General features: G+C 42.3%; 5 protein-coding genes across 14 annotated transcripts; 3 read left to right on the forward strand and 2 right to left on the reverse strand.

The window, feature by feature from the left end:
- The first annotated feature begins 1939 nt into the window (after positions 1–1939).
- On the forward strand, positions 1940–57818 carry rel (v-rel avian reticuloendotheliosis viral oncogene homolog). The gene is made up of 11 exons (XM_055639895.1): positions 1940–2206; positions 8579–8620; positions 8744–8880; positions 10540–10688; positions 23589–23680; positions 37678–37818; positions 38783–38887; positions 41469–41684; positions 49285–49356; positions 51321–51413; positions 52574–57818. The coding sequence occupies exons 1-11, from the start codon at positions 2194–2196 to the stop codon at positions 53398–53400; spliced, it is 1887 nt and encodes a 628-aa protein (XP_055495870.1). The 5' UTR covers positions 1940–2193; the 3' UTR covers positions 53401–57818.
- A 13522-nt stretch (positions 57819–71340) lies between these two features.
- pus10 (pseudouridine synthase 10) lies at positions 71341–132220 on the reverse strand. 2 transcript variants are annotated; one of them, XM_055639896.1, is made up of 18 exons: positions 131974–132218; positions 129986–130122; positions 125665–125913; positions 117627–117713; positions 109768–109802; positions 105792–105903; positions 105386–105447; positions 103357–103402; positions 102329–102393; positions 98134–98219; positions 96587–96712; positions 93871–93927; positions 85997–86073; positions 85861–85916; positions 84230–84347; positions 79182–79324; positions 74889–74988; positions 71344–71802 (listed from the first exon to the last, which is right to left on the reverse strand). In XM_055639896.1, the coding sequence occupies exons 2-18, from the start codon at positions 130109–130111 to the stop codon at positions 71764–71766; spliced, it is 1584 nt and encodes a 527-aa protein (XP_055495871.1). In that variant the 5' UTR covers positions 130112–130122; positions 131974–132218; the 3' UTR covers positions 71344–71763. The 2 variants fall into 2 exon arrangements, with proteins under 2 accessions (XP_055495872.1, XP_055495871.1); XM_055639897.1 differs by lacking the exon at positions 96587–96712 and having other exon boundaries at positions 71341–71802; positions 131974–132220.
- A 136-nt stretch (positions 132221–132356) lies between these two features.
- pex13 (peroxisomal biogenesis factor 13) lies at positions 132357–155671 on the forward strand. Of its 2 annotated transcripts, XR_008723941.1 has the most exons (5): positions 132357–132535; positions 142925–143616; positions 148649–148774; positions 151048–153156; positions 154771–155671. XR_008723941.1 is itself a non-coding variant. In XM_055639898.1 (4 exons), exons 1-4 carry the CDS (start codon positions 132462–132464, stop codon positions 151341–151343), a joined length of 1188 nt encoding a protein of 395 aa, XP_055495873.1. In that variant the 5' UTR covers positions 132357–132461; the 3' UTR covers positions 151344–155671. The 2 variants fall into 2 exon arrangements, 1 of the variants encoding a protein (XP_055495873.1); XM_055639898.1 differs by having other exon boundaries at positions 151048–155671.
- Positions 155672–158598: 2927 nt separating this feature from the next.
- LOC129699806 (golgin subfamily A member 6-like protein 22) lies at positions 158599–181257 on the reverse strand. 4 transcript variants are annotated; one of them, XM_055639904.1, is made up of 7 exons: positions 180965–181253; positions 175522–175852; positions 171324–171473; positions 167252–167410; positions 167043–167158; positions 160184–160289; positions 158607–159252 (listed from the first exon to the last, which is right to left on the reverse strand). In XM_055639904.1, the coding sequence occupies exons 2-7, from the start codon at positions 175771–175773 to the stop codon at positions 159232–159234; spliced, it is 804 nt and encodes a 267-aa protein (XP_055495879.1). In that variant the 5' UTR covers positions 175774–175852; positions 180965–181253; the 3' UTR covers positions 158607–159231. The 4 variants fall into 4 exon arrangements, with proteins under 4 accessions (XP_055495883.1, XP_055495882.1, XP_055495879.1 ...); XM_055639906.1 differs by having other exon boundaries at positions 158612–159252; positions 171324–171455; positions 180965–181248; XM_055639908.1 differs by lacking the exon at positions 175522–175852 and having other exon boundaries at positions 158599–159252; positions 171324–171455; positions 180965–181257.
- A 145-nt stretch (positions 181258–181402) lies between these two features.
- On the forward strand, positions 181403–241972 carry sanbr (SANT and BTB domain regulator of CSR). Of its 5 annotated transcripts, none has more exons than XM_055639899.1 (21): positions 181403–181911; positions 192264–192424; positions 194124–194304; positions 195741–195831; positions 197959–198197; positions 201388–201446; positions 203368–203528; positions 210589–210675; positions 210762–210872; positions 213697–213820; positions 216847–216999; positions 220674–220819; positions 226990–227089; positions 228848–228880; positions 232221–232317; positions 234180–234256; positions 237600–237628; positions 238885–238958; positions 239186–239277; positions 240133–240224; positions 240756–241972. In XM_055639899.1, exons 2-21 carry the CDS (start codon positions 192275–192277, stop codon positions 240790–240792), a joined length of 2133 nt encoding a protein of 710 aa, XP_055495874.1. In that variant the 5' UTR covers positions 181403–181911; positions 192264–192274; the 3' UTR covers positions 240793–241972. The 5 variants fall into 5 exon arrangements, with proteins under 5 accessions (XP_055495874.1, XP_055495875.1, XP_055495876.1 ...); XM_055639900.1 differs by having other exon boundaries at positions 195762–195831; XM_055639901.1 differs by lacking the exon at positions 192264–192424.
- Positions 241973–243793: the final 1821 nt, after the last annotated feature.

Consider the following 243793-nt stretch of genomic DNA (forward strand, 5'->3'; position numbering starts at 1 on the left):
AGGAGTAAGCCATTTAGAACAGAGACGAGGAAACACTTTTCTCTCAAAATTCTCTGCCCCAGAGGGTGGTGGAGGCAGGTTCTCTGGATGCTTTCAAGGGAGAGCTAGATAGAGCTCTTAAAAATAGTGGAGTCAGGGGATATGGGGAGAAGGCAGGAACGGGGTACTGATTGTGGTTGATCAGCCATGATCTTATTGAATGGCGGTGCTGGCTCAAAGGGCCGAATGGGCTACTGCACCTATTGTCTATTGTCTATTGTTCTGACTGATGAAGGCCAATCTGCCAAAAGCCTTTTTGACCACCTTATCTACCTGTGATGTCACATTCAACAAACTATGTACCTGCACTCCTAGATCCCTCTGCTCAACCACATTCCCCAAAGCCCTACTATTCACTGTTTAGGTTTGCCCATGATAGTGCTTCCAAAATACAACTCTTCACGTTTCTCCTTATTGAACTCCATCAACCACTGCCCAACCGATCAAGATCCTGCTGTAATTGTTTGTGTATCTTTCAGTCATTGTTCTTTATCTCTCCACAACACCGTCTATATCTCTTGTTTCCCTTATCCCTAACCGGTCTGAAGAAGGGTCTCGACCCAAAACGTCACCCATTCCTTCTCTCCAGAGATGCTGCCTGTCCCGCTGAGTTACTCCAGCTTTTTGTGTCTATTAACTTATTTTTAGTTTTGTTTAGAGATACAGCGTGGAAACAGGCCCTTCGGCCCACCGAGTCCACACTGACCAGTGATCCCTGCATATTAACACTAATCTACACACACTAGGGACAATTGTACGTTTACACATTTACAACAAGCCAATTAACCTACAACCCTCTATGTGTTTGGAGTGTGGGAGGAAACCGAAGATCTCGGAGAAAACACACGCAGGTCACGGGGAGAACGTACAAACTCCGTACAGACAGCACCCGTAGTTAGGATCGAACCAAGATCTCTGGCGCAGTAAGGCAGTTGCTCTACCACTACGCCACCGTGCCGCCCTTAGTTGGAACACGGTGTTGTTTTACTCTGACCCCCAAGATCAGTTAAAACAAGTCCTATATCTCTTCAGTCTGGAGATAGACAGTGGGACTGAACAGCAGAAAGTGACGGCATCCACACATTGAGAGGCTTTGACCTGACTGCTTCCACCTACCTGGGGTTGCTACTCCTATCCCCATGATATTCCTGATAGATTTGGCATATGGCTCAATGCCACACGCAAAGACAGTGGAGAGTCGGCAGCCTTGCCCAATTTCAGATTTGTTTTGGAAGTCAGTGTCCCACCTGTTAATTTGGACTGTACCACTAAAATCTGCGTAGGGCAGTCGTGTCCAATTCCTGATTACCTCCCCAAAGCCCATTCTGTAGAGCAGGGCCATTGTGTACATGTGCAATATTCAGTCTCCTGGTCCAAGCTGGAAGAGGTGGTCAGTTACAGAACAAGGCGCTGGTTATGCCTGTCTAAGGACGGGGACATTTTCACAGAAGAACTTCCCAATCAAGAATGAGCTGATATGAAATCATAAGAGGAATAGATCTGATAGATGTACAGATTCTCTTGCCCAGAGTAGGTGAAAGAAGGACAAGAGCAAATAGGTTTAAGGTGAAGGGGAAAATTTAATTGGAATCTGAGGGGTGACTTTTTCACACAAAGGGTGGTGGGTGTATGGAACAAGTTAGATAGGTGCATGGATAGAACATGTTTGGAGGGATATGGACCAAACGCGGGCAGGTGGGACTAGTGTAGCTGGGCAAGTTGGTCCACTGTACCACTCTATGACTCCACCTGGAGTCCCGGCGACTGGTGGCCCTGTAGAATTAATACATTTCTCATATTTGCCTCCACATGTTACCTACATGGCCTTTCACAAACACAACAAACAAGGTTTAAAAAGTGTGGCGTGTAAGAGGAAGGCCGAATGAAGCGTGAATCTACCCTTAAGTTCATTCATTTGTGGGCGACTAACTAGGTTAAATGATGTTCTCATTTGTAATTGGACGGCGATAGCAAGTTGCAGTCGGATTTGCATTAGACCGGTCACGTCAGCGAGGGGGCGGAGGGGAATTTCCCCGGTGAATTTTACCAAACTCACGGGGTTGTCTTGCAGCTTTGTAACCAGGACATTTCAGAGTGAAGACAGAAGTTACACATCGGAATCATTCTGTGGTCTGCAGCAGGGCCGCGGGGCAAATGGCCATGGACGGTAAGACGAGTTATTTATTAATCAAGTGTGTGGAGATATTGTTTAAGAGGGAACTGCAGATGCTGGAGAATCGAAGGTTACACAAAAAAGCTGGAGAAACTCAGCGGGTGCAGCAGCATCTATGGAGCGAAGGAAATAGACAACGTTTCGGGCCGAAACCCTGAAGGGTTTCGGCCCGAAACGTTGTCTATTTCCTTCGCCCCATAGATGCTGCTGCACCCGCTGAGTTTCTCCAGCTTTTTCTGTGTGGAGATATTGAATTGGCTGTTGTTGAAGCTATTCTGAAACGCGCTGAGCTGAGAGCCACTTGTTTTACTGGCGTCTCGCCATTAGGAGTCACTTTCAAATTGAGTTACGCCAGCATTTTTGTAGCAATTTGATGAGTTTTCGACCAGAAAGTGCGTTTAAGAATCGGAGTGGACTCGTTCTCGTTTAATATCCATTGCGGATCAGGGCGAGTGAGAAGAGCAGTGTCCCCTTGTAGTTTAGGCTTCGGGTTCACTTGGTGTTTGGGCTTCAGCCGCCGCTGTGTGTGTGATCGCGGGTTGTTGGGTGAAAGAGGGCGAGGCCGGGGAGCCGGTGAGCAATGGGTACCCGGCCCGGACCGGCCCGGACCTGGACCTCTAATGTCACGTCGGCTTTGCATGTCGGAAACACTGGTGGGTGGAAATCCTGAAGGCGTCTGAAAATGACGCAGCTGCTCGCTTTATTCAAGGCTGCTCACCTCCTACTACCCAGAGAGGCCGGCGTGGAGGAAGGGCCCGGTGTTTCTCCAGCAGCCCCCTCCCTCGCCTGCCGCCTGTCCCGCGGAGTCACTCCAGCATTTTGTGTCCTCAACCCCCAAATCCGCTGCAACATTCACTGCCCGGCTCGACGAGGAAGTATCGAATAAAAGCAAAAACACGTTTGAAAGTGTATGCGGATGTATGTCTGTATGCGGATGTATGTCTGTATGCGGGTGTATGTCTGTATGCGGGTGTATGTCTGTATGCGGGTGTATGTCTGTGGGCGTGTGTGTATATGTGGGCGTGTGTGTATATGTGGGCGTGTGTGTGGGCGTGTGTGTGAGTGCACGTATGGGTGTGTGTGTGTGAATATGTGTATGTGCATATGTGGGTGGGGGTGTGTGCGTGTATATGTGGGTGGGGGTGTGTGCGTGGATATGTGGGTGGGGGTGTGTGTGCGTGGATATGTGGGTCGGGGTGTGTGTGTATATATGTGTGTGGGTGTGGGTGTGTGTGCGTGGATATGTGGGTGTATGGGTGTGTGTGTATGTATGTGGTGTGTGTGTGTATGTGTGTGTGTGTGTGTATATATGTGGGTGTGTGTATGTGTGTGGTGTGTGTGTGTGTATGTGGGTGGGGGTGTGTGCGTGTATGTGTGGGTGAGGGTGTGTGTGTGTGGGTGTGTGGGTGTGGATGTGTGTGTGTGTGTGTGTGGGTGGGGGTGTGTGTGTGTATATGGTGTGTGTGTGTGTATATGTGTGTGTGTGTGTATATGTGTGGGTGGGTGGGTGTGTGTATATGTGTGTGTGTGTGTGTGTATGTGTGTGGGTGTGTGTATATATGTGTGTGTGTGTGTGGGTGTGTATATATGTGTGTGTGTATGTGTGTGTGTGTGTGTGTGTGTATGTGGGTGTGTGTATATATGTGGGTGTGTGTATATATGTGGGTGGGGGTGTGTGTGTGTGTGTGTATGTGTGTGTGTGTGTGTGTATATATGTGGGTGGGGGTGTATGTGGGTGTGCGTGTTAATTACTGCTTGTTCATACAACAAAAGTCTAATGAAACTGCGGCCGAGACTCCTCGTGAAACTAACGTGGGCGACGGCGAGAGCAGGAGCGAGCGGGAACTTTCCTTGTGTTCACGAATTTAAATTGAAGCAAAAGTGGAAAGTGGGCGGACTGAAGCACAGGCTGTTCTATTGACAGGCAGGGAGATATTTCTTCTATATCTCTCTACATCACCGTCTATATCTCTCGTTTCCCTTTCCCCTAAACCTCCGTCTGAAGAAGGGTCTCGACCCGAAACGCCACCCATTCCTTCTCGCGACTCCAGAGATGCTGCCGCCTGTCCCGCTGAGTTACTCCAGCATTTTGTGTCTAACTTCGGTTTAAACCAACATCTGCAGTTCCTTCCCACACAATCTTTCTGCTAGTCTGACTTGACTGGCTCTGCAACGGGATTACAGGGAGACTCTCCGCATGAAGTTAATATCTGTTACCTTGGCCCCCCCCCTGTTCAGAGCCGAATCTGATATTCAAAGATATTCTGCTGCTGAATGGGGTAGGACAATACTGGTGGGAAAGGCAAGGACATAACAATTAGCATTGAATCATGCTGAACACATGCCTCCCCATAGGGTGGCGTGCTGTCCAGCAGGAACTTGGTTCAATTCATTCTGAAAAATATCTATTTTCCTATCAACCAGTAGTAAATTGTGTTTTTTTTAACAGTAGATGCACAAAGATTTGAGGTTCGTCCTCTGCTGCCCACTCAGGGTAATATTTGCCGATGAGAAGCTACTGATTTGATTTTAATCTGCAAACTAAACGCTACATTTTCCAACCCACTTGCTTGTTCCCCCCCTTTCCCCGCACCCCCAATCGCCCACTGGTCTGAAATCCCAGTCCGTTGACTCGAACAAAATATAACACGGGGGTGAATTTTCGAGGTGCCACCTTTCAAATGTGTTGCACTAAGTTTCATTCTCGGATGAACCAGAAAAAAATGACTCTCTTTAGAGGACGGCAGGGATGTTCTGCCCAGTGACCAGATTGATTGTCCACCAATCCCCTCAGGAAGACATTATCAACCTGTTGACACAAGGAACTGCAGATGCTGGTTTATAAAAAGAGGACACAAAGTGCTGGAGGGTCACACAGCATCTCTGGAGGACATAGGTGATGTTTTGTGTCGGGTTCCTTTGGGACCTGAAGCATCACCAATCCATGTTCGCCAGAGATGCTGCCAGATCCGTTCAGTTATTCAAGCACTGAGTGTCTTTTTTGTTAATCAAACTTAGTATTTGGCTAGTAAGTTGGCAGACAACATTAAAATAGGCGGTGGAATGTTGTAGGAAGTAACTGCAGGTGCTGGTTAAACCGAAGATAGACACAAAATGCTGGATTAACTCAGCGGGACAGGCAGCCTCTCTGGAGGGAAAGAATGGGTGATGTTTCAGGTCAAGACCCTTCTCCAGGTATCATAGACATTGAAGATGGTTGTCAAGAATTACAAGATCTTGATCATCTGGGCAAGTGTGCCTTGGAATGGCCAATGGAGTTTAATTCGGATAATGGTGAGGTGTTGCATTTTGTGAAGTCAAACCAGGCCAGGACCTTCACAGTGAATGATAGGACCCTGGGGAGTATTGTGGAACAGGTGGATCTTGGAGTACGTACAATTCCTGGTCTTCTACACAACACCTGCTGTGAAACAGTCTCAGTGTGGAGTAACGTAATCAAAAGCTTGATATCACTACCACAGAGGTTACATTAAAAACAAAAACAAATTTAATTGACTAAATAACTTTGGTACATTCTGAAAGACAAATGTCACCCATTCCTTCTCTCCAGAGATGTTGCCTGTCCCGCTGAGTTACTCCAGCATTTTGTGTCTACCTTTGGTGTAAACCAGCATCTGCAGTTCCTTCCTGCACAATTGTATAAAATGGATGATGTGATTTCATTCCCATTAGTCTCGACATATTATGTGCACCAGTTAATTTCTGCTTTTAGTCTCGGTCAGTGGTAGGTTTCGACACATTTGGGATTTCTATTTTTCAATAGTGGGATGAAAGTGGGAAAAGTCTCTTTTCATTTTCCACAACAACACGACTGAAATTGCGATCCAGTTACTCCGGTCGTATATGTTTGTGCCGTAGAACGTTAAAGACAAAGATTTATGATATCATTGGTCTTGCCCCATCCAGTAGATATTAAATAGCATGTTTAGTTTCTGTAAAACAACCACTATCATTCACATTTCCATAAATGGCACTTGAGCCTTAAAATCCCATTTCCAGTATAGTTAAAGTGCACTTCCAAAATTAAAGTACTGCACAGCTGTTGTGCCATTGCATATTGACAGCATAAGTCTGGCCAGTGATGTAGGTTTACATTGTGTGTGTATTTGATTCTGGAACTTAAACTCCTGGTTTAATTTTTTTTAAAACAACAAAAAAAACATTGGTCACAAAAGCTATCTTTGACGGACATTATATTTTGAAAGAAATGAAACTCAGTAGGTATTGAGTTAACTGGTTAACATATTTGTTTCCATTTGATACACAGTTCAGTAAATAGTTTCACTTGAAACTGTTGGTAAATCAATTCACAACCGGTTCTGTGACTGATGTACATTTTTAGAAAGTAAAATGCTTGGGCCTGAACACGGGAAGCTGAAATAGACTGGAGTTGGACACATATTGAATCTGAAACCACCTGCCAGCTTGTTTTTTTGAACAAACATCAGTTTTCCGTTGTAAACTCTAACGTTTGGCCCAGTTTTAAAATATTGTTATTTTGTCCTTTTAGATATTTCGGAAATCTAGTTTGACAGTTATAATGCTGAAGAGCAAGTAATTGTTAGTTCAGTGGGTTGATTTAAAATAACCTCATGATAGTAATCTTTTCGAAAAAAACTTTTATGTTATTAGTTTTAGTTTAGAGATACAGCGCGGAAACTGGGCCCCTGGGCCCACCATGTCCACACCCACCGGCGATCCCTGTGCATTAACACTATCCTACACACACTCGGGACAATTTACATTTATATAAACCATATAACCATATAACAATTACAGCACGGAAACAGGCCATCTCGGCCCTACAAGTCCGTGCTGAACAAATTTTTTTTTTTCCCCTTAGCCCCACCTGCCTGCACTCATACCATAACCCTCCATTCCCTTCTCATCCATATGCCTATCCAATTTATTTTTAAATGATACCAATGAACCTGCCTCCACCACTTCCACTGGAAGCTCATTCCACACCGCTACCACTCTCCGAGTAAAGAAGTTCCTCCTCATATTACCCCTAAACTTCTGTCCCTTAATTCTGAAGTCATGTCCTCTTGTTTGAATCTTCCCTATTCTCAAAGGGAAAAGCTTGTCCACATCAACTCTCTCTATCCCTCTCATCATTTTAAAGACCTCTATCAGGTCCCCCCTTAACCTTCTGCGCTCCAGAGAATAAAGAACTAACTTATTCAACCTATCTCTGTAACTTAGTTGTTGAGTACCAACATACCAAGCCAATTGGTCTACAAACCTGCACGTCTTTGGAGTATGAGGGAAAACCGAAGATCTCTGAGAAAACCCAAGTCACGGGGTGAACATGCAAACTCCAAACAGACAAGCACTCGTAGTCAGGATCGACTGGCAGTTGCTCTACTGCTATGCCACCGTGCTGCCTATTGCAGAGCATAAAATCAATACACGGCTGCCCGTGTGTGTGTGTCTGCTTCATTCATTACATTTGGTATCGAATATTCAAAACCTGACGTCATTGGATGTTCATTCTGTTAGTACAATTTGAGTTGATTTGTATTTCATATAAAACCATTGGTTTGTGACACAAATTGCACAAAACTATATTTTGTAATAGATGGATTATGCACTTTTTAAATCGACACTTAAAAGGGGAGAAATCTGAATATGTTTGCTGTTAATGGGAGTAGGTTAGCAGGACGTGCTACCGTTATGTTTGAGTGCCTCTGCATCATTAGGTGGGCGTTGTAAATCAAGTGACCTTAAACTTTAATCATGCGTCGTTTCCTGATGACCTCATCAAAGGGCAACATTATCTTTCATCTTTTAACATGCTTTCATAAATTAACATGCTTTCATAAAAATAAACACTTAACCTGAATTCTAATTTTGATTTGGGAAAGATTTGTCGTTGTTTAGTGGACTCGTACAGTGTGGAAACAGGCCCTTCGGCCCAACATGTCCCACACCGCCCAACTTGCCCACACCGCCCAACATGTCCCAGCTACACTAGTCCCACCTGCCCACGTTTGGTCCATATCCCTGCAAACCTGTCCCATCCATGTACCAGTCTAACTGTATCTTAAACGTTGGGATAGTCCCAGCCTCAATTACCTCCTCCGACAGCTTGTTCCATACACCCACCACCCTTTGTGTGAAAAAGTTACCCCTCAGATTCCTATTAAATCTTTTCCTCTTCACCTTAAAACAATGTCCTCTGGTTCTTGATTCACCTACTCTGGGCAAGAGACTCTACCCCATCTACCCGACCTGTTCCTCTCATGATTTTTTGCAGGAGTGAAATATTTTAAGTTGAATTCTGCATTTTCCTTTTCCGCATAATAAATAATGAATATGATTTCTGGAATTTTGTCTTCGCAGTGCGATGTCACTTGCCTGTTATGTCAAGACCTCCCCTTCAAGGTGAGACATTTCTAGATACGTTTTGTGGGAAAATTGCACTTCTAGCTTTAATTCCCCGTAAAGTGTTGCTGTCTCGTGTCCCTTGCTGAAATTCTGGATCGCTGACACTGTGGTTAATTTTAGGTGAACCTTATGCTGAAATGGTTGAACAGCCCAAGCCACGTGGTATGCGTTTCCGATACAAGTGTGAAGGGCGATCAGCTGGTAGCATTCCTGGGGCAAACACCAAGGATAACAATAGAACATATCCTGCCATACAGGTAAAACATCGTAGTGCATTTGCATGCAGTATTAAGTTGTTTTTTTAATGAAAATATCTCTCATTTGCCGTTTGGCAAATGAGAGATATTTTCATTAACAAAACGTTGATTTTTCAATGCTATTATTGTTTCCAAGCAGGTCTTCAGTGTGGAAACAGGCCCTTCGGCCCACCAGGTCTGTACCGACCAGCGATCCCAGCAGGTTAACACTATCCTGCGCGCGCACACACACACACTAGGGACAATATTCAAGTTCATCGAAGCCAAACCTGTACATGTTTGTAGTGTGGGAGGAAACCAAAGATCTCGGAGGAAATCCATGCAGAAGTGCTAAAATACTTTCTCACGCACAAACTCCGTACAAACAGCACCCATAGTCGGGATTGAACCGGGGTCTCTGGTGCTGAAAGCGCTGTAAGGCAGCACTCTACCACTGCGTCTTTGTGCCGCCCACCACTGAGTACTTAAAATAAGTTTCCCATAAGGAACACAAGTTGAATAGTTTTCAATGAACTCATTTTGTTTACTCTAAATTGTAATATTACTACAAAGTAATTTTCTTTCAAGCAGAGTAACATTTGAATCCTATCTTTCTTGATGGTTCACCCAGATGTTTCTGTTGAATTCAGGAACTCCCTGGGTCAGCAATAGATAATTAACTCACTATTGCACATGGTACGGAATATTACCGTGACATGAATTAGTTTAGTTTAGAGATACAGCACAGACACAGGCCCACCAAGCCTGCAGCGACCACTAATCCCACACTTTAACACTACCCTACACACACTAGGGTCAATTTACATTTACACCTACAAACCTGTACGTCTTTGGACTGTGGGAGGAAACCGAATATCTCGGAGAAAACCCACGCAGGTCATGGGGAGAGCGTACAAACTCCGTACAGACAGCACCCGTAGTTGGGATCGAACCCGGGTCTCTGGCGCTGTGAGGCAGTAGCTCTACTGCTATGCCATTGTGCCATGTAATATAATCTAGGGACTAGATCAATCATAGATTAATGCACGTCAATCAAATTGTGTAAAGGCAAGAATTTATGTTTATAAAAATGGTGAAAACTCTCAGTGGGCCAAGTAGCATCTGTGGGAAAGAGAATGAGAATTATTGTGTCATATATATTAAAAAAAAACCATCATTAGAAGCAGGAGCACGAGGAAACTAGTTACTGTAATTTGAAATTCTGGAGAATGTGGAGGGTGGATTGATTATAACAAGGGATAGGCTGGGGCCATGTGATCCTCATGGTCATGGAGGTTTGGTTAATAATTTTAATGAGGGTGTTCGGAAGAAGAGAAAACAAAGAACGGGATTTATAAAACTGAGAAATGCAGGTCAAAGCTGATGTTGAGCCTTCAATCATTGTTTGATACGCCCAGTAGAACAGGCGGTGTCTGTGGAGAGAGAAATACTAATGGATAGACAGGAGTGCAGCAGGAGTGATATATTGGAAAAATAAAATGCCTTTAATAGTTGCCATTCACAAGGAGCTCTCGACATAATACAACTTCAAATGAAACCACTGAATCGTAAAAAAATCCTAAATGATTTCTAAGATTCTCAACTTGATTCATTCCTTTGCATAGCTTTTCTCGTGTCTTCTCTTTAACAGATTAGTTTCTTCTTTCTTTCTTCATAAAGGTTGTGAATTACTTTGGAAGAGTGAGAGTTTTGGTTACTTTGGTAACAAAGAGCGAACCTTTCAAACCCCACCCTCACGACTTGGTTGGGAAGGACTGCAAAGACGGGTTCTATGAAGCTGAGTTCGGTGCTGAACGTAGAATTTTGTGGTAAGTATCTAGTGTAAGCTGGCAGTTTTTGTTCTGATATTGAAGTTTTTTTTTTTTAAGGGTGAAATATATATATGTTTTGCTATTTTGCTCTCTTATTCCACCAAATAAATCTAAAATGTGGAAGAGGTAATGTGAGGAGCAACGCAGATCTGGAACATGGTATATATCCAGAAACAACAAATTGAAACCAAATCAGAATGCCGGATTGAAGCTCCAACAGAGAGGGAGATTGCACAGAGTAACAGGGAAGGCATTGATACACCTAGGCCCAAGTAGTTGCAGTACATAAGTAGTTACTTATGTATGATATATGGAGGGGGGTGGGGGGTGCAATAAAGGACCAGAGGTGGAGAATTAAAGATTCTCAGAATAGTAAATATAAGAGAGGAGAAACCATTGAAAGATATGAACATGAGGATGAGGAATTTGTCATTGAGTCTTTGCTGGGCAGATGGGATAGAGCAATTTAGGATGTAGACAACAAGGTATTGAATGAGCAGGAAGGAATTTCTATACAAGTCAGGGTTGCTGCAGAGTGAGCGGAGGGCTGTACGTTCAGAGGGGGTGAGGTTGGAGTAGGTAAGGGGAGTGGGAAAAGTCTGAAGAAGGGTCTCGCCCCGAAACGTCACCTATTCCCTTTTCTCCAAAGATGCTGTCTGACCTGCTGAGTTACTCCAGCTTTTTGTGTCTGTCTAAGGTATTGAGTGGGTTGGGTTTAGCAATGCAGGAGTCTTGTAGGTATTGTTACTGGACTAGAAATCTGCAACCTGAATCCAGCTTAAAGCCTCACTCTAACAGCCATGGAATTGACATTCATTTAACTTAACCAAATCTAGAATGCAAGTGGGAACTTTTTTAGAAGAACAAAGGAATCGAAGCTAGAAATGCATGAGGCTGAAGGGTGACCTTATTGAGGTCTACAAGATCCCAAGGAGCATGGATAAAGTCAATACTCAAGGGTAGAGGTTTTTCAAGGGTAGAGGTTTCTTAAACTAGAGGGCACAGGCTTAAGGTGAAAGACTTAAGGGGGGGACATTGAGTCACTCTTCCACTCTGAAGACAGTCTGTATCTGGATTGAGCTGCCAGAGGAGACTATTGAAGTGGATATAATTAGAACAACAAATCTTCTTCTTGCGTAAGGCGTGCACAGCCCAAAGTTGTTGACACCAAAACACTACATCTATCTGTTTGTGCACGTAGGGTTGATTGCATTAGTTGAAACGGGGTGGACCACGTGAAGGTTGCAATCTCCCCACCCCAGAACGACAATTTGAAAGCCATTTAGAGAGATGTATGGATGTGAATGGCCTGGAGAACTCTGGAGGCAAATGGGATGCCCAGTATGCCAACGTGTTCAGCATGGTCAAGGTGGGCCGTGGGGCCTGTTTCTCTGCTGTTGAACTGTGACTGTAAAGGGCCTGTCCCATTTGGCCGTCATTTGTGCGTAATTTACGCATCACGATGCATGGCGCATGCATCGTGACACGCACGTGATGCGTACATGGTGCGTGGTGACATAGGCAGCGACGTGCAGCCGCGCGCGGCGTCCCAGGATTTTGTGATGTACCATCTTTGCGCACCATCTGCGTGACGCCTAAATGACGGCCAAGTGGGACAGGCCCTTACGATGCTAGTCTTAACAACAGTTACCATGAAACAATTGGATTGTCGCAACAAAGCATTTTGTTCACTGGTATCCTCAGCAAGTTCACACACGTGTTATCTCAGACTCTATCGTTGACTTCCAACTGCCTCAGTTCGGAGATAATCTGAGATGAATGATAAATGGCACCATTGCCTACAATGTTTACCTTTCATAAACCAATTATAACAATTATATCCCTTGAAATATTATTTCTTCATCTATAATTAAGCTGGGTGTCACTGTCGTAGATGCTTGACAAGGTCCCACATAAGAGATCAGTATGCAAACTTAAAGCACACGGTATTGGGGGTTCAGTATTGATGTGGATAGAGAACTGGCTGGCAGACAGGAAGCAAAGAGTAGGAGTAAACGGGTCCTTTTCAGAATGGCAGGCAGTGACTAGTGGGGTACAGCAAGGCTCAGTGTTGGGACCCCAGCTATTTACAATATATATTAATGATCTGGATGAAGAAATTGAATGCAACGTCTCCAAGTTTGCGGATGACACAAAGCTGGGGGGCAGTGTTAGCTGTGAGGAGGATTCTAGGAGGCTGCAAGGTGACTTGGATAGGCTGGGTGAGTGGGCAAATGCATGGCAGATGCAGTATAATGTGGATAAATGTGAGGTTGTCCACTTTGGTGGCAAAAAACAGGAAAGTTAACTCAATTCAATTCAACTTTAATGTCATCGCACAAATACAAGTATCAGTACAACGAAATGCAGTTTTGCGTCAGTCCGTAGTAGTTGTACATAAAGAGAAAAAACAAGAAAAAAATAGAAAGAGAGAAGATACAGAATAATCAGGAAATACAGAATGATTAAACAAAGGGGGACGGAGGGACCAGAGAAATCTATCGTCGGGACTCCGAGTTCAGCAGTGTGATTGTGTTGTTATAGAAGCTTTTCCTCATCCTGCTGGTACGTGACCTGAGGCTCCTGTACCGCCTCCCTGATGGGAGGAGGGCAAACAGTCCATGGTTGGGGTGTGAGGGGTCTTTGATGATCTTCCCAGCCCGTCTCAGACACCGTTTTCGGTGGAGGGCATCCATGGCAGGGAGCGGGGCCCCGATGATGTGCTGCGCGGTTTTCACCACCCGTTGTAGTGCTTTCCTGTCCGCAGCAGTGCAGCTGCTGTACCATACCGTGAAGCAGGTGGCCAGGATACTCTCTATGGCAGGGAGGTTCTACTGCATACTAATTTTCGCCCACCTGCAAGGACCTATGACAGGGGGCCGGCAGTTGCCGAAATAGTCGCGTAAGTGGGACAGGCCCATGACTCAGCGGGTCAGGCCACATCGGTGGTGAAAAGGAATAGGTGACGTTTCGGGTTGAGACCCTTCTTCAGACTGAGAGTCAGGGGAAAGGGAAATGACAGATATAGACCGTGATGTTGAGCGATATAGAACAAATGTACGAAAAATATGCAAAAGAAAAGACGATAAAGGAAACAGGCCATTGTTAGCTGTTTGTGAGGCGAATACGAGTTAGACAATGAGTCAGCAAGACAATTTTGAAGCTGGTGTGACTTCGGTAGGGAAGGGATGGAGAGTGGGATTTGCCTCTCTCCCCATCAACCATCACACACAACTCATAATCCTCCGATATTTTTGCCACCTCCAACTGAATCCCACCACTCATCACATCTTCCCATCTCCACCTTCCGCAGAGACCGTTCCCTGGTTAACACGTCCCCTCCTCGGGTACCTTCCCCTGCAACCGCAGGAGATGCAACATCTGTCCCTATACCTCTTCCCTCGCCTCCGTTTAGAGACCCCGACAGTCAGTATTTTGTGTCTAGCCCCATGAATACAGTGGGTACAAGAGCAGGTCAGAGGTAGTGCACTCAACGTTAAATAACGCATCTCCTCACCCCATGGCAACTCTCCATGATCTCCAAACCCTGGTGCAGCTAAAAGAGTCAATGCCTCACTGCTCCGGTGACCTGGCTTCAATCGCAGTCTCCTGTGCTGTTTGAGTGGAGCTCCTTGTGTGACAACATAGGTCTCCTACATGTGCTCCAGTTACCTCCTACTCCCAAAGAAGTGTAGGTTGGTAGCTGAATTGGCTCTAGTTAATTGCCCATAGCAAGAGGTAGAATCAAGAGGACTTTGCTGCCTTCCCCCACAGTGGGAGCCATTGTGGGGGGATGTTTTTATGTTTATTGCTAAATTCTTTAATGCTGTGTCTTATCTTTATTCGTGTGCTGCAATGGCAAGTCAAATTTCACTACACCAATTGGTGTATGTGACAATAAATGTCCTTTGTATCCGGAGAAGCTCGTGAAGTTTTTTTAAACATGTTGAAAAATGTCCACGAGAGCCCCGAGTACCCACGAGCGGCTATTACCGTAATTCTCCGAGTTCGTATCGGGGAAACTTGGAAGAACTCTTGAATTAGCTCGTACAGTGGGACAGGCCCTTTAGCATGCAACAAAAGCTTTTCACTGTACCTTGGCACGCCTGACAATAAACTAAACTAAAACTCTTTTAAGACAAATTTCACGAGTGCATCTAATATCAGTGATTAATTAAAGCTAAAGAGAGGCACATTTTCCTGATAAAAATTATATCTTATAAAGGATTGAGTATAGAAGCTGGGATGTGGTGTTAGGATTGTACAAGGCATTGGTGAGACCAAATCTGGAGTATGGTGTACAATTTTGGTCGCCCAATTATAGGAAGGATGTCAACAAAATGGAGAGAGTACAGAGGAGATTTACTAGAATGTTGCCTGGGTTTCAACGGCTGAGTTGCAGAGATAGGTTGAATAGGTTGGGTCTTTGTTCTCTGGAGCGCAGAAGGTTAAAGGGGGACTTGATAGAGGTCTTTGGAATGATGGGAGGGATAGACAGAGTTGATGTGGACAAGCTTTTCCCTTTGAGAATAGGGAAGATTCAGGCAGGAGGACATGACTTCAGAATTAAGGGGCAGGGGTTTGGGGGTAATATGAGGGGGAACTTCTTTACTCAGAGAGTGGTAGCGGTGTGGAATGAGCTTCCGGTGGAGGTGGTGGAGGCAGGTTCATTGGTATCATTTGGGAATAAATTGGATGGGCATATGGATGAGAAGGGAATGGAGGGTTATGGTATGAGTGCAGGCAGGTGGGACTAAGGGGAAAAAAAATTTGTTCGGCACGGACTTGTAGGGCCGAGCTGGCCTGTTTCCGTGCTGTAATTGTTATATGGTTATATGGTTATATGATTAGTTTCAAACGGGACATTTTGGGGTTTGATAAGGAACTGCAGATGCTGGAAAATCGAAGGTACACAAAAAAAGCTGGAGAAACTCAGCGGGTGAGGCAGCATCTATGGAGCGAAGGAAATAGGCAACGTTTCGGGACGAAACGTTGCCTATTTCCTTCGCTCCATAGATGCTGCCTCACCCGCTGAGTTTCTCCAGCCTTTTTTGTCTACCAGCCATGTACATGATCACTGGATTGGAAAAGTTAATTTCATGCTCAATCCTTTCCTTCCACATGCATTAGAGGAAAAATGTTTCACCATAAAAATGGCTCTAGAAGGATCTGCGTGAATTAATTAATTACATGATGCCACTTCTCAGCAGCAGTGGAACTGATGGTATTGGGTGCTCATTTTAAAAGTGTCCACGCATTAAAATAAGCAAAATAAACAAGGGACAGAAGTAGATACATTTCAGGCTGACAGCGCCATTGTAATTATTTTTTAAATCAAGCAGCACTTTCTTTGAATGTAACACAGACAGAACAGAAGATGATTGTGGTTAGCCCCGAGCCAATGCTACGAAGCGAGGCAGTGACTTTCGAGTTATCTAGTGAAATTGTCAATGAAAGATTGAGAGCTTCCTGTGACGTCACCCTACAGTTGACTGGCCACTTTATGACAAAGACATAGACTTCCTTCATTGTGTTTTCAGCCACATATCTTTGGGACCATATTGTCACCACACCACCGAACCAAATAGGTCTTGTCAGTGTCCGTTGACATTGTTGTGTAGGAGAGGTGCCACAGGCCCAGCGCTGATGACTAATATGTTGGTTTGATGACTAAGGGAAACCCCCACACTCCTCTTGATTTAGCACCTTACCCAATGGCCCAGTGAAGGCTGGGAACTCCCCGTGCAGGGAGGGGAAGATGTGAAACTGCGCTGGAGGCAGCGTCTCTCAAAATGTTAAAAACCTATTGCCAAAGTGCTCAGGATTGGTGGCGAAATATGCAATTAGAAAAGGGTAAAAAGAAAACCTACTTCACACCACTTTCTGTTGCGTATCGCACAATTCACCATCTCATTTTTAAAGTGTCCGTGCACTAAAATACGCAAAAATAAACAGCTTCCTAGGAAGGGACTGAAGCTAAACAGCGAATTAAGTACTCTTGAAGAATAATACTCGTTATATCAGAGAGAGACAGCAGCCGACACTTTCAAATAAAGCATTGGCTGATGCCTCTCATAACTATAGAGAGAGGGGAGAGAGAGTGGGGGGGGGGGGGGGGGGGAGGGGGGGGGGGGGGTGAGGAGAGGGGGGGGGGGGGGAGGGGGGGGGGGGGGGGGGGGGGGGTGGGGGGGGGGGGGGGGGGAGAGAGAGGGGGGTGGGGGGGAAGATCGAGAGTGTGGGGGGGGGGTGGGGGGAGTAGAGAGAAATTCACATGCAACAGCATGCCTCTATTTATGGCCTTAACCTACACGTCATTTCTAGAACAGATGTGCTGTGAGGTAACACACACTAAATGGATTGAATTTACCCATGTATTTCAAACTGGACTCAAACACCCAATTGGAAACAGTCTGGGTGAACTTCAGATCGCAACAAGTTGACATTGCAACAAGTGTTAATCCCGCCCATCATCAAGCTGCCAGGGAGGGCAAGATTCAAAATTCATCAAGATAATCCCTGTAAATACATCAGATGATATAGTGATCTTGCCCACCTCACGTCCTGATCACCAACTTTAAATCTTTGTTTTTAAGCATATTATCTTTGTACTGATATTTGTGGGGCTGGTGACTGTTCTTTAACATAGAAAACATAGAAATTAAGTGCAGGAGTAGGCCATTCGGCCCTTCGAGCCTGCACCGCCATTCAATATGATCATGGCTGATCATCCAACTCAGTATCCTGTACCTGCCTTCTCTCCATACCCCCTGATCCCTTTAGCCACAAGGGCCACATCTAACTCCCTCTTAAATATAGCCAATGAACTGGCCTCAACTACCTTCTGTGGCAGATAATTCCACATATTCACCACTCTCTGTGTAAAAAATGATTTTCTCATCTCGGTCCTAAAAGACTTCCCTCTTATCCTTAAACTGTGACCCCTAGTTCTGGACTTCCCAACATCAGGAATAATCTTCCTGCATCTAGCCTGTCCAACCCCTTAAGAATTTTGTAAGTTTCTATAAGATTCCCCCTCAATCTTCTAAATTCTAGCGTGTACAAGCCGAGTCTATCCAGTCTTTCTTCATATGAAAGTCCTGACATCCCAGGAATCAGTCTGGTGAACTTTCTCTGTACTCCCTCTATGGCAAGAATGTCTTTCCTCAGATTAGGAGACCAAAACTGTATGCAATACTCCAGGTGTGGTCTCACCAAGACCCTGTACAACTGCAGTAGAACCTCCCTGCTAATTAAACTTTGCATAAGATAGTAAAAGTTAGATGCAACAAAATCCTTCCTGTGAACTAATTTACCTGGTATTTAAGAAAACAATGTTGTTAACAATTTGGATGATTATTTCCCTTTGATGTATCGTCATAAATTAGCCAAATGTTTTTGTCTTTAATTCCATTTTATTCCAAATTTGTGTCTTCTATGTAAAAAAATATTTAACATGCAAGTTGAGCAAATGTAACAATTCAAGATGTTCCTATCACAAGTAGCAAATGTGAACACAAGTCTGTGTGGGACTTCTCCAATAACACCACTTGATTATATGTCATTTAGACTTTGCTCAATTTTCCCGCTGCCCGAGACTGCGGAATGCCTCCCTCGTTCTTCCAGCGTAGTTCTGTCTTCCTCCGGGATCCCAGCTCCTAAACTGATCATCAGGACTTCCCCCAGTGCAGCGAGCCAGCTGTGCTAACAACAGCTGTGCATCTCCTACCAAACCTGCCATTACATTTATGGTTAAATTTCTCTGATAATTGCACAATTCCCCAAGATCTATTTAAAACATTTTTTTTAATTTACACGTAAAAGATAAAGTTACTGGGAGAATTCTTGTAATTAAAAGAAAACCAATGTACACGAAGTAATTAGATATGTTTAAAAAAAAATTAAAAAACATTTAAATCACATACAATGCCCTACTTGCTCTTCACCCGGCAGCCAATACTCTCTGCTACTGGCCTGCAGAAGGAGTCCAGCAGATGTGTCATAGTTGACCCTACGCTTGAGGATAATCCAGTTACAAATACATCTGCCAAGATCTGCACTGGTCCCCTGCAGAAGATTGGCTCTATTAACAATTAGGCAACTCTACTGAAGAAGGAACTTGGTGGAACAGACGGCATCTCTTGATGGAAGGGATGGGCCATTCCTTCTCTCCAGCGATGCTGCCTGTCCCGCTGAGTGACTCCAGCATCTGCAGTTCTTTCCCACACACAACTCATGACGGACATGGTGGAAAAGGGACAAAACAGACAACATACGTAAACAGAGGCACAGCTGAGACACTGCAGTAAATAATTACCTTGCACCGTCTTCAGTTGATCTTCAAGATCTTAGTAATGAGATCTTGGTAAGGGAAGAATGCAGTAGTGAAAGTGGATGATATTGGGGTATGAGCAGAGGGCAATAACATGCTAATTCTGCATTTTGGACCTTTTATTTAAGAGGAGGATGATGATAAATCTGACAACCTCAATCTGAAGAAGGGTCACGACCTGAAACGTCACCCATTCCTTTTCTCCAGAGATGCTGCCTGACCCCCTGAGTTACTCCAAGCATTTTGTGTCTATCTTTGGTGTAAACCAGCATCTGGAGTTCCTTCCTACACAACCACAATCTAACATCAGCAGTAAAAAAAAACTTTCAGTGGTAATATCCTGGGTCAAAATAAATTGCTATTTGCAAAGTTGCAAGCTAATGTGCAAAAGGTCAGCAAAATAATTTGGTAAAGGCAGCCTTGACTGAGTTATTGCATAGAGAGATCTGTTCAACATGATGTGTTAATGCCAGTGCAGAATTACAAAAAGCAAGTTTGTGTGTGATTTCACTACTTTTTCCAGATGCTTTGGATTCCTCCTGCATCCCAAAAAAATACTAGTTAATTGGTTACACTCAATTGCCCAAGTGTAGATGTCGGAAGGGAGAATGATACAAGATACAAGATACATTTAATTGTCATTTGGACCCCTTGAGGTCCAAACGAAATGCCGTTTCTGCAGCCATACATTACAAACACGTAGACCCAAGACACAACATAATTTACATAAACATCCATCACATCGCTGTGATGGAAGGCCAAATAAACTTATCTCTCCACTGCACTCTCCCCCCCCCCCCCCACCCCCCCCCACCCATGTCAGAGTCAAAGTCAAAGCCCCCGGCTGGCGATGGCGATTGTCCCGCGGCCATTAAAGCCACGCCGGGTGGTGCGAGGTCGCACACCGGGTCTTGGTGTTAGAGCCCCCGGCGTGCGCTCGCAGAGTCCCGCGGCCATTCCAAGCCGCGCGGGGCAGTGATGTTAGGCCCCGCTCCAGGAGCTCTGTGTGTGTGTGTGTGTTAGTTTAGATTGGAGATACAGCAGGGAAACAGGCCCTTCGGCCCATTGAGGCCGCACGGACCAGCGATCCCTGCACATTATCGTTACCCTACACACACTAGGGGCAATATTACATTTTTTTTTAACACCAAGCCGATTAACCTGTAACCTGTGTGTCTTTGGAGTTTGGGAGGAAACCGAAGATCTCGGAGAAAACCTAGGGGGAAAACGTGCAAACTCCGCACAGACAGCACCCGTAGTCGGGATCGAACCTGCGTCCCTGGCGCTGTAAGGCAGGTACTCTACCACTGCGCCACCGTGACCAGCATGAGAAGGAGAATAGGTAGCTGTGAATCGGTGAGGAATCGAGATTGATGGGGTAGGTTTAAGAGCTGGCACGGACTCGAAAGGCTGAATAGCCCCTCCCAACAGTATATCATGGAAAATATGAACGTTTTCATGAGAATAGTAAAATGTGAGAAAACAAATGTTTTAAATTAAATGGGAGAGGGTAGAGGAAACAAATGGATCTGGGAAAACCGAGTTTATTCATGTGTTGGATATGCAGCGTGGACATCTAATAGACAGTGATGATTGGTAGTTAATCACAGCTGTTCTGTCAGGAAGGGTGTAGGTAAAGGGAGATGAATGAGAAATCAGATGGTGACAATACAAGATGTGGCACTGCAGTTCTCCGGAACCCTCGTTATTACAGACCTCTTTATAATGGATGTTGGTTGTAGAGGGGCAGGGGCTGTCAACTCACCTGGAGTCCAGGCCCAGTTCCAGACTTGAGAGTCTGAAGAAGGGTCTCGGCTCGGAATATCACCTCTCCATGTTCTCCAGAGATGGTGCCAGACCTGCTGAGTTACTCCAGAACTTTGTGTCCTATTGTGTATGAATCGGCATCTGCAGTTCCTTGTGTCTACTACTGATACAACATTACTCGGTTATATTGGACAATTGGCAGTATCCTCAATCTGTCACCAGTTCCATGTGGAATGAATGCATTCTATTTTCAAAGCAAAGTATGGGCAGAGGCCAGAATCTTCCAATTTCCTTTGGATATTGGGGTGTGAGCAGAGGGCAATAACATGGGGGAATGCAGAATAATGGACACCACCATTCCCCCCCTGTCATTATGGTCTGTTATAATGAGGGCTTACTGTAGTTAAGAGCATTACCCTTAAAGATAATTTTATTATAATGGGTGTCAATGGTTATGGGGAGAAGGCAGGAAAATAGTTACAGAGATAGGTTGAATAAAAGGTTGAATAAGTTAGGTCTTTATTCTCTGGAGCGCAGAAGGTTAAGGGGGGACCTGATAGAGGTCTTTAAAATGATGAGAGGGATAGACAGAGTTGATGTGGACAAGCTTTTCCCTTTGAGAATAGGGAAGATTCAAACAAGAGGACATGACTTCAGAATTAAGGGACAGAAGTTTAGGGGTAATATGAGGGGGAACTTCTTTACGCAGAGAGTGGTGGCGGTGTGGAATGAGCTCCCAGTGGAAGTGGTGGAGGCAGGTTCATTGGTATCATTTAAAAATAAATTGGATAGGCATATGGATGAGAAGGGAATGGAGGGTTATGGTATGAGTGCAGGCAGGTGGGACTAAGGGGAAAAAAAAATTTGTTCGGCATGGACTTGTAGGGCCGAGATGGCCTGTTTCCGTGCTGTAATTGTTATATGGTTATATATGGTTATATGGTTAAAATGGGATTGGGAGGCAGTGATCAGCCTTGATTGAATGGCAGAGTAGGCTCAATGGCCTATATCTAATTGTGAGCCTGTGAATATGTACCCAAGTCCCGATCTTCTCTAAATAAAATATAATTTCAAACCTTGCAGAAGACATGGAGCTTATAGATATGATGAACAAACAGGGTGAGAGCACAGATATGCACTCAGACCAAAGCATGGCAGATGAAATTCGATACAGGGAAGTGATCTATTTAGTAGGAAGTATGACAAGTGAAAATATGAACTAATTAATGTCATTTTAAATAGAGGAACAAAAAGTCATGGCAGTACTGACTCGAATGTGTAGGTTGCAGGGTAAGCTGCAAAGGCTGATTTAAATAGCATTCGGGATCTTTTGATTTTGTAAAAAGAGGTTTAGTGCCACAGCCACAAGGAGGTTCTGCAAAGACCCTCCCACTTTCAATAGACTCAAATCTACAACAGGCAGTGTCAGTCAGGTGATATAATATTAGTATTAATTTCTGGAAAGACACAAAATGCTGGGGTAATTCAGCGGGACAGGCAGCATCTCAGGAGAGAAGGAATGGGCGACGTTTCGGGACGAGACCCTTCTTCAGACTGATGTCAGGGGAGTGGGCAAGACAGAGATAGAATGTAAGGTAGCGAAGGAAATAGACAATAGGAAATAGGCAACGTTTCGGGCCGAAACCCTTGGGTTTCGGCCCGAAACGTTGCCTATTTCCTTCGCTCCATAGATGCTGCTGCACCCGCTGAGTTCCTCCAGCTTTTTTGTGTACCTTCGATTCTCCAGCATCTGCAGTTCCTTCTTAAACAGAGATAGAATGTAGTTGGATACAGTAAAACTGGTGGGGAGAACTGGGAAGGGAGAGGGGATGGAGAGAGAGAGAGAGAGAGAAAGCAAGGGGTATTTGAAGTTAGAGAAGTCAATGTTCAAACCACTAAGCTACCCAAGCGAAATATGAGGTGCTGTTCCTCCAATTTGCGCTGGGCTTCACTCTGACAATGGAGGAGGCCCAGGACAGAATGGTCAGGGTGGGAATGGGAAGGGGATTTAAAGTGCTGAGCAAACGGGAGAGCAGGTAGTTTAAGGCGGACTGAGCGGAGGTGTTCAGCGAAACGATCGCCGAGCCTGCGCTTGGCCTCGCCAATTGGAATTTCCGGAGGTCGCTTTGAAAGTACTAAACAAGCAATGAAAACTGACTACACTGAAATCAAGAATATTCTCTTTATTTTAGTCTGACTAATGCTAGTATGAAGGTTATGCTTTGTAGCATGGGGCTCACAATGTCAATGAAAGTAGCAAAAAGTCATCTCGTACAAGGTAAGAGTTTCAATCTGCAATGTATGCAGCGTGAAACCAAACAGCTAGTGTTTATGGTTTCATTTGTCGCACATCCCTCATTAAACAGCCATCTTATTGACCTGACCTGTAACAAAAAGCTGATGGTGATGTTGACAAACATTATCGGGAGCATATTCATTCCTTCAACGAAAAGTTGAAGTATTTCAACCAGGCATTTCTAAAGAGGCACTTCCCTGTTGCCATTGGTGCCTCTGTAGTGACCTCATGGTTTTTCCATGTGGAACATGTAGAGGGGAAGTCCCAAATAGTAAACTGCAGTATTATGCAAATTTGCTGAGAAGTGGACTCCTGCGCATTTTTCCACACCTCGTATCTCTGTTGGTGTTAAAAATATGCTGTATCTTTGTTTCAATAACCCCTCCCAAGATTTTTTTTAACCAAAAACTCAGCTTACTTAACTTTGCACTCTGTACTCTCTAAAAAATAATATTTATGTTCTTGGTTTTCAATATCTTTCAATAAGTCTTGTCATATTTTCTAGTTTTCAGAACCTGGGCATTCAATGTGTGAAGAGGAAAGAAGTGAAAGATGCCATTCTGTTTCGCATTCAACGCCAACTCAACCCCTTCAATGGTAATACATTCTCCCTCTCATTCTGGAGACACACTTAAACACAATTGGAAAATGTACTGAAACGACCATTATTTGCAAATAGCAACCCTGGCTTCCAGGGTCAATGCTCATTAATTGCTTGTAATCAATTGAGTTTGCGCCATTGCCTTTGGCAGCCAATCTAAGCTGTTGGCATTTTCAAACATCGAATTTTCAAGTTAATTTGAGGAACCAACTCCTCGCTATGTTCTAGTAAACTGTTTGTCTTGTCTAGTACTTGACTGACTTGGCAAATGAAATGCCTGGTATGTTGCTCAGTATACTTGGCTAATAAAGTGTGATTGTAATTGTGATGAGCTGTTTGGATTGCTAGAGTGAAATGAGGAAGGAAAAGATGTCAGAACTTTCCCAGGCGTGGTAATCGGACACAAAAAAGGAAATCACTCTTCATTTATGAATTGACCTACAAGTGGTTCTCCGCTGCCTCTGTCGTTGAAACCAAATTAAGATTGACCTTAAACATGACAAAACGTCAAGTTTGGAACTACGATAATTGTGACCAATTTTGTACTTGGTAGATGGTCTCTGACACAATGCAGCCTCGAGGTACTTGAAGGCATTAAAATTGTGACTACTCTTATGGAAGAAGCCAAAGCAAAGAAATCGGGCTATTGATTTGCATTATCATAATATCTAAAGTGATGGGAGCAGAATGAGGCTATTCAGCCCATCAAGTCTACTCCACCATTCAATCATGGCTGATCTATCTCTCCCTCCTAACCCCATTCTCCTGCCTTCTCCCCATAATCTCTGACACCCAATATTATCTTAAAATATTTTAAATACTATTCTTTCTGCTACCCAATTACGGCCACCCCCCCCCCCCCCCCCCCCCCCCCCCCCCCCCCCCCCCCCCCCCCGGCCAACAATAGGAACATACATCTCCCCCACCGTCCCATCTTTCTCCCCCCTATTGAATTTGCCCTGTTCCCCAGTCTATATATGGAGGGTTCTCGAGTTGCCCCTATAGTAACAGCATGGGAACGTGCACCTTGGTTCAACTCATCCATGTTGACAAGATGTTCGCTAGTACTCCAACCTAAACTAGTCCCATTTTCCCGCTTTGCCCCTTATACCTCGACACTTTTCCCATCCATGTATGTCTAAAAATCGTTTCAATGTTGTTATTGTTCCTGCCTCAACTACTTCCTCAGACAGCTCTTTCCATATACCCACCCTCAGGTTTCTATTAAGTCTTTCCCCTCTCACCCTAAACCGAGGCCCTCCAGTTCTTGGTTTCCCCCTACTCTGTTAAAAGTAACTTGTGCATTCATCCTATCCATTCCCCTCATGACTTTATATAACTCTACAAGATCACCCCTCAGCCTCCTGCGTTCCAAGGAATAAAGACCCAGCCTGCTATAGGTTAACCCCTCGAGTCTTGGCAACATCCTTGGAAAAATCGTTTGCACCTTTTCCAGCTTAATACCATCTACCCTAGAGCTGGGTGACCAAAATTGAACACAATATTCCAAGTGCAGTCTCATCAAAGTCTTGAACAAATGTAACATCCCAACCCCTAAACTCAACTCCCTGGCTGATGAAAGCCAACGTACCAAAATACATGTTCACCCCTTTATACATTCAGGGAACTATATACCTGTCCTCTAAGGTGTCTCTGCCGTACAACACTACCCAGGGCCCTGTTCACTGTGAAGATTCTGCCCTGGTTCAACTTCCCAAAATGCAATAAAACAAACTCAGAGATCTGTTTATTTAAAACCCCCCTCTTGAATGGTGGTGCCTGCTTGAAGGGCCGAATGGCCTACTCCTGCCCCTATTGTCTATTCTCTATTCTCTTTTCTCCTCCACTGTTTCCTTCAGCAATGCATTAAGTTCAGAAACTCTTCGCAGTTTGTTTTGAGCTCGAAATATCACACTTGTGCTAATTAGATTATTTCTGGCCCACCGTCACGTTATCTGAACCAAGCATATGTTACTTCTATTCTCAGGTGGTTTAGGCCTGAAGTGAAACAAAGATATATTTAGTAGATGTTTCAGTTCACAGTTCTTGAAAATCGAAGCCTTATGTTGGATGGAGAAATGTGTCTGTTGGTGCATAGGTTTGGAAAGTGTGATATTTAGTTTAATTTCAAGCAGTTCCCATCTGGAATTTAGTCGAGGGATGGGATGGAGAAAGCTCGTTTGTGGACAAAACTGGTGGCAATTTGTTCATCCTTATTCTGTAGGATTGTAATCGCAAAATGTTGTTTGCTTCAATGGTCCCATTCCTCAGGCTCCTGAAATGGTAGAACTGCGAAATCCCGTGATAATGATATTGGTGTAAAAACAGAAAATATTAGAAAATTCAGCAGGGAATTACTTTGAAAGAGTGAAATAATGTGGCATGTAATGGGCCTGTCCCACAGGCGATTTGTTTTTAGGCGACTACAGGCGACTAGGTTGTTGCTGGGATGTCACCTGTGTGGTCATGAGTCACCTCTTCAGTCGCCCAAAGAGTCGTAGCCTTTTTCTGGTCGCAGCTGGATTTTGAATGCTCAAAGTTTTCGGCGTCAATTGGCTTGACGCCAACGAGCGTAGCTTGACTCCACCCAACGTAGGTGCTGTCGTATGTTGTCGCCAGGATAACGTAGGTTGTCGCCGGTGCTGACTTTGGTGAATTCCATTGGCGACTACCTACATCAACCGGCGACAGGTACCGACGACTGAATTGTCTTACTTTGTCTTGGGTGGACGTAGGTTGTCTTAGGTGCGGTCGTAGGTGGACGTCCTAATGGTTGTCGGTAGCTTGACATCGACTAGGTGGTGGGGTGTTGTAGACATTGTCGTGGGGAGTGGGTCCAGTCGCCGGTTTATCAGCGACCTGCTACGACTCTGTCAGCTGCCGAAAAAATTGCCTAAGTGGGACAGGCCCTTAATGGGCAGCAAGGATCAGACAAAGCTTCAATTCACTTTGTTCTGCTCAGATTCAGATTCAGATTCAGATTCAATTTTAATTGTCATTGTCAGTGTACAGGACAGAGACAACGAAATGCATTTAGCATCTCCCTGGAAGAGCGACATAGCAAATGATTTGAATAAATAATAATAAGTGTCCGGGGGGGGGGGTGGTGATTGGCAGTCACCGAGGTACGTTGTTGAGCCGCCGGGAAGAAGCTGTTCCTCGACCTGCTGGTTCGGCAACGGAGAGACCTGTAGCGCCTCCCGGATGGTAGGAGGGTAAACAATCCATGGTTGGGGTGAGAGCAGTCCTTGGCGATGCTGAGCGCCCTCCGCAGACAACGCTTGCTTTGGACAGACTCAATGGAGGGGAGCGAGGAACCGGTGATGCGTTGGGCAATTTTCACCACCCTCTGCAATGCCTTCCGGTCGGAGACAGAGCAGCTGCCATACCATACTGTGATGCAGTTGGTAAGGATGCTCTCGATGGTGCAGCAGTAGAAGCACCCTACTCTGTAACCTTGTCCAATTTGTATCTCTCATTCTCCGTTTTGATTAAGTTCCAGACCTGAAATGCTGACTTTCTCTTTCCACAAATGCTGCTGACGAACTTGAGTTTTTAAAGCAATCGCTGCCTTGATTTCAGTTTTTCAGAATCTGCAAGTTTTTTTTGATTTTCATTTACTGCAAAAATTATTGGAGGGCTTTAAATGTTTTGAGGTAGAATGAAAATACATTATACGGTGATGCATGTTATGAACGGCCATATTGGCCGCCATCTGTATGGCTCTAATCAAATAATTTCAGTGGCATTAAAAATTGTTTTAGAATACATCAAGGAAGAAACTTTCAATATTTTACATTCCCCCGTAAGTGAGAAAAATTCTCTCAACATCTGCACTCTCAATCTCTCCCAGACACCTGTTCTTCAAAAAGATCCAAAGTCCCAACCTGCCTAATTATTGCACGTGGTCAGGATGGCACGGTGACGCAGTGGTAGATTTGCTGCCTCACAACGCCACAGACTCTGGGTCGATCCTGATTTCGAGTACTTGTCTGTATAGAGTGTGTACGTTTTTCCCATGACATGCGTGGGTTTCCTCCAGTTTCCTCTCACACTCTGAAGACGTTCAGGTTTGTAGGTTAATTGGCTTGGTATAAATGTAAAAGATTGTCCCTAGTGTGTGTTGGGTAGTGTTAATAACCATATAACAATTACAGCACGGAAACAGGCCATCTCGGCCCTACAAGTCCGTGCCGAACACTTATTTTCCCCTAGTCCCATCTACCTGTACTCAGACCATAACCCTCCATTCCTTTCCCATCCATATACCTATCCAATTTATTTTTAAATGATAAAATCGAACCTGCCTCCACCACCTCCACTGGAAGCTCATTCCACACAGCTACCAATCTCTGAGTAAAGAAGTTCCCCCTCATGTTACCCCTAAACTTCTGTCCCTTAATTCTCAAGTCGTGTCCTCTTGTTTGAAACTTCCCAACTCTCAATGGGAAAAACTTATCCACGTCAACTCTATCCCTCTCATCATTTTAAAGACCTCTATCAAATCCCCCCCTTAACCATCTGTGCTCCAAAGAATAAAGACCTAACTTATTCAACCTTTCTCTGTAACTTAGTTGCTGAAACCCAGGCAACATTCTAGTAAATCTCCTCTGTACTCTCTCTATTTTGTTGACATCTTTCCTACAATTTGGCGACCAAAATTGTACACCATTCTCCAGAATTGGTCTCACCAATGCCTTGTACAATTTTAACATTACATCCCAACTTCTATACTCAATGCTCTGATTTATAAAGGCTAGAAGACCAAAAGCTTTCTTTACCACCCTATCTACATGAGATTCCACCTTCAGGGAACTGTGCACAGTTACTCCTAGATCCCTCTGTTCAACTGCATTCCTCAATTCGCTACCATTTACTATGTATGTCCTATTTTGATTTGTCCTGCCAAGATGTAGCGCCTCACACTTATCAGCATTAAACTCCATCTGCTTAAATCTGATCAAACTTAATGTGCGGGGATCACTGGTCGGCGCGGACTCGGTGGACCAAATGGCCTGTTTCCGCGTTGTATCTCACAACTAAACTGACCAATCCAGTGAGTCTTCTCTGCAATGCTTCCTCATTCCTCCTGAAACAAAGAGACCAAAACTGCAGCAATACCCCATCACCACTGGCGGTATAGAGGACAGTAAAAGATGACCTCATTGGGTGCCATTTTGCGTCAAGACCCTTCTTGAATCTGAGAGTCGGGAAAGGGAAACTAGAGATAGGGAAGGATACCAAGATCATGTAAGGCGTGAAAAGGACAGAACAAAGCAGAAGATGATCAAGGAAATGCACAATAACATTGTTGGCTGAGGTAATGATGAAGGATCTATCTATTTATGGCGTTCACTCCAACTTGGGGTTGAGTGGTGCCATCTACTTCATGATGTCCTGCCACTCTCTTCTGTCCTTAGCTTGCCGGCTAGCTTTGACCAGAGAGTTGATGTTCTTTTTGCTGCAGCCTGCTTTCAGGCAGTTTGTCACCATCTTTTTAGTGGTCTTCCTCTTGGGCGGTTGCCATGGACACGTGCCTCATGCTAGTTTGGGAAAGCGCGATGGTGGAATGCGCTGGATATGGCGAAGTAACATAGTCTTTTTATTGTAATTCTGTCCAGAATGGTTAATTCCTTACCAAGTGTTGCACACACAGAGGTGTTCCCGATCCTGTCGAGACGTGACACTCCCATTATTTTTGCGAAGGCACATAATTTCCAATGTTGAAAGTTTGATTTCATCTTCCTTCTTTAGTGTCCATGTTTCCGCTCCATACTGTAGTGGAGAGCATGTACTTTATAGAGCTCGATCTTAGTGCTGCTTCCGATGTCTTTGGCGCTCCATATCTTTTAGAGTTTTTGAACAGTCCCAGCAGCTTTCCCAATGCGTAATTTTACATCTTCGGAGCAGGATCCAGCTGTGTACCAACAGTAAAATTAATTAAACAGTGAAGCTACTAGGAGAGCTAGAGTGGGGGAGGGATGGAAAGAGAGAGGGAAAGCAAAGGTTACTTGAAGTTAGAAGAATCAATATTCATTCTGCTGAGGTGTAAGCTGCCCAAGTGCTGTTCCTCCAATTTGAGCTAGGCCTCACTCTAACAGTGGAGGAGGCCCAGGATAGAAAGGTCAGTATGGGAATGGGAGTTAGTGTTGAGCAACTGGGAGACCGCATTAGCCCAGGCGGGACTGAGCGAAGGTGGACGGGGAAATGATCGCCGAGACTGCGTGTGGTCTCGCCGATATATACGAGTCCATACCTCGAGCAGTGGACGCAGTCGATGAGGTTGGAGGAGGTGCAAGTGAACCTCTGCCTAACCTGACAGGACCATCGGGGTCCTTTGCTAGACTCTAGCGGAATACACTTAATCCCTTCATCAAAGCCATTAATACAGGCAGTAAATAGCTGAAGCTCTGGTCTTGACGCCTGTGGCACCCCAGTAGTTAGATCTAGCTAACCCGAAATGACCTAATTCTCTATCGTCTGTAAAGTACTCAGCCGTCCTTCCTGTCGGTTGTCTCAGGCAATCAACACATTGTTATCCACCTGCCAGATGGAAAACAGAAACTCAACACTTCTCAATTATTGGAGACAATTGTAGATAAAAAAACCATTGTTTGAGGAATTCAGCAGGTGAGGCAGCAACTGTGGCGGGAAATGGACTGTTGTGTTTCAGTCCGAGACCCTTTCTCTGGACTGTAGGAAGGGGGGTAGCTGGAAGGAATGGGGGGGGGGGGGGGGGGGGGGGGGGGGGGGGGTGTGAGGCAAGAGGTGGAATACAACACATGAGGAGAGTGGTTAGAGTCAGGAGGGGCGGGGGAAAGTGGAATCTGATGGGATGGGGAGGTAATATAAGGGAGATATGTAAACTCGAGGAACATCACGAGCACTGAATTCTCTAAATTCACCTTTCACATCCAGCCTCCACCATATCTCCATCTCTCTCTCTAATTTCAGGAAACATAGAAACATAGAAATTAGGTGCATCAGTAGGCCATTCGGCCCTTCGAGCCTGCACCGCCATTCAATATGATCATGGCTGATCATCCAACTCAGTATCCCGTACCTGCCTTCTCTCCATACCCCCTGATCCCCTTAGCCACAAGGGCCACATCTAACTCCCTCTTAAATATAGCCAATGAACTGGCCTCAACTACCCTCTGTGGCAGAGAGTTCCAGAGATTCACCACTCTCTGTGTGAAAAAAGTTCTTCTCATCTCGGTTTTAAAGGATTTCCCCCTTATCCTTAAGCTGTGACCCCTTGTCCTGGACTTCCCCAACATCGGGTAACCTGCTACCCTCAGTCCTCCCAACCACCTAGATCCTCCCGCGACACTGCGCCCCCTCTCACCCACTTTCTTCGCCTTCCACTCCATCTGCCCATCACCCACACACTCCTCCCATCAGGTCCTTAACCTCCCCTGCCCCCACCCCCGCCCCCGCCGTTCCTGTCTGCCCACATCGCTTCCCTTATTTGGTCCCATACACCTCCTTCTTTTCCATCAGACCATTCCATGCAGCCCCTTATCACCTCCACCAAGCACAACCCAGCCTCTACCATAATCTCCATCCATCTCTTCCCCCACCCAACCACATCCACTAAATCATCCCTCGGCACCCGATAAGCTTCTCGTGTGCTGGCTCCAGCCTTCACCCACCCCCCCACACACACACATCTCTTTTATACCAGCTATCTCCCCTCTACTCTTTCATAAGGTCATAAGTGACAGGAGCAGAATAAGGCCATTTGGTCCATCAAGTCTACTGCACCATTCAATCATGACTGATCTATCTCTCCCTCCTAACCCCATTCTCCTGCCTTCTCCCCAAAACCCCTGACACCCGTACTAATCAAGGATCTATCTATCTCTGCCATGAATATATCCACTGACTTGGCCTCCACCGCCTTCTGTGGCAAAGAATTCCACAGTTTCACCACCAGTCGAGAGGAAGGATTTTAGTTTAGCTTAGAGATACAGGGCAGAAACAGACTATTCGGCCCACCAGGTCAGCACTGATCCTGGACAAAACCCACACAGGTCACAGGGAGAACGTCCGAGCTCCATACAGACAAGCAAGCGTACCAGGGCCTCTGTGAGTTGTACTGCTATGCCACCGAGCCTCCCTTTGAGTCTCGACCCAACATTTTGATTACCCCTTCATAGATGCTGCATGGCCCACAGAGTTCTTCCCGCGGCTTGTTTTTGCTTCCCACTAATTGCTTGTAATTAACATATCTCTTCATGGTACTATTTTAATTTGTATGGATATATATATATTTTTTTAAATGGCTGTAGTGACAAGGGCAACACAATAGGCAGTGTAGAACAGAGAGGAAGAGCCATGATGGTATTATTTGTTAGATTTATCAGATGTATCCATGCAACTGAGGTTTAGTGAACGAACATTTTGTTCGTAATTGTATAATAAGCAAATATCAGGAAGCTCGCGCCTGTGAAACTGATATCTAAACAGGAACTGAAGACAGGAAATGGGCCCTAGGTTTGAAAATGGCTTCATTGTCTGTAATGTGCTGAATGTGAAATGGACTGATTTGGCTTTAAGAGAAACCTATATTATTTTATCATTGGATGTGTTTTCAAGTTAAGATCTATCAATATCAATAATTCTGTACCACATTTGTTTAATTAAAATGCAGTATACAAACAATGAAATCACCTTAAAAGGATGTGCTATTTAAAAATAGTACAAGAGGAAGTATAGTTTCGAACTAACTTCCTTTAAAAATGCCGCAAATTGTAAAAAAAAGAAAGAGTTTTCAAGTTTTAAGAATAGATGAATTAAGTTAAAAATTTTCCCTGGTGAACAGCTAAAAAGTTGTCTACCAATGTTTTACAACTCATTAAGTTCCCAAGTTTTTTTTAGTTTATAATGTTGCTCTTGCTTTCATTGATATAATTTTTATTTTTCCATTTTAATAGTTTTTCTTTGCATCTATAGTGCATGTTTTTAATGAAGCAACCTGGTTTAAATGCAAAAACAACTGGTATGCAATCAATCTTACACTTGTCTTTTGTTCATCCTTGAAATAATATGACTAACCTTTTGCCTTCCATCACAGTGAGGAGGTGCCTGGAGATTCACTGTGATGGATGTTTGGTGTTAAATTGTGTTCATTGTGTGTGTTATTGCTTTTTTTCTGTCACGACTGCATGGTACGAAATTTTGTTCAAACTTGTTCGAATGACAATAATGTCAATTCAATTCGAACCTTATCTTGAAATAAAACCCAAACACAAACATCTTGTAAAAAACATAACGCTGATTCTCCAGGAAACTCTTATCATTCTTACTTTGAATTAGCAAAGTGCAGCACAAGAACAGGCCCTTCTGCCCACAATATCTTTGCCGAACATGATGGCAAGACCATCACTGATCTACCTGCCTATAACCCATATCCCCCCCCATTCCTTGCATATCCATGTGCCTATCCCGAAGTCGTTCAAATGCTAATAACATATCTGCTTCAACCTGACAGTGTGTTCCAGGCACTCGCCATCCTCTGTGTTTAATAAAATACTTGCCCTGCACTTCTCACCTATAATCTTTCTTTCACTAGATTTTAGTCTGAAAATGACATGCAGAATCATGATATTTTCTGACTGTTTGGCTTTGTCATCTCGTTGAAAACCTGGTTTCTTACGCTTGAAGAGGGGAATAAGTAATAGCTGAAATTCATGGCAGGAGGAGAATATTTGGCCATTGTATCCTTGTTGCATGCGAATAATATATCCAGAATGACCTTCATTCCAGTTTTGGGTCCACTGTCCTTTAGACAATAAGATAGTATGAAGAAGGGTCTCAACCCAAAACGTCACCCATTCCTTCTCTCCAGAGATGCCGTCTGACCCACTGAGTTGCCCCAGCTTTTTGTGTCTATCTTCAGTTTAAACTAGCGTCTGCAGTTCCTTCCTAGACAATAAGATATTATCTATTCCTTTAACCACCCTTTCAGTCAATGACTTCGAAATACCCCATGGATAGGTACATTTTTCTCGAGTCCACTCCAGCACTTCTACCAATTACATTGAACATATCTCATTATTGTTATTGACCTGTGTTAATGAAAGCAATCCTTCCTGTGCATTATATCAAATCCTAGATCTCTATTTGGCCTCCCTTGTTTCAAAGTAATTCACCCAGCTGAGCCAACATTCTCCATTCTCACAAACCTCCCTTCTGTTCTCTTAAATCCACATCGGAGAACAAGTCTTGAATCATTTGCTATAAAGTCCTCCAGCTTCAGGATAGGTTGGGCACTCAATGTGTAGGAAGGAACTGCAGATACTGGTTTAAACTGAAGATGGACACAAAGCTGGAGTAACTGAAGGGTCCCTTCATAAGAAGGGTCTCGACTGGAAACGTCACTCCAGAGATGTTGGAGGTTTTCAACCATATTTCCAATGAGATGACATAAGTTGCTCCAGCTTTTTGTGTCTATCTTGGGTACTCAATGTAGTTGATGTGTTGGCTGTGTGAGATGATCAACTGTATGTAGTCCTTCTAGTGGGGACATTGGAACAAAATTGATTGTACACATTTTCCATTGTCTCTGGTTGAATGTACGAGTGACAAACACTAAACTTAAATCTTTATGCAGCTCATGATTCTGTTGTGAGATCCTTTTCATTGCAACAGCTAACTTTGAGATCTTCTTTGTTTCTATTCCTCCTTTGTTTTGGGAGTAAATCCATTGGTTTTGATCAGCTGATTGGCAAAGCTGCTGCCTTATGTTGCATCTTTTTGAACCCATGTGCATATTTGATAGTTGTCCAAGCCAGCCTCCACTCCAGCCCTTCACTGCACACTTTTATATGTTGGAACCTAGTAGCCCAGTTGCATTTTGATGCGCGGGAACACGAATTGATAACATACAGGGGGAACATTCAAAATTGCATTTACGTGAAGCAGGTTAACATTTTCGGGCTGAAGTTTCCCCTCACCCATGTAATCTATATTTAGTGGATTTAATTGATGGCGGGACTGTCATATGAGGAAAGATTGAAAAGACTAGGCTTGTATTCACTGGAGTTTAGAAGGATGAGGGGTTATCTTATAGAAACTTATAAAAGGACTGGACAAGCTAGATGCAGGAAAAATGTTCCCAATGTTGGGCGAGTCCGGAACCAGGGGCCGCAGTCTTAGAATAAAGGGGAGGTCATTTAAGACTGAGGTGAGAAGAAACTTTTTCACCCAGAGAGTTGTGAATTTTTTTATGGAATTCTCTGCCACAGAGGGCAGTGGAGGCCAAATCAATGGATGGATTTAAGAGAGAGTTAGATGGAGCTCTAGGGGGTAGTGGAGTCAAGGGATATGGGGAGAAGGCAGGCATGGATTATTGATAGGGGACGATCAGCCATGATCACAATGAATGGCGGTGCTGGCTCGAAGGGCCGAATGGCCTCCTTCTGCACCTATTTTCTATGTTTAAATTTTTAGATTAGTTTAGAGATGTAGGGTGGAAACAGGCAATTGTACTCCTAGATCGTATAAACTTCTGAACCAAACAGATCAAATTGGAATTCATTTTAGCTGTTCTCTTTCATGCCTCAGCAACGTATTGTACCGGGCGGCATTACCGTGATGGACAGTGTCCATTTTCCAGAGAAGTTTGCTCAAACTGACTTGAACCATGTCTAAGGTTGTCGATGCTCATACACAATTGGCATGACAACTTGCTGCACACTTTTGGGCGATGGGGATGTGTAAATGGCAGGGTTAATATGGGGAGGGAAATGGATAAAAGGCTATTTTGAAGCCAGTAACCAATAACTTTTGAATTGTATGCTCACAACTATATAACCAGATTTGGTTAGTTTTATTTATTTGCCATTCCATGTTGCACTAAATAACTGCAATTTGTACCTGTTGTACATTCTGCTATATGCTGCCCATGTATAGGGTAAAATTAGATGGCCAAAGTTACCGATTTAGATCTAGTTGGCTCTCATACTACACGCATTACTTGATTAATATACAAAATGAATAGATAATCCTTATGTGGGTCTTTTTTTTGTGAAAATATGTAGTTTGTTATGCTTTAATGGATATTATATTTGGAATTTTAAATGTGGTGTCACATTTCAATTCCTAAGTCTCTATTGCCCAGGCTAAATATTTGGAAAAAGTAATTTTTTTCTTTATTTTTTTTTCTTTTTTCTTTAGGCAGCTGTACACAATCATGAAAATATAATCTTCTAATCTGCAGTTACTGTCATTTTGTTTATTGGGGCTGAGATGGGAAAGAATGTCTAGTGTAAATGACCAAACTTTGTAATATTAAAGATCATACTGAACTTTTTTTAACTTGCACCCAATTCTATAACTGTATCCTATTGTTGCTGCTAGTGTTTAAAAAGCTGTAAATGTCACTCCACACGTAATGGGTGAAGCAAAGATAACACCATCCAGTATATTTTGAGATTTTCTTATGCTAAACATACTTTTCAGCTGCTAACCTTTTTTGGGTTGAGTTATAATTGACGTTAGCAGAAGGTGTTCCACTTCTTGCGTAGATTGGTTTGAAACTAAAACCAAAAGATACATCAAGGGTGTGTATCAACATTGCCTACTCACAGCCGGGGGTGGAATGACTTCACTATGATAAATTGTGCATTTTAGTGGATGCAGTATTTCAAAAAGGAAGTGTAACCTCATTTATGGTTTGACCTTATCAGTTGTGCTACATGGTTGTGAGGCGTAGATACGGCTGGGTAGCTTTGGGTGTCAGTTGACGTCAATGAATCATGTGGCGGTGATCGTCACCGAGCTGAGGGGGTTAATGTTGCTGGAGTATTATTTCACCTTTCTGCAATTTGGTCTTTTAAAAGGGCAGCTTATAAATCATAGCAGGATAGAAAACGTACAATGTTTAGTTATATTATAACATATTCATAAGTAGAGTCACAAAGTCTTCCTTCAGTTCTCGATGCCGTGTAAGTGTTTGAAAAATATTTGAACAAAGCTGCCCAGAGTATTTGATCAGATTTGTCTTGTTTCCTTTCGGGGTGGCCCAGTGGCGCAGCGGTAGAGTTGCTGCCTTACAGCGCTAGAGGTCCAGGTTCGATCCTGACTACGGTTACTGTTTGTACGGAGTTTGTACCTTCTCCCCGTGACCCCATGGGTTTTTCCCCCGGGTGCTCTGGTTTCCTCCTACGTTCCAAAGACGTACAGGTTTGTTGGTTAATTGGCTTTGGTAAAGATTGTAAATTGTCCCCAGTGTGTCTGGGTATTGCTGGTCAGTGTAGACTCGGTGGGCCGAAGGGCCTGTTTCCGCGCTGTATCTCCAAACTAAACCGAACCAAACTTTTCTGCTAAAATTAGACATTTGATTCAAATGGTCCAAAATAAAACAAAACTGAAAATGGCAATCTTTATTCGTCATGTAAAGGCCCTGTCCCACAATGCGAGTTCACCCAAGAGCTCTCCCGAGTTAAAAAAAAATCAAACTCGTGGTAAGTACGTAGAATGTACGTAGCGGGTACGTTGGAGCTCGTAGCGGCTCGTAATGCTAACGGCAGGTACTCGGGGAAACGCGGAAACTCGTGAAGCTTTTTCAACAGTGTGAAAAATTTCCAAGAGTAAAAAAAACACTGGTGATGAGGTACCACAAGTTTGACTTTTTTCTTTAACTCGGGAGAGTTCTTGGGTGAACTAACATCGTGGAACAGGCCCTTAAAGAATTTAACTTTGTGTCAGAATATCATCACAACACCATGAAACACTTCTGATGGAGTAAACTGTAGGTCAGTCAGCATCTCAGGAGGAGGTGGGCAGGTGACGTTTCAGGTCGGGACCGACCAGAAACATTAGTTATCCATGTTCTTGAGAGATGCTGCCTCACCCGCTGAGTTACTCCAGCACTTTGTGTCGTTTTTTTTGTAACTGGAGCATCCCCAGTTCCTTGTTTCTCAACCATGAACCAGTTTAGCAGTTTGAAGAATAACATGAAAATTAAAGTTTTTCATTCATTCAGTTCCACAGGAAGAGCTGCTTCAAATCGCAAGCTATGACCTGAACGTGGTGAGGTTGTGCTTCCAGGTGTTTCTCCCCGATGAACATGGCAGCTTCACAAGAGCTCTTCCACCAGTTGTTTCCAACCCTATATTTGACAACAGTGAGTCTCAAACATCCAGATTGCCAAATCACCGTGTCTTTGCATTTACCATAGCATAAACATGGTCACTTTGGGATCGCTTTCGGAATTGGTTTCTGGGATTGTCTTTGGACTAAATCTTCTGTTTCCTTTCCGTAGCCAACTCATGCCAGCTTCTGCAGATAGACACAAAATGTTAGGGTCATTCAGCGGGACAGGCTGCATCTCTGGATCGAAGGAATGTGTGATCTTTAGGGCCGAGACCCTTCTTCAGACCGAAGAAGCGACTCCAGCATTTTGTGTCTATCTTCGGAGTAAACCAGCGTCTGCAGTTCCTTCACCCAAAACTGCTCACAATATTCCAGATGTGGTCTGACTCGTAAAGCCTCAAAATTACATCCTTGCTTTTATATTCTAGTCCTCCCGAAACTGAATGCTAACATTGCGTTAGTCTCTCTTACTGCCAGCTCAACCTGCAAATGAACCATTTGGGAACCTAGCAACAGCACCCCCAAGTCCCTTTGCACCTTCACTTTCTGTATCCTCTCCCCATTTAGAAAATAGTCTATGCCTTTATTCCTGCCACCAAAGAGCATGACTGCACACTTTGCTATGCTGCATTATATTTGCCACTTGTTCGCCAGCTCTCTCAACCGGTCCAAGTTCTTCTACAGACTTCCTGTTTCCTGAACCCCGCCCCTCCATCTATCTATCTTTGTATCGTCTGCAAACTTGGCCACAGAGCCAACAACTCCATCATCCAGATCATTGACATATAGCGTGAAAAGTAGCGGACCCAACACTGAGTCCTGCTGTGACCTCTTGCCCTGCTTTGGTTTTTGGCAACATCTATAGAGTTACTTGTTTGTCATTTGGACTAATGCTACCTTGAAATGAAAGAAATACGTGAATCTGCAAAATTCTCCTGTACATTCTTTATCATTGAGTAGCCACCTGCATGTTTAAATGCATTTCTGATTTACAGGGGCACCAAACACGGCAGAATTGAAAATTTGTCGTGTCAATAAGAACACTGGAACTGTCAAGGGAGGAGATGAAGTTTTTCTATTGTGTGACAAGGTTCAAAAAGGTGAATCATTACCCTTAGATTTTCAAGTTTTTAGTGTATTTCTGCAGTTTGTTACAAATATGATATCTGAAAATAATTGTTATGCAGTTTTTAAAATGCACCCCCTGCACTTGAACTTACTTTTTCAACTCTTCTAGGGAATTTCAAAATGTACTGTAACTGAACTGGGAGTGTCATTATGCTGGGGCATGTGGCATTGCTATTGAATAAAACTAGCTAATTTCCTTAAATTTGTTTGATGTAATTCAAATGGTCGTAATTTCTCGTTGGGTCAAAATAATTGGGTGTTGCTCAAAGTTTAGAGCTCTAGAAGGTCATGTGAAAGGAGTAGCATTAGACCATTCATCCCATCAAGTCTACTCCGCCATTCCATCATGTCTGATCTATCTCTTCCTCCTAACCCCATTTTCCTGCCTTCCCCCCATAACCCCTGACACCCGTACTAATGAAGAATCTATCTACCTCTGCCTTAAAGTATCCATTGACTTGGCCTCCACAGCCTTCTGTGGCAAAGAATCCCACTGATTCACCACCCTCTGACTAAATAAATTCCTCCTCATCTCCTTCCTAAAGGAACATCCTTTAATCCTGAGGCTATGACCTCTGGTCCTAGAGTTTCCCACTAGTGATTCCATCCTCTCCACATCCACTCTATCCAAGCCTTTCATTATTCGGCAAATTTCAATGAGGTCTCCACTCATCCTTCTAAACTCAAGTGAGTACAGACCCAGTGCTGTCAAACACTCATCGTATGTTATAGCATGGGAAGAGAACATTTACAGGATTGATTTCATTCAATAACTCTTAAAGGGGTAGATTCCCTCCAATTTACTTATACCGCAGTTATAATTGCTTGGCACAAATATCTCAGTAACTGGTGTACTTGTGGCCAGAGCATCTGGGGTGACGGAGGAACTGAAGGAAATCCACATTAGGCAGGAAATGGTGTTGGGTAGACTGATGGGACTGAATGCTGATAAATCCCCAGGGCCTGATGGTCTGCATCCCAGGGTACTTAAGGAAGCGGCTCTAGAAATTGTGGATGCATTGGTGAGCATTTTTCAATGTTCTATAGATTCAGGATCAGTCCCTGTGGATTGGAGGATAGCTAATGTTATCCCACTTTTTAAGAAAGGCTGGGAAAGAGAAAACAGGGAATTTTAGACCAGTTAACCTGACCTCGGTGGTGGGGAAGATGCTGAAGTCAATTATAAAAGATGAATTAGCGGCACATTTGGATAGCAGTAACAGGATCGGTCCGAGTCAGCAAGGAATTTACGATGGGGAAATCATGCTTGACTAATCTTCTGGAATTTTTTGAGGATGTAACTCAGGAAAATGGACTAGGGAGAGCCAGTGGATGTAGTGTACCTGGACTTTCAGAAAGCATTTGATAAGGTCCCACATAGAAGATTAGTGGGTAAAATTATGGCACATGGTATTGGGGGTAGAGTGCTGACATGGATATAAAATTGGTTGGCAGATAGGAAACAAAGAGTAGGGATTAACGGGTCCCTTTCAGAATGACAGGCAGTGACTAGTGGGGTACCGCAAGGCTTGGTGCTGGGACCGCAGCTATTTACAATATACATCAATGATTTAGATGAAGGGATTAAAAGTAACATTAGCAAATTTGCAGACGACACAAAGCTGGGTGGCAGTGTGAACTGTGAGGAGGATGCTATGAGAATGCAGGGTGACTTGGACAGGTTGGGTGAGTAGGCAGATGCATGGCAGATGCAGTTTAATGTGGATAAATGTGAGGTTATCCACTTTGGTAGCAAAAACAGGAAGGCAGATTGTTATCTAAATGGTGTCAAATTGGGAAAAGGGGAAGTGCAACAGGATCTGGGGCTCCTTGTTCATCAGTCAATGGAAGTAAGCATGCAGGTACAGCAGGCAGTGAAGTAAGCGAATGGCACGTTGGGCTTCATAACAAGAGGAGTTGAGTATAGGAGCAAAGAGGTCCTTCTGCAGTTGTACAGGGCCCTAGTGGGACCACACCTGGAGTATTGTGTGCAGTTTTGGTCCCCTAATTTGAGGAAGGACATTCTTGCTATTGAGGGAGTGCAGCGTAGGTTTACAAAGTTAATTCCCAGGATGTTGGGACTGTCATATGCTGAGAGAATGGAGCGGCTGGGCTTGTACACTCTGGAATTTAGAAGGATGAGAGGATACCTCATTGAAACATATAAGATTGTTAAGTGTTTGGACACGCTAGAGGCAGGAAACATGTTCCCGATGTTGGGGGAGTCCAGAACCAGGGGCACAGTTTAAGAATAATGGGTAAGCCATTTAGAACTGAGAATGAGGAAACAGTTTTTCACACAGAAAGTTGTGAGTCTGGAATTCTCTGCCTCAGAGGGCAGTGGAGGCCGGTTCTCTGGATACTTTCAAGAGAGAGCTGGATACGGCTCTTAAAGATAGCGGAGTCAGGGGATATGGGGAGAAGGCACGAACAGGGTACTGATTGGGGATGATCACATTGAATGGCGGTGCTGACTCGAAGGGCCGAAGGACCAACTCCTGCACCTATTGTCTATTGTCTGTATTAACGAGGCTTATGCATTTATATCTATAGATGACATTGAAGTTCGCTTCTTTACTACTAACTGGGAGGCTAAAGGGTCGTTTTCCCAAGCTGATGTCCATCGGCAGGTTGCCATTGTTTTTCGAACACCAGCATATTGCCAAACTAATATCACCGAGCCTGTATCAGTGAAGATGCAACTTCGCAGACCTTCGGATCAAGAAGTCAGTCAGCCTATGGAGTTCCGATACCTGCCAGATGAAAGAGGTAAAGGCATAGATTCTCAGAAACTAGCATTGAAACAGGCCCTTCAGCCCAACTCATCCATGCCGACCACAATGCCTATCCTGCATTTGGCCTAGATGCTCCTAAACCGTTCCAATCCAGGAATATGTCCAAAGGCCTTCTGATGTTGTAATTGTACCAGCTGCCACCACCTGCTCTAGTTGTGTACCCAGCACTATCTGCGTGAAAAATCTGTCTCTCGGATCCCTTCTGTATCTTTCTCTTCTCATCTATTAACCTATGTGCTCTAGTTTTAGACTCCCCAATCTTGAGATCAAGGCCCCTCATCATTTTATAAGCATCTACAATGTCACCTCTCAGCTCCCTTCACTCGAAGGAAAATACTCCCATCCTATCCACTCTCTCCTTCTAACTGAAGATCTTCTGTCCAGGCGACTTCTCCACCCTCTCGAGCTTAACCCCATCATGTATCCAGCATGGCAAGCGGACTAGACACGGTACTCCAAGTCTAGCCTCACCAAAGCTTTCCACAACTGTAAACATAACGTTCTAATTCCATTGCTCAATACTTCGTCTGATGAAGGCACGTGGAGCATTTGCATTCTTCACCACTCTGCCCTGCCATTTATTGTGTATGTTCTGATTTAAGTTCCCAAACTTGGCATCAATCCAAGTCGCATTTCATCGGGTGTTCCTTTGCCCACCTCTGGAGTTGATCTAGATCCTGTTGTAACCCAGGACAACCTTCGTCACCATATCACCAGTTTTAGTGTCATCTGCAAATTTCCTAGGCATACCATCTACATTAATCAGCCACGTCCTCATCAATCCACTTGGTCACTACCTCTAAAAGAACTCAATCAAAGGCATAATACTTACTAACAGGTACTTGCGCAGTCATTAAACTAAAATGTCCATGGTACAATGGATTTAAGACTTTAGAGATACAACATGAGACTGAGACTGCGCTGACCAGTGATCACCACATACACTAACACTATCCTACACAATAGGGACAATTTACAATTTTACCAAAGCCAATTAACCTGCGTTGGAGTGTGGGTGGAAACCAAAGTATCCGGAGAAAAGCCACACAGTAACAGAGAAAACGTACAAACTCTGTACAGGCAACACTCATAGTCGGGATTGAACCGGGGTCTCTGGCTCTGTAAGGCTGCAGCTCTACCGCTATGCCACTGTGCTGCGCTAAGTCCATATAATTCAGCTGTGGTTAGAAATTCAATGTTTGGAATCTAGGCTTTCAACTACTATTAAACTTTCAGAATGCTACAGTACATGAATGTGCTCCGTTTTCTCTTCCCCATCAAATGAAGGGGTTGAACTGTGTTGAGCCAAAGCATTTTCATGCAAAGTTGAATCAAGTGTTGGCAAGTTATTTAACTTTGGAAAGCATCAAAGCTGAACCTAATTACAATGGCAGATATACTTTTGTCCGCTTTTCTTACATTGGTTGATTTTACTTTGTCATTGAATCGTAAAATAGGGAAACAGGCCTTTGGCCTACTATTCCTATGCAAATCAGATTAAACATCCCCACATTTCCATCAACTTTCCCCAGATTCAGTCACTCGGGGCCATTTACAAAGAATAGCTTTGGAAATAATAATTCTTTAGAGAAGAGGTTATTAGGTTTGTTATTCTCACATGTGTTGAGGTACAGTGAAAAGCTTTTCTTTGCATGTTATCCAGACAGATAAGATAATACGTTTAAGAAAGAACTGCAGATGCTGGTTAAATCGAAGGTAGACACAAAATGCTGGAGTAACTCAGTGGGTCAGGCAGCATCTCTGAAGAGATGGAATTGGCGATGTTTTGGGTCGAGATCCTTCTTCAGACTGAAGATAATACTGTACATAAATACAGTGAAGTCAAACACAAGTACAATAGATGGAGCAAACGGAAGATACAAAGTGCAGAAAATAATTCTCAGCATTGTAGACATAGACATAGTGCGGGGATCGCTGGCCAGCACGGACTCGGTGGGCCGAAGGGCCTGTTTCTGCACTGTATCTCTAAACTAATCAATCTGCAATGGGGAAGAGGTGAATTAGACTGTACCCTAAGTTATGGAAGGACCATTCAGAAGCCTGATAACGGAGGGGAAGAAGCTGTTCCTGTACCTGGTGGTGTGCACTGTCAAACTGCTGTGCCTTCGTGTGGACAGGAGCAGGGGGAAGAAGGAATAACCAGGGTGGGACATGTTTGATTATGTTGGTAGCTTTTCCAAGGCAGCGTGAAGTGTAGGTGGAGTCAGTGACGGTCTGTGTGATGGACCAGCGACGCCTCGAACTCCCTAAAGTTTCTTGCAATCTGGGTAGATCTGTTCCCAAACCAAGCTGACATACAACCCTTTGCTTGACCCATTCCTTCTCTCCAAAGATGCTGCCTGTCTCGCTGAGTTACTCCAGCACTTTGTGCCTGCCTTTGCATGACCACATGTAACTTTGCTCTTTACCTTGATGCTAATTATATATAATGTCTGTAATTGCTGTAAACTGCTGAGAAAGATGCCGATCGTCCCTACCTTTTCTTATTGTTACAATTGTATTTACTTATTTTATTGTGGGAATGATGGCTTTACCACAAAGACCCAGAATATTGATTTTACTTCGGAGTCACGTGAGTGACTACGTGAAGAACCCACCCAGTGCGCAGGCGCGGCATTACGCCAGCAGCGCAACAGCGGCGGCAGCTGGAGCCAGGCTCTCCAGCTGCACGTTAAAAGACAAGACCTCAGGTAAGTGAGTCTTTTGTATTACAGAGTCGCTAGCATGGCTACCCGCAAGCGACAAAGCAAACGGACTGCCTGCCCAACTCCCCCCGAGGAAGGGTCGACATCTGGGCGGCAGCCACCGGCGGCAGAGGAGCATTTTCAGCGCTCCCGTACACCCGACCCCGAGCCGCTCCCTGTGCTGCCGACTTCAACACCTCGCACAGGGAGGAAGTCCACCCGTAAAACGGACCGGCCGGTGGTCTCTGACTCGTCGGAGGAACGGGAACATTCTCCACCGGCTAAACGGGGAGACAGCCGCTTAAGCTGCATGAGGCAGCTCCTCGAACAGATGTTCGAGCAGGAGATGCAGGCAAGGCATCTCCAGGGAGGACGGGCTGAGGCCTCCTCCAAACCGTCACCTTACCCCTCTGCTCCCTCCTTATTTGAGGTCAGCAAGGGAGGCCAGGACTGGGCTGGCTTATCGCAGGGGCAGGCGGACGACTGTACAAGTATGCCAGGGGAGCAGGAGGAAGAAGAGCTGCTGGGTGTGGTCAACCGGTATGCGGCGCCCCCGAAGGCCGGGAGAATGCTGACCCCAAAAATGGCAGCCAGCATAAACCGGCTATCCAACAAGCCTCTCCAGGAAAAAGTAATCCAGGAGGCTCTCGAGACATACACGGCACCCGAGAACTGTGAGGCGCTGCGCGTTAAGACCGTCAGAGGGGCCCAGAATGGCCAGATATGGAGCCAGCTAGGCCAACATATTAGGAGCCAAGAGCTGAAAATGCAGCGCATCCTGAAGCTCCATACCGCTGCCATCACCGCCTTTGCTCGGTCCGCAGAGCACACGGACCTCACTACACCTCAACAGGATGTCCTAGCTCTGATGTGTAACACCCACTTTGAGATGAACAACTTAAGGCGGGAAAACATCAGGCCTGCCCTCAACCCCAAATATGCAGGGCTTTGCAAAGCTCCTGCGCCAGAAAAAGAGGCGCTGCTATTTGGGGCTGACCTGGGAAAAAGGCTCAAAGAACTCGAAGAGGCGGCCAAACCAGTAGGCCTTATGAGGGCAGGACCAGCGCCGAGCAGGGCGAAGACACCCAGTTGGCAGCACCCCTCGGCATCCACCAGCAGATACCGGACTGGTGAAAGCCTGGCTACCGCTCCTCACTACCCCCATAGCTCTTTTTTAGAGAGGGGCCCAGAGCGGAGCCGTGGGAAGATACGCCGCCCCGTGACAGCACCAACAAAAACGCCCGCGAGCCAAACCCACCAACGAAGACGCTCCCAAAAATGAACATGGAGGTAGGTGGGTCTGGTTCCTGTCAACATACAATAACCAAGGGTGTTTTACTAACAGGAGGGCGTTTACGATCATTTAAACATGTTTGGTGTACTATCACTAACAGCCAATACATACTCAACAGTATTAGTGGATACAAAATTGAATTTAAAACAGGCATAATACCGCCGGTTCAGCATATACCCCAAAGGGTATTCCTTCCCACTCAACTAGAGAAGGAGAAAGGACAGGCTGAACTAGATAGACTCATGTCTAAAGGAGTCATTGAAACGACCAGACATGAGCCATTGGAATTTGTATCAAATATATTCGTTAAAACTAAGAAAGATGGTGGATGTCGCATCATCATTGATCTAACATCACTAAATAAATCTGTTGAGTATCAACATTTCAAAATGGAGACATTTGTCACTGCCAGACAACTGATCTCCAAGGGATACTTCATGGCAAGCATAGACATTAAAGATGCTTACTATTTAGTACCCATTCACAAGGATCATTTCAGATACCTGAAATTTATCTGGATGGGGCAACTATGGCAATATAGAGCACTGCCCAATGGGTTAACTACAGCCCCCAGATTATTTACCAAAATTCTTAAAGTAGCCATGAAAATATTGAGAGGACAAAAATACCTAGTCATGGCTTATCTGGACGATATTCTCATAATGGGGAGAACCAAGGAACTAGCTGTCACAGCAGTTTCAGCTACCAAACAACTCCTTGAAACGTTGGGATTTGTTCTACATCCAGATAAATCGAATTTGAAGCCGTCAACTAATATGGACTATCTAGGCTTCACCATCGATTCTACCCACATGACTGTTACTCTGCCAAGGGATAAAAAGGTTGCATTAGCGCAAGCATGCAACAATTTAATCGCAAATACACAACCAAGGATCCGGCATGTTGCCAGAGTCATTGGGAGTATTGTAGCAGCATTTCCAGCTGCACAATATGGGCCCTTGCATTACCAAAATTTACAAAGAGCAAGGACACATGCATTGCAGCAAAATAGGGGGCATTATGACCGAACAATGTATTTACCCACTGAGGCCATATCAGAACTTCAGTGGTGGTCAGAAAATATTTGGCACAGTTACAGTCCCATTGCCATCACTAATCCTAACATAATCATCACGACTGATGCCAGTGCTTTAGGCTGGGGAGCTACTAACTCTATATCCAGCACAGGTGGCAGATGGACTAATCTCGAGACATCGCTACTACACTCACTAGGCATAAATTATTTGGAAATGCTGGCCGCCTTTTATGGGCTAAAAGCATATTCATCCAATATGCAGCACGTGCATGTTAGGTTAATGATTGATAACACAACGGTGGTGGCCTACATCAAGCACATGGGTGGCATAAAATCAGTATCATGCGACAAATTGGCTAATATAATCTGGCAATGGTGTGTCGAGAGACATATTTGGCTATCAGCTGCCTATCTACCAGGTAAGCTAAACACAGTGGCAGACACCAGGTCACGAAAATTCAATGATAACATCGAATGGATGTTACATCCAAAAATATTTGCAAAAATTACTAAGCAATATGGAACGCCAGATATAGATTTGTTCGCGTCCAGATTGAATCACCAGTTACCCATGTATGTGGCTTGGGAACCAGACCCAGAGGCAGCAGCGGTAGATGCCTTCACGCTGGATTGGGGAAATTTCTTCTTCTATGCTTTCCCTCCCTTCTGCCTCATCAGCCGGGTACTCCAGAAAATACGGTCAGACTCTGCTTCAGGTATTTTGGTCGTACCCGACTGGCCTACCCAACCATGGTTCCCAGTCTTTCACGACATGGTGGTAGAGTCACCTATGGTCTTTAACAGTCATCCACAGCTGTTGACTCACCCAGTATCCGGCATAAGTCACCCATGCCATAAAAAATTAAAACTCCTGGTTTGTAGGTTTTAACCAGGCCTTACCAGGAACTGGGTTTATCAGAAAGAACTATCACCACCATGTCGGCATCCCTGCGAGACTCAACCAAGAAGCAGTACCTGACATACATCAAGAAATGGGAGCAGTACTGCTTGGATGCAGGGACGTCGTATAAGAAAGCCACAATCACGGACGTGTTGGAGTTCCTGGCCCATTTACACCATGACCAGAAGATGAGCTACAGTGCCGTCAACACAGCACGAAGTGCCCTGTCTGCTTATCTTATGCCAACAGGACACCATAGCATCGGGTCCCACCCGCTAGTCATAAAACTCCTCAAGGGGATTTACAATATCAAACCCCCTACACCCAGGTATACCCATGTATGGGATATAAGTGTCGTGCTATCACACCTCAGAGGATGGCCACCGGTGGGATCCCTCAGTCTAGAGCAATCCACGCTCAAGACCATCATGCTAATGGCGCTCGTCTCTGCACAAAGGGTCCAGTCACTACATCAACTACGACTGGACAACATGGTAACTACCCCAGACTGCATCACATTTACTATGCCGGGGTTAGTTAAACAAACCAGGCCAGGTATGTCCAACTCGCCATTAATCTTCCGGGCCTACCCTCCAGAACCTAGGCTCTGTGTAGTGACCCATTTATACAACTATGTAGACACAACCCATACACTTAGAGGGAGTGAAAAAGCCTTATGGGTCAGCCACAAGAAGCCTTTTGGACGGGTAACCAGCCAAACTATATCCAGGTGGTTAAAACAGGTCCTAAAAGCTGCAGGGATTAACACTGATGTTTTTAAATCCCATTCTATCAGGGCAGCATCTACATCAGCTGCGGAACGGATGGATGTTCCCATCGACCACATCCTAAGCACAGCAGGATGGTCAAGGGAATCAACGTTCCGGATATTTTATCATAAACCGCTGATGCAGAAAGACTTGTTTGCAGAGAAAATTTTAGAAACTGCAGACTTATAATTTTAAGCCCAAGGGAGCTAATTTTGTTATTGTTTAATAAACATTTTTGTTTTCAAAAAACAAACAGATTCGTTGGTCTTTAGATACCACTTCCTCCCTCGATAACTTCGGCAGCGAGTGATATAGCTGTTACACGGTTTGAAATCACAGATCTTTGAAGTCTTCACGTAGTCACTCACGTGACTCCGAAGTAAAATAGAGAGATTAAACGAGTACTTACCAGTACGAAGTTTGATCTGTATTTTATGAGGAGTTACGATGAGGGATTACGTGCCCTCCGCTCCCACCCTCAGTATATGGATCAAACTCGAGCTGATGTCTCTTTAATCTTTACTATCTTTACTTCATATATTGTGTCTACCTGTGATTCCACACCGCTGCTTGGAAGTATGCCGCGCCTGCGCACTGGGTGGGTTCTTCACGTAATCCCTCATCGTAACTCCTCATAAAATACAGATCAAACTTCGTACTGGTAAGTACTCGTTTAATCTCTCTATTAATTAATGTTCGGGTGTTAAATTTTGCATGATGTTCATGTGAAGATGGTTTCTATGTCAAACATACTTTATAAAGACAAATTGTCCAATCTAGAGAAGCCTGCAAAAAGTTCTGCAATTTTACTGATATGTTTCCATTTGTTTCATTCCTTCAACTCCTTGTTCATTTTCTATTTGTACAGATAACTATTTTTCTGAAAAAAGAAAGAGGACGGCAGATGTTTTCCAAAAAATATTGCAGGATTGGGCACCAGGTAAGAACATGTTAAATACAGAGCCCAAGTGTGTTGATTGCATTTTAGTTTGGGGATGATATTAGGCTGTGAGCTGTGGATATCACATCCCAGAAAAGCCTCATTTTACAAACCCTTCTCAAACTGACCCTAACCATTCAAATTTATGGTGAAAGTTCAGAACTGAACCATCGTACCACAGCCAGAGGTGCTGAACTACTATCTACCTCTTTGGTGACCCTCGGACTATCCTTGATTGGACTTTGCTGGATTTGCCTTGCACTAAACGTTATTCCCTTATCATGTATCTATTATACTCTGTAAATGGCTCGATTGTAGCCATGTATTGGCTTTCTGCTGCCTGGTTAGCACACAACAAAAGCTTTTCACTGTACCTCAGTACACGTGACAATACACTAAACAGAAACTAACTAAAGTTTCATGAACTTGTTTTGCCTTGTTCCATAATTTTGTGCTGATACAGAAACCGACACGTTTTGCTGTTGCTCAGCATTCTCGTGGCCTTTTGCCTGATGAACATGGCTGTGTTTTTATGGTAGAGGAGGATTAAGGGGACACACAATCCAATTAAAGAACTACATCATTACACATGACAAATGCATTTACCTAAATTGCTGTCTATTTCAAACAGATAGTAGTGAACTCAAATAGAGGTACATTTATTTAACATTGGCAATTGCCTATTGCAAGCTTTGATTGTTTTTAACTTGAGACAAAATGGTTTTCCCATTTTATATTTGTATAACACTAATCTATATTAATTTCATATTTTAATCCTCGTCAATGCAATTTGAGTTTTGCTAAGAAACAAATGGCTGGGGCATTATAACAAAATGTGCTTTATCAGCCTTTCAATACCACCAAGATCTGTTGAGGCACATATAATTTAGTTTAGAGATACAGTGCAGAAACAGGCCCTTCGACCCACCAAGTCCACACCGACCAGCGATCCACGGATATTAACACTGCCCTACACACACACGAGGGACAATTTACACTTATACCAAGCCAATTAACCTACAAACCTGTACATCTTTGGAGTGCGGGAGGAAACCGAAGATCTTGGAAAAAACCCATGTGGTCACGGGGAGACATACAAACTCCGTACAGACAGCACCCATAGTCGGGCTCGATCCTGGTCTCTAGTGCTGTAAGCACTGTAATGCCCCTGTCCCACTTAGGAAACCTCTGGAGACTTTGCGCCCCACCTAAGGTTTCCGTGCGGTTCCCGGAGGTTGCAGGTGGTTGCAGGAGGTTGCAGATAGTGGAAGCAAGTAGGGAGACTGACAAAAACCTCCGGGAACCTCGGGAACCGCACGGAAACCTTGGGTGGGGTGGAAAGTCTCCAGAGGTTTACGTTCAGGTTTCCTAAGTGGGACAGGGGCAGCAACTCTACCACTGTGCCACTGTGGCCCCCAATTTCCAATTGGTATTTTCCCAACTAAAAAAAAAGGAGTCGGCTTAATTTGGGATTCTGCCAATTTTGCCTGAGGAAAACTTCATTTTCCATGCCTTCATACCCATAAAAATGTGTCAGATATTTTCCTGGCATCATGCGTTTCAGTAGTATGACTTGCACCAGAAATATACCAGAAAGAAACTGCAACAAGGTGCAACCCACTTTTAGATGTTTTGGTGACCAACAGGATTGTTAACCAATGTGTCCTGTTACTCTCAACAAAGGATACTTTCAAAATAAACTAATGTTGTGCCGATAGTGTCCTGGTTCATTTCTGCTCTCTGTTGAAAGTAACAATGGCACATGTGGTATGATCGAGTCTGTAAAGATTCTGACACAAGACGCACATTTTGGATGTCATTCTATATCCATGAGTTATACAAAAGTGTTAACATTCTGCACGATAGGATCTACTCAGATGAACGTTAATGTTATTCTGTAGTGTCTGCACATCAGGGAAGTTTCTAAATCCAACTAACCTGATGTTTATTTTCAAATATCATAGATGTACAATTGAGCCAAAACCGAGCAGACAAGATCTCTGTTGGTGTACCTTCCATGAGAAGACCGTATCTACCCTCAAACGCAATTAAACAAGGTAGGAGACCCGTGTCAATAAATGCACAGATTTTGACTAATCTGTAGTTATTAGGTTGAGACTACTATTACATCCTAACCGATATATTAAAATTGCAAATTTGGACATTTTCTGGAATTTGTAGAAAAATCAAAGTAATTGCATTTCCTGGTGACATTAAACACGTTGACAATTTTCAATGAAACAATTAGAGGTATTTTGCTATTATTCATAAGAACACAGAAGGCTGTGGAGCCCAAGTCGAGGGATATTTTTAAGCCAGAGATCGATAGATTCTTGATTTGTACGGGTGTCAGGGGTGATTACAAAATTCTTAAGGGGTTGGACAGGCTAGATGCAGGAAGATTGTTCCCGATGTTGGGGAAGTCCAGGACACGGGGGTCACAGCTTAAGGATAAAGGGGGAAATCCTTTAAAACCGAGATGAGAAGAACTTTTTTCACACAGAGAGTGGTGAATCTCTGGAACTCTCTGCCACAGAGGGTAGTTGAGGCCAGTTCATTGGCTATATTTAAGAGGGAGTTAGATGTGGCCCTTGTGGCTAAGGGGATCAGGGGGGTATGGAGAGAAGGCAGGTACGGGATACTGAGTTGGATGATCAGCCATGATCATATTGAATGGCGGTGCAGGCTCGAAGGGCCGAATGGCCTACTCCTGCACCTAATTTCTATGTTTCTATGAGGAGAAGGCAGGGGAATGGTGTTAGGAGGGAGAGTTAGATCAGCCATGATTGAATGGCGGAGTAGACTTGATGGGCCTAATTCTGCCCCTGACACATGTGATAAAGAATTCGAGAATAATATCACCATATCACGTGGGATTTTGGAAATTAGATTTTAATATCATGTAACAAGTCTGTAGTATAATACTGTAACTTTGAGAAACAAATGCAATGGATTGAATCAAATATAGCCAATACAATTATTTGCACCTATACATTAAATTTCGAAATGAACAGTTTTTTTTTTTACTCGGCATATTTTCTAGTTATTAAGGTAACCTGCAAACTTGTACTGTGCATATGGAGTGAGATTTATTTTTAAACCATTAAGTGTTGGATATTTGAGCAGTTTCAACATTGTCACTTGGATCGCTATAGATTTATTAAGGTGTTATAAAAACGTCATTGTATAATTAATACTTTGGTTCCTCATTCCATAGAGCCTCACAATCTATTTTCTGGACTACAACAGATGCATGCAGCATCAACATCACAGCAGCATTGCAAGAACCAAAATCCTAACATTTATAACAGCACAGTTACTGCAAATTCAAACCAGATCTTCTCGTCTAGCCAGCCAACAATAGTACCTGCAGCCATATCAACAGCTGGTGCTCAAAGCTGGTCTCAAATGCCTGCAGATTGCAAAATGGAATTGCACCTTCACCCAACGGGAAATAGTAATGCATTACCAGTGCTTGATGAAGATGTGCTGAAATGTTTGGAACCACCTGCCCAGAACTGTGTGTTACAATCGGCGGGCTTTATTCATGACACTGACAGCAATGGCATCGCAACTCAACAGATCCAACAGCCTGGTGTTTACAGTAGAGCTGATACTATCGTCAGTCAAAGCCCTCGCATTGGTATGCAGATGCTTTCCAATAACTGCATGAACCATAATGAGATGCATTTGGTAAATACAAACTGCGAGCAAGCCGTGTCCATGTCGGATCTCTGGAAATCATCGAGTCAGCAACCACCTTATTCCAACCAGGGTGTCCATTTGGCAAATAATACCATGGGGAACAACGCTGCCGTCAAAACTGCTCAAGCAAATTTGCAACTGCCTGTTAGCATGTGTGTTAATGGTGTCTTTGGAGATTTGAACAAGGACCTGGCTTTCAATGGAGGCATGCAGATAACGGACCTCATGGCAAGTGATTTATACAGTGTTGATGGAGCTGAAGGGAGTGAATGTACAACCTCAATCTCTGACCATGTAGACCTGGAGTTCATTAACAATGGAAACCTCTGGAGATACTGAATGTTTCTACCAAGCAAATTCGAAACAAACGCTTGGGAAAAACCAGTTGCCGTCTACAGCGCGGATTGAATATAGATACATTCCTCAAAGTCATTTGTTTATATACACTGCAGTACAAAATAACTGCTTTATGCTTTGTCTCATTTTTAACATCTGGTTGATTCTTTTTTTTGATCAATGATCATAAATTTTATGATTGACGCAACACAGCATTTTAACGTGTGTTAATCACACATCATCACGGTTTTTTAGAAAATGCACAATATCACTATCTGACCTGCTGCAATATCCCTAGCTCATGAAGTTCAATGGGTTGAAAGAATTGCCAGGCAGACGAATCGTGAAGCTTGTCTCGGCCAAAATGATTTGATACAGCCACCTAGAGTATGCCAGCAGACTTAAAAATCTTACACCTGGTTTGTGCACAATATTGGATATTATCTCATGAACTGCTTCCCAGTTACCGAGGAATGGAGGTTTACCATTTGACTGTTTTAAAAAAATATATTCGTTGAAACCTGGGTTGTATAATTATAAGCAAAATCTTGTTTGAAGCTTTTATTATGGTTTTAACAATTTTGCGGCCAACTTTACATGCAACTCCAAATATACTGCAGCTTGTAGGATATGAAAGAATCCTTGATCTTCAGTAATAATAATTATAAGAGAAAATTAACTGGAATCTTACAGAATATGAATGTATACATTTTCACCTTGGCTTTCTTGTGATGTTCTAAGCATTTGTAACGAGAGGACCTCTCTTCTCTCTCTCGGCAAACTGTGGGGAATGAGAGTATTTTGGTGGTGCAGAACATTGCAAAGTGTCGGTGTAATCTGAGAAACCAAAATACTGAAGGCTGTTCAAGATTTGGCTGGTCACAACTTTCAGTAAGAAATACAGGTTTTAGGTTGAAATAGAAGCAGCAACAATGAAACCAACGGAAGATGATGAGGCCAGAATGAGAGGAGAGAAAATCTGAAATGGAGTGACAGCCCAAACTTCAAATGAAAAATGAAAGGGAAAACAATTCCATGAATTGTGATTTGGCAAAGAATATGTTTCTCCCTCTTAAATTCTCCGAAAAGAGAGAGCAGACGCATCTTTCGTATTATTCGCCAGGTCTTCAATTTGGCCTGGATTGTGTCGAGCTGTGCTCCAACTGTTGGGAAAACTACAAAGGCATGTTCCTCTCTAAGAGCAACCTTCTAACCATTTGGGGATGCATTGAAAGCTAGGTTTAAGGGGATCCTCCACCATCAGAAATAAACTCGTTGATGTAAATAATGGAGTTAATAGCCCAAACAGGAAATGTCCGAGTCTGAAGAAGATTGTCTCGAACCGAGACTTCACCTATTCCTTTTCGCCAGAGATGCTGTGTGACCCGCTGAGTTACACCCAGCTTTTTGTGTCTAATGTCAGAGACTATGTCGGGTGAACATACTAAAAGGTGCTATGAATGTGAATACAACCACACATAGCTTGAGTGGTAGAAAAATCCACAAGTATGTAAACCAAGTGACAATGTCTGAGACTCAGATGGCCAAGATGTGCTAAAAATCTGGATGAAATGTTGCACTATTTATTGGAGAAAAGATACTACTGATCTGCTGGAATATAATAAGAATGTGTAGATGAACTTGGTTTCACACCGGTACTTCCAGCGGCGGAAGTCCGCAGGAACTGGAGGACAGATGTGTTGTGCGCCCGTCACCGTTAGAAACCAGCACCACTGCGTCGTTAATGTTTTCAATTATGATGAAAAAATGAAGTAGTAATGCTGCTCAAGAAGCATCAAAGAAAGACCCTGACTATTGAGAAAGAGACCTTAAGTCTTGTACTATCTTGTCAACAACTTGAGGTCAATGCCATAAGCAGTAATGGAGTAATGTGATAGGCGTTAGAGTACCCAGCTACCAGTGTCCTTTATAAAGGTGCAACATGAATCAGCAATGGCTGTTTTATTGGAGTTTTATGCTGCAAACTTTTGCACAAAAATCTTGTACGTTGCAAGATAAAACCAAGATTGCATATGCGGTTAAAAACAGAATCATGGAAAAACTGAGACCGGGTCGAATCTGTGGAGAAAGAAGCAGTTATGCTTTCATGTTTATGGCCTTTCATCAAAAAAATTATTTCTGAATCGTCTCATGAATTGTTTGCAGAATATATGATCCCATTTGATTTGTTCTGATGCAAGGTCATTGAACTGAAAAGTTAACTCTTTCTCTTTCTGTAGCGACTGCAGGATCTGCTCAGTTCCTCCAGTGTTTTGTTTCTGTTCTAGATTTCGAGCATCTGTGTTTTTATTTTGCTATTATGAATGTCTGTCTATAGTCTAATAATTGAAAGAAAATAAAAAGCGACGAATATGGTGCCTATATATTGTACAGAATATACTGGTGAAAATGCTTTCATTAAGAACGTGATGCATGTGAGTAGGTTTTTATTACAACCTAATAAAGGGCCTGTCCCACGATGCAAGTTCACCCAAGAGCTCTCCCAAGTTTAAAAAAATAATCAAGCTCGTGGTACCTCATCACGAGTATTTTTACTCTTGGAAATTTTTCACACTGTTGAAAAAACTTTGAGTTTCCCGAGTACCTGCCGTTAGCATTACGAGACATCCACGAGCTCCGAAGTACCCGCTACATACATTCTATGTACTTACCACGAGTTTGATTTTTTTTTTTTTAAACTCTGGAGAGTTCTTGGGTGAACTTGCATCTTACACAGGCCCTTAACTGTTCTCAGAAGATGTGTTGCCACCTTGTATATCCATTGGAGACATACGGATTTCTTCCCGAATGGTGGCTTTCCCTCTACCACTGGATAGCGCCGATGACCAGGTCATTGATCATCTCATCAATCTCTCGCACATCTCCTCTTATCCCATGTCCTGCACAGAGCAGAGACTGAGTTTCCTTCGCCCTTGCCTTTCACCACACTGCACTCCACATTCAATAAGTCATGCTTCACAATCTTTGCTGGCTTCAACAAGATTCCAGCAGCCCTCAGTCGCACATTCCCCTCTCCATTCACAAAATCAAAAGGATCACTTCCTGGTCACTAAGGAAGCATCCACACCAATTGCACGGGTATGCACTAACAAAATCGAACATTTGTAAATCAGCAAAGCTGAAATATCAAAAATCTTGTATTGGTTCATTCGTCACATGTTTAAATTATAATTTTTTTATTTTTTACTTGTCTACTGTATATCGTTGCTTGCGAGCAAAACACCAGGTCAAATTCCACTGTATACATACTTGCCTAATAAAATGAATTCAATTCACGTAATATTTAATGAGATGCGGTGAAAAAACATTGTTTTGAGTGCGATCTTGAACCTTTTGCTGCCACTATCGAAATCCTATTGTTTGACTGTATAAGCATTCATTATATTACATCTCTATCACCACTTTAACAGTGTAGTCAACGCTGTGATTGTGGTTAGTAATAATCTTGATGAATTGTGATCGGTTCCTAGTTTTAGATTTAAGTTCTCAAAGTGATAGAATGACGTTCATTAGAAAATTAGATTTTATGAATTTTGATTGTAAAGTTGTAATTGTATAAGGGGCTTCCCTTAATGTTTGTAATGACTGTGTCAGCCTAACTACTCACAAGGAAAGTTCTCAACTTAAACCCTGATTTTTGGTAATTTGAATGTAGAATTGTAATATTGCTTGCTGTAATTACTCTTTATAGGCAGTATAGATTTTTAAACCAGTACTTCACAAGCACTTGATGTTATCCCCCTTTCCCACCACCACTCAAATCTTATTTACTTTGACGTTCAAAATGCTTTAACATATAATTACTGTCATTATTAACTTTGTTTAAGATAGAACTGCAAATGCTGGAAAGACACAGCACAGGCTTGGCCATTGCTTCGCAATAACCAACCTGATCTCCCGGTGGCTCAGCACTTCAACTCCCCCTCCCATTCCCAATCCGACCTTTCTGTCCTGGGCCTCATCCATTGCCAGAGTGAGTCCCACCACAAAGTGGAGGAACAGCACCTCGTATTTCGCTTGGGTAGTTTACACCCCAGCGGTATGAACATTGATTTCTCCAATTTCAGGTAGTCCCTGCAGTAGCTACAGAAAGAGAAATAGTTAACTTTTCAGTTCAATGACCTTGCATCAGAACAAATCGAATGGGATCATATATTCTGCAAACAATTCATGCAAACAATCCTCCCTCCCCTTCCCAGCTCTCCCACAGCCCACTGTCTCCGCCTCTTCCTTTCCTCCCCCCTCCATCTGAAGAACGGTCTCGACCCGAAACGTCGTCTATTCCTTCTCTCCATAGATGCTGCCTCGCCCGCTGAGTTTCTCCAGCATTTTTGTCTACCTTCTGTCATTATTAACTTTATTTTTTTTGTATCTTTCAAATAAAATTTGTTTGAAATCTATCTCATTGTATTCATTTTTTTTAGTTGGATAATCCCAGCTAATGTGATATTGCAGCAGGCACCATTAGTAAAAGTTTGAATTGGGTAAAAATGGCAATGTCTGCGTTAGAAATTGTTGCTTGGATGCAACAGAAGTTCTGCCTCTTCTTGGACTCCTGCAGTACTCGATGTGTAGAAATACATAGGACAGCAGTACAGACTAGGATCGATTTGTCTGAATTTCTTCAATAGTTACTCACTGCAGAAAATCTTTTATTCGAACACACCTGGTGGTGCAGCGCCAGAGACCCAGGTTCCATCCCGACTATGGGAGCTGTCTGGATGGAGTTTGTACATTCTCCCCGTGACCACGTGGGTTTTCTCCGAGATCTCGGTTTTCCCCCCACAAGCCAAAGACGTATGGGGTTGTAGATTAATTGGCTTGGTATAAATGCAAAATTGTCCCTAATGCATGTAGGATAGTGTTAATGTGCAGGGATCTCTGGTCGGTGTGGGCCCACATTGTATCTCTAAACTAAACATCTATATGTGAAACACAATCAAAAGCCGCTGAGATCAGTTGGCAATTCCAACATTCAAATTGGAAAAGCTAGCCATGTTATACAAGGTTATACATGTAACAGTTTACTGAAACACAATATTAGGCTGAAGAAGGGTTTCGGCCTGAAACGTTGCCTACTTCCTTCGCTCCATAGATGCTGCTGCATCCGCTGAGTTTCTCCAGCACTTTTCTCTACCCACAATATTAGGCAACCTTCGATAGTGCCTGACCACCTTTTTATGCCACTACATGAAGTGGAAATATTCAATGAACAATGCAAAACAAAACCTAGTGTGTAACTTAATGCTGCAACTAGATGAACATTTTTTGAGCAGCCACTAGTAACCATGATTATTATTACATTAATGCAGAGGAAACTGGTAACAATTGTAGCATTTGGATAAAGAAAATGAACAACAACGCCACAGTAGTTTTCCTCAGATGGAAATGGGCATTTTAATAGGGTTTTAATGGAGCCTCAATGGATTGAGTGACCCAGCAGATGCACTATCTGGAGAGGTCAGCAAGTATAAGGTGGAGCAGAGGGCACTGGTGTCTACAAGCCATCAGTCTGAAGAAGGGTTTCGGGCAGAAAAATGGCCTATGTCCTTTGCTCCATAGATGCTGCCTCACCCGCTGAGTTTCTCCAGCACTTCTGTCTACCTGGTCTCTACAAAGCAGGTATGGGTACGTCAATGAATCCTTTGGTGGGTGAAAGAGAAATTGTTGTATTGTATTGTATTGTATTCAATTTATTGTCATTGTCTCAATTTGAGACAACGAAATGAATTTTCCTTACAGGCAGTATCATTAAAAAAAAATCACAAAGAAATTATAAAAATAAATAATAAATAAATAATAAAACATTAAAAATAAAATTGAAATTGAATTAAAATTTTTTAAAAAAGCACAAACACAGAAGTCCACGACACAACATAACATATATGGCACCAAGGTGAGGATGGCATCATAGTCCAGCCAGCCTCCCCTCCGTGTTCATCCGTGGACGGGGCCTTCCGAGCACCCGCAGTCGCCGCCCCGGGTGGCCCGATGTTCAGGCCCTCACGCCGGGCTGGTGGAACGCCAACGCCGAACCCCGACGGTGAGCATCCTCCTCCTCAGCGGCCCGGACCTCCTGATCAGCCGCCTCCCGCTGCCGTAGTCTGCAGTTCCCGAGTTCGCAGGTCGAGCCGGGCAGAGTCACAGGACCCCGCGTTGATTAGTCAGCGCCGCCCGCGTTGGGAGCTCCGCAAACCGCAGCTCCAGTATGTCGGTGCAGCAGGTGCAGCACTCCGGGCTCCAAACGGCGACCCCCGGTAAAGCATCACCAGCCCCGCGATGTTCCAGCGCTGTCCCGCCGCTGCTGGAGCTCCGGTCGATCCCGGCAGGAAAGGCCGCGCCAATCCAGGTAGGTAGGACGCTGTGTGGGGGGGGGGGGGGAGGACGCGACTCGAATAATAGTCGCGTCCTCACCAGGAAGCGGCCGAAGGACGGTATCCCCCGCACCGTGCCCTCTTCCCCCACATGAAAACACCAAAAAAACACAAAAAAATACACTTTTACATAACTAAATAAACAAAAAAACAAAAAGATACCGGGCTGTAGGTGGAGGCTGCTGGCACCAGCGCCACCGGAAGTACAATACAGACAGAAAACAGACTAAATTGTATCAAATCATTCTTACTGGGCTTATATTCACTGGAAATTAAAAGAATGTGGGGATCTTATAGAAACATATAAATTTCTTAAGGGATTGAACAGGCTGGATGCAGGAAAAATAATACCTATGTTGGGGGAGTCCAGAACCAGGGGGTCACAGTTTAAGAATAAAGGGTAGGCCATTGAGGACTGAGATGAGGAAAAATCGTTTTCACCCAGAGAGTTGTGAATCTGTGGAATTTTCTGCCGCGGAAGGCAGTGGAGGCCAATTCACTGGATGTTTTCAAGAGAGAGTTAGATATAGCTCTTAGGGCTAACTGAATCAAGGGATATGGGGGGGAGAAGCAGGAACAGGGTACTGATTTAGGATGACCAGGCATAACTGGTTCAAAGGGCCAAATGGCCTACTCCTGCACCTATTTTCTACGTTTCTATTCTCAGTATAAACCACGTCAAACAACAATCACATTATTTGCAATGAATTAATTCTGAGTCAAAATATAAACATCTTATTTTAATCAGAAAATAAGAACTGCAGAGAGATTATCAAAACGTTTAATTTACAAATATGACATGGTCAAGCAGAAATTCCAGTAAAATTAAATTCTTCACCTAAATTATTGTACAGCCAGTCAATAGAAGCAGTCATTTCCTTTACAAAGCAGAGTATTACACCTAAAAGATATGCGTAGTAGACACAGATTGCAGTATGACAGTACAAAGTAACGCGTCTCGTGAGAAAATGTTTCAACAATGGAGTTGAACGTTTTGTTATAACTGATATCTTTCTCCTGCCCTCAGTCACAGATCAGTCGCTGCCCTCTGCAAAGCTGCTATTGGATTGTGTTTGCTACATTTCCTCAGACAACATTTGCCAATATCTGAAAATTTGTTGAAGAAATTGGTTATACTATTTTCATTCTATTACTGTTCCATTTAAGTAACTTAGATATACAGACTTTTTTTATATTACACGGGTCCACCACCACTTTGCCCGGTAACTGGTGGTCTGGCACTTCCTTTAGTTTAGTTTAGAGATACAGCACGGAAACAGGCCCTTCGGCCCATCGAGCCTGCGCCGACCAGCAATCCCCACACCGACCAGCAATCCCCACACATTAACACAAGCTGACACACTACCCACACTGGGGACAATTTACACTTATACCAAGTATACAAACCCAAGGCAAGTGTATTAGTCTCACCGATCAGAACAGATCTAGCAAAGTATAGCTGGGCAACAGTGAGGGACAGTGGATCATCAACAGCAGCAGAAAATTTAGTTTACTTTAGAGATACAGCGCGGAAACAGGCCCTTCGGTCCACCGAGTCCGCGCCGACCAGCGATCCCCGCACATTAACACTAACCTACACCCACCAAGGATATTTTTTACATTTACCAAGCCAATTAACCTACAAACCTGTACATCTTTGGAGTGTGGGAGGAAATCGAAGAACTCAGAGAAAACCCACGTAGTAATGGGGAGAACGTACAAACTCCGTACAGACAGCACCCGTAGTCGGAATCGAACCCGGGTCTCTGGCGCAGCAAGTGCTGTAAGGCAGCAACTCTACCGCTGTGCCGCTCTGAAAACCAGACAAAAGCACAAGCGTACTTGAAATTCCCAGGGTGGCATTGTGTGTGGCACTGGTTCTTAAGGGACGTCTCCTTCTGTCCCAAAAGCGTTACACCTGCAGTTGTCGGTGGTGATCCCTGTTTTGTGCAATCTGTTGACATTTAACCCCAGCTAAGGCTTCGAAGCAAGGTCCATGTGCCGGCCATGGTGCAAGTGTAAGCACAAGTCCGTCCATACAAGGGAAACAACTCTGTGGTGTTTCCACGCGGAAACTGCAATGCCTACTGTATTGGTTCATTAACTGTTTACGATATAAAGCAGCAAAGAGAGAAAATACTGAGATGCTTTAGACGGTGATTCCAAGAAGCAAGTGAGCGTTAGAAAAAACGATGAAAAATGTTCCCGATGTTGGGGAGTCCAGAACCAGGGGCCACAGTTTAAGAATTAGAGGTAAGCCATTTAGAACGGAGATGAGGAAAAACATTTTCACACAGAGGGTTCGTGAAGAAGGCCATCCAGGCGCACTCGGTAGGAGGACGGACCTCCAAGCGATGAGTGAAGGAAAACCTGAACGTAAGTATTTTACTTTCATTTCAGGCTGCTTTTCTCCGTGGAGACTGCGTGCAGAGACACAGGCAAGTCTTATATATGGAGAAAGGTTGGAGGAAGAATGTGAAGCACACCGCAGTAAGCACTCAATAAGACAAAGCGTCTGAGAGTAGCGGGCGACCGACTAAATAGTCGATTGTAAAGAAATAACAATTTTTTACACGGGGGGGGGGGGGGGGGGGGGGGGGAAGTCCCGTTGAAACTCCCACAGGGAGCCAGGCCATAAAGAAATAATAGGCCTGGAAGACTCGGAGTAGTCTGAACTATACAATTTATATACTGGAATTCCTCATGCGTAAAACAAACTCCAGAAGGAATATAAAAAACGCGGGCTTAAAGAGCCAGCGCATGGAACACCCAGACGAGGTTCTGGGAAACGTTGGCCCAGATTTGAGCCAGCGACCGAAATGCCTGATGATAAAGATGAATATATGGGCTGACCTGACACGGAGGCAGCACCAGAAATGTCTGAAAGACAATACAGACGTTGGTCTACAGGAGACCCAGAATATGGAGCAGCACCCAAAAGTGGGCTGCCAATATACAGCTCAATGGAAGAGCTTGATGTACCCCAAAGAGGGACAAAAAAGCGTAGGCCTATCATAGAGCCATCGCATGTAATACCGGATATGAAAATCCAGGTGAAACCCATTATGAGGAGGAATATCCAGAATACTCTGATAACGAATCAGTTGAGGACCAGAGCCAATGCAAAAAAGAAAAGTGCCAGAGCTGGCCCAAACGTTCTCTAGTCCCAGACACAAGGGAAAACCTCTACCAGAGGAGATAGCAGAGAGTATAAATTACCTGCTTTCCCATCATTTGGAAGACCAACGATGGATGAAATTGTGAACAAATATAAAATCCTGCAGAACTGTGCTCTGTTAGGAGTTCCGGCTGTTTACAAAGCAGTGTGGAATTATATGGGCACTGCAGTAAAAGCTCAAGAAATGAGATTACAGCGGGTATTAAAATTAATGGGGTCAAGCATGACGGCATTTGCCAGAGATCTGGAAGAAGGAAATGTGACAACGTCACAACAGGATGTGATGGGAATGATGTGTAATGCACATTTTGGAGTAAATCTGTGATAAGACCTAACATACATCCTAAGTTTACAGGGCTCTGTAAACCATCTAATATACAATTGCCACATTTACTCTTTGGAGTAGAGCTTGCCAAAAAAAACTGAAGGTTCTCAATGAAGAATCAATAATCATCGGGATGATGAAGCCGCCGATGTTTGGCAGCACAGCTAAAAGGCAATATCCATACCGACGGGGAACTGAATACAACCCCAGAACGTGGAGGACATGATATTCCCACAAGGGGCAAGGTACAAAGAGTGACATCGGTAAACCCTGAGGTAGGTGGTTCTGGTTCTGAAAGAAACATATCAGATGTGTCCTACTTACAAATTGGGGGTAGGTTACAATTCTTTTTAAAAGAATGGAAGCTAATAACATCTGATGCATATATACGGTTTAGAATTGAATTTTAACAGAATGAAAATCCCCTACTCAACATATTCCAAAATGTATTCAATTTTCTCTAAAGAGGAGATTAGAAAAATTCAAATAGAAATTGATATTTTGAGTAAAAAACGGATAATAGAGAAAACAACATCAAAACCATCAGTTTATATCTAGTATTTTCTCTAGACTAAAAAGGGATGGGGGTAGTAGGGTAATTTTAGACCTCACAAATCTCAAACCTTTTGTACAGTATAAACATGGAGACTTTTACTGATGCTTTGCAATTAATTTCAACAGAATGCTATATGGCAATCTCCAAGATGTATATTACTTAGTGGCAATTCAAAGCATTGCCCAATGGCTTAACTTCAGCTCCTAGATTGGTTTCAGCAGTTTTGTAAACACTCTTAGCATTGTTAAGAGCTCAAGGTCATTTGATTATGGCTTATTTGGATTATATTTTATTATGGGAGACACTGAAGACATGGCAACAGCCTCAGTTTTAAAAGTAAAACTTACATTTCAATAACTGGGCTTTGTGATTCACCCAGAGAAATCCAGACTGACACACAACAAAATAATTGATTACTTGGGGTTCACTATTAATTCAGACCACATGATAGTGAGTTTACCCAAGGACAATAGCTGCAAGTGATTAAGGGTTGTAAGGTGCTAATTGCAGACAAACAACCATCAATCAGAAGCAGCAAGTCTAATTGGCAAGTTAATTGCTTCATTTCCAGCTGTTCAGTTTGGACCACTGCATTATCAGCAGCTGCAGCGAGCAAAGATATCAGTATTGGAAAGACATGCTGGGCATTTCGATAGACCAATGCAACTAACTAACACAGCAATTGAGGATATAAAATGGTGGATTAAAAATATGGATTACTCTTACAGGAAAATTCTGATTGAATCACCAGCTACCATTTTACAAACAGATGCAAGTGCACTGGGATGGGGAGCTGCGGATGCCATCTCAAGCTGTGGAGGTAGATGGAATGCAGAGGAAGAACCTTTGCTCGAGACACATGGCATTAATTGTCTTGAATTACTAAGTGTATTGCATGGGTTGAAAGCCCTTTGCCGAAAGGTACAAAATTTGCATGTACAGGTTCAGATTGACAACACTATGGCAGTGGCACATGTCAATCACATGGGTGGAATCAAGTCAGAAGCATGTGACAGATTGGCAAACATGATTTGGCACTGGTGCACTGAGAAAGATATTTGGTTTTCTGCAATTTACCTACCAGGTAAATTCAACATAATTGCAGATACTAGGTCAAGTAATTTCAATGACAACACAGAATGGATGTTAAATCGTGACATTTTCCACAAAATTGTGAAAACATTTGGGAAACCAGAAATTGACTTGTTTGCATCCAGATTGAAACACCAGGGGTGTCTGATCAGTAGGTGTCTACAGAAGATCAAACAAGATTATGCTTCAGGATTGGTGGTGGTTCCAGATTGGCCCACACAAACATGGTATCCATTAGGGTTAAAAATGGTGACTGACCCATTATGGATGTCTTTAGACAAGAAAGCCTACTTGTGCACCCTGTAACTGGTGAATTTCATCCTTTACATGATCTTATTGATTTGCAGATTCTAAAAAGACCATATGTTGGAAGAAGACTATCAGATCACTCTATGGATGTAATTACAGGATCATGGAGAATTAGTACCTAGAAGCAGTACATTTCTTACATTAAGAAATGGGAACAGTTTGTTCAACACAAAATATTTCTTACCACACTGCAGACGCTTCAGATGTTGTAGAATTTTGTCAAAATTACATTTTGATGATAATTTAAGCTACAGTGCGATCAACACAGCAAGGAATGCTTTGTCGGCATACTTATCGAGACCATCGGAACACCAAGTTCTAGGATCACACCCTTTGATTTGTTGATACATGAAGGGCATCTTTAATGCTAAACCTCCCAGACCGAGATATACGGAAATCTGGAATATGAGGGATGTACTATCACTACTTAGGGATTGGGATCCCATCTCAAATTTGTCGTTAGACAAAATTACGATGAAAGTAGTCATGTTAATGGCTTTAGTCTCAGCTCAAAGAGTACAAACATTACACAAGTTAAGGATAGACAGAATGGCAATGAAAACAGAGGAAATTACATTCTATGTCTATGACCTACTAAAACAGAGCAGACCAGGAGTCTCGGGGTGTAAATTGATTTTCAGCATATCCTGCAGATCAAAGACTTTGTGTAGTTGCATATTTAATATACTCCATTGAGACTACCAAACATCTTAGAGCTGTAGAATCTGGATTATTCATCAGCCATAAAAAAGCCACACAAAAAAGTGACAACACAAACAATTTCAAGATGGCTGAAGAAGGTGCTATTGGATGCAGAAATTGATACTGACAAATTTAAATCTCATTCCACTAGGGCGGCGGCAACATCAGCGGCCAAGGATTTGGACGTTCCAATAGACCATATCCTCGCGGCTGCAGGATGGGAAAATGAAAGGATGTTGCACAAGTATCACAAAGAAATTGCAGACCCTGGTGTATTTGGTGGTACTGTTTTGAATTCAGTATTAAATGGCCCTAGAGATTTAAATGGGACACATAATGTTTATCATAAAATAAACCATTAATTAATTAAACAAGTATGATGGTTTGCATGTTATTGACTGTATTTCACTCCTAGAGTCAAGCAAAATGCAGTGATACGCTGGAACCCAATCTACGGCCTGAAATCACAGAGCTTTAAAATCTTCACGTAGTCACTCACGTGACTCCGAAGTAAAATAGTAAGATTAAACGAGAACTTACCAGTTTGAAGTTTGATCTTTATGTTATGAGGAGTTACGTCGAGGGACTACATGCCCTCCGCTCCCACCCTAATAAAGATCAAAGGTAAGTTAAGGTAAGGTAAGCTTACTATTATGCTTCGGAGTATATCATCTGTGATTTCATAACGCTGCTTTGAAGTTTGACGCGCGTGCGCCTGGACGGCCTTCTTCACGTAGTCCCTCGACGTAACTCCTCATAAAATAAAGATCAAACGTCAAACTGGTAAAGTTCTCGTTTAATCTTACTATTCTCTGCCTCAGAAGGCAGTGGAGGCCAATTCCCTGTATGCTTTCAAGAGAGTTGGACAGAGCTCTTAAAGATAGCGGAGGCACACACGTGTTTGAAACCATCCTCACTATTGTCACACTTGTGTGCCTCCGCTATCTTTAAGAGCTCTGTCCAACTCTCTTGAATACGAATGTCACTGTACCTTAATTGGTGACATTGAAAATGCCATGAGTAAAGTGTGGTGTGGAAAACTACCTGCAGACCATGTAGGAGCTGCGAGTATGTGGATGAATTTGCCAAGTCATAGCTAACAAGCACCTCCGTCCCGAGCAAGTCTACAAAGCAGATGAAACTGCATTATATTGGCAATCCCTTATCCAGTCCCAAGACCAATGCTCTATGAAGGCTATGTATCGCTCACTTTTCAGGTAACACATGTTAGATATGGTCAAAGGTACACAAAAAAGCTGGAGAAACTCAGCGGGTGCAGCAGCATCTATGGAGCGAAGGAAATAGGCAACGTTTCGGCCCAAAACCCTTCTTCAGACTTATCTTCAGACATATCTTCTTCTTAGATATGGTCAATGCTGGCAAGCCTGTAGAGACATTTATTTATTGAAGAATATAACACGAAAAACATGCTTTGGTTCATTGGTAGTGTCTGAGAGAAGGTGCAAACGACAACACTAAATAAATGCTGGCATCATTTGTGGCCTGCCTTGACTTTCGATGATTCACCTGGTGAAAGTGTTGATTCAAGATTCAAGAGAGTTTATTGTCATGTGTTCCTGATAGGACAATATTAAAAGTGAAAGTAGTTGTTCACGAGTTGCGTGAAGTGCCGTCCTTACTACGTGCCGAGGGAATTCACCGCAGCTCTCCTGACGTTTGTTTTCTCGGAACATGGCTGAGCCTCCATCTTTTACCTCGTGTATTCCAGCTCCGGTTCCAGACATCATAGTTCGGCCCCTATAGGTACTGACGGTCAACCTGCCGCTTTTCGCAACAGTTCTCCTGTATCCGTGCCCTGCGTTCCACACTGGCTGCGATGCGCCGGCACCAGCAGGCCCTCGCTCCGACTCTCCCACAGCTCCGGGCCTCGCTCACCCACACCTGTAATGGACCCCAACTGTACTTCATTCAACGGTAGATCCATGCCCTCACCAAATGCTTCCTCGCCTACCTGGACTCGACCAAGGACCACAAACTTGCCCGCCTCCAGACCGGTCCTTCCACCAACACTCCTTGACTTGACCTCCCCCTTTTAACCAGGTGGCCCCAGCTACTCCCCACCCATATAATAGTCCTCATGCCCCCCTCCTCCCTGAACACCCACCATCCTCCCCCACTGGACATTGTCTCGGCCTCCATCTACTCACCTGCCTTCCTCCGACCCCAACCCCCATCCGTGCTGTGTGTTCACCATTCACCCTGACCTCCTCCTTTCCGATACCGAACGGTCTGTCCTCGGCAGAGGTCTCACCTTTGTTCCCCTCCGTTCCACCTCAACGAGTTCCGGGTCCACCACGATGTGGAGCTCTTCTTCCGTCGCCTCCACCTCCGCACCTTTTTTTATGGGATGTCATCACCACCCAATGATGACACCTTCTCCCGTTTCCAACGGACCCCCTCCTGTGGACTCCCCTGGGATAGCCCTCTACCTCCTTTAGAACCTTTTTATTTCCAACTGCCTGCAGGGCATCAACCACCTCAACTTTTCCACTCCCGTCTCACTCTAACCTCTCCCCCCACTGAACGTACAGCCCTCCACTCACTCTGCAACAACCCCGATTTGATAATCAAACCCGCCGACAAGGGAGGTGCCGTGGTAGTCTGGCACGCTGACCTCTACTAGGCTGACAACTCTCAGACACCTCCTCCTACTTATCCTTGGACCATGACCCCACAGACGAGCACCAGACCATAATATCACACACCATTTCTGATTTTATTACTTCCGGTTCCCTGCCCTCTAAAGTCTCCAACCTTATCGCTCCCCAGCCTCGCACGGCCCGATTTTATCTTCTCCCCAAAATCGACAAACAGAACTGTCCTGGCAGACCCATTGTATCTGCTTGTTCATGTCCCACCAAATTAATTCCCACATACCTCAACTCCATCCTATCCCCCCCGGTCCAATCCATCACAGCCTATGTTGTGATATTGCAAGGACTACTTTGTTTGCCCGCATAGCAACATGTATATGTGGGAATGACGTAATATGGGCGGGCACTGGTTCCAGATGGCCGTGAAATAAACAGAGCCTTGCTTTATGCTCAGCTTCAAACCCCTAATTACTTGTGATCATTCTAGAGTCACAACAATGGTATAACAGATACCGGACCACAAAGTACACCAGGCAACACCCATTGTAGTTGTACCTAAACCCGATGGTAGTGTTAGACTGGTAGTGGGGATTATAAGGTAATCGTAAACCAGGTACTTGAAGGTAGCAAACCCGATACCCTAGCAACGGCAGAGGCTTTGTTCAGCACCATCACAGGCAGTCAAGACGTCACAAAAATGGACTTGACTAATGCCTAATTGCAGTTAGATGTAGATGGCAAATCTAAATCCAAGCTGACTATCAATGCAAGTCAAGTCAAATTTATTTATATAGCACATTTAAAAAACAACTCTCGTTGGCCAAAGTGCTTTACATTTATAAGAATAGTATAAACAAACAAACTACATACATATATACATATAGCCCTCGCTCAGTGGACGTCAGGAAAGGCTTGGGAGTATAGATAAGTTTTTAGTCTTGACTTAAAGGAGTCGATGGAGGGGGCAGTTCTGATGGGAAGGGGGATGCTGTTCCACAGTCTAGGGGCTGCAACCGCAAAGGCGTGGTCACCCCTGAGCTTATGCCTAGACCGCGGGATATTCAGCAGCCCCAAGTCAGCCGATCTGAGGGACCTGGAGGTGGAGTGGTGGGTGAGAAGACTTTATATGTAGGAGGGGGAAAGACCATTGAGTGCTTTGTAGACATAGAGGGTCTTGAAATGTATACGGAACCGCACAGGGAGCCAGTGGAGAGAGGCAAGGATTGGGGTGATGTGGGAATGATGCATTTGGGATTGTTTCAGTTCAATAGGCTCCCATTTGGCATATCATCAGCCCCAGGGATTTTTCAAGGGGTGATGACACACATTCTAGAGGGAATTGAAGGTGTGGTGTGTTACTTGGATGACATCCTCATCTCAGCCCCTGACATGGAGACACATGATGAAAGGTTGGAAGAGGTACTCAAATGCCTTGAGACACACAGTGTAAGAGTGAAGGCACAGATGTGTGAGTTCTTTCAGAACTCGGTAGAGTACTTGGGTCATAAGATAGACAAGGATGGTCTACACCCCACCAAGGGTAAAGTTGATGCGATCAAGAACGCGCCCACACCCAGAAACATCTCTGAGATCCGATCCTTTTTAGGATTAGTGCATTATTATGGGAAGTTAGTGCCAAATCTGCCCACCTGTTTACATCCCTTGAACGAGCTTTTGAGAAAAGATGTAGCATGGAAGTGGGCACGTGAATGTGACCAAGCTTTCAAGTCGTGTAAAGCTCAGTTGGCAGAGAGTACAATGCTTGTTCATTATAATGTAAATAAGCCAATGAAGTTAGCATCTGATGCTTCCTTCACCATACGGTGTTGATGATGTGATCTCTCATGTGCTAGAAAACGGAGAGGAGAGGCCAATAGCATTTGCGTCTAGAACACTCAATGCCAGTGGGAGACATTATGCGCAAATAGAGCTAGAGGCTCTTGCATTGATTTTTGGCGTTAGGTTTCACAAATACTTGTATGGTAGAAGGTTTGTAATCGAGACAGATCACAAGCTGTTGACAGTGATCCTAAATCCAAAAGCACACATACCAACTCTGGCAGCAGCCCGAATGCAAAGATGGCCATTGATATTGTCTGCATACCAGTATGATATCCAGTATCGTAAGGCAGCAGAGCACAGCAATGCTGATGCCATGTCTAGATTACCTTTGGAATCGGTGGTTACCCCAAACAGAGAGAATGTGTCTTATTACCCATCACATCAGGAGACATTCGGAAGGCTACTCGCACTGACTGACTTTTGTCAAGAGTGCAGGAGTATGTTACAAATGGATGGCCAAACAAATTGTTGGATTCAGAGGCAGAACTGAAACCATTATTTGTACATAGGAATGACCTTTCAGGCGACCAATGTTGTGTCATGTGGGGAGCGAGAGTGGGAATTCCTGAAAAATATGGAGTAAAATTGCTAGGAGATGTTCATGATCAGCATTTGGGAATGTGTCTAACAAAGAGTCTAGCTAGAAGCTATCTATGGTGGCCTGGTCTAGATTAGGACATAGAACAAATGGGGAAAGAGTGTAGCACATGTCAACCAGTTGGAAAGAATCCACCAACATTACCGCTACAGCCATGGAAATGGCCGGCTAGAGGGTGGCAAAGATTACACGTTGACTTGGCAGAGTTAGATGGACAACAATTGTTCATTGGGATTGATAGTCACTCCGAGTGGGTTGTTTTTCCAATGAACAAAAATGTCATCCAGCAAAACGATAGACATTTTACGAGGATTGTTTACATCCCTATGGATTTCCAGCGGAAATTGTGTCTGATAACGGACCTCAATTCTGTTCACAAAAGCTTGCACAATTCATGAAAGGGAATGGTGTAAAACACGCTAGTCGCTCCATACCATCCCGCTTCAAATGGAGCAGCAGAACGCTCAGTGCAAATTGTGAAGAATGCATAATGCCCCTGTCCCACTTAGGAAACCTGAACGGAAACCTCTGGAGACTTTGTGTCCCACCCAAGGTTTCCGTGCGGTTCCCGGAGGTTTTTGTCAGTCTCCCTACCTGCTTCCACTACCTGCAACCTCCGGCAACCACCTGCAACCTCCGCTAATAAACATTTTTTTTTTTTAATTATGAAAACAAACCAGTTCCAATGATATATTTAATGTTTTTTTTGGCTGTAGCTTTAACCGGGCACAATTATCCAGCAGTTGCATAAACTTCATTCATCCAATTTAGGAGGCCAGTCAACATCTACAGACTGAAGAAATGAAAAGAGAACATGTTTCACCATAACAGCATTTGACACAATCAACATTACAGAATCTGCACAATGTACTGACTACCACTAATAGATTATTAGCTTTTACAAATGATGTCAGATATAAAAGTTCTCAAAGCAGCGAAGAAGTGTCTCGACCCGAAGCGTTGCCTATTTCCTTCACTCAATAGATGCTGCCTCACCCGCTGAGTTTCTCCAGCATTTTTGTCCACCTTTAAAAATGGGATGTTACAACGCTGTTAGCCTCTCCTAGTTTTTGCAACCAGATTTCCAAAATGTGCCTTATTATATCATCCAAGGAGTTCCTGAGCAGAGAACAGATTCTGCCCTTAAAGAGCAAAACGTTCTCAAGGAACAAACAAGACACATTTTTGTTGTCAGTTAAAAAGACAGCCCCCCTCCTTTGGCAAATGGCATAATATGATAGAATTCAACCTGCAATTTGAGAGGGAGATGCTGAAATCGTACGCATCAGTGTTACTGTTGAGGAAAGGCAACTACGGAGGCACGAGCTGGCTAAAGCGGACTGGAAGGGACCCCAGCAGGAATTACGGTGGAACCGCAATGGCGGATATTTCTGGAAGTCAGAAGATGCAGCATATCTTCATCCCAAAGAGGGAGATTCTAAGAGGAGGTGACCAAGGTATGTCAAAGACAGCATAAAACTAAAAGACAAGGCATATTAGCACATTAGCAAAGATTAGTGAGAAGCTGGAGGAACAAGGAACCATTAAAAAAAAACAATAGCAGGTAGCCAAAAAGCTAATAAGGGGAGAAAAGATGAAGGTAGGCGAACCAACAATATAAAAGTAAAAGTTTTCACAGATATAAAAGAATATAGATATATAGAGTACAATAGAGGCAGGTGAATGATGCTGGAGAGGTAGTAATGAGGAACAAATATATGGCAGATGAACTGAGTTAAGAAGTCAAGAACATGGTTTTTAATGTAATTTTCACAGAGGATAACACCAGCAAACGGCCAGAAATTCAAAAGTCAGGGAGCAGAAGTGAGTTCAGTCAGTATTACTGAGGAGAATGGGGCAGATGGACTACACCTCAGGCTTCTGCAAGAGGTTGATGTCGAGATTGCGGAGGCATCAGCAATGATCTTTCAAGAATGGAATAGTATCAGGAATGGAAATTCACAAATGTAATTCCGCTCCTCAAGAAGGAAGCGAGGCAAAAGAAAATACATTATAGGCCAGTTAGTCTGACTTCTGTGGTTGGAGTAATTTTAGAGTCCATTATTAAGGATGAGGTTTTCGGGCACTTGGAAGAACACGATAAAATAGGCGGAAGTCAGCATAGTTTTGTTAAGGGGAGATCTTGCCTGACAAGTCTGTTGGAGGTTTTTGAGGAAGTAAGAAGCAGGATAGACAAAGGAGAGTCAGTGGATGGTGTTTATTTGGATTTTCAGGCCTTTGATAAGGTGCCATGTGTGAGGCTGCTGAACAAGATAGGAGCCCACGGTATTAGAGGCAAGGCACTTTCGTGGATAGAAGGTTGTCCGACAGGCAGAATGCAAAGGGCGGGAGTAAAAGGGGTCTATTATGGTTGGCTGCCAGTGACTAGTGGTGTTCTGCAGGGGTCAGTGCTGTGTCCGCTGCTTTTCACGTTATATGTTAATGATCTGGATGAGGAAATTGATGGCTTTGTGGTCAAGTTTGCGGATGATACAAAGATAGGTGGAAGAGCAGGTAGTGTTGAGGAACTGTGGAGGCTGCCGAAGGACATGGACAGGTTGGGAGAGTGGGCAAAGAAGTGGCGAATGGAATACAGCGTAGCAAAGTATTCAGTCATGCGCTTCAATGGAAGGAATAAAGGTGTAGACTATTTTCTAAATGGGGAGAAGATTCAAAAATCAGAGGTGCAAAGGGACTTGGGAGGATTACCAAAAGATTAATTTGCAGGTCCATTCGGCAGTAAGGAAGGCAAATACAAGGCTAGCATTCATTTTGAGGGGATTATTAGAACATAAAAGCAAGGATGTAATTCTGAGGCTTTATCAGGCACAGGTGAGGCTACATTTGGAATATTGTGAGCAGTTTTGGGCCCTATATCTGAGCAAGGATGTGCTGATGTTGTGTAGAGTCCAGAGAAGGTTTACGAGGATGATCCCGGAGATGATCGGGTTAATGTTGGAGTTAAGGGTTAAGGTTATCGGCACTGCGCCTTTACTCACTGGAGTTTATAAGGATGAGGGGGATCTCACTGAAACCTACCAGCTAATGGAAGGCCTGGATAGAATGGAGGAGTTTAGATCCAGAGGGCACAGCCACAGAATAAAAGGACATAGCTGCCAAATGGAGACGGGGAGGAATTTATTTTGCCAGAGGGTGGTGAATCTGTGGTATTCATTGCCACAGAAGGCTAAGGAGGCCGAACATTGGGTATTTTTCAGGCAGAGGTCGATAGGGTCTTGATTAGTAAGGGCGTCAAAGGTTGTAGGGTAGAAGGCAGGAGAATGGTGTTGAGGGGGAAAAAAAAGATCAGCCAGGATCGAATGGTGGAGTAGAATCTACAGTCTGAATTGCCTAATTCTGTTCCTATGCTTTATGGTCATAGAAACATTTGTTTCATGTGCTGCCCAGTCAAATTATACCACATGGGTAATGTATAAAATAAACAGTTACAACTACAGTACTGAGAAAGGGCAAGCTAAACAAAGAGTGCAATGAGGTGGATTGTAGATTGGGAATACTTAACCCATGAGAGGTCCTTTCAAGTGGCTGAGAGCTATTATCTTGCCCTTTGTATCACTTACCAGCCACAAATGGGCTACGGCATTTCCTTCATAAGAACAACTACAATATCTCTAGTACATGAAGTGCCGCAATGCAACGTCTGTCTTGTACTGCTCAACATACGCAATTTGAACCAGCTGACTCTCATTTTGAAAAATTAACAGCAATCCACAGCTCAAAAATACTCAAAGTATAATTGATGTTAGAAATCGGGTTCCGTTTCTGGCAAAGCATTGAACTTGAAGACCATCCCCAAAATAATGCAGATTTTTCTAATTGACTTCCGACAAAAGTACAAATAATAGAAATGACACTCACCAGCACATCGAGTTCAAGAATGTCTGCTGTCGTGTTCATTAGCGTGCCAAGATTCGGCTTTGTACGTCCAAAGTCTCCATGTACAAACTCTTTAACATAGCTAATGGGAGAGTTGAGGAACATAGAAACATAGAAATTAGGTGCAGGAGTAGGCCATTCGGCCCTTCGAGCCTGCACCGCCATTCAATATGATCATGGCTGATCATCCAACTCAGTATCCCGTACCTGCCTTCTCTCCATACCCCCCGATCCCCTTAGCCACAAGGGCCACATCTAACTCACTCTTAAATATAGCCAATGAACTGGCCTCGACTACCCTCTGTGGCAGAGAGTTCCAGAGATTCACCACTCTCTGTGTGAAAAAAGGTTCTTCTCATCTCGGTTTTAAAGGATTTTCCCCTTATCCTTAAGTTGTGACCCCTTGTCCTGGACTTCCCTAACATCGGGAACAATCTTCCTGCATCTAGCCTGTCCAACCCCTTAAGAATTTTGTAAGTTTCTATAAGATCCCCTCTCAATCTCCTAAATTCTAGAGAGTATAAACCAAGTCTATCCAGTCTTTCTTCATAAGAACAAGAACAAGATTCTTCATAAGAACAAGAATAAGAATAAGATTTCTTCATAAGAACAAATCTACTATTCAACAGAATATGGTTACAACTACTCTATGTTAGCATTAATGGAATCAGCATGAAACTTCCTGACTTTCAAGAGGACTCAGCAGAGCCATTCAGTATTTGCCATTTGTCTGATAATTGATCAAACAATTGCAGTCCATTTTTTAGTAGTTTAGAGATACGACGCAGAAACCAGGCCCCTCATCCTATCAACTCCGTGCCAACCAGCGATCAAGTCAAGTCAAGTTTATTCATCACATACACATACGAGATGTGGAGTGAAATGAGCATGCACTTACACTATCCTGCAACCCAGAGACAATTTATAACCTTTGCTGAAGCCAATTAACCTACAAACCCATACGTCTTCGGAACGTGGGAGGAAACCGGGGCACCTGGGGAAAACTACAGTCATGGGGAGAATGTAAAACTCTATACAGACAAGCACCCGTAGTCAGGATTGAACCAGGTCTCTGGTGCAGTAAGGCAGCAACTCTACCACTGCGCCACCGTAGTTTGGAGTGTCGGAGGAAACCAGAACTTCCGGGGAAAAGCCACGCAGGCGTTTGTTTTATCTAGAACATAAAATAGGTTGTGTTCAACGGAAAAGCTTTTCCAAGCAGGAAAGGAGCAGAGACATATAATGTACTAAGATCAGTCCAATATAAACATTGCTCGATCCAAACATAGCACAGAACAGAGGTCTCGACCAGCAGCATTCCCCACCTGGAAAACTAAATGTCTTGCCATAAAAGTTCTCCCTATATTTCATTATTTTTTAAATCTTCAGGTTTTTTTCCTCCTTTGGTGTTGAGGAAGAGCGATAAAGCACTTTTCCGTTCGCGAGGCCAGGTCTCTTGCATTGGTTTCACAGGGGCCACTATTTTTGCTGTGGATTCTCCGAGGCCCGTGCATGAAGGAACTCCTTAGAGAGGAGTTCTTGTCTCCTTCCACGCAAAGCTGTCACGGGATTGAGGATGTTTCAGGTGTGTAGGAACGGACAGCAGAATGCTGGTTTAAACTGAAGATAGACACAAAAAGCTGGAGTAACACAGCATCTTTGGTGAAAAGGAATAGGCGACGTTTCGGGTCGAGACCCTTCTTCGGATTCTTCTTCTGGCCCGCTGAGTTACTCCAGCTTTTTGGGTCTATCTTCAGAGTATGTATCAGTTTGTTCGAGGCCCTTCTCCACCTTGAGTTGGCACGGACCAGAGACTCTCCGACACCAGTGGGGATGTTACAACTTTCAAGCTTTGAACACGTCTCAAATCTATTCCTCCACGTGCTCAATAACCTCAATGACAAAACTAGGCAGAGCATCTTTTTTTCAGAATGCGTGGGAAGGAACTGCAGATGCTGATGTACACTGAAGATAGGCACAAAGTGCTGGAGTAACTCAACGGGACAGAGATGCTGCCTGCCCTGCTGAGTTACACCAGCGTTTTGTGTCCATCGTTTTCCGGAGTCTGGTGTCAGCCACGTTCAAACGCTGTTAACAAGAATGATCCCAGGAATGAGCAGAATAACCTATGATGAGCGTTTGACAGCACCGGGCCTGTACTCGCTGGAGTTTAGAAGAATGAGGGGGGAACTCATTGAAACATACAGAATAGTGAAAGGCTTGGATAGAGTGGATGTGGAGAGGATGTTTCCACTAGTGGTAGAGTCTAGGACTAGAGGTCATAGCCTTAGAATTAAAGGACATTCTTTTAGGAAGGAGATGTGGAGAAATTTCTTTAGTCACAGAGGGTGGTGAATCTGTGGAATTCTTTGCCACAGAAGGCTGTAGAGGCCAATTCAATGGATATTTTTTAAGGCAGAGATAGATAGATTCTCGATTAGTACAGGTGTCAGAGGTTATGGGGAGAAGGAAGGCGAATGGGATTAGGAGAGAGAGATAGATCAGCCATGATTGAATGGCAGAGTGGACCCGATGGGCCGAATGGCCTAATTCTTCTCCTATTCCCTTTGACCTTATCCAATAGAACGGACTGAGAGGAATTACGGGCAGTCACACTCTGCAGGTATGGTGTGCAGGTGGGAGAGGGGAAGAGTGCTGAAGATGGGATGTTCTTGGAGCCTCCTGCTCCAGTTAGCTGTTTAATTATCCACGATCATTCACAGGTCCACTGCGGATAGAAACATAGGAAATAGGTGCAGGAGTAGGCCATTCAGCCCTTCGAGCCAGCACCGCCATTCAATATGATCAAGGCTGATCATCCAACTCAGTATCCTGTACCTGCCTTCTCTCCATACCCCATGATACCTTTAGCCACAAGGGCCACATCTAACTCCCTCTTAAATATAGCCAATGAACTGGCCTCAACTACCTTCTGTGGCAGAGAATTCCACAGATTCACCACTCTCTGTGTGAAAAATGTTTTTCTCATCTCGGTCCTAAAAGATTTCCCCCCTTATCGTTAAACTGTGACCCCTTGTTCTGGACTTCCCCAACATCGGAAACAATCTTCCTGCATCTAGCCTGTCCAACCCCTTAAGAATTTTGTCCGTTTCTATAAGATCCCCCCTCAATCTTCTAAATTCTAGCGAGTACAAGCCGAGTCTATCCAGTCTTTCTTCATATGAAAGTCCTGAGATCCCAGGAATCAGTCTGGTGAATCTTCTCTGTACTCCCTCTATGGCAAGAATGTCTTTCCTCAAATTAGGAGACCAAAATTGTACGCAATACTCCAGGTGTGGTCTACAACTGCGGGATATGTTGGGTGTGGGATCAGTTTGCTCTGTCTATTGCAAGGCGTTTTGTTGTTTAGGTTCGATTAGTTTCACCAATTTGGCTCCTCAATTAGAGGTGTTCTGGTGCTGTTCACAGCCTACCTTCAATACTCCACACTCATAGAACCATGGCAATTTTTCCTTTACAATCAAGCCATTGGATTACAGATTAAAATAGACACAAAATGTTGGAGTAACTCAGCGGGACAGGCAGCGTCTCTGAATAGAAGGAACGGGTGACGTTTTGGGTAGAGACCCTCTTCTTTACGATCAAGCCATTGGGTTAGAGACTACAGTATTGTACAGTGTAGGAAGGAACTGCCGATGCTGTTTTACACTGAAGATAGACACAACATGCTGGAGAAACTAACATAGACACTAAGATAGACACAAAAAGCTACTCACAAAACTCCAGCATTTTGTGCCTATTTACAGTATTGTACATGGCAGTCACGGTGGCGCAGCGGTAGAGTTGCTGCCTTACAGCGAATACAGTGCCGGAGGCTCGGGTTTGATCCCAACTACGGGTGCTGTCTGTACGAAGTTCTCCCCGTGACCTGCGTGGGTTTTCTCCAAGAACTTCGGTTTCCTCCCACACACCAAAGACGTCTAGATTTGTAGGTTAATCGGCTTGGTAAATGTAAAAAATATCCCTGGTGCGTGTAGTATTGTGTTAATGTGCGCGGATCGCTGGTCGGCACGGACTCGGTGGGTCGAAGGGCCTGTTTCCGCGCTGTATCTCTAAACTAAACTAAACTAAACTTTCTGTTGTTGATGATCCACAGTCACTCACAGTTTCCCAGCTCTACTTTGCTAGATCTGTACTGATCGCTGAGACTAATACAACACTGACTTAGGTTTTCACAGGGGAAAAAAGTCAGTTTTGAAAAAGTTACATCTTTTGCTTTATTATTATGCAAATTTATTTTTTTTTAAAAGATACGATCCAGCCTGAGTCTTCAAATAAAGACGGAAATGATGTTGATCTACATACTCTACTTTCATGTTGTGAATGACCCGTATTCTTACAGCCAGAGGTCTTCGGTGAAGAACTCGCAGTGGCGTCTTCTGATCAATCTTTAGGTCCTGTAGACATGCAAAAAAATTGCTACATTTCACATCTTAGAAGCAGTTTTAATGCAAAAGCAGACAATAGGGTCATAGAGCGATACAATGTGGAAACAGGCCCTTCGGCCCTACATGTCCACACCGGCCAACTTGTCCCATCTACTCTAGTTCCACCTGCCTGCATTTGGTCCACATCCCTCCAAACCTGTCCGATCAATGTAACTGTCTAACTGTTTCTTAAACACCGAGAGAGTCCCAGCCTCAACTACCTCCTCTGGCAACTTGTTCCATACACCCACCACATTTTGCGTGAAAAAGTTACCCTTCTGATTCCTATCAAATCTTTTCCCCTTCACCTTGAACCCATGTCCACAGATCCTCAATTCCCCTACTCTGGGCACGAGATTCTGTGCATCTACCCGATCTATTCCTCTCATGATCTTATACACCTTGATAAGATATCCCCTCATCCTCCTGCGCTCCAAGGAATAGAAACCCAGCCTACTCAACCTCTCCCTATAGCTCAGACCCTCGAGTCCTGGCAACATCCTCATAATTTTTTCTGAACCCTTTCGAGCTTGACAATATCTTTCCTATAACATGGTGCCCTGAACTGAACACAATATTCTAAATACGGCCTCGCTAACGTCTAATACAACTGCAACGTGACCTCCCGACTTCTATACTCAGTACTCTGACTGATGAAGGCCAAAGTGCCAAAAGCTTTTTTGACCACCTTATCTACCTCTACCTTTTTTGATCACCTACCTACCACCTTCAAGGAACCATGCACCTACACTCCTAGATAATCTAGGATAATCAATAACCATTGCAAGAAGGGTTTCGGCCCGAAACGTTGCCTATTTCCTTCGCTCCATTGATGCTGCTGCACCCACTGAGTTTCTCCAGCATTTTTGTCTACCTTCGATTTTCCAGCATCTGCTTCTTAAACCATTTAAGAAACTGTCCTTTAGAAAATAACCCTTGCAAAATGTATGAATATATTTTAAATTTTACAAGATGAACAATTGCTTGGTTTGATAGCTATCCATCGGCACCCAATTCTATTCATTTTGCACATTAGGAATACAGGTGCACAACCTTTTATCCGAAAGCCTTGGGACCAGACACTTGTCGGATTTCGGACATTTTCGGATTTCCGAATGGAAGATTTTTAGCGTAGATTAGGTAGGTAGCGCGGGCGGCTTGAAAAGTCTGGAGCAGCTGCCTCCTCCCCGGAGACCGGGAGAATCATTGCATAAATGTTAGTCAGTTAGTTTGAAGGGATTTTATGTGGTGGTGGTGGAGTAGGGGTGAAGGGGGAAACTTTAATTCTTAGTCCCCTACCTGGTCGGCGACTCCCAACCTCGCGGAGCTGGGGGCATCGTCCGGCCGCGGGCGGCGCCGGTTGGAGCTCCGACCCCGGTAACTCTACCCCTGGCTGCGCGGCTCCAAATCCAGCGACGCTCCGCGAACGTTGGGTCGGCGGCCACAGCGCTCGGGAGCTTGCCGCACGGCAACCCGGTAAGGCATTGCCCGTTTCCCGCTGGTATCCCAGCGCTGCGACGCCGCCGACTCCCAACATTCGTGGAGCTGGGTCGTCCTGCCGCGGGCCGCGCTGGATTTGGAGCGCCTCGCAGCCAGGGGTAGAGTTGCCGGGGTCGGAGCTACAACCGGCGCCGCCCGCTGCCCCAGCTGCCACATCCCTCTCGCTGCGGAGCTTACTGCACGGCGACCCGGTAAGGCATTGACCGCTCCCCGCCTCTCCGACAAGGTAGGGGACTAAGAATTAAAGTTTACCTCTTCACCCCCCCCTTCACATAAAAGCCCTCCAAACGAACTGACTAACATTTAAGCAATGATTTACAGATGTTTAAGCGTCTCCCGGTCTCCGGGGAGGAGGCAGCCGCTACAGTAGTACAGACCTGGGTTGACCGGGGGTCGTTTCGGGTCAAGTTTGGCGCCAAACGCGAGCTTTGGTGCGCAGACGACATCTGGAAAAAATGGCCGGTTTTCGGAGTTTTTCGGTTTCCGGAACACCGGATAAAAGGTTGTGCACCTGTATTTCCACACAAACCCATTTTTACAACTGAAATCTCCATTGTGCCCGGATAATTTGATCCACTGGGATTAAAGTTTCAGGCTGACTTGTTCCCATTGAATAATAACCCTAGTCCCTTGATACTTGATGGATTGATTCTGAAGTTTACATGTCAGCAGAAAAACCCAGATTAGCTTTCGAAACAATTAAATGGGGCTCCCTCGTTAAGGGAATAAAGGTGTACGCACTTGAACAGTTTACAGAGATAACAACATTTACAATTCACAAAGCAAAACAGAAATATGCATCTCCTAGCAACTCCGAGACTGACAGACATTCATGCCATGCTAGACCATTCCCATTTGTCACTCCTGTATTCTGAACGGTCATGTTTCAGAAAGACTGTACAGAATATATCAAGCATTGCAGATAGGGGATCTGACTAATTTCATTTTTACAGCAATTTGCTAATCATACTATTAGAAGATAGTATTCCATCATGCAATGCAATTTTAGATGTCCTATGAAATCACAAATGACTAATGTAACAAGTGGATATCTATTCTGGTTAAAATTCCAAAAAGCTGTTCTACCTATCCCTCTCTTTTGGATTTTTCTCTTTGAAATGTCATAAATAACCAGTTATCTCTCCAGACCTGATGGCATTATGAATTATGTAGGAAGGAACTGGAGATGCTGGTTTACACCAAAGATAAGACACAAAATGCTGGAGTAACTCAGTGGGACAGGCAGCATCTCTGGAAAGAAGGAATGGCCATTCCTTCTATCAAACGATGCTGCCTGTCCCGCTGAGTTGCTTAGGGATTAACGGGTCCCTTTCAGAATGGCAGGCAGTGACTAGTGGGGTACTGCAAGGCTCGGTGCTGGGACCGTAGCTATTTACAATATACATCAATGATTTAGATGAAGGGATTAAAAGTAATATTAGCAAATTTGCAGATGACACAAAGTTGGGTGGCAGTGTGAACTGTGAGGAGGATGCTATGAGAATGCAAGGTGACTTGGACATGTTGGGTGAGTGGGCAGATGCAAGGAAGATGCAGTTGATTATGGATAAATGTGAGGTTAACCACATTGGTAGCAAAAACAGGAAGGCAGATTACTATCTAAATGGTATCAAGTTGGGAAAAGGGGAAGTACAACGGGATCTGGGGGTCCTTGTTCATCAGTCAATGAAAGTAAGTATGCAGGTACAGCAGGCAGTGAACAAAGTGAATGGCATGTTGGCCTTTATAACAAGAGGAGTTGAGTATGGGAGCAAAGAGGTCCTTCTGCAGTTGTACAGGGCCCTAGTGAGACCACACCTGGAGTATTGTGTGCAGTTTTGATCCCCTCATTTGAGGAAGGACATTCTTGCTATTGAGGGAGTGCAGCGTAGGTTTACAAGGTTAATTCCCGGGATGGCGGGACTGTCATATGCTGAGAGAATGGAGCAGCTGGGCTTGTACACTCTGGAGTTTAGAAAGATGAGAGGGGATCATATTGAATAATATAAGATTATTAAGGGTTTGGACACGCTGGAGGCAGGAAACATGTTCCCGATGTTGGGGGAGTCCAGAACCGGGGGCCACCGTTTAAGAATAAGGGGTAAGCCATTTGGAATGGAGATGAGGAAACACTTTTTCTCACAGAGAGTTGTGAGTCTGTGGAATTCTCTGCCTCAGAGGGCGGTGGAAGCAGGTTCTCTTAAAGATAGCAGAGTCAGGGGATATGGGGAGAAGGCAGGAACGGGGTACTATGATTGGGGATGATCAGCCATGATCACATTGAATGGCGATGTTGGTTCGAAGGGCCAAACGGCCTACTCCTGCACCTACTGTATATTGTCATTGAGTGTCTATCTTCGACATTATCTATTATTTCATCATATTACTTTGGAAATGTGCCCATTTCAAATTCCTAATGAGGGTGCAAATATAATGTGCTAACATCTTCTCAACATTATAATAAATACTCAGGAATTTTAACCGGGCTGGATATATAGTTATTCCATTAGCCAGTTCAGAGGACATCTAAATGCAGCAATCAGCATTTTAGAACCGACATCCGGAGCCCCTTACCCCAAGCCTACATGCAGATTACTGGATATAATTAATTAGCTGGAGATAAGACACAAAATGCTGGAGTAACTCAGCAGGCCAGGCAGCATCTCTGGGTAGAAGGAGTAGGTGACGTTTCGGGTCGAGACCCTTCTTCAGACTGAGAATCAGGGGTGAGGGTGCTGCCTGATTACACTTTGGTGTAAACCAGCATCTGTCGTTCCTTCCTACATATTAATTAACTGATACACATTGAATAACTGAACCTTTATTGTACTGCCTGCCTGCCTGCCTTCCTGAGAAAAATTTTCAACATATTGAAAATTCAGCGGCGACCAGTAATACAATACAATACAATACCTTTATTTGTCATTTGAACCTCACATGAGGTTCAAACGAAATGTAGTTTCTGCAGCCATACAATAAAAGAACCAAAACACACACCAACACTATTCACATAAACATCCATCACAGTGGCTCTCCTCCTCACTGTGATGGAAGGCAAAGTTCTTGTCTCTCCCCTGCATTCCATTTCCCTCCCGAAGTCGAGGTCAAAGCCGCTACGACTCTTTGGGCGACAGGGTCGTACCTTGTTCTGGTCGCCGCTGGATTTTCAACATGTTGAAAATTTTCGGCGACCTGTAACGACCTATGACGGGTGCCAGCAGTCGCCGAAAAAGTCACGTAAGTGGGACAGGCCCGATAGCCGCAGACACACATGGTAAAATGCTGTGAACCAGAATCATAGCGCTCACATCGGAAATTTGATTTCCGGTAGAACAAGTAATTCTGAAATTAAGTGCCAATTGTGTTTTGCAGTACCTTTATATCCTGGAGAAATGTGATGTCATTTCTTTCAATGGGCTTCTCTGTCCAAATTAGCGCACTATAGGACTTTGTCTTCTCTTCTTCGCCTTCCTTCATATGTCCTATTGCTTCCCTAAAGGAACATATATTGGGAACGAGTTACTTATTGGGAACATTAATTAAGGAAATAAATGCCAAGATATTGACTCTGTGAAGGACCCCATTGGACAATTGAAACTACATCAATGGGTGCTCAAATGTAGCCTCGTTGGTCAATAATGGGATTATCCATACAGCCAGCACCAGTAGTCGGGATGGAACCCGGGTCTCTGGTGCTACAAGGCAGCAACTCTACCGCTGCGCCGCATGTTGTTTTCTTAGGCACGGGGAGGGCGAGGGGGAAACCTTAAATGTGATGAGGATCCTTGAAAGGTACAAATGAAAATTCTAATCCCCTTTGCAGAAGGGTGAGAAACTGCGAGCACAGATTAAAGTGATTAATAGGAGGGTGAGACAGAAATAAAATTGAAGTTTCTTTCACCCACAAGATGGTAGGCGTCTGGAAGTCACTGCCTGAAAGATGGAAAAAGCAGGAACCCTCATCACATTTAACAAAGAGTTGGATATAGACTTGAAAAGCCTAAGTTTGTAGAACAGTCTAAGTGTTGAAATTTGAGATTAAGCTGGGTAACTCTTTTCTGAATAGTATATTCATGTTAGTTAGTTAGTCAATTTGTTTATTGTCACATGTACTGAGGTACAGTGAAAAGCTCTTGTTGCGTGCTAACCAGTCAGCGGAAAGACAATACATGATTCCAATCGAGCCATTTGCAGTGTATAGATACATGATAAGGGAATAACGTTTAGTGCAAGTATAAAGCCAGTAAAGTCCGGTCAAAGATAGTCCGAGGGTCACCAATGATGAGCCACATAAACTCCCTCTACAATAAACCATATAACCATATAACAATTACAGCACGGAAACAGGCCATCTCGGCCCTACAAGTCCATGCCGAACAAATTTTTTTCCCCTTAGTCCCACCTGCCTGCACTCATACCATAACCCTCCATTCCCTTCTCATCCATATGCCTATCCAATTTATTTTTAAATGATACCAATGAACCTGCCTCCACCACTTCCACTGGGAGCTCATTCCACACCGCTGCCACTCTCTGCGTAAAGAAGTTCCCCCTCATATTACCCCTAAACTTCTGTCCCTTAATTCTGAAGTCATGTCCACTTGTTTGAATCTTCCCTATTCTCAAAGGGAAAAGCTTGTCCACATCAACTCTGTCTATCCCTCTTATCATTTTAAAGACCTCTATCAGGTCCCCCCTTAACCTTCTGCGCTCCAGAGAATAAAGACCTAACTTATTCAACCTATCTCTGTAACTTAGTTGTTGAAACCCAGGCAACATTCTAGTAAATCTCCTCTGTACTCTCTCTATTTTGTTGACATCCTTCCTATAATTGGGCGACCAAAATTGTACACCATACTCCAGATTTGGTCTCACCAATGCCTTGTACAATTTTAACATTACATCCCAGCTTCTATACTCAATGCTCTGATTTATAAAGGCTAGCATACCAAAAGCAACCTATTTTAAATTTACATTTGGATACTAATGTAAATGGATGTGCTTACCTGGTTACTATCTGTAAATCCCGAACACGAATTTTATCAGTAGAGTTATTAATTTTCTATAAAGAGCACAAAAATTATACGCATAAGCAAACCAACTACAGGTGCCGAGGAAATTCATGTTCTTTAGCTCAATCACCTGCTGAAGTTCTTTTATCTCTTTTTGAAGAAAGGATGTTCTATGTGGGTTAAGCAGCTCGATCGCAAAGGGTCTACCTGCAAAAAGCACAATTGAAATATTCAGTGCACAATCATTCATTGCAGATGAAATACCCAAGTTATTAATTATGATATGATAGAAGTTAATTTATCCCAGGGGGGGAATTGATCACAAAATACATGAAATGTGAAATTAACGTGATGAGTGGAAAGGTTTGGGGGATATGGGGGGGGGGGGGGGGGTCAGTCTCAGTCTACCCCATGACAGAAGGGGAAGGAGTGGTAAAGTTTGATAGCCACAGGGAAGAAGGATCTCCTGTGGAGCTCCAATTGGTGAGTAACTCAAGGAATCACTCACATCCATCTTTGTTCATTTGTATCACCCACATCACCTATGATGGGCAAGTAATCTAGGCCAACCTTCCTGCGTAGCTCAAAGGCAGCAATGCCCGATTAGAGTAGTTTCCTTTCAGATGAGATAGTAAGTTGCTAGTGCATCCACACACCAAATGACACTTACTTGAACAGGAGTCTGTGGAATTCCCTGCCTCAGAGGGCGGTGCAGGCCGGGTTCTCTGGATACTTTCAAGAGAGTGCTAGATAGAGCTCTTAAAGATAGTGGAGTCAGGGGATATGGGGAGAAGGCAGCTGCGGGGTGCTGATTGGGGATGATCAGCCATGATCACATTGAATGGTGGTGCTGGTTTGAAGGGCCGAATGGCCTACTCCTGCACCTATTGTCTATTTTGAGTCATCGAGTAATACAGTGTGGAAACAGGCCCTTCGGCCCAACTTGCCCACTCCGGCCAAAATGTCCCAGCTACACTAGTTCCACCTACTCGTGTTTGGTCCATATCCCTCCAAACCTGTCCTATCCATGTACCTGTCTAACTGTTTCTTAAACATTGGGATAGTCCCAGCCACAACTACCTCCTCTGGCAGTCCGAGCCACAACTACTTCCTCTGGCAAGGGAGGTGCCGTGGTAGTCCGGTGCGTCGATCTCTACAAAGCTGAGGCCACGTGCTAACTCTCGGACACCTCCTCCTACTTACCCTTGGACCATGACTCCACTGACGAGCACCAGGCCACCATATCTAGCACCATCACTGACTTCATCAATTCCCCCGCCCTGCCCGACCAAGCTTCCAACCTCATCGTTCCCCAGCCCCGCACGGCCCGTTTTTACCTTCTCCCCAAAATCCACAAACCCGGCTCTCCCGGCAGACCCATTGTCTCTGCTTGTTCGTGCCCCACCGAACTCATCTCCACATACCTTGACTCCATACTATCCCCCTTGGTCAAATCCCTTCCTACCTACGTTCTAGACACCTCAGACACTCTCCGCCGCCTCCACGCATTCCACTCTCTAGGCCCTCACCCCCTCATCTTCACCATGGATGTCCAGTCACTCTACACCTCCATCCCCCACCAGGATGGCCTCAAAGCCCTCCGGTTCTTCCTCGACCAGAGGAGCAACCTATACCCAGCCACTGACACTCTCCTCCCCCTAGCGGAGTTGGTCCTCACCCTCAACAACTTTACAGTTGACTCCTCCCATTTCCTCCAAACACAAGGCGTAGTTATGGGCACACGCATGGGCCCCAGCTACGCCTGCCTCTTTGTCGGGTACGTTGAACAATCCTTGTTCAATACGTACCAGGGCCCCATCCCCGACCTCTATCTCCATTACATTGACGACTGCTTTGGGGCCACCTCCTGCACCCACACACAACTGACTGACTTCATCCACTTCACCACCAACTTCCACCCGGCACTCCAATACACCTGGACCATTTCCGACACTTCCCTACCATTCCTTGACCTCACCATCTCCATCGCAGGGGACAGACTCCTGACCGACATACATTACAAACCCACTGACTCACATGGCTATCTGGACTACATGTCTTCCCACCCTGCCCCCTGTAAAGACTCCATCCCCTACTCCCAATTCCTCCGCCTACGCCGCATCTGTTCCCAGGATGAGACTTTCCATACCAGGGCATCGGAAATGTCCTCGTTCTTCTCCGCCACCATAGATGAGGCTCGCACCAGGGTCTCATCCATACCCCGCATACCCTGCTCTCTCTCCCCATCCCCGCACTCGCAACAAGGGCAGAGTCCCCCTAGTCCTCACCTTTCACCCCACCAGCCGGCAAATACAACACATAATCCTCCGCCATTTCCGCCACCTCCAACGTGACCCCACCACTCGCCACATCTTCCCATCTCCCCCATGTCTGCCTTCCGCAAAGACCGCTCCCTCCGCAACTCCCTTGTCAATTCTTCCCTTCCCTCCCGTACCACCCCCTCCCCAGGCATTTTCCATTGCAACCGCAAGAAATGCAACACCTGTCCCTTCACCTCCCCCCTCGACTCCATTCAAGGACCCAAGCAGTCGTTCCAGGTGCGACAAAGGTTCACCTGCATCTCCTCCAACCTCATCTACTGCATCCGCTGCTCTAGATGTCAGCTGATTTACATCGGGGAGACTAAGCGGAGGTTGGGCGATCGTTTCGCCGAACACCTCCGCTCACTCCGCAATAACCAACCTGACCTGACCTCCCGGTGGCTCAGCACTTCAACTCCCCCTCCCATTCCCAATCCGACCTCTCTGTCCTGGGTCTCCTCCATTGCCAGAGTGAGCAACATCGGAAATTGGAGGAACAGCACCTCATATTCTGCCTGGGTTGCTTGCGTCCGGATGGCCTTTGTGTGAAAAAGTTACCCCTCAGATTCCCATTAAATCTTCTCCCCTTCACTTTAAAACTGCATTAAAAACCTTAAAGTGTTCTTATGCTCTCGCTAACAGCTATCACTAAAATAGCCATTCACAATTTGTGGACTTTTCCCCTTGTCCAACTCAGCTGCTTAAACTGCCAACAAAACACCAGCAAACAATACTCTCACAGTAGTTCACTGGCTTCCAGTCATCATAACTAGTGTATTAATGCCAAACATATTATTTTCGTCAAAACTGTGAAATCTTCTTAGAGTAGCTCTGTGGTATATAACGCTTGTATAAATATAAATAAATAAATGAGCTCCATGAGTCATTTTTTTTAACTTCTCCAGTGCTTTTAACAACATCCGGCCTGCACTGCTAGGGAGCAAACTGACGAAGATGCAGGTGGATGCTCCATTGTTGTCCTTGACTGGAGGACCACATTATGTCAGGCTACAGAACTGTGTCTCGGGCATGGTGGCGAGCAACACAGGGGCCCCACAGGGGACGGTCCTCTCTCTCTTCATGTTCACCATCTACACCTCGGACTTCAGATATAACTCCGTCTCCTGCTACCTGCAGAAGTTTTCAGATGACTCTGCAATTGTGGGCTGCATCAGTGTAGGAGGGAAGCTGAATACAGAGGTGTAGTCAATGACTTTGTTGAGTGTGGGCTGAATCACCTACAGCTCAATACCCTCAAGACTAAGGAGTTAATGGTGGACGTTAGGAGGAGAGGAACACCCCCGTCCCCTGTCTCCATCAAGGGTGTGGATGTGCAGTCTACCAGGGAGTACAAATACCTTGGCGTGTACTTGGACAGTAAACTGGACTGTCCGAGAATGCCGAGGTCCTGTACAAGAAGGGACAGAGCCGGCTGTACTTATTGAGAATGCTCCGCTCCTTCAACGTCTGCAGTGAAGGGCCTGTCCCACTGACGCAACATTTCAGCGACTGTCTTCGACCTTCAAGCTCGAGGGCACACGCCTGAAAAACCTAGAGCCGGTTCGACCGTCAGCGATGAAACCGCGAGCTGGATTGACCGACCGCACACACACACACACACACACACATCACAAAGGCGGGGGCCAGGGAAAGTGGGGGGGCGCTGTCTGAAATTCACACCCGTGATGAACAGGAAGGAAAAGACGGCTGCACAGTGTACGGTAAGTCCTTTAGAGAGCGCGGAGGGGGGTGGGGAGAGAGAGAAGGGGAGAGAAGAGAGGAGGTGATAGAAGGAGTGGAGACACTTTTAAGAAGCCAGGCAACTTTTAATAAAGTTTAGCAGGCGTTTTACATTACCGGTCGGTTTTCCTTGGTCCTGAAAATATCCAATGAGCCAATTAAAATGCCCGGTCAGCGAAGGAGATTGCCTACGGCTGCCCTCAACTGCCTGTAACTACATAGTGACCCCACTCCACTGCACTACGAGTTCAAAAGAACGATGCCAACCAATTTTTACTTGCGGAAAAATTTTCAACATGCTGAAAACTTTTCCTCGACCAAACTGAGGCCGCGAGTACAGGTGCACAACCTTTTATCCGAAGGTCCAAATAACGAAAACCTCCGAATACCGGACATTTTTTCGGTCCTTGAAGAAAGGTCCTTGAAAACGTTCACCAAGGGCGGCCCGCAGAGGTGACAGCGGAACCTCCGGTCGGTCCTCGAAGAAAGGGGAACTAAATCCCCATTCATAAAAGAGAAGGTGAGGGTATATTGTGCGGGAGGGTTAATAATTGTCAATATGCTGCTACCCGCCCGCTGAGTTAAAAAGATCCCACGGTAGACTCACGATACACAGTGTATCGTGAGTCTTGCGTGGGAACTTTTTAACTCAGCGGGCAGGGAGCAGCAGATTGTCGCTCCCTTCAGTTTCACCCCACCTACATCCCTCTGCTTCCCGGCCATGTGTGTGACCCCTTCCCTCCCCTCTCCAGCTCCCCACCCATTGCACCGGCGTGGGGGCTTTGCACTGTCTTCACGTCGGCAATGCCAGTCACCGGAGATGTCAGGACCAACGGGACACCGACCCCCAGGCCCACTGCAAGCACGGAGATCCCAGATACCCACAGCCAGCAGCAGCCCAGCCCCGTTCCAACTCCAGAAGAAAACTGCAAACTGGCCGGAGACATCAGGACCACCAGAAGCCGCTCCCCGATGGGCCGCTACGGCGACAAGTGGCAGTTTGCCCACAACCCGAGCTGCGCCCCATCATCGGGACACAGACCCCCAGGCCCACTGCAAGCACGGAGATCCCAGATCAGCAACAGCCCAGCCCCGCTCCAACTCCAGAGGAACACGCTCCCGGTATGGGCAGAAGCTGATGGTGTGCAAGGTACGTCTTGTTCTTGGGGTGGCGCAGCTCGGGCTGTGGGCGAACTGCCACTTGTCGCAGTAGCAGCCCATCGGGGAGCGGATTCCTCTGGAGTTGGAGGGGGAGGGGGGTATTGTGCTGTTTGATCACCCCCTGCTATCCCAGGGACAGGGAGACAGGACGTTCACCGAGGGCGGTCCGCAGAGGTGACAGCGGAACCTCCGGTCGGTCCTCGAAGAAAGGGGAACTAAATCCCCTTCATAAAAGAGAAGTGGAGGGTATATTGCGCGGGAGGGTATATCGCCTACCTGGAAGAAACCGGACATTTTTTCCAGGATGTCGCCTGCACACCAAAGCTCACGTTTGGCGCCAAACGCACGTCGCCTCTGCTGCACACGGATATAAGAGTGTGAAAATGTCGCCTAAGGGCATGTAGCCCCGCTAGGGTGACATTAGTGTGAGAGGTGATTCAATGCTGTGGTCACATTTACAAATTCAGGAATTCATTCAACACACTGCATTTCATACAGACATTTATTCTGCAAGAAAAAACTACATTGAAGACTCAAACTCGCGACCGAGGAACTGCCGGGATCGAGGCGCAAACTCGCGACCTTGCGGATATGAGCCGGGCACTCTACCACTGAGCCAGCCATTAAAATCTACGCTAAAAATCTTCCATTCCGAAGGCCGCCAAATTCCGAATTACGAAAAGTGTCTGGTCCCAAGGCTTTCGGATGAAAGGTTGTGCACCTGTATTCGGGAACTTCCCTCGAGCATGAAGGAGAGTTCCAGTGACCTCATAGGACCTCCCAGGACCACGTGTCGACCATGCTGCGAGTTTGAGTCGAGGGCAAACTCTTCTAAACTCGCAGATTAGGTCGCCGCAGTGGGACAGGTCCTTTAGTTCCTATGAGGTCACTGGAACTCTCCTCCATGCTGGAAGGGCCGAAAGGCCTACTCCTGCACCTTTTCTAATAATAATATATATACTAGCAGCTCTTGAAAATATTTTTTAAAGCATAGCCACAAGCATCTTCCAGTTTTCATTTTACATTATTACACTTCATTTTAGGAATAGGAGCAAGCCACTGCCCCAAAAGCACAAAAGTCCACACGATTAGCTAAAAACTGAGTTGCACTTTCTATCTCATCTACATTCTAATTGAGAGAAGCATGTCTTCATTTTTAACAATAGACCACATGCCTGGTTGCAAATACAGCTCTGTGGTTAATGCTAACTATGCCATCCTGCTTGATAAAACAGTACAAAATATTAACATGCATGTGCAGAATAAAAATATCACACTAGCAAATTGTCAAGCACCACCTTCAGCGAAACCCGTGAATTCTTTCCTCTAACTTGCTCGGACACAGACGGAAAACTAGATTGTATCTAATGTGTGCCTACGATACGAAACGATAAAACTTTATTCATCCACAGAGGGAAATTAATCTGCCGACAGTCACAACACAAAATAAAACTTGAAATTAAAAGTGAAAACAAAAGAAAAGCAACAGTTATCTGGCTGCCATGGGCACAGAACCTTCACCGGAACAAATGAACAAACAAACAAGCACAGACTTCCCTCCTGGACAGAGGATTCTAAACTAGAGTGTCCCCCCCCCACACCGGGTCCCCCTTTGTTCGCCCACCGTCCCTCACGGTTGCCGCCGATGCACCCACTGCCGCCGCCGAGTCTCCCTCTACCCTCCCCCCCCCCTCCAGTCTGAAAAAGGGTCTCAACCCGAAACGTCACTCATTCCTTCTCTCCAGAGATGCTGCCTGTCCCGCTGAGTTCCTCCAGCATTTTGTGTCCATCTTGTGTTTACCTGTCTCTGTTTCAGACCTCAGAGACATATACCAAACCAAAATCTGTTTCAATGTTGAAAGTTTCAATTAAAGTCTTTTGAGGAAAGGAATTCCAAATTTCCACTGGCCTGTGGGATTTTCCCAAATTCCAATCCTAAAATGTTACGATTCTTTTTTCCAACTCTCGAGTCTAAACCAGTGAGAAATATTTTCTGTACATTTTGCCTATCAAATCAATTTACCATTTCAAATAGCTAGATTAGATCAACGAAAGGTGAAAGGCTTGGATCGAGTGGATGTGGAGAGGATGTTTCCACTACTGAGAGAGTCCACGAATAGAGGTCATAGCCTCAGAATTAAAGGACATTTCTTTAGGATGTGGAGGAATTTCTTTCGTCAGAGGGTGGTGAAACGGTGGAATTCTTTGCCACTGAAGGCTGTGGAGGCCAAGTCAATGGATATTTTCAAGGCAGAGATAGATAGATTATTGATTAGTACAGGTGTCAGGGGTTATGGGGAGAAGGCAGGGGAATGGGGTTAGGAGGGAGAGATAGATCAGCCATCTTCGAATGGCGGAGTAGTCTTGATGGACCGAATGGCCTAAATCTGCTCCTATCACGTATGACCCCATGACCTTATAACCTTTGAGTTATAAGAGTGGTCACAACCTGTCCTTAAATTCCTCGTACCTTTCCAATTGCCACCACAGAGGTGCCCAAAACTAAAAGCCCAATTTCAAAACTGAAGCAGCACTTCATCCACATTGTAATGTCACCCTCCTGGTAGTAAGGTTCTTATTCCATTTAATACCTTTAATTACATTTTGTACGATCTGTGAACATTAAATCACTTTATTTCAATTTTTTCCTGTCAAAAGCACCAACATATATATATTTTTTAATTAGTCTTAATGAATATTTTTTGGATTGCTGTCTAATCCAAAACCTGCACACACTGCAGTTAATGGAAAGTAAGATGATATGAAGCCAAAATATATTTACCATTTCCCAAGGCTCTGACATCGACATCTTCCCTCCCTGAAGAAGAAAAATTTAAATCTGCAGGGGCAAAAGTTTTACAACATCTCAATTTTTTTTTAAATAGGATATCAATAATATAATTATTCATCCAAAACATAAATGGAGTAGATATTAAAAAAAAAGCAAACAAAAGATGAAAACATTCATCAATATATAATCAAAAAGAATCTAAAGCAAATGAATTAAGATTTATTTTACCATCTTCCAGCCTAACACTTGAGCAGGACAACTTGTCCTTTTGTTGCAGAACCTCAACTCTATAGTAAGTTTTAGTTTGTATTCAATTATTCAGGATTTGATTTCAACCTTCCGGATTGATGGTGGAAACAAGGAACTGCAGATGGTATTTTACAAAAAAAGAAAGTGCTGGAGTAACTCAGCAGATCAACAGTCAGCAGCTCTGGAGAACTTGGAGAGGTGACGTTTCAGCTCGGAACCATTCTTCAGATGACTTGTGCGGGGGAACTATTTGGAAGGGGAGGAAAGCAGGAAGAGAGGAGGGGTAACACAAAGCCTGGCGGGTTTAAAGGTGGATAGAGTTTAGGGGTTGTTTGGTAGGAGTTGGTTGGACGAAAACCAGAGACGAAAAGACACAAAGACAAAAGAATTGAAGTTGCAAATTGTGAAGCTAGAGGAAGGAATGTCGGTGGAAGGGAAGGGGAGAAATAGGTGCAAGTTCAGGTTGGGTACAGTGGAGAGGTGGGATGCGGTTGGGGGGGGGGGAAGAGAAGAGTGAAGGAGGGGAGTTTGTAGGTTTGTTAGGTTTACCTATAAACTGGACAATTCCATGTTTACACTGAAGATAGACTAATGCTGGAGTAACTCAGCGGGACAGACAGCATCGCTGGAGAGAAGGAATGGGTGACGTTTCAGGTCGAGACCCTTCTTCAGGTTGTAGGGCTATCCAAGGGGAATACGAGGCGCTGTTCCTCTAGTTTGCGTGTGGTCTCACCCTGGCAATGGAGGGGGCCCGGGACAGGAAGGTCATTATGGTAAAAGGAGTTAAAACATTAGCAACCAGGAGATCGAGCAGGCCTTGGTGTACTGAGCGCAAGTGCTCAGAAAAATGGTCGCCAAGTCTCTGCCAGGTTTCACCGGTGTACAGGAGGCCACATCGGGCGGGACTACCAGATGCAGTAGAGGATGTGGTTTAGATGAGGTTGCTGCCTGCCTCAAGGTGGATGCTTTACCAGAGTCTCCTCTGTGTCCCAGAATTCTGCTCACCCCCTTCTCTCCCCCCCCCCCCCCCCCCCCCCCCCCCGCTGACAGAACAAGGATAGTCCCCCTGGTCACCCCACCAGCCTCTGCATCAAACACGTAATTTTCTGACATTTCCAATACCTTTAACATGTTTCCACCACCAGTCACATCTTCCCATCCCCACCCCTTCCCGTCTTCACAGAAATCACTCCCTCCCCAACCCCTTGGCTCACTCGTCCCTTCCCTCCCTTCCCTTCCCCCCTCCCCAGGTACTTTCCCCTGCAACTCCAGATGTAACACCCGTCCCGATACTTCATCCAGGGAACCAACAATTCTTCCATGCGAGACATGCACCTCCTCTAACTTAATTTACTGTGTTCCTGATATGCCCCCCCCCCAGCACATCAGCGAGACCAAGCATAGGGTTGGCAACACATTTTGCCAAAAACTTGAGCTCACCTGGCAAAGTCTACTGGATCTCCCTGTTGCTCACTGTAATAACTCCCATTCCCATTCCCGTACGGACCGTACTGTCCCGAGCCTCCTCCATTCCATGAATTCCTGAACATTGAATTCTCCAAATTTTAAGTAATTTCAAGCCCCCGCTCCCCTTCTTCCCCGACCCCACATTTTTCTCGCCCACCCCTTCTCTCCCCTGCGTCCCACATGGACTCATACCCTTTTCCTCCTTCGCCCACCTACATTCCTTCCTCTAGCGTCTCAATTTACAACTCTTCAATCCTCTCGTTTCGCACCGTCCGTCTTGTCATCTCTTGCGTTTGCCCAACTATGGACCCCCCCCCCTGTCCTCTCACCTGTATCCACCCATTACCTGCCAGGCTTTGTCCTGCCCCTCCTCTCTTCCCTCTTTCTTTCCTCTTTCCTCCTACAATCAGTCTGACGAAAGGTCCCGAGCACAAACACCACCTATCCATGTCCTCCAGAGATGATGCCTGACCCGCTGAGTTACCCCAGCACTTTGTGTCTTTTCCAGATTGACCGTGTGTGACCATGAGAACAATTTACTGTAAAAAGGTGGGGAAAAAAAATCTCACAATTATCAAAAACTTGGAATAAAGATAAAAATCATGCGTCTTTGTGGTATGTGGCACATATGCATCGTCAGTATGGGCCAGCACCTCTATGCTTGTGAGAGGTTTGTACTTTAGAAGCATAGGAAGGAACAGCGGATGCTGATTTACATTGAAGATAGACACAAAATGCTGGAGTAACTCAGCGGGACAGGCAGCATCTCTGGAGAGAAGGAATTGGTGACGTTTTGGGTCGAGACCCTGCTTCAGACAGAGTCACCCTCACCCCTTATCGTCTGAAGAAGGGTCTCGACCCAAAATTTCACCCATTCCTTCCATCTAGAAATGCACCCTGTCCTGCTGAGTTACTCCAGCATCTTGTACTTTTAAAGGTTGAACGAGAAAACATGTGTCGTTTAAGCATTTCACTGAGGTAGGCCGCTTACTGTCCACTTCAAACAGCTTCTTCAGTGGCTCTCCGATAAGTTCTTCGACTGAGGATTCCATTTTTCTCTCCCCATCAATTACCCAAGGAGTCTGTGGCAGAGTTCGGGAGTACTTGTTATATCTGCCTGGGGAGAGAAAAAAAAAAAACCCATGGAAATACGCTCACTAATCTCCAGAAATAATTCTCATGGGAAATAGAAGAATTGATTTATTTAAGAAGGAACTGCAGATGCTGGAAAATTGAAGGTACACAAAAATGCTGGAGAAACTCAGCGGGTGCAGCAGCATCTATGGAGCGAAGGAAATAGGCAACGTTTCGGGCCGAAACCCTTCTTCAGACTGATGGGGGGTGGCGGGGAGAAGAAAGGAAAAGGGAGGAGGAGGAGCCCGAGGGCTGAGGGATGGGAGGAGACAGCCCGAGGGCTGAGGAAGGGGAGGAGACAGCAAGGGCAAACAAAATTGGGAGATTCAATGTTCATGCCCCCAGGATGCAGTCTCCCCAAGCGAAATATGAGGCGCTGTTCCTCCAATTTCCGGTGTTGCTCGCTCTGGCCATGGAGGGGACCCAGGACAGAGAGGTTGGATGGGGAAAGGAAGGGGGAGTTGAAGTGCTGAGCTACCGGGAGGTCAGGTTGGTTATTGCGGATTATCAATAAATTGATTATCAATTAATTGATTTATTTGGCACATTCCAGATCCGAAGCTCAGGGTGACAAATTCTAACGATGGTACTTGGGTTAACGAAATACAAAACTGAGAAGACAAAGTTTTAACTTGTTTACCGCTGCTACAGGTAGAACATGATTCCATGTTTTGGAGCAACAAAGAAGTTGGACACTGGGCACCTCTGGTACAATATTGAGCAAGTTGGCCCTGAACTACCTGGGACTAATTTTACATGGACTTCAGTTTGGTTACAGTTGAGTGCAAGAGCTTTCCAATAATAAAAGTGTTTTGAATAGTGTGGCATGTATAATCATTATATTATTATCTTTCTATCAATAGAACCAATGGAAAATCTAATTTCTGCCTGAATTACAAAGATTTATAGATGAGGAGGATGAAAATGCTTTAAATTAGTAATGATGAGCAGAGCTTCAATGTCCTCAGCGTTTAAAAACTCAAGGTGGCACAGTGGTGCAGATGGTGGTGCAGAGCCTGAGACCTGGGTTTGATCCCGACCTCGGTTGCTGTCTGTGTGGAGCTTGCATGTTCTTCCCCTGACCGCGTGGTTTTCCTCTGGGTGCTCCGGTTTCCTCCCACATTCCAAAGACGTGCAGGTTTGTAGGTGAATTGGCCCCCCCGTAGACTGCCCCTGGTGCGTGGGCGGTGCATGGGAAAGTGGGATAACATAGAACTAGTGTGAACGGGTGTTCGATGGCCCCTGTGGACTGTGTGGGTGAAAGGGCATGTTTCCTCACTGCATCTCTAAAACTAAAAACTATTTCCATGCTGTATATGTACAACTGAAAGCTACTGATTTACGCATGACGTACATCAAGAGATCAAGGAGGAAATTCACGAGATAACTGCGGCAATCTCCTACCTGCCACATAGACTGAGTTGTGGGCGCAGTGAATTTCCTGAACCGTACAGGACCCTTTGGGTGCTACAAGCTGACGAGGAAACTGTCTGCAAAGATGAAAAAATATTGAATCATAGAGATCTAAAACACACAAAATGCAGGTCAGCGTTCATTAAACCTAGGGTTAAATTAGTTTACCCTCATAAGGCACTTTGCAATCTTATTTCAAACATCAGTTTCGAAAGTAAGAAGGTAGACAAACAATGCTGGAGAAACTCAGCGGGACAGGCAGCATCCATGGAGAGAAGGAATTGGCAACGTTTTGGGTCGAGACCCTTCTTCAGACTGATGTCGGGGGGAGGGTAAAAAAATGTAGACCCCACAGACTAGCACCATTGCGTTCATCACTTCCGGCTCCCTGCCCACCCAAGCCTCCAACCCAGCCCTGCACAACCCGATTTTATCTTCTCCCCAAAATCCACAAACATAACTGTCCTGGCAGAACAATTGTTTCTGCTTGTTCATGTCCCATCAAACTTATTTCCACATACCTCAACTCCATCCTATCCCCCTGGTCTAATCCCTCCCCACCTATGTAAACCTTCCCCCCCCTCCCCGACATCAGTCTGAAGAAGGGTCTCGACCGGAAACATCGTCTATTCCTTCTCTCCATAGATGCTGCCTCACCCGCTGAGTTTCTCCAGTATTTTCTGCCTACCTTGGATTTTTCCAGCATCAGCAGTTCTTTCTTGAAAGTTTAGAAAGTAACCTGGATTTTGCACAGATTCAAATCAACGTTGATTATTTGCAAATATTTTACAGTATCTGTTTAAAATGATTATTTTGTAACACCAAATATAAACTCCTATTTAGTTTAGTTTAGAGATACAGCATGGAAACAGGCCCTTCGGCCCACCGTGTCTGCACCGCACAGCGATCCCTGCACATTAACACCACCCTACACATACGAGGGACAATTTACACTTACACCAAGCCAATTAACCTACAAACCTGAACCGGGGAGGAAACAGCAGATCTCAGGAGAAAACCCACGTGGTCACGGGCAGAACGTACAAACTTCGTACAGACAGCGCCCGTAGTCGGGATCGAACCAGTGTCTCTGGCGCTGCAAGCGCTGTAAGGCAGCAACTTTACCGCTGTGCCACCGTGCTACCATTTCCGTTAAAATATCTTTAATATCCATACTGAAAGCTTCTCTCAGATTTCTGAACATTTTAGTTTTCTTTTCGCTGCTTAATCCTTTCATTGGTGTTGGTTGCAAGGAAATGAGTCTTCGGTGGTATAGATCCATAATCAATTGCACTGCTTTAGGGACTCTTTCACTCCATTGTTGTTCCTTCTTCCCATTCTCCATAGTCTGCTTTTCAACTTGGCATAATCACAAGACTGATAGACACAAAATGCTGGAGTAACTCAGCGGGTCAGGCAGCATCTCTGTAGAAAAGGAATAGGTGACGTTTCGGGTCGAGACCTTTCTTCAGACTAAGGACCGATAACAACGTTTCAAATTGGGGGCACCCAGTGCATTACATTTGATCTGTTCTTTGACCAGCGGGGGAAGAGAAACTACCCAAGCCAAAGAAAGAAGAAATGGAAGCTTGTGCCAATGAAGCTGCATAGTGGTGCATTTTAAGGAAGGCTTTAAAAGGAGTTGCGAGGCAGAAGAAGCGGAGAGGCAGAATGATTAATGTTCCAGTGAGAGACAGAGTGAAGGCACAGCCACAGTGGTAGGACAAGAGTGGCAGAGGATGAAGTGTTTTGGGATGCACAGATGGCAAGGAGATCTATATTGACATCGGTATTGGTTTATTATTGGTCTCCAGCAGCTCCTTACTATATGTTCCGTGTATGGTGTGGAACATGACATTAAATATAATGCTAGTAAGAGTGCTGTAGAACCAGAGGATAAATGCCTAAAATATCCTGTTTTTAAATTGTCTGACAACAATCTTAGTGTCTGTAATAAGATAAAATATCTAGGGCATATTATTACAGAACAAATGACAGATGATGAGGATATTTATAGGCAACAACGCATGCTGTATGTACAGGCAAATATCTTCTTGCGTAAATTTGGTGCGTGTGCAGATGCGGTGAAGATGTCGCTATTTAGAGCATACTGCACACCACTCTACACTGCGCACCTGTGGTCGAACTATGGAAAGACAAGTTTGCAGAGACTAAAGGTGGCATATAACGATGCCATGAGAACACTGCTAAGGCAACCTAGATGGTGTAGTGCCAGTAATATGTTTGTAGCTGCAGGAGGGTTAGCACTACACGCATTTGCAGGAATGACTGTAAAAAGCTGTAAGGGTTAGACACTACGAATCCCAGCTGTGGAGACACTGGTATCGTTGTCTCGTTATAGGACATTGATCATCTTTTAATCTGGATTTTTAATTTAAGTATTGTGGGTTTTTGTTAAATATAAATGATGATATTTTTATGTGATATACCATGATTTTATATATATTTATGATATTTGATATGCAATGCATTTTTAATGTAATGTTGCCCCCTGTCTGGACCTTGAGTCCGTAATAAAGTTTATTATTATTATTATTATTATTAGTTATCTGACTGTGATACAATGAAAAACCTTTTAGCATGCTATCCAGTCACATGACAGCAAACACGAGTACAATCAAACATACACTAGTGCAACAGGCAGTGCAAAGAGTAAAGGATACAGAGAGCAGAATAGTGTTGCCTCTACTGAGAAAGTGCAGGTTAAAGAAGTGCAAAGAAGTCCAATGAGGTTGGCTGGGGGATTGGCACCACACCTTTGGCTTGTGAGAAAACTGTTCAATAATCCGATAATGATGGGCAAGAAGCTAGTCATGAATCCAGTGAAAGGTGCTCTGAAGCTATATCTTCTACCCGATAGGAATGACTGAGGTGCAAACAGTTCTTGATTATGTTGGCTGCTTTCTAGAGGTGGCATGAAGTGTGGATGGAGTGGATGGGAAAGGAGGGGGGGGGAGGAGGCTGGTTCGTGTGTTGCCATGAAAAATTGTGATGCATCCCGATCCTGAGAGTCTGAAGAAGGGTCTTGACCCGAAACGTCACCCGTTCCTTCTCTCTGGAGATGCTGCCTGTCCCGCTGAGTTACTGCAGCATTTTGTGTCTATCTCGAGTATGACCAGCATGGATGTTCAAAGGCTAGGGTTGTTTTAAAGAGATAAAAGTGTTTTAAGGGAGCTGGTGCTAAATCAGGTCTACAGTTACAGACATGATGAGGCAGTGGATCATGTAAAGAACAAAATGCAAGCAGCAACAATTTGGATGCCAGGGCGAATGAGGGCAGGAGGATGATAAACTATTTATAAAATCAGGCGATGATGTACAAGATTTTTGTGATTTAAAAAAAAAAGAAATTTATCTTAGAGCGCGAGCTGCTGAACAGATTGTGGGCAGTTGCAAATAAAAGGAATAAAATCAAATGCAAGAAAATGGAGTTGGTGGCAATAGCTTCAGTCTCCCCAAGATTTAGCTGAAAGTCATTACCAGACCAATACTGAAGATAGAAACAAAAAGCTGGAGTAACTCAGCGAGACAGGCAGCGTCTCTGGAGAGAAGGAATAGGTGACGTTTTGGGTCGAGACCCATCTGCAGACCAAGACTGGTGGCTGTCAAAATAACATGACACCAACTTTAATCAACAGTCCTTCAGAAAATTGTTGACATTGTAATGATCTTGTAATCGAGCACCACTGCTGTAACTTTCATCTAATGCAAACTTTAAGAATATAACATTTACGGAGTGGGTTCATCTGCTTTGCACTAATGAAATCTCTGCATCCTTCTGATTTTTTAGTTTAGTTTAGAGATAACAGTGCGGAAACAGACCCTTCGGCCCACCTAGTCCGCACCGACCCGCGATCCCTGCATTTTAACACTATCCTACACACACTAGGGGACAATTTTTACATTTACCAAGCCATTTTAACTACATACCTGTACGTCGTTGGAGAGTGGGAGGAAAGTGAAGTTCTCGGAGAAAACCCACTTATTTGTGGAAGTGTTTTTTAGTTGTCTCAGGGATTTTCCTCAGAATACTTGTTCATTGTTCAATGTACATCATTAACTTATCTTTGCTATCTCCTTGGTGTATAAATTCCCCAATTCCTCAGAAATACAAAATAAAATTTCACGTTCGCACTCAACAAACAAACAACCAGCCAATACTCACTCAAGGAACTCATCATCTTTTATCTTCTCCAAAGCTTTTACCACTGCCATTCGTGTGAAAATAGACTGAAAAGAAAAACTTCCGTTATAATTGGTTCTCAGAACCTCTGCATGTGCAGAGGATGTGGCTAAATGAATTACCTCAAGTTCACCTCCAGCACAACATTGCTAACAAGTCACCTGACTTAGCAATCAGTCTAATTCACATTTACTCTGTTTTCCAAAGAAACACCTTACTGAGATTTTCAAGAGAACACAAATTCTCAGAGACCATCTCGAAAAAAACGCAATTACATCCTCTATCCTGCGATCGTTCCCAAGGCTGCTCAATTCACATATAATAAAGATTAAATTACTTAAATGCAGACAACAAAAATCTATGTGCAGGAACAAACTGCAGATGCTGGCTTAAACCCGTAGACACAAAAAGCTGGAGTGACTCAGCGGGACTCTATGTTCCATTTAAAGTTCTAATTCTAATTGCAAGTAATTAGGAAGAATAGAGTGTTGGCCATATAGAGATAAGAGTATGAATGTGTAGAAGTCCTAGATACATAGAGGTTTGGTGAGAGACTGCACGGAGTGTTGCATGTAGTTTTGGTCTTATTATTGAAAGGGTGTGTCTATTTATTCTTTCTTGCTACATGCTATGCTGTATTTTGTGTTATTTGGATCTCCCAATCTTCAGGCCCACTGCTAGATTTTATATTTATAGATATTTTTCCATTCAGTTTCTAATCATTAATAGACATCTGTGGATTTTCTTTATAAAATGAAGCACTTCCTCTTAGGTAGTGTAAGCTAGTCCTATCAAAAAACTGCTTATAATCGAACAATTAAATGTGTTCCAAGTTCATTATCATGCTCTTTCAAAATAATCTACTTTCCACTCTGGTATACTTTTGGGGAGGTAACATTTATAACCAAATGGTTACAATAAGTCACTTGATTCATTAAATTCAGAGCCACGGGCACTTTTCATGCACTGTTGCTTCTGTTACTCCTGCACAAAATGACATGTTGAATTACCTGCTTGTTTTTTGTTGGTCTGAAGCAGTCACGACACACTGTGGCCCTAGATTAGCACAAAGAGCACAATTAGAAAATCCTAATAATATTACAGTTTTTAAGTTTATTGCTATTTTTTGCTCCACAATACATAAAGCAAACGTTCAAAGCACAAATGCCAGAGGCAATAAAAATTGCGAACTGATGGGCCTGGCGGACTTTTTCTGCGACTGCCGGCACCCGTCAAAGTCAAAGTAAATTTTAATTGTCACATACACCCGAAGATGCAGTGAAATGAATTTGCCAGCAGCGATATACTTAAAAAGAATACACAATACACAATAAGATTTAACACAAACATCCACCGCAGCATTCTTCACTGTGGGGAAAGTTCAGCCAGTCCTCCTCCCTTGTTCACCCGTGGTCGGTCGAACACACTAGAGTGCCCAGAGTGCCCAAATCGGCACTTTCCTACCGGAGTCCGCAGCTTCAGGATGTTATGGGCCGCAGGCCGGCGGCCGGAGCTCTTCTCCGGCGATCCCTCCAGGCTCCTCGATGGAGAGTCCACGCTGCGCCTGCGGTTAGAAGCTCCGCAGACCGCGACTTCAGGCAAATTTTTCCATGTCGCTTCCCTGCCTCCCCTCTCACGACTTGGATTCCTGGAGTCGGGCCCGGAGCATCAGCAGCGGGCGCAGCGTGGACTTTTTCCATTGCGGAGCGGGCGAACCCTTGCCGGGGGACGACAGAGAGGAGTGCTCCGATCGCTGGCCCGCGGACTACAGCCGGCCCTGCGGTCTGCAGTGCTTCTGGCTGCGGGAACTTTAAATATTCGACCGCTGGCCTGCTGTCTACACCAACCTGAAGCCGCGGTCTCCAGTGGGGAAGCACCGATTCAGGACTTATCCTTGTCTGTACCACTGACTAAACCAAACAAAAATGGTAAAGTGTCGAGAAATCACTAAAATCTTTGGTGCACTTACCCCTCCCTAAGAGGGCAACGTAGCCAGTGCTGGGAACCTCTTCTCTAAAACATTCCAGTTGGTCTGGATGATACAAGTATCAGAATATTTGCTAATTTATACACTCAGGTCTCCAGGCAACTGAGCTGCTTTCACCATGAATTTATGCAATCAGAATTATTTAACGACAAGATTTTTTTGTGAATAGTCATATTAATCAATATAAGACATACATGTTGACAAATCAGTCGCGAACATCACTATAGCCTTTAATACACAGGCAAGAGGTTGTTTACTCTTTAATGCAACAGTTTGGGAATGGGACAAAGATGTTCTTCTTGCTTAATCTGTCAATCATCTAATCTCAGCAGTAGCCAACTTTATTTTGTTCTTATCAAATCCAAATTCAAAGCTATTTAGTGTTCATTTCTATCTAAGTATGGAGTTATATCATGCTGACTTGCGGCCATTCACTTCGCTCTTAAGACTGTCTAAATTCATTCCATGCCTGTCTGGGATGGCTCGATGGTAAAGTTGCTGCCTTGCAGCTCTTGCAGCACCGGAGACCCGGGTTCGAACCAGACTACGGGTGCAATCTGTACAGAGTGTACGCTCTCCCCGTGACTACGTGGGTTTTCTCCGAGATTTCCGGTTTCTTCCCACACTCCAAAGACGTACAAGTTTGTTGGTTAATTGGCTTGGTATAACTTTACATTGTCCCTAGTTTGTGTAGGTAGTGTTAATGTACGGGGATCGCTGTTTTGTGCGGACTCGGTGGGCCGAAGGGCCTGTTTCCGCGCTGTATCTCAAAACTAAACCAAACGAAACTCAAATATATGCTTTGACAGTATTATATCCCATTTAAAAATATCCTTAAATCATTTTTCTAAACTTAAGCAATCCAACAACAAAAAAGTCATGGCAGAATGTTATGGGTCTTAACATGAACCACGTGAGGTTTAAATAAGAAAAGTAATTTATGTGGAATAAATTGCACAGTGTGAATTTTCTGCTGTGTTAAACATTTAAATAAACTATAAAATACATGTGTTGAGCAACATGCAGGAAAAATTACAAATAAGGCAACTTACAGAAAATGGCAATCCCCATCTGTTTCAGGATGAGCAAAGACCACACTCACTTCAAATAAGCTCTAATTATTGAAAAAAACAAGTTGTCATTAAGCATAAAATATTCTTTATAACCGATAGTCTTATTATTGTTCCAATATGATAATCATTAGATCAAATATAAAAAGCCAATTTAGTCATATATTTAAAATATTACTGAAAGCATATCATTTCATTTACACTCATTTTTCTTTTGAAAAACTGCATAGCTCAATTATTCTATTACCATAGACCTCAGCAAGTTGATCAGATTTAAGTCCAACAGTTCAAGTTCAGCTATTCAACTTTTGCAACATATTTCACTGCATTTTCACATTCTAAACACTTTGAACATTTGCCAAATCTGACATTTCAGAGATTATAATACCTTGGCATCCACAGGAACACCCAGTTCTTCAGAAAGCAGAGGGTGGGTTATCCACTTAAAAACCTCTTTTATTTGTAAAATATCACCCTTTGTTAAGAAACTTCCTTGTTGCCTGTCAAACAGAGGTATATCATGATGCTGGAATTTCACTCAAGTCTTGTTAATTCTATTGTTTGGGTGCAAAAAGCACGGAAAGACCAAAGTTACGAGAGAACTTGGAGAACTGAGATTACCTGGCTTCAGCTCCTGCTAGCAACACTTACATCAAACCTGATTGAATAGAACTGATGCAAATGCCTTAAGGCGAGATTTTATTTATGAGACTGAAGCGATAGACAGTTAGGTTTTTGCAGAGTAAAGTCGGCCCCGTTACAAAGATTATATCTAAAGGAGGCAGCCAATTTCAACTCAGAAATACCAGTAGCTAATATTTCAAATTAGAGAAGATACATGATTAGGATTGCATAGCAATCAGAATACACTCAAGAATTCTGAACTGAAGCCATGAGAGTAGTTATCCAACAGTTATCCAAGCCTCCTGATCAGTATTAATGTAATGCAAGCTTATGCAATCACTGTGAAAATGGTATTAAAAAAATTAATTGGAATGCATATTCAAAGTATCATAAGACGCCCCTCACATAATACAAAACTAAAGATGAACTAAAACATGCATTTTACAACAAACTAAAAACACAAAGAAGGAAAAAGACAAGACAGACCGTTGGCGAGGCAGCCATCGTACAGCGCCCCCTAGTGCTGTTCTCATCAGACTAAAGGTGTCAACAAGTGTTAAAATGGTGAGTAAGAATGGATAAGCTAATTATTATCACCCTCTCTCCTTCACACCTTCTGAAAAATAGTTGACAGCTACTCAAGTAAAGCAGTTAATAATATGACAGTTAGGAAGTGTAAGCGAGGCAAGACATAAACATTGTGAGGAGAATAGAGAAAAGACGATGTATTTGGAGAAGGTAGGAGTTGAGCGGGGCTTGACATCACCGCCCCGCGCGGCTTGGAATGGCCGCGGGACTCTGCGAGCGCATGCCGGGGGCTCTAACATCAAGAACCCGGTGTGCGACCTTGCATCACCCGGCGTGGCTTAATGGCCGCGGGACAATCGCCATCGCCAGCCGGGGGCTTTGACTTTGACTCTGACATCGGGGGGGGGGGGGGGGGGGGGGGGGGGGGGGGGGGGGGGGGGAGTGCAGTGGAGAGATAAGTTTTTTGGCCTTCCATCACAGCAATGTGATGGATGTTTATGTAAATTATGTTCTGTCTTGGGTCTATTTGTTTGTAATGTAGAAACGTCTGCAAAAACTGCAGAAACGTCATTTTGTTTTTTTGTTTGGACCTCAAGGGGTCCAAATGACAAATAAATTGAATTGAATTGAATTGAATTGAATTGAATATGTGCCATACGCAACCTCTCAAAGTACTTCATCACCATGGAAGTTAATGCCACCAGTTGGTGGTCATTGAGGCATGTCACCTTACTCTTCTTGGGCACGCCGGTATTATTAATGCACTTTTAAAGCAGATGGGAATCGCAGACCCCAGTAATGAGGTTTGAAGATGTCAACAAAAACTCCAACGAGTTGATCCATGCAGGTAGACCAACAGGTCCAGATACTTTGAGGGTTCACCCCACCTGAAGGATCTTTTGTCATCAGCCTCGGTGATTGAGTTTACAATGCCATGGGAGGCCTATGATGGGCCGAGAAGACAAATCGGTGTTTACCCGATTAAAGCATGCACGGACACATTGAGTTCGACCATGCCTTGCTGTCATTTGCTTTTGTCTTTAGTTTAGTTTAGAGATACAGCGCGGAAACAGGCCGTGTTGGCCCACCGAGTCCGCACCAACCAGCGATCCCCGAACATTAACACTATCCTACACACACTCGGGACAATTTACATTTATACCAAGCCAATTAGTCTACAAACCTGCACGTCTTTGGAGTGTGGGAGGAAACCGGAGATCTCAGAGAAAACCCACGCGGTCAGGGGAGACCGTACAAACTCTGTACAGACAGCACCCTTAACTGGGATCAAACCCAGGTCTCTGGCGCCGAAAGCGCTGGAAGGCAGCAACTCTACCGCTGCACCACCGTGCCGCCATGTGGAGGGTGATGGCGTCCAAGCCCTGCCACAGCTGCCGAACAGCTGAAAGAACGTCCTTGAATTCTGAAGCTAAAACCTCTAGTCCAAGACTCTTCCACTAGTGGAAACATCCTCTCTACATCTACTCTATCTAAGCCTTTCACTATTCCGCATGTTCCAATGAGGTCCTCCCTCATTCTCCTAAACTCCAGCAAGTACAGGTCCAGCAAAGACAAACGTTCATCGTAAGTTAACCTACTCATTCCTGGAATCATTCCTGTAAACCTTCTCTGGACTCTCCCCAGAGCCAGCACATCCATCCTCACAATTGCTCACAATATTCCAAATGCGGCCTTACCAGCACCTTATAGAGCCTCAACATTACATCCCTGTTTTTGTATACAAACCGTCTTGAGATAAATGCTGGCATTGTTTGTTTTCTTTCCCACAACCATTGACCCTTATATGACTGCCTAGCACGCTACAAACGTTTTTCACCGTATGTTGGTACACGTGACAATAAACAAAACTATTTCCTTGTATCCCCTATGTTCCCTCACCCTGTCTCTTCCACCCATATCCCATCTTCCAGCCTAACATTTCACTCCTCCTCTTATTTCTCAAACTTTTGTCTCCTTTTCATTTGTCACCTCTAGCATTTGTCTCTGTACCCACACATCTGCTAATCAACCCCCCTCACCATATCCACCTAGCATTTGCCTGCTTTCCGTCCTCTCCCCAACCCTCCTCCATTCCCCCTTCCCGCAGCCCAACTCCATCAGTCGGAAGAAGAGCCTCGACCAAAAACGTCATGTCCATTCCCTACACAGATATTGCCTGACCTGCTGAGTTTCCTCTGAATTTTTGTGTTTCATTCAAATTAATCAAGTTCTCGAACTGAATAAACATTTTATTCAAAGGTTCTTTCTCATCAATTCTTCCTAGCTTCTGGGATAATGGGAAAAGGGGATCAGGTGCAAATCCACATTTTTATTTCAACTAACTGCAAACCTGTTTTTTAAACAAATATTATGCAATGCCGAGCCTTTCTAATCAAGGTAACTAGTTAAAAGCAAAATTAAATACCTGAATTAGGAAAATTAAGTTATGTCAAATTCCTTTTCTTACTGGTTTACATGAGATTACAAATATTAGAGATGAGAAAGTGCAGGGTGGGAATTAAATATAAAAAAATAAAAATTAAATAATTGATAAAAAACAAAATCAAATATTTTATAAGATTCAATTTCACAAAAATCACAACACAGATTGAAACAGACCTTTTGGCCCATCTAGATCATGCCAACCAAGATGCCCCATCTAAACTAATTCCATCTGCCCACATTTCATTCATATCTCTCTGAACCTTTCCGATTTATGTACCATTCCCAATGTCCTTTCAATGTTATTGTATCTGCATCAATCACTTCCTTTAGCAACTTGTTCCATGTACATACCACCCTCTGAATGAGGAAATTGCCCCTCAGATTCCTATTAAATCTGTCTCCTCTCAACTTAAATATACGTCCATTAGTTCTTGATTCCTCAATTCTGGGGAAAAAGACTCTGTGCATTCACCGTCTCTGTGCCCCTTGTGATTTTCCCCTCAGTCTCCTATGGTCCAATGTACAAAATCCACATCTGCCCAGTCTCTCTGCTGTAACTCAGGTCCTGGCAACATCCACGCAAGTCTTCTCTGCACTCTTTCCAACTTAATTGGCATCTTTCCTATAGCAAGGTGACCGAAACTGAACACAGAAGAGTTTTTGTTTTTAATTTCAATTAATAGCATTGTTGAAAATGAAAGCAGTGGCAAATACTGTTAATTGCAGAGAGAGCAAAAAAACAAAAATTTCCTGCAATGATTACTTACCCAGCTTCCTGTTTTACCAGCAACCAAGTGGCATGCTAATAGGTATGTTACCACACCCAAAGATAAAAGAGAAAAGCGTAAACAGTTTAAAAAAAAATGGGGTAACATTTCCTGCCTTACGTGATTGTCTAAGCACATCATCACAAGAGATAAAGTTACAGTCCTCAGAAGTGCAGCCCACTAGACTAACAAGTGAGGAAGTGAACACAATATTTGTTATGCAGCAGTTTAAATTCCACAACCAGCTCTTACAAGAAGTTTAGAAATCCCCTTTACACGACACAGCCTTGAACAATCGTCTTTAGAATGTTTACAGTTCTAGTTACAATTAACACTTTTCCTTTGCGAACATGTGAAATGTTGCTGACACCGTGATTTTTTCCCTCCCCTCACAAAAGAATGATTGTAGTCAGTGTTTGATTCTGAAACACTTGCATATTTCCCTTTGACAGTCACTGCCAGCATTAAGAAACTACAGGTCAGGCGCAAGATAATCGGGCAGCAGCAAAAGAGTTTTTTCCGCTACCCCAATGACAGGCACTGGTGTACTAACATATAGAAACATAGAAATTAGGTGCAGGAGAAGGCCATTTGGCCCTTCGAGCCTGCACCGCCATTCAATATGATCATGGCTGATCATCCAACTCAGTATCCCGTACCTGCCTTCTCTCCATACCCTCTGACCCCCTTAGCCACAAGGGCCACATCTAACTCCCTCTTAAATATAGCCAATGAACTGGCCTCGACTACCCTCTGCGGCAGAGAGTTCCAGAGATTCACCACTCTCCGTGTGAAAAAAGTTCTTCTCATCTCGGTTTTAAAGGATTTCCCCCTTATCCTTAAGCTGTGACCCCTTGTCCTGAACTTCCCCAACATCGGGAGCAATCTTCCTGCATATGATGGTAAACACTTCCATTTTTACAAGGGCTGTCCCACTGAAACACATAAAAGAGGGCAACATCGCACAGATGTTGGGATGTTTCCTTTCGTGGTCAAGTCTCCTTTCATGGTCATGAATAGGACATAATAAAAGATATGAATTCCTTCTCCGGAGGTTTCCATCTCAGATGGCTGTGTGGACTAGATCAGTGCAAGGAGAAGGTATATACATTTTCAAAAGATCAGAGAATTCAAGGACTATAAAAAGAGGAGCTGTCGTCTGGCACAAATCAGTGAAAGGAGCAAAATTAGGCCATTCGGCCCGTCAAGTCTACTCCGCCATTCAATCGTGGCTGATCTATCTCTCCCTCCTAACCCCATTCTCCTGCCTTCTCCCCAAAACCCCTGACACACTGACTAATCAAAATTCTGTTAATCTCCGCCTTAAAAATATCCATTGACTTGGCTTCCACAGCCGTCTGTGGCAATGAATTCCCCAGATTCGCCACCCTCTGGCTGAAGAAATTCCCCCTCATCTCCTTTCCAAAGGTACGTCCTATTATTCTGAGGCCATGGCCTCTGGTCCTGGACTCTCCCACTATTAGGAATATCCTCTCCACATTCACTCTATCCAGACCTGATTGTGTTGAATGGCAGTGCATGCTTGATGGGCCAGGGAACTATCTCCTAAGTCCATGCACAAATACGTCTTGCATTTTCAAGCAAGACTCTTGGACCCCATCACAACATCCACAGGGTGCAGACACATGCGATATATCACACACCTGTTCCTTTGCAAGAAAAAGTATGCATTTTGGGGTAGAGGGACGAAGAATAATAATTCCCAATTGGGCTAAAAGCGTTTCATTGCAATTTTATTTATAACATTTTATTCAGGAACAAAAAAAACTACGCACTAAATTTAAAAACATAACTTCATTAGGAATGCTATCTCATTACATCCAATAATCCGTTCTTGCCACCTCCATCACCAACCACCGATTTTCTGCCAGCCTGCAGCTATTTAACATCAGCCAGCGGCAGGCTGTACCCATGTGCTGATTACACCCAGCTCTCTCAACTCATTCAAATGTTGGGCTGTTTGTTCAATATCCCGTACGGGATGAGCAGATATTTCCTCTCAACTTATGTTGCAATGACTGAAACCATGATCAGTTCTTGCAACAATCAACATTCTCATCGCCGACTCAAAACCTCACACTGGGAAGTCAGAGTCATAGAGTGATACAGTGTGTAAACGGGCCTTTCATCCCAACTGGCCAACATGTCCCAGCTACATTAGTCCCACCACCCCACGTTTGGTCCAAATCCCCCCAAACTTGTCCGATCCATCTACCTGTCTGTTTCTTAAACGTTGGGATAGTCCCAGATTCAACTACCTCCTCTGGCAGCTTGTTCCATACACCCACCACCCATTGTATGAAAAAGTTACCCTTCAGACTCCTATTAAATCTTTTCCCTTTCACCTTAAACCCATTCCCCTACTCTGGGCAAGAGATTCTGTGCATCTACCCGATCTATTCCTCTCATGATAAATCTCAAAATTAACCACTCTTCACACCCCTGATGTTAACTTTGGCCTCAATATGCCAACATGTTGAGAGTTCTGAGTCTGTGGAATTCTCTGCCTCAAAGGGCAGTGGAGGCTGGTTCTCTGGGTACTTTTAAGGGAGAGCTAAATAGGGCTTTTAAAGATAGCGGAGTCAGGGGATATGGGGAGAAGGCAGGAACGGGGGGGGGTACTGATTGGGGGTGATCAGCCATGATCATATTGAATGGCGGTGCTGGCTCAAAGGGCCGAATGGCCTACTCCTACACCTATTGTCTATTCCATTGTTCAACCATTTGTAAATATGCAGCTCAAAATGCTGTTGCTTATTTCCTAACTCACAGAAAATTGTCATAGTCATAAAGCACAGAGAGGCCCTTCAGCCCAAATTGTCCATGCTCACCAAAGTGTCCATCTCTGCTGCTCCCATTTGCCCATGTTTGACCCTGATCCCACCTATAAACTATTCATCCTCTATCCCTCTGCGCACTGACCTATATTAGAAGAACTAGCAGCAGGCAGCATGACAGGAATAAGATCACGTCTGATCTTTTACCTCTGCGCTACTTCTCTGCACTAAACTTGTTTGGCATAATTGACCCAGAAGATCCCTGAATCTATTGACTTCTGGTTTGAAGGCTGTTGGTTAAATCGAGACTCAGGAATTCCCAAGCCTCTCCATATCCCTTTCATTTTAAGGAAAATCCTCAAAATCTAACTATGCCACAAAGCTTTTAGTCATCTGCCCTTATATCTTGCTGTAGCTCAGCACTAACTCTCTTTGAGAACTCTTTTATGAAGTTCCCTGGGATGTTTTTACATTAATGATACATGGATTATTGTAGCTACAGATAAAAGCAATATAAAAACTAATTGTGTATGTTTATACCAGACTCATTTTATACAGAACTGTGTGGATACAAGTAATTAAATGGATTAATTAAATCAGCCGCATTTTAAAATTACAAAAAACACATGCATTGCTGTCTCCTACTGGATAGACCTGGTATTACATGTAATATGGTTTCAGGACAACAAGATTCAAGATTCAAGATTCAATATTCAATTTATTTGTCATTTGGACCCGTTTAGGTCCAAACAAAATGACGTTTCTGCTGCCATACATTACAAACAAATAGACCCAAGACACAAGCATAATTTGGCATAAACATCCATCACACTGTGATGGAAGGCCAAACAACGTATCTCTCCACACTATCAGACAAAGTCAAGCCCCCGGCTGGCGATGGCGATTGTCCCACGGCCATTAAAGCCACACTGGGTGGTGCGAGGTCGCACACCGGGTTCTTGATGTTAGAGCCCCCGGCGTGCGCTCGCAGAGTCCCGCGGCCATTCCAAGCCGCGCGGGGCGGTGATGTCAGGCCCCACTCCAGGAGCTCTTCAACCCTGCAACTCGGGCGGGAGAAGTTTCCGGGGGAGCCCTGAAAAGCGGTCTCCCTCCAGGGACCCGTGGGCTCCCGGTGCCGCCGTCCGCCAGACCCGCAGTTGCAGCCTCCGAATCTCCAGAGGTCGGGCCGCAGCAGCAGCAGCGCTCCTCCACCGCTCCGGACTCGGCCAGCTCCGCGACGGTGAGGTGATAAATGCAGGGAGAGATTTAAAAGTTACCCCCTCCACACACACCCCAACAAAAAATAACAAAAACTACATAGAAACCTAATAAAAACGCAGACCGGGAAGGCCGCTGCTGACGAGAGTGTGCCTTGACAATACTTTAATTTTTATCTAATTTAACAGAGAGCTGAACTTGGCAAAACTGTTGATGAACAACGCTCACACTATACAATTAAAAAGGGAAACATTAATTACAATAAATCTCCAGGATTATCCTCGGGAATCTTGCACAATATCCCTGGACAAAGTTATGGGAGCATATCCTGCCATCCCAAGAATCAAACTAACGGAGGAACTAGCTAGAAGGGCTGAAATTAGTTATTACACTCATACTTATAGAATGGAAAAATGATTTGCCCAGAAACAACAATTAATCCGGTAATAATTTTAGACTTAAGTAAAATTATAAAATTCTCCTCAGCCTTTTAATGGTCCCCCTGGGTTCTAAATCGCAAAGGGAAAAAATGCTGGTAAAATGATAACATATTAATTTTTGTGTATTCTAATAATCTGCATAAAATATATTTTATAAATTCCTTGATGAAATGCACTGTCCTTTCACTAACCTTGCCAAAATCATAAATTTACCTCACCAGAAGGCTGTATTCTTTCATGCTGATTGCAATCATGAGATTGCTTAATATGTTAATGCAAGAATCCCACCAAGAGGCCTGCTGATGAAGACAAGATACACAAACATTGCAAACTCTACAAGCAATGAAACTGTGCACTTTCAGTCCAGCACATTATAAATTTTCCTGAGTTTTTAATTAAATATTTTATGCACCTCAGTGGTATGTTTGCACCAGCCTATGGGCCTTATGGGCCTGGCCCACTGTACGAGTTCACCCAAGAGCCAAGTTTTAAAAAAATCAAACTCGTGGAAGCGCGTAGAATGTACGTAGCGGGTACGTCGGAGCTCGGGACGGCTCGTAACGCTAACGGCAGGTACTCGGGAAACGCGGTAAGCTCGGGAAGACTCATGAAGATTTTTCAACATGTCGAAAAATGTCCACGAGAGCCCCGAGAACCTACGAGCGGCTATTACCGTAATTCTCTGAGTTCGAATCAGATGAAACTCGGGAGAACTCTTGAATTAATTTATACAGTGAGATAGCCCCATTAGTCTGAAGAAGGATCTCGACCCGAAATGTCAGCCATTCATTCTATCCAGAGATGCTGCCTGACCCGCTGAGTTACTCCAGCATTTTGTATCATTTAGCCCGTAGTCAGTGTCTGGTTTGAGATAAGATATGAAGTAGGAATAACTGAAGTCATGCATTTATAATCTGCACCACAGAATTCAGTCTCTATAACAGCACTAAAAATATAGGAATCTTGCGAATTAAGAAAATAATTAAATGTTCTTATTACTCACAGTGATGACAATGGCCCAGTAACTGTGCATTACATAGCACAAAATCCTTAAAGCAGAAAACCACAGAGGCTGGAAATCTGAAATATGGTCATAAGATCATGTGATAGGAACAGAATGAGGCCATTCGGCCCATCACGTCTACTCCGCCATTCAATCATGGCTTATCTATCTCTCCCTCCTAACCCATTCTCCTGCCTTCTCCCCATAACTCCGACACCCACACTAATCAAGAATCTATCTATTTCTGCCTTAAAAATATCCATTGACTTGGTCTCCACAGCCTTCTGTGGCAAATTATTACATAGATTCGCCATCCTCTGACAAGAAACTGTTCTTCATCTCCTTCCTAAAGGAACATCCTTCAATTCTGAGGCTATGACCTCTAGTCCTACTTTCCCACTCATGGAAACATCCTCTCCACATCCACTGTCTAATCCTTTCACTATTTGGTAAGATTCAATGAAGTCCACCCTGATTCTTCTAAACTCAAGCGAGTGCAGGCCTAGTGCCGCTCATATCTTAACCCACTCATTTCTGGAATCATTCTCGTAAACCCCCTCTGGACCCTCTCCAGAGCCAGCGCATCCTTCCTCAGATATGGTGCCCAAAATTGGTCACAATGCTCCAAATGTGGCCTGACCACATTTGCCTCAGCATTTCATCCCTGTTTTTGTATTCTAGCCCCCTTGAAATTAATACTAATAAAAATGTTAATAAAACTAATGAAATCGCCCTCTTGAATTAAATGCGAATAAAAATAATGGTACGAAAATAAATGAAATAAAAACAGAAAATGACGATTTTTTGCAGCATTATCTCCAAGGTCTTTTCAAATCTGCCCCATACTACGTTTCAGATGCGTTCAAACTTACCTATAAGTTTTAGCGACGGCATTTACAACATGACTTTAATGGATTGGAAAATGTAGCCAAGCACTTTCCGTACACTAAACAGTTAATTTCAAACACAATGTAGGGATAGCAGCTACAAGGAATTTCACACTGGGAAGGTGAGTGATTAAGGTTAAAATATTTAGCTACAGTTTAATGCAGATTTACATCTGACTCAAGTAATGCACAATTCTGACACAAGGACACAGTAGCAAACCAGCATATTCTTATGTGTCAGCATTGTTCACTTTGCTCACATTTAAACCCGGCAAATATCAAAAAAGACTTATAAAACTGCAAATTTATATATGCATGTACAAGTTTATGTATGCAAAGAAGAACAGTTGTTGATTTAAGTCATGGTTTTAACTGTGCTACATTTTTTGATTTGATCATAGAAACATAGAAACATAGAAATTAGGTGCAGGAGTAGGCCATTTGGCCCTTCGAGCCTGCACCGCCATTCAATATGATCATGGCTGATCATCCAACTCAGTATCCCGTACCTGCCTTCTCTCCATACCCCCTGATCCCCTTAGCCACAAGGGCCACATCTAACTCCCTCTTAAATATAGCCAATGAACTGGGCTCAACTACCCTCTGTGGCAGAGAGTTCCAGAGATTCACCACTCTCTGTGTGAAAAAAGTTCTTCTCATCTCGGTTTTAAAGGATTTCCCCCTTATCCTTAAGCTGTGACCCCTTGTCCTGGACTTCCCTAACATCGGGAACAATCTTCCTGCATCTAGCCTGTCCAACCCCTTAAGAATTTTGTAAGTTTCTATAAGATCCCCTCTCAATCTCCTAAATTCTAGAGAGTAGAGAGTTTGCTTTTGCTATTTGCTTTAGGAAGAAAAACCTCAACAGCTACGGGTGAAAGGACATGAGAAACTGAAATATAATTTGGTAAACTTAGTTCCAAATCATCTGTTGTCCAAAAGCAGAGGAGGAACCAAGTCCACTGTCGTCACTTTAAAAAAAGTCTATACATCATGTATTAAATCATGAGAGGAATAGATCGGGTAGACGCTCATAATCTCCTGCCCAGAGTAGGCGAATCGAGGACCAGAGGACATAGGCTTAAGGTGAAGGGTAAAAGATTTAATAGGAATCTGAGGGGTAACCTTTTCACACATGGTGGGTGTATGGAACAAGCTGCCAGTTGAGGCTGGGACTATCCCAACGTTTAAGAAGCAGTTAGACGGGTACATGGATAGGACAGGTTTGGAGGGATATGGACCAAGTGCAGGCAGGTGGGACTTGTGTAGCTGGGACATGTTGGCCGGTGTGGGCAAGTTGGGCCGAAGGGCCTGTTTCCACACTGTATCACTCTGTGACTCTAACATGAGATGAAATCAAAAAACATGGGAAAAACAAAAGATTATAATTAGCTAGATAGACTGATTGACGTAGATCATGGCAGAGATATTTATCAAGTAAAGCAAAATATTAAGATACACATTTCATTCAACAGAACAATTCAGTTTAAAAATGAGATACTGGAACACTCACCTCTCTAACCAAGAGCTGTGGTGGCAGCGAAACTGAAAATACAAGGCTACTAAAATGATATCCAGCAGATTCCACTTTGCCACACACCTGAAAAACAATGCAAATGTTGCATTTATAGGAGAATGTAAATTAAAACAAGTGACACAAAAAACTGCAGGTGCCTGAATCTCGATCAAGACACAGCACTGGGGAGCTCAGCAGGCCATACAGCAGCTGGGAAGAGAATCGACAGATGACATTTCAGGTCAGGACCCTTCTTCATAATGTGTAAGAAAGAACTGCAGATGCTGGATTAATATCGAAGGTAGACACAAAATGCTGGAGTAACTCAGCGGGTCAGGCAGCATCTCTGGAGAGAAGGAATGGGCGACGTTTCCGGTTGAGACCCTTCTTCAGACTTCTTCTTCTTCTTCTTGCGTATTGCGTGCACAGCCAAAAGTTGTAGGACACCTTGTTTTATTTGATTGTGCGCGCCGGGTTGATTGCATTCATCGAAACAGGGCGGACCAAGTGAAGGTTGCAAACTCCCACCCCTTCTTCAGGCTGATGAAGGGTCTCGAGCCAAAACGTCGCCCATTCCTTCTCTCCAGAGATGCTGCCTGACCCGCTGAGTTACTCCAGCTTTTTGTGTCTCCCTTCTTCACGCTGTTGGGAGCAAGGTAGGAGAAAGTCTGAAAAGAGTTGGGGTCAGGACAAATCAAGTGAGAGGTCGAATCAGTGAGGGGGGGGGGGGGGGGGGGGGTGGTGTGTGTGTGTGTGTGTGTGTGTGTGTGTGTGTGTGTGTGTGTGTGTGTGTGTGTGTGTGTGTGTGTGTGTGTGTGTGTGTGTGTGTGTGTGTAGCAGATGGGCAGAGAAAGTGACAAACGTTAGAGGTGAAATAGAGACAAAATGGTGTTAGATAAGGAGAGGAGTGAAATGTATGGAGGGAGGGATGTGGGTGGGAAAGGACAGGGTGGAGTGGAACGAGGGGGAATAAGATGGAGCTGGAGGACTTGGGGGATGCGAGATGTGTAGACAAAGGTGCTGGGCAGCTGGGACGTAGGGGTTGGGAGAAGATGGGAGAAGATGGGAGATGTTGGAGCATCATGGAGTGCACCTGGGGTGCATGGGAAAGAAATAGGAGTATTACTTGAAGTTGGAGTACGCCATTCATCCCATTGCAAGCTGCCCAAGTGGAATAAGAGGTGCTGTTTCTCCAGTTTGAACGTGGCCTCACTCCGATAACAGTGGCAGCCCCGGGACAGAAAGGTCAGTGCGAGAATGGGAAGGGGAGGTAAATATGAACAGCAACTGGGAGATCCAGTAGACGTTAGCATGCAGCTAGGCTTGCCTCGTCCGTAAGAGATGAGACGGGATCTTATAGAAACATATAATATACTTTAAGGGATTGGACAGACTCGGTTCAGGAAAAATGTTCCCGATGTTGGGGGAGCCCAGAACCAGGGGTCACAGTTTAACAATAAGGGGTAGGCCATTTAGGACTGAGATGAGGAAATCTGCCATCAAAATCAATTATTTTAGTGAAGTCGCTATTCCAGTCTGACTACATCTGGTTTACTGCCAGATACAGCATGGAATTACCATTTCCATTATTACACACAATGATTCTCTATTAAAAATGAACAGATAGGTCCAATATTTGTGATCACTTTTGGTTTTGGAGTGTAATGCCATTAAGCAGCATTTCCAAAAATGGTGACCCTCGGACTATCCTTGATCAGACTTTGCCGGCTTTAAACCCCTGTCCCACTGTATGAGTTCATTCAAGAGTTTTCCCGAGTTTACCCTGATTCGAACTCGGAGATTTACGGTAATGGCCGCTCGTCGGTACTCGGGGCTCTCGTGGACATTTTTCAACACGTTGAAAAATCTTCACGAGTCTTACCGAACTTACTGCGTTTCCCGAGTACCTGCCGCTAGCGTTACGAGCCGCTAAGAGACGTCCCCGAGCTCCGACGTACCCGCTACATTCATTCTCCGTGCTTACCACGAGTTTGATTTTTTTTTTAAACTCGGGAGAGCTCTTGGAATGAACTCGTACAGTGGGACAGGGCTATTACTTTGCACTAAACGATATTCCCTCATCATGTATCTATACACTGTAAATGGTTCGATTGTGATCATGTATTGTCTTTCAACCGACTGCATGGCACACAACAAAAGCTTTTCACTGTACCTCGGTACATGTGACAATGAACTAAACCGAAAGAGTGTTGTTTGTGGTCCCAGATTGAGCTTCATTCAAATCATCGTGTGGCTGTGGTAAACTAATTAAAACCATACTTTCAACAAATTAGATTCAGTAAGAGGTGTTCACCAGGGAACATTTACATCATTGATTTGTTCAGATCTCCCAGATCTGTCCTTTGGAGTTTTCTCTACACCTGGAAACCCAGATCTGTCCTTTGGAGATTTGAGATCCAAAACCCAGTGCAAGGTCAAAAGGATATTTATTAGGAATAGAAAATATTTGGTTGAGACGATGTGGGTCAAAGGAACAGAGAGAAAGGTTGCAAGAATAAAGATATGGTGGGAGGTGCAATTGGTCTTGCGAATGTTGAGTTTGAGAACATCATGACCTATCTCGGACTTTAAGCTCGAAATTTAAACACCCGGGCGACATGGTGGCGCAAAGTTGCTGCCTTACAGCGCTGGAGACCCAGGTTCGATCCCGACTAAGGATGCTGTCTGCACGAAGTTTGTACGTTCTCCCCGTGACCGCGTGGCTCCAAGTTCTTCGATTTCCTCCCACACTCCAAAGGCGTACAAGTTTGTTGGTTAATTGGCTTGGTGTCTGTGTAAATTGTCCCTAGTGTGTGTTGTATTGTGTTAGTGTGCGGGGATTGCTGGTCAGTGCGGACTCGGTGGGCCGAAGGGCCTGCTTCTGCGCTGTATCTCTAAACTAAACATAGCCCAAAACTAAAAGACTTGCCACAAGAGATGGAGACAGCTCACATTAGTCCCTATCATACCCTTGGTTTTGCCCCATCAGGCACAGGCCTCTTCCCCACCCTCTCTGCAGCTTAACAAAGGGCAATTGTCATTCCCAGTTCTGTCTAAGGGTCTTCGAATTGAACAATTGAAACTGTTTCTCTTCCTACATTTGCAGCCTGACCAGCTACTGTAAGTGTTTCCAGCATTTTCGGTTTTTATTTTAGCTTTCCACCATCTGCAGGCCTTTTGGTTTTATTTTTGCTGACTTCCTGAACTACTGCAGTATCATGAATGAAGGTGGACATTCTAGACCCCGTGGCGATGAAGAATCAGCAACTCATTGCCAAATCAAGGTGGGCTGAAGGGCCTGTTTCTGTGCTGTATCTCTAAACCAAACTAAACCTCCACCAGAGCGAGGTTAACTACCTAATTCCGATATTCAATGGCATTAACATTGCAGAGATCCACTCCACCAAAATCGCGGGATCATCACAGATGATTAACTCATCTTGGCCATTTCCTGGGGCTAGAAACATAGATCAGAGGCTTGTTCCCCACAGGAAATGTCATATTTTCACGGGAGGTTTACATACAGTCTAAAAGTGCCTGATCTCAACTCGGAACGTCGCCTATTCCTTCTCTCCATAGATGCTGCCTCACCCGCTGAGTTTCTCCAGCATTTTTTTTCTACCTTCAATTTTTCCAGCATCTGCAGTTCTTTCTGAAACTGAAAGAATTCTAGTTTAGTTTAACTGTACTAAGTCTTTAACCCATGGCGAGCGTTTGTCGGCACCGGGCCTGTACTCGCTGGAGTTTAGAAGAATGAGAGGGGGGGGTCATCATTGAAACATACAGAATAGTAAAAGGCTTGGATGGAGTGGATGTGGAGAGGATGTTTCCACTAGTGGGAGAGTCTGGGACTAGAGGTCATAGCCTCAGAATTAAAGGACGTTCCTTTAAGAAGGAGATGAGGAGACATTTCTTTAGTCAGAGGGCGGTGAATCTGTGGAATTCTTTGCCACAGAAGGCTGTGGAGGACGTCAGTTGATATTTTTAAGGCAGAGATAGATAGATGATTAGTACAGGTGTCAGAGGTTATGGGAAGAAAGCAGAAGAATGGGGTTGGGAGGGTGAGATCAATCAGTCATGATTGAATGGCGGAGTAGACTTGAGAGGCCGAATGGCCTAATTCTACTCCTATCACTTATGATCTTATGACCTTATTAAACTGTCGGGTACTCCTGACATCCTCTCCCAAACCCACCACCTCAGCCGTAAAGGTCAAGCCACCACAGGCGAGCACCACCACTGCAGGTTCCCCTCCTAGTCACACTCAACCCGGACTTGGAAACATATCAGCAAATCCTCCTTCAATAGTGAACCCAAATCTTGTAATTGTTCACAGAATGAAAGAGTTGTACAGCGCCGGAAACAGGCCCTTCATCCCAACTCATTCATGCTGACCAAGATGCCGTCCTAAGCTGGTCCTATATGCCTGCGAGAGAGGACCGTGGAAGAGACGGACGGCGTGTGAGGTAACTTGGACATAGGTCGGGAGAGATTGGACCAGTGGGGATCGGGTATGGATTTGGCACATACTCCTCCAAACCGTCCTGCCCATGAACCTATCCAAAGTCTTTTGCAAATATTAATTGTAGCCACTTCTACCATTTCCTCTGGCAGCTCATTTCATACACCCACTACCCAGGGCTGTCTTAACAACATTATAGCCCCCCGGGCAAAGCAGTGCACTGGGACCCTTACACTTCCAGTTTCCTTATGCCGAATCAAATATGCACTTGATGTTCTTCTCCGTTTTCATGTTCTACAATAACATTCTACAATACATAGATTAGCATGGGGCCCCTATGCTCATGGGCTGCGGGCAACTGCCCACCCTGCCCATGACTTAAGATGGCCCTGCCACCGCCTTTTGTGTGAAAAACCTGACTCGCCTTGAAATCTTCCCCTCTGTGGCCTTAAATATATACCCACTAGTTTTAGACTTCCCTACACTGGGAAAGACTGTGTTAATTCGCCTTATCTATGCCACCTCACGATTTATTTATCTCTATAAAGGTCACTCATCATCCTCCTCTGCTCCCCCGTCTGTCCAGAATCGCTCGATAATTCAACGCCTCCAGCTCCAGCAGCCGTCTGGTGGATCTATTCTGCACCCACTCTCTCTTAGTCAGCTCATTCCAATAATAAGGCAACCAAAACTGCACACAATATTCCAAGTAAGATGTCACCAACACTTGCACAGTTGCAATGCAATATCCCAACTCTTGTACTCATTACCCTGTCAATAAAAACCATCTGGCTCAAAATACAAATGATCTACACGTTCAAATTTTCTAAAATGATTTTTTTTTAAATCTATTTTTTTAAGAACATCTATTTAACCATGATTGTGACAGATTTTGATTTGCACGGATTTCATTCCGTTAATAAAAAAAATTGCTTCCTCGTTTTTCATTAGGGAGAATTTATTTTTGTTTACATGATGGACCTCTTAACCAACTTGTTGACTTCACAGTTATTGCGTACCTTGGGGTCTCATTGAATTGACATCAGCCAACAGCATAGTCATACATTGATACAGTGTGGAAACAGGCCCTTCAGCCCAACCTGTCCACACCGCCCAACATGGCGCAGCTACACTAGTCCCACCTGCCTGCGCTTGGTCCATATCCCTCCAAACCTGTCCTATCCATGTAACTGTCTAACTGTTTCTTAAATGATGGGGTAGTCCCAGCCTCAACTACCTCCTCTGGCAGCTCGTGCCATACACCGACCACTCTGTGTGGGGCAAAAGTTACCCCACAGGTTCCAACTAAATCTTTCCCGCTTCGCATTAAACCTATGTCCTCTGGTCCCCTACTCTGGGCAATAAATTCAGTGCATCTAGGCAAGAGATTCAGTGCAGGTATACAAACATTGTCATTATGGTCAATAGTAAATCTTCATGACAAACCTATCTCATATTCTCTTGAGAGCTCAGATCTCATTGTTGATCCCAAATTCTGGGTCACTACAGTTTGTTGGACTTTACTGGCTTTACCTTGCAATAAAACCTTATTCCCTCATCATGTATCGATACACTGTACACGGATCGATTGTAATCGTGTATTGTCTTTCTGCTGAATTTTTGGCATGCAACAAAGGCTTTTCACTGTACCTTGCTACACGTGACAATAAACTAAACTGAAACTGTTGTGCAACATGATCCCGCTCAACCAGACTCAAAATTGCAAGTGCAAACCTTCTCACGTCAAAGATTTAGATTGATGAATATATTTGTCCGGTGAGGAAGGCCAGTCAATTTTCATTCATACGTAACCAATGTCCAGCATGACTCCACCAGGTCTGCCCCAATCCACTCTTCGTGAAGCCTTTCCAAGATACCAGTGAGAATTTGCCATCCATCAAAGCATCTGTGCGAGCACATTTACCAATATAGCCAAGATGTAGGATCAAAGCACAGTAGATGTTTGTTCAGTTTAATTTAGAGATACAGCGCGGAAACAGGCTCTTCGGCTCACCGAGTCCGCACTGACCAGCAATCCCCGCACATTAACACTATCCTACACACACTAGGGACAATTTACACTTATACCAAGCCAATTAACCTACAAACATGCATGTCTTTAGAGTGTGTGAGGAAACCGAAGATCTCGGAGAAAACCCACGCGGTCACGGGGAGAAGATACAGCTACGGGTGCTGTACAGACAGTACCCGTAGTCGGGATTGAACCCGGGTCTCCGGCGCTGCAAGAAAGCAACTCTACCGCTGCCCCACCATGCCACCCCTTGGTCTTCTACAACAAAAGACACAAAGCAATTGAGTAACTCAGCTGGTCTCGGGCTACATCCCCGGGGAACTTGGTTAGGTGGCATTTCGGGTAGGGACCCTCTCGATGTCTGAAATATCCATGTTGCCCAGGGATGCTGCCTATCCCGACCCGAAACGTCACCCATTCCTTCTCTCCAGAGATGCTGCCTGTCCCGCTGAGTTACTCCAGCACTTTGTGTCTTTTTAAAAAAAACAATTTAACTAAGCCTTGTACTAGAAATTAATGAAAGCAACACAATAACTATAGTCTTGATTCAGATTACTTAAATTATAATATTCCAACTTCATGTTTTATTATTAATGTTGAATGTTTTATGTGTCATTCCTAACTATCACTGTATGTCATGTTGTCACTTGTGGGCAGAGCGCCAAAGCAAATTCCTTGTATGTGAATACTTGGCCAATAAACTTATTCATTCATTCAACTCTCTGGGGAGAAGGCAGGCACGGGGGTTATTGATTGGGGACAATCAGCCATGATCACAATGAATGGCGGTGCTGGCTCGAAGGACTGAATGGCCTCCTCCTGCACCTATTTTCTATGTTTCTACGTAAATCACTGACCCAGACCACTTTTTGTAACTCACCGTGCAAAACAGTCACTTCAACCTTGATAAATTTACCCATCCCAAAAGTTGTTAATGCTCTGGTATCCGAGTTTGCCACCGAGACGTGGGAACTCCAAGTTAACTGTTAAAGCCATTATGTCACTGAGTAAATGATTATTGCAAGTTTTCAGCTGGCAATTAACATCCTTGCTATCAAATCCCACTCAATCACACAGTTTGGAAGATGTATTTTTAGCTATAATTATTCAGGAAGCAGCGAAACATCCATCAATGATTAATCACTATAAAACCTGAAAAAGAAAATTCACTGAGAATTGCCGCTTTGATCAATCTACAAAAACATCTACACTCCAAATCTAAAGTAACATTTAACTAAGTAATCAGAGACATAACATTAATTGGTATATTTTAACGTAGAAAACTAATAGTAATTCATCATCCAATATTCTGAAAATATAATAAGCCCGCTAATGACAGAAAATTAGACAAAAACAAATAAGGCACTGAATTAATGCATGAACTTGATGTCTGAATTTTTTTTTAATTCTGTTCTAATTAGGATAATTTATGACTTAATTAATCATGCAAAACCTGGACTGTAATTATCAGCATCTTACACCTGAAAAAGGCTTACACAGATCAAGGCTTAATTTGTGAAACAAAGTTTGGGAAATTTTACCTTCTTCACAAAATCGTTTTCACCAAGGTCCTGCAGAACACCCAGACACACGGTGCAAGTCCGAACACCAACATCAGCAAACAACGCTTCATTTGATGGCACTTTGGCTGCTCCATTTTTGTCCAAATCCATATCTTTATTCTCGCAATCCTCCAATCTTAGTTTCTTACAAAGTGGTTGATCATTCGCCATTGGTTCAGATTTATATTCATTGTCATTCAAGAATTTGTATAGTGCAGTGGACAGTTCCTGAAACACAAGTAAGTTGTTGAAATTACTGTCCATGACCGCCTATTAGTGTGGGATTTGGCAAAAAGACATCCCTTGCCGATATATATATATGCCTATATATGAAGGGCCGAACGGCCTCCTCCTGCACCTATTTTTTTTATGGGGTATTGATTGGGGATGATCAGCCATGATCACAATGAATGGCGATGCTGGTTCGAAGAGCCGTATGGCCTCCTCCTGCACCTATTTTCTATGTTTTCTATGTACGACGGCAGAATTTGATCAGTGGAATACGTTTCACCGTGGGTAAATGTTACCACAGTGAAATCAAATACTCTCAACAAGCGAGACCGAGAAATGCAGAAGAAAGCACCACAGTGGTATTTTGAATGAGATGATAAAGCTATGCACAAGTCTCAAGTCTCTCTTGTGTAAGATGGTGAGACAATGCAATCTCTCCACAAATTAAGAATGAGTAATGAAAAAAAACACCTGTTCACTGGATGCTTCTGCTTACCTCATTCAAAGTGAGCAAGATTTGTGGTAACAAATCTATCTATGGGATAAATGGGTTTCTAGTTGGTCAAAGTAGCAGTGTGACAACAGGCCGGGGGGGGGGGGGTGGAGGGGGGGGGATACAAAAGTGTGTAATAAGATGGGGAGAATTTGGGCAATTCCTGATGTACAGTAAATGATCGAATGATTTTATTTTGAGTAAAAAACACCCTGTCCACTGGATTTTTCTGCTTACCATTCATGAATATGAGCTAATTTGTGGTAACAAATCTAATCTATGGATATAATGGGTTTCTAGGTGGTCAAAGTAGCAGTGTGACAAACAGGCCGGGGGGGGAAGGGGGGGGGGGGGGGGGGGGATCGAGGGGGAATACACAAGCAGGGACACAAGTATCAAATGTCCAAAGAAGAATCCAACATTACCACTGAAAAGAGAAGCAGAAGATAATGTTAAACAGATCACCTTTAAAATGCCAGCAATTCAGCTGACTCATGTACTGCTACCAAACCATACCTTTGACTGTCCAAGTGGATGTCTCCAAGTTTAGCTATTGGGTACAATATATTTGAAGCTTGTTGCTGTCATAGACACTAAAAAAGCACCCCCAAACCAAGTCATCTATCTATCTACAGGGCTCCCACTTAACTTTTTTTCTCTGATGCCAGCCGGGCAACCTAGGCAGCTTTTTAGGTTGCCAAATGACAGTTTAGGTGGTCATTTAAGACGGCGCATGACGCGTGCAATAATGTGCTCGGGCGAAGTGCGTGGTTACCAGTCGGAATTATGGTCAATGAAGCATTCACATATTATTTCTGCTTCAAATAAAGTCACAAACTAAACATATTCACCAATCAAGACATGATATATACCACAATGACATGCAGCAAAATTACAATACAGTATCTCATCTCCTTTTACATGTTATAATGAATGCAATTTCTATTATTTCTAGTATGATCAACCTCGGTGAGACCAAGCACAGGCTTGGCGATCGCTTCGCACTACACCTCCACTCAGTTTGCAATAACCAACCTGATCTCCCGGTGGCTCAGCACTTCAAAAGAAAAAGGAAGAGGCGGAGACAGTGGGTTGTACAAGAGCTGGAATGGGGAGGGGAAAGAAGGAGAAAGCAAGGACTACCTGAAATTGGAGAAGTCAATGTTCATACTGCTGGGGTGTAAACTGCCCAAGCGAAATACGAGTTGCTGCTCCTACGGTGGGCCTCACTCTGGCCATGGAGAAGGCCTAGGACAAAAGGGTCAGATTCGGAATGGGAGGGGGAGTTGAAGTGATGAGCAACCGGGAGATCAGGTTCGTTTTTGCAAACCGAGCGGAGGTGTTGGGCGAAGCGGTCGCCAAGCCTGCGCTTGGTTTCACCGATGTAGAGCTGCTGACACCTAGAGCAGCGGATGCAATAGATGAGGTTGGAGGAAGTGCAGGTAAACCTCTGCCGCACCTGGAAAGACGGCTTGGGTCCTTGAATGGAATCAAGGGGGGAGGTAAAGCGACAAGTGTAGCACTTCCTACAGTTGCAAGGGAAACTGCCAGGAGAGGGGGTAGTTTGGGTGGGAAGGGCCAAATTGACCAGTGAGTTACGGAGGGAGCAGTCTCTGCGGAAACCCGATAGGGGAGGAGATGAGGAGATGGGAAGATGTGGCCAGTGGTGGGATCCCGTTGAAGGTGGCAAAAATGTCGGAAGGTAGATATTTTAAATTCCATTTAAAATATTTTTTGGAGGACCATGAAACTAAGAAGCAAGAGTTACTCCAGGGAATTACTCCAGCTCCAGGGAGTGATTCTGCGTTGGGTTTCAGTGGTCGTAGCGAGGCGGCGACCAGACAGCAATGGAAAGGGAGGGAGAAAGTGCCCGGCGCCAACCAGTGGCTATGGCAGTGCACATGTGCAGGGCGGCCGATGATGTGCAAGGGGAGGATGTGCAGGCCCTGGCAGTGCGCATGTGCAAGGCGGGCGGCCGTGCCGGCGGATGAGGGGCGGCCGGAGAGCGGAGACTCGGCGGCCTGGACACTGATGGTGGGGAGGGGGAGGGGGGCCAAGCCGGGCAAAATTACACAGCTTTTAGGTTGCCCGGCGATTGGCAACTGGGCAACTGTTAATTTCGAGCCCTGATCTATCTATCTATCTGTCTATCTATCTATCTATCTATCTATCTATCTATCTTACTAAAAGTCTCCTCTTGATTTTAGAAAAAAACGCTACCACTTACAGCCGTGATTTTTGGCCATCTTACTCAGAGTACCCCTCCACTGGGCAGGATGAGGATTTTTCCCATTGATGAAAAATAAAAGACTTATTAATGTTTAAAAAATGTTGAGATTCTCTCTCCTGTCAATCACACTATGAAGGCCACGCCCCTTCTGGTGGGAGGTGGGAGGTGGGAGGGACTATAAAACCCGGAACTGTTGAATGCCTCAGTCAGTCTCTGCAAGATGAGCTGTGAATAACACTGAACACATGTCTACTAAACTGTGAGTGCTCTTAATGTGGTTTGAAAATACAAAAGTGTTGCCTGCTTTGAAAATGCTAAAGTGTTGCTTGCTTGTACCCACACACAAAAATATGGAGGCAAAATAGACTCAACCAAAAGTACACGGGATCCACAAGGAGAGTGTTCAGAAACATCCTGTCAGATGAATATCTCACACAAAAGAAGAACTGTGCCAATTTTCATCAAAGGACTCAGAATTCAAAGAAAAATCAGGTCAACAGACATGATGATGCAGGTCCTCCTCTGTTAAAGAACTATTCCTAATATTCAAACATTCCAAAGCATGGAAAGCAAAGGGATGAAGGTCATGATGGAGGAACATCATAGAAGGCATCAAACAGAGATGGATGTTTTTGCACTGAACCAGTCAGAATGGTTTGAAATCTTCCATAGCAAAATCGGGGAACATAGCGAAGACCTCATGATATACAATATTGGTTCTCTGCTGCTCAAGAGATACAAAAGCATTTGTGAATATCTAAGAAAGAAATGCAGGAACAGTTTTACAGTATAATAAGGAATAGCCGGTAAAGGGCCTGTCCCACTATACGAGTTTACCCAAGAGCTCTCCCGAATTTAAAAACAAAAATCAAACTCGTGGTAAGCACGTAGAATATATGTAGCGGGTACGTTGGTGCACGGGGGCGTCTCTTAGCAGCTCGTAACGCTAACGGCAGGTACTCGGGAAACGCGGTAAGCTCGTGAAGTTTTTTGAACATGTTGAAAAATGTCCACGAGAGCCTCGAGTACCTACGAGCGGCTACTACCGTAATTTTCCAAGTTCGAATCAGGGGAAACTCGGGAGCTCTTGAATTACCTCGTACAGTGGGACAGGCCCTTACATCTACAGCTGTTTCTCTGGTGGTGGTGGTGGTTGGGAGCAAAGTAAGAAGGGGGAAAGAAGAAGGGGAGAGTGGGGGACCGATAAGAAGAAAGAAGTGGAAAGGGAAATGATGGCATGGATTATAGCTTTACCGTTTGGACACATGGAACATTGTTTTTTTAATATCCCAAAACGATTTTCCCCACCCTTTACATTTAAAAAATGTAAACAAAAGTATAGAAACCTTGGAAGAAAGTTTGTACGAAGCTGGGTTTCCCACACAACAGAATCGCAGCACACATCGAGGGCAGGATCCTGCCTTCAGCAGTGCCTGCACCACTATCTTGTCCTTCTCCAGCAACGGTAACATGACTTCGGATCCTAATCAACACATGGCAAAAACATTAGTAAACGTCAAAGAACTTCACTATAATAGCCACATTCATATATATATTTTTTCAAACGCAATTAAGTTTCACCTAAACAATAAAAAAAATTACTTTCAAAACCTAATTTTAATTCATTGTGTTCTTCATTTACATTTTTTTTGTTAGTTTTGAACAAGGGATGCTTATGCAATTGTCATTCTTATATCTTCCATCCTGGTAGCCTCTCAAATACATGTCTATGTTCTTGCACTGTGTTCACGTATCTACCAGAAACTGTCATGAAATTGCACAACACGATTCTCATAATCAATTTTATTTTCTAATCAGTGGCGAGGGGGGGACCATTTTGCACATGGCATTCTCTTGAACTAAAAGGAGGTTTCATTTTTATCCAATTATATTTATTCATTTGCAGCAAGTACCTTCACTGGTAGGGCCTCCATTTATTAACCAGAGTGCAGGAGGAACTCAGCAGATCAGGCACCATCTGAAGGGAATGGACAAACACGACTCCTGTTCAGTCTGAAGGGTCCCGACCCAAAACATTGTCTATCCATTCCTTTCAGATGCTGCCTGACACAGCTTCCGCCTGGGTTGCTTGCTTCCGGATGGCATGAACATTGAATTCTCCCAATTTTGCTAGCCCTTGCTGTCTCCTCGCCTTCCTTAACCCTCGAGCTGTCTCCTCCCATCCCCTGCCCTCGGGCTCCTCCTCCTCCCTTTTTCCTTCCTTCTCCCCCCCACCCCCCATCAGTCTGAAGAAGGGTTTCGGCCCGAAACGTCACCTATTTCCTTCGCTCCATAGATGCTGCTGCACCCGCTGAGTTTCTCCAGCATTTTTGTGTACCTGAGCCCTAATACTTTATGGTTTGATCAAGATTCCAGCAGCTGCAGTTTCTTGTCTCCATTTATTGACCATTTCCAAATGTCCTGTAAAAAGTGACAGTGGCAAGCTGTTTTTTGTTTTCATTGGAATTCATGCGACGAAGGTATCCTCGCTATGCTTTTGGCTCGTGTTCATAAGTTATAGGAGCAGAATTGGGCACTTCGGCCCATCAAGTCTATTCCACCATTCAATCATGGCTTATCTCTTACCCTCTCAACCCCATTCTCCTGTTTTCTTGCCATAACCTAACACCCTTACTAATCAAGATTCTGTCGATCTCTGCCTTAAAAATATCCATTGACTTGGCCTCCACAACCTTCTGTGGCAAATAATTCCAGTTTCACCATCTCGGACTAAAGAAATTCCTCCTCGTCTTTCTAAAATGTACACCTTTTTATTCTGAGGCTGGGGCCTCTGGTCCTAGACTCTCCCACAAGTGGAAACATTCTCTCCACATCCACTCTATCCAGGCCTTTCACTATTCTATTTCTATGGCTCGTGGATTTATTATACAGACCCAGCTTCAATGAAGGAACAGCAATATTAATCACAATATGAATATGTTGAAAGTATAGGAGAAACAAGGAACTGTAAACACAGACACCCCAACACTTTGTGTCCTTTTGTGAACCGCAGCATTAGCAGATGCTGATGTTTAAAAAAAAATGCACAAAGTGTTGAAGTAACTCAGCGGGTCAGGCAGCATCACTGGAAAACATCTCTGGAGGACTTTTCATCTTAATTGGGTTTTTGTAACGGCCGGTCAGAAATACAATTGTAGCTGGCTAATCTTACAGCTACTTATTTGCTCAATAACGTCCTCAAATTCTTCACGCATGGCAAAACACCACGTGTATTTTTTATACTAAATTGTAACCCAAGTCTGATTCAGCCGAACGCATATACCTCTCAAGGCAAATAACATTTCATGAAAGGACATCACTGAACTCACAATACCTCAACTATTTGCCACCTGCAACATCCGAATAACCCTGTTCCCGGAAGTGATTGCTCACAACAAGAAAGCAAAGATCCTATGAAAGTGACTGCGATTTTTCAGAAGCCTTTCAATAAGATACAGTCTCCATGTAACGTCAAATCCCATTGACTTCGCATCGCCCGGCGCGGCTATGTTCCGTTCTTCTATTGGATAAGGTAGGGGATCGGTTGTGTTTTCCTGTATCATTGGACATTGTGTTCGGTCGGAAGTGTCCCCGGGTTCCATTGGGCGGTGTCTCCGCGTTCCATTGGATGGTGTCTACGCGTTCCATTGGATGAACAGTGTCTCCGCGTTCCATTGGGCGGTATCTACGCGTTTCATTGGATGGACAGTGTCTCCGCGTTCCATTGGGCGGTGTCTACGCGTTCCATTGGCTGTAACGGAGGGTGACCGCCGCTGAAGTGTGGAGAGGTCGCATTAAACTCATGTTTTTGGAGCAAAAAAAATGATGGGATCACAGCCGCCTCCTAAACCCTGGGAACGACGAATCCCGGGACATATGAGCGTCCCATCCTTCCAGTAAGTGTGTTCCACTGTGTGCCGGGTAATAGGAGGACATTATCTCCATGGTGTACTATGGCTCTTGGTGCAGTTGCAGGCTCCATGTTAGTGTGGTTGAGTTGGACACCGAAAACTTATATTTAAACGCCTTGACCTGTAAATCGTTCCCGGGGGCTTTATGGATATGAAGACAAATCACATACAGATATTAGGCCAGGTGTCCAAAATATTGATCAAGGAGGGTAATTTTAAGCAAAGTTTTGAAAGAGAAATACAGGGCAGGCAAATCTGTTCGGGAAATTCAAGAGGTTAGGGCCGAAGATACTGAAGGCATAACAACCCGCGAAAGAGCTATTAAAATTGATGATAATCTAGCGGTCAAATTGGTGGTGTGTATAGTTCCCTCCATAAACGATGATGTGTTATTATTAATGTTTAGCGCTTTATGTGTTATTCTTAATTATTATTGTATGTCATGTTGTTACTTGCGAGTGGAGCACCAATGCAAATTCCTTGTATGTGTACATACTTGGCCAATAAACTTATTCATTCATTCATAATGTTTGGGACAAAGACCCATCATTTATTTATTTGCCTCTGTACTACACAATTTGAGATTTGTAATAGAAAACAATCACGTGTGGTTAAAGTGCAAATTGTCAGATTTTATTAAAGGGTATTTTTATATATTTTGGTTTCACCATGTAGAAATTACAGCTGTGTGTATACGTAGTCCCCCTTCCATTTTATGGCACCATAATGTTTGGGACACATGGCTTCACAGATGTTTGTAATTGCTCAGGTGTGTTTAATTTCCTCCTTAATGCAGCAGCTATAAGAGAGCTTTCAGCACCTAGTCTTTCCATCATCTTTGGAAACTTTTATTGCTGTTTATCAACATGAGGACATGAAAGTCAAAGAAGCCATTATGAGACTGAGAAACAATAAAACTTTTAGAGACATTAGCCAAACCTTAGGCTTACCAAAATCAACCATTTGGAACATCATTAAGAAGAAAGAGAACACCGGTGAGCTTACTAATCGCAAAAGTACTGGCAGGCCAAGGAAGACCTCCACAGCTGATGACGGAAGAATTCTCTCTATGGTAAAGAAAAATCCCCAAACATCTGTACGACAGATCAGAAACACTCTTCAGGAGTCAGGTGTAGATTTGTCAATGACCACTGTCTGCAGAAGACTTAATGAACAGAAATACAGAGGCTACATTGCAAGATGCAAACCACTGGTTAACTGCAAAAATAGGATGGCCAGGTTAGTTTGCCAAGAAGTACTTAAAAGAGCAACCACAGTTCTGGAAAAAGGTCTTGTGGATAGATGAGACAAAGATTAGCATATTAGAGTGATGGCAAGAGCAAAGTATGGAGGAGAGAAGGAACTGCCCTAGATCCAAAGCATACCACCTCATCTGTGAATCACAGTGGTGGGGGTGTTATGGCCTGGGCATGTATGGCTGCTGAAGGTACTGGCTCATTTATCTTCAATGATGATACAACTCCTGATGGTAGTAGCATAATGAATTCTGAAGTGTATCGACACATCCTATCTGCCCAAGTTCAAACAAATGCCTCAAAACTCATTGGCTGGCGGTTCATTCTACAGCAAGACAATGATCCCAAACATACTGCTAAAGCAACAAAGGAGTTTTTCAAAGCTATAAAATGGTAAATTCTTGAGTGGCCAAGTCAATCACCCGATCTGAACCCAATTGGGCATGCCTTTTATATGCTGAAGAGAAAACTGAAGGGGACTAGCCCCCAAAACCAGCATAAGCTAAACATGGCTGCAATACAGGCCTGGCAGAGCATCCCCAGAGAAGACACCCAGCAACTGGTGATATCCATGAATCACAGACTTCAAGCAGTCATTTCATGCAAAGGATATGCAACAAAATACTAAACATGGCTACCTTCATTTACATGACATTGCTGTGTCCCAAACATTATGGTACCCTGAAATTGGAGCACTATGTATAAACACTGCTATAATTTCTGCATGGTGAAACCAAAATGTATAAAAATGGCCTTTATTAAAATCTGGCAATGTGCATTTTAACCACCTGTGATTATTTTTCTATTACAAATCTCAAATTATGCAGTACAGAGGCAAATAAATAAATGATGGGTCTTTGTCCCAAATATTATTAAGGGCACTGTATATATTTGGAAGAATATTGCAGCAATAGGGACTGTCACAGCTATAGGAAAGATTTTAAATTGGAAATCATTTTTAAATCAATCTCCTGATGGATCAGGATTCGGGTAAGTACTGTGCTGATGTGTGAATAGGACGACACAGTTCGGGGGCACAGTAGGACTTTAAATAACCTTCAGTTACCTTGGCAGATAGAATTGGACTTTAAGACAGGAGCATATTCGAATAGGCAGGTCGAGGGGTATTGTGCTTCTAGATGTGCTCTCCTGGGCTCTTTACTATTAAAGAGGCATGGTTATCTGTGGAAAAGTTTTGTGTTTTTTTTTTTTAACTGAACAGCATTTCTTCATAATGCATTAGTCTTTCATAATGTTCATACAGACTAGATCAATAGGTGGTAACTGTGTGAAGTATTTGTACAAAGTTCAGAGGTTATTTTCAAAATTCAAAATACTGATGTGTTCCTCAACTATATTATCTCATAGTATTTTGCCCTGGAATTGTGTCCTCTAGGACCTTCTCAAATGAAAGTAATAAACAGTAGACAAGCGCATTCTTTGGATGGAGAAACAGTTGGAAGTCCTGATACAAACTCTGCCAGATGCAAGCTCACAGCCTGTGACATAACTTGTTTTAAAGCAGGATATGTGCCCAGTAACAGTTGTTCTGGGGACTGGAACTTGCTGAAGCCCCTTTGCTTCACAACAATAACATTTGACAGAACCTTGCTCAAACCTTTTTATGATTTTAAAATTTGATTTAAACATATAGGAAGGATATTTGTTGAGAGCAATCATTCGTATCAATCAAGTTGGTTTAAAAAGTGGAGTGAGTAATGAAAAGTATTTTTGAAAACTGCATAAACCCATAATGAATGCTGTAAAATCCTATTTAATAAGTGCTTTAAACAGGCATAAATACTCTGCATCAAAAAATTACACACCATTTAAAGTATTCAATTTTATTGTTTTTATTCTTGATAACAGCGCAGTTAATCAAGATTACAAGAAGGGGGGGGGGGGGGGTTGTGTGGAATTTATCTTGGTGAGTCCTGCAGTATTTATAGACCGTGGGCCGAGCATCGAAAATGTGTCTAGAATTTAACTTCCGCGACCCATATCTGGTATCTACTTGAAATTTGGCACAGATTTAGATAAAATATAATTGAGAAGGAATTCATATCACATCAGTGCCAAAAGTTGCACACTAATTAATTAAACTAATTAGAAAATTAGATCGAAATAGTAACAGCGCCATCTAGTGCCCAATGCTCATATTACTCTATGGGGAGCCTAATTCCGTGCTGCGGTCTATTTAAACCATATGACTTGTGAATATAACTGGAGTTATCTATAATTATATTATAAAAATAATATAATGAATATAATTGTGAGTCCGACTGGAGTTGATGTTGCGTGAGTGAGACTGCCACAGAGGTCCCGGGTTTCACCAGCTCCTGAACCTGCCTAATTAATGGGTGAGGGCAGATCCTGTGCATTCCCCAGTTTACTGAACCCCACTGACTGCCAGTGTACAGAGTGGGGGTCACGGCCATAGTGGGACTGGGGCAGTGCCAGGCGGGGGGAAGGCTAAGGCACCTTCCAGAGCTGCTCACGGCTGGAGCCGCTTTAGGACCGCTCAGCGCGTCCACGTCGGCCAGCATGCCGTTCTGGATTATCAGCAACAGCCCACCCGACGCCACGATTACACCGAATGTCAACATGGTGGGGAGCAACACTGCCCTATATGCCACCTGGGTCGCCTTCAGCACCCCAATAGCGCTGGCTCCGTCAGTCTGCCCGCTCGCTCGCTGCAATACTGGCCAGCCCCTCACTGTAGGAATCTTACAACATTTTGAGATTTAAAAAAATCAAGCCTGTAATTTATCCCATCAGATAAAGCACAAAAATAACTTTAATTTGATACCTAATTCACTTTCATATCTTCAGTATTAAAAAAGTTATGGTCATTTTCATACTTGGAAATTAGCATCTTGTTCCCTATTGCTTTTCCATTGACTTAACACAAAAGCTGTGATCAAGGACAGTCAAAAGCCCATAACTTTCTTAAAAATTAAGAGAACTGAACGATATTTTCAGTTGTTATAGTTTGAAGCATTCTGAAACAAATATGAAACATCTTACTTGGATATTCTGAAATTAAAGCATATAATTAGTTAATTACCTAATTGTAGCTAATTACAAAATTGACCGTTGTGACGGAAATAGTAATAAACCCCCAGACAGCCTTGAAAATTCAAAAATGTGATATTTTTGATCAGAACTTTAATATTATTGTATTATATGCTGTAAGTCCATAACACAGTGAAGAACTTACAATTTCTAGCAAAAGACCAAGTCTTTATGGAAAAGATTAGTTGCCAGCTGGTACAATGGGATATCCTAATCAGCAGCATCATCATACTCCTCAGATTGTAACCAATAAGCAACTCTGTACACCTTGTTTTTCCTCAACTTTTCAATTTTGGCATTGTAAACTACAAGTTTTTGCTCTTCAAACTACGCATGACATGCCTTTCTACCCACTACTTTCCCATTAACAATGTCCTGTAGATCATCACATTTGGAGTAGTCCAAATTCGGATAATTTCTGTGAATGCTGTCAAAATCAGTCTCTTTTGCTGGGCATCTGGATTGCATTTCTTCTTCGGAGACATCTGTTTAAAATGTAAAGGGAAAAAAAGCACTGAACAGCATTAACAGAAAAAGTTATTATTTGCAGTTTTAGGGAAAAAAATGATAAAGTTAAATGCTAAAACAAATAGTAAATGCCCAACAAAAAATTAATATTCATCAGTTTCATCAAATCAATTCATCTAATCAATTCATGTAAATTCAATTACTAAATCTAAACATATATCCATTTCTTAAGAAAAGGCTAAAACATTTAAATAACCTAAGTATCCAAATAACAACTAACAAACTGATCCCATTCACACAAGAATTCATAATATAACATGCTTTTTAAATCTCACTTGAGTCATGAGTTATATGCCAAATAGAAGGATTTTAATGCTCAATTCCCATAAATTAATCCAGAAACATCCACTCTCATGGGAATCAAAATAATTATTTTTTGCACAATGCATCTGACTAAAACTGTACTGTGGGTATTTAGTATGAAAATATTGATCATGGATAGACAATAACACAAAATATAGATGATTTAGATGTTCTTATGACATGTTATAATCTTATGATTGTGCAAAATATGACACTGCAATACCCATGAGGCAGTAGCCAAGATGGATCCTGAATGGCTGAACCCAAGGCTCAAGCAAAGATCTTCAAGCAAGATAGACCACTTGACGAAAAAGACGTAGTATGATCATGGAGAGATTTATGGGTAAATTTCGGCCCCATTTCCGTTACCGGCTCCCATAGCGGAGCAAAGATACTAGTGCGGAGACGGAAGCCGGTTACGGAAACATCCTCGTAAAATTAAAAGTTCTTTGGTAAAAATCTTCTCCTCATTTTCAGAATTATAATTTATTAACACAAACAGTTCCCCCGCAACGTTGATTACACGTCGGGTCGGGTTACTGAAATGGATGGAAAAAAAAGCCCACGTTCCGTTCCATTGCGTAATACACGTCAGCTCATTGCATTTAGCAGGAGTGGTCTATCTTGCTCCGCTATAGGATCTTTGGGCTCAAGTGTAAAGCCTCTGTTAATTAGTTGTGTAGCTGTAATGGAGCAGTATACAGTAAGGAAACACAATATTAAAACCATGATGTTTAACACTACATAGTTAAATGCAATAACGAGCCTTCCATTGCCGAGCCTAAACCTGGGGTTTTGCTGTATCCTGCATGATGTACATTGTAATGGACGGAATTATAATTGGAGATGATAATAATGAACTGCTCTCACTTTGACTCGATGAAGCATTTGATATTTGGGATTTCCTTGCTTTGACAATCACCATCGTTTTCCTTTGTGTTATGATAGATCAAGGGTTCCCAACCCTAGGGGATACCTTTGTTGATTCTGGATTTGTACATATTTTTTCTCATTGACTGACTGTTTGGTTCTGGTATATCTGTTCATCATCAGTTGTTCATAAATAAGTGAAATAACATTGTTATGTGCTATTAAAGTTGCCAGGGGTAAACGGGACGAAAAAGATTGGGAACCCCCGTGATAGATGGATACAGGTGAAGGGGAGCTTGACAGGTTGAGTGGCAGAGATGAAAAGAAGACAGAAAAGAGCAGGACAGGGAGATAATAAAGAGAGAAATATGAAGCCAGCGGAAGGGATAAAGGTGGAAGGGGAAGGGAGGCGAGATTGTGGCAGAAATGGGTGGAGTGCCAGGAAGAGAGGGGGAAGGAGGACAGGGGTTATTATCACCACCATCTTCCATTTGAGAGGGAGAAGGTAAAATCAGAAGTGTCAGTATTGCAGTTAAACAAGGGTGACTATGGAGGCATGAGGGAGGAGCTGGCCAAAGTTGACTGGAAAGGGATGACGGTGGAACAGCAATGGCAGGTATTTCTGGAAATAATCCAGAAGGTGCAGGATCAGTTCATTCCAAAGAGGAAGAAAGATTCTAAGGGGAGTAAGAGGTGACCGTGGCTGACAAGGGAAGTCAAGGACAGTATATACATAAAAGAGAAGACGGATAACATTGCAAAGATGAGCAGGAAGCCGAAGAATTGGGAAACTTTTAAAGAAAAACAGAAGGAAACTAAAAAGGCATTAGGGGGAGAAAAGATGAAGTATGAAGGTAAACTCGCCAAGAATATGAAGGAGGATAGTAAAATCTTCTTTATGTATGTGAAGAGGAAGAAAATAGTTAAGACAAATGTCCATCCCCTGAAGACAGAAACGGATCAATTTATTATGGGGAACAAGGAAATGGCAACAAATTGAACAGGTACTTTGATTCTGTCTTCACTAAGGAAGACACAAACAATCTCCCAGATGTACTAGGGAACAGTGATGGAGGAACTGAAGGAAATTCACATTAGTTAGGAAATGGTGTTGGGTAGACTGATGGTACTGAAGGCTGATAAATCCCCTGGGTCTGATGGTCTGTATCCCAGGGTACTCAAGAAGGTGGCTCTAGAAATCGTGGACGCATTGGTGATCATTTTCCAATGTTCTATGGATTCTGGATCTGTTCCTGTGGATTGGAGGGTAGCTAATGTTATCCCACTTTTCAAGAAAGGAGGGAGAGAGAAAGGAGGGAATTATAGACCAGTTAGCCTGACATCGGTAGTGGGGAAGATGCTGGAGTCGATTATCAAAGATGTAATAGGTATGTGATAGCTTTTGGATAGCAGTAACAGGATCGGGCCAAGTCAGCATGGATTTACGAAGGGGAAATCGTGCTTGACAAACCTTCTGGAATTTTCTGTGGATATAACTGGAAAAATGGACAAGGGAGAGCCAGTGGATGTAGTGTACCTGGACTTCCAGAAAACCTTTAAGGTCCCACACAGGAGATTATTGGGCAAAATTAGAGCATATGGTATTGGGGGTAGGGTATTGACATGGATAGAATATTGGTTGGCAGGCAGGAAACAAAGAGTAGGAATGAACTGGTCCCTTTCATAATGGCAGGCAGTGACTAGTGGAGTGCCGCAAGGCTTGGTGCTGGGACCGCAGCTATTTACTATATACATTAATGCTTTAGATGAAGGAATTAAAAGCAGCATTAGCAAATTTGCAGATGACACAAAGCTGGGTGGAAATGTGAACTGTGAGGAGGATCCTATGAGGATGCAGGGTGATTTAGACTGATTGGATGAGTGGGCAGATGTATGGCAGATGCAGTATAATGTGGATAAAAGTGACGTTATCCACTTTGGTGGCAAGAATGGGAAGGCTGATTATTATCTGAATGGTAGGTTACACAAAAAAGCTGGAGAAACTCAGCGGGTGCAGCAGCATCTATGGAGCGAAGGAAATAGGCAACGTTTCGGGCCGAAACCCTTCTTCACCATTATCTGAATGGTGTCAGGTTAGGAAAAGGGGAAGTACAACGAGACCTGGGTGTCCTCCTACATCAGTTAATTAAAGTAAGCATGCATGTACAACAGGCAGTGAAGAAAGCTAATGGCATGTTGGCCTTCAATATAAGAGTAGTTGAGTTTTGGAGCAAAGAGGTCCATCTGAAGTTTTACAGGGCCTTGGTGCAACCACACCTGGTGCAATTTTGGTCTCCTAATTTGAGGAAGGACATTCTTGCTATTGAGGGAGTGCAGCGTAGTTCACGAGGTTAATTCCTGGACAGTCATATGATGAAAGAATTGAGTGGCTGGGCTTGTATTCACTGGAATTTAGAAGGAGGAGATGGGACCTTATAGAAACATATAAAATTATTAAGGGATTGGAAACGTTAGATGCAGGAAACATGTTCCTGATGTTGGAGGAGAAACATTTTTGTTTTCTAACAACTATTTGACAACATTTAAATTGGACAGTCTATATCTGATCTAAATGTTATTCATTTTCAAATCTAAATCATTGCTAATCCCTTCAGACATTAACATTAAAAAATGTATGCAGTTTTTTAAGCACATAAATGATTTAAGGTTACTGAAACAAAGCAATAATAGCTGTTCCAAACAGGTGTTTACAGTAAAGACAAACTACAGAAGACAATAATTAAACAATTTTTTGCCATGTCTGTGCTTTTCTGCATCGGTTAATTTAGTAAGAGAAAGCGAGTAAGATTTCCTCAATACAGAAAATAATAATGATTATACCTTAGTAACCTTAGACCCAATCTGGTCCATTTCACAATTGGTTAAAAACGTGTATTTGTGCACCGTGAACAGCCATTCATCAGTTTGCATTTACCCTGTACGCTATACCCTGTAATGCACTTAATGAAGATCATTACATTCAGGGGAACTATGTTTACAGCAAACGGAATGTAAAAAGATATTCTTCCAATGTCTGTCAATGTTATTATCAGTCTCGATCTGAAATGTCACCCATTCCTTCTCTCCAGAGATGCTGCCTGTCCTGCTGAGTTACTCCAGCATTTTGTGTCTATTTTCGGTTTAAAACAGCATCTGCAGTGCCTTCGTACAGGGAAACATAGAAAGTAGGTGCAGGAGTAGGCCATTCGGCCCCTTAAGCCTGCACCACCATTCAATATTATCATGGTTGATCATTCAACTACACATCCTTCCTATCCAGAGTCTGTTTCATGTTGCTTGTAACGATAACCAAGAGCAAAGCCAAGCAAATCATTGTCCCATGGAATATTTCTCATTCAGATTTAAACCTGAAGACTATGCCATTTGGTGAATGGAGGTCATTAATCTGAAACATTAGTCCAGTTTTCTCACAACTGATGCAGCTTCAATTGTTGAGTGCCTCCTGCATTTTCTGTATCTTAAACCACAACAATTAATTGATTTATTGGTATACAAAATTATTGTGGATTCCATGTATCTTAATCTTATGGATTAACCTGCATGAAGGACCTTGTCAAATGCTTTACTGAAGTCCATGTAGCCAACCCTCATGGCCATTACACTCATCAGTCATCTTCGTCACCTCCTCAAAAAGTAGTCGGGCAAATTTGTAAGACGTGACTTTCCCTGTACAAAACCCACGCTGATCATCCGTGATTAACCATATAACCATATAACAATTACAGCACGGAAACAGGCCATCTCGGCCCTACAAGTGCCGAACAACTTTTTTTCCCCTTAGTCCCACCTGCCTGCACTCATACCATAACCCTCCATTCCCTTCTCATCCATATGCCTATCCAATTTATTTTTAAATGATACCAATGAACCTGCCTCCACCACTTCCACTGGAAGCTCATTCCACACCGCTACCACTCTCTGAGTAAAGAAGTTCCCCCTCATATTACCCCTAAACTTCTGTCCCTTAATTCTGAAGTCATGTCCTCTTGTTTGAATCTTCCCTATTCTCAAAGGGAAAAGCTTGTCCACATCAACTCTGTCTATCCCTCTCATCATTTTAAAGACCTCTATCAAGTCCCCCCTTAACCTTCTGCGCTCCAGAGAATAAAGACCTAACTTATTCAACCTATCTCTGTAACAGTGGAGCTGAAGACAGGATACCTGGGTCAGGCAAATCCTGGCCCATATTTTTGTTTAGATTAGATTTTATTTGCTTTAAATGAAGCGTGACACTTTCTTCCAACAAAAAGTTGCTAAACACTTTCTTTAGTATTATTGGTTTTCTATTGCGGAAATTATATTTGTCCTTCTTGTATTTCAGATCTGCTGATTTGGTATCAGGCTTGCCTTCAAGACAAGGACCGAATGTGGTTACACGGATTCCGCCTCCTGTTCCGCCAAGGTCAACACAACAGTCTGGAGTTGGCAATCTCAACACCTACAGATCTCCTTATAGCAGCTTCTCTTCAGCACACACACCGTATGGGAGTTCTTTGTATGGAAGCTATAGCCCTTACAGTTATGGATATGGAGGTCTGGGCTACAACAGATTTCGAACAGATGATGTACGTCCCAGCACATTTGTACGTGAGGCTGAAGAAAGCAGTAGAGGAGCGTTTCAGTCTATAGAAAGCATCGTTCATGCATTTGCTTCTGTCAGTATGATGCTTGAGGCTACTTTTTCAGCTGTTTACAATAGTTTCAGAGCCGTCTTGGATGTTGCTAATCACTTTTCCAGGCTCCGAGTGCATTTCACCAAAGTTCTGTCAGCAGTTGCGTTGATCCGAACTTTTAAGTATATGTGCAGGAAGCTGCAAAGATTACTTGGCCTGCGGAACTACTCTGAGGTTGAAGATTTATGGGCAGACAGTGCTGGTTCCGTGGTCCCACCTGGAGCTGAAGACAAGATACCTGGGTCGGGCAAATCCTGGCCCATATTTTTGTTTTTTGCAGTCGTTCTGGGCGGCCCTTATGTCATATGGCGATTATTAAGCTCCGCTACTTCTGAACCAGGTGAGAAGAACTCTTGCAAATTTAAACAACTGCAGTGAACCTTTGTTTTAACGGACCCCTTTATAATGGATTTTGGTTGTAGCGGACATACCTGCCACGCCATCCCCGGCTCGCACTGCCTCCCCTTCGCTTACACCCCCGGCTTCAGACTCCACCCAGGGTTCACAAGGTGCACCAATGAGCCCTTCTTCACCCACGGCATGGTTCGGTTGTTGCGGCTCGCGTTGTAGCCCCTGGGGACAAATCTTCAGGGCGCCACCACCTACAGGACGCGATGGGGGCATCATCGCTGTTCCCTCTCCTCTCACCAGCTGCTGCTTCTTCCTGTTGGCCATTGCTTTGTCCTCTCCCCGTTCCACCACCACTTCCTCGGCCTCCCATTGTTCTGTCCACTCAGCCTGTATGCCACCACCCCCCCCCCCCCCCCCCCCCCCCCCCCCCCCCACAGACCACCGACCGACTCCACCTTGGAGGAGGCGACAGTGGGGCGGGAAGCAGACAAACGATGGCTGACTGGAAGAAGGGACAGCAGATGGGAGGGAAGGGAGCCCCATGGTGACCGAGCACACCCTTTCAGTGGTGGTGGCCTGAAGAAAGAGCTGACGGCCAGTGGCTGCCACGTGAGTCTCAAGAACAGCCGCACAACCAAGAGCGGGTGACGAAGGGCTCGCTGGTGCAGACCAGGGGCATCGGCGCCTCGTTTTAAGTTGAAACGACACAAGGTGCTAGAGTAACTCAGCAGACAGAATCAGTCTAAAGAAGGTTCCGATGTCACTTTTCCATGTACTCCAGAGCTGCTGACTGGCCCGCTGAGTTACTCCAGCACTTTGTGTCCTGTGTACTAAACAATCATCTGCAGTTCTTTGTTTAAACTACATACAAGGATAATATCCTACTTGGATTATAGTGGACAATCGGCAGTAATCAATGCCATTCTCTCCCCCCACACCCAAAGAGTCTGTTATAATGAGGGTTTACTGTAAACATATTGTTTTTTTTACATATATGAAAATTCAGGGCCTGAATTTGAAGGGGGTTGCAGAAACTAAGCTAAAGAAATATAATTGTGGTGTTCTTTAAGAATTATGTATAGCAATGGTGATTACCGACATGGAGCAAAAGAGAGCAGATGCTGGAAATATGAAACGCAGAATGCTGGAAGCCTTTTGAGTCACGCAACTTTCACAGGGACTAGATAAGTGCTCAAAACAAGCGTGTTGCATGTTGCAGAGAGGGAGGGAACTGCAAGTGACACAACTCTGTCTCCACCTATAAACTGTCCCCTGATGTTCTGGACCCCATCTCTGGATGCGTACCTAAGATGGACACAAAAGGCTGGAGTAACTCAGCGAGTCAGACAGCATTTCTGGAGAAAAGGAATGGGTGACATTTTGGGTCAAGACCCTTCTTCAGACTGAGAGTCGGGGGAAAGAGAAATAAGAGATGGAGACGGTGTTAGAGAGAGGTATAGAACAAATGAATGAAAGATATGCCAAAAAGGTATCTCTCTATCACCATCTCTATCTCTTGTATTCCCTGACACGCTGAGGTACTCCAGCTTTATGTGTGTATCTTTAAAGCAGCATCTACAGTCCCTTCCTACATACTCTAGCTGCATACCTGGCCCAGGGTCTGAATACTGGCCACAGGTTACATTTTGATTCTTGCTGCACACCATAATGTACACTCTACATCCACAGCTTGCATTCCAGAGAAATGTGTGAACCAGATTCCAGATCAGCAGGATTTCCAAATGTTTAAATGCTGGATTATCAGAGTTTGATTGTAGATCTAATTTCCATGTACCCTCTTCCATTTCCATTTGCCCTCTTTCTGAATGCCCTTGAGTAATTTGGCTTAAAATTCAACAGGGGACATTTGAATATAGATTGTCCACACAGAGAGGCATCTTAGCCCCATTGATTGGAGTGTTTTCTGGTGTGGACTCGAGGCTGAAGAGGTGGACTCGCTACACGGAGTTGAAATAGTCTACCTGCACTAAAGCCAAGTGATAAACTGCAATATTCCCATGTAATCTGAAACATTTCACAGTTACATTCCAGTTACATTAGTACATAATGTTGTTGAGGATGCTTTGGTCTTGTCAATTGTAGCTGCATTCTAGATTCCATCTTTGTTCACGACTCAATGTGACCGGATTATGAAGTTTTGATGAGGTAATTTGGACCTGGGGTTGTCTTTTACATGCTTTTGTACTGTTTGACGCTCCTTTAGATGGACGACTGATTCAGGCAGAGATCAAGTTACCTGAAGTTTAGATTTCAACATTGAGTCCAAAAGACTACAACGTGCTCTGATGGAAGATGAGGTGCTAGTCCTATTGTAACAATATGGGAGGTCATAGATGGATAGGTCGGGATGGGAGTTCAGGGAAGTTCCCCTGAGGATTAAACAATGGTGCTTCATAATGTTATCACTCAATCTGAATGTTGTTTCTTCAGTGTAAATGCAGGTTAGGAGAAGTGCAGGTGATTTGATGCTTCATCTGGAAATACTGTCGGGGTCTCTGGGTGCTGGGAAGGGAAAAGGCAAAAGAACAAGTGGTGAAAAGCCTGCATTTGCAAAGGAAAATATCATAAGAAGTGGAAGGTAGTTGGTGAGCACAGAGGATTAGGCCAGGAAGTTACAAAGGGGATGGTGCCAGTGAAATGCTGAAAGGGGAGAGGGGAAGATGACTGGTGGTGGATTCTCTTTGATACTGGTGGAGATTGTGGATAATGTAGGATTCAGATGGGATGGAGGCAAGGACTGGGGGAACTCTACCGTTGTTCTTTCCCAGAAAGGGGGGGGGGGGGGGGGGGGGGAGAGCAGACACATGGGGAAAGGATGAGATGCGTTGTGGTGTTTTCTTAACAATTGTAGAGCGGCTGCCACAATTCACGAGGATGTAAGACATTTCGGAGACCCCTGCACAGAAAGTTTAATTATTGGAGCAAATACTTGGAAACGGAGGAACTGGGAGAATGGAATGAAATCCTGACAGGAAGCGGGGGGGGGGGTGAAGAATAATCAAGATAGCTGCAGGAGTAAAGCCCCTGCCCCACGATGTGAGTTTACCCAAGAGCTTTCCCGAGTTTAAAAAAAAAAAAAATCAAACTCGTGGTACTTCATCACAAGTTTTTTTTACTCATGGACATTTATCACAGTGGTGAAAAAACTTCACGAGTTACATAGAAACATAGACAATAGGTGCAGGAATAGGCCAAATGGCCTACTCCTGCACCTATTTTCTATGTTTCGAGCCTGCACCGCCATTCAATATGATCGTGGCTGATCATCCAACTCGGTATCCTGTTCCTGCCTTCTCTCCATACCCCCTGATCCCTTTAGCCACAAGGGCCACATCTAACTCCCTCTTAAATATAGCCAATGAATTGGCCTCAACTACCTTCTGTGGCAGAGAATTCCAGAGATTCACCACTCTCTGTGGGAAAAATGTTTTTCTCATCTCGGCCCTAAAAGATTTCCCCCTTATCCTTAAACTGTGACCCCTTGTTCTGGACTTCCCCAACATCGGGAACAATCTTCCTGCACCTAGCCTGTCCAACCCCTTAAGAATTTTGTAATTTTCTATAAGATCCCCCCACAATCTTCTAAATTCTAGCGAGTAAAAGCCGAGTCTATCCAGTCTTCATATGAAAGTCCTGACATCCCAGGAATCAGTCTAGTGAACCTTCTCTGCACTTCCTCTATGGCAAGAATGTCTTTCCTCATATTAGGAGACCAAAACTGTACGCAATACCTCCAGGTGTGGTCTCACCAAGACCCTGTACAACTGCAGTAAAACCTCCCTGCTCCTGTACTCAAATCCTTTTGCTATGAATGCTAACATACCATTCGCTTTCTTCACTGCCTGCTGCACCTGCATGCCTACTTTCAATGACTGGTGTACCATGACACCCAGGTCTCGTTGCATCTCCCCTTTTCCTAATTGGCCACCATTCAGATAATAGTCTGCTTTCCTGTTTTTGCCACCAAAGTGGATGACCTCACATTTATCCACATTATACTGCATCTGCCATACATTTGCCCACTGCCTATCCAAGTCACCTTGCAGCCTCCTAGCATCCTCCTCACAGTTAACACTGCCCCCCAGCTTCGTGTCATCCGTAAACTTGGAGATGTTGCATTCAATTCCCTCGTCCAAATCATTAATATATATTGTAAACCGCTGGGGTCCCAGCACTGAACCTTGCGGTACCCCACTAGTCACTGCCTGCCATTCTGAAAAGGACCCATGTTTTCCGAGTACCTGAGTTCGGTACCGAGTACCCGAGTTACCACGTTTCACGAGTACCTGCCGTTAGCATTATGAGCCGTTACCAGATATCCACGAGCTCTGACTATACGATACGTACATTCTACGTACTTACCAAGAGTTTGCTTTTTTTGTGAACACAGGAGAGCTCTTGGGTAAACTCGCATCGTGGGACAGGGGCTTAAGCAAGATTGTAATGGAATGTTAGTAGCTAGCTTATCTTCAGAGATGGAGACAAAGAGATTCAGAAAAGTAAGGGACACGTCAAAGATTGACTATGGAACATGAGCAGGATGAAAACTGACAGCAAAAAGTCAATCAATTATTAGGTTCAGCATGGAAGGAAAGAAAAAGTTTGAGGTTGGGGCCTGGGTAGGACTGAAACAAAGAGTTACACATGTATATCTCCCACAAAAAGTCAGGCTCAGCTTGGGCCTATGATGATGGAATTCATTTCTTGTGCTTTATCCAGATTGTTCGATTTCAGAGGTGTCTCAAAATTCACACATTATTATTCCACATACTGAGATTTAATGATCCAATCCTTGAGCAGATTTCATATGGATTTACCAATATAGGCTTCAGTCTTTCATATATTTGTGTTATTTTTCGTAACAAACAAGATTAGATTGCTGTAGTTGTGGTTAATTGTTGGTGACATCAATTCCGATGTGCATTTTACGCTCAGTAGGTTGATGATGGATAATATTCTTTCTGAACATTAATAAGTGCCTTTCTCCATTTTCAACAAAGAATCAACCAGTTGGGCAAACGGAGAAGATGATCATATTGTTGCAAGAGCAGAGTATGATTTCACTGCTGGCACAGAAGAAGAGATCTCATTCCGTTTGGGTGATATGATCAACCTGGCTCCTAAAGGTGAGTCATATGATCATTTCATCAAAACAACAAAAAGTATAAAATGAAGTACAGGTGCACAACCTTTTATCCGAAAGCCTTGGGACCAGACACTTGTCGGATTTCGGACATTTTCGGATTTCAGAATGGAAGATTTTTAGCGTAGATTAGGTAGGTAGCGCGGGCGGCTTGAAAAGTCTGGAGCAGCTGCCTCCTCCCCGGAGACTGGGAGAATCATTGCATAAATGTTAGTCAGTTAGTTTGGAGGGATTTTATGTGGTGGTGGTGGTGTAGGGGTGAAGGGGGAAACTTTAATTCTTAGTCCCCTACCTACCTGGTCGGCGACTCCCAACCTCGCGGAGCTGGGGGCTCCGTCCGGCCGCGGGCGGCGCCGGTTGTAGCTCCGACCCCGGCAACTGTACCCCTGGCTGCGCGGCTCCAAATCCAGCGCGGCCTGCGGCCGGACGTCCCAGCTCCGAGAATGTCGGGAGTCGGCGGCGTCGCAGCGCTGGGATACCAGCGGGGAGCGAGCAATGCCTTATCGGGTCGCCGTGCGGCAAGCTCCGGAGCGCTGTGGCCGCCTTCTTCCAACATTCGCGGAGCGTCGCTGGATTTGGAGCCGCGGAGCTGGGGGCTCCGTCCGGCCGCGGGCGGCGCCGGTTGGAGCTCCGACCCCGGCAACTCTACCCCTGGCTGCGCGGCTCCAAATCCAGCGACGCTCCGCGATGTTGTGTGTCGGCGGCCACAACGCTCCGGAGCTTGCCGCACGGCGACCCGGTAAGGCATTGCTCGCACCCCGCTGGTATCCCAGTGCTGCGACGCCGCCGACTCCCAACATTCGTGGAGCTGGGGCGTCCGGCCGCGGGCCACGCTGGATTTGGAGCGCCTCGCAGCCAGGGGTAGAGTTGCCGGGGTCGGAGCTACAACCGGCGCCGCCCGCGGCCCCACCGGCCACAGCGCTGCGGAGCTTACTGCACAGCGACCCAGTAAGGCATTGACCGCTCCCCGCCTCTCCGACCAGGTAGGGGACTAAGAATTAAAGTTTACCCCTTCACCCCCCTTCACATAAAAGCCCTCCAAACTAACTGACTAACATTTAAGCAATGATTTACAGATGTTTAAGCGTCTCCCGGTCTCCAGGGAGGAGGCAGCCGCTACAGTAGTACAGACCTGGGTTGACCGTGGGTCGTTTTGGGTCAGGTTTGGCGCCAAACGCGAGCTTTGGTGCGCAGATGACATCTGGAAAAAATGGCCGGTTTTCGGAGCTTTTCGGTTTCTGGAACACCGGATAAAAGGTTGTGCACCTGTATATTAAAACTGTATTACTCAAATGTTGCTATAAACGTCCCAGGCATCTCTATACTTATAAAAGTCTCTTTGTGTGTGTGTGTGTGTGTTGCGGTTCGCCCGCTGCCCTCGGGCCCTCGCCCGCCCGCGGCCCCCCTCCAACAGCGCAGTGCTCCCTCGTCACTGCCCCTCCCTCCCACACACTTCCCATCGGGGACCAAACATGATTTGAAAGTAATACTGTTATGGTTCATTTCACTTCAAACAGACAAAAACGCTATAAAATTAGTAATCAAGCAGTAAAATCTTTATTATGCCATGTATGGTAGTAACTCTTACAATATGTAGATACAGACTATACAGAACAGCTCTATCCCACACAAAGGGGTAATGTTAAATCAGATATATTTATACTTTATCTCACAGAGCATTGTACATCCTCTTGCTTCTTAAGATTGACAGGTTCTTCTGAGAGAGGAAGGGTTAGCCCATAATGGTCATGATGAGGAGGCTATTTTTCTGCAGATCAAGCATTTTGGTTTTTTACTTTATTGATGCACATTATGATCTTATAGAGCAGGGGTAAGAGCCAAGAGTCTGAACATTCCCTTGATTGTTTTGCTCTGTTATAAACATTCAAGTATATGTGCTGTTATCTAATGTTTATAGTTTCTCCATCTCGCAATAAAGGTAGGTCCCAAAAATTGAGAACTGAGACTAAATTTACAATTTTGAAAAAGTAATCTTAGAATTGTTTTTTTCCTTCTCTAAACGCAACCGTGTATTTTGGGCATGAAGTTGTTTCTTCCATGCAGGACTTTGGAGCTGGAGGTGTCAAAATGCTGAGAGCATTGAGAGATATATTCCATTTGAAATTTGAAGAATTCTTTTTAATATGTTTCTCGAGTTCTTGGTTGCTACATAACCCAATCTAAATCGCTGCTTTCGGTGAATTTTGATACCAATTTAAAATATACTTACTGTAATTGCTTTGCTTCTCTCTCCAGAACAACAGCCAAAAGTACGTGGGTGGTTGCTGGCCTGTTTAGATGGCCAAACAACTGGATTGGTGCCAGCCAATTATGTCAGAGTTTTAGGTAAAAGGCGAGGCAGAAGGCAAGTGGAGCAGGAACACATTGCAAAGCAGCAGCCACAGACACAAGATAATTCAACATGTGAAGGAACTTCATTCAAGGAAGAAGAGGCCGTCTTTGAATCTGCTTTTACTGAAACTTCCAAGCAGAATACAGAGTCTGACACAATGGAATCTATAATTGCTGGGAAAGATGTAATAAATGTCTGAAATTACTCCTATTAATCGAAAGATAGAATCTTCCTCATCTGCTCTTCTGATCTATAAAATTGTATCAATAGTTTTTATGCTTCTAGTGTACCATATTCTTTAATTCGCAACCACACAAAAGATTCTTTGATAAAGGAATTGGGTGCATAAAGTATACTTTATTTGCCACCCACCCGAATGTATCCATGTACTTGGTCTACATGTACCTGAGAAATAATACCTGTGTGAACAATAATTAACTAACATTTTAATCTTGGCTTGAGATTTCAACAACTCCGATGAGGTTGGCTGTTTGAATAAGTTGTTTCTCCAGGGAGATGTGGAGCTGATTCAATTGGCAGCAATCTGTGATATTAGTATCATTCAAAGCTTACTGAATGTCTAAAATTTGGAACACTCAGGGTTTTTGGTGTTTGTGTAATTGGTAACGTTATGGTAATTTTTGGATTAAGTATTGGTTGTGATGCGCAGGTCTGTAATAATTATACTACATTGCCCATAAACTCATAAATGAATGGACAAAAGCAAACATCTGAAGTAATCATATATTCTTAAACTGTTGACTAATTTTGTTACTGAAATGATTATGTCTGAGGTAATGTCTCCAATTGATTGAATAGCCATAAACTTGTATTAATTTACTGGAATGATACGATTTTCAACTATTATAACAAGGATATATTTTTTTCAAACTAATAATGGTGGCTAGGTAAGATTGTATAATCTTCTTGCTTTAAAAACTCATAAGGAGTGAAGTTGATGTACAATCCAGTATCGTAGAATGGGTATGACGATGTAAATTATGAAACATAATTATAAAGTAATATGATGGAGGCACATCTACAAGTAGAATAAATGGAGCTGATCATCGTGTAGCATGAGCAGTATATGATTTCACTGCTGGGGCAGAAGAAGACCGCATTAAGTTCAGGTGCTTTGCTCAGCCTATCAAGATCTGGTCTATTCATATCAATATAATTTCTTAACCAAGTTCCATAATCCAAACTTTATTACTATAATATTAGCCAATAAAACGTGTATGGTGTTTGAATTGTGCAAATTTACACATATTTAATGGCTTGCCCCTCATCCTTTTGCATTTTCCAGAGATTGGTGAGTGTGCCAATGCCTAAAAGATGTGCAACAAAGGTAAAAGCCTACATTTAAATTAGGTCTGTGCAATTATTTAAATCATTGCAGTTGTATACATTTCTTGTATTTAATGTTATTTACCAGCTTATTATCACCATGACACTGAATAATTGTACCTGTAGACAGTCTGATGTAGTGCATGTAGATTAGGAGGATCCTTGGCCTGATGTTAATGCACCTGGCAGTTAGTGTGGTGGAATTGACCTCTGAGCCCCTATGCCACTGCACAAGTGAACAATAGACCAAAATTATGAGACCTGATTTGAATGTAAGAGGTAATTCTGATGTGTAGGATGGAACTGCAGATGCTGGTTTACACTGAAGATAGACACAAAAAGCTGGAGTAACTCAGTGCGACAAGCAGCATCTCTGGAGAGAAATATGGGCGACTTGTCGGGTTGAGACCCTTCTTCAGACTGAAATAATTCTGTTATAAAGACATCTGCCCAAGATTTTGGCAAAACAAGACAGCATTTGCAAGCTGAAATGGTGGTGTTTTGTCTACTTGTGTGAAAAATTCTGGGTCTACAGCCACAGAAATTTGATAAGTTAATTGTATGGCAATACTTGATTCTTACGGTTTGCTACTCGAGAGTGAACTTACTGCAGTTTCTCAGCAGTAATGCTTGGTAATTGGCATGTCGCTTGTGTAGTACTTGGAGTCTGGTTCAACTTGCAATGCATTCAGAAAGTATTCAGACCCCTTCACTTTTTCCACATTTTGTTATGTTACCTTATTCTAAAATGGATTAAATTCTTTTTTTTTTTTTTAATCATCAATCTACACACAATACCCCTTAATTAAAAAAAAGCAAAAACAGGTGTTTAGACATTTTTGCAAAGTAATTAAAAAATAAATAACTGAAATATCACATTTACATAAGTAGTCAGACTTTGTTGAGGCAACTTTGGCAGTGATTACAGCCTCAAGTCTTCTTGGGTATGACACTACAAGCTTGGCACACCTGGATTTGGGTGATTTCTCCCATTCTTCTCTGCAGATCCTCTCAAGCTCTTGGGTTGGATGGGGGGGGGCGTCGATGCACAGCTATTTTCAAGTCCCTCCAGAGATGTTCGATCGGGTTCAAGTCCGGGCTCTGGCTGGGCCAATCAAGGACATTCACAGACTTGTCATGAAGTCACTCCTGCCTTGTCCTGGCTGTGTGCTTAGGGTTGTTGTCCTGTTGGAAGGTGAACCTCTGCCCCAGTCTGAGGTCCAGAACGCTCTGGAGCAGGTTTTCATCAAGGACCTCTCTGTACTTTGCTCCGTTCATCTTTCCCTCGATCCTGACTAGTCTCCCAGTTCCTGCCGCTGAAAAACATCCACACAGCATGATGCTACCACCACCATGCTTCACCGTAGGTATGGTATTGGCCAGGTGATGAGCGGTGCCTGGTTTCCTCCAGACGCGACGCTTGGCATTCAGGCCAAAAGAGTTCAATCTTGATTTCACCAGACCAGAGAATCTTGGTTCTCATGGTCTGAGAGTCCTTTTGGTGCCTTTTGGCAAACTCCAAGGTGAATGCACTGTCACGTGCCTTTTACTGGGTAGTGGCTTCTGTCTGGCCACTCTACCATAAAGGCCTGATTGGTGGAGATATAGTTGTCCTTTTGGAAGGTTCTCCCATTTCGACAGAGAAACTCTGGAGCTCTGTCAGAGTGACCATCGTTTTCTTGGTCACCTCCCTGACCAAGGCCCTTCTCCCCTGATTGCTCAGTTTGGCCGGGCAGCCAGCTCTATGAAGAGTCCTGGTGATTCCAAAGTTCTTCCATTTAAAAATGACAGAGGGCCACTGTGCTCTTCGGGACCGGCAATGCTGCAGAAATTGTTTTATACCCTTCCCCAGATCTGTGTCTTGACACAATCCTGTCTCGGAGGTCTAGGGACAATTCCTTCGTCTTCATGGCTTGGTTTTTGCTCTGACATGCACTGTCAACTGTGGGACCTTTATGTAGACAGGCGTGTGCCTTTCCAAATCATGTCCAATCTATTTAATTTACCACTGGTGGACTCCAATCAAGTTGTAGAAACATCTCAAGCATAATCAATGGAAACAGGATGAACCTAAGCTCAATTTTGAGTGTCATAGCAAAAGGTCTGAACACTTATGTAGATGTGATATTTCAGTTATTTTTAATTACTTTGCAAAAATGTCTAAACACCTGTTTTTGTTTCTTTCTTTGGGGGTATTGTGTGTAGATTGATTTAAAAAAAATGATTTTAATCAATTTTAAAACGAGGCTGTGACATAACAAAATGTGGAAAAAGTGAAGGTCTGAATACTTTCTGAATGAACTGTAAGTGACCTATTCATTTCAATAGAGATGATTAGCTGCAAGGGAGCAGGTGATGTTTTTTTGTCTTGAATTGAGATTATTTAAATATATTTAATTGTTTAGGGATTTTTGATGTCCATTTTTTTTAAATCTTAATTTTAATGTAACGTTTTAAAGTTTGAATGTCAGATGTATTATGCTTGACAGATGGTGATGCCTGGAGTGAGGCTGCTTAAGCTGTGCGAGTCCCTGGGATTTTTGATTGGAGAGTTTGGCAGTGGATAGACGGTGAACTGCTAGGGGAAAGTTATATAGCCCTTGGAGATTAGTATTTTGACTAGATCAGTGAGCCTGGTGAAACAATTGAATATATATAATTCAATTTTATTTTACTTGTGAAGAAGATAATCAGCAATATTTGGTGTTGCGAGATCCACTTTTACCTTTGTTTCCAGTTCAGAAGATAACACCAATGTATACTTAAAAAATATATATGCTGATGTGCAAAAATAACATTTTTCAAATTATTTTCTTTCCTCTAGTGCATTAGAAATATTGAGGCATGAGAAATGTTAGGCAAATTCAGAATCAGTACATGAAACATCTGTTAATGCATGACATTATGGCTATTCTAAAAGGGTTAGAAGTAAGATTTTTATTTTTTTCAAAAAAAATCCTATCGTATAAATGGAGAGTATTAATCTGTTTTTTCCTGCATCTCCTTACTAAATATTTCAATGGTACTTGTCAACAGTTCCATGTGTTAGTTTTAACTATGCTTTGAACTGATGTATAACACATGTGTTCATTAACGCATGAGCGACATGCAGATTATCTGGAACCCATTTTTGAAAACACTGCAATTATTTTTGTAATAAAATTAATTTTGCCACAAAAATGAGGGTTTTATGAATTACAAACTTTCAAAGAACTACAGTCCAATTAATTGATTTGCAGGCATTTCATTTGGATTTTTTTGAAGATACAGGTTTTATACTTTGGGGATAAATCAATACCCTCTGCAAAGATGATAATTATTCGGTGTGTGTAAGAAAGAACTGCAGATGCTGGTTTAAATCGAAGGTAGACACAAGGCTGGAATAACTCAGCGAATGTAGCGGCATCTCTGGAGAGAAGGAATGGGCGACATTTCGGGTCGAGACCCTTCAGACTGATGTCAAGGAAGGGGGCGGGACAAAGATAGAATGTAGGCGGAGACAGTAAGACTGGTGGGAGAACTGGGAAGGGAAGGGGATGGAGAGAGAAAGCGAGGGTTATCTGAAGTTGGAGAAGTCAATGTTAATACTGCTGGTGTGTAAACTACCCAAGCGAAATATGAGGTGCTGTTCCTCCAATTTGCGGTGGGCCTCACTGACAATGGAGGAGACCCAGGACAGAAAGGTCAGATTGGGAATGGGAGGTGGAGTTGAAGTGCTGAGCCACCGGGAGTTCAGGTAGGTTAAGATAGACTGAGCGGAGGTGTTCAGCAAAACGATCGCCGAGCCTGCGCTTGGTCTCGCCGATGTCGAGAAGTTGACACCTGGATCAGCAGATAATTATTTGGAACGGATTGCAGCACGAATTAAATTATCTTTCCTCTTTACATTATTCAAATTATAGTTTAACCTTGGCTGTTAAAGTCAAGAAGAATTAATAAATTGAAGAATATATCTTTTTTGGTAGTTGAAACTTTATTACAATCATTTGAATATTTTAAAGTTTAGAGACACAGCATGGCACGAGGTCCTTTAGCCCACTGAGTCCACGCCTGCCATCGATCAACTGTTCGCACTAATTCTGTTATCTCACTTTCACATCCATTCCTACACACTGGGGGGCAATTTAGAGGCCAATCAACCTATGAACCTGCGTATCTTTGGGCGAGGGATGAAACGGGAACATCTGGAGGAAACTTATGCAGTCACAAAGAGAACGTGCAAACTCCACCTGGTCAGCAGCTGAGGTTGGGATCAAACCCGGATATCTGGCGCTGTGAGGCAGTGGCTCTACTAGCTGCACCACTGTACAGATACTTTTTGCATTTTGCATTCACTGGAAAGACCTTGAGGCTGTATTTAAAATCATTGTTTTATTGATGTTAGTAGGAATTGTACAAAACTTTCTCAAATGTTATTGAAGATTATTGCAACAATACTAAAAGCTCAGTTATCACTTCACAATTGCATCAGAGGAGAGCGTGTCCCAAAAACTTGTAATAATCGCAATGGATAAATGTAATAAAATGCATGTGCATGGCTTTGGTTTGTTTGCTGAACTATTGTAATGTTATCAACTATTTAATATTAATGAGCATCTAAACTGCAGTGGATGTTATGAATCATTTTTTTTGGACAAATATTTCTCAGATCATTTTCTCAATTCAAATCTGAACTTGCTGTGGCATGAAATGATACGATAAAACTTTATTCATCCTCCGAGGGAAATTGGTGTGCAGACAGTCACAACGCACAACGTACACAAAATCTTGAAATTAAAAGTGAAAACAAAAAGAAAAAGGCAAGCGACTGTTATCTGGCTGCCGTATGCACAGCGCCTTCCCCGGAACAAATGAACAACCAAACGGACATAGACCTATCCCCTGGGCAGTGGATTCTAAACTAGTGCCCCCCTACCCCAGACAGGGTCCCCCTTTGTTCTCTCATTGTCCCTCACGGTGGTCCCCCCCCCCCCCCCCCCCCACGCCGGGTCCCCTTTGTCATTCCCTCCCCTCTCACGCTCAGCAACCGCTGCCGTGGCCCACATTGCTGCCACCGGGCTCTCGTTGCCGCTACTGGGCTATCACTGCCGCCGCTGAGGATCCTTCGGTCCAGACGGGCCTCGCCGCCCGGCTTCACCACAGTCCCCTGTGGGGTGGGTCTGGCCTACTGGGTCGTCGTTCCGGTCACATTGAGTGCTGGCTCGAAGGGCTGAATGGCCTACTCCTGCACCTATTGTCTATTGTCCATGTTGGGTGATATTGTTCACTCATCTCCTTCGGGACTAGGCCTCACCGCTTCAAATCTGCTGTCATCACTCTCCTCAAAACCACTGTTGATTTTCAGTACATCTTATTTCTTTAATGCAGTGCAAGGTCCTAAATTCATAGAAGTATTTTCTTGCATCCACCCAGTAGGTAGATTTTTAACATTGCCAAAGTTACAACTTGCATCCTATGTAACTGAGTAAATTCATCCCTCCTTATCCTCCTTTCAACCATGGATGTGAAAATGAACCAGACTGTGTGCCACATTTGGCCCTTTTTAAACAGATTGGCTTGAGATGACACTATTACTAAGACTACTATTTCCACATCTACAATAGTTGACTCTACAATTACCTTACTTTTAATGCTCTCTCATGTCTTTGCTGCTTCTCGATTCAACGATTCCATTTTATTCCTTGCCTGCCTCCCTTAATAAGTATATACATGGACACTTGGAACTCAATGGCCTATGTCCTGACTCACTACCTCATTTGTCTTATTCACTGAATACCTCTTTACTCTTGCAATTGCATTGAGTAACCAAGCCTCCATTTTGAAGTTTTCACACTTGTTTTCAGACCTCAAAGGCCTTGTTCCTTCCATTTTTAAATTTTCTCCAGCTTTAAAATCATTAAGATCTTTCTACTCCATTCTGTCATCCAAAAATAGCTCCATCATGAGTGTCTATGACAGAACTGCAGATGATAATTTACACCGAAGATAGACAGAAAATGCTGGAGTGACTCAGCGGGACAGGCAGCATCTCTCGATAGAAGGAATGTGAGATGTTTCGGGTCAAGACTTCTAAGGGTCTTGACCCGAAATGTCTCCCAATCCTTCTATCCAGAGATGCTGCCTGTCCTAAGTTACTCCAGCATTTTCTGTCTATCTTCCATCACACGAGTCTGTGGCTTCAGCTGCCAAGGCCTCAGTTCTGGGCTACTCCACCACTTAATTTTAAGATGGTCCTTCAAGAATTTAAATGTAACTACTTTGAGGGGCAAATTAAATGTATACCAGTACATGTGCATACTTAATGTGGATTATGTTGGGGTCGGGGCATTGTTCCCTTACTTGTCTTCCATCTTATGCATACCTCTAGCCTTTTACCCTACCTTTTATGGCCTAGCCTTGGGTCTTCTACTTGTTCTTGTTGTGCCTTAGTGTCACAATTTGCTCTATATATATTTTAAGTGCCTCAGAACATGTTACAGTTCTGTAGATAAAAACAAGTTGTTTCGTTTTATTACGAGATAAATTAAGTGCCCTCAACAGCAAAGTAAGATCAATATAATTTAGTGGAGTGGACATTCACTTTGGTTTGAAATTACAGTGGCAACATAAGACAATTTACTCATTTTTGTTCCAATGTACTTGCTGCAAACTGCTCTTCAAAGCTTTGGAAGATTTTGTGTAGTTCATCATATTTTTCTTTGAATCTTACTGGTAAGGTTGTCTCCAAGTTTCAATGTCAATCACCCGCAGTTTTTACAATCCTAAAGAAAACCAACAACCTGCATAATTATTTACAACTTGATGCAGTAGCAACATTAAAGTTTCACTGATTTGTAAAACATACAAGCAACAATCTATTATTTATCTAATTTTCTCTTTTCCATCATTATTATTGTTCAATCCTAGCTCAATCTTTGGCCATTCATGCACAAGACTACAACAGGCTTGTGACATTGACTCCTTGGAGTCCTTGGTGCATTGCAGTTGATCCTTTTCCTATCACATATATTTTTCCGTAGGATTTTTAAAAACTCATTTTGCTATTTTGTACAAATTGTAACTGCTTTCATTCTTTCTATCCCATTGTGTATGGTCCCCCAGTGTGAGTCGCAATTGTTCTGTATTAACAACTTCCATTCACTTCATTGTTATATTCTTCCTTTCTATTTGTTAGTATACATGGAAGGACCAAAGATTATAAATCATGTTAAAAATTAAAAGGTAAAACTGGAAAAACGCAGCAGTCAGGCAGCATATGTTTTAACCAGAAACATTACCTGGAGGTAAGAGGGATCTTGGTGTTGCTGGCAAGGTCAGCATTTAATTCCCATCCATCCCTCAAACACAGGTAAACAAAAAGGACTACTTTAATTTGCCATCATCTCTGACCCAGATATTGTGGCTTGAATGGGCTGTTCCTTTAGGTACTGTTCCATGTTCGTCACCTGTTGTGAACAACAGACACCTGCTTTTTTTTCCTGAGCTCCTTTATCTGAAATTACGAGACTTGGAGATTTCAGGAACATCCTCAACTTCACTGAAGGCAAAGCTGACCATGTGTGGATGAAACCTAATGCATTTCAACTGTCTTAAGCAGCCCTGATTAAGGGTTTGACATTCAAGGATCAACGTTGAGAAGACCCATTTAGAAAAATACAATAAAAGAGCTGATAATATCCATCATTAAGTTACCTTCTTGAATGATTGGTGCAACTTAAGTTTTTTCTGAAGTGCACTTGCTTCCTCTGTTAACCGTATTACTTCCTTTTTTAGTTCATGCAATTGTTGCTGACGTTCCCTTCAGAGATCAGGAAAACATCGCAGTAAGTTTTTACAATTTATTTAATTAGGTTAGTATCTCATCCAAAACATCTCTAAGTGGCCCAAACAGAAATAGAGCCCAAAGCTGTGGTAGAGCTTATATGATTTGTGCAATACAGTATATCCCACATATCCATTTTCCAAGTCTCCACGATATTCTTGTGCCGCTTTTCCTTTTCCATTTGTTTTTACTAAAAGCCACACAAGAATATACTAAGTATAGCTGCAAAGTGTTTATCCTGCTTTTTCTGATGTCATAATGAAATTCATAGCCATCAAGATGCTGCATTGCATTCATCACAAAAACATTAGGTGGCAAGCCCAACTAACAGTTAAGAAGGCAAGTGGCATTTAGGCCTCCATTGCAAAGTGTTTAGAATTTAAGAATAGGGAGGTTTTGGTGCAGTTGTGTGAATTGTTGGTGAGGCCGTATTTTGGAATTATTTGCACAGTTTTGCCTCCCTCACCTGTAAATATCGTGAAAGACATTACACATCCTTGTCACCACCTTTTCACACTGCTGCCCTCAGGAAAAAGGTACAGGTCGCTAAAGTCACGCACTGCTAGACTCAAGAACAGCTTTTACCCATCAGCAATCTTGGAACTGAACTCTGTCTCGGGAGCGGGTTATGGGGAAGGAGGGGGGGAGACAGTGTTAATTTATGTAAATGTGAATCCATGGGTGGGTTTGGGGAGGGAGGGAGTGTAAAAAGTACGAGTATGTGAATGTTTGAAGTTCTTTTAAATGGAGAGACACAGTAACCTCATTGTATGTGACACATGCAATGACAATAAAGCATTCTAATGATTCTGATTCTTACCTAAAACAAATGTAGTGTTATGGAATGCAGACCAAAAGAATTTCACCAGGCTAATTTGTGGGTTTAGAAGTTCTAACAAGTGAGGCTGAATAGTTTGGGGTCATTTTGCTTGAAGTTTGGAAGAATGAAAGGTGGCCTTATTCACATACAAGATCCTCACACAGGCATCGCAGGATAGATATTGTACTTTACAGTAGTGAAAGAATTGTAAACAAGTGGATATTGCAGCAAAACAAGGGCCATTCATGTAAAACTGAGGCCCTTAGTAACCCCCTCCCCTCAATCCCCAGGTGGTGGAGGCCAGATTATTAGATAATTTTAAACCAGAGATGGATAAAACTTTGAAAGATCATAGAATTCAAAGTTCGGGGGAAGTGGCACAAAAACCACATAACTCAACTAGGACCAAAAATAGGCCATTCAGCCCATTGAGAGCCCATCATGTTGAATGATGGAATAGACTTGTTGGGTCTGATGGCCTAATCAGCTTTGATTTTCTTGTGTTAAATTTCATAAAACGAACTGTGAGATTCGATTCCATTGAAGTATTCTTTACTCTTGACTTCCTTCTTGCTATCTCTAAAGATTTATTGTCTTATGTTTACATTCCACTTCTCTCTGGTTCACATTCTTCGTGCTGTAGTTTTAACCACCTCCCTAATTCTCATAATAAATCCATACACATCTCTGCAATTTTCATCTGTAATTAATAATCTACAGTAATGGACAGCCTTGGGAAAATTAATGCTTAATACCTTATATTTGAGTCCAACCTCTCAAGGATTTTTTTCCCCAGCTAACTCATTTCTCCCTATCCTGATTCCATCCTTTTACCTCAGGTTTGGTCTAGTCCCTTCCCAGTTGTATCCATGACACCTCTAATGGACTCCATCATTTTGACAGTTGCCAATTTCCTGGTTTCAACTGATTCATTTTAAGCATGGGCGCAACCTCCCTCTATATTTCCATCCCACACGAGATTGAAGGTCCTCCAATTTTTCCCTGAACAGACACTCTTCCTCTCTGTCAGCCCACTCATTCTCCCGAGTAAACCTATTCCCACATTAAAGAATTTCTACTCTTCACATTTTCTATTTTAAAGATGTAACTATAGGAATCCCATAGACACAAACTAGGCCCACCTTTATGTGGGATACATGGAACCTGTTTCAGGCCCCTTCTCCCAACTCTTTCTGATACATTGAGGGTTGTTTTTGTGCTACTTCTTGCACTTGTAAAGATCTTTTTTAATCATCATTTATGCCTTATCTACTACCCTGCACCTTTCCATGGTCCATCAAATGCTTCCCTTCTCTTTCTGGACCCCTCTGCTGTGTCTTGGGTGAAAGATAAACAAATATTCATTCCTTGATCATCCTTCCATACAAAGATAATATTTTCCCATCTCTCGCACCACTCGGTCTCTGTCTCATCTGTTCCTAATATAAGACTTTCCACATGGGTGACTCTGAGATGTCTTCCTTTTCCCACATCTCTGGCTTCTCCTGTCATGATTGTCAGGATCTTTAACTACGTTTCATCTATTTCACACATCTCTGCTCTCAAACCTTCAGGGATGGAGACAGTCCTCGGTTCCCCCACAGCTTTTAGACGAACAGATTTTCTTTCGTAGTATTTGCAAACTTCAATGCGATTCCTTAACCAGCCACATCTTTCCTATTCCTCCCCTCTCAATGTGTCTGTTTCCTCAAACTCCTTGATCGGCTCTTCAATTACCACCAACTACTTCCACCTCGTATTACTTTCCCATACAACCATGGGAACTTCAACAACCACAATTTCATCCACAGTGCAGACAGACACCCAAGCAGTCCTCTCAGTTGAAGTATCAATTCACTTGCACTTCATCCAATCCATTGTATTACATTTGAATGTTGCCTACATTGTGGAAACTAAACTCAGAGTATCCAGTCTGCAGGGCCAATACTGAGCCTCCAGTTGTCTGTTCCTTTAATTCTTAACTCTTTCCCACTCTAACCTGTATGCCTGTTGACTCCTGCATTATTCTTACAAAGCCTAATGTGTACTAGGAAAAAATGAATCCATGTTTCAGCCTTCAGGACACAAATGAAATTCAACTATTTTTGGTAACCCTCTTTTGCTATTTCTGCCAGAACTGATCAGGTGTACCATAAGATTATCCATCTACAAATTGTACTCAGAATTTCTCCCTAAACAAATCTGTGGCCATTTCATGTATTTTACCTTTCAATTCAATTCTCTGACCTGCATCTCATGGATTTTACACATCCTTTATTAATCTATCATTGTATCACTTCAGCAATCCCGGCCTCATCTTATCAGAGGTATTCCTTTGTCCTATCCATCCCTCCACACCATCTTGTTTTCTTATGCTCCTGTTCTGATGGGTCATCAACCTGCAACATTAACTCTGCTTGTCTTTTCACAGAAGCTGCCTAACCTACTAGATGTATACAGCATTTTCTGTTTTCGTAACTGAAAAATCTCATTTGTTTTTGTACAAACGTTGCTAAAATTTATCAGTCAGTTTATTTATTAAAACTACCAGTTATAAAAGGAGTGCATAAAGCAAGGGCTGGGCATTTTATGTAAAAAACCTAAAGTGGCAAAACATACTAACAAAGTGCTTGGGATTTTATAAACAGATTTAGTGTATTAAAGCAAAGCCTATATAAAACTAAAGATAGACATAAAGTGCTGGAGTGATTCAGCGGGTCAGCAGCATCTCTGGAAAGGATTGGTGACGTTTTGCGTCGGAACCCTTCTTCAGATTGAAGAAGGGTTCTGACCCGAAATGTCACCCATCTGTTTCTCCAGAGACCCGTTGAGTTACTCCAGCACTTTGTATCTACCTTCGGTATAAACCAGCATCTGCAGTTGATTTCTACACACCTATATAAAATTAGGTTGCGTGATATAGTGTATCCAGTTCTGGTCACCACACTTTAGGAAGGCTTGAATATTCTAAAGAGATTTAACTCCAATGATTTAATGAAGAAGAAATCAGATAGGTTTACAGAAAAAAAAACAAGGCTACTTCCACAGATCTATACTCGTGAGTGGGTAATTCTCCCAATGGAAGTAAAAACTGACATCAGTGTGCTTCTGGTGTTTTTACCGGTGGGCCTATGACTGAAGCAATAGTTGGCACGTTGTCCAATGACCATATAGTGCACCCATTAGAATTTATTATGCAAAACAAGGGGCAGTCATCTTGCACCTGTTTAGCAATGGTTAAAGTCTTGATGAACTAGGTTCTCAATGTAATACACTTCAACTTGCTAATTTTTGACTACAGTAGGAAGAAATATTAAGAAATATAGCCAAACATTGATTAAATAAAGTGAACATGTGTTAAACGGACCATAGGGTGGTGTCCGTTATTGCCAATTGTCCGCTATAACTGAATAAGATATCATTGTATATAGATGAAACAAAGAACTGCAGATGATGCTTAATACATAAAAAGATACAAAGTGTTGAAGTCACTCAGAGAGTCAGGCAGCATCTCTAGAGACCAAGGATAGGTAATGTTGGCACCCTTCTTCAGACTGATTCAGTCTGTTGAGTTACTCCAGCACTTTGTGTCGTTTCACCTTAAAACTACGCGCGATTCCGATGGTCTGCACCAGCGAGCCCTTCTACACCAGCTATTGCATGTCCAGTTGACGTGGCTGTTGTTGTGGCTCATGTTGTAGCCCCTGACCATCAGCTCTTTCTTCAGGCAGCCCCCTGCACCACCGTTGCCTCCTCCTCCTTCCCACCATGCTGTTCCATCCTCCACTGCCACCTCCTCATTCTCCCCCGTAAGCACTGACATCTTCCAAGGTGGAATATATCAGTGACTCCGATGGAGCGGGGTGGGGGAAGAGGCCGACTGGACAGCGCAATGGGAGAAAGTTGAGGAGGTGTTGGGAGCAAACAAAGCGACGGTCGACAGGAAGAGCCGATGGCTGTTGAGAAGGAGCCCCACAGCTACAAAGTGCGTCCTGTCGGTGACGGCAGCCTGAAGAAAATGCTATCCTTATGGCCAAAAAGTGAGCTGCAACAATAACTGCGCCAACCGAACCATGCAGTAGGTGAAGAAGGGCTTGCGTGCACCTTGTGAGCCACTGCTGGTGTTGGAAGCTGGGGTTGTAAACAGCTGGGATAGGCAAGCCAGGGGTGGCATCAGCAGGTCAGTCCGCTATAACCAAAATCAGTTATAAAGGGGTCCGTTAAAATGAGGGTTTACTGTATATCACGTGGTATAAGTACACAAACTTGAAAGAGTCTCAATCAAATTCTGAACTTTGTTGGTATCATTGGGGAGATGTTACAACTCTGATCTTGTGCTCTTCCGGTTTGCGCGTTTTTTCTATTTGCGCAAAAACGATACACGATAGCACTACGATTTTTCATCAGCTCCCTCACCGTTTATTGCTCATTATTCTATGTTCGCTCTTCTGGGGAGATGTTAACTGCATTTTGTTGTCTCTGTACTGTACACTGCACAATAAAGATTGAATCTGATCAGAATCTGAATCTGAATCTGTTTTTTCCTGTGCTGCGAATGCAACAAGTTTCGTTCCGATCGGTAGTATATTGTAAAAGTTAGCGAGGTTTAAAATTCGTAAAAACCTCGCATGCGCAGATTGATCTCTTCTCCCGCCAGTCAGCGCCGCGCGGGTTGGTCTCTTCTCCCGTCACTCCCCGGGACGGTCCGGTCCGCATCTTCCTGCGCCACCGCATCTTTACTGGAGCTGAGGGACGCTGCAAAGGTCTCCAACCGGATACAATTTTCGGAGGGACTGGAAGCGACCTGGCGCGGAGTCGGAGATGTCGCCAAACGGAAAGCGGAGAGTCTGATTCCGGCGGAGGAGAGCATGACGCCCAAACGCACCGCCATCACAACGCCATGCAGCTCCAGCCCCTTCCCTTTTGGTCCCCCTCGCAGGCTCTTGCCCCTCTTCCCCCATCTTTTCACCAAGCTCCCCCCCATCCTCACCTCCCCCCCCCCCCCCCCCTCCCACACGCGGTGGTGTGGCCATAGCTGCTGGTGCTTTCGGGCAAGGATCCATGGCCTGGCTCTAAGGGCACTGACGGCTGATGCTCCTCCGGAGCACGCAAGAAGGGAGAGGAGAGGCAATCTTGAGATCCTGAGGAGGGAGTGTGGGAGAGGAAGGGGATAGAGAGAGAGGGTAGGGAAGGGGGCAGAGTTATGGAGGGAAGGAGTGAGTGACTAGGGGTAGGGAAAAGGAGAGGAGGCAGGGATTGGAAGATAGTAGGAGGCGAGGGAAAAGAAGAGGAAGAGATGAGAAGGGAGAATGGGGAGGAGGGTGATAGAAGGAGAGGGGGTGTACAGGAGGGGGTAGTGGGGGAGGTAGGGAGTGGGGGATAGAGGGAGAGGAGGGCAGTGGGGGAAGTGAGGAGGGATAGTGGGGGGGATAGTGGAGGTGAGTAGTGGTGGGGTAGAGGGATAGGAGGGGGTAGGGAGGGGAGAGGAGTTATGGAGGGAGGGAAGGAGAAGGAGAGAGAAGTGAGGGAAGGATTGGGGGAGGAGGAGAGGGGAAAGAAGAGGGAGGGTGAAGAGGAGGGGGAGAGAGTGCTTTGGATGAGGGGAAATGAGCTGCATCAGTGCAGTTGGGGGCTATGGGTGAGTGGTGCGATATTGCGTTGGTGGACCAAGCCTCCTGTGTGACAGGGACCCAATGGGTCCCACTTAGTCCAGTCTATGACTATATACACACTATGAGCAAAAGTAGCATTAAATTCAATAGTGATATATTCAACTTTATTACCCTGCTGTAATTTATTGTATAGTCGTGCACACTTAGGGCAGCTATCCCAGGATTGTTAGCAGGAGTGCAGATGACTCCTGCAGCATCTACAAGTACAAATGGGAACATTTACACATGAATAAATACCAAGATTTTCCTTGTAGAACTTCCGAAACTTGTTGCTTCAATTTCCTGATCTTCTCGTCTCTGCATGTGATTTCTGATGCATTTTCTTTTATCACTGTAGCTAATTTTTCTTCATGCTGTATGAAGCAAAACAAAAGCTTAGCAAGTTTGGGATGAACTGGATCTTGCATACACTACTTTAAAAAAAAGCTGCTGTTTAAATTACTAACCAACTTATTGAGATGTTCAGTTTTTTCTCCAAATTCCTTTCTAGACTCATAAAGAATCTGCAACTTTTCAGCTGCCAATGATTCAGCTTGTTTTAATCTTTCTTCTGTCTGTTCATGGGATTGTTGTTCCTTTTTAATTAACTGACTATATTCAGAATCCTGTGGAAAAAATATATTAACAGACATTTATTTCTAAAGAATATCTCCACAAACGTTTACAGCCACTAGTAAGCATCACTATTGGTATATTATGTCTGTAGAATGTAAATTGTACTCATCGTTTCGTTATTGTGATTTTTAATTTTTAATGTTCTTCCTTGATTTTATCCTTTAGGGAGTGCAGAGAAGGTTCACCAGACTGATTCCTGGGGTGTCAGGACTGTCTTATGAAGAAAGACTGGATAGACTTGGTTTATACTCTCTAGAATTTAGGAGATTGAGAGGGGATCTTATAGAAACTTACAAAATTCTTAAGGGGTTGGACAGGCTAGATGCAGGAAGATTGTTCCCGATGTTGGGGAAGTCCAGGACAAGGGGTCACAGCTTAAGGATAAGGGGGAAATCCTTTAAAACCGAGACGAGGAGAACTTTTTTCACACAGAGACTGGTGAATCTCTGGAACTCTCTGCCACAGAGGGTAGTTGAGGCCAGTTCATTGGCTATATTTAAGAGGGAGTTAGATGTGGCCCTTGTGGCCAAGGGGATCAGAGGGTATGGAGAGAAGGCAGGTACGGGATACTGAGTTGGATGATCAGCCATGATCATATTAAATGGCGGTGCAGGCTCGAAGGGCCGAATGGCCTACTCCTGCACCTAATTTCTATGTTTCTATGTTCTATGTAATTCTTCCCAGTCCCCTGGATAATGATTAATTTCTGCCAGTACCTCTACAAATGACCATTCTGCTCTCTAGTGTTTTGATGAATATTGGCAGCTGAAGATTAGAGACATCACAATTGAGGCTGACTTAACCTTACACATCTACTTCACCAAGAGGGATTAACTGCTAATAATGAACACTGGAAATCCTGGCCCGTTTAACCTATTCTGACTAGCGTAAAATCACCGAATCAATGATAATACCCTATAATGAACAAGAGCTTTGATTTATTAAATATACACATTCAAAAAAATTAACCCACGATTCTTCAGAGTCTAATTGAATTTGTACATACTACAGCACTCTGTGCATTTACATATTAAACCATCAGGAGAAACCTCAATGCTGCTTTTATTTGTCTAATTAAAATGACGACAGAACAGAACAGCACGAAGAGCTTTCTTCTTTACCATCAGATAACCTTTTAACTCCATCAAATTAAGTCAAGGTAGGGATAGTGTTCATGATAATGCACCAATATCACAGCAGCCCTTCCTGAAATCCTCTTAAACTGTGGATTCTTTGCATCATTCTACCTGTTGTAGAATTTAACAGAATGAGCTAACCTCTGAAGCATATCTGGCAGGTTTTACAGGATTGGTGCAAGAAGAATGTTTATCTTGACTAAAGAATTGAGATCTGTATCAAAATAATTAGTTCTTACTTCAGTGGTGAATCATTAGAATTCTCTAACCTGGAAGGCTGCAGATTTTGAGCCATTGAATACATTCGAACCAGAGTGCAATAGATTTCGGCATTTCAAAGAAATCAGGGAATATAGATTATTGAAGAGAAATGGTGTTTAGGTGAATGGTCAGCCATTTAATGTACCACCAAGCTTGAGAGGCCAATCTACCACTGTTTTCCCATTTCTTGTGTTCTTAATTAGACAAGAATCTGAAAAGTAGGAGATTTAGGCCATATTGCTCTCCATAAGACATGCATATCTCTGAAGATCTGTCCTAGGTACAGCAGATCAATGCAATCACATAGAAAGCATATGAAGAACTACTTTCTTTGAAGATTGAGGAGATTTGGTGTGCTGACAATACTCCATCAAATTTCTCCAGGTGGACGGTAGAGATAATTCTGACTGGCTGCATCGCGGCCTGGTTTGGCAACTCAAATGCTCAAAGGAGACTACATAAAGTGGTAGACACTGCTCAATCTTAGGTACTGACCTCCCCTCCATCAAAGGGATTTATTGGAGGTATAGACTCAAAAAGGTAGCCAATATCATCAAAGACCCACACCACCCTGGCCATGCTCTCATTTTGGTACTACTATCAGAAAGAAGATCCAGGAAATTAAAAACAGTGTCCACCAGGTTCAAGAATAGTTTCTTTCCAGCAACCATCGTGCTCATGACACTACGCAACGCTAACCTTAGCAACTATGATCTTCTATGGACTGTGTCTTGGATTACTATGGAGTTCAGTTTTTGCACTTTTATGGTTACTATTTTATTGTATTTTTGATTATTATATATTATCTCTGCGTTATTGCATTTATGGGCCTGTTAAGCTGCAGCATGTAAGAATTACATTGTTCTGTTGAACAATCTTGACCCTTGAAACCTGTTCTGCCATTCATGTCTGTTCTTCCATTTCAATGCAATCTTCTTGTCCTATTCCCATATCCTTTGATTCCTTAAAATCCAGCAATCCATCAATCTGTTCTGATTGAACTGCCACAATCCTCTGCGTTAAGAAAGATTATATCCTCTTGAAGCTTCTAACTTATTACTCATTATCTCATCTAATTTGGAATCACCAGCAAAACTGGATAGATGACATTTGCTCTTCTCAGACAAATCCTTGAAAGGACATGGGTGAAGCTGTACACAAATCAATAAAAGTTAACGTGCAGGTACAGTGAACGACAGTTTGTTCATCTTGATTGCAAAAGGATTGCGAACAAGTCTAAAGATGTCTAACTGCACTTATATAGGGCCCTGGAACAAATGCGCTTGGAATAATGTGTACAGATTTAGCTTCCATACCATTGGAGGTAATGTAACAGAGCTTCAGCCAATTTATACCCGAGGAGAGCAGGTGATTGAGTTGGGGGTGTCCTATAGAACAGGATTAAGCATCCTGGGATATACTCTCTGGAGTTTAGAGAATGAAAAATGACCTTATTGTAACATAAAACTTTTACAAGACTTAACGGAGTAGCTTTGGGAGTGATGTTTCCAGTGGTTGGGGTGTCTAGAGCAAGGGAGTCATCATTTCAAAATATGAAGTTGTGTCAGTGAATGAAAGAAATGTCTTACAACCATATGGCAGTGAATCTTTGACATGCTCTATTCTAAGGGGCTATGGAGCTTCAACTGCTAAGCAAATTATGGCAGTGATGAATTGACATAATCAAGAAGGAAAATACAAGAACACATGGGGACATGATTGAGATATATAAAATTATGAAGGATGTAAGTTGGGAAACATTTTCCCTTATCGAAGATGAATAAAACTACACAACAATATTTAGGGTAAGGGTTAAGAAATTCACAAAAGATCTGAGGGGAATCTGTTCACCCAAAGCATGATGAGTACTTGGAATGCACTGGTGGATAGAATGATATAAGCAGAGTCACAGACAACATTCAAAACGTATCCAGCCAATCACTTGATTCACTTTGGCATAGAAGACTCTGGGCAAAGTGCTGTAAAATGGGACTAATACATAAGAGTGTTCACTGATCAGCATTGATGTGGTGGGCCAAATGACTCAATTCCATATTGTATGATTCAATTACTCTATTATAATGGAAAATAGAGATTCTTAATAAATGTTTCAGTCTGTCTTTTGTAGATAAAGCAAAAGTGTACAAAGCATTGGACAGTTAGACAAAAATGCTGGAGAAACTCAGCAGGTGAGGCAGCATCTATGGAGCAAAGGAAATAGGCAACGTTTCGGGCTGAAACGTTGCCTATTTCCTTCGCTCCATAGATGCCGTCTCACCCGCTGAGTTTCTTCAGCATTTTTGTCTACCTTTGATTTTCCAGCATCTACAGTTCCTTCTTAAACAAAGAATTGGACAGCATCTTTGTCATTTTTGAGGTAGATAAAATACTAGGTCCAGATGAAATGCACCCTAGGGCTATTTAAGGATACAAGGAAGGTTAATGGAAGCTCTGACTAGGTTTCCCATTGTTTCTAGCATTGATAATGTTACTATTTGGCACTTACCTTCTGTTGCATTAGTTTATTGACACTGTTTATGGTTACTTCTTTTTCTTTTAGTTGAGTTTTTAGCTGTGCATTTTCTTTTTCCAGCATACTGATTCTTTCCGTCAATTGTTTTTGATCATACATGGGAGCCTGCCAATACATACATGACTGGTTCACAATTTTCAGATGGCTAGGATTTTTGAAAGAAAATATTTCTGAATAAACATTTATACGGTTTATAGATATAACCCAGGTTAATAATTATGCGCTACTGAAGTCATTTTGATGATTTTCCAAATAATACTTGGTACATTTCACAGGATTGTCAGTACTGAATCAATTAATTCCACTGACCTTTATATTATTTCATATTTAAAAATTGCAAATGTTTATGTAGTTAACTTCAAACTTTGATGGTGTTTCATGTGCTGTAAGTAAAGCATTCATTTCCCACTAAATGTCATTGAAAAAATATTTCTCTATCCTGCTTAGTGGTAATTCCCAAAACGTCCCATTGAAATTGATTCACCGACAATTTTTCAGCAGCTTTTCAAAACTTGTCATAGCATTAAGAGCCATTGTTATGGGAGAAAATTTGATGCCGGCCATTTAGACTGCCCATGTGGACTCGTATCCATTTCCCCTCTTTCACCTATATTCCTTTCTAGAATCATACAGCATGGAAAATGGCCCTTTGGGCGAACTTGCCCACACTGACCAACATGCCCCAATATACACTAGTCCCACCTGTCTGTGTTTTGCCCATATCTCTCTAAACCTATCCTATCCATGGACCTGTCTAAATGTTTCTTAAACATAGCGATAGTACCTGTCTCAACTACCTCCTCCAGTAGCTCATTCCATACACCCACCTCCCTTTGTGTAAAAAAAGTTACCCCTCTTGATCCTATTAAATCTTCCCCCCCCCCTCACCTTAAACCTATGCCCTCTGGTTCTCGATTCCCCAACTCTCGGCAAAAGACTGTGTGTTTACCCGACCTATTCCTCTCATGATTTTGAATACTATAAGATCACCCCTCATCCTCCTGCGTTTCAAGGAGTAAAGTCCTAGTCTTCAAGGAATAAAGTCCCTATAGCTCAGGCTGTCATGTCCTGACAACATCCTCATAAATCTTCACTGCATCCTTTCCAGCTTGACAACATCTTTCCTATAAGATGGTTACCAAAACTGAACACAATACTCTAAATGCAGCCTTGCTAACATCTTATATAACTGTAACATGACCTCCCATCTTCTACACTCAACACTCTGACTGATGTAGGCCAACATGCGGAATGCCATTTTGACCACCCTATCTACCTGTGACGCCACATTCAAGGAACTATGTACCTGCACTCCTAGATCCCTCTGCTCCACAACACTACTCGGATCCCTACCCATGTTAGACTTTCCAAAATGCAACACCTCACATTTCCCTGTATTAAACTCCATCAACCATTCCTCAGCCTACCTGGGCAACCGATGAAGATCCTGCTGCAATTTTTGACTGCCATCTTCACGAAATGCCATACCACCCACTTCACAATTCTTTATCTCACACCTCCCACTTTTTGTCTTTCATCTGTCCTTTGTCCAACCTTCTGCTTGATTCCGTCAGTGCTTAATTGATTTTAGCAAATGCAGTAAACCCTCGCTATTACAGACCTCCACCGAAATCTGTTATATATTCATGTCTGTAACAGCGAAGGTTTACTGCATTTGCTAAAATCAATCAAGCACTGACATCCTCTCAGCTCTAAGATTCCCAGATTTGAATTAACCCTTCCACATACTATAATAATGAGAGAGGGTAGTAGATAGCAGTAGTAACACAAAAACTTGGAGAAAGAATGAGATCAGTTGCACCTCCTCTAAACTCATCTATTGCTCCCGATGTAGCCTCCTTTACATTGGTGAGACCAAGCGTAGATGAGGCAGCCATTTCACTGAACACACGCTCAGTCTGGTCTGCCAAGGCCTGCTAGATCTCCCAGATGCTAACCGCTTAACCTCCCCACTCCCATACTAACCTGGGCCTCCTCCATTGCCAGTGTGAGGCCACACGTAAACTGGGGGAACAGCACCTCATATTCCACATGGGTAGCTTACAACCCAGTGCTATGAACAATGAATTCTCCAATTTTAGGTAACTAACGTACAAAAAGCCAACCCCCCTTACCCGTCACATTTTCCCCCTCTCTTTCCTGTGTCCCACATGGATGCACACTCACGTCACCTTTTCCCCTTTCCCCCCACATCCCCTCCCACCTATAGTCTTTCCTCTGGCTTCACATTTCAAGCCTCTTCCATCCTTGGCTCCTCTCACACTTCTTGTCTTTTCATCTCTGGCCTTTGTCCAACCCACCACTCAAAACCCCTCATCTGTATCCCGGGATTTGTCCCATCTCACCCAGCTTTCTTCCCCACTACTGCAATCAGTCTGAAGAAGGACTTCGACCCAAACGTTGCCTATTTATGTTCTCCAGAGATGCTGCCTGACACACTGAGTCACTCCAGCACTTTATGTCTTTTTTTGTAAACCAGCATCTGCAGTTTCTTGTGCCTTCAATTGCATGCTGTTCATCTAAGCCAGGGGTCGGCAACCTTGTTCTGCATAGGGGCCAGATCGCATGTCTGTGAGCGGATGGCGGGCCACATCCATCATGTGTACACATGGATCCCGCCCCCATCCCGCCCCGGATGGCAGGCATCAAATCACGTGTTCACGGAAGGTAGACAAAAATGCTGGAGAAACTCAGTGGGTGAGGCAGCCTCATGCAATCTTTGTCTCACCTGCTGAGATTCTCCAGCATTATTGTCTACCTTCGGTTTTTCCAGCATCTGCAGTTCTCTCTTAAACGTGTTCACAGAAGGTGCGTGGCCGTGTCGGTGACTTTGCATAAGATGCGGTACAACCAAAGCTTGGCGCTCGGTGGGCCGGATGATTACGGGAAAAAAAATCCGCCTGCGGGCCGGATGATTTCGGGTTACAGGCCTCATTCTGCCCGGGGGCTGTAGGTTGCCAACCCCTGATCTAAGCAAAGCCCACTGATAGCCAAGCTGCATTGATGTGCTCATGCACTCAACTGTGGGACAAGGATCAGCCATGATCATATTGAATGGCGGTGCAGGCTCGAAGGGCCGAATGGCCTACTCCTGCACCTATTTTCTATGTTTCTAGTTTCTAAGAAAGTGGAAGTCTCAGAGCCCATCACACTGATGAAGACTATAGTTTTACATTCCAACCACAATATAGTGCAACTCTTAGAAACGGGTAAGTTACGAGCAGTGTCAGATTATTGACGAGTGAAATGGCAGAGTGATCTATTGCCTGCTGACGAGCAAATACAATCAAGGATGGTGTTGTGAATCCAGGCTCACTGATGGTGAAGGGAAAACATGAGTGTATGGAAGAAGCAGACACAGAAGAGAGTGGCAAGACGGTTAAAGTACTTTGGAGGGGCCAGATGTAGAGTAATTTTAGGTGGATAGATCAAAAAAATATAATGGAGAAGGAAGAGTACTAAAAGGAGAACAAATCCCAGGAACTAGATTGGTGCAGGTGGAAGAATTAATAACCTTGACAGAGGCCCTCATTAGGAGAGAACATGGAGTAAATATTTATACTGACAGCAGATATGCCTTTGGGGTTGTATATGATTATAAAATAGTATGACCATGAAGGGGATATGTCACCTCATCTGGAGGACTCATTCAAATTTAGGAATGTGTTAAAAACCTGGTAACAGCAGCTACCCTCCCTCAGTTGGGCTGTGACAAAAAGTAAGTGGGCACAAAAAGATTCAAACAGAAAGTAAAGACTATGCAGTTAGAGCAGCTAGAAGACAGATGTGAAAGGACAAGGGAACGAGTGTTGCCTCCATAAGTAGAATTACCCAAATGTCAGAGAATATAAAGAACAGTCTGCTCCAGGGAAAAAGAACAAGCGAGAACATCAGGGACAACCTTTAGGGAACAGTTTTTCAAAATTATAAATAATATCGGCATTAACAAATGTAACAACAATAATGTAGTGGTCAGAAAAATAAATGGGAAGATTGGCCCTGAGCTCAAGAGCAAATATTCAAGAAGATTGAGAATACTGGCAGATACTAATGAAACAGCACTCAACAGAATGTTTGCAAACGAACATCTTGAGGACAATTGAGGGCAATAGTGTTAACAAGTAAGGATATAATGATAATTTAAGCTTACTTTACTTGTAGCATCTTTGGCAGAATGTTCATGTGTTTCACTTCCATATGGAATTCTCTTTAATTGCCCTTTATGTACTTTTGTGGCATCTAAATGGGTGGTCACTGATTTTGTTTCTGGAATGGGCATGCTTACGCCTGATATTCCTGTAAAATCCAGAGGCTCCTTGATTGATATATTAGGTTCTCCGTGCGTATTTTTGTGTTTCAGGCTACCAGTTGATCTTGTTGCACCCAATTTCACTTTGGACATTGTGAATTTAGTGATGGATATTTGTTCACTATTTGCCAAAATAACACCATCAGGCAACGTGCATCATTATTGATTCTTCCTAAATTGCAAAAAAAACATCAGGACAATGGACAATAAAGTAATAATAATTATTCTCTGATTTTAACCAGTATTTTGTATTTGAGAAATTATGAAGCTTAACCAAAATACACATGGACTGTTTTGAGACAACACCAATAAAACTAACTTGGAAACCGGGCAACTGGTGTAATTAAAATTTCCAGAATTTCTTGTTTTCATTTACAGGGTATTTTATCCCAATTTTCGGTTCAACTGAGGTATCATGGAAATGCGCGGACGTTTACATTAGTAGCTGATGACCATTTTTACACCATTGGCAAAGCTGCCACGGTGATGAAGCCACTTAAAATGAATAAGTATGCTAATCAATATTGAAAAGGTTAACCGAGACAAATTAATACACATTTTATTTTCCAGAAAATCTTTTGGTTTACAAATGCCATCATTCAAATCATCAATACAAATGGTTAAGAGTGCTGGTTCTAAAATGAAGGCAGATTACAAAAGAGTGAGTATTAAACTGTCTCGGTGTTCTTGTGCAGGAATCACAAAAAAAAGTTAACAGGCAGGAGAAGCAAGTAGTTAGACAATCATGTGGCGCATTGGCCTGTATTACAAGAAGGTTGAAATCTGGTAATTGGGATTTATAAGTACAGCTGCACAGGATTAGACGAGGCTACATTTGGAGTACTGTGCACTGTTTGGGCGCTCTTAATTGAGAAAGGACATAATAGCATTATTGAACCAGGAACCAATGTAGATCGACAAGCAGAATTTTGAACACCTCCAGGTTCACAAGGGTGAAAGTGAGAAGGCTGCAATGTCAGTACTGAAACTGTTAAATGGTGATTGTGACTTTTAGCAAAATAGGAACTGTGACATTTAAAAATGGTAATTATCAGTCTTGGTAATGCAATCAAAGCAAAGCACATGAATTAACAATATGTCATGGGTATGTCTGGTCTGATTCAATCTCAGCCAGTTATTTCTGAAAGATGGATTTGCTGCTTAGGAAGTGGAGTTTGTAATGGGGACTGAAGACAGTGGATAAAAGCTACTCAGTATTTGCGAAAAAATGTCTGCTCTTTCAATACTGGATGTTGCATCGAGGCACACTAAAGACAATAGAGAAGTTGAGATTGTGAGTGAGGTGAGTGTCTTCAGCATACATACAGAAACTAGTTAACTGATTTTCAAATGATGTTGCTAAGGGCCTTGCTGTATTTGATGAGTAAGGGAGAATCAAGAGTTAGATTCTTGGGTGTCTCCGGTGTTAATGAAGTGCAAAGAAATATAATTGAGTATTATTCTCTGACTGTGACTGGAGACAGAGCATAGGAACCAAATGAATGAATCCATTGTTCATGGATTACAAATGGAAGCCATGGGAGCCATGGGTCCACCATATTGAAGTCTGAGATTGATGAAAAAGGAGAGAAGGTCAAACAGGATGTTATGTGTTACTTAGGTAGCGGTTCAAAATCTAATTGAAGAGATTCAATCGTGGGATTGAAAGAAAGATGGCAGTAGACTTGGGAGCCAATTATATTTAAATTTGCAGGATGTGGGTGAGTGGGAACAGGTCAAGAGTGTTATATTTTCAGAGGGGTGATGACAAATTAAGAAGGAGAATGCATCTGAGGGGAGTGAAATATTACTAATATCAGCTAACATAGGAGCCAGGAATATCAGGATTACTGATTCACTCCCTCAATAGCAAGAATGTCCTTCCTCATACTAGGAGACCAAAACTGCACACAATACTCCAGATGTGTTCTCACCAGGGCCCTGTACAACTAGCTGCAGTAGGATTTCTTTGCTCCTATACGTAAATCCGTTCTCTATAAAGACAATATGCCATTTACTTTCTTCACTGCCTGCTGTACCTGCATGCTTACTTTCAGTGACTGATGTACAAGGACACCAAGGACTCGTTACACCTCCCCTTTTCCTAATCTGACACCAATCAGATAATAATCTGTCTTCTTGTTCTTACATACCAAAGTGGATAACATCACATGTATTCACATTGTACTGCATGTGCCCACTCACCCAACCTATCCAAGTCACCCTGCTGCCTCATAGAATCCTCCTCGCAGCTCGCACTGCCACCCAGCTTTGGATCATCGGCAGTTGGAGATGTTACATTTAATTCCTTAGTCTAAATCGTTAATATAAATTGTAAATAACTGGGGTCCCAGCACTGTGCCTTGCGGCACCCCACTAGTCACTGCCTGCCATTCTGAAAAGGACCTGTTAATTCCTACTCTTTGCTTCCTGTCTGGCAACCAGTTCTCTATCCATGCTCTAATTTTGCACACTAATCTCTTGTGTGGGACCTTGTCAAAGACTTTTCGAAAGTCCAGATACACCACATCCACTGGCTCTCGCTTATCCATTCTACTTGTTACATCCTCAAAAAATTCCAGAAGATTAGTGAAGCATGATTTCCCCTTCATAAATCCATGTTGACTTTGACTGATCCTGTCACTGCTTTCCAAATACGCTGCTACTAGATCTTTAATAATGGACTCAAGCATCTTCCCCACTACCAATGTCAGGCTAACGTCTATAATTCCCTAGGTACACAAAAATGCTGGAGAAACTCAGCGGGTGCAGCAGTATCTATGGAGCGAAGGAAATAGGCAACGTTTCGGGCCGAAACCGTCCTTCAGTCTATAATTCCCTGTTTTCTCGCTCCTCCTTTCTTAAAAAATGGGGTTACATTAGCTACCCTCCAGTCCACAGGAACTGATCCAGTCTATAGAACATTGGAAAATGATCACCAAAGCCTCCACGATTTTTAGGGCCACCTCGAGTACTCAGCAGATCATCAGGCCCTGGGGATTTATCTGCCTTCAGTCCCAACAGTTCACCCAACACCAAAAAAAATCTGGAAAGTCATTTTGCAGTCGTTTAAAAGTTTGATTAGGCCACATTTGGAGTATTGTGTGCCATTCTCATTGCGGCATTGCAGGAAGATCGGTGAGGCATTGGAAAAATGATTCACACGGATTGAGCATGGTTTAGAGGGTATTAGCTACAACGTTGTACAAAGTTAGATTGTTTTTTTGGAGTGTTGAAGGTTAAATCTGCAATTTTTATAATAATGTCCCAACTGATAAAGGTAAATCAGTTTGCTTTTTTTTTAAAACCACCTATAGAATTGAGAACAGTACAGCACAGGAACGGGCCCTGCAGCTCCAATGTTTTTACCAAACACGATACCAAGTTGCCTGTCCCACTGAGGTACTCCAGCATTTTGTGCCTATCTTCAGTGTAAACCAGCATCTGCAGTTCCATCCTACACTTACCAAGTTAGTTGTCTACTTGTACAATCCGAAAGAAGTATGTAAAATAATGAGAGGCAGAGACAGGGTAGGTGGGTTCCCCAGGATGGAAATGTCAAATACTAGTGGGCACAGATTTTAGGTGAAATGAGGAAAATTTAAAAGGAGATTTGTGGGGCAAGTTTATTTTTACAGAGAGTGGTAGGTGCCTGTGACACGCTGCAAGTGGAAATGGTGGAAGCGGATACAGTTGTAACATTTAAAAGGCATTCAGGCAGTGCATGAACAAGCACGGATGGAGAGACACAGACCCTATCAGGCAAATATGATTAGTTTGAATTGACATCATAGTGAGCACAAATATTGTGAATTGAATCTTGTCCCTGTGCTGTACAATTTTATGTTTCAGAGATTAAAAAAAACAAAATAATCAAGTTAGTCAATATCATTGATGATTGATGAGTGATATAGTCAGGGAAATCAAGTTATCTGGATGAGTATAATGCAATGTAGAGTCCAGAAGGCTGCAACGAGTCTGCAAAGAAAATGAGATGTTGTTCCCCCATCTTGTGTTATTGTCTCTTTATAACATTGCAGGCCACAGACCAATAAAGGACGTGGGATGGAGAATTAAAGTGCAGAAAACAAGAAGCTCAGGTTGCAAGGCAATTGTCTCATCATCTTTGTTTGCAAGGAAAAGTATAATAAGGGTGTGACTGGGGGAATGGAATAGTGGGAACGTCCTTTCACCTCTTCCCTTCCTACCTTTCAGTTACACAAATAGACGTGTAGGAAAGAACTGCAGAAGTCCCAGGTGCAATAGCCATTCACTTACACTTCTTCCTATCTAGCATACCGAGTTTAGTGATCACAATGTGGTCTCCTCTACACTGAAGACACCAAACACAAACTGGCTATTCACTTTGCAAAGCCACCCACATTCAATCTACGCAGGCAACCCTGAGCCTCCTGCTCAGGGCCACGTTAATGATCCATCCCACTCCGAGCTGCTGATGCGGGGACTCTTGGATTATTCCAACATGGCCCAACACAAGCTTGAAGGATAGCACCTCGCCCTTTCATTCTGGTACGTTGCAGCTTTCTGGATTCAATTAAAACACGACAGCTTCAGGTAATCTGATTTATTTGTCTAGGCCAGTCGCCCATCTATGACACTGCCACTGACTCCGTTTTTTTCCCCCATTTTTCTCTCTGAAATTAGATATGCCCAGCCTGGCCTGCCGGTCGTGTCTTCCTGCTCTGCATTCTTTTGTGTTTTCTCATCCTCTGACTTCGTTGACCAGATAACATTCTTTACAGCATAGCTATCCCAGGTTTATTCCATCCCCTCTGCCTCTGTACCTTGAAGACCTCCTTCTGACTACAAGGCTCTGCAAACTTAAATGTTAATTATATTTCCCTTCGGATAAATTAGCACTTCCTACATGTTCTGTTTTTTTAATTTTAGATTTCTAACAATTGTACATCTAACACTGCTGCTCTTCACTTCCTCGTTGCTGAGATTGCGCAGTCTGGTGTCTGTTGCTAACGTCGCAAAATCTAAAGGTGAAGAAGTTTAAAGATACAGCGAGAGCGAAACGCTGCGTTAAAAAAAAATAATTTTATGAACTGTTCGCGGAATCTGAATATATAGACAGAGAAAATGCGAACGTTAAGATGAGAATACTAAGAGATAAAAGTGCTGGAAATGGTTGTGGGGAGGCGGCGATTAACAACCGGGTGGGTTTTTTACAACATCAAACGCCTCCCTGCTTAATAGTTGGGTTAAAGAGATTCTCTTAAAATAGCAGTTTCAGTGAATGGCTTTTGAAATCGTTTACCTGTTTTCTCCTTAAAAGTATTGGCTGGCTGGCTGGCTGGCCAGTGTACTTTGGGAACTTTCTACAGCTCGGTGCCGAGAGATAGACTTTTTATAAATAGAATTACTGACCAACCCCTGTTCATAATAATAATGATAACCACGGCCCTGTTTGCGCATCGAGCTGCTCTCGCAGACGAGCGGCGCGGTTGCCTGGGTTACCCGGACGCCGGCCTTGCTGCACTGCGGCTCCGGCCCGCAGCGCCAACACGGGGATGGAGGGGGGAGGGGGAAGCTAAAGACTGCGACACGTTAAACCGCCGCCAATCGGGCGCCTCTCGCGCTGTCAATTGGACCAACGGCCGCCGCTGCTCGCGCTGTCCTGCGCGTTGCCAGGGGAACCCTCGCCTGCCACTGGCTGATGCGCATGCCCAGTAGCGGGGGCCCGCCTGTGCTGCCGGGCAGTGCCGGCCTCGCCGGGCGGGCGCGCGGACGGGCGGGCGGTTGTTCACGTCCATGTTTGGCGCGGGCACTGTGCGGTAATGGCTGGAGCTGGGTAGAGCATTACGAGCAAGATACGCCTCTTTAAAAAAAAAACAAACAACCAAACACACAAAAAGAAAAATCCACCAATGTGTCTTTAGACTAGGCATGCGGCGGGGCCGGCGGTCTCTTAAAATTAGCAGTGTCTTCGCAACATTTCGAGCAGAAAGAACAGGGGTTTCCACTCCCACGCTGCTCAAGGTGAAGGACACCGTGTCGTTTGGTCAAATACTGGCTGGAGCGAACGTAGTATTTTGAGGGTTTTGGGATGTGCTGTTCAAGTTTCAATTCTACATTATCACTCTTCCGCCGTCTGTAAAGAGTTTTGATGGAGTCGCAGCAACCCAGACTCTTAGTTTAAATCCTGTTGAAAGATTGCCAGCCCCTTTGGGAGTGCAGTCTTCCAGTCTACCGGCCGTAGCTCGGGTTAGTGTAATTATGACTGTTTTATGCTCTTGTAGTCTATTTGTGCAGAATATATATGGAAATGTAATCACTCACGTACTTTAAGATCACCATTAAACATTCATCGATTTAGGGCACGAGTTTAAAAATGGGATTATAGTTTGTATGTAATCCCCGAGATAAGCGTTTCAGAAAGTGAATTTCGTCTAACCTCATTCTTACTCTTGGACCCCGTTTAGATTAGATTAGACTAGATTCGTTTATTGTCATTCAGACCTTTCGGTCTAAACAAAATTTTGTTTGAACAAATTTACAATTAAGTATGCATTCAATTTGCTTTATGTTGGAACAAGAAAGTACAGTGAAGATCATATTTTTTGTAATTCTGTGATGCGGTTAAGATGTATTGTATTTTTTAGATTCTTCATACAATGGGGTGATTTACGATAGATCGATTTACGATACAATACAAAATATATTAAAGTTGCCACTTCTGAAGGACATTATAACTTATTTATGTAATAATACCTTAACCATGGTGGAATCTTCCAAGGAGCTTCACGATATGCTCGTAATTAAAATTTGGTATGAGCCATCTTTATACGCTACAAGGGAAATTATTAAAAGCTTAGTCAAAAATATATAGTTCAAAAGAAGAAAGAGAGATGAGGTATTGAACGTAGAATTACAGAGCTTGGGGTCTTTGCAGTTGAATGCACAATTGTCAACTGGAGAGAGAATAAAATCAGGGCATAATCAAAAAGCCAGAATGTGAAGAATAAAGATGCTTTTCATAATAATAATGATAATAATAAATTTTACTTATGGGTGCCTTTCAAGAGTCTCAAGGACACCTTATAGAATTTAGCAAATAGAGTAAAAACATGTGAGCGGAATGAAATAATTAGTAAAGACATCACCAGTACACAAATTAAAGACAGAATTCAATCCAAAGACAAAAATCAAAAACATGATATGAAGAGAGAGCAGCGGCAGCTAAAGCGCGCCAGTGTACACTCTCCCTTCCGGCAGCCGTCTTGGACACAGAATAAAATAATCATTTACACACAAAAAAACATCCCCCCACAATGGTTACCACTGTGGGGGAAGGCACAATGTCCAGTCCCCATCCCCAGTTCTCCCATAGGCAGGCCTATTGAGGCCTCCACAGTTGCCTCTACGGAGGCCCGATGTTCCTGGCAGTTCTCGCCGGGTGGTGTTGCTCCGGCGTCGGAAGAGTCCTCACAGCGGCATGGGACGGTTAGAACGGCCGATTCCCTACCGGAGTCTGTGGCATTCCGAAGTCGGTGGGTGCTCCAAGGCTCCCGATGTTAAAGTTGGCTCCACAGTCCCGCAGCTCGACTGTGTTGATCACGGCGGTCTCAGCATATACGCGGCGACCCAGGCAAGGCATCGCCCGCTCCGCGATAGCGCTCCAGCGCTGTGCTGCCACCGAAGCAGAAGGTGCTGGGTGGACCCCGCCAGGAAAACGCCGCTCCACTCCCGCTGGTAGGCCGCAAGGACGGGTCGATGGTGCAGCCTGGGGAAAAAGCTGCCTCACCGACCAGGTAGGGACCTAGAAAATAGTTTCCCCCTTCCACCCCACATAAAAAAAGTCAAATTCCCCAACAAACAAACATAGGACAAAATTCACTAAAAACTAATTAAAAAAAGCGAATTGAATGGACAGCTGCTGGTTAGCAGCCGTTCCCCAGGATGGCTCCTCCTCTAGACTTCATGGATGTAGTCAGCGGTCAGATAAAATAACAAGCTGTAAATCAAAATTTAGGACCAACTTTTCAAACATCATTTTGCCCATAACATGTTTCCCTTTTTTTGTTGATTATCATAATGCAACAATTTTGAGTTTTATTAATTGATATTTGCTTAATGAAAAGATATGTTGGTAAAGCTTAGACCATTTGCAATTACAAAAAATATTGGAGAAGGAACAATTCTATTGGAAATCTGTTGATACAGATATAGAATCTATTGTTTTCCAAGGAGAGGAAGCAGGTAGGTCTTTTCTATGTAACCTAACAGCACAGTTTGTGGCTGTGTCAATTCTTTAAAAGGTTTTCAATTTAGTCCTACAGCCCAGTTTTCACCCCATAATTCTGCAAATTAGTTTGAATCAATTACACATTAAATAGATTTTTGAAATTTCCTACTGTGTCTAATTCAGTGTATCACAGAACATAGCCACTCTCCATTGACAAAAAATATTAATTTTATTTTGAGTAATTTATTAAATCTTTTGACTGTTTAGCGACTCGCTGTCAGTATGGAATAAAAATCTCTTCTTTCTGTCAGACATTCTTTAGGTGTCTTCCAATCTTTTATGTTTTAACAAGATCAATTTCAGTCTCTCTAGATAACATCTTATTCCTGGTAATCATCTTGTTAAATGTTTTCTGTACTTTCTCCAAAGCCTTGAATACCGTCTTGCGTGAAATGCGCATACTACTTTCACATACTTTCACTATGGCCTGACAGGTGATTTGTAAACAATGGAGTTGGGATACTCTGGAGCCTGTTCTATCTTCCAATGAGGTCATGGCTAATCTGTGGTTTGCCTTGTCCTCCATGTTCCTTAATTATTTCCAGTTTACAAAAACCTGCCACTCTCAAATCTGAAATTTAAAAAGACTTGCCAATCATTTAAAAAAAAAAGTTTAAATCTGTAACAGCATCGAAATGTAAGATTGTTTTTACATTTAATCTATGTAGATTTGACTAATTTTTAGGTATATGACCCTGGATTTTAGACTGTAAGTTTATTTTCCTCCTTCTCCAAAAATTACCAACTTTTTCAAAATATCAATGAAGTTGCCCATTAAACTTTTTAATTCCACAGAATGCAACTCTTTTGTATCAACTTTGATTTGATTTTAACTCTTGAAGTGCATGTATCATTTTGGTTAATTATGTACTTCTTCCACAGGAAAGTATAGGTTTTAGCACAAGGTTTAATTTCTGTGCTGCAAAGCAAAATATATTGTCTGCTTCTTAACTTCCAATAAACTTTCCTCGTCACCTTGAAGGATCTGATGTTTCTCCCTCGGGCCTCTGTTCTTATACCTCCTCTCTGTTAAAATGTTACTTGTCTTTCCACACAGTTTATCCCAAATTGCTTCAGAGTCTTGGGCTGGAAGGTCAAAATTCAGGCTAGAGGTCTGTGAACAGAGGGCTTCTGCATGGATCTGGGCTGGGACCTCTGATGTTTGTGCTATATAATTGCCTTGGACTTAAATGTAGATGAGTTGGTTAGTCAGTTTGCAGTTGAAGCAACATTTCTGGGGTTATGGACTGTGAGGAAGGCTGTCAAAGTATACAGCAGGCTTGAGATCAGCTGTAGAAATGGGCGGGGAAATGGTCAATGTAGTTTCATCTGAGTGAGAGTGAGGTGACAATTTGACAGGTCAAATGTAAGGAGGAAATATACTATTAATGGCAAGAACCTTAACAGCATTGATATACAGATGGGTCAAATCCATAAATCGCTGAAGTGTTAACAGAAGTAGATAGTGTAAAGAAGGCATGGTATGGAGGTGGGCAGAGGAGGTGGAGTGGCTCTGCTGGTAAGGAATTACATTCAATCCTTAGTAAGGGAAGGCATAGGATGTAGAATCCTTATGGATAGAATTAAATAGTAATAGTAATAAAACCCTGTTGAGAGTTATATCCAGGTCAGCGAATAATAGCCAGGATGTAGGCGTACAAATTACACCAGGAGATACAATCAGCATACAGTGGTCATGTGGGATTTCAGGAAAACTGGGAAAATCAGGTTAGAACTGGATCCCTAGAGAGTAAATTTGTGGAGTGCCCAACAGATGGCTTCTTAGAGCAGTTTGTGGTCAAGCCTATTAGGGGAAAGGCAATTCTGTATTTGGTGTTGTGTTAAACCAGATATGATTAGGGAATTTAAGGTAAATGAGCTTCTAGGACATAGATATCATAGTATGAAAAAAATTCAACCTGCAGTTTGAGAGAAAGAAGATTAAATCAGATGTGTCAGTATTACTGTTGAGTAAAGATAATTGCAGAGGCATGAAGGAGGAGCTGGCCAAAGTAGGTTGAAAAGGGACTAGCAGGAATGAGGGTGGAGCAGCTATGGCTGGAGTTTCTGGGAGTAAATCTGAAGACGCAGGGTCTTTTCACCTCAAGAGGACAAAACCAACAGAAGGCAACTAAAAAGGCAATTACGGGAGAAAAGATAAAAATTAACGTAAGTTCGTCAATAATATAAAAGAGGATACTAATAGTTTGAAAATAACGCTGGAGAAGTAGTAATGAGGAATAAAGAAATGGCAGATGAATTGAATAAGTTTTTTAAAATCCGTCTTCACAGTGGAAGATGCCAGCAACATGCTGGAAATTCAGGAGAGTAAGGGTGCAGAAGTTAGTGGAGTTGTTTTTACTATGGAGAAGCTGCTTGGGAAGCTGAAAAGTGTGAACGTGGATATGTCACCTGGATCAGATGGACTACACCTCAAGGTTCTGAAAGAGGTAGCTTTAGAGATTGTGGAGGCATTAGTAGTGATCTTTCAAGAATCACTCGTCTGGAGTGGTCCCAGAGGAATAGAAAATTGCAAATGTTACTACACTGTTCAAGAAGGAAGTGAGGCAAAAGAGGGGAAACTATAGCCTGGTTTGCTGACTTCAGTGGTTGGGAAGATTTTGCAGTCAATTGTTTTGCAAGTAGTTTGAAGTAGTTCCAAGTACAGATTTAGAAACACATAATACTGTTTTGTGAAGGGAGACCTTGCCTGACAAATGTAGGAATTCTTTGAGGAAATAAATAGCAGGATAGACAATGGAAAGTCAGTGAATGTTGTGTACTTGGATTTTCAGGCCTTTGATAAGGTGCCGCACATGAAGCTATTAAGCAAGATGAGAGCCCATGATATTAGAGGGAAGATACTAGCATGGATAGAAGGTTGGCTGAATAGCAGGATGCAAATAGTGGGAATAAATGGGGCTTTTTCAAGTTGGCTGCCGTTGTTCCACAGGGTTCATTGTTGGGTCTGCTACTTTTCACGTTGTATATTTATGATTTGGAAGATGGAATTGATGGCTTTATGGCAAAGTTTGCAGATGATGCAGGTGGAGGGACTTAGAATATTTTCCAAATGGGGAGAGGATTCAGGAATCTTAGGTGCAATGGGACTTGGGTGTGCTGGTGCAGGATTCCCAAAACATTTTGTTGCAGGTTAAATCAGTAGTAACAAAGGCATTTTTAATTGAATTGGTTCTGCAGTGGGTCTATCCATTTCAGCTGTTTATTGTGTCATGTTTCTTGAAAACCCTTGTCACTATTTACTATGCCACCAAGATTTGCATCATTTGCAAACTTTATAATTGTTTTTCCTTCCAAATCTTTAATACACAACTATAAAAGCAATGGTGAGAATAGAAATAGTAGGGCACTGCATATTTCCATTAAGAAAACCAATGTCTTGCTCCTATCCCTTTACTAATATGTTCTCTTCATTTCCATGCATTTGTGTTATCTCTTTTGATCTGTAACATGATAGTTTATCAAATGCCTTTTGAAATATTTAGTCAACATCCACTGTGGGCTATTTTCACTGGAGCAGAGCTCAAAGACGAAAATAAAATGATAATTTGTAAAATTGACGGTATTGTTAGAGAAAATGGGGAATGACTATTTGGTTTGGGTATCCTAATGCTTTATGCAAGATTGAGGAGGGTCAATTTTAAGTCATTATAGAATGAAATACATGGCACAGGGATGATTGAATTGGGAAAATAGAGTGATCTTGAAATAGGAAAAAAATGCAAGCCCTTGAGAAGAGAATGATAGTGGGATTAGTTGTAGATTTCTTATAAAGAATTTAATCCTAAACTTGTCATCTAAATTTGCTGTCAGTTTCATAACTTGCACCAAGACCTGTTCATGAATCATTCCTTGACTACTGACCTAGATGGGTTCTGGTTTAAGAGATCCCTTATTTTTTTTAATTTGCATCTTTACTTTCAAATCCCTCTATCCCTTCTATTTTTGTAATCACCTCTGGCTATATACCCCTTTGAAATATCTTTGTACCTCCAGTTTGCACAAAACAACAGTGATTAGATAATTAAAAGTATTAACATATTTATAAATCATTTAAAACTATTATGATGATTGCATTCATTTAATAGAATTAAACATTTCAAATAAAAAAAAATGGTTTTAAACTTTGAATCACAATTTCAAATTCCCTTGCTCTACACATGGTTTTGATCAAATATTGCTATTCTAATTGTGCATCAGTGCAGTTTGGTCAGAGAGATTGGCAATGTCTAGTTTGTCTTATTATTGATCAGAAGTGTATTATATATTGGCAACAGTACGATTCCTTCTATGGATTATATCATGAATGAATGAACCAATAATACTCGGATAACCACTTGAGAAACAAGAATAATGGGCAAGAAAGTAAGCTTGTGTAAAAATGGAGGGTAAATTTGAGTTGCATTGTGGGGAGTCCCCATCTTGGCTGCCACTTGAGAGGTTTATCCAACCTTAAGAAACCTATTTCCTTGTTACACTTGTTTATGTATGAGAAATTGTACCCTAGGAAGGAAATATGCGATTTGTTGATATGAATATGTAGACAGATTACTGAATGATGCCCAGACGGGTGAGGCAGCATCTATGGAGCGAAGGAAATAGGCAACGTTTTGGGTCGAAACCCTTCTTCAGACTGCTCATTATTGACTGGGATTTGCTGAGATTGCTCAGTACCAAATGCTAAGACTGGGCAGATTTTGAGGTGTAGCCAGGATTTCTTGCAACTGTATGTGGATAGTCTAATCCGAGAAGAAAACATACTCTTGTGTTGGCCAAGTGACTGGTGTTTTAGTGGCTTTATTGTCAAAGCTTTTCACTGTACCTCGGGTCACGTGACAATAAACTGAACTGGTAGAGCATTTTGTGTATAGTAATCACAATCAATTTTAAGATTGTTTTGAATTGGTAGAAGACTGGACCTTGCAGGAAGGTGCTATTAGAGTAAGGTAAACTACAATGTTTTTAGGCAGGAGCTCAGGAGAGTATACTGGGAGCAATTGTTATTGGTTGAGTCCACATCTGACATGTGAGAGTTGTTTAAAGGCCAGTTGATCGATGTTCAGAACTGGCAAGTTCCATTTAGGGGAGTATGGATAAGGATGGCAAAATCAGGGAACCTTGGATGACAAAAGAGGTTTAAATTTGGTTTAAAACAAAACGAAAATGCGTGGAAGGTTGGAGGTTGGAATCAGCCAGGGTCTTTGTTGAATATAAAGAAAGGAGGAAAGAACTCAAGCAGGCGATTAGAAGGACTTAAAGGGGCCACTAAATGGGTTTGGTGAGTCAGATGAATTAAAAATCCAAAGCTTTTTATACCTATATTTACGATAAACAGAAAAAAGGTAGGGCCACGTAAGGGTAGGAATTTGTACTTGGAGTCTGGGATGTAGGTCAAGTACTAAACGAGTACTTTGCATCTATTTTCACCAAGGAGAAGGACACGGAAGACATTGTGGATAATAGTGTTATACATGGGCAGTCAGAGATTAAGAAGGAGAAGGTGTTGGTGATCTAGAAGAGCATTAAGGTGGATAAATCCCCAGGATCTGATGGGATTTATCCCAGGGTATTGAGAGTGGCAAGAGAAAAGATTGTGGAAGCTTTGATGAAGATCTTTACGTCTTCTCTAGACATAAGTCGGGTCCCGGAGGACTGGAGAGTAGCTAATGTTCTTTTTATTTCAGAAGGGATGTAGAGAGAAATTATCGTCTGGTGAACCTCGCATCAGTGGTAGGGAAACTAATGGAGAGGATTCTTTGCGATAGGATTTCCTCCCATTTGGAATGGTTTAAATAGGGACAGTCAGCATGGCTTTGTACTTGCCGTTTGTCCATGTCTTATTAACTTAATTGAGGTTTTTTGAGGAGGAGACAAAGGTGATCGAGGGCGGTGGATGTTGTTTACATGGATTTTGTAAGGTATTTGATAAAGTCCCTCATGGTAGGCTTATCCAGAAGATTAAGATACACAAGATTAATAGTGAAATGGTCATATAGATTCAGAACTGGCTTATTATTAGAAGACAGAGGGTTGTCGTGGAAGGACAATATTCAGGCTGGAGGTCTGTGACCAGTGGAGTTCCACAAGGATCTGTGCTGGGAATGCTGATATATGTAAACAACTTGGACATAAAGGTAAACGGGCTGGTTAGTAAGTTTGCAGATGACACCAATATTGCTGAGGTCACAGACTGCGAGACAGGCTGTCAAAGTACACTATGAGATATAGATCAGCTGCAGAAAAGTCAAATGGAGTTTAATCTGAGCTAGTGTGAGGTATTGCAATGTTGATGGTTCAAATGTAAGGGGAAAATATACAATTAATGTCATGACCCTTAACAGCTTTCATGTTCTGAGGGATTTCGGGGTCCAAATCCATGTCCCTGAAAGTGGCTACACAGGAAAGGTTTCAAAGGTCTTTTATTGTCACATGTACCAATTAAGGCACAGTGCTATGCGAATTACCATACAGCCGTACGAAAAAAAAGCAACAAGACGCACAACTGCATAAAAGTTAACATAAACATCCACCACAGCGGATTCCCCACATTCCTCACTGTGATGGAAGGCAAAAAAGTCCAATCTTCTTCCTCTTTATTCTCTCGCGGTCGGGGCAGTCGAACCATTCGTCGGGGCAATCAAAGCACCCGCAGCCGGCGATCGAAGCCCCCGTGTGGGGGCGGTTGTAGCCCCCTGTGTGGGGGTGGTCGAAGCCCCCAATCGGGGCTGTCGTAGCTCCTGCGTCGGGGCGATTGAAACTCCTGCGTCGGGGCGATCGAAACTCCCGCGTCGGGGTTGTCGAAACTCCTGTGGCTTGGAGTTCCCAAAGTCGGTCTCTGACCGGAGATATTAAAGCCCGCAAGCACCCACGGTTGGAGCTCCGAGGTCGAACCCTGGCAAAGGGATCGCGGGCTTGTTAAAGTCTGTAAGCTCCCGCAGTGGAACTCTCAAAATCGGTCTCCAGAAAGGCCACCAACTCCTCGATGTTATGCCGCAGTGCGGACGAAGATACGATATGGAAAAACATTGCATCTCCGTCGAAGTAAGAGATTAGAAAAAGTTTCCCCCAACCCCCACCCCCCGCATAAAACAAGCTAAAGAACACTCAAAACATGCATTTAACACCATACTATTGAAACACAAAGAAGGAAAGGACAGACAGACTGTTGGCAAGGAAATCAATTAGATAGAGTGATATCAGGTAGATAGAGTGGTAAAAAAGGCATGTGGCATGCTTGCTTTCATAGGTTGGGGCATTGAGTATAAGAGTCAGGAAGTCATGATGCAACTTTATAGGACTTTGGTGTATTGAGTGCAGTTCTGGGAGCCAAATTACAGAAGGGATGTGGAGGCCATGGAAGGGGTGCAGAGGAGGTTTACCAGAATGATGTCTGGGTTAGGGGATATTGGGTACAGGGAGAGGTTGGATAGATTTGGATTATTTTCTCTGGAAGAGAATGGAAGGATATGGGTTATACGCAGGTAGATAGCGATGAGTTTGTCATCATGTTCGGCACAGACTTTGTGGGCCACAGGGCATGTTCTTATGCTGTACTGTACTGTTCTATATGCTATGAATTTTCACTTCTTTGTGTTTTGGGTTGTTTTCTTCCTAAATTATATTGTTAAAGGTTTTTTAATCTGGAATGTAATATTTTATTTGACTGTGTATGCAACGGAATGTTACTGGAAAGCAAATATTTCTTATCTAGCCCTAAATTCCCTTTGAACCAAGTGGCATGCCAGACCATTTCAGGGGGTGGTTATGTTGCTCTGGCCCTGCAAATGCATTATTAACCAAACTGAATCAGGTTGTCAGATTTCCTTCCGAGAAAGTTGTCATGAATGGTGCTCGGATTTTTATTCCAAATTTAATTATTTAAATTAAAATTTTCCCACAACCTTCAATGATGGAATTTGAATGTCTTTCTTGATCACTTGGCCTCTTGCTAAATGTCCAGAACACTGCTAATTACTGTATCTATTACTCTTGTTAATCTTTTCAAACAAGAATAGCTTAGTTTAAGTTTCTCACGTGTATGTTTAGAATGTTACAATACAATATAAAATACAAAATATTAACCCAGAAAAATACATTTTAATTCTATGCAGCACCAAATGAGATTTAAGCAGTCTTTTCCAAATATATATACAGGTATAAAAAATAACTGGCTCTGCTAAATGATCTAAAAGCACAAAATTACATACCCGGGCCTGCCTGTAATAACTAGTGATGCAAGTCACAGTACATAAATATTTTTAACTAAATTGCTACTTTCTCCTCAATTTAGTCGAAAACAAGATGAGTCACGCGTGTTCAGTAAATGCCCCATTTCTTTATGAGAAGCAAGGATTGGTGCTGGATATGATTCTCCGCTCTATGTTAGGAGTAACCCAGCCTATCAACTGGGAAAGAGTAGCTAGACTCGTACCAGGAGTCACAGCCAAGCAGGTATTGTAAGTCAATGTTTTGCCTTTTGAGGTTTAAACACAATTCTAATTTTTACTTTTCTATTTACGAGTAGTTACATTAATCAGTAAGCTGTTTCATTGTTGGGAACAATGCGCCTGTTGGGCTCAGAGGCTGCTAATCTGTAAAATTACAGAAAAATCATTACATAAGAAATTTATTTCCAGACATAATTCTTGTTTATTACAACAATTACAATGTTTAAGTAATGATTTTTGAACATGTTAATTTCACACAATTTCCTTTGTTTTGAAATTGTATTGCATCCTGATAAGCTGCAAGGGTATTGCTAGGAAATTCCAGGTGATAATGTTTTCTGGGGTAGGAAAAACATTGGTGAAAAAGAATGCATCAATTCTGAAAAGGGGAATGGTGCACTGTTCTGAGTCAATTTTGTTGGAGAGCCAAGATAAATGGTATTAGTTTAAGGAGCAGAATAAGAAGAAGTCATTTGTGAACTGATCAGGGAATTAGACATAAATAAATGTGCTGAGACAATTTGATGACCAAATATTTGACTGGCTCTGGGGAAAGTGAGCAGGGAAAATGAAATGGAATTCTTAAAATAAGGAGAGTTCTAAAAAAAGGTGAATATTTACCTGCGTAGAGATACTCCTAGATGTAATATTGAAAGAATGAGTTAAATACGGATTAGTGCATGTTAAAAATTAATTCCTTTGCATAAAAATGAGTACAACACATTGGAATAAGGTAGATTTTTAACAAAGATGACTGGTCCAGTCGAGGTAAAATAGAAAGACAGCATCGCAAACAAGACATTTCCGATTTTTGAAAAACTTGATATGTTTAGTTAATTATAAATAGGTAATTAAAAAGACCACAAAAATACTGTTTAAATATATGCCATTCAATCGGAATCAGAATAGTACTTTATTTGCCAAGTATGTTTTGCAACATACGAGGAATTTCAAAAGGTGATAGTCAAAAGTGTATTGGAAAATATGGGGCAAGACCTTCGACACATGGTTGATAAGTATATAGAAAGTGAATGGAAATTGGTGGGTGTACCTAATACAGATGGCATTTTGTATTGGGGAAGAGAAAGCTTGAACAAATAAAAAACAAGTGAACCATCATAATATATTTGAGGAAGAAACAGTGGGGGGGAAATCATTTGAAACACTGGTGCTAAAATTATGAAGGGTTGCGATTAATGGTTTTCATACATTGAGAGATTTAAACTTGGGGACTCATTTATAATACGTAGTAAGAATAGGGAAAATTAGGGCAGAGAAGAGGGGTCTCTACCTGAAACGTCACCTATTCCTTTTCTCCAGAGATGCTGCCTGACCCGCTGAGTTACTCCAGCCTTTTGTGTCTATCTTCGGTTTAAACTGGCAACTACAGTTTCTCCTTACACATGGTAAATTAGCTTTTGACTGGGTTGTGATGCTGTTCTATGCACTGACAAAGTTAGTGATTTTTTTATTTTTATTATCACATTAATTAAGAGTGGTTTAGGTGATTGAAGGAAAGGTGGTAAAGGGAAATATGGAGAGATAAAATTGTATTCCTGCTAATGTGAAGGATTTATTTATTTAGAATAGTTGGGCAAATGATCTACTTTAAAATCATCCACCAGATTTTCTGAGGATAGGAAATGAGTTGCATTGAAATGGCTACAACTTATTATTAAAGCCAAGCTTTAAATTATTTGCAGTGTGCCAAGAGATTTGAAGAACTACGAAGCAATGGAATCATGCCCCATATTTGTGATGAAAACAAGTGTGAAGGGAGTCCATCTAAATCATTGGCCACATATATTAAATCATCGTTTTTGGACAATGAAGATGATGAAAAATCTAGGTTATCTGTAATGCAGAATAGCACTTCCATATCAGGTTGGTTATGTCTGCAGGATGTTTATCTATTAATAATATTTCAAATTATTTCTTCATTAATTGATACTGTAGATATTCAATTAAACTAGCAGAACAGAAATAAAGCATTTACATCATTTATTTGGAAATCAAAGGAGTTGAATTAAAAAATATATATTTTTGCTGAAAAACAGGAAGATTTCTGTATTTATTTGCGGCTTGGTAAGAAATGTCTATAATCTATCTAAAATCATGATTACAGAAGTCCATTTAGCTATTTTTCTGTTGACTTTTTGAAATAATTATCTCAACAGCATTGCCTTTTCCTGTCTGGTTCTGGAGATTTTCCCATTTTGATTGTATAAAATTCCCCTTTCAATATAACTTTTGAATCTTATTCTAGAACCCAATCTGACATTATAAACTAGACCATGACAATTTATTAAGTTAAGAAATATTATTTTAATTGCTCTCATGGATTTGTGGCAGCAATGTCAAATTTGTCTGATTCCAGACCATCCTACCAGTTTTTCTCTACCTGTTATCACATCTCCACATCATTTTAGCTTGTGGGACGCATTTGGATTGGTATTCCATTACAGGATGATGAGGCTTGAACTAACATTCCAGAAATATAAGTTTCTATGACATCAGAGCAGTTGTGCAATTGTGAATTCCGCTCATGAAATAATCTGGAATAAAGTCTGTGGCGATTGCTGTAAAAATGTATCTGTTTTACTAAATTCTGTCAGGGAAGTAAATCTGTCATATTTGTCCAGTCTGATCTCTCTGGGTACAGATCCACTGTTTAGTTTGGGTTTAGTTTAGGGGAAATTTACAAAGCTCAATTAACCAACATGGGATGTAGGAGGAAACCAGAGCACTTTGAGGAAACCCACGTATTCACAGTGAGAATGTACAAACTCCATACAGTAATGTAAAAGATTCTTAACTGCCCTCAGAAAAGACCAAACTAGCTCGAGGGTCAGTAGGGATGGGCAATAAGTGCAGGGTTTCCAGCAGCGACCATAACCCATGAAAGGTCACAACTCATGTGGAAGGATGGACTCAGTGGGCCGAAGGAACTGTTTCCATGCGGTGTCTCTAAACTAAACACAAGACTAGACCAGATAAATTCAATGCCACACACACTGGGGGAGGGGTGATTCTTCCTTCACATCCTACCAGAGCTCAATGTTAGGATTTTCATTTCTATTTGGTGTCTTTTCCACCCTCTATAAAATAACTTTATTCTGTGAATTTGAATGTGGTGATAGTATTGTCATTGATCAAATGAAGGTCATTGATGATGCAGCATATATCCTTGATTACCAACATTTATTTTAATTAATGAGGGAAATTTGCTTGTTGAATCCGTTTGGTTTCATGATTTGTTGCAAAGGATTTTGGTTCACTATATCTTTATGGCAATTTCAATATTTATTTTAATATTCAAGGGCGAGCTACTTTGTCTACAGGAAGAAATTGCACTCTAAAAGAAAATGGTTCAACGGATAAAGGTGAAGACAAATTGGATGAAAGCCAAGGGTAAGTAACAATGATGCGTCTAAAGAGAAATAATAAGACCTCATTGAGACATAGTGATGGATATTAATTGGTTTAAAAAAAGCCTTTTTAATAAAGGCATGCATAATCCGACATTTGAAATAAGTGGATATATTTAGATATAGGCCCATGTTAGTATCAGAATATGTGTGAAAATTACAATAAATGGAAAGGAGAAGTATTCGTTTTTTGACTTTTTAAATGCTTGTGTTCAGCGGAAATAGTAAACAAAGTAAAATTATTTAAGTTTAACCTCAATCTTTCAATGACTTTTTATCTGGTATTTCTTGTGTAGCAGAGTTGTCTTGTAGTTGACATAATTGACAATTTAGTGGAAGTGGCTGTGGTACATTAGATATCTTCGGAAGAAATGTAGATATTTGAGAACATTTCTGAAGCACGTTGAGACATGTTCTCAAGACAATGGCAGCAGCTATGAGGAGGACCTACAACCTATCAGAATGTCTTATGTATGCTTTCGCTACATGAGATATGGTGGAAGGATTTCACAAAAAGGTTATTGAATTTGAAGTCAGTCAAAATTGGGTGATGAAAATAGGACTGTTTGTATGCCAGATAGTTTATGAAGTTCTGATTTAGTTTAGAATTTGTATTTTATCTAGATGGAGAAACATATCCATATTGACTAAATGTTCAGATATTATTTGCACATGCACTTTTTATTTAAAAAAAACACTTGTGTAAGCATGCAGTTAAATATGAGCTCTGTGTCCTCGAGGGTGTTAATGTTTTGCATGTTGAGGGATTCCCTACCATGCATGCAGCTCCACACCTTGTTTAAATAGTCTCTCTTTTTCACAGTAGAGTTTCTTGCCTTTTTCAAGTATTCATTCCTTGAACTGCAGACTTCCTAGGCGGGCTAAAAATCCAGAAGCTGCCAAAATGGTAGATTTTACAACAAAGACATCATTTAGGATCCAGGAATTTGGTAGAACTTGATATTTAGTAAGAACAATGAAATGCAGGCTGTCTTTATTCAGATGTCAGCAATGATTGGGGTTGTGAGTAGAAAGTGAGAACATGACTTAAACAGCTCTGATTGGGGATGAGCATTCTCCCACGTTCTCTTCCCAATTGTGCATTCTGACTAGTTTTGTAATGTTTATCTTATTTTTCTTCTTCATGTGCTCCTAGATTCTACTCTTGTCTCTCTCAGTAAACTGTTACCTATTTAACAAAACAAATGATAATTAGAAACATTTATATAATTTTAGAATTAGTGCACATTGCATGTGCGTAGCTGTATCTAAGTAAGTCTCCCTCTTCCATCGACCAGACGATATAAAAGCTTGAAAACACAAGGCACCAGATTCACGAATAGCTTCTTGCCCACAGTTATCAGATTATTGAATGGACCTCGTATGCTAAAATTGAACTCTCGATCTTCCCAGTCTACCTCACTGTGGCCCTTGCACTTGTTTTTATCTGCACCTTCTAATGCTGTAACACTATATTCTGCAATTCTTTTTTATTTACACTACTCATTGTACTTGTGTACAGTATGATTTGCCTGGAAGCACGTAAAACAAAACTTCTTACAGAATCTCTGTATGCATGATAATAATAAACCGATACCAATCTGTCTTAAAGATAATAGCTATGTGATGGCAAACTTATGAATTCAGAACCAAGATATCGAACCTGAAAATTTCAGGTAAAACAAAATAAGTAATTTAAGCTGTTTAAACTAATCTCATCATCCTTCACATGGTCCATCCATCCCCTTGCCTGTTTGGTTCCTCTCTATCTTGAAGCAATATAAATAAGTAAAAGCCACCTCGGTTTTAATATATTATTGAAAAAGCAGTCTGAGCAAAAATACTCTGATTCATGGGATGCACATCAACCATGGCTATACTGACAATATCAAACTTGCCATGATAGTTATTTCCTTTATCAAGGACAAAATAAGTTAACCTAAAGTAGTCACTTGCAAAAGTATAATTTCTTATCAACAAATAAGCCTTAGACTTGCAAAGTAATTCTAAATCAGTTTTTATTTTTGAAGTATAATTGTGAGCGATAGAAAATACAACCATGTTTTATTACTGATGTTTTTTAAGAATTGCTCTTTATTTTTTTTAATAGACCCAACATGGTAATTCATGTTTGCGATGAAGCCAAAAACCTGAAGCGTGATTTTGTTTGTCCTCGGAATCTCCTAGTCAGTGAGATGAAATACTTTGCTGAATATCTGTCCGTGGATGCACAGCGTTGGCAAGAAGTAGATATCTCTGTGCACTGTGATGTCCATATATTTGCCTGGTTGATGAGCTACGTGAAGAAGAAACTAAAGCACCAAGGACAGGTTGAACAACCAGAGCTTGGTATGTGTGAGGGTTACACTGAAAAAAATCATCATCGTTTTTAAACAGTCTTTTTCGTTAATGTTCAAAATACACTGTACTGGAAGAACTCTGTGAGTCAGGCACTTCTGTGGAGGGTAGACACAAAAAGCTGGCGTAACTTAGCAGCACCTCAGGAGAAAAGAAATAGATGACATTTTGGGAGCTATTGACGGTGATATAGAGAGATACAGAACAAATGAATGAAAGATATGCAAAAAGTAAGAATGATCAAGGAAAGATGGAATGCACAATGGTCAATTGTTGGCTGCGAGCTAAGTGAAAACAAGTTATATAGACAGTGAAACTCAATAGGATGACAAGGGATGCAAAGGTTACTTGAAGTTAGAGAAATCAATATTCATACCACTGGGTTGTTAGCTGCGATTGGCCTCACTCTGACAATGGATGATGCCCAGGACAGAAAGGTCAGTATGGGAATAGGAAGGGGACTTTAAGTGTTTGGCAACCGGGAGATCGCATAGGTCAAGGCAGACTGTGCGAAGGTGTTCACTGAAACGCTCACGCAGTCTACGCTTAATCTCACCAATATACGAGTCCATACCTGCATCAGTGGATACAGTAGATGAGGTTGGAGGAGGTGCAAGTGAACCTCTGCCTAACCTGAAAGGACAGTTGGGTACTTGGAAAGATGCGAGGGAGGAGGTATGGGGAGAGATGTTGCATCTCTTGCGCTTGCAGGGGAAGGTACCTCGGGAAAAAATGATTTGGGTGGGAAGGGATGAGTTAACCAGGGAGTTGCGGAGGGAACGGTTTCTGTGGAAAGGTGTGGAGATGGGAAGATGTGACCAGTGGTGGGATCCTGTTGGAGGGGGCAAAAAGTTTGGAAGATTATGTGTTTGCGAAGGCTGATGGGGTGAAACGTGAGGACTAGGGGGACTCTGTCCCTGTTGCGACTGGCTGGAGACTGGGAGCAAGAGCGGAGCTGCAGGTATGGAGGAGACACGTGTGAGGGCCTCATCTATGATAGAAGAGGAGAACCCCAGTTCGATAAGAATGAGGACACCTTGGATGGATAGGCAATCTTTGGTGTCAAAGCCTTCAGACTAATGGTGTGGGTGGAGAGCTGGAAGTGGATGGTGGGGGCAGGGCGTAGCCTGGCAAGTGATAGGTGGACACAGATGAGGTGCAAATAATTTTTACATTAGGTTCGCTATTCCAGCGGCTGCTTCCACATTATTATTTATTGATTCCCATTTTGTTTTCTTATGACCAACGGATTTAGTAAAATAAAAAGCCATATGTAAATCTAATGTCTAATAATCATCTAGTTCTGATTATTCAAAGCTGTTTGTGCTCACAGAATAAAATATTCAATAACTTGGATTAAGCTTTAAAATATATTACATTGTAAAGCAGGAATTTAATTATCAAATTACTAGTTAATTCAAATTGAGTGACTTTGGATTAAGGATGCTCTGTAATTATAATGTAATGTTCATATTAACTTTTTCAAAATAAAGTCAGATTTAAGATCAATTCTATTACCTTCTACACTGGAAAATAGAAAAAGTACAATTATTTTTTTAAATTAAATTATCAAAAATATAAAATCAAAATAAGCAGTTTTAAATCCTGCAGGCATATTTGTTCAAAATATAAGATTTACTGATGCATAATTCAGTCTATAATAAAAAATGACCAAAATTAAAATGTTTTTATGAAACAGCTCATGGGACCCAGCTCAGTGGTGCTGCTGTCTCACATTGTGCAGAGACTCGGGTTTGATCCTGACTTCGGGTGCTGTCAATGTGGAGTTTGTACATTCATCCTATAACAGAGTGGGCTCACCCTGAGTGTTCCGGTTTTCTCCCACATTCCAAAGACATGGGTTTGTAGGTTAATTGGCCTCTGTAAATTGTCCCAAGTATGTAGTGAGTGGATGAGAAAGTCGGATAACCTAGAACTAGGGAGAACCGGTGATCAATGGTTGGCATAGACTCCGTGGGCTGTTTCCCTAAAACTAAAACTAAAGAATAATTTGGTATTAAATGCATTGCTCTTTGAGATTTCAGAGTGAAATTTATTTAGATGACTATTACTGGTGCCATTAGATCACAAATATAATAGTAATATTTCTGAAATGCATACTATCACCTGTTTTTTTTAACTAGACAAAATTCACAAACATTGACATTGTAAAAGAAATTAGCCTTTGAGCACTTTTCGTATAATATACTTTTAATATGCTGAATTTGTTTGGAACTGTAGACAGTTGAACATAACAGCATGTCTGACAGGGATCTGAATCAGTTTGAGAAGAGGGTAGGAATGGATGCAAAGAAACAGCTTTTGGAATATTATAAGTTTCTTGGGTGTTTTAAAAAAAAAAAAAGGTGCATGCAAAGCAAGGTGATGGCAACCAGAAAATGGCCCAGTATGAGAAACAATTGGATTTGGGTAGCAGGAATAATATAAAGAGACTGCTTGTTCAGGTGGCAGTTTTGGTGTCCAAATTAGTGGACTGCTGTTACAGACTGACATTATGTTTTGGAAGGTCACAGTTAGCCTGCAGCTATTGTATCGTTTTTAGTGTCTGCAAGGAGGAACAGAGAACAATCATTTTGACTCCATGCTGAACATATGACTGGATATCTAGACATATGGCCAATGAACTCATTTAATGAATTCAAACCAATACAAAATGGAGATGGGAAAATTATATCACAGTGTGCACATTTAGATTTTATTGTAATGAGCATAAATATTCTTTAAGTTTTTAATAGTTTAATATGACGCTATTCAGGGAGAAATAGAAATTGAGACTGAAAAACATTATGCATCTGTTATGCCCTAATCCCCTAAAATCTACTTAATTATTTAATTTCCTTCCCTCTGGTTTTCCATTAAGAACCTCCCTTTTTCATCAAATCTGTTTTATTCTCATACAGTGAATTACATTTGGACAATTGAACTATGAATTTGCATAAGATTCATGGGGCAGATAATGCATTATGTGGGCCTTGGAAGAGAAGAAATGCATGTTCATGTTCTTAAAATTGACAGGATTAATTATTTCTTGAATTGATTTTGACTTTTCCAAATGGTCTAAAAGTGGAAAGTTTTTGTTTACCTGTAATGTTGTCTTTAAGAAATTTACAGGTACAATTTGTGATGTTTTCTGACAATTTTTGCTTTCCATTTCTTTTAGAACCTAGTAATGTTATCTCAATACTCATTTCATCTGAATTTTTGAAAATGGATTCCTTGGTAAGTACACATTTTATTTTAATGCTCAGTATGACAAATATCTGATTTGCTAAGACTTGTCTGTCTTTTCTATCCTTTGATTCTATACGCAGTAAAATAAACATGTACTTGGTGCTTTTCCTATCCCTTGAAAGGTGTCCAATAGTACTAAACAATCAGCAGTGTTTTTGAAATATAATCATTGAGGTAGTGAAAGAAATTGAGCTCTAAAAATAAACTCTCAAAAGCAATGAACGGATGATCTATTCTTAGATTATTTTGAACAATAGTTAAATATTGGCCAATTCCTAAAGATGAACTGCTCCTGCTTTGTGCCATAAAATCTTCTGCATCAATTCAAGAGATTAGTCATATGCATTTATTTTAAACAATCAGCTTTTTGTATTTAAAGTAATTAAATCATCAGCATCTGTCGTGGATGAGAAAGCAACCTTATAATATGTACATTGAGATTAAATGTTACAAATGCATGTGCGGTATCAATATATTTTTGAATAATGCCGTTTGTGTAGTTTTACTTGCTGGAGTCAATGTGGGGAAGTCATCCATTCTCAACTGGTCTCTTTTAAAGCCAATAGAGGTGATAATTGGTCATATAGGTCATAGACATGAAATCCATTTGGTCCTTTTCGAGCAACATCACATCCACAGTGGCAGTACTTTGAGTCAGAGGGTTGGGAACTGAACCCTGAGACTCCAGAGTAGTACAGAAAGATAAGATATTGTGCTAGTTGCTCCCTATACAGGACAGAAAAGATCATATGACAATTATTCAGAGAGCAGGGAGATAATCCCAGGATTATGGCCAATATTTATTCCTTTAGCAAAATCACTAAAACAAAAAGGCACATTGATCATTACCACATTGTATTTTTTGAACATTTGGTGTAAATACTGGCTGCCATATTTTCTAAATTGTGACACTTGCCACATATTAAAAGTAGTAATTTAACTTAAAACATTGTGGGATATCCTAAAGTAATGCGAAAGACTGTAAATGTAAATCTTCCTTTATAAGGCTCACAGATATAGCTCCAAAACTATGAGCAGATGATGCTGGAAATACTAAACGGGTCAGTGAATCTGGAGAGAGAAATAGAGTTCATGTGTAAGGTCAACTTCCAGTATCTGTAGCTGCTTTCAGTTTTATATTGGCTTCATAAATGACATTGTTATTATGTATGAAATATTGTTTCTTGTATTTATATGTAAACCCATATAACCTATTCTAATATTCCAATTTAACTTTACTGTTATCTTTTATTTGGGAATGATATCAAAGTAAGCCAAACGTTCTCAAAAATAACTTTTTTAACAAAATTGTTCTGTTGCTCTAATCTTTAAAAAATAATCTGTTTGAAATGTTGGCTATATTTGGTATACGTTTTTAAATGAAGGACAACATGCTTCATGCAGTGCTTGGTAGCAGTGGCTTGAGCATTATAAATTTCGAGGAACCAAGTTGACTGCGTCATGTCACTTTAGATGGTTCCTGACTGGCATGGTCCTAACTTGCTTTTACATGCAAATGTTCCATTTGAAACCAATACTTCTTCCAACAAGAAAGATATTCGAGTTGAGACTGAAGTAATTTAAATTTCACAGATTAAATCAATTTATGAATCTATCATTACTGCAGTAACATATTTTGCTGGTAATGTATTAGGAATTGTAGGGCAATACATCACTTTTTTCTCCCTCGGTTAGAGCTTGGTTAATCATGGTGGGTGGTATCTATTAGATGACAAAGGGGAGAAATAAAAGCTATATCTAAAAATATAAATTCCAGTTTAAAAACTTGCATATTGCATTTTTTTTAAATTGTAGTGACACTAATGCTAAGGCCCTAATGGATACTGCATGATTCATCTTGGTGAATATGATATTGGGTTCTTTTCTATCTTTGTTCTTTATGTTTTAGGTTGAAGAATGCATACATTATTGTCATAAAAATATGAGTGCCATTGTAGCTACTCCTTGCAATATGAACTGTATCAATGGCACTCTGGCCACACGCATCATTGACCTTTTCACGCATAATGAAGCTGATGAAGTAAAAGACAAAAAAGATAAATTTAAAAGGTAATAATATAGGCGTTGTCTTGAAAATATTTTTAGCTAAAACACACACACATTAGATCTTTTAGTAAAATCTGTGACTTAAATGGCAATATTTTCCCCTGCCTCATAAAACTTCTTTGTATTTTTATGCTCTTGAATACAATGCATCAATGTGGTCAATTTCTATTAAAGCATGTTGTGACTAAAATGGAAAGCAGATTTGCATTATTTTGATCTGTATTTAAATCTTGATTTGAGGGAAGAGTGATATGTATGCTAATTCACTGTTATTTGGCGCTAGTCTTTGCCTATTTTAATGTACTTTTTTCTTCTTGAGTGTTTTCAGTTGAAAATGTTAATACTTCAGCATCATGCTGATTATTGTTAAAAGAAGGTCACTCTTTGATTACTAGTAATAATGATAGCTGTATTTGTTTCAGTAGATACATAAAATAGCATTTAAAAATATGTATATTTGGTTTTAATGTGCATTAAATTCAATTAGAACAACTTAGACAAGTTCAGCTATCTTGGAAGTTAAAATGCCACACTGGTATATGCTCCTGCTCCTGAAAGTAGCTGTAGTTGGTTAGCTATCTTTGGATTATGCCTTTTGTTTTGTTAAATGCTCAACCATTATCAAATTAATTTTATAATGGAGGCTGAAACCGAAATGAAGCTGATAGTGGAAAATGAGAAAGGAAGAAGAAATCATTGTAACTGTCTAGTAATTTGAAGGTTAGGAACAGATATTGGAATTTACTAAGATTGGTGGTGATTTTTCTTTTAATTGTCTGAGAACAATCTCAACTCAGAGAAAATAACAAATTTGCCTTCGGGCTTATAGAATGACCTAATCCAGTTTGGATCAGAATATTTCCATTATAACAAGGAAAAGGCTATTTTTTTAAATAAATAAAAGATGGGGTCAGAAGAATGTACAGTAGAAAGTCTGATAATCCACTCTCAGACTATTCAAAAAATCTCAATGTTTTGAAGTCTGGCTCAGCAGGTGTTGTTTGCACTTGCCAGGGGTGCCTTTTCTGTGAATGTTGCTATTTAACATGTATTTATAAAGTGAATTAAAAGTTTCTTGGAGTATCGTTAGAATAGCATCTGATAATCTGTTAAAATAGCACCACCAAAACTTACCCTTGGACCATGACCCCACTGACGAGCACCAGGCCACCATTTCTAACACCATCACCGACTTCATCAATTCCCCCGCCCTGCCCGACCAAGCTTACAACCTCATCGTTCCCCAGCCCCGCACGGCCCGTTTTTACCTTCTCCCCAAAATCCACAAACCCGGCTCTCCCGGCAGACCCATTGTCTCTGCGTGTTCGTGCCCCACCGAACTCATCGCCACATACCTTGACTCCATCCTATCCCCCTTGGTCAAATCCCTTCCTACCTATGTTCTAGACACCTCAGACACTCTCCGCCGCCTCCACGCATTCCACTCTCTAGGCCCTCACCCCCTCATCTTCACCATGGATGTCAAGTCACTATACACCTCCATCCCCCACCAGGATGGCCTCAAAGCCTTCCGGTTCTTCCTCGACCAGAGGAGCAACCTATACCCAGCTACTGACACTCTCCTCTGCTTAGTTGGTCCTCACCCTCAATAACTTTACATTTGACTCCTCCCATTTCCTCCAAACACAAGGCACACGCATGGGCACACTATGGGCACACGCATGGGCCCCAGCTACGCCTGTCTCTTTGTCGGGTACGTTGAACAATCCTTGTTCAATACGTACCAGGGCCCCATCCCCGACCTCTATCTCCGTTACATTGACGACTGCTTTGGGGCCACCTCCTGCACCTACACACAACTGACTGACTTCATCCACTTCACCACCAACTTCCACCCGGCACTCCAATACACCTGGACCATTTCCGACACTTCCCTACCATTCCTTGACCTCACCATCTCCATCGCAGGGGACAGACTCCTGACCGACATACATTACAAACCCACTGACTCACATGGCTATCTGGACTACACGTCTTCCCACCCTGCCCCCTGTAAAGACTCCATCTCCTACTCCCAATTCCACCGCCTACGCCGCATCTGTTCCCAGGATGAGACATTCCATACCAGGGCATCAGAAATGTCCTTGTTCTTCAGGGAACGGGGATTCCCCTCCGCCACCATAGATGAAGCTCACAACAGGGTTTCATCCATACCCCGTAACACTGCTCTCTCTCCCCATCCCTGCACTCGCAACAAGGGCAGAGTCCCTCTGGTCCTCACCTTTCACCCCACCACCCGGCAAGTACAACACATAATCGTCCGCCATTTCCGCCACCTCCAACGTAACCCCACCACTCGCCACATCTTCCTATCTCCCCCCATGTCTGCCTTCCGCAAAGACCGCTCCCTCCGCAACTCCCTTGTCAATTCTTCCCTTCCCTCCCGCACCACCCCCTCCCTGGGTACTTTCCGTTGCAACCGCAAGAAATGCAACACCTGTCCCTTCACTCTAGCTCTAGGTGTCAGCTGATTTACATCGGGGAGACTAAGCGTAGGTTGGGCGATCGTTTCGCCGAACACCTCCGCTCAGTCCGCAATAACCAACCTGACCTCCCGGTGGCTCAGCACTTCAACTCCCCCTCCCATTCCCAATCCGACCTCTCTGTCCTGGGTCTCCTCCATTGCCAGAGTGAGCAACAGCGGAAATTGGAGGAACAGCACCTCATATTCCGCCTGGGGACCTTGCGTCCGGATGGCATTAACATTGAATTCTCCCAATTTTGCTAGCCCTTGCTGTCTCCTCCCCTTCCTTAACCCTCTAGCTGTCTCCTCCCACCCTCCTATCCGCCCGCCCTCGGGCTCCTCCTCCTCCCCTTTTCCTTCCTCACCCCCCCCCCCCACCCCCAATCAGTCTGAAAAAGGGTTTTGGCCCGAAACGTCGCCTATTTCCTTCGCTCCATAGATGCTGCTGCACCCGCTGAGTTTCTCCAGCAATTTTGTGTACCACCAAAATCTATGTTGTTTTAATAAAGTTTTAATATGATTGAATTCAATGTAAGAAGTGAAAATAGTAATAAAATGTCCCAAAGTCCAAATAAACAAAATAAACAAAAAGAAAATCTGAAGCTGAATAATACGATTGGAAAAGTTGACAAACAAGATTGTGTAGAAATTGAAACTAGCATTTCCCTGCATGCTATAACAATTGATTTGCAACAGGTCAACAAACGAACAAGCCTGTACACAATGAGGCCTAAGCCTTTGTGCATGACTGAACAGATCTCGTACAATCACGAGCCTTCTCCATATCACAATGGCAGGTGTTGAGAGGAGGGAACACATTCCATGGGAGAGGGAGCAAATAATTTACAGAGGATCTTCCTGATGTTGTTTTCAATGCCAGGTTCATGGGGTGGGATCTGAGCAGGTGGGAGAAATCCTGCTTCTCCGTAAAAATTACTAAAATATTGTCCAGTTATGCACTATACACTATTGGACCTTGCTGAGCAATGCGGGGTGACTGCATGCATTAATGCATCAGACATATGGTAGACCTAGAAGTAAAATTATTCAATAAAAATAGAGAACTCTGAAAATGGCAAGTCAGGTGACACTAGTGGAGTGATGGGCCAAGTTAATGTTTCAGATGAACTTTCATTTCAGACCTTGTACAATTTGTAGTAAGTCTGACTCTTCAATTTTTTTCATCGAAATTGGAAATCTAGACTGACACTAGTTGGTGCAGTATAAAGGAAGTATTACACTATTGAAAAAGGGTGAATGAGATGAGGGGCCATTGTATCATCGGTATTCTCAAGTGGAGGGTCAAAATATGTAAATTAGTCTTATCTACTTTTCCTTACCATGATCTCCAACTTTAGTTCTATTTTCTTTTAATTACTGTGGTTCTCGAACATTAGAAATCTCCTTTAATCATGTCAGTGGAAGCAACCATTGGTAGTAGATGGAATTTCTTGCAGGCTTCCCTTCGGCTAATTAGATAATGAATACATCTCTCAGTTTGCTGTTGTCCCTCTGATATAATTGTTTGAATTTATTAGAAATGCTTAATCTAGAAATCTGTAAAATGAACTAGTAACATGAGGCCAAGACATTTTATCTTCCGAGAATCTAATTGGAAGTGATAATCACATGGGGCATGCATTTTCTGTCCATTGAGTCAAAAAAATCATAGCCATCACTCTACAGACCTCGAGGTGTAGCAAAATCAACATTTTGGAACTTGATTTTGAGACCTGACCAATAAAAACAATTGCAGAAACAAAGAACCGCAGATGCTGGTTTATACCAAAGAGTTTGCATAACTTAAATTTGCATTTCAGAAGATGCAAATTCAACAGCACTCTAGCACACTGTTTCCCCCTTCCCTGCCGTTTCTCATGGGAGAGATGAGTGAAACAAGATGATTGCTGGCAGTGAGTTGATTTATACATCAAGTTGCACCTATTATTAAATATGGGACTTCCGTACTTAATAACTATCCACTTATTAACAAACACTGCGAACTGCTGCTTATTTTATTACATCCAAGAACCAATCTTATTTTGTTTTCATTATCTATCTCTGTTGCAGTTACGTTTTGTACAAATCACAAGGATGTACCATGTTATCCTGATGTCCTAATCATATGCTTAACTGTTGAATGATGGAATCACAACAGAGCCAAATGTCATTCTGGTCTTACATGGCAGTAATTGTAAAAGCAGATCCACGTCAATGCTTAGTAACTTGCTTACACACCTCCTTGTTCTTCCTCAAAACTTGCTCCCCTCAGATAGTACATCATACTTTTTTCTTGACAATAACCGGAATTTATTGGACGTTACTCAGACTTTATTGGACTTCATCTTGCACAAAATGTTGTAGGGCTGATCATCTAAAATCAGTACCCCGCTCCTGCGTTCTCCCCATGTCCCTTGATTCCTTTAGCCCTCGGAGCTAAATCTTAGTCCCTCTTGAAAACATTCAGTGAATTGGCCTCCACTGTCTTCTATGGCGGAGAATTCCACAGATTCACAACTCTCTGGGTGAAAAGGTTTTTCCTCTTCTCAGTCCTAAATGGCCTACCCCTTATTCTTAAAGTGTGACCCCTGGTTCTGGACTTCCCCCAACATCGAGAACATTTTTACATGTCCTTCCTTGCCAAACCAATATCAATCAATCAATCAATCATTTATTTATTGTCTTTCGATCAAAACATGCTTCCATATGAATCATGAACGAAATTTGTACTCGGGTCCGAGCAACGTAATAGTGCAGTAAGACATCAATAAATTCTAACATATAAAAACCTTCCACAATAAAATCTAAATAATAATGAGCCTATGAATAAATAGTAAAAAGTAAACAAGCAGCATGGTTAAAAGACAGCAGCATAATAATGTCCATAGCAGCAGCAGTAGCAGCAGACAGTTCACTGAGGGAGTGAGGGTTCAGACAGTGAGGTAGGGAGTTTAAAAGTCTCATGGCCTCGGGAAAGAAGCTGGCTTTAAGCCTTGTTGTCCTGGCCTGAAACAGTGAGTTAGCAAACCGCTTGGATTTATTTGATGTCTCAAGCCCTATTATAAAGATGAAGTGAGATTTATTAACCGTGACATCAGGCAGCATTTATTATGTAGCTTGAATGAACTTTGGACACACTTGCAGAAGTTCCCACTTGGATCTATTATTCAATCAGAGTGATTGTTAGAGAATCATGCAGAATTTTGTCTAAAATTAGACAATCTGATGATTCTAACGTAAACTGGTACGTAGTAATTAGTCGTAGACAAGCAACCTGCAGCAGACACCAAGCAGGAATAAATTACAGTTGAATTACTGGACTACAAGCCTGAACTAGTGGTGTGACAAGGTAAATTCAAATATAATAAGTAGGGAATTTAAAATTTAAAAAATCGAATAATCTGAAATAAAAGTCATGTGAATAATGGCCATGAAACCACTTGACTTTCATTAAAAACTTAGCTGGCTTACAAATGCCCTTTGGAATAGAAGTCTGTTGTATACATGGTGTGCCCTAAATGTTATGTCCGAGCAAGCCACCAGTGGTAGTGAACCACTATGAGAACAGAATGAAAAATAAACTGGATGGATCACTAAGCACTGATAGACCACCTTCATAAAGTCAAATTTACTTAGTGGAAGAGTAGAAATGCATGCCAGGAGCAGAACTAGGTGTGCCTATGAATGAATTGCTAGCCAGGGAACCTAAAGCACACAACTGCCACCGTGCAACACAGCAAAAGAGTGGTGATGCTGTAACAATTATGTCTGGGTCAAGGTTTTGGAGTCCTGCATACAAATGTGAATGAAGTAGCTCAATTACATTACAGCAGGAAAATACGTTGCACATCCTTCTCTCAAAGATACTCAAATGGCATTCAAGAAAGAAAATATTCATTGGCTGCAATTGGAAAGGAAAACTGCTTTGGTTATTGGAGGCCAATCAGCTAAGGCTGATATTGCTGATGGAGTTTGAGGTGCCTTAGGCTCTACTATATTTAGTTGTTGTATTAAAGACTTTCCTATCATAGGTAGGGATGATAAATCCTTACACAATGTTGAGTCCTGCTTCCAATTTTTCAGATTAATGATCCTCAAAATCTAGGTTAATAATTGACAATTAGTATTTGCATCACATAAACTCACAACCAATGCGGGGCTAACTATTTCAGTTTTCAGCTGTGACCATTATGCAAGTGTCTCATAATTCTGCGTTGTGCCACAAATGTGACAATTTTGTCCAGCTCTGAGGTCGTGCATAATTGAGGGTGGTGTGTATTTTTGGAACCTCACTGTATTTCTGGACTTTTATTACTTGGAATACTAAAACTTATGCTGATCTTTTTTTTCTCTGGGGGAAGTGAATCTCTGGAATTCTCTGCCCTAGAGAATGGTGGAGGCTAACTTTATTAGAAAAGTTCAAGGTGGAGATGAATAAGAAAGTCCGTAAGAAAGTCCGTTCGGCATTATGCATATAGTGATGGTTAAAAAAACTTCAAATTAATTTTTATTTAGAGCAAAAATAAGTTAAAAGAGATTAAATATTTGTGATGTAATTTTTATTATTCTGTGAAATAGCAAAATATTTTGTAAGAAGATTGAGAGGCTATTTGATCCAGAGTACAAGGACCAAGATTCTCCGGGCAGCGCTCATACACTGTACAGGTATTCCATGAAAATTTTAACTGATGTTTACAAATGTTTTTAACTGTTAGTCCTGACTACTGACAATCATGCTTTATCTTTTTCAGATGCAGTTTGTGTAAGAAAGTTCTTACCAAAGAAACAGAGAAAATGTTTCCTTGTTTGCCTGTGAAAATAAGGATTGATCTGCGTGGAAATATAATATACTTGCACAATAGGTAACTGTTGAATTAGATTGGAGTTTATAAATTAAACTGGAGTTTGTACATAAGAATTAAATATTAGGATTTCTGGCCATTGTCTTTCATACTGCATTTCACTTCATTTTGATTCCCATCTAACCCCCATTTTATTTTCCAAAAATGTAATTTTGATGCAAAATTGTAATTGACCTCAAACGTCTTTCTTGTTTTGATATTGCTATATTTTTTCCACGGTCTGTTACTTTTTTCCGAGGATGGAAACGTCAAAGACTAGAGGGCATTGCATTAATTGCAAGTGGTGAAAAGTTTAAAGGAGATGTGCAGGACAAGCTTATTACACAGGGTGATGGGTGCATGGAGTTCAGTGCCAGGGGTGGTGGTGGAGGCGGATATGATAGTTGTGTTTAAGAGGCTTTTAGATATGCACATGCATATGCTTGGACTGGAGGGATATGGATCATGTGTAGGCAGATGACAATGTATCCTTGATTTAAGTTCAGCACAGACATAGTGGGCCAAAGGGCCCGTTCCTTTTAGATAGGCACATGGAGGAATATGGATCATGTGCAGGCAGAAGACGTCAGTTTAATTTGGCATCATGTTTGGCATAGACATTGTGGGACAACCATTATGTAGTAGTGGGGAAGCTGTTCCTAAATCTGGCAGTATGCTTTAAAGCGTTTGTATCTTCTGCTTGATGGGAGAAGAGGGAATGGCTGGAGTAAAATCAGTCCTTGATTATGTTGGCTGCTTTCCCCAGACAGCATAAAGTGTGGGTGGTTGGGAGGCTGGTCTGTGATGGATTGGGATGCATCTACGAGACTCTGCAATTTCTTGCAGTCTTGGACAGAGCAGTTGCCAAACCTGATGAATATGTTTTCTCCAGTACATCTGTAAAAGCCCGTAATTGTCTTGGAGCTGTGTCGATCTTAGTCTTCTGAGGAACTAAAGATATTGGTGTGCTTTCTTCACCATTGTTTCAATATGGTTGATCCAGAATAAGGTGATAATATTTATGCCAAAGAACTTAAAGCTCTCGACCACTTTGTCACCATTGATGCTGATTGGAACATATACTTCACCTTGCTCCTCAAAGTCAATGACTGGCTCCTTTGTCTTGCTGACATTGAGGTATTTGTTGTAAGCGTAAAGGACTTAGTGCCCTCCATAATGTTTGGGACAAAGATCCATCATTTATTTATTTGCCTCTGTACTCCACAATTTGAGATTTATAATAGAAAAAATTACGTGGTTAAAGTGCACATTGTTAGATTTTAATAAAGGCCATTTTTATACATTTTGGTTTTACCACGTAGAAAATGACAGCAGTGTGTATACATAGTCCCCCCATTTCAGGGCACCATAATGTTTGGGACACTGCAGTGTCACGTAAATGAAATAAGTCATGTTTAGTATTTTTTACATATCCTTTTGATGCAATGACTGTTCGAAGTCTGCAATTCATGGACATCACCAGTTGCTGGGTGTCTTCTCTGGTGATGCTCTGCCAGGCCTGTATTTCAGCCATCTTTAGCTTATGCTTGTTTTGGGGGATAGTCCCCTTCAGTTTTCTCCTCAGCATATAAAAGGCATGCTCAATTGGGTTAAGATCGGGTGATTGACTTGGCCACTCAAGAATTGACCATTTTTTAGCTTTGAAAAACTCCTTTGTTGCTTTAGCAGTATGTTTGGGATCATTTTCTTACTGTAGAATGAACCGCCGGCCAATTAGTTTTGAGGAACCTGTTTGAACTTGAGCACATAGGATGTGTCTATACACTTCAGAATTCATTATGCTACTACCATTAGCAATTGTATCATCAATGAAGATAAGTGAGCCAGTACCTTCAGCAGCCATACATGCCCAGGCCATAACACCCCCACCACGCTGTTTCACAGATGAGGTGGTATGCTTTGGATCTTGGGCAGTTCCTTCTCTTCTCCATACTTTGCTCTTGCCATCACTCTGATATAAGTTAGTCTTCGTCTCATCTGTCCATAAGACCTTTTTCCAGAACTGTGGTTGCTCTTTTAAGTACTTCTTGGCAAACTAACCTGGCCATCCTATTTTTGCGGCTAACCAGTGATTTGCATCTTGCATGATAGCCTCTGTATTTCGGTTCATGAAGTTTTCTGCGGACAGTGGTCATTGACAAATCCACTCCTGAAGAGTGTTTCTAATCTGTCGGACAGGTGTTTGGGGATTTTTCTTTATTATAGAGAATTCTTCTGTCATCAGTTGTGGAGGTCTTCCTTGGCCTGCCAGTCCCTTTGCGATTAGTAAGCTCACCAGTGCTCTCTTTCTTCCTAATGATGTTCCAAACAGTTGATTTTGGTAAGTTGTGGTAAGGGTTGGCTGGTCTCTAACAGTTTTATTCTTGTTGCTCAGTCTCATAATGGCTTCTTTGACTTTCATTGGCACAAATTTGGTCCTCATGTTGATAAACAGCTAAAAGTTTCCAAAGATGATGGAAAGACTGGATGAAAGACTAGGTGCTGAGATCTCACTTATACCTGCATTAAGGAGGCAATTAAAAACACCTGAGCAATTACAAACACCTGTGAAGCCATGTGTCCAAACATTATGGTGCCCTGAAATGAGGGGACTATGTACAAACACAGCTGTAATCTCTACGTGGTTAAACCAAAATGTATAAAATTGGCCTTTATTAAATTTTGAAAATGTGCACTTTAACCACATGTGATTTTTTCCTATTACAAATATCAAATTGTGGAGTACAGAGGCAAATGAATAAATGATGGGTCCCAAACATAATGGAGGGCACTGTACTCCATTGTAATGAATGTAAAGTTGACTAGAATGTTTTCAATTCTTTAGAGACAAAAGCTGGGATGTGCACGAGTATCTTAATGGTCTCTATGAAGACTTGAAATCTTGGCAAGATGTGTATTGGCGTTTATGGGGAACTATAAATTGGCTGCCCTGTACTAGATGTAAAAAGGTAAGTTTTCATTTTTACTTAAATGTTGATTGCTGAATTTTTTATCAATATTTTAAAATAACTTGTTGGGAGTAGAATTTTTAAAACAAGCTGATTCCAGCCAACTTTGACAGATAATGAATTTATTCAACAGAAAAGAAATACTGTATTGAAAGGCTAGCAGTACTAAAAATGGATCAATTACCCTGTTTGAATGATTTCCTAGATGCTGATTGATGCATTGCTGGAAATTATTGATGTCGTGATCACCTTCCTCCAACATCTCTAGATAAAGTGCAACAATAAAGCACAAATCAAAGGCCAGTCATTTTCACTTGCAGGAAAACTCTAAACAATAGCGATAAGTGGCCAACAGTGGATGAGATGAGAAAACTAACAAGGATGTAATAATGACAAATTGTGCTTAATAATGTTTTTGGATGAATAACAGCCATTTGATGAGGGATCTCAGGTTAATGTGTGTGTGAATTTTCAAAAGCATTTGATCAAGTGTTATCTGGTAGTTTTTGAGCATGATTAAAGCCCAAAGAATAAAAGGGCAGGAGCAGCAAATAAATAAATCATCTAATCCCTTTACATCATCTTTACTATGATATCTGTCCCTTTATGTGTCCATTCTCCACCAGGAAGGTCACAGGTCTTTGGGAAAGTGATTATTAAAAAAAAAACATGCATGACCCTATAATCAAAACTATGGAGAACAAGAATAAGGAAGTTGAATGAATCGTTAAAGCACTAGTTTGGTCACAACTGGAATAATGTATCCAGTTCTGGGCACCGTACTATAGAAAAATGTGAACAACTGAAGAAGGGTGAAAATGAAGTTCTACTGCAATGTTTCCAGCAATAGGGGGCGGATGGGAGAAGCTTGGATTGTTCTCCAAAAGAGGAGTTTGCATAATCCTTTAGTGGTATTTAAATACATGGAGAGTTTAGGTCGATAGAGAGAAAATTGACATTGGCAAAATGATCAAGGAAATAAAATTAAAGTAATTGACAAAAGAAGAAAACCAACATTAGGAAAACATCTTTCGTGCAGTGAGTAGGTAGATTCTGAAATGCATTGCTGGGGCAGGAATAGCAAAGGCATATTAAATTGTGATGTTTAAGAGCAAATTGGTAAGTATGTGGAAAAAGGCTTTAGGGAGGCAATGAGTGAGTGGTTCTGGTTGGACTTGTCAACAATGGCCATATGAGCCGAGTTACCCCTTCTACTATATTCTTTCTTTATAAATTTGAATTGAAGTGAATTAACTTTATTACCAATGTACATTGAGTTGGAGGCTTTGTTGTTTGAAGTAATGGGGTTGCATTTGATTGTGAGGATGGAGATTCCATAACTCTCTTTACAATTGATATTGGGTCGGTGATGTTGAAGTTTGTATTTAAAGGGCATGTGGTTGGTGAAAACGTGCTAGACGATATTTGTAGTGAGTTAGTCCGGCTGCAGTTACAAAAAGAGGACATGAGTGACTGCCAGGAAGGTCAGTAAGGATAGGCAGGTGGTTCAGGAATTCCCGGTGCTCATCCCCCTCTCAACCATGTGTGTACCATGTTGGGGTGTTTAGAGAGAGAGCCTCAGTGGCAGCAGCCGCAAAGTTTGTGGTTCCATGGTTGGCTCTGATGCACAGCGCGGAAGGGAATAGTGGAGGTGAGAACTAGTGGTGGGGGATTCGTTAGGGAGGGGAACGGGTGTTTCAGTGGTCGAAAGTAAACAGGGTTATCTTGGATTGGATATATAACATCATATGTACCCAGGGAGGGAGAAGAGGTTAGCAAATCAATCTTTTTTTCTCTGGTAGGGGTATCAAAAACAAGATGGTATAGATTTAACGTGAGAGAAAGCACCTTAAAGGGAACCTTTGGATAAAGTTTTGTTTTAACAAAGAGATTTTTTTCTTGAGTGCATTGCCAGAGGAGGTGAATTATTGGGTTTAGGTATTTAGATAGACACTTAAATAGGCATAGAAGGATATGGTCCTAATGAGGGGAAATGGCAATGTATAGATTAGCAAAAAGATTGGCATGGGCATGGTGGGCTGAGGGCCCATTTCTGTGATGTATGAATCTATGACTGAGACAGGACGAGGGATTTGGAGGTACAGCTAAGCCATTGTATAATGGTATGGTGGGTTTATTCCTGTGGCTCTGTGGAGCAAATGGCTGTCCACTGTTCCTATAAAAAATTGGCTCCCCAGGTTATGAACGACCTGACTTATAGAAACCAGACTTAATGCAAATTCTCCCACACATTTTTCAACATGGTGAATATTTGATAAAAGACCAAGTGTACCTAGAGCAAAATGATATGGACAGTTGTAGGAAACTGACATTTCTGGCAAAGATAAATCTACTTTAAGTCATCCTCATGAATGGAACTCTGAAGTAATCTGGGGATTGTCTGTATTCCATTTATTTTTTTAGAAAGTGTTTGTGGCTTTAAAGGAGGAAAAAAACACACAATCTGTTACATTTTCAGAACATAGTTATGCAACATGGAAATTGGCCCTATGGTCTATTTTTGGCAATTAAGATGCAACTATGGGAAAAAAGTAGCATTTTAGCTTTGGAGTGGTATTAGGGCAACTATAAATGTTACTGTGGTCATATGAGTCTATGAAGAAATATTTTTTTTTTATCATCTCTGTCATAGTTAGGTGACCATAAATTCTCCCATTAGAGATGACTGGTAGTCGGATTCAGATTCAGATTCAAATGTTATTGTCATTGTGCAGTGTACAGTACAGAGACAACGAAATGCAGTTAGCATCTCCCTAGAAGAGCGACATAGAATATGAGCAATAAATAAATATATTTACGTGCATACAGTCATAGTAGTGCAATTATTATTATTTTTTTTTGTATGTAGTCATACCTAAGTCGCATTTTAATGCAAGTTGTATTTGTCTTTATATAATGTTACAATTGAGGTAAATTGAAGGGACTAGTTAGTATAGTACTAGTTGAAACAAATCTATGCCACATGCTATGTTTATTTAGTATTGTGCTATTTTCATTTCTTTTAGGTTTTTCAATGCACTGAACTCTCCCATTGCCGATATCACCCTGAACAAGTGATATATCTTCCCTTAGGCAATCAATTTACCACTCCTGGCTTTGGATTGTATCCCTGTTGCAAGCAGAAAGTCATGCGGTTTGATCCTCTTCAAGTAAACACAGTAAGCATGAAAGATGAACAAAAAATATGCTATTAAATGTCTACCATTCTGGGAGCACTCCGTAAAGATATTGAGTTCTGGAAGTTAACAACAAAGAAGGAAGCCAGGAAGCCTGCTGTGAATGTGCTTGTTATTTTTTTTAAACTCCTCAAGAGTGTGTAATGTAATGTATTTAAATAATTTCCTGTAGCTAAGAATTTTATGCTCCCAACAGCCTGCGAAAGACAATCGAAGCCCTCATCGGCGAAACAACATATGTCTACCAACATACACGCTCTGTCTACCAAGGCCCGCTGCAGCTCCCAGTTGCTTTCATTTTAATTCCTCTCTTCTTATTCCCATACTGTTTTTCTTTTTTTCATTGGCCTCCTTCATTGCTGGAGTGAGACCTTACGCAGACTGGAAGAGCAGTATCTCGTATTCCACTTGAGTAGCCTTCAAACCAATGGTATGAATGTGAATTCTCCACTTGCAAGTGATACAACATCCTTATTTAGAGGAATATGGGGCAAATGCAGGTTGTGGGCCTAGTATAGATGGGGCATGTTGGTCAGCGTGGGCAAGTTGGGCCAAAGGTCCTGTTGCCACACTCTATTCACTATTTTCCAATTCATGTATCATTTGTAGGTCAGTTATTTTCCTTGTGTCACTACTCTGCTAAATCAAACCATGTTCTTCTTCATATAAACTCAGTACATACTTCTGGAAATATTCAAGAAATTTACATGATAAATTTATGCAATGTTTTTCCATTCTCTTAGTGGTGCTAGCTAAATTACCCCAAATTATTTCTGTTTTGCGTGTACAGTGCCCTCCATAATGTTTGTCCCAAAGACCCATAATTTATTTATTTGCCTCTACTCCACAATTTGAGATTTTTAATTAAAAATATCACATGTGGTTAAAGTGCACATTGTCAGAATTTATTAAAGGGTATTTTTATACATTTTGGTTTCACCATGTAGAAATTACAGCTGTGTTTATACATAGACCCCCCCATTTCAGGGCACCATAATGTTTGGGACACGTGACTTCACAGGTGTTTGTAATTGCTCTGGTGTGTTTAATTACCGCCTTAATGCAGGTATAAGAGAGCTCTCAGCACCTAGTCATTCCTCCAGTCTTTCCATCACCTTTGGAAACTTTTATTGATGTTTATCAACATAAGGACCAAAGTTGTGCCAATGAAAGTCAAAGAAGCCATTATGAGATTGAGAAACTAGAATAAAAATGTTTGAGACATCGGCCCAACCTTAGGTTTACCAAATCAACTGTTTGGAACATCATTAAGAAGAATGAGCGCACTGGTGAGCTTACTGAACGCAAAAGGACTGGCAGGCCAAGGAAGACCTCCACAGCTGATGACAGATGAATTCTCTCTATAATAAAGAAAATCCCCAAACACCTGTATGACAGATCAGAAACACTCTTCAGGAGTCAGGTGTCGGTTTGTCAATGACCACTGTCCACAGAAGACTTTGTGAACAGAAATACAGAGGCTACACTGCAAGATGCAAATCACTGGTTTGCCCCAAATTAGGATGGCTGGGTTACAATTTGCCAAGAAGTATTTAAAAGAGCAACCAAAGTACTGGAAAAAGGTCTTGGGACGAAGATTAACTTGTATCAGAGTGATGGCAAGAGCAAAGTATAGAGGAGAGAAGGAACTGCCCAAGATCCAAAGCATACCACCTCATCCGTGAAACACGATGGTGGGGGTGTTATGGCCTGGGCATGTATGGCTGCTGAAGGTACTGGCTCACTTATCTTCGTTGATGATACAACTCCTGATGGTAGTAGCACAATGAATTCTGAAGTGTATAGATACATCCAATCTGCTCAAGTTCAAACAAATGCCTCAAAACTCATTGGCCGGCGGTTCATTCTACAGTAAGACAATGATCCCAAACATACTGCTAAAGCAACAAAGGAGTTTTTCAAAGCTAAAATACGGTCATTTCTTGAATGGCCAAGTCAATCACCCGATTTGAACCCAATTGACCTTGCCTTTTATATGCTGGAGAGAAAACTGAAGGGGACTAGCCCGCAAAACAAGCATAGACTAAAGATGGCTGCAACACAGGCTTGGCAGACCATCACCAGAGAAGACACCCAGCAACTGGTGATGCCCATGAATCGCAGACTTCAAGCAGTCATTGCATGCAAAGGATATGCAACAAAATAGTAAACATGACTACTTTCATTTACATGACATTGCTGTGTCCCAAAAATTATGGTGCCCTGAAATGGGGAGACTATGTATAAACACTGCTGTTATTTCTACTTGGTGAAACCAAAATGTATAAAAATGGCCTTAATTAAAATCTGACAATGTGCACTTTAACCACATGTGATTTTTTTTTCTATTACAAATCTCAAATTGTGGAGTACAGAGGCAAATAAATAAATGATGGGTCTTTATCCCAAACATTATGAAGGGCACTGTATATCACTGAATTATTTAAAGGCGCCACTGCTATTTGCTCGCCTGTAGAACCCTGAGAATTATATAATTTCTGAATCTGATCTGTGATTGTATATTGATGTGCTGCACTATGCAACTATTAGATTAAATATCTCCTATTCAGTTTTGTCTTTTCCTCCCTTAGAGGCACTAGAGATTACAGATGAAGTTCCTGTGGAGGAACAGTGGGTCCGACAGTGTTTGTGGGAAATAAACAACCAATGTTCTGGGTCTGAGACCGAGTTTAAAGTTCCCATTCCGATGAAGTCTTGAGTGTCAATTTTTTTTTTCCACCCCTTTTTTCAAGCTTCAGTCGGGTCTTTATTTCAACGCTAAATCTCCATTTTTATTTAGGATGCTTTATCAATTTACATGTCAATAATCAATCCTGTACTTTTTTGGAACTGTTGCTTGCTTTGTCCATTTTTTTTACCCCTGTACTTTCTGAATTCCCCTGCAAATTTAGCAATGATATTTTATTTCACTGTCTTGCCGTTTGTGCCTAGAACAGTAGAGCACAGGTAAAGGCACCCTGGCTGACATCTATGTCAAAAATGATGTCAAATAAAATTAATCTCTTCTGCCTGCCTAAAATCCATGTCCCTTCATTCCCTACACATTTATGTCCTATCTAAAACTTTGCCTGTGTTTCTAGTGTCTGAAATATTGTTTTCAGTATGTATTTGACGTTTATTTGGCAAAACTTTGAGTTTATTTCTTTCTAGCAATACACACAGATATTAAATGAGTATTGCATTCATTTTCTAATCACCATACTTCTGTTGGTTTTAAAGAAACAAAAATATACATTTATAGGAACTCAGAAAGACTAGACTATATTAGTATTTATATATTGGACAGGCAATGAATGCATTTTTCCCCACAGCAAAAACTAAGGCAACTACTTACAATAAAAACAAAGTGCTGTGGATATTTTGCAGATTAAGCAGGAACGCTGGTGGGTAATGCTTAGTGCTTCTACAAATCATTGACAACTGTGTAGCTAACTGCATGCTTTTAGCAAGGATTATTGATCATTTGAACATTGATAGCTCACTAAAGCAAGGACATAATGGCTTCTTTCTGTTTAATTTCCTTCCTACTTCGTGCATTATAAATCTCAACTGTCAGCGGAGATTGAGCTAACTAAAAAAAGTGAGAGATGATGGTCTCTGTTAAGTAATTGGTGTTTTTGTATTTTTACTTTTAGGGTTGTAAACTTCAGGAACATGTTGTCAAATTGGCTAGTCAGCTCCAGAATGGTAAACTTACTTCATTATCAATTGGTCAAGTGTACTGTGATGTACTGCAACACAAGGATGTTGTCTGTGTGCCATTTTGTAAAACTGAAGAAAGGTAATATTGAGAAGCTCTTATTTGAACATTTAAACATTGCAAAATTATGTTGAATATGGATTATTTATGTTTTTACCTATGTAAAGATGGCAAGTACTGAAATTTAAAAAAATAGGTAAATGCATGAAGTTTTTTACCCAGGGTAGGAGAATCCAGAGGGCATGGGTTTAAGGTGAGAAGGGAAAGATTTAATAGGAACCCGAGGGCCATCTTTTTCATAGAATAGTGCTGGGTATGAGCAACAAATTGCCATGGGATATGGCTGAGGCTGGTACTATAACCACATTTAAGACGTTTGGACAGGTACATGGATAGGAAAGGTTTAGATGGACATGGGCAAAAAGTGGGCAAATGGGACAAGCATTGATGGGACATCTTGGTCAGCATGGACAGGTTGGGCTGAAGGGCCTGTTTCCAGGTTGTATGACTATTGCATGCAGATACATTTTAAAGTGATCTGGAAATTATGAGAACATGGGAGTCATAGAGTTGTACAACACAGAAATTGACCCTTTTTGCACCCCCCCCCGCCCTCCCCTCCATCCACTGGTGTTGCCACGTTTAGGGAACTATAGAACCTTAAGGTCTCTGTGTTTATTAACATCTGGACACCCTACAGTTTATTGTCTATGTACTACCCCTATTTGACTTCTCTGCTTTGCACGTTTCAATATTAAATGGTGCACTCAAATTTCCATCTGATTTATAAATCAATAGCACAGTTATAGTGGGTGCAAATCATGGATTTGGAATGGGAAAACACCGTTGTCAGTGGTGGCCACACAACAGCCAGATGAGCAAGCAAATTGAGCCCAGCCTACAGCAGCTACATGGAGCGGCAGTGGCTATTGAAGGAGCTGACAACACCTTGCCAGGCCAATTTTCCCCCTACACCACTGTCAAGAGGACACTGGGCCTTAAAGTTAGAATATAGAAATGCATATCTCCTTGGGCTAAGATCGAACTTTTCAGAGACTTGAGATTTGGAAGATGCAAGGTGGATCCGGAACAAATGTGGAGATTTTATACATGCTGTCCCAGAAGAGGATCCACTATTATTCACTTCAATTGTTCCACTCTTTTCCTTGTCATAGAGTCATAGAGTGATACAGTGTGGAATTTTAAGCCCTTCGGCCCAACTTCCCCACACCGACTAACAATGTCCCAGCAAGTCCCACCTGCTGCGCTTGGTCCAAACCTGTCTTATCCATGTACCTGTCTAACTGTCTCTTAAATGATAGGATAGTCCCAGCTTCAACTACCTCCTCTAGCAACTTGTTCCATACACCCCTCCACGCTTTGTGTGAAAAAGTTACCCCCTCGGATCCTATTAAATATTTTCCCCTTCACCTTGAACCTATGTCCTCTGGTCCTCGATTCCCCTACTCTGGGCAAGAGACTCTATGCATCTACCCAATCTATTCCTCTCATGATTTTGTACACCTCTATAAGATCCCTCCTCATCCTCCTGTGCTCCATGGAATAGAAACCCAGCCTACTCAATGTCTCCCTACAGCTCACAGCCTCTAGTCCTGGCAATATCCTTGTGAATCTTTTCTGAACCCTTTCAAGCTTGACAATATCTTTCCTGTAACAGGGTGCCCAGAACTGAACACAATATTCTAAATGTGTAACTTGTGTATGATGTACTCATGGTATCGGATTGGGTAGCATGCAAATCAAAGTTAACATACACCTCTGACAATCAGGAATGCCAAGTAGATACTGGGACAAACCTGTGTCATGTATAATGGGCTACAAAGCAGTCAGGCAGCATCACTAGTGGTAGTGCGGTCCTCCCTGAAGAACTTAATGCATTCTATGCTCGCTTTGAGCAGAAGGCCACAAGGCAATGATATCCTCTCATGTCAGTCTCGAGTGTGCCTTTTCCCAGGGTCACTGCTGCAGAAGTAAGATCAGCCTTCTTGAGAGTGAACCCATGGAAAGCAACTGGCCCAGATGGAGTCCCTGGCCATGTCCTTAGGAACTGTGTGGACCAACTAGCAGGAGTGTTCACGGACATCTTTCATCTCTCCCTAGTCCGTTCTGAGGTACCCGCCTGCTGAATATGACACGCATTAATCTACCAAGCAGCCTTGATCCACTGCAGTTCGGCTACCGCCACAACATGCTGATGCCATCTCCCTGGCCCTACCTGGACAAAAAGTATTGGATGTTGGACCTATGTTGGATTCATCAACTCTAGCTCTACTTTCAATACCATTATCCCAATCAAGCTCGTCTCCGAACTGTGACTGGATCCTCGACTTCCCAACCAACAGACCACAATCAGTGAGGATAGGTGATAAATAACCCTCTTTGGTAATTCTCATCTCTGGTGTCCCACAAGGATGAGTTCTCAGCTCCCTACTATACTCCTTATACACTCATGATCGTACAGCCAAATACCAATCCAACTCAACTTACAAGTTCACATATGGCACCATTATAGTGGGCCGGATATCAAATAATGAGATGGAGTACAAAAAGGCGATTGAGAACCTTGTGATGTGCTGTAAAGACAACCTTTCTCTCAATGTCAGCAAGAGCAAGGGGATTGTGATCGACCTCAGGAAGTAAAGCAGTACACGTACACCAAATGGAGTTGGTCAAAAGCTTCAAGTTCCTAGTAATAAATAACACCAGTGATTTGTCCTGGACCAGCCACATCGAAGCTATGTCCAAGAAAGCACACCAATGCCTCTATTTCCTTAGAAGGCTTAGAAGGTTTGGCATGTCAGATTCGGATTCAGATCCCCAACAAACCCTCACCAACTTCTATAGACGCATAATAGAAAGCATCTTATTGGGTTGCGTCACAGCTTGTTTGGGAACAGCACTATCAAAGATTGCAAGAAATTGCAGCGTTGTGGACATATCCCAGATTATCATGCAAACCAATCTCCCTTCCATTGATTCAATCTACACTTGCTGCCTCGGGAAGGTCACCAGCATAATCAAGGACCGGTCTCACACTGGTCACTCTCTCTTGCCCCTTCTCCCATCAGGCAAGAGATACAGAAGTTTTAAAATGCATACCTCCAGATTCAGGGACAATTTAAAGGGCAGTCCTGAACTTCCATATACCTCACTTGACCTTTTTTTAGTCAAACTTTTTTTGCACTAGATGTTGAACACTTTATCCTTTATCTGACCACTGTGGACAGCTTGATTGGAATCTTGTATAATCGTCTTTGACTGGACAGCATGGACACAAAAGTTTTTCACTGTACCTTAGTACATGTGACTATAATAAATTGAACTACTGATACCCCCTATATTTGTATTCAGGTCGTTGAGGTTCATAAGAATCTTGAACAATATTTAGTGGTGTATTTTGTTCGTTATTTAAAGTAATTTTCAGTTGTTATTTATGCATCCTTATAGTTCAATTATATTGCCGTAAGACATTAACACGCTTAATGTTCGTTTTTAAACTATTTACAAATGTCTGGACTTGTGGCAAAACTGCCAAAGTAATTCATTATTATAAAGAAAGACAAAATGATGGAGTAACTCAGTGGGTTAGGCAGCGTCTCTGGAGAACATGGATAGGTGATTGGACCCTTCAGACTGAATTCATTATTGTATCCTTTCAAGTGGTAGCAATTTGATTATAACATGCATTCCAAATAATGTGCAAAACATATTTAGTAATTTGCAGGTGTTTATTTAATTTGTAACGTGTGGCCGACAGCAAAGGGTGGATGATGGAATAACCGGGGTGAAAAAAGAGATGTGATTATGTTGGCCTCTTTCCCAAGGCAGCGTGAAGTGCAGATGGAGTTAATGGTGGGGAGGATAGTTTGTGAGATGGACTGGGCGACATCCACAATTCTCTGCAATTTCTTGTGGTCTTGGGCAGAACTGTTGCCAAACCAAGCTGTGATGTATCCCAATTGTTTTTCTCTAGTGCATCTGAGGAAGTTGGAAAGAGACGTTGGAAACATACCAAACCTCATAGTTCTTCTGATGAAGTAGAGGTGTTTGTGTACTTTCTTGGTCATAGCTTCAATGTGGTTGTTCTGGGATAAATTGTTGGTGATATTTACCCTTTGGAAATGTACTTATCTACCATCTTTACACTGGCATCATTGATGCAGATAAGCTCCATCTTGCTCCCTGTAATTCATGACCAGCATCTTCATTTTGCTAACATTGAGGAGGCGGTTGTCTTGTCACCATTCTACTAAATCTCTTTCCTATACGCTGTCTCTTCACTGTTTAAAATCTGGCACAATACAGTGGTGTCACTTGCAAATGGAGTGATAGCAGATTCTGGCTGTGCAGTCCTGGGTGCATAAAGAATAAGGGGCGAAGAATGTATCTTTGTGAGGCACCGGTGTTGAGAATGTGTGATTGCCATGATTTTTTTGTTGGATCTAAACCCTTCAAACTTTGGTGATGCACATTAATAGCAAAGCTTGAAACTATTAGATGTGCTCTGAATCTATGCAATTTGGTGTACCAGATGTCATGCAGCTTGATGGCTGTTCTCAATATGAAGTCTAAAATTTGTCGCTGCAGGATTGTGACTGTACAGTAAACTCTTGTTATTACGGACCTCTTCACAAGGGATTGTGGTTAAAGCGGACGGGCCTATCGACCTTTGCTGCCAGGTTGGGCTGCCGCCACCACCACCACACCACGCAGCTCCCTCACTTGCATTCCAGCCGATGGCGGGTCGTGAACAATGACTACCCCAGCAGGCCGGAGCGGTCAACTTACCTGGATTCCAGGCCCAGTTCGCCATCATCAAGTTCGCCAACGACACCACTGTTGTGGGACGCATCACTGATGGAGACGAGTCCGAGTATAGAAGTGAGATCAACCAACTGACCAAATGGTGCCAGCACAATCACCAGGCTCTCAACACCAGCAAAACCAAGGAACAGATTGTGGGCTTTGGAAGGGGTAGGATGGGGACCCACAGTCCCGTTTATATCAACGGGTCGATGGTGGAAAGGGTCAAGAGCTTCAAATTCCTGGGCGTGCATATTTCCGAAGATCTCTCCTGGTCCCAGAACACTGATGCAATTATAAAGAAAGCACATCAGCGCCTCTACTTCCTGAGAAGATTACGGAGAGTCGGTATGTCGAGGAGGACTCTCTCGAACTTCTACAGGTGCACAGTAGAGAGCATACTGACCAGTTGCATCGTGGCTTGGTTCGGCAACTTGTCCGTCCAGGAGTGGAAAAGACTGCAAAAAGCTGTAAACACTGCCCAGTCCATCATCGGCTCTGACCTCCCTACCATCGAGGGGGTCTACCACAGTCACTGCCTCAAAAAGGCTGGCAGCATCATCAAGGACCCACACCATCCTGGCCACACACTCATCTCTCCGCTGCCATCAGGTAGAAGGTACAGGAGCCTGAAATCTGCAACATCCAGGCTCAGGAACAGTTTCTTCCTCACAGCCATCAGACTATTAAACTCAACTCAAACAAAAATCTGAACTTTAATAGCCTATTGCACTTTATGTGCTTATTTATATATATATATATATATGTGTGTGTGTGTGTGTATATATATATATATATATTCAATGGTATATGGACACACTGATCTGTTCTGTATTTATTTATGCCTACAATATTCTGTTGTGCTGAAGCAAAGCAAGAATTTCATTGTCCTATCTGGGCCACATGACAATAAACTCTCTTGAACTTGAACAGTTCCAGACCAAAAGGTCTTGACTCCAAACGTCATCTATCCATGTTCTCCAGATATGCTGCCTGACCTGCTGAGTTACTTCAATACTTTATGTCCTTTTGTGTATTTGCCAACATCTGCAGTTCCTTGTTTCTACTACGATAACCTCTTACTTGGTTATAGCGGAAAATCGGTAATAACGGACACTATTTCCCCTACCACCTATGGTTCATTATGCAAGGGTTTACTGTACTTATAAATACTGTAGTAGTTGGCACAGTAGAGCAACTAGTAAAACATGTCTCGGCTCCAGAGACACAGGTACAATCCTGACCTAAATTGCTTCTTCCTTCCCCCTCCCCATATAAAATAGACAGATTAAAAAGAATTTAAGATAAACATTTCTAATAACTTGATTTCTTAGCATACTTTGCTGCAGAATAATATGTTTGGCTGTTAGATGTTTTTTTTTAAAGTGTGTTTCTATTATAACGTTTCAATTGGAATTTTATTGCAGTAATGGAAACATAAATCTATCTGAAGAGCAGGATTTAGATTCTGAAATCTTAGCAGAACCAAATTCATGGAAAGGACAAAAAATTGGAGATGTCACAACTGTAAGTAATTGCACTGTTGGATGGTCATATTTCCTGTAGAGGAAAACAATGGTATTTTAAAAGTGAAGTAATACTCTGAGGTGTTTCTGATATGCAATGCCTACCCCTACTCATTTTGCAAGAATCTTTTGGTGTTTCATTGCTTCAAAATTAATATTTAGGTAGCATATTGTCAGGGTTTTCTCTTTTTGTTTCATAGCTTATGAAATGCTGTGGTTGCTGTTTAGCAAAATATAGATATCAAATAGATGATTACACAATGATATTCAGTGATATTTGCTGAGGGTATAACTTTGAATAAAGTAATCCTACTAATTGGAATGGCAGTAACCATTTGCCTTAGAACATATTGTAAATATTAATTCAATATCTTGCGTAAACTCTATGTAATTTGGCAACATAAATGCAGTGTAAATTGTACTCTATTGAAATGATTAAAATGTCTTATTAGGAATGAGAATCATATGATGGTACAACAGTTATTGCTAATGTCTCACAGCTCCCTGGATCTGGGTTTGGTCCTGACCTTGGGTGCTTCGTCCCTTTTATTATGTTTTTTTACTATACTCTGTTTTCCTCCCATTTCCTAAAGAGTGAAAAAGAGGAATTGATTAATTCAATCCATAGATATGGGGCCCAAAACTGCTCACAATTCTCCAAACGTGGTCTGACCAGTGCCTTATTAAGCCTCAGCATCACATCCCTGTTTTTATATTCTAGTCCTCTCAAAATAAATGGCAACATCGCTTTTGCCTCCTTACTACTGACTCAACTTGCAAATTAACCTTTGGGGAATCCTGCTGTAAGTCCCTTTGCACCTCTGATTTCTTAATCCTCTCTCCATTTAGAAAATGTTCTAAGCCTTTATCCCTACTACTAAGGTGCATGACTGAATACTTTCCCACCGTACATGTGAAGAGTAACGGCCCCAGCATTGACCCCTGTGGTCATTACCAGCCAACTATAAAAAGCTCCCTTTATTCTCATTCTTTGCCTTTGGCCATTCAGCCAACTTTCTATCTATGCTAGTATCTTCCCTCTAATATTATGGGCTCTCATCTTCATTAGCAGCCTCACATACAGCTGTATAAACCACTGACTCTCCTTTATCTCTCCTGCTATTTACTGTCTGAAAGAATTCTAACAGATTTGTCAGGCAAGATCTCCCCTTCACTAAACCATGCTGACTTTGACCTATTTTATCATCCGCTTCTAAGTACATAAACCTCATCGTGAGACAGGGGTTTAAATCTACCGCTTTCAGAACCCTCGGGTGTAGTCCATCGGGTCCCGATGACTTATCCACCAAACCTTTTAGCTTCCCAAGCACCTTCTCCTTAGTAATAACAACCCCACTAACTTCTGTCTCCTAACTCTCTTGAATGTCAGGCATGCTGCTGGTGTCTTCTGCTGTGGAGACTGACGCTAAAAGCTTATTCAATTAATCTACCATTTCTTTATTTCCTATTACTACTTCTCCAGCGTCATTTTCCAGCGGTCCAATGTCCATTATTCTGTTGGTCTTATTTTGAAGCTGTTGATTCATTTAGCAGCAATCAGCAGGTTGTGACTTTTTGTATTTCATATTTAAATAATCCCAAATTTTGAAGACTAAATATTCATTAAAGGTTTATCTGCAATATTCAGAATGATTATAATATATATATATATAACTGACATGTCTTGCTGATTATATGCTTATAGGTATCTTGTATAACTATTTATGCTGGTTTCACAATCTCTAAATTCCTTTTGTAGTTTTCACTTTTGAAAAACTGGAGTTTGCAACTGGTATGTAATAGTTATTAACGTATTATTTGTTATTATTTCTGTAAAATGGTAATACACACTAATGCTAAAATGAAGTATTTGGATAACAAATAAGTCGAGTTGAATTTTATACAACTAATGTTTGCTATCACTTGCAAATTACTCAAGTTTAATTCAATGTTTATCCCATCTGCCGTTAGCCATTTCATGTTTCAGTTTTTTGCATCAAGCATGAGCATTGTAAGATATGTCAATGGGAGCAATGGTAGTATAAGGGAGCAGGGACTATTGAGATGCAAGCAAGCTGTCAATTGAGGGTTAAAGAACTGGGCTTCTTGTTCATCGCCAAAATTGGAGGAAAACATGACTCGAATTTCAAATGGATAGTTTTATTCCAGCAATACATAACTGGAAATATTTTTACTTATTAGAGAAAAATATAATAATAATTTCCAGACCTTTGAATTTCTGAAAAGAGATGCTTCATGATGAGGCACCATTACAGCCCTGATGCAATTGTCCTGGGCACATTAGACAATGCCATTGTACAGCTTTCCTTTTGGAGCACGGCCCATGTTGTCCTGGGAGTTGGAACAACAATCAGAAAGGTGTATTTCCTACTTTCATCCCATGGACTATCCCTTGCACAGCCTAACTGTTTCTGCTTGATGTTTAGTCCATTTCCATCTCCTTGCAGATTGGTCCTGATCCATTACCACCCCACTTCACTATCAGCCAAGCTATTGGACATGTGACCACTGATTCCTTAATCCTAGTACCATAAAGAATAACAGATGGCATATTTTTTATTCTGAAAATGCAGAAGAATTATTGCCACAGACACTGCACACCTGCTGCAGATCCATTGGCAAACATTATATTCTTCAAGCAATCAAATACCTGGAGAACTGTCAGATTAAATTTAAGGAAATTAGACTAGACTGGAATAAAGTTGAGGTGTTGGTGCAATGAAGCCAGTGTAATCTGTAAACATACTTGTGATGAGTAACGAGATAATGTATGTTGTAATACAGGCGATGAATGTTTGGATGAGTTTACCGTTAGGAAATGTGTAAGATGGGCAAATAGGCCGGCATTGGAGTAAGCACATAATAGAAAATTGGACAATGCTTATTGCACAGGTGATTTGAAGGCAAACAGTGAAATGGAGAAATTCAGCAAAATTGTCAAATACTATGTTGAGCTTGTGTGAGATGGCAATTGTGGATCACGTGGAGAAATCTTGCTAATAAAATGAGTTTGAAGTAGCTAAAGCAGCAACTAAATTAACCAGTAGAAGTCTCAACCTGCTTGTCAGACAAGCACTTTGATAATAAAGGCAACAGAGGTGTTGAGGGAAGGTATCATATAATGTGGAACTGTATGTTTTGTATGAAACTGCTCACTGCAGTGTGCCCAATGGAGCAGCTTTTGTTAGGTCTTGGGACTCATGGATCATCCTTCACCTCCATTCACCCAATTTATTTCCAGGAGGATAATTTGCATTAGATTTAATTCTTTAGACTCCATCTCAATGGAACACAGGCTCATAATGCAAGAACCACAGCCCATTTGTCTGCAAGTACATGACATTGTTAATGTTTCTATATGGAAGGCAGACTGTAAAATATTAGTGAAATAATGTCCAACTTTTCATTTAATGAAACAACTAATATAATCTACATAATTAATTAATCTACATAAACGATTAATAAATTAATCTACATAAATGATCATTTCAGACTTGTTCTCAGTAAAAACAATGACTCGATTTGCCCTTAAACACGAACTCCTATTTATTAACTAAATTGCTGGAGTTATCTGGCCAAGAGCATTGAAGCAACTTGTTGCAATCATGAATCTCCTCTATCTGAGATACATGAGTTAGAAAGGCTTTTCTATTTTCTACTGGAAGCTTTGAGGGAAAGATCTGATAAGTATAAATATAACTATCTTTGGATGTAAGGCGTGAGGGTGCCAATTGGTCCTCTACAATTTTACTTGATTAACCTCTTATAATGTAAGTTTTGTTTGTAATAGCCAATAAGCTAGATTGTTCTCACTGATTGTTATCTTTTGATAACTGCACAGACTGATGCCTTTATCATTATATAGTTATTACATTAAAGAAAAATCCATGCTGGGCAACCTGTAGATTTTGTCCCGAGAAAATCTGCATTGTTTTTAATTTGCAGGGTTGGTGACCAATTAGAAATCTAGAGTTAATAAATATGATAAGGTAGAACATTTTGGTTAACTGTTGAAATTAGAAAATCCAGAATGGCTGACCAGGTGAAATGTATCCATCAGATTATTGATAAAATCCAATTTTAAGGCTCATTGGGAATGAGCCTTCAGAAAACCATTTTGTAAGTCACTTTAATCCTCTTTTTAGGTACAAGGTCTTCTCCCTCACTACCAATGTAATATGCTATAGACCATCTAATTACTGAGAGTGGACAGATCTGTTGCACACCCATGTCAAGTCTGCCCAATCAAGCTGCTGGGCAGGACCAAACGGTATCACTCATTGGTTTCTGCTCCAATTTTCTCATGATTTGGAATATCTCATCCGAGTGCATTCCCCATCCCACACAATTGAGGATACGATCAAATATGTGGAGAAAATTTCCGCCAGTTCATCATTCTACAGAGGGGTCAGGAGGAGAGGGGGTTGGGTGGGGTAACTGTTTTCATGGTTTACAATCCCAACCTCACCTTGTATGCAAGAGGCTGAAATAAGGTAAAATGGGAGGAATTAACTTTATTTATTCGACAATAACTTATCACTTTCCACTAATTGGACTTTTACTCCAAAGGAACCGAGCATTATGTCTTCAGTTTGGATTTAACTCTACATATTTAATTTTTGGTGAAATTAATAAACATTGGACTGTTTATCATCAGCAATATTTAGGAACCAGGATCTTATAATGGCAAATTTGCTTTTGATCTAGTTTTAACACCTGCAGCTGTTAAATTGAATGGAATTATGTGATTTTAAAAAAAATTGTCAAACCCACTAAAGAATGTTAAGTGCTTTTCATTATTATTCACATCATTCAATTGTGACGTCCCAATTATAGCAAGATTTCATTAACAATTTCAGCAGAATTGTGCCAAAACTCCATTGTTAGAATTTTCTTTCCCAATTTCTTTTAAATGTGAATTGATGTTACGTGATGAATTATAAAATTGTTACTATTTTCCAGTGACTGGTTAAAGCAAATAGGTTATTGTTCTGAAAATACACCAACTCTTACAAGTCTTTAATACTGTGTAAACTATTCCAGATTAATATTGAGTATAACCATTGTTAGACATGCAAAATTGTTGGTTAAAATTGTATTTATTTTTAAAGCAACAAGCATTATATTCTGAAGATGAAGAATATACCACGGGTTCAGAAGTAACAGAGGATGAAGTAGGAGATGAAGAAGAATTGACCAAAAAACAAGGTAAAAATATGACAATTGATTTCAAATGTTTATTGATATTGAAGCACATACTAGATACTTGTGAACAATATTAGCGTATAGTCACAAAGTTTCATTCAACAACCTCCATAAAGGCTTTCTTATTACTTTAAGAAAAAAATCATATTAACATGAAAATTAATGATGTTGGTGAACAGCATAATACAGAATATATAATAAGATTAATTATTCTAATTTTATAATTCTGTATTACTTATAGAAAGCATGATGTGGCTGATTAGTCTATTGATCGACTATTTATTTTACCATCTCCTGTCTTTTCACCATTACAACGGGGCTGCCTCCTGCACCTATGTAGACCTTGCTGATTTCATCACCTTTACCACTAACTTCAACCCTGCCCTGATTCACTTGGACTATCACTGACATATCTCTCTCCTTTCTCGATCTGTTTCCATTACAGTGGACAGATTATCAACTGACGTCTACTATAAACGCATCGCCTCGGATAGACCTTGACCGCACCTCCTCCTATCTTGCCTCTTGCAAGGACACCATCCAGTAATCTCATCTGCTCCCAAGATGAGGCTTTACACTCTAGGATATCCAAGATATCCTCACTTCAGCAAAGATGGCTTCCCCCTGCTTTTGTCGATAGATCCGTCCCCTCCTGCAGTTCTGCTCTCACTCCCATGACTCACCCAGGCGGAGTAAGGATGAGAATTATCCTGGCCCTTGCCTATCACCTCACTGGCCACTGCATCCATGGCATCGTCCCCGACAATTCTGCAGGAGATGTAACACCTGTCCCTACAACTCTCTCTTCCCTCGCATCCATCCAGGGATCCCAGCCGCACTTCCTGGGGAGACACATGCACCTCTACTGCATTCAGTGCTCTCAATGTGGCCTCCTGTACATCAGCGAGATGTAGATGAGACAAACGATTCTCCCAACACTTGCACTTCCCTTTATTTACTGACCTTCTGTCCTTTGCCAGAGTGTGGCCGCACGCGGATTGGAAGCAGAGCACCTCATATTCTGCTAGCTAACAACCCAATGTATGGACAGTGAAATCTCCAATTTTAAGTAACAAACCCATACCGCCAACCCCCCCCGCCCCACCATCACGATTGCCTTTTCCCCATCATGTCTTCCCTGTGCTCCACCTGGCTGCACACCCAATTCTTCCATTATCCCAACCCCTTTCCCCCTCCCACCTAAATCCTTTCCTCTGGCTTTACATTTTACTTCTATTTCTTCCTTATCTGATACCCTTTTGTCACCTTTTCATCTCAAGCCTTTGTCCACCCATTTGCCAATCAAAGCCCCTCTCACCTCTATCCACCTGTCATTTGCCAGGCTTTATCCCTGCTACAATCCATCTGAGAAAGAGCGTTGACCTGAAATGTTGCCTCCGTGTCCTCCTGAGATGCGGTCTGACCCGCTTATGCTGGAATATTGTGTTTTTCTGAATCTAATTGTTTCTTCAGTTTCACATTATAAAATACCAGTCTTCAAACCTCACATTGATCTCTCCATTTACTGCTAAATCACCTAATTAATAACCTTTAAAGCAGAAGATTTGCTAATGCACACCTCACTTTCAGTTAATGTTCCAAAAAGCCTGCGAAGTATTTAAAAATGAAGTATTTAAAAATGGTTTTAATTGTCTTTCTCGCTAACAATTTAGAATCTGCTTTAGGGACACAAAAAATGAATAACTCAATGCAAACTACTTGTTTCACAGGGAAATGATAATGACATATTGATCAGCTCTCATCTGTGGGATTAAGCTTTGACCTACATCATTGTTAACTTGTCAGTTTCCAATAAAGGAGATTTTCTAAGCTTGTAAGGTTTGCTATTTCCCACCCCCATGCAGGTACAAGAAAGTGCAAGAAAGTTACCAATCGAACAAAGAAGCCAGCGGCATCTCCTACCACACAGAAAAAAGAGAAGGTAAAGTGGATGGGAAACTATCAGGGGCTTTTTATGTGAAATTAAATTGCAGCAAGTATTCTACTGCACATAGTGCCCTCCATAATGTTTGGGACAAAGACCCATCATTTATTTATTTGCTTCTGTACTCCACAATTTGAGATTTGTAATTAAAAAAATCACATGTCTTTAAAGTGCACATTGTCAGATTTTAGTAAAATACATTTTTATACATTTTGGTTTCAACATGTCGAAATTACAGCAGTGTTTATACATAGTCCCATTTCAGGGCACCATAATGTTTGGGACACAGCAATGTCATGTAAATGAAAGTAGTCATGTTTAGTATTTTGTTGCATATCCTTTGCATGCAATGACTGCTTGAAGTCTGCGATTCATGGACATCACCAGTTGCTGAGGGTCTTCTCTGGTGATGCTCTGCCAGGCCTGTATTGCAGCCATCTTCAGCTTATGCTTGTTTTTATCTGTCGGACAGGTGTTTGGGGATTTTTCTTTATTATAGAGAGAATTCTTCCGTCATCAGTTGTGGAGGTCTTCCTTGGCCTGCCAGTCCCTTTGCGATTAGTAAGCTCACCAGTGCTCCCTTTCTTCTTAATAATGTTCCAAACAGTTGGTTTTGGTACGCCTAAGGTTTGGCTGATGTCTCAAACAGTTTTATTCTTGTTTCTCAGTCTCATAATGGTTTATTTGACTTTCATTGGCACAACTTTGTTCCTGATGTTGATAAACAGCTATAAAAGTTTCCAAAGGTGATGGAAAGACTGGATGAAAGACTAGGCGCTGAGAATTGTCTTATACCCGCATTAAGCGGGCAATTAAACACACCTGAGCAATTGCAAACACCTGTGAAGCCATGTGTCCCAAACATTATGGTGCCCTGAAATGGGGGGACTATGTACAAACACCGCTGTAATTTCTACATGGTGAAACCAAAATGTATAAAAATACCCTTTAATAAAATCCGACAATGTGTACTTTAACCACGTGATTTCTTTCTATTACAAATCTCAAACTGTGGAGTATAGAGGTAAATAAATAAATGATGGGTCTTTGTCGCAAACATTATGGAGGGCACTGTATTTATTGAACATGAGCAGTCATTGTCCAATGTTCCTCTGAAGTCCAGAACACGAAAGCATAATCTTAAATTAGACCTAGGTGATTTTCATTTCCCCAACAGTAATGAATATTTGGAACACGTTTGCGTTACTAACAGTTGATGTGTGGAGATGGGCAAGAATTGAGCTGGTATTGTGTAAAGTGCGAAATTGTGGTTTCAAGGATTGGCCGTTAGAGAGCGGGATGGGGAACGAGGAGGTAGACTGACATTGTATAAGACTGAGGAGCAGAATTGGGCCATTCAGCCCATCGAGCATACTCTACCCTTAAATCATGGCTGAACTATTTTTCCCTCTCAACCCCACTCTCCTGTCTTGTCCCTGTAACCTTTGATGCCCTTTCTAATCAATCTCTGCTTTAAAAATACCCAATCTCCTGGCCTCCACAGCTGTCTTGCAATGAATTCCACAGATACAGTGCATCCTTTTATTCTGAGGCTGTGCCCTCTGGTTTTAGACTCCCATTACTAGAAACATCCTTTCCACGTCCACAGTATCTAGGCCCTTCATTATCCAGTAGGATTCAATGAGACCCCGCTGCATCATTCTAAACTCCAGCGAGTACAGGCCCAGAACCTTCAAACGGTCATCCTACATTAACAACCATCCCCAGGATCATTCTTGTAAAGCTTTGGACCCTTCCAATGCCAGAACATCCTTTCTGATTTAATCCTCTCCTCGTTTACAATATAGTACATATTGCTACAGTGTATTCCATCTCCCACTTCTTTGCCCTCTCTCAACCTGTCCAAGTGCTTCTGCAGCCTCCCTGATTCTTCAACACTACCTACCCTTCCACCTATCTTTGTATCACCTGCAAACGTGGCTACATAGCCATCAATTCCATCATCCTGATCATTAACCTACAAAGTGAAAAGTAGCAGATCCAACACCGACCCTTGTGGATCAGCAGAGGCCTCTGTGTTCCCACTTTTTACCCTTTGTCAGTCAGCCAACCAATCCTCTATCCATGCTAGTACCTTGCCTCTAATACCATGGACTCCTATCTTCTGTGGGAGCCTCACGTGTGGCACCTTATCAAGAGACTTCTGAAAATCCAAGTAAACAACATCCACTGACACTCCTTTGTCTTAACTGCTTGATTCCTCCTCAAAATATCTCCAACAGATTTGTCAGGCATGATCTCCCCTTAACAAAACCATACCTACTTTGGCCTATTTTGTGTGTTTCCAAGTATCCTGAAACCTCATCGTTAATAATGGATTCTAAAATTTTACCGACCATAGTTGTCAGACTAACTGACCTATAATTTCCTTTTGTTTGCCTCGCTCCCTTCTTAAACTGTGGAGCTACATTTGTGATTTTCCAGTCCTCTGGAACCATTCCTGACTCCAGTGTTCCTTGAAAGATCATTGCTAATGCCTGTACAATCTCTACACCCTGCAATCTTTTGGTGTAGCCCACCTGGCCCATACTTTTCTAATCTGTTTAACCCACTGTCCCACCATCCAGTTTAAAACCATGTCTAAAGCCCTAGTTATGAGATTCTCCAGGACCTTGGCCCCTGCATGGTTCAGGTGAAGTATGTCCCTTCGGAATGGCTTCTCCCTCCCTCTCCAATACTGATGCCAATGTCTCATGAATTCAAGCCCACTTCTCCCACACCAATCTTGTTTCTAGGTCAGTTAGTCTGACATCTGTGGTTGGTAACATTTTAGACCCGTTTGTTTAACTTTCTACTCTTAATGACCCAATGCCAATTTGCATGTGACTCGGGTAGATTATTCCCTTTTTGGTTCTGTTTTTTAATTTAATTCCTAGCTGCTCAAATTCCCTTTGCTGAAGGAGCAGAACCTCTTTGCTTGTTTTATCTATGTTGGTGGTTAAGGCCAGTTGAGGCGATGGGATGATGTTGGAAATTGTGGATCGAGATTTTTAACGGACGGTAGTGAAAGGTCAGGTTCAGCCTCAAGCTTTTGAATCAGGAGTGAAATTGTGCAATGTGGGGGGGGGGGGGGGGGGCAATGTGGTCAGATATCTTGTAAAAGTATTACATTTGGACAAAACCTTGAAATTCAATTGCACATCAATCTCAAAGAATCGGGGACAAAGTTGAGGAACCGAACATCTTCTAGATTATCTAATATATTTGAAGGGCTGATTGGCCTTCTGTTTCATTGTTCCTACTACCTACATTAAATAGTACCAAATTCAAATGACATTTTCTGTAACTAATTTTCTTATTACTTTATTTGTCATTCCAGGGGTCAGTTCGAGATGGATCTCCTTTCACGTAAGTAACATGATTTTTTAATTTTTATTGTTTTAGTTTAATTAATAGCATACTCTGAAGTTAACAAACAATAAAAATAGGAAAATGACACATTCAGCCTCACTAATTAACTCTTGTATAATCCTAATGCATTTTCTACTACATAAACCAAAGTTGCATTCTTATTGGATTTTTTTATGACGGGAACTAAATCCCAAAGTGCTTAATTGTCTGTAAGGTAATCCTGTTAGTCTTTGTCCAAGATGGCTGCCGTGAAGAGAGAGTGGACGCTGGCGCGCTTTAGCTGCCGCTGCTCTCTCTTCACTTTGTTTTTGGACTGAATTCTGTTTTTAATTTGTGTTTCTGTGATGTCTTTATTATTTATTTTATTCTGATTATATGTTTATATTCCTGTTAACCTATGTAAGGTGTCCTTGAGATGTCTGAAAGACGCCCAATAAATAAAATGTATTATTATTATTATTAATTAGTCATTTGAAAATAATCAAAGGAGGAAAAATGATTAAGAGCTTAATAAAAGTAATGGGGTTTTACAGAGATCTGAAAGAACTGGGATAATAATGACACAAAGTAACTCAGCAGAAAAAGGATGGGTGACATTTCAGTCGGGATCCTTTGTTCCGACCTGAAACGCCACCCGTCTGTTTTTGCCAGAGATGCTGCCTGACCTGCTGAGTTACTCCAGCACTTTGTGTCTATCTTTGGTATAAACCAGCATCTACAATCCTTTGTTTCTATATTTTGGGATAATATAATAGTCGGGTTATATCTGGAACCGAATATAGCCAGCAGTAGTATGGATGAAATGAAGTTTAAAGGTTGAGCGTGCAAATCTGACTTGAATGAGATGTTATGAGACAGGAATGAAGTATGCAGAGGTGCCATGAAGGCCACATTGCTCACGCTGCCAATGGTAAGAATTGGCTGGTTCAGTCCAGGACTGTTGCTGGGAAGGAAGAGAAAATCTCAATCAGCTTTTTGGTCACAAGGGAGAAGCAAAACACTAGCTTCATTCAGCATTTGGAGAGAATTGCAATTCATTCAGAACTGGATATCAGATGAAGAGACTGACAATGGTGGCAGTGGAGTAGTCAGAGCAAGGAATCATCAGCTAAGGAGTCGCATTGAATTTGAATGTAGTAAAATCATTATAAATCTGAGAGCTATGGGAGTTTGGAAATGAAGTAAGGCATCTGAGTATTGGGAAGAATGTATTAGAATCTATCGCGCTGTAATGTAACTGTTTCTTTTGTCAGTGTCAGTTTTCAGAAAAGCAAATGGGACAGCAATCGCTCAATGCGATATAACCAGGACGCCCAAAGAGAGGAAGGTACTTTAAATTATTACAAATTGGTGGTCTTTTGTGGTAAAAATATTATAATTTAGTACAATATATAAATTATGTTATTATTTTACCATTAACTTTCTTTGTATGTGCCAGTTACACATTCCCAATATATTTAGCACGTGATAAATGTCCGTCTTTAATCGTATTTGTAGAAAGTAGTGCAGAAGCAGAAGCGGTTATTTGAGGTTAATGCTGACTTTAATTTTCAGATCAGAGAAGGATGGTGGAAATAATTGGACATCTGACAAAGACACGATTTGGAGAAAAAATTGACCGCAGTAAAGCAAAAGAAGGAAAAGAGGCAAGTTAATTTTCTAATGGCATCTGGTGCAAATTGGCTGAGCATTGTCTTGTGATTATGTCCGTAGTAGGAAAGTGTTTTATTTTGGGCAGTAGCAGGGGAGCAAAGGTCTGTATCTGCTACTTGCTGTTTTGTCATTTGATCTTTCATGATTTCGAGAGTATTGGTTATTCATTTAAAAACTTTCAAAAGGCTGTTTGCTAGATTTTATTCATGCATTCATCTTAATGCTTTGATGTAAAGTGAATGTAAGAATTTGGGTCGTACAAAGCCAGTTGAGCAGTTAAAAAATAGTAAAGGAAGACTGATACGAACATATTTCTGGTATATAAATAATCTGTGAAGTTAAAGAATGATAAATCAACGCAGTCAAGGAGAATGTGCATTTGGTAAGCGATCACTAGAAGAGTCTCCAGCTTCACTTGCTGTGGCACAAGGCGGAGAATTTTCTGGGTAGTATGATCCGAGAAGTAGTCAGATAGTACCCCGAGTGTGTTCAGGCAGAGGGAATGAGGACTAGGAATAGCCAAAAGGGAAATGTGGTGTAGGAGTACCCCGAATCAATCTCTCTCACAAACAGATTTTAACAATTGAATAACATTAACAAGAGTGAGGCCAGCATTGGGAACCTTGCACCACGTGGTTCAGTTGCACAACGGGGGAAGAGGAAGGATGAGATCACGGTCATAAGAGGATTCAACAGATGTGTATTGCTAGACATACACATGCCTCCTTACCACAAACGAGGAGCTTATGTTGTTGAGTTGTGATTAGCAAGGATCCGAGTGGCATGAAACCTGTTTTGTCAAATGTTAATTATCTTCCTTAATTTTAAACCTACTACTACTTTTGCAGTTTGCTGGTGGCATTTATTCCAGATTGGAATCTCAATTTAAAGTCTGTCAACCAGCAACCTCTCGCCAGAACAATTCATCACAAAACACAAGGTAAACTGGATTTCTAGTTTTGTAACTAAGCTTTTTACAATGCCCCCTAATGAGTGAAATTAAAATTTCACAAAAATCTTTCAGTTTCAATTCACTCAGTTTTGGGAGTACCTCAATTCTGTTTTGTTTGTACCTTTTGAATTGTTGTAATATAGATAGGTCTGTGATTAACAAGGTGTTATTTAGTGTGGAGTTGTGACCATATAAAATATATATTCCATATATAGGACCTACCTAGAGTGCAAAATCTAGAAATGCCTGCTAAAGTTGGATACAACCTTTGTCAGTAACTAATTGAGAAATTATTCAGCTGTACAAATGACTTGCTTTTCTCAGTTTACCCAGCCAACATTTTCAGCAGAGGAATAGGCTGCGTGTAACAGGTGCCTATTACTGGCTCCATTACCTCCCACTGAGGGACACAGCTAATCTACAGTTTGTAGCACCAACTGCACTAGACAACTTGTTTAATTTAGAGGTAGCATGAAATATGTACAATAAACTGAATGTGTTTTACTCTCTTGGCCCTAGGTCGAAGGCCCGCTTATCACAATTGCGTCCAACATAGTGGAACCTAGAAGCAACGAGGATTAAAGCTTGATAAATGCCACCTTCCACTGCAATTTAAATATGCATGCTTATTTACATTAAATATCTAACTAATAAAGTACAATGGTTATCATAATGCTTCTGTAGACTACCCAGATTATATCACAAGAGTAATGCCATTTAAACAATCAACTCTTCTGCGCTTGACAATATTTAATTTCACTTCCAATTGCTTGACTGCTCTTATTGCATATGGTTGAAATGTTTTACATGAAACTTTTCAATGTAGTTTTTCCAGTTTTCTAAAAAATTACAGCAAGTTCGTAATTTTGTGAACTATAGTTAATACTTTAAAGGTGTAGATTTGATTACTTGCAAAGTTTCGAGCTTTAAATTGCTGGCCAATTCTGAAGAAAAAAAACTGGTTGACTGCTATCCTGCATCACTAAGGAATAGCCTGTATATTTATAGATAAAGTTTTAATTTCCTACCTCTTGGCTTCAGATTTGATTTGAGTTTTAATGCCATGTGGAAATTCCTTGGGATTACATTTTCTACTAATTTATGAAAAAGTAAGGATTTAAAAAAAACATTTCTAGTATCCCGCACTGATTAATTTCTACAATATAAAATGGTCTTACCAAGAATAGGTTCACTATTCTATAGTCTTCATTTGTACAATTAATCATTAAATTGTGCAGATGGACCAAGGACCTTGAGAATAATTACAGAAATGAATTGTTTGAGCTACTATTTACAATCTGCTGAAGGGATTTTACGCTGAACATTTAGAATTTGTTTTTACAGCTCGTTAAAATGTTTTGCACACTTAAATGATATTCAACATGGTATGTGCATTTTCAGGTATACTTTTGGGAAATCAACATAATGAAGAAATCTGAAACCAATAACAATTGACAGAACAACTAGTAGAATTAAATGCAATTACAATAATATTCATCTTGAGCATTCAAAAGTAAGTTTTTTGCCTATTCAGTAACTCATTTAGAAATCACTTATTTTGGGTTTTTTCTGATTTTAACCAAGTGATTTTTGTTCAGAAATATCAAAATGAGCCTTTTAAAATATATTCAGCAGTGGCACATAAAACCACTGTTGTAAAACTGAGTGTTACCAAATTGCTGAATAGCTCCAAAGTGACAAAATATCCAAATGCCATTAAAGCTTATTTTGACTGACATTTGTTTTGTAATCTATTTTTAAAACAATCATGTAAACGTATTAAATTATGTGGTGGTGGAAAATATATGGTTTTCCAAGGAAAACCTGGAAGTAGTTGACCTCTAAAAATAGTTGGCCAAGTTTTTGTCACATACAGGAATTTCCACAAACTTGTGCTGCACCATATGGAAAAGACTAACAATTGTAGTGGTTCTTGTCTTCTGTCTGTAAATACCTGTGTAGCTTTTGTAGTGAACTACTTTCATGAGCAGATTTAAAGAGATAGTAAAGCAGAAGTACATCATAATATCACATTTACTCCAACTAAGTTGACACATAAAATTCCTGTGCAAAGGTTGCTGCTAATATTCTAACAAACTGCCCAGATTCCGTTGTAGAAGAAATATATCATGTTCAATGAAGTGAACAAATTAATTTAGATAATAAGAGTACACTGCATGATCACACAGGTCTAGCATTAGCCTTAACTACATAGTTTAACTTGTTCTCTCACTCACATCCACTCTATAAAGCAAGAATGTGAATGTATTTAAACTCCAATGCATCACCATTCCCCTGGGTAAAAAATTCTGAAGTTTCTCCAGACCTGGAGATGAACTTTACCTTAAATAGCCAGCTATATATGCTGAAACCAGGGTCTCTAGTTTAGATCCTCACTGAAGGAATAACTTACTCTCAAACCACACATTGTGCCTACAACTTCCTCCAGTTTATTTAGTCTATACCATAATGTGTGTTATATTGACATATTGTTCATTCAAATAAGTTAATTGATTATTTTTAAATTAGATTATTCAATAACGATTTATGGATGTTATAATAAAATACTAAGTTACCATTTGCTTAACATTTCACATCATGGGTATTATTTGAGGAACATTAATCTAGGCTGCCAATATGTAAATCAAAAATTTATCTGGACCACAGACAAATTTTCTTACTCTGATCTGATTTCCCGAATTAAGTCATTTTTTCCTTTGTTGTTTTACCAATTGTCAATAAGAAAGGAAAGCCATTCAATCTTCCATCCATAAACACGAGTACTAACCATGAAACACTAAGTGCTGGGTGAAAAATGTGCCAGATTGAGCTATCAACCTGCATCTATTCTCAGAAACTACCAAAAAAAAAAAAAGACCACAAATGGCTTTGAGTTTATTTCTTTATCCTCAGTAGCATGCCTTGGACAAACCAAAGGATAAAAGATGAGCACTGTTATTCTTCACACTCCTTTGCATATGGCTGTTATTATAAAGAAGTGAAAATGCCTATTTATGATAATAGCAACTAATTTTTTCACTGAAACTTTGGGACAAGGATACCTTGAAGGTTTTAATAGTCTTGTTGCAATGAGGAACAATCTACCTATTATATAATTTCAATTGAATTTTGAGGCAATGCTTTACGGACCATATCAACTGAACCACATTAAGAATACCCACTTTTTTAACAAACAAACTGAGATAGAATGGCAAGACACCAAACTTGCGGCGTAACCTCTTTAATCACCCCCAATACTTAAAAATGAACGTAAAGAGAAAACGTTGAACAAATTAGGCAGGATATACAGGGGGGGGGGGAGAGGGGAGTAATCAGAACTGCAATAAAATGAGTGCCAATATAGAGCTTAAATAAAAACTTTAGGCAACAAAAATTGATCAATCTTTAAATATTTACTGGCTGGCAATCCAGGAATGGGACCACGTGGCAATATCACGGTAATGGGATCCCATTGACCCCACCTACACTTCGTGCTGCCTCGTGAGCAAAATCAAGGGCCAATCACCCCGGTGATTCCTTCTATCAGGCAAAAAATA

Source organism: Leucoraja erinacea, chromosome 8, assembly GCF_028641065.1.
Source record: "Leucoraja erinacea ecotype New England chromosome 8, Leri_hhj_1, whole genome shotgun sequence".
NCBI classification, from domain to species: Eukaryota; Metazoa; Chordata; class Chondrichthyes; order Rajiformes; family Rajidae; genus Leucoraja; species Leucoraja erinaceus.

What these genes read in the sequence shown, in the direction of transcription:
- rel (XM_055639895.1), top strand. An exon ending in GAACATATCCTGCCATACAG is followed by an intron (nt 8,881 to 10,539) that starts GTAAAACATCGT and finishes TTCTTCATAAAG; the next exon opens with GTTGTGAATTACTTTGGAAG. An exon ending in ATTGCAGGATTGGGCACCAG is followed by an intron (nt 49,357 to 51,320) that starts GTAAGAACATGT and finishes CAAATATCATAG; the next exon opens with ATGTACAATTGAGCCAAAAC.
- pus10 (XM_055639896.1), bottom strand. Translation starts at nt 130,111, where the DNA reads ATGTTACCGTTGCTGGAGAAGGACAAGATAGTGGTGCAGGCACTGCTG. An exon ending in CTGGTAAAACAGGAAGCTGG is followed by an intron (nt 105,904 to 109,767) that starts GTAAGTAATCAT and finishes TCTGTTTGACAG; the next exon opens with GCAACAAGGAAGTTTCTTAA. An exon ending in GAAGCTGTTTGAAGTGGACA is followed by an intron (nt 93,928 to 96,586) that starts GTAAGCGGCCTA and finishes TTGCCCCTGCAG; the next exon opens with ATTTAAATTTTTCTTCTTCA.
- pex13 (XM_055639898.1), top strand. Translation starts at nt 132,462, where the DNA reads ATGATGGGATCACAGCCGCCTCCTAAACCCTGGGAACGACGAATCCCG. An exon ending in CTCCGCTACTTCTGAACCAG is followed by an intron (nt 143,617 to 148,648) that starts GTGAGAAGAACT and finishes TTTTCAACAAAG; the next exon opens with AATCAACCAGTTGGGCAAAC. An exon ending in GATCAACCTGGCTCCTAAAG is followed by an intron (nt 148,775 to 151,047) that starts GTGAGTCATATG and finishes TTCTCTCTCCAG; the next exon opens with AACAACAGCCAAAAGTACGT.
- LOC129699806 (XM_055639904.1), bottom strand. Translation starts at nt 175,773, where the DNA reads ATGTCCAAAGTGAAATTGGGTGCAACAAGATCAACTGGTAGCCTGAAA. An exon ending in CCAAAGATGCTACAAGTAAA is followed by an intron (nt 171,474 to 175,521) that starts GTAAGCTTAAAT and finishes ATTGTGAACCAG; the next exon opens with TCATGTATGTATTGGCAGGC. An exon ending in ATAAACTAATGCAACAGAAG is followed by an intron (nt 167,411 to 171,323) that starts GTAAGTGCCAAA and finishes TTTTTTCCACAG; the next exon opens with GATTCTGAATATAGTCAGTT.
- sanbr (XM_055639899.1), top strand. Translation starts at nt 192,275, where the DNA reads ATGAGTCACGCGTGTTCAGTAAATGCCCCATTTCTTTATGAGAAGCAA. An exon ending in GAATAGCACTTCCATATCAG is followed by an intron (nt 194,305 to 195,740) that starts GTTGGTTATGTC and finishes TTAATATTCAAG; the next exon opens with GGCGAGCTACTTTGTCTACA. An exon ending in AGCGCTCATACACTGTACAG is followed by an intron (nt 210,676 to 210,761) that starts GTATTCCATGAA and finishes TATCTTTTTCAG; the next exon opens with ATGCAGTTTGTGTAAGAAAG.